Source organism: Mauremys reevesii, linkage group 4, assembly GCF_016161935.1.
Source record: "Mauremys reevesii isolate NIE-2019 linkage group 4, ASM1616193v1, whole genome shotgun sequence".
NCBI classification, from domain to species: Eukaryota; Metazoa; Chordata; order Testudines; family Geoemydidae; genus Mauremys; species Mauremys reevesii.
The window spans coordinates 67,195,359-67,411,758 of NC_052626.1; the positions used below are offsets into that span (position 1 = coordinate 67,195,359).

General features: G+C 48.5%; 3 protein-coding genes and 1 long non-coding RNA gene across 7 annotated transcripts; 1 reads left to right on the forward strand and 3 right to left on the reverse strand.

Annotated features, from left to right (window-relative positions):
• The first annotated feature begins 12,740 nt into the window (after positions 1-12,740).
• Positions 12,741-16,541, forward strand: LOC120405016. Of its 3 annotated transcripts, none has more exons than XR_005598318.1 (3): positions 12,741-13,141; positions 13,488-13,667; positions 16,167-16,541. It is a non-coding gene; the product is annotated as an uncharacterized LOC120405016 (long non-coding RNA). The 3 variants fall into 3 exon arrangements; XR_005598317.1 differs by having other exon boundaries at positions 16,181-16,541; XR_005598319.1 differs by lacking the exon at positions 16,167-16,541 and adding an exon at positions 14,896-14,942.
• Positions 16,542-20,226: 3,685 nt separating this feature from the next.
• GALNT16 (polypeptide N-acetylgalactosaminyltransferase 16) lies at positions 20,227-157,461 on the reverse strand. 2 transcript variants are annotated; one of them, XM_039538960.1, is made up of 16 exons: positions 144,397-144,438; positions 139,710-140,074; positions 74,048-74,223; positions 67,805-67,903; positions 58,132-58,199; positions 53,897-53,962; positions 52,607-52,728; positions 49,955-50,042; positions 48,097-48,181; positions 46,766-46,869; positions 42,190-42,316; positions 40,810-40,902; positions 37,943-38,026; positions 36,260-36,401; positions 33,563-33,679; positions 20,227-22,725 (listed from the first exon to the last, which is right to left on the reverse strand). In XM_039538960.1, the coding sequence occupies exons 2-16, from the start codon at positions 139,902-139,904 to the stop codon at positions 22,588-22,590; spliced, it is 1,704 nt and encodes a 567-aa protein (XP_039394894.1). In that variant the 5' UTR covers positions 139,905-140,074; positions 144,397-144,438; the 3' UTR covers positions 20,227-22,587. The 2 variants fall into 2 exon arrangements, with proteins under 2 accessions (XP_039394894.1, XP_039394895.1); XM_039538961.1 differs by lacking the exons at positions 139,710-140,074; positions 144,397-144,438 and adding an exon at positions 157,349-157,461.
• A 15,259-nt stretch (positions 157,462-172,720) lies between these two features.
• On the reverse strand, positions 172,721-190,335 carry LOC120403390 (maestro heat-like repeat-containing protein family member 7). Its single transcript, XM_039534412.1, has 14 exons — positions 190,219-190,335; positions 189,443-189,597; positions 188,994-189,063; positions 188,923-188,943; positions 183,483-183,661; positions 183,238-183,375; positions 182,394-182,508; positions 181,220-181,360; positions 179,221-179,442; positions 176,573-176,728; positions 175,640-175,741; positions 175,267-175,369; positions 174,760-174,819; positions 172,721-173,762 (listed from the first exon to the last, which is right to left on the reverse strand). The coding sequence occupies exons 1-14, from the start codon at positions 190,333-190,335 to the stop codon at positions 173,578-173,580; spliced, it is 1,764 nt and encodes a 587-aa protein (XP_039390346.1). The 3' UTR covers positions 172,721-173,577.
• Positions 190,336-190,596: 261 nt separating this feature from the next.
• Positions 190,597-208,265, reverse strand: LOC120403391. Its single transcript, XM_039534414.1, has 11 exons — positions 208,205-208,265; positions 207,145-207,281; positions 206,059-206,155; positions 202,665-202,686; positions 202,365-202,460; positions 201,048-201,127; positions 199,532-199,655; positions 198,820-198,906; positions 195,248-195,383; positions 191,415-191,515; positions 190,597-190,776 (listed from the first exon to the last, which is right to left on the reverse strand). Exons 1-11 carry the CDS (start codon positions 208,234-208,236, stop codon positions 190,597-190,599), a joined length of 1,092 nt encoding a protein of 363 aa, XP_039390348.1. The 5' UTR covers positions 208,237-208,265.
• Positions 208,266-216,400: the final 8,135 nt, after the last annotated feature.

The following is a 216,400-nucleotide window of genomic DNA, read 5'->3' on the forward strand; positions in this document are numbered from 1 at the left end:
TTCAATATACTAATGTAGTTAGAGGGATGTGTCCTTTTGAGGCCCCAAAAATGTATTTTCAGAGTTCTGCAACTCATTGTGTTTTGGAAGACTGTCCTTCAGGGATGCTGCAAAGAATGTAGCTTTCTTTAAGGTGATTCCAGTGGATTTTTTTTTAATTGGTCTTGTCCTTTCTTGCTACTTTATGGGTAAAGAGCCTGAAATCTTTTTTTATGGTGGCTTTTTTCCTACAGTTCAAAGAAAACTTAGAATAATCAGGAGTGTCAAGTCTGGTCTTCCTTGATTTTGTTGGACCATTGGGAGCTCTAACACTTCAACTGAAGGGGTGAAGGTGTTGGGTCTGTAACATTTTAGATAAAAGGCATTTTTGCTAAATAGTGACTATGAATCCCTTCCCCTCTACATTGTTTAGCTTTCAGTCTTTGCTCTTGTGAGGGCAATGTTGCACTAGTTTTGAAGTCATTTCTTCCAGCATAGATAGGTGAAATGTGAAAAAGTTGGAAGGAAAACCTTTTAGGCCTGTATACGCAATAAATAAATGTTTAAAAAAAAAAAGGGCCCTTTTCCTTTTGCAGTCACTTTGAGAAGACACATGTTGGAGCCTAACTATGGTAGCTAAAGAGTGATTGCTCACTGGAGAAACAAAATGAAGTTAATTCACACACAACTTTTTTTCTATCCTTTCCCAAGACTATGGCTTCTTCAGCATGAGGAATCCGATAGAGAAAAATCAAACAATAAAATAGTTCCTGCTCTGCTCTTTTCTACATTCTTGCTCTCTTGGGGCTAGATTCATCCCTGTGCTGGTGCAGAGCCAGACAATGGGAAGTGGTTTGTGCTTCCCAGATCCTGGGTTTGCTGGGGCTGGTTTGGACTCAGATGCTGGCTAGGGCTGCTGTAACAAACTCCTAGAGTAGAAATGGTCATGAACATGTTCTGAGCCAGGGACTCCTGTGGGAACAGGGGGATGCAAAGCCAGAGACCCCTTGTGCCAGGAGTATTCCCTGGGGCCATTGAGCCACTGTAGATAGCAAAGTGGCTGCAGAACAAGGGTGAATACTTCCCCCTCCCCCCCACCCCCTCCAAGTCCCAGCTTTCTCTGACTGATCTAAGATTCTCTTATGAGTCCCTTGCTCTTGAAACAAACTTGTGGCTACTGGTCAGTGTGCTGTATAACGGATTGGAAGGCATGTGTGGACTGAACTATGAAAGATTTTCTGTTACATAATGTATAGCTTTATATGAGCAAACTTTTTCCTAAGTGCTGCAAAACAACCAGGTCGGTAAACAAAGCTGATGTGTCTCTTGGACTGAGTGCTTATGGCTTTGAGAGAGAGCCTGGGATAAAGAAAGCTGGAAATAAAAAAAATTAAATTTGGAATATTGTGGAAGACTTTATAGTAAGTGAAAAGGTTGTGAAATTGCCATCACAAGTTTGCACTGAAAGCAGAGCAACTGAGGCAAAGGAAGTTGTTGCCAGTCTGCTTTACTTTTAACTCCAATGCCTAACATTTGGAGAAAGGAAGCCTTTGTTAAAGATTCAACATTACATCTTCCACGGAGAGAGCTTGTAATACATGCCCCTCAAGAAAACCTCCAGCAACACCATGCTGGACCATTCCTGACCGTTCTAATGTTTGAAGGGGAAAAAAAGGGGGGCAGAAAAATTAAAAATAGCTTTTCAACCTTCTTTACACATCACAAGGAAGCAAAAAAGGCACAACCCAATTTTATAAACAGCACTTGCATCACCTCATTAAGTAGAGCTACACAGAGACCATTTCTATGATGCTACTAGCAGCATGGGCACTGAACATGGAATCTTCTGACATGCAAAATTACTGTGAAACCAGAAAAAAATAACACTTCTGTCTTCAGCCATTTTGAATTAGAATAAAGTATATCGGTTACTTATCAAGGCCTTTGTTTTCAGTTATTACTGATTTTTACCAAAAATTTCCCTGGTTTTGTGCAAGCTATTAGCTGTTACTGCTTTTCACCCAAAGTTTGGAGTCTATGTTACCTAGGACTTGTGGAATTTATACTGAAGCGCCTTATATCAAGTCAACAGTTTACTGTTGGTATATTAAAAAAGAAAAGTTTTATTTGTAAGGGGGCTTAGAGATAATGTTTCATAAACTCATCGGGGGCATGCAATGCTTGTATGTTCAATTTAAGTTCCAACAGCAAACCACATTAAATTATTTGTTACAGTATCTCAGAGCTCCAGTGTGTTTGGGTTCCATCTAGTGGCGCTATGTATTAGGCAGCTAAATACAGTTGAATAAATAAACCACAGTACTAAACTTTTATTTTTTTCTCTATTTGTTGCTTTTTTTTTTTTGGTCCTCTCCCCCAATATTTACCCATACATGCTGGTTAATTTTTTGCACCAATTTTCATCCATTTAATTCCCTAGACTTTTTAAACAAAATGAAAATGAAGGGCCTTGCTTATAATCCACATTAAGTTATAACTTTTCAGGTCCAGCACAAATCTCTGCAGTGCAATCATACTCAGCCTTGCTGGACAAATAAATGCAATCCAACAGCCCATCAAGAAAACTGATAGACAATGAAAGGCAGTGGTGGCTGGGGTACAAATATAATGTAATTTCAGGCTTCAGTTTCCTCAACCATTATGGAGCCATCGTTGTATCTGTTGGAGCCCACGATTGCGGGGTCTGCTGACCCAGTAGAATAGTAGAAGCATAAAGATATCTGGTTTCTCAATCTTGCTGGTTTTGCAGGATCTTTTCCTGCAGTGTCACTAATTAATGCAAGAGCACATTCACTTCTGCTGAGACTAGTAACAGTGGGAACTTAGCCTCTTGGAACATCCACTTATTCAGATGCCTAACTTTAAGAAAGATATGAAAATTTTGACCTCAGTGCATCTTTGTAAAATACATATTTTTACTTCCTACAGCTAGTCTAAGAATGATCACTTGAAATAGAAATTGATTTTAAAGCAGAGCTACCAGTCCTATAAAGTTTTTTCACACACTGTCTTGTCTGCTGTAATTTTATTTAGCATTGGATGAACAGTAATAGCTGATGTTTGATTGAACACCAAAGAAGTGGATTTTATCACTTGTCCTGAGCGGAAATGTTTGGTTTTGCATATTATGAGTGACAGCGTTTATCATGACCCGTTAATCATTTCACTGCACTATATCTGAAAATCACTGAAGTTAATTAAAGGCCCATCTGGAGCTGTCACAAGGCAACATGGGGCATCAGCAGTTAGTGCTCTCATTACTGTAATCTGAATTATGCTTGTGTGACCAGGTTAGCTGGCTGAGTTTTGGGCACTGCTCCAGTTTATAGGCTCGCTTTTCTTTTTAATTGTGCTCAGTTTGAGTCTGACACATACAGATACAAGCAGCTATACTTCATATCCCAGCTCATTGCTAGAGCATCAGCAGGGGTTTACCTAGCAATGTGAAGTTAGTACATATGCTAGTCAGTCCTGTCATGCTACCTCCTGCACTATCCGCATAATCTAAAGTCAACCTGCTATTCTATGCCGTGGTCCTTATGTTTCTACCCAAATCAAAAACACCTGGAGAACAAACACAGCACTTCCCTGTGTGTGTGGCTGCTGTGTGCACTGAGCTCTGCAGTGCAAGCAGGGAAGAAATAGGAATGGCCAGGAAACCTTGCCCCAAACGCTAAGCATCCAGGACTGTACTTTGGGTTTGGTTCAATTCCTATCACACACACAACGGCATCGCTGCTGTTGATTAGCAAGCCACTACCAGGCCTGAGTAGCATTAACTCAGGGGTGGCCAACCTGTGGCTCCGGAGCCACATGCGGCTCTTCAGAAGTTGATATGCAGCTCCTTGTATAGGTACCAACTCCAGGGCTGGAGCTACAGGCGCCAGCTTTCCAATGTGCCAGGAGGGCGCTCACTGCTCAACCTCTGGCGCTGCCACAGGTCCTGCCCCCCACTCCACCCCTTCCTGCACCCTCCCCTGAGCCTGCCATGACCTCGCTCCTCTCCACCCCCGCCCCAGCCTCCTGCAGGCCCCAAAACAGCTGATCAGGAGGTGTGGGGAGGGATGGGGAGGCGCTGATTGGTGGGGCTGCTGGTGGGCAGGAGGCACTGGGAGGGGAGCTGATGGGGGGGCTGCTGATGTATTACTGTGGCTTTTCCGCAATGTACATGGGTAAATTCTGACTCCTCAGGCTCAGTTGGCCACCCTTGCATTAACTAATCCTTATTACTTCACATGAGCCATTTAGGTGGGGACATAGCCCTTAAAGTGAGGTTCTTGCCTGACACTCCCTGGCCCTGCCTCCATTTTTCAGTAGACTGATGGCTTCCACAGATGTGTCACAGAGGCAATAAAGTGCATAGATAGATTTGGTGGGAGTAAAACAGCATTACTGCACACGATGTAGCTGCCTTAGTTTTTCCACTGGTTTGATTTCTTTCTGCAGCAGGTGGTGGAAGGGAGCATTGAGGCCAACGTGATCACTACTTGAGCGGGTGCAGTTAGAGATCAAGTAGCATTTGCTAATAGGCCGGAGAAAGACAAAAAATAATCCCTCCCTCAAGTCTTCAATAGTACTGTAAGTGGTACAACAGATAAGTGGCATTAAGTGGTTTATAACATGTCTGCACTATTAATGTGGCAGCTCAGTTGTCTGTCCAGCAAACTAAAGGAAATTAATTAAAAGGAATTCATGGCTCTTTGAAGTTTAATACTTGCACTCTCTCAAGTTCTCTCCAGCTGGAATTGGCTGGGCATTGGCAGTTGCTTGTTGCTAATATTTTGACTCCTATGTCTAGGGAATTTAAACTCTGTTATGGAAACGTCATCTGGGTCTATGTAATGAATGGTGAGACTCAGCGATATGTATCTTGCCCATTTGTAAGTGAAAGCACAGAGAAAATTGATCTGCATCTTAAAACCTTTTAAAGATTTCCAGCTTTCTGAGTCTGTCTGATCATTTGCTCATTGCTAGGAAACACAACGCACCTCTACTGCTGTTTCCCTTTCTTTATACTGCTAGAAGTAGGGGTAGATTAAGACATGATTTAACTGATCAGCTGACATGGGCCCTGGCCTATGAAAGAAGCCCTGAATATACCCCCCCCCACACACACACCCTTTTGCCTTGTTTTTGTCAGTACCAACTCCACCCTTCTACATCTTTCTCCAGCAGCCCTTCCCCACCCCCATGTGGGCAGCGCTGGAGAGCTTTCAGGTTTTATACTCACTTATTATTGAGACAGTATTATGTGAAGATTCTGAACTTGTTTGAAGGTTACAGATGATAGCATTACATACACAGTTATGGGAATGCAAGATAACAAAAGTGTCCCATGACCTCAACTGAGTCAGATAAAAGCTTCAGCCATCTCACCGATTAGCTAGACTAGGATGAAAAACACAACTACAATGCCTTCCCCACCCCCACTAATCAAGCACACGTTACTCAACTAAATAAACCTTTGGAGAGTGATATATGGAGGGAGCATGGCTAGTGATATGACTTGAAGCCAAATGATCTAGGTTCTATTCCCAGTTCTGCCACAGTCATGCTATGTGACCTCAGGCAAATCACAAACTCTGTTTTTCAGTTTTCCTATCCATAGGAGGGGATATGTCCCCTGTGTCCCCCCTGTGTCAGGAGGGGGAGTGGAGGCTTGATTAGTAATGCCCTTTGAGAGCGTTAGACACAAGATGGTCTAGAAGTGCAAAGCATTACTTTTTAGCGGGAGCAGTCAAGACTCTATTTTTGATCCACCCGGGGCAGTTTTAACCTTTCTTTGTCCCTGGTAAACATAGAGGAATGAAAAGCCTCTTCAGTTGAGAGAAGCTTTGGTGATTTCTGCTTCCAGGCTACCACAACTGAACTTCAGTGTGCTGCATGCAGGGGCTTTAGGATATACATATTAGGTTGGAACTTCTGGAAGCCCATATTTTGAAACTCTGCCCTTTGCTTGTATAGTGGACAATTTTGTACATGAACACCTGCCTGTGCACTTTGAGCATGATGGTACATGCAAGTGATGGGTTTTGCACATGTAAATTCTGTCACTTGAGTGTGTAAGTACTTATGCTTTAAAAATGTGTGTGCGAGACTTTGTGTGTGCAAAGTTGCATTCGTACAACTGGAGGCAGAATTGTGTGATCCCTTTGAAAAAAATTGGTCCTCCATGTTATGATTGGTGGCAAAGCTCCAGCAACATCTCACACCAGTTGTGAATTCACCCCAATATGGGTGATTCAGGTAATGCACAAGTCAGTGTAGATGTTTTCCTCTAAGTTTTATGTCCAATTATTGAAAAGGGTGTGGGTATATATTTATTGCAACTTAGTGTGTCTCTAAGGGGGCCTTACGGTAATTTATCTACAGCTGTGGTCCTGAACCTCGGATCATGCTCCCCAGCCGTGTAGGTCATCGGTAGTAGCCATGGTACGAAGCTCACAATCTCAACCCCATTCCTTGTCTCTGGTCTTCTGCTGGAGCAACTGCCTCAGCCACTTACAACCTGGTCTTCCTGAGAAGTGCTCCCTGAGCCAATACATTTATTCTCTGTGGTGTCCCTGGAAATACTCAGAGAACATGTCTAAGGGATTCTGGGTGCACCTGAGGAGGACTGGTTACGAGCGCTGATGAATGTTACAATCTGCAAAAGGAGAAGATCTAGGGCAACTGCAGCTCTAATTTTTGATGAGGTGTTGCAAGGTCAGTCACAGACTGTTCTTCACACCACACCAGTTCTTCCTGTTGAGAGAAGCATTTTGAGTTGCTGACATGTGAACAGAAAGGGGGTGTGGATGTGGGGTTTGACAGTCAGACTTTGTTTTATAGAGAGCCTACAGTGGAAATGACTTCTCCTGCTATTTGGAAGTGGCACTGCATAGCTAGAGGGGTTGATAACAGAACATAGTTTCTTTTACTTTTAGGTATCCAGTTCAAGTCTGTTTGGTGGTAGTTTTAGTCCTTGTTCCTAATGAACAGGTGCCACCAGGGCTAACTGACATAATTCTTGGTCATCTTAGCACAGACATCAAATTACTCTCCCACCATTGGATTGGGGCTGGGGTAACTTGCAGGGCAACATGAGGAAGTTTGCATTGGTGCTACTTGTGCCATGCCTGTTTTACAGGACGAGATTCCTGAATTCCTCAGAGCCCTTTTCCCTATTAATGTATTCCATTATTACAACAGGGGGCCTGAATCATGATTGCCCTGTGATCTCATGGCGCAGCCAGCAGAGCCATCTCCTGGGGATGTTCCCTGATATAGGGGGCTGCCTGGCTGGGATAGAGCCAAATAACAGCTCTACCTCAACTCCACAGTAGTCTCACCTGCAGGGAGTGTGTTAGAGGCATTCCCGAGGAAAGGAGACATGATCAAAGTATTGCTGCACTCTGGCTATTCCTGGCAGCCACAATGGCCCATGGTGGCCACAGGCAGCCAGGTGCATATTAGGGCAGCCCCCAGTGCCCAAACCTGTGTCTATACTGGCCTATGAAAGGGGAGATCCACCCCCTTGCACTGACTTCATCTGTGGCACCAGGATGAATTGGGCTCCAAGTCAATCTGGCACCTTTCATTAAAAATAATTAACTGTGATGAATAAGAGCAGGGCTGGGAGACAAGATACAAGACAATTTGGAGGAAATGAACATTTTCAAACAGCCTCTCTTTGAAGAGTAAAGGTTGGTGCCCATGTGACTTTCCTAGCATTTCAAGAAAGGTTCAGAATATCATAGATGCCTGGCAAACCCAAGCCAAGAAAGTTTAGTCTACACCGAGGTGATATGTGACACATTAAATGTTGCTAATGAGCATCAGGTGTTTTGCAGGGGGAAATGACTCCTTGTCTTATGTATAGTAATTATTTTAAAGATCTATTTAGCATTTAGATTGCTTACGAGGGAAAAAGCTTCCAGCAACTGCTTGCCTTGAAAAATGCTCTGGTAATAAATGGGTCTCCCTGAACATTGCTTTCATCTACCTAAACAGAAAACAGAGATGACACTTTAACTTGAGATAATTAGAGGGACATAGTTGGGTTGTCTTTGTCAATGGCATTATAACATACTGCCGCTACATTTAAAATAAACAAACAAAACCATGCAATAGTGTGTTTAAGCAAGCTAATAATTCCTGCATTAAACACTTTAAGTCATTTGAGAGGGGCTCTGAAAGAACCAACTTGAATGCTCGTGCTTTGTAATTTTATGTAAAGGGTAAACACTTCAGTATGGTTTTGCACACAGCTACAGCTGTCAAATTTTTAACATCCTTTTCAGCCATTAATATTTCTGGATTGATCCTCTCAGATTGCACAAGCCAGTACTCGGATGGGAGACCTCCAAGGGAAAGCCCAGGTGCTCCAAGAAGTGGTACTGGCTAGTCAGTAGGGGAAGCTCTTGTGTCCCAGCCTGGTGTTAGGGATGCCATGCTAGTCAAGGTGCCGTCTTTCCAATGCGAGGGAAGACAAAGGTCTTGACCACTATATAAAAATGACTTGCATGCACTCCCTTGAACATTGCTTTGTTTCAGAGCCTCACAAAGTGATTCAGACCATTGAAATAAATGTATTTTTGATCTGTTGCCTCTTGTCTTACACTTTGTGAGCTCTTTGGGACAGAGACTCTCTTTTTGTTCTGTCTGCACAGCACCTAGCACAATGGGGTCCCAGCCACTACAGCAATACAAATAATAAATGTAAATCTGTCTCTACTGGTTGGTACCTCTGCTGTTAATTGCTGGTTCTAAGGCACTCAGACACCATAGGGAGGGTTGCATAAGCTGCTTCTCTACTTACTATTTGTACAATGCAGCCATATACTAGGTGCTGTTTCATTTCTATGACAGATTCTGCAGGAACACAGTTATCTTTCAGTGTGGACTCTGTGTGCACCTATATAGCTGTACAAAATCGCCAAGAACATTTACCAGCCCAGGAACAAGATTTACATACCTGCCCTTTTCCATGATAATCTATAATAATCAAAAGCAAGTGAGTAGAATTTTCCAAGGCTGTGTAGGTGGGAGTTTGTACAGATGAGTGTGTGTACATACACACTACAGCTGGGTGAATAACTGATTTTTCTGTTAGCCTAGAGCTCAGGTGGAACCAAAACCGATTTTTTTTTTTAATTTTTGGCTAATCAAAAAAGTTAGTAAGTTTTTGTTTCAGGTCAAACCAAAATATTTTTTTCCACCGCAAAATGAAATGTTTTATTTTTGGCATTTTAAACCTTCTTGACAAAAGCAAAGGAAAAGCAGAGCTAGAATGACTAGCCAGAGAGAAGGAGATGGTGGGGACCCCCTTCTCCAGAGTAACCTGGTGGTTTGGGCACTTGGGTAGGCAGGGAGGAGACCTGGGCTCCAGTATCTGCTCCCGCATTGGAATTTGAGTCTCCACACCCCCGTTGAGAGGTCTAACCACTGCTCTATTTCCTTAAGGAGGCGGGGGAGGGAGGCTCACTACCATTACTGCCTCCTCTGTTTTCTGAAGGACACCTTAATCCCCTTGTGAATCTAGCCTGAAAAATCAAAACATTTCCAAAGCTATTCACATTGACATTTCCCACCTTTTTTCATTTCAACCAAAACAATTCACTAAAAATTGACAAAAATTCAAGAACTGGTTCAGTCAACCCAAATTTGCATTTTTCAGCCAAAATATTTCACCCCAGCTCTAACACACACACCTACTTTGGCTTAGTAATATGGTTCCAACCCCTATTTAAAAAGATTCTTAGGTATGCCAGGCAGATAACCTTGATAAACAACTGGGAGCAGTGTGTCTTGCATCTCAGAGGGCTATGATGCAGCTGCATGCTGGGATCTGCTCCAGGAACCATCTTAAAACTGTTCAGTGTCAGATGGAGAGGCAAAGCCAAGTAGCCAGCTCTCAAGCCGAGCAAGTCCAGCACTCTGTAGTCAAAAGTCCATCTGCTGGAATTTGGGACCTTTTCTCAAAGATTGCAGAGGTGTTTCTGCTTTGAGGAAAACAGCCCACATCAGAGTTGTTGATACACAAATGATAAATATGCTTTCTGCATTCCTAAGAGGATCTACCATATTCAGTAGCATTGGAAGCCTGGATTGTAAGGTTAAAGCCACCATGGTGTGAACTTTCCACTCCAATAACAGCTGACACCTGGCTGATTTTGGCAGGGAGTAGCATCTGCTTCTCAGAGTATTGCTTAGTTCTACCTGATTTTCAGTAGAGAGCACTCATGCATTCCAAAGGCAGAGAAGGAAAACTGTGGGCTTGAAGATACGTGGGCACCAAGACTTATGCAGAAAGGGTCAAGAAGGCACCCTTCAGCATGCCAGTACAGTAGCCATGCAGGATGCAAGCACTGGTTTTACGGTTCTCTAACTGTGGCCCTTTCAAAGTTTTAATGTTAGAACAGCTGAGAAACATGAATCTGTTTTACAGGTTTACTAATAAAGAGGAACAAGAGGTCCACAAGTTCAATCCTTCCTTTCTTCTGTGTCATGCCAATGTCTTATTACTCCTACCCAAGTCTGCCTACAGCCACATCCACCACAACATCTAGGAAAACCAAACTACAGCATTACTCCTGGCCAGCTGCAATTTTAAAATGGAGGTGGGGAGGTGCAAGGTGAGTGAGGTAATATCTTTGTTTGGATATTACCTTGCCCATCTTGTCTCTCTAATATCCTGGGACTAACATGGCTACAACACTATTTCATATTATAAAATGCACATTTCAACCTTACTCAAATCAGCAGTCAGGACCAGTTTAGGCCTGTGCTGCTTCCCACATTGGAGTGCTGGGCACTGATAAATAAATCTTTTTGCATCCCTGTATTTTTTCTCATTGTGTCTAACTTTCAGCTTTTAGCAGGATTATGACCAAAAATTGCTTCAAAGGTTAGTTATGTTAATTGCATTCATTTCACAACTCCTTATTTGTAAAGGTTATTTTAAAAACAGAGGGTGAAAACCTGGCCCTACTGAAATCAATGGCAAAACTCCCGCTGCTGTAAACCGGGCCAGGTTTTCACCCAGCGTTATGGAGGAATTGAGTTAAGAGAGGGAACTTGGATTTTAAAAGAGCCAGAAACTCAATGCACACTTACAGAGCTTCTAAGAGAAGATTTATTAGAGAACCATAACAAAAATACTTCACCTTTCTACAGTATAGTGCCTTCCACCCAGGTACTTTACAAAAATTACTGAATTAAACCACAGCTGCTGTTGTAGGTCAATCATATAATCTCCATTTTACAGATGGGACATTGGCACAGAGAGATTAAGTGACTTCCCTAAGGTCACATGGTGTCAGAACCAAGACAAGAACACACTCCTCCCAACTCCCAGTCCCCTGTTCTAGCCAAACGGAAAGAAAACAAGCTAACACTGAACTAACTTTGTTCTCATGGTAACCGCATGTGGGTTTTTGAAGTAAAGAATCTTAAGAATTAGAGATGAAAAAGATCTGTTAGAGCATCCAACCAGTCTGTTGCCCTGCAAAAGTTCGGTTGTTCCCCACAGTATAATTATTAGTGCTGTGGTTTTAGTCCACCGGAGACTGACTAACGACCACTGGGGGCAGACTTGCATTCTCCCCAGAGCCTCACCCAAAGCAGGAAGAAAAATAGCCTTTGTCCCAGATGCCCACGTGAAGAGAATACAAAATCTGTCATTTTTCGTTGAAGTAGAGCTGTGTGTAAGCTTGCTTGTCTCTTTCCCCAACAGAAGTTGGTCCACTAAAAGATATTGCCTCCCCCACCTTGCCCTTCAATCATTTTCTAATGCCAGAGGTCAGCACTTTCTCCTGCAGCCTTGTTTGAGACAACCACTGGTATTTGCCTTCTACAGCAAGCAGGCTTTATATCAGGTGCAGGAAGCACTGTGGTCAGCACTATAGACACAGACAAGCTAAAGCCTGCGGGCCATGTAATTTTTCTGCAATAGCAGACAACAGGACAATCATTAGCCATGTGATTTACTGTGCTGCAAGTCCCCGAGGCTGCAACAGAAAAACCATTCCTATTTTAAAGTTACCCCAGGAGTAGAAACACAATCAAAATCAAGCCCCTCCTTATATTGCGCAGAGTGCATATTGCTCTCTTAAAGGGCTATGTGCAGATCTCTGTATTATCCATAAATTGGTCCATTCAATGACTTCCTCTTAGGGGTTTCCCCTGTAATCAGATGATGCCAACAAGTGACTACCCTCAAGAGTCAGTTTCTCTGTGGTCAGCATCCTCCTTCATCCATATCACCTGGGACTCTGGTGCATGTTTTCTTTACTAGCCCACAAAGTGGGAGCCCACTAGACTAGATTGCTCACTTGCAACATTCTTTTAGCTAGGGCAATTTTTTTAAAAAACCCTTCAAAATAGGGGAAACATAATTGAGGATTACAGTAAATGCTTGTAGTATGCAGCAGGGTGTCTAACTGCCTGTCGTGCACCTGGAGTCAAGACTAGATAGAAAAAACTTTATCTTGTATTTGAGCAATAATCTTGCAAAAGATCAAGCACTGTGATGCAAGTTATCTGACCCTCTGTACTTCTTATGCAATTGTCCTATTTCCTTGGAACTTAAGAGGATTCCCCAATATTACACTGATAGATTTAAGGTCACATTTTAAGTCATTCATTGCAAGTACGGTTGGTTTATAAGATGACCAGTTTTGGTAACCCAGCTATTGAAAGAACAGGTGATTGGGACAGAGAAGAGAGGAGCTGGACTAGGGAAAAGCTGTGCAAAGTCAGGAGAGAGTCATGAGGCTGGAGAGACACCTGTCATAGCCTAAGACAGCACCGAAGACAAATGAATCAATGTGCCAGCAGCTGATCTGAAGGGTGAGAATATCAGGAGGTTGGAACAAAGGCTGTGAGAGTACAAGACTACACTAAGAACAAGAGAAGTCATGGGCCAGCCAACAGTCGAAGTGAGGTGGAGGAAAGCCTTGGGCACTTAGAAGGAGGGCCCTCACTGAGATCCCACTGCCAAACTGAGGTTGGAAAAGACTTGGGAGCCTAATGAGAAGGGTGCGGGGACCTGAGGGAGCCCTAGTGGTTGGAGAAACCAGCCTCCAAGTGGTGGTGGGGAAAAGAGGCCTTGGGACGAGCAAGTGGAGAGAAAGCCCTGGGGACTGGAGGCAGCAGAAAGGTGAGAGGGATGTGTGCGTATGTGATTTTAGGTTGGAGGAAAAATTATGCTCTGGTCACTCATTTTTGTTAATTTTATGAGAAGATTCCTTTATGCCCAGGTCAGCTCATGTGCAAGTAGATACAGTCTGTATTTATACTGGCTTAGCTCAGTGTCAGATGGCAGTTAAGTGTTTTGCACTGGTTTCCATGGAAATGTTAACCATAGCAGCTGGTAGCCATTGAAATTGTTATTAAATAGTTCCCCCCCTCCCCGGATAGATTATTTTGTTGTCTTTTCTCCTATGGTGACTGCACAGAGGGATATTGACGGAGTTGGGTTTATTTTGCCTTTTTGCATTATACAGTACCAAGCATATCCCAAGCAGAAATCACAGATGCCATTCAAAGAAGGGACAGTTCTGACCCAAAGATTTGCAGGTTACCAAGTGCTACTTTGAATGTTTCCCAGAGCGATTTCCAGTGTATGAAGGAGGTCGTCTCACTCTTAGTTTCTCAGCTGTTGTGGCCACACTGCTTACTTGCTGGTAAGATACAGATGCCTATGGATTAATTTGTCAGAAAAGTGACTATGAGCTTGATTCTCCCCTGTGCCCAGACTCCACTCAGTGTAGCAGTAGGGTGGAGGCTGCCAGGGACCCAGGTACAGCCCCTTGTTTCTCTGCCTGCCCAGCCCCAGCATGTTCTAACTTGGGTCACAGGTATAACATCCCTAAAGGACCTTACAGAAGTGGAGTAGAACAGAGCCCTGGTACAGGAGCAATACTCCATTGCCAGCAGTGCCTGTGCTACAGTGGTCTATGTGCCTAATCCTTCTCTACAAGGAGGAAGGAAACATCTTCCTTCATTCCTCATCTCAGATGCAGCCAGTCTGGCCCTTGGGAAAGCCAGGCCTGTTTCCTGGGATAGGGCCCATTAAAACCCTGCAGGCTCCGTGAATGTTTGCTCAGCTTCCAAGGTTCTAAGGAGCTTGCAGAGCTCAGGCCACATGTGAAGGAGCTGGGTTGATATCCTGCAGCATAGCCAAGGCCTGGAGTTCCCACTGTATTTCAAAACACCTTCATTTGCTGTTCAACACACCCATATAATACCTGCCAGCCTGAGGAGGGACTGCTGGGTCTTCTCACCTCTGCTGAGTTCCAGGGATGCATGAGACCACTCCCTTTTTCAGGCAGTCACTTCCTGGAATGGCCACCATTGGCACAGGGCCAGAGCCACCCAGGTGTAGCCACAGGCAGCCGTGATTAAGCCCTGATTCTAAACCCAAAATTTCAAAATGGAAGCTTTGGCTGAGCCATTCAGGGAAGCTGGTGGTGGGAAGAGGAATCCTGTACAATTACTTCTGTAAGAAACTGGGGAATCAAATTGCATGAAAAGGCCTGGGCAGCTAATGTATGTCTCTAAGCAGCTGCACAGGGGTAAGTGATGTCTCCCCTTCCCCAAAGTAGGGGCAGAAGGATGGCCTGGTAAGGGGCAGGCTCATAGCCTTAGGTGGGAGGATCTGGGTGGCAAGGAGAGGCAATCTAAGGAGGAGAGGCTCTGTGAAAATATTGTACATGGAAGGTTTTTGCTGATGTAGTATCTTAATGTTAACTGCTCTCCACAACTTCTTCTGCGCTGCAGGAAAGAAAGGATGCTCTCTCTCTTCCTAGCCTGTTAAAAGGGAGTTGCTACGCTATTCATGACTAGTTCTCTTTAGTTGCCAGGAGCACCCTATAAATCGCTATGTCAACTTCTGCAGTGTTTCTTTTGAAGTGCCCTGGGACTCCGGACAAAGGATTCTGGGATGCATCTGCAGAGGAGCAAAAAAAAAAACAGGAGTACTTGTGGCACCTTAAAGACTAACAAATTTATTTAAGCATGAGCTTTCGTGAGCTAAAGCTCACTTCTTCGGATGCATAGAATGGAACACACAGACAGGAGATATTTATACATACAGAGAACATGAAAAGGTGGAAGTATGCATACCAACAGGCAGAGTCTAATCAATTGAGATGAGCTATCGTTAGCAGGAGGAAAAAAACTTTTAGAAGTGATAATTAAGATGGCCCATAGAAGGTGTGAGGAGAACTTAACATAGGGAAATAGATTCAATTGGTGTAATGACCCAACCATTCCCAGTCTTTGTTTAAACCACAGTTAATTGTATCTAGTTTGCATATTAATTCAAGTTCAGCAGTCTCTCGTTGGAGTCTGTTTTTGAAGTTTTTTTGTTGCAAAATTGCCACCTTCAAGTCTGTCACTGAGTGGTTAGAAAGGTTGAAGTGTTCTCCCACTGGTTTTTGAATGTTATGATTCCTGATGTCAGATTTGTGTCCATTTATTCTTTCAATGTACATGGCAGAGGGGCATTGCTGGCACATGATGCATATATCGTCCTGTGATGGTGTCACTTGAATGGATATGTGGACAGAGCTGGCATCGGGCTTTATTGCAAGGATAGGTTCCTGGGTTAGTGTTTATGTTGTATGTTGCTGGTGAGTATTTGCTTCAGGTTGGGAGGCTGTCTATAAGCAAGGACTGGCCTGTCTCCCAAGATCTGTGAGAGTGAGGGATCATCTTTAAGGATAGGTTGTAAATCTTTGATGATGCGCTGAGAGGTTTTAGTTGGGGGCTGTAGGTAATGGCTAGTGGTGTTCTGTTATTTTCTTTTTTAGGCCTGTCCTGTAGTAGGTGGCTTCTGGGTACTCTTCTGGCTCTGTCAATCTGTTTTTTCACTTCAGCAGGTGGGTATTTTAGGTTTAAGAATGTTGATAGAGATCTTGTAGGTGTTTATCTCTGTCCAAGGGACTGGAGCAAATACGGTTGTATCTTAGAGCTTGGCTGTAGACAATGGATCAGGGTGGTATTTATGTGACCATCGTTTATTAGCACAGTAGTGTCTAGGAAATGGACCGCTTGTGTGATTGGTCTAGGCTGAGGTTGATGGGGGGGATGAATTGTTAAAATCTCTCGGTGATTCCTCGAGGGCTTTTTTCCATGAGTCCAGATGATGAAGATGTCGCTATGTAGCGCAACTTCTGCAGTGTTTCTTTTGAAGTGCCCTGGGACTCCGGACAAAGGATTCTGGGATGCATCTGCAGAGGAGCAGTTACAAGTGCCAGAACGTAGCTAAACAGCAAGGGGAGCAGAGAAGGAACCCCTGCTTTACGGAAAGCAAAGAAAATAAAGAGGCTGAATGCTTGTTTCAAAGTGGATTTTATTCCAGGCATTTAAATAGACAAGTTCTGGCACATGCTTTGGTTAAGAAAAGGAAAAACAAACCTGTGTTTCACATAAACTACATTTGGCAAAGAAAACTTTTTAACCAAGTGAAAGAAAATAAACCCTTTGAAATTGATTTCTGTACAGCTGTAGTTTCAGCTCCTGTTAAATAAACTCTAATCACCCCGCACATGAAATTACACTGGATGATCTGATTTAATAAGAGCTTTCTTAAGGACATTCTCTTCTATCAGCAGTGGCTCCAGGCACCACCACTCCAAGTGTGTGCCTGGGGCGGCAAGCCGCGGGGGCTGCCCTGCCGGTCCCTGCAAGGGCAGCAGTCAGGCAGCCTTTGGCGGCATGCCTGCGGGAGGTCTGCCGGTCCCGCGGATTTGGCAGCAATTCGGCGGCAGGTACACCGAAGCCGCGGGACTGGCAGACCTCCCGCAGGCATGCCACCGAATCCATGGGACTGGGGACCTCCCACAGGCGTGCCGCCGAAGGCTGCCTGACTGCTGTGCTTGGGGCAGCAAAAAAGATAGAGCTGCCCCTGTCTTCTATTAATCTGAAAGCTCTTCCTCATAGTCTAGATGTCTGTCCAAAGTCAATAGGCAAAACAACAATCAGTCACTACTTGTTCTGATGGTTTGTTTTTACAAAGTGAGGGCCAAACTGTGAGGTCTTTACTCAGTTTTTACCACCAAAGCTCCCATTGAAGTCAGTGGGAGCTTTGACTGAGATATGGCACTAATGCAATTGGACTAGCAGGAGCAGCACCCTGTGTGGAAAAGGTGCTGATCACATCCCTCATGTAAGAGCTATCAGGGAATACATTTATTACAGATTTAGAGAAGTCCTCAACTGCTTTGGGAAGATGGTTGGTTTGTTTGAAAGGGAAAGAACTAGTGCTCTGTGCTGGTTCCTTATCAAGGATCATGAAAATCAAAGAGGGGATCTGCAAACTATTGATTACTTCTAAAGTAAATCACTAAAGTTGTGTGAGGGAGTTGCATTTTGGAATTCAGCCTACTGTTAGCATGCAGTGCTGCAGGTACTCCTTGGCCTGACACCCAGAGCAGGCAATGAGGAAATTACCTGGGGTTGATTCTGCATGGAATATTTAAATGGTAAATGGAGCTCTTGAACCAGGACTGACCTTTAGTCAAACAGCAACCTTGGATGATTCAGAATGTACAGGCTCCATACATACATAAAAGAGAACTGGATAAATTCATGGAGGTTAAGTCCATTAATGGCTATTAGCCAGGATGGGTAAGGAATGGTGTCCCTAGCCTCTGTTTGTCAGAGGATGGAGATGGATGGCAGGAGAGAGATCACTTGATCATTGCCTGTTGGGTTCACTCCCTCTGGGGCACCTGGCATTGGCCACTGTCGGTAGACAGGATACTACTGGGCTGAGTGGACCTTTGGTCTAACCCAGTACGGCCATTCTTATGTTCTTATACAGGGCTCAGTACCCAGAGCCAGTAGCAACATTTCTTCAGAGGGTCTCATCACAAAGAGGAACCCTATGCAATTGTTTTGTTTGAAGAGGTGAAGTTAGAGCTGGCTTTAGCCCCCAGTGGAGTTACCAGACAAATTCTTAAAAGGGAACTGCAAGGAAGACAGCGCTTCTCTCTCTTTCTCACACGTAAGGCTATGGACAGACTAACACTTATGTTGGCATCATTTATGTCACTCAGGGGTGTGAATAAGCTGCTTGCAAGGAATCTTAACCTGCCAGGTGGGAAAATAGGGAAGCTCAGGGGGTCTCCCTAGGAAATATTTTTGACAAAAAGCTGCAGTCTGGAAGAATTTGAACACACAGAGAAATTACCAGCCACTTCCTGCTCTTCTTCCTCTCAATCTTTCTTCATTTTAATTTTTCCTGCCAGGTAAGTTCGATTTCTCTGCCCTACCTCCTGCTCCCCCCTGGCTGTTGTGGAAGTAGCGCCTCCTGCCTGTGATTGGGATGGGATGCGAAGGACTCTCTCTCTCATTTTCAGAGTGCCGGTCTGTTCCACGTTCTATCGCTCGCTCTCTGTTTTCCCCTCTCATTTGCTACCATTTCCTCTCCTGTTCTCTCTGCCTCCTCTCCCCAGGGCCGTCCTTAGGCATACGCAGCTGCGTTGGGCACTCAAAAACTTGGGGCACCATTCCCCTCGCTGGCCGCGGCCGGTATCCTCTCTTCTCCAGCCCTGCCCCCGTGCTGGGCCCGCGGGCTTCTCCCCACCCCCTCCCTCCTTCGCTCCTCAGCCAGCCGGCTTAGGGATCCAGCTCTGCCACCCCAGCCCTGGGGAGCTCAGAGCAGTGTGGCCGGTCACTGGCGGCCCAGCCCACCGCTGCCCAGAGCGGAGTCCCTCCCTGGACCCTGCCTGCCTGTGCCACTTGGTCTCTGGTGGGGGCTGGGCTGGGGACAGGACAGGAGAAGCTCACTTCCATGTGAGCCAGCGGTAGGCGGGGACTTAAAGTGACAGTGCGCTCACTGTCTTTCTCACACACACTCTCTCTCTCTCTCTCTCTCTCTGCCTCTCACGAGTTACAGTCCCCCAATACAGACTGTCTCACACACACACCCAGTCTCACACTCCCCAGCACACATTCTGTCACACAGTCCCCCAACACACAGTCACACACACACACACTGCCTCTCTCTGTGTCTCTCTCACATGCACTGGCTCTCTCTCACTCACACACACTGTCACACACATACACACACACACACACTTGTATTATTGTTGTTGTTGTGACTGCTTGGTACTTCCTGTCAAAATGCTGGTGGTGAGCCAGGAGTGGCGAGGGGCTGCAGAAGAGCCGTGGGCTCTGGCAAGATGCAGCCCCCACGTGACAGCGTGAAACCTGCCTTGAGCCACTGCTGCAGCGTCTGCTGCGTATGAAGCTCGGTGTGTGTCAGCAATGGGGGGGCAGGGAAGGAGGTTTCTGGGGGTTTGCGAGTAGGGGTGGTGGCTGTGGCCCCTCAACACACTGGGATCAGCAGCACTAGCTGGGGACCACCTTCAGGGGAGCGTAGGGCCCCATAAATCCTAAGGATGGCCTTGCCTCTTCCTCTTTCTCCCTGTATTCGTTCTCTCTTTCTCTGTCCCCAAGACCTTGCCCTTGCTCTTCTTCATCCTTCTGATGTGCACTTGCATGGTGCTGAAGCATCTCTGCAGGACACAGGAGGTAGCACCACACTTGGACTCTGCCCAGCACTCCCTCCTCCCATAGAGGTAATGCTGCACCAAATGGAACTTGCCCCATCTGGGAGTGGGGAATGGCCGCCTGAGTTTTCATTCACCACACGTCACTCACCAGATTCATCCAAGGACATTACCAAGATGGCTAGCTACACTGAAATGAAGTATCAGCCAGTGAATGTTAGCTTGAACCAGCAAGGACTTCCAGTTTTCAATATGCTGGAAAAACAAAACACAAGCTAATAAAGGATAAACACTTTGCACCTCTTGAGCACCTGTCATCTGAGAATCTTAAAGTACTTTATGAACACTAATGAATTAATTCACATGGCGCCCATATGAAATAGGTTCTGTATTTCTTCTCCATTTTTAAAATATAGAAACTGAACTGTAGAGAGGTTAAGCGACTTGCTCAAAGTCACACACTTTGGCAGAGCCAGAAAAGAACCCAAAAGTTCAGACTTTATCTACTGCTCAGGTACGGATTCTGCCACCTGTCTGGACGACAAACTTCTTTTTTTAAACCAAAGAATAACAGCAAATGATTAATCCTCTTGTTTTCACATGAGCACTCTTATTCACATGCAGATACAGGTACAAAGAGCTACCATCCTCCAAACAGTGTGCAAATAAATCATTTGTAAATAGAGAATTAAAAAGAAGACACAGATATGGTCAAAGCAAACAGCTGTTTAGAATTTAAAGAAATACACTCATTGTTTTGCTATATTTGCCCGGTTCTAGTGGTGGTTGTGAGGATTACAAAATCCAACAGCAATACAAAGGGTTTAATAGGCTTGTTAATTAAAACAGTTTTGGTTTTTTTCCCAGATGTAAACCACCTCCTGCAACTCTGGGAACTCAAACTCCACGCACAACTGGGATACTAGTTAGAAACTAGTTTTCTGGGATATCCCAGAAAACAAAGGGATACTAGTTAGAAACAGAAAGTGAAACTGGCTGTTCTATTTGTAAAAAGCAAACAGCATAAGAAAAATCTACTAGATTTTTAATGTTTCCCCTATTTTGATAACCTCGTATGTAGCACAGACAGATTGTTCTCTATGTACGGATTTGTATCCTGATGCTATTTCTTTAGGAGACATTTGGACTCCTGGATGAAGAAGAAAAAGGCTCAGCTCTGCTAACTCCTTCACAACTTGGGATACACAAGTATTCCCAGTGCCAGGCCTTTCCGCACCATATTCAGTTAAGTAAAAGAAAAACTGGAGGCGTTTATGGGCACACTTTGTCTGTCTGGCAGTGAAGGGGTTAGGAATGGCAGATTCTGGTGATCAGAGCCCCTTTGTGCCAATAGCAGAGGGGTGAATTCTTGGATGAAAATGGAAAAGGTTGGGGTGTGAGTCACCAAACACTCGGAGTGTATGCATCCCCATTCAGAAGTGAGAGAGAGCACAAGGAAGTGCCCTAGTGTGAGCACTAATGGAATGGGGAGTAAGTTCAGAAAAGGGAAGGTGGGTGGGTGAGTACTAACCCTTTGGAGAAAAAGTTGGTTTTCTCGGCTGGGAAGAGCTAATGAAAGAAGAGCAGAAAAATCCTCAAACCTTTTAGCTGCCTGTCTTTGAGAGAGGGTGAAGGTTAGTAAAGGGAGAGCTGTTACCCCAGGCTGTATTCACATGGGCAGCACATGCACGCACATGTTGCGATTTCACTGTGCTCCTTTGGCATAACCTACAGTTAGAACACAGTAATTACCCAGGGGGTTGAACTCTCTCTGTGTTAGTGCATCCCAGCCGAGGAAAGGCAGATGGAAGCAATACGGGTTCCTCCAACTTCTCCCTCCCAACATTGCTTGGCCTGTCATCACAGAATACACCAACACACACTGTCAGTGCAGTGCCATGGAATGCCTTTAGGGTGGGGCTTAACAGACATTTCCTAGCAGTTGTAGCATCAGATCTATCAGTCTCAGAGTAACCTCCAGCAACCTCCTATATCCCAGAGAGTTTAGCCAGTCATTTTCTGAATGTCAGGTCAACTCACAGCAGAATATCACTGGGGGAGGAAGGACATACACAGGCTAGAGCCTGGCTATTTCATCAGTTCCCTGGGTGTAGGGTACAAGAGCAGGGGCTGTTATACAGATACTGACATTTCATAATAAGCTTGCATCCTATCCTAGGACTCAGTCATATGAAGCACACCAATCTGACTGGTTAATGAGAGTTGGGTTTGGATTACCACCTACTGCAATGGTATTGGCCTCTCTAAGATCTCACCACAGAAGCCTTCCTGACCCTCATGGCTATTTGCCATAGGAAATGGGAATCTCTGGAAGGAATGACTTTGACATGATCCAGTGGAACACTGCACAATTACAAACCTTCCCCCGTTGCCCCCCTGTCCATTTCCCCTCCTCTGTCCATTCCCCATCCATTTTACAAATTATGTGTACAATGGCAGTGCCTGCAGACCAACCACGAATGATGCCCTCGTGTGCTAGGGCCCTCTCCCAACACAGTCCCTGCCCCTAAGATCCACTGCCCATCTCCCAACCCAGGCATTAGTCATGTTGCATTTCCCACAAAGCAACCTCATTGCAGCAGTTCGAGACAACACACAAAAATAACACAAGATGTTACAGAGGAAAGCCAGTGCAGCCCAGGAGCCACCAAGAGGTTGTAGAAGCGTTGTCAAGAGCACTGGTTACATGGAATTCACAGGACTGAAGATCATAAATTTCAATGCAAAGTAAGGAGAGAACTGTTAGTCAGTACTCGTCGCTCTGAGCTCTATTCGGCTATTGGGCTGTGCCCTCTCCTACCTCTGATTGCTGTTGTATGAGGATGTCAGTTACAGCGGAGAAGAAACAGATGGATCAATTTCCGTGCCGCTTCTTATCCCCCCTCCCCTGACTTCTTTCTTAAAAGTTCAAAAGCAGTGAATGTTCAGCTGAAATGGTGACTTGCTGATGATCACAATCGAAACATTAGGGTTAGAAATAATAAACCTTTAGTCCCCACCCTAACCCCTTCCATTCCCAAAGTCTCATGCAAAAAGAAACATAGAGGTTTCCGGGCTACCATCATGTGGCTTGTAGCAGCTCCCACTGTTGGCCGGGTATTTCCGATTGGCATGGGTTGGTCACCACCCTGCTGGACTGGTTTTCCAGGCAGAGGCCGCTGACAAAATGCTGAATGAAACTGCCTTTCATCTTCCATTTCTGGGAGAAGGAGTGGGAAGAAGGGAGGAGAGAGAAGAAACAATGTAGTGAGATGAAAGGCTCCACCTACTTCCACCATGGAGGGACCCCCTCCCAGCTTGAAACAGGAGGCAAGGTTTGGAACAGGTGAAACCCAATTGGCAGGGGGACATAGTGGAAATTCAGGAAATTGGAATTCTGGTTTGGGGTGACATTTCCAAAATCTGGGATCCTCTGTATTTTCCATAATCAGGGTTTGGCTGATAGGAGTTCCCCTAGACTTATAGGGCCAGGTTTTTATAGGTATTTAGGAGCCTAACGATGCACATAGGCACTTAGTGGGATTTTCAAGAAAATCTAAGCAGGTTGTGTGTGTAACTTCCTTATCTGCATCTTTAGGCACCTGCTGGCCCACAGAGAATCCCTCTGCCTCAGGGTGCAGACCAAATCCTGCTCACACTTAGCTTAGTGTAAACCTGGGCTGCTCTGAGATTACAATGATGTAACACAGCAGAATCTGGCACGAATAATAATTACAATGGCATAAAACATACCATATACAACCAACTATGCTATTAGAAAGCCAAAGTGGCATTAAAAGGGGGCTGGCTGCAACCTGGCCCTACATCTGAACACTTTGTTTTGCAGAGGAGTGTTCTATCACTGTTTAGTGCCATGGGGAAGGACAGGCCCAGGCAGAGGGAGCGAGGGCAGGAATTCCACACCCTCAGAACCACCTCTGCAAAAGGCCCTTCACCTGCTGAGCCAAGGCGGGATGGGGAAAGCTGAAAGGTGAATGGAGTTCAAACAATGCACAATGCCATCAAGCAGCAGCTCAAGGAGGAAGTCTCAGATATAGCCAAGTCCCTTCTCCATTAAGGGCTTTAAAAGCCAGTGGAGCTGCCTTAAAATCAAACTGCCACTTCAAAGTAAGAGCCTTTCTTTCCTCTGTCTAATGTCTGCAGACAATTCACAAATCTAGCTCTCCAGTCCTAGCCAGGCCCATCCATCCCATCCCATCCCACATCTCCTCTGGAGTATTTTGTCAGCTTGAATTTAACATGGGAGAAGCCAGATTCCTTATCGTCTCTCCCAAACTCTGTCCACTTCCACCCCCTCTGTCACTGTTGCAACACCACCATCCTCCGACTCCAGCCTATGACCTGGGGTATTTTTGGCTGCTCCCTTTCCCTTGCCCCATGCATCTAGGTTAAGTCCAAATCATGTTGCTTCCTCCTCCTTGGTACTGCCAAGACCCCTCATTTTCTTTCCATCCACACAGCTAAATCTCTGGTCCAGGCCTTCATTATATCTCATCTTAGTTACAGCAACATCTCTGTCTCTGCCCTTCCCAAAGCTTACTTTGCCTTTCTCCAGTCCATATAAAATGCCACAGCAAGTCATCATCTCCTTGCCCATTGATTTGATCATGTCACTGCCCTCTTTAAAGCCCCTCACTGGCTCCTCACCCACTACCACATCAAATTCAAACTTTTTATCACCACCTAGAAAGCTCTTTATAACTCTGCCTCTCCCTACTTATCCAAACTGATCTCACTTCAAGCTGCCCAACACTCCTCCACTCTGCCAACATTTCCACCCTGACTGCCATAGGTGATGACGTCCCCTTTGCCATGGGTGCTTGACCCCCATCCCCGCCCCCACTCCACCCCTTCCATGAGGCCCCGTTCCTTCCCTGCCCCCATTCCAACCTCTTCACTAAAGTCCCCACCTCAACTCTGCCCCTCCCTGCCCCTATTACAACTCCTTCTCCAAATCCCCACCCTGGCCCTGCCTCCTCCCCTGAATGCACCATGTTCCCATTCCTCCCTCCCTCCCTCCCCGAGCATGTTAATGCCGCCAAACAGCTGTTTGGCAGCAGCCGGGCAGGAAGCGCTGGGAGGTAGGTGGAGGATTGGGAGGAGGTGGGGCGGGGGGTGAGGGGAGCTTGGCAGCAGAGCACCCACTAATTTTTCCCCATGGTGCTCCAGCCCCGGAGCATCCACGGAGTCGGCACCTCTGCAGACTGCCTCGTTGTCAGCCTCTCAATAAATACCTCTATGCCTGCTGCCATGCTGCCTGCTACGCATGGAGCAACGTCCCTGGGCTCCTCCGCAAGGCCTCCACCCACAAAGAATTCTCTTAGTGGCCCCCTGTAGTTGTGATGCTTACAGTGAAAGGACAAAGTCTGTGTTGTTTCCCCTTAGCCCCAGTCTCTCATTACTTGCCTCTTTGCTTAAACGGTGAGTTCTTCAGGACAGGGGCTGCCCCTTCCTGTCTGGCTGGAAAGTGCCTAACATGTAGTGGTCGCTACCATAAATAAATAATAACAACAACATGGGTTTGAGATCTCCACCAGGAATTCTCTGCCATTCATTTACTCAGAGATGGCTGATTTCAGCAGCTACACTGGATGGAGCACTCCAGACTGTTGGGATTTTCCTGTCTCCCTCTTCTCAGTCAAGCAGATGGCCCAGTTAGGACACAAGGTTTGAGTGCTCAGTAAGCTGACAGCCTGGGGATATGAAGAGGATGTTTGGCCTGACTGCCTGATTGATGTGAGAAAAGGGGGACAGCCCATCAAGCTGGCTTGAAAGGTCTGGAGCAATTGCAGACATGCCATATGCAGGGAATAAATATCCCTAGAGGAACTGTCAGACTTGCCTCCCCTTTTAGATTAATGTTAGAACTCTATATGCCTTGTCATTCATGGGTAACTGACCCAGTGAACAGTTTAGGTTGCCACATATTGCAGGTATTTGACTCCCAGCCACATTCAGTGAAAATCCAATGGTTAAAGTTTATATCAACTCGCTAACACAGCACTTCATTATGGCACTATTTATAATTCCTGCTGCAGCAGTGTCCAGGTGCTCCTCATTGTCCTCTTGCTTATCTATACGCTGGTTATTATTCTTGCATGACAGAGCAATTGTGCAATGTAGGGTCTTCTCCGCTCAGTCCACGTAGCCCTGAAATGGCCTGGAGGTGATTTTACAAATATTAACCCTCAGCTTGCCACTGTTATCAGCTCTGACTAAGGGGGCTCCTGCTGGGGGACTGGCCTTGGCTTCACCGGGAAGAAATCAATGTGATCAGGGAGGGAGCTAGGAGGAGGGCCAGAAATATGGTGGGGGTGGAACTATAACCTTTCCTGAAGCGCAAGATGGAGCTAACAGTGCCATCAACACCTGCTGCCTCCTAGAACCCAAAATCCAGGTTCCAGGTTAGACTGGCTATCACCTGGCAGAGGCCCACTGAGTGAGAGGAAGGGGAGGAAGTAAACCGCAGAGCAGCAGACACCGTCATGAAGGACTGGGAGAAGGGCACACCCGCTCCTGGGAATCCCCAAGAGCACATACTGTGTCTTCCCTCATTTCGGTAATACTTCTGCACGTGAAGGCCTTCTCTCCACCTTGCATCTGCCCTGTGGATGCCTTTCCTCCTATGTGCTATGGCTTCCTGTATTAGGAATCGCTGCTGTGAAGGAGAAGGCTGCAGTTTACCAGGCCTTGAATATTAGAAATCTGTGACCATGGCAATTAGCAAGGGACATTTCCCTTCCTTTTCTCCCCAGGAGAAACCTGGCCCCAATGGGAGATTCTGTGTCATGTGATTTCTCCAGATTAGAGACCCACTGATCTGTGAGCCTCTGTGCACTGAGCAGGTGCCAGCCGCTCAGTCTTCAGGAATGGCCTGCAGCAACAGCAGCAGCAGGAGGACAAGCAGGGAGTGTTCAGCACCACACATTTCCTCCTGCTAATGAACTACACCAAACAAATGAACTTCTCAGTTAATTGCACAACCTGAAAGCCCAGCAGCTGTTTCAGAGTCATCCTGAATCTCGCAGTGCAGTAGAAAGTGGTAGGCGGGTTGTGGGGGAGGAAGTACAGGCTTGGGATTTGGCTGTAGGAATTTTATGCGGGTAGCAGTTTGTGTGTTGACTGTACAAGCTGAAGTTGTTGGTTCTTCACCTTAGGTGAAAGCAGTGGTTTTGATCTCATTAATTTTCCCCCATCCAAGCCTGGAGTTGTTATGCTCTCCTCCTCCGCTCAGTATTCAGGAGCAGGGGCAGCTCTAGCAATTTCGCCGCCCCAAGCACGGCGGCACGCTGCAGGGGGCGCTCTGGCGGTCACCGGTCCCACGGCTCCGGTGGACCTCCTGCAGACGTGCCTGCGGAGGGTCCGCTGGTCCCACGGCTCCAGTGGAGCATCCGCTGGCATGCCTGTGGGAGGTCCACCGGAGCAGCAGGACCAGCAGACCCTCCGCAGGCACGCCTGCGGGAGGTCCACTGGAGCCGCGGGACCAGCAGACCCTCCGCAGGCACCTGTGGGAGGTCCACCGGAGCTGCCTGCCGCCCTCCCGGCGACAGGCAGAGCGACCCCCGCGGCATGCCACCCCAAGCACGCGCTTGGCGTGCTGGGGTCTGGAGCCAGCCCTGTTCAGGAGGAAGCAGGAAAGTGGCTAGAGACTCACTAGGCTTCACTCCAGGGCCCACAAGAGTTACAAGAACAATCACAGACTGTGGAGTTAGAGTGGGCTGCCCAGTGGCCTGATTGCTTTTTGGCTGAGCCAAACCTGAATGGCACTGCCACCCCCTGCAACAGGCCACAATGCCACTCACTCAAATTTGGCTCGGCCTCCCCTCCCTCTGATGGAGGGGTAGCTGGGCCAAACCTGAGTGGTGCAATGCCACTCTTTCAGATGTGGAGGGTGTATTTTTAGGGGCTGATGGATCTCAGGGGTTAGGCTGCTGGTAGGGAAAGAGGGAGCCTGAGAGGGGAAGAAGAGGGTCAGGCACAGGGACAAATCTATGCCCCTGGAACACTTTAAATGGTGCTCCACAGACCCTGAGAATAACCTTGTGTTGGGGCAGCACAGCTGGGCGTGATAGCTCAGATAGACAGATGAGTAAAGGTACAGGGAGAGGGTGGAAACTGAGTGTTTGGGGGGAAATCACAAAAACCTTCACAGGAAACTACCTGCAGCCATGCAGCCTCAGGCTGTGATCTTCCCAATTCTCACCCACCATGCACCATTTGGCCTCGCTAGCACTTGGATGGGAGCCTGTGAGGAACACCTAGGTATTGTGGGAAGTGATACTGATGATTCAGTAGAAGGCACACTTCCCTATGCTGGGTTAAAATCCAGTGAAACAAACCACTGGCTGGATACTTTGTGCCAGCTCAAGATTTTGGGTTCCCAGTTCTGAAATGACTCCTTGGGCTTGCCAAGTGTTCACAAGTTTTGGCCTGAATCTCTCTCTGTACCTCTGCCTCCCTTTCCGTCAAAAGGAGATAATACAGATTACCCACTGGAACTGGTTGGATAACAAGTCATGATTTTCACAAAAATTTTGTCTCTTTTTCCCATCAAAATGTCATCAAAATTTTGAAACTGTCCAACTAGCCCTACTGTGCACTAAAGTGCTTTGCAATATATGAATGAAAGTGCTGTAAGTGCCAAATATCATTACCTTTTGCAGCGTTGTTGTAGCTAAGTAGGTCCCCCCAGGATATTAGAGACACAAGGTGGGTGAGGTAATATCTTTTATTAGACCCACTTCTGTTGCTGAGAGATACAAGCTTTTGAGCCACACAGAGTTCAAAAGCTTGTCTCTTTCACCAACAGAAGTGGGTCTAATAAAAGATATTACCTCACCCACCTTGTCTTGCAAATATTATTACTATAATCTTGAAGGAAAAGCCATTCAGTCCTTCCACTCTGATAGTGTAAAATATAGCCCAAGGTATAAGAGTACTGTAATATTTCAGTGTGAGCACAAGTTGGTTTTTAACTTCTGTCAGTCCAAATAATTTTACAGGCAATCATGGGTCTTAGCGGGTCTAGAATTTTTGCAAGTGATTAAAAATAGCTCAGTAAACCTAGGAAGCTACTGGCGGCAGCCAAGGTCAGGTAAGAAGTAAGAGTAGAAGAGCAAGATGTTGTATATTAGGGGTATGTTTACACTAGGATGGCAGCACAGGTGTTGACCTAGTAGTGTCTACAATGGAGCTTAGGTCAGCTTGACTTCAGCTCTTCGGGGACTGAATTGTTCACATCCCTGAGTGACATAGCTAGGTTAACTTAAGGTGTAGACCAGACATAGGAGTGAGGTACACTGGGTGAAGCTGATAATTGGAACAGCAGGGTGTTATGAGCCACAGGTCTCAAACCTGGGCCTGTAAGGTTCATGGAAACAGCCATGCTCCAACCATCCATCTGGCAGCAGCTTACCTGAGACCCAGGAAGCCCAGTCCCACTGTGAGGCTCCACCCCTGATGCTCGATTGGCAGTGTCCCAGAGTGAATGATTGGCCTGCTGGCCCTACTTAAGCCAGCAGCAAGACCAGGAAGCTGTCTGAACAACTGGGCTCCCCTCTGCTCTGTGAGTCTTGTACTACCCACTCCTGTTACCTACCCCTGCTCCTGCTCCTGTTCCCCTGGCTTGGATTTCCTGGCATCTGACTTGTGGCTCCTGACCTCCACTTTGTCTCCTGCTTCTGACCTCCCAGTGTCCTGACTCGGCTGACTCTAAAATCCTATCTTATGACTGTGAGCTCTGGCTCTGACTACTAGGCATGGCTGCCCGCGCCCCGGCTCTGACACAGAGGGTACTGCAGGTCATGATTGAGGTGCATTTGCAGAGCTGCGGGGAGCCTAGGACTGGAATCACAGGAGATGTTTCACAGAAGATTGTGCGTAAACAGAGGTGTTTGATAGGAAAGCTTGTATGGCAGCTGGTGCACTAGGCAAGAATCTAACAAGTGCTGTCACTCTCCCTGTGAGCGCTGAAATTCACAAAACTGAAACAAAGAGGAAATCAGAGCTGAGAAAATCTCATTTCTCCTGAAAATTGCTTTCAAGCTGTGGTATACTGAAAGGAACATTTTACCTGGCTATTACTGTCAAGATACTGACTCAAGCACTTACAAAACTGTAAAGTTTTCTCTGAGTTTTGATTGTCTGCACATAGTTCCATTTGTCTGTATCTCAGATAATATGCATCACTGAGCAGCAAGCTGGGAAAAAAGGCAGGCAGCTATGACTTCAGATTTGGTCGTCCCACAAAAAACCCGACTGTCCTAATCTTCAGGCTGGGGTCTCATTCTCTCAGGTAAATTACAATGAAATACTTCTGTCTAATGGGATTTCTCTGCATTGACTTTGTTCTGTCTTGGAATATTATGCCAGGATTTCTCAATTCTATTCTCTTATTTTTAGTGTCTGACTCTCACTTGGTCTTATATTTGTCCTCACTTTATTACAAATTAAAATGCCACACCCACCACCAGTCTGAGAGACTATGCAATAATTTATCTGACATTCAAGTAGAAATGCTAACATCTAAATATTATTATGGATAATGTCCATCTGGTTTGAAATCTATTTCTAATCATACAGAATAGCACTTGGCTAGCTCTCCACTAGTGCTGCCAGCTACCAGCTGTTCCTGTTGAGTGATCATGGTTTTGCCAAATATATTTTGTTCCTGGTCCCCTTTAGCCCATTACAGAATAGCGTGATGGGGCTGGAATGCTTCTAGACTTGGGTCATTCTCTGATCTCTCCATCAAGTGCTTTCATGCATATATGTACATGGACTTATTCTGACTCAGTACTTTGTTACAAAGACTACTTTGATGTGGCTCACAAATTAAACTGCTGCTTGCCTTTCTGGCAAAAACAACAGTATTTGAATGACCTGACTGGCCTACAGCTTGCAAGTCTTTATTCTCTTTCTGAACATCAAATCAAACTCTCTTTCAGTAACAGAGCAAGGCTCCCAGTGTTGTGACACAGTCTACTCTGGCTTGGCTACTGAATGAAACAGTTGCTCGCCTTTCTGTTCTGCCTTTCTGCAGCTGCCAGAGCACTTGGCACTGCCCAAGCTCCATCTGCACCTTGACCACAGGCTCCTCAGTGCACACTCTCTGTCCCAAACTTCAGGTTCCCCTCCCCCATTCAAAACGAGCTTCTGCCACCTCTGCCTGCTTCTCTAGCCCAGCAGGGCCAGCGTCCTGTGTGTGCCAGAGAGGCAAGCAGGCTCCTCTAGCCAGAAGTGAAAAATCAATGCACACTAACACATGTGGATTTATTGCACCATTGGAGTGATTTACAGAGCATTGATGTGACAGTTTTATAGTGGTCTCATTACAAAGATGCGCACACTAAAAATTTGGAGCCAGCCTACTAAGGATGTGAGTCATTGTTTTCCATTACCTTATGTGGATGAGCTGGACTCAAATCAAGGACTTGACCTAGCAGATGATTTTGCTGACAGTCTGTCAACAAGGATTTTTGTTTAAATGCTTCAAATAATTAGAGACGGGGGTGAACCAAAGCTCAAGTTCCAAACACTCCTGAACTTTGTGGGGATGGGATGGGATACATGGGCCTGAATCCAACCCTGGATCTGGATTTTGAATCTGGGCCCATCTCTATATAATGGGCTAATGGTAAACCCTAGATCCAAACAGCTCTGAACGTTTGGGATTCAAATTCCAAATCAGGATTCTTGCAGCTGGAGCTCTCTCTACTAGCAGTGTTCAAGCTGGCTGCATGTCCTGGACTGACAAAGGGTATTGTGTAACCACACCCATACGTCTGGCAACCACTGCTATTAATATTGATGTTGATCTTTAACTAGAAGTGGTCCTCCCTATCCCAGTGGAAACTGAAGCTGGCAGCTACCAGGTGATTCCTGTGTCAGTGCAAGTCTGGGCTAACAAGGAGAGTGTTTGGGAACAGAGATACGTCAGAGTGGGCTTCTCTCCACACCTTCCTAACCTGGTTTCCAGTTGTCAGCTACCTGATAACTTTTCAGTACTGTAAGCACTAAAGAGCAGAATGAGATGGGAAAGATGCACTGAGCAAAGTCACCCTACTGCACTCCCATGTCCTCTAACATAGTCAAGGCTGGGGGCTGTGTTGAAAGGTATGCACTGTATTGGCACCACTAGGTTCAAATATAGTTCCCAGAAGGCTGGAAAAAATCCTGTTGCCCAGAAGTCCAGGACAAGAAGGGTGCAACCTGGGCATCAAGTGTCCTGCCAGTCAAACAAGGAGGAGAGCTGGGGGTGGGCTGTATGCCCCCAGGCTCAGCAGCAGCACTCTGACCCCCTGTAAGGGGGGAGAGCCAAGAGGGCAGAGTAGAGGAAAGAGAATTGTGAGAGGGGAAGGAGAAGGAGCAAAGCAAGAGAACTCCGTTGCCCTCTAGAGTTGACGGGGGTGGTCCTAGACAACACAGATAATGTCTTGGAAGAAGATGGTAGGAACAGGGAGATGTTCACCACTGAAGGTGTCTGAGGGTGAGCCTCAAGGAACATGTTCTCTGTTAGTGCCCTCAGCAGAGGGCTGTGGTCAATGGGGAGGAAGAGATTTGGACTTTTCAGGATCTGGACTTCGCAACTGCAGACGAGTGGTTCAAAGGCAGCTGAAGGGGTTGGGGAGGGTGGCAGGGCAGGCACGCATCTTGGCCTCGGAGACGCGTGGCACAGGAAGCGGGTGGTTAGGGTGGCTGTGGCAGCATAGTGTCCCTGCTCCCTCATCCCAGACACCCAGGACACCCGACATCCTGCTCCTTGCCCCAGCTTTAACCCTGGTGAGGAAACAGCCTGTCCCCTTTCTCCCCCACCACCACCCCAGAAATGATGCAGCTCCACCCTGCTGCCCTTCTCCACCCTGCCCAGCTCCGGTCCCCACCTCTTGGAGCCAAGGGGGGAGGGGGGAGCCAGAGGAGGAGCAAGGTCTGGGAAGCCCTGTCTTGCACTCTCCCTAGGTACAGAGGAAATACTGTGGGGAGGGAAACCTAGATCAGCCCCCACAATATTGCCATTGTGAGGGTGCTAGGCCCCACTGCTCCCTCAGTTCTGCCCTCCCTGGAGGAGGGGGTGGTTGATGATCTTGGCAGCTGCCAGGATCCTCTCTGCTACTGGGAGGAGGACTCAGTAACGCACTTACGGAGAGCTGAGTGACCTAATTACACAGCTAGGGGTGCCTGTGGTCGCCCAGAGGGGGAAAAACCCAGGAAAGTACAGCCCTCTTGGGTTATTCTTGCAGGGTTAATTTCAACAGTGAGAGTTGTCCCAGCGTATTCCCAGTGACCGCTCTTCGAGAGACTTCTGCATTAACCAACTCTCTGGAGACATCTATGTTCATGTTCCCATAGACGGGCCTGGCTGAATTTCAGATGCTTTTAAAACCACTTTCCTTTTGTCAAGGGCTAAATTCAGACACGTGTAGTACTTTAGAGCAGATGGTGCTGGGGACTGGTCATAGGCTATGCAGCTTCATGCCTCTGGGCTCCCAAGGCAATAGGTACCTTAGCAGAAATGCCAGCACAGCCCTGGACAATGCAATGCTTGTTCTCCCTCACTGCTGAGGGAAGCACAGAAGTCAGGAATAGAAGAGCCCTAAAAAGTCATCAAGTCCATTCATTTTCTAGCAGTGCAGGATTGTTCCCTTATTGTGCTTTGTCCAGTCCAGTTAACAACTCAGGCCTCAAACCCAATTTGGTCCTGGCTGTGTGAGGCACCTGTCTCCCCGCCCCAAGAGGCAAGCTCAGCTTTGAGTGATAAGCACATTTTACATATCCCTAAATAAGTAAATGATGATGCGTTCACCACTTCCCTTGGGTATCTCAGAGCAATGTGATCTGTATCCGATCCCTGGTAAGGGGAAGGGTCACATCAGAGTTTATGAAAGACAAGAGATGTACATGTGGGGGATGAATCCTAGAATCTAGAGATGGAAGAGACCGTTTAGTTTATATGGTCACCTTGCCAGTGCCAATTCTTGTCTTTAGGTGGCACTATACCAACATGGGACAGTGACAGCATTATGAAGGCAGTACAATACCTGTCTGCCATCTTTCTGATTGCATGCTTCCAGTGTAATCTGAGATCCGGTGGAGAAGGAGGTGATGGAGAGACACTTGTCCTGCTGTCTAATTAAAGGGTCACTGAAGACCCACTCCTGTGGAGGAGAAAACAAAAAGATACAGATTCCATCATTATGGTAGCGATGATATAACAGAAAAAATGAGCCAAATCCTGGAGTCCTCACTTAGTCTTTACCAGAGAAGAGACTCCCATGGACTGAGCTGGCAGGTCCTGGGCCGATCTGGCACCAGGCTTTGAAGTCTGTGTTCAGGTTTGGGGAACCCTGACATGGGAACTTCAAAACCTGCCTGGCTGGCTTCCAATAGTCAGATCATCCATGGTTCCAAGAGTCTCCCTGCACAGCACCCTTCCATAACCAGGGTTCTACTGGCCTGCAAAGCAGGTAGGACCCTGTCCCCTAATTGAGGTAATGGGCAACAGTTTCTGATTATTTTACATAATAGGCAAATTCACTACCTACTTCTCCCAGGAGTCAACAGCGATTGTCCATTGTGGACAACAGACAGTTTATCAAGTTAGGCAAAACACATACATTTAAACCCACACACTTCCATACAGCACACACACATCCATAGAAAATAAGCCATTGCATTGATCCCTCCTGCCACTTGATAGACACCCATCCCATCAAGTATTAAGGTTATTATTCACTGGGATGGTGGCCCAGCAGAGGGACCAAGGGCAATACATTTCAGTGACTTCAAACAATAGTGAAATGGCACAGGGAGTCTGATTAAATGGCATGTTGGATGCTGGCTGCAAACTTGTTCCCAACAGATAACAGATGTGAATGAGCATTTGCTGGCATGAAATAGCATACTGAGACCCTTTGTTTGCTCAGGCTGCTTCCCTGCTGTAGCAAGGCTGTCAAATGAGAAGATCTCGGGCTGGTGTAATGTAGTCCCCCATTGAAGTTATGGGGACTATGCCAATTTACAGCAGCTGGAGTCCTGGCTGCTTACCATAAAGTGTGGCTTTACTCTGAAAAGTCACTGTAAAAATGGCATCTTCTTCCTTAACAGATCTTTTCCCTCTAAGTATTATTTGCTGACTTTTAGTGACAAATATTCTCTCCCCCTATATCTTACATTTTGTTAGCCCTGTGGAGCCAACACAACTTCAGGAGCGGGACCTGAGTTCTATTCTGGCTTGCCCATCATCAACAGAGTTATTAGCTAAACTCCAACTGCAGAACCAAATTCTCCCCTCAGCTACACCTGAGCAAGTCCATCAAGGACAGATTCTGGCTTAGAGAATCTCTGTTACTCGTGGTGACGTGCATGACTTTCAGACCCCAGATGGAGTTTGCAGGGCTGGCAGCTAGGAAAAAACCCACACATCTTTTTCTCATAACCTGGGTGTTTGCGCTCTGGAGACAGTGAGAGACAAACAGCCTCCCAGAATGCTGGGTTACTAAATCACTTCTCAGATCAGAATTGCGCTTTGGTGTGATTTTATTTAAAGAGGACAGTATTGGGTCAAATTTGATCCAGAAAGTTGCTTTTGGAAAAGTCCTTTTTTTGGTTTGTCCCCTTCCATGGAACAAGTTGTGGGGCCTGCAAATGCACACCCTGCAGATCCACACTGATTGTGGGGTAGCAGCGGGAGGATCTATGATGGCTCTGGTAGCATGCCACTTGGCAGCAGGGCTGCAATTGCTAGCACTGTAAAATTATTTATGTTTCATTCATGTTCAGTGTTATTAGTAACATAAAGAAATGAGGTTTCTTTAAAAGCTGCTTTTTAACCAGACACTGCCCCTTACAAACACTGCTTTAAAAAGTACTTTAAACATTTTTATTTAAGTGCAGACTTACATTCCTGAATCAGTATTTAAATATATTCTTCCAGTAATTATAGCAAAGATTTCAATTTCCACCAGCGTCTGTGCCAGTTAAGAGTATATTAACCACTTCAAAATCCTGTGAATGTTTGTACTGTGCCCAGAAAGTGATGTCTGTAAGCTCCTCTGGACCCAGGCCAAATGCTCCAGTGTAATGCATGAACCCTAGTGCAGCTCACCTTTGGCGGGAATAATGTGCCCCTTCTTTACTGTATTTTGCACTATAGGGATGAGATAGGCAGAGAGAATGAGAAGTAGCTCAACTCCTGAGTGCACACTGTAGCACTCAAGGGTTAATGGAGTATTGCCTGTGAATCTGTATATGTCCATTAATGTCCATCTCACTGTATTATATGAATCTATATCTAATACAGTAGATCAGGAGCACCCAAACTTTGTCAAACTGAGGGCCATGGTAACAATTTGCCATGAAGCCCAAGGCCCACATCGAATTTGCATAAAATGGAGACGCCTGAGGCCACCCCAGCTTGGAAACAGATATGTGGCTAGTGGAGAACACAAGTCCCAGCATGCAATGCTTCAGCTTGATCTCAGTGGTTTCATTATGGGCCACATTGTCAAACTCTGACTCACATATTGTCCACCCCCTACAGCAGAGAGACTGTAACTTATTATAAGGCTGCGCAGAAGCAGCTACTGCCGACTGTCAGGACACTCTGCCGAGGGTCTCCGATATGCTGAAGGTCACACACATACCTTTCCTAAACATTTATCCTCCCAGTACCACTGTGTCAAAGCTGCTAAAATGCAGCAAGCAGGAGTAAAGAGCCAAATTCAAGCCTGCCTCACCTGGCTGACAGGGGGATTGCTCACTGTCCCTTTGCAGCCTCCCACACCAGCCACAGAATTTCCTGCTGCGTCCTGGCCCCAAGACTCCAGGCAATGTCCTCCTTGTCTGATAATCCCAGGAACCAGCTCCTTTTCAGGAACCCTGGGAGATAAACGACAAGATTTGCATGGCACCTTATAGCCAGAAGTGTCTCGATGCACTGTATGTATTTATATTGAGATTACTCCAACCACCACTGAAATGCGTCCGCCTCTAGAGTGGAACACAGCACAATAGTTGGGGCCAGCAAATGAAGAATATTATATCCAATAGAAATGTCTGAGGGAATTTGAGGAAGCAGAATGTGAGTTAGGATTTGGCCAGAACTCTGAGTTAGTATCCCTTACTTTCAAAAAGTGCTGGGGGATCCTTAATATCCCCAAGGAGATAGGACTTCAGTGTTGGATCTCTTCTGACAGACAGTGCCTCAAGCAAAAAGCTCTGTCTATGCTAGCCTCCCCTGCCCCAAATTTCCCCATTGCTACCACCAGTTCATCTCCTCTGTGGTAGCAACTAGCACTATTGTAGACAGGGCTGCAGCCGGCTATCTACTTTTTAACCACCGTCATCTAACCCTACTGAGTCATAGGCTTTGTCTAGACTAGGACTTAAAGGGGTGTTGGTAGAATGTGTTAGCTAACACGTTCTAATAACACAGCCCTAGTGTAGACATGGCTGCTCACTAACACGGGGCTAGGGCACTGGTTCAGTACTGACTCAGAAGGAAGAGTGCTAGCTACCAATTCACAAAGACCATTTGCTACAGAATCTGGGGTTTTCCTTGAAAATCTCATATCTAAGCACTGGGGCAGACCCAATTCCATGTAGTTTGTTCCTTGGGGCTCCAGGCTGTATATGATTATGCCACTGGGACTCCAGAGTCAGAGGCCCTAGGCTTGGGCCTATTGGGTCTAATGGTTGATCTGACCCTGGACTTCAGTACAGTGCGCAGCAAATATCCTGGAGCCTTAGATTAGAGGGAGCTGTACTCCACGCTTCCAGCAATGCCATAAGCTTGTATACAAACCATACCTTAACAAGCTGCTTTATTTCAGATCCCTGAGGCACCGGAAATTCAGAAACAGGCATTCACACAATAGAGCTTTAAGATCTTAACAGACTCATTTCCCAGAGGTATGTTAGTCTGCAGCAATTCTCCCATCAACACACATCCTGACTTCCTTTGACTGCATGTCCTCTCTCCCTACGAACAATGGATGCTGCCTCACCTGGCTTCCTGAAGGTCTCCTAATAGAGCTCTCTATCCCACAAAAACACCTGCCCTTGCCACTCCTTCCCTCTCCCAAAAATGTGCTCTATCCAACCTGCCCACCTTGTGGCTGCACCTCTCCCCACTTCCCTCCTAGAGATCCTTTTCCATCTCCCCGTGCCCAGCTCAAATGTCCAAGCTGGAACTGGTGGTGGGTCAAGTGGAAGTGCAGGCCAGCAAATCAAGGAGGGTTTCTCACCAAAAGGAGAGGGGTGAGCAGGATTTACTCTGAACATGAGAGTCCTGACTTCCTACTTCCCAGCTGCCACAGATCTTCCCCAATTCTGAGGCTAGTGCTTTCCTCCCTGGCCTACCTCCCACATCCTTTCAGAGAGCTGGTTTCCAGCTTTCTAAGAGTTGAGGATTAACTCACTTGAGCTCTGGGTAGACATTCTCCAGGTACCACTGGAAGGATTTACAGTTTAGTTTCCTGCGTTGCTCCATGCGGTCTGCAATACTGGAAACAAAAGCATGTTGTTCAGAGTGATACAGTGAATGGAGACGATATGGGGTAGCAGGGAGGGCAGGGCTCGTTTTAGGGATGTGTGAAGCTGTATAACGTTACCCCCTTGCCCTTGGCTTCCTGGCCAATGTGATGGGGGCAGAGCAGGGACATTGAAGTAAGTGGGAGACAAGGAGCAGTGAGTGCAGGGGCCTCCCAATGTGGGACTGAAGAAACGAACACACACTCTGGCAATTTCTTGCACTTCCTCTAGCTCAGGGGAAAACAACACAGCACAGTGGCACTACTGGAGAGCTGAGAAGGTGTCTTCACTGTTGTGTGTCCTTGTGGGGCTCTATTGTAAGAGAGAGACTCAGACAACCGCTGGGAAACAAAACAGGTGACTACAAATGATCCAGGGTGTGTTTAATCATTTTTGTAATAGATTTTTTCCTGTGTTTACAATGACTCCTTGGAAACTTTAAATGTAAATGGTCACTTTAAAAAACAACTGCATTGTCATTCTAGGGCTCCTTATGGCTGTGCTGCACGCACTGGCTTGTCAGTGTCCAGTAGCTCGGGAGTTGGCATTTGGCACTGATTTTGTTTTCCCTGGAAGAGGAGTAGTGAAGCTTTTGTTCTAAAGGAAAGAATACATCAAGGGTTAAATTATGGCTCTTACAGACCAGGGTACTCTATTGGCCTGGGGCAGATGAGCAGCCATAGTGCTTGAGTAGTGGGGAAGGCACAAAGCACTGGGGGCATAATGTCTCCATATGGTTGGTGGGGGAGGGAAGGGACTGTGTTCTGCTGCTGCACTCCATAGCCCTGTACTAAAGGTGTTCAGTGCACACCCCTCCACAGACGATTCTCTTGGTGCTAGATGGTGTGCAGGAATCGGGGGGGGGGGGAACAGGGCTTTGGCCCCACATCCAGCCCAGTCAAACATTCCTCCCGTGGGGCCAGGGCCGGTGCTACCATTTAAGCGAACTAGGCGGTTGCCTAGGGCGCCAAGATTTGGGGGTGCCAAAAAGCGCCCCCCCCAAATGTTTAAAGCCGTTTCAGCGGCCGCTGCGCTGAGCCCCTGCCAGCGCCGCTGGCAGCCCGGGGGTTCCACCGCGCAGTTGCTGCTTCACTTTTCCTGCCTCCCAGGCTTGCTGCGCCAATCAGCTGTTTGGCGCAGCAAGCCTGGGAGGAGAATTAGAGCGGAGACAGCGTGCTCGGGGAGGACGCGGAGCAGAGGTGAGCTGGGGTGGGGAGGGGGCACCTCAGGGCAGGGGGGGGAGCTGCTGCTGGGGGGGAGGCACCTCAGGGCGGAGGGGTGGGGAGCTGCTCCAGGGCTAGGGGGTGCAAAGTGGAAGTTTCGCCTAGGGCGCAAAACTTCCTTGCACCGGCCCTGTGTGGGGCGTGTGATCCTGCTGGCAGAGCTAGTGGTTTCCTCTCATCCATATACTCACTCTCTGCGGGTGTGGTGAGTGGAGGGGAAAGAGTCTGTTTTTATGCATCCTCTTTCTCCTGCCATCCTCAGGGACCCAACTGGGAGCAGCCATAATACAGCCCATACCTTATAAAGAACTAAATAGATCTTATAAACTGATATAACTGGTGAGGATGCAGGTCACATTTGGGGCCCAATTAACCTTGACGGTGTTCCTTTAACCAGTGACATAAGCCTTCTAAAAGTATGTTTCATGTTAGCATTACAAAGCCATTACTATGGCTATTACTGCCAAATCCTGCAGCCCTGACTCAGCTTTTATTCACACAAAGCTGCCACTGAAGCCACTAGGAGATCTGCATGAAGGGTGCTGCAGGCTTTGGCCCCAGAGGGCTCCTGGAGGCTCCTGCACCCCGTGTGACAGAGAGCTCTCCATCACAGACAGGCAGCAGAGGACCTGGGATTGGACTTGTGTTTGGGCTCTGGCCCAAGGGCTGCACTCAGGCCAGACCAGAGACGGATAAATGTTAGGCAGGCAAAGACATTTTTAAAAGATCAGTTATTAATTTATGAGAAATAAAACATGATGTAAAACACAGAGTGGTGCTTACATCATATTGAATCTACAGAGCTCACTGCATATAGGAGATACATCAGTATCGAACATACGTGTGTCCGAGAGACAACCATAAACAGGGATCTCCAAAGCCAATGCACTAATATCAATGTGCTGGCCATAGACTGATACATACAGAGGTATGTTTAGCTTCATGGTACTCTCCTAGTTCATAAATATGCTTTAGGTTTTTAAATTTCTTTGGGAAGTTCACTGTTCTTGTTGCACCTTCCCCTCTGCCCACACCTATGTGACCCTGACCTATAGTTGGTTTTTGTGGGGCAGCTAACCTGCCTAACCTTAATGCCTGATGGCCATTCATACCAGTAAAAGCCAGTCCCATTGGCTCTGGATGCAGCATAAGCACAGGAATGTCTGATCAGTTACCTGCTCAGCTCAGACCTCCATAGGCTGGTTACATGCTGTGTAAAAAAACGTGTTTTCTTCTATCCACTTAATGTGTTGCCTTTTAATTTCATTAAGGGTCCCTCTGGGCTTGTATGCTAGAGCAAGTTAAGTAGGGCACTGCAGGGGAGGAAGGACATATGTTGCCATTTAAAATAAAGTAAATTAAAAGTAAATCTTGTTAACCAGCCATTTGAGCTGTGGTTCTGAGATAGCGCTGGGCAGGGCATCTTTGCCCTTAGCCTTTCCCTACCCTCTCCCAGTGAAAGTGCGAAAGCAATTTCCAGTGAACAAACCAATTAGTAGGAAGGCTGCTGGCCAGGCTCAGGGACTGCTTACCTTCCAAATGACTTCCCGATGGCAGAAGGCCGGGCCTCGTAGTAGTACTGTTTGTACTCATCCATCCACACCTCTGCTGTGCGTTTGGTGTTCCTGCAGGAGGGCAAGGAGAAGCTATGCTGAGTGCTAGTAGCTCGTGGCAGCTCCCCCAAGAGCTGGAGATAAAGGAACATTGGCAACTTAGGAACGTGCTCATGGAGACACTCAGGGTATGTCTACACTATAGAGAGTATACGGACATAGCTGTGGCACCGTAGCTCTGCCAGTGCAACCTAGATGCAGCCCAAGATGATGGAAGGGGTTTTTCTGGCTGTGTAGGAAAAGTAGCTTTGTCAATGGAAAATCCTTTCTGTCCACACAGCTGCACCTACACTGGGAGTTAGGTTGGTATAGCTGCATCAATCAGGGGTGTGGTTATATTAACCTAACTTTTAAGTGTAGACCAGGTCTCGGGAAAGTTAACACATCGACACAGCTATGCCAGCGTAACCTCACAGTGTAGACGCAACCTACACTGACGGAAGGGGTTTTTCCATCACTGTAGGTAATCCACCTCTCTGAGCAATTGTAGCTAAGTCAACGGAAGCATTCTTCTGTCTATCTAGTTGTGCCGACCCTGGAGATTAGGTCAGCATAGCTATATTTCACACCTCTGACTGATGTACCTATATTGACCTAAATTTTAAGCACAGACCAAGTCTAAAGGTGTGAAGTTAAAGAGTGTTAAAGTGCATTAAGCCTGTGTGGACACTCATTTAGAAGTGAAGTGGCCTTAGTTCACTTTAGCTTAATTCACTTTTCTCCCTGTCTAGATGTGCCTTTGTCACTAGTCACAGACCAATATCACCCTTTGTTTTTTTGTAACAACCTCTTTCTCCCTCCCAACGCATCTACCAACTTCTCTCATTTTTATTCTCTTCCCCTCTCTGCTACAATGGAAGCTGCCCATGTGGCTCTTCTCATAGCAGATACATCTCTATGGTACATCTGGACCTGCAACTCTCATGTGCTATCTCCTAATCAGTAACAAAAAATGTGACGAAGAACTGCTGAGTCCTGTGGCAGATTCAGCTGGAAGGAAGGAGATGGATGGGGCCAGGAATACCCAGGACTGGGATTCCTAGAGACACTGAGGATATGTCCTTCTGGGTTAGCATTCCAGAGGAAGGGGATATGCTTTATGCAGTGGGCATCTGCACCATTTATTTGCCTAGGCAGGAGGTTTCAGGCTGAATCTTGTTAAAGGTTCAATCACGTGCCATCCTCCCTGAATCCCCAGGCAAAAAAAAAAGAGGAAAGGGGGAAAGAAAGATATAGGATTATTTAGACATGCTAAATATCAAGATGATTCATCTGCCATTGCGATATCCCAACACCTACTTGATATAGGTCAGTGCATTGCCCTCTGGAAAGTCATAGGGGTGGCGTTTTCTGAACACGTGGCCGACTCGACTGCAGGGAACAATCTCCAAGCTGCCACCACACATCCACACTCGGAAGGAGAGCTCTGGAAGAGATCCCAAGCATCAGAATGTACAGCCAGACAAGCAATACAGGTAAAATTTCCTAGAATACCAACAAAAAAGCCACCTCACACACTGCTCCTGAACGGCTTTGCCTCCTTTCTCGGCGTAGATGCCATAGATGCAGTCCACGGTAAAACCAGGAAGGATGAATTGATGGAAAGAGAACCTGTCTCTCTTTGTTATAATTGAGTTGATCCTCAGACTTCCCAACCTTCCTCCTGTTCCTCTCCTCTCTCTGAGGCCATGCCTTTAACAAGAGACTTACTCATTATCCTGGGCCTTGCGGCTGCCAGACACTTAGAATGGCTTCTGGCAACAGATGTTGCTGACATTACACTGGACTTCAGTGGCCCACAAGCCCTGTCTACAAGAGATGGGGCTGCCCCAAGAAAACAGACACCTCCGAAGAAGTCAGAATGGGTGCCAAGAGTAGGTGCGTGGGAGAAAAGGAACAGATTTAGGGAAAGGATGGATATGTGAGAGAATAGGAACTGACAGAGAGAAGAGGAGTCAGGGAGGTGCTTTGGTTTACTTAAGCAGTCCATGCCCGGAGTCCTGCTCCCTTTGCCACACCCCCACTGACATCACCCTGGAGTACAGTTTCAAAGCAGAGCATATCATACACAGTTGCCAAGTATGGGCCATGGTTGCCCTCTCCCTCTAATTTCAGGGCAACAACCCAGCTGATCAGGTTTATGTATATCCAATTAAATATGTCTGCTTAACTCAGGTGCTTGTGGCCCCTCACCATGGCAAAGTTTGGCCACTACTGCCCATCTAAACACCGTATCTCCCCTGCTCTTCTCCTCTCCTGGCCCCTGGAATCCCAGCAGCTGCGGTACCTCTCACATTAATGTTTCAGTTGTATCACACCATCTCATTATAATGCTCCCAACTCACTTGGCTCTGCCAAAAATGGCAGAGGAGTGAAAACACTGGGCTGCAGCTCAAAGTTACCTCTCCCAAGAGCAGAATTCAGTCCAGTTTGTTTGAGAGAAACACACACACACAGAGCGCTTGCAGAAACTCAACTGATCCTGAAGTCAAATTCAACATTTTGTTAAAGAATTGTAGGAACACAGGGGCTTTGATGTGCAGAAGCTCATTTGCATCACAGAAGAGACAGGCCCTTGTTAAGGATTATGAGTCTGTCCGTTGTCCTCCCCCCCCCCCCGAGTTTAATCACTGTGCAACACTGGATGGGTTCCCCACTTGCACTTCATGTGGAGGTGAAAGCAACAAAAAAGGAAGGGTAATAGGCAAAAAAGTCAACTGGGGCATTGGAAAAATTTGCATAAGATTCCCTATAACAATGGGGCCCTCCAGAGACTACAGCTCATATAGATTCTCCTTCAAAAACTTTACTTGCCTGGGGTCTTCCTCAGGCCATGGGGCAGGAGATGCAACATTAACAAGTTACAAAAAAAAATCCTTTCAGCCTGAAATCTGCCATGCAGGCCCCATGGCTGCCATACTTCAGGCCTCCCACCCCCAGATTGCCAGTCCAGCTCCTTTGGAAGGAGTGGGCAGGGTTGGTTAACACAAGTGGGTTATTTGTTTTTTAAATGGCTTCTACTTCTGCCTCTGAGTAAAGGAGAAAATGTTAATAAGTCACATTTTCACTTCTATCTTTTGATCCCTCTCACACATCCCAGACAGTCTGTGCCCAACAGGGATCAGTTGAGAGACAAGCAGCAGAAGAAAGCTCCCCAGTCTCATAGGCAGGGAAGGTCTTTGAAAAAAGCCAGGCTATACGTTTCTTTTGGGATTGTGTCCAACCAGCTTTTTCACTCCTGGAACTAGGTTCTGACTCATTCTGGGCCAGGTTGCATCCTAATAACTATATCAAACGTATCCATTGTGAAATCCTGAAGCCAGTTTGTTCGGTTAACCTGATGTATGGGTTTCAAGACAGTTCTCAATTCTAGGTGGACGCGGACGGATGCAAACGCACACGCACACACACACACGCATGCAGAGAGAGAGTGTATCTATTCCATATCCATAAAGCAGCAGGATCCTTGAAGGCAGGCAAAAAGGACAAAAAGCTGATGCAGTTCACACAACAATACATCATTTTATTCTGACTTATTTCCTTCAAATATGGAATAGAAATTGGATACGGAGAAGATCTACTAGGTGATTTAGCCCACGCCCTGGGGAGTATGTTGGATTGTTATGTACTGTATGTTTCCAAGTGCCTTGCAGTTTTAGATGACTCAAGCACTGTGAGTTTCTCCACTTCCCCTAAGAGACTTTTACCAGCTAAGGGTACGCTTACACTTAGAGAGGAGAGTGTGAGGCCTAGCTTCAGGAGACATATCCATGCTAGCTTTGATCGACCTAGTGTGCTAAAATAATGTAGCTGCAACTGCATGAGCGGCTGGAGTGGCTAGCAGCCCCAAGTAGATGCCTATGGTCTTGGATGTGTACGTACTGAGGGTGACTAATCCCTCCCACTGCTCATGTTGCCATGGCTACACTCCATTGTTAGCTTGCTAGCTTGATCAGAGCTAGTGTGGGTATGTGTCCTCAAGCTGGGAATCACACACCCAACATACCTTAATACATCTCGCTGCCATGCAAACTTACTTGGAGTGCTTGCATCCAGCTACCAAGTTACTCCTGTCTCCTAGTTGGAGCAAGATTTTGTAAGGGAGTGTGTAGTGAAGCATCCTTTTACCATATCCCTTCGGATATGCACTTGCCTCCCATACTCTGCCTCCTTTTTAACCCTGCTCACTTGCAAGTAAAAAAAAAAATCCACAAAAAAAATGGTTGACATTAAAATATTTTGTTTTTCATGAAAAAATGTGGCTTTTTAATAAAAAAATTATAAAAATATTATCAAGATTTTTCATATACCAAAAATCTGGTTTTCGATAAACAAAACAAAAATGAAAAATATCCATTACCATTTTCTATTGTATTATCCTCCTATTATCTAATGGATATATAATTTATGTGTCAAGGTGGAATGAGTTTTATATTGTATTTTAATTTATGAGATGAGCACCAAAAGAGGCTTATGGAAATCTGAAGAAATATAGTATTGAGTAACCCCCCATCAGATCTTTACAACAAAGATTCCACCTCACAGCTTTGTTTTCCCCATTCCTAGTTTATCCTTTCAGAAGCTGAAAGCACGGGATGCATTATTCTTTTAAAGGGAATTTATCTGCAACTTAATAATGCAAACAGAATAAATTTGTGGCAGCTTTATCATATTCTCAACGATCCTCCTACTTTCACGTCTGAATTCTGACAGATCATCATTTCCGATGTGTCTTAGAGAGGGTTCCCTCCGTCTAATGGAAAATACTCTTCTAAGCTCCTTAGGTAATCCCAAGTAATATGTACTGCAGGCAAGCCATGCTTGGAACTGCTCAAATAGTGAGCAAAATCACTTTCTAGTTCCAGAGAGTCAGGCCAGAGGGAGCAGTTTTATTACTACAAGAGGTATTGAAACACAGAAAGAGATATGTACAGATTCATTTCAGTTAACAGGAAAGACAAATAAATTAGTTATTTTAATTCCACTCTCCCTCACCAGCAAGTCATTTTAATGGAGTCCCAAATACTTGATTTCTCTGTGCTCCTCTTTTCAGTTCTGCTGCTCTCTCTAACCCTCACTTACATGTGATGATTCTACAGCATAAGGCATCTAATTTGGGAGAAAAAGATGCCTTGAATTGTCACCTCTGGTAGTACTGGGGAAGCAGGTTTCAGAGCTTTGCTATGTGAAATAACAGTACCTGGGAAGATATTCCTCAGAAGGTTTAGAGCTCAGTCCCAGTTTAAGAGTCTTATGCAGTTTATGAGTATCGGTACCCAGCTTCCACTCCCAAAGAGGCCTGACATACTAGGAACACAACATTTCAAAGCCATTGTCATGGGATAAGAACTCACCTTTATTAGGGGAAGAAGGGATGTCTATAGAAAGGTTGAATGGTGGTGATGTTCCACTTGAAGACTTGTTAGACTATGGAGTGGGTCAGGAAAGAGAATCTCTCCTGAAGATCTGATGTTAAGTACCACAGATGTTATTGTTATTTATGTGTATTTCTGTAGCACCTAGAAGGCCACACTCAAGGATCAAGGCCCTGTCCTGTTAGGTACTGTGCACACATACAACAAAAAGATGGGCCCTATCTCAAAGAGCTTATATCTTTGATATACACATGAGCCAGTAATATAGATCTGACTGACACTGTGATTGTCTGATGTCTAGAACCTTACACAGATCTTTGGAGTGGGGTGTTTTTGTGGATTGGGAATGCGTTCCATCTATATGCAAGTAATATATTAATTATGTGAAATGCCCACAGGAAAGCATATTTTGTCTGACAAAGATTTCCTGGTGTCACTTTCTGTGTGAGGAAGGAGATGGTGTGGGGAAAGAGAGGGCAATGACTAATTTCACAACTCACCAAAATTCTCTCCTCCCCAGATGTCCATCTGAGTGTCATATTTTCCCAGATGGTTAAACCAAGACTTATCGATCACAAAAATGCCTCCCGCTATGACAGGTGTTCTGGAGAGAAGGAAGAAAGGGCAAATACATAACAAAACAATAATCATAATTTGTCCTTGCACAGGATGTTTCATCTGAAGATCACAAGGCACTTTAGAAACATTCATTAATTAAGCCCCGTAACCCTGCTCCACCACCATTATCCTTATCTCCATTTTACAGATGAGGAAAACTTGGCCAGACATAGTTCCTCACCTCAATCACATGATGAGATTGCAGCAGAGGTGGGAATACAACACAAATCTCCTGACTCCAAGTCTTGTGCTTTCACCAACAGACCCACCTTCCTCCCCTTGTTAGATTCTATCACAGTGTTTAGGAGGTTAGTGTTGTGTCTTTTGCTCTTTGCACAACATACAGGAACCACATCGGCACAGTGGGGTCCAAACAACTGCTGGACTGTTACTAAGGCTCAGCTGCATATACCCACTGCTGTTCTGTCAGGGTTCTGGTGGTTTCGGAAACATGAGACACAGTGAGGTCTGCTACAGGGCTCACAAACTATTTACAGGGATGCTTTCCAATTTCTATGTGCTATAGTTAAAGAATCTTGCTGTCTAAACAGACAAGAATTTGGGGGGTTTGTCAGCATTTTTCACACTTTAGTTTTCTCAAAGCTCTGTACACAGTAGTGAACCAGCTAGTGACTACACTGGCCAACAGAGAAGCCATTATGTGCCCCACCCCTATCTCAGTCAAAAACTTGAACATTCAAAGCTGGGAAAGAAGGATGATCCTGTAGTTAAGCCCTTGGACTGGGTTTGGTTCCCGACTCTGCCATTGACTTCCTGTGTGTGACCTTAGGCAAGTTGTTCAGCCTCTGTGCCTTAATTCTTTATCCATAAGAGGGGATAATAGCACAACCAGACCGCACACGCTGTCGAGAGGATAAATTCATTAGTTTGTGAGGCACTCAGATACTAGAGAGATAGCGGCCATGTAAGTAGACAGATTGAATGGGCTGCAACGGTCTGTAAATGTGTTTAACTTAAAATAATTACTTTTTACATTGTTCAAGGAGTAGTGAATTGATAAATTACAGCGTTCACACATGTCACATGACTGCTTCAAACATCTCACAGGACAAATGCCTCACACAGCATCTGCAGCGACTGCGATGGTATCTTGTCCTCACAAGGCAAGTTCTTGTGCACTCCTGATGAAAAGATGAAGTCTTAACAATGGCATTCAAAGAGAGGGCCGCACAAGCCCAACAGAGACTGGTACCTTATGGACTGGGTTGGGTCTGTTCTGGACATCTTCTGCTCTATAGGGATCTGCTCCCACTTAAAGTGAAGGCTCCAGTCAAACCCTGAGAAGAAAAGAAACACTAGGGATGCTGATAGAGTAAGACAATGCTGGCCACTAGAATACTCAGAAAATCTGCAGCAAGAGCATCAGGGGAACAACCAACTAAACTAACAGGATGCTGCAAACCTCCTTTTTTTTTGGTTGGTCCTGGTGACCGTTTTGCATACACAGGTTTCCACTAGCCTTGGAAACGGACCCATGCCTTCATTGAGAGGGTGCCTGTTTTGCCCCCTCTGCCCCATCTGCCTGTGGCAGGTGCCACACCAGATTTGCAAGTACTACCCTTCACGTCAACCAGCAGGAGGCAGACGGGCATACTGGACCTGCAAATGCATGAGGCCACCAGTAACTCAAGTGAGCAGAAGTCCCAAGGTTACCCCACACATGCCTCAAAGTAGCAAGAACCTTCGACATTGCAGCAAAATGTAAACATGTTGCTGTACCATTTGGAGTCCCTCCAGGCTCTCCCCTCCCTTAGCAATACTTGTCTGTGCTCAACTACTTTCCAGATCTTCTGGAGTGTGTTGTCAGGGCGAGAGGCGATAATCAGGGCTGCTGCAGTCTGGTCAGTGCGTCTTACGCCTCTTTGGCTGACAAAGTAATGAGCACTCTTGGTGGGATGACGGTGTATTTCTGGGAACAAAGGCTCCAGTGCATTGCCATTGGTTTTCCCAAGTCTATTACTTGTTGAGTTGTCCCACATTTCTGAATTGAGCTATGGGTAATCCTTAAAATGCTGCCAGGTAATGGACACCCACAAATTGGGTGGGTTCTAAAGGCAGGGAGGGTGGTGAGAGGAGGTGTTGGCAGCTGAGATTCACCATTGAAAGGGAGAGAGAGTTGAGCCAGATAACGTTGGGGGGGCAAGGGATGGTAGTGGAAGGGTTTCACAGCTAGGAAGAGAGTTGAGAATGTTTTTCAGGGGCTACTGTGGGAGGATTTGGCGGCTGGGAGGTGTGGCCTTGGGGTGCTCTTCAATGATAGAAGGAAGCTCTGACGTCTGCGTAGCACAGTGCGCTGGCAGGAGGGCTCTGCATCTGACAGGAGTCTATCTGTGATACCAGTGGATTTCAATAGCTGATGGTGGCATTTGTCTGGGGGAATCATGGAGAGGGTGCAGGCAGATTTGACAGCTGGGAGAGGGGATTGGGTTAGGGGCCTAACCTGGGGGACCTATTGGTGGGTTTAGGCACTGCTGAGTAGAAGGAGCACTAATCAGTTGGAGGGGGATTGCTTGCATCACTTATCCATCAGGTGATGGGTGATGTTGGCCTGCATGCTTTGGGATGGGCAGGTGTGTGTGTGGTGAGTTTTGGAGAGCAAGCAGGGTACATTCTGATCGCTCATCTGCAGGGTTACTGGAGGGCTCAGCAATAGCAGGAGGGGCTGGGTTGGGTGCCTGTGGAGGCACTGGGAGCTGGGAATTCTGGTCTGGAGCATTGTAAGGGTCAGACTCTGGCACCTCTCCTGAATACCTGCCTGGCCTGCGATCTGCCTGCAGACCTTTCCTAGAGAGCCACCTTCAGTCCTAAAAAACTACTGTCTTGTGTCTGAAGCATCCACATGCAGGGCCAGTTACACAGAGTGAGGGGAGAGCCTTCTCTGCATACCCCCAAGTTGCTTCATGGCCTCTTCTCCACTGGAGCTGTTCCTTCCAAGCACCAAACCACATTGGACAGAAAGAGCAGAGCACTGTTACTGCTGCCACTCACTAGCTGGTCCTTGTCCACCTTCCCCTCAGGTATAACTTATCCCAGCCATTAGCCTTACCCACCTCCCCTCAGATCGGCTGAGGCTGCCAGGTAGGCAAAATTATCCAGGCTGATCACATCGATGATTGGACTCACCACTCGGGTATAATCCTGTGAGAACAGAAGAGTGGGAGAACAATCAGGCCTCTCTTGAGGGGCTGGCAAAAGAATAGGGTATCAGAGACATGAGGCTATGCACACCGCAACAGGGGAAAATATTTCAGCATATTACATTGCAACTCTTCATTACCTCCCATGTGGCAGCTGGATAACGACTCCATGGCTGCTGCACATGTCAACAGATAGGGAAACTGTCAGCTCAACTTCATATCTATGACATGGGGGAATGGAACTAAGGGCCCTCTTTTAATATGGGTTTAGCACACAGGAGCACTGGTAAGTGACAGCTCTTTATTTCCTGGCCCCAATCACATGACATGGGTCCCAGTTTCAAAGGTTAATATCTCTGTCACAAAGGCAGGAATCAGGGCTTGGCTACACTCGAAACTCCAAAGCGCTGCTGCGGGAGCACTCCCGCGGCAGCGCTTTGAAGTGCGAGTGTGGTTGCAGCGCCAGCGCTGGGAGAGAGCTCTCCCAGCGCTGCAGGTACTCCACCTCCCCGTGGGGATTAGCTTGCAGCGCTGGGAGCCACACTCCCAGCGCTGGGGCACTGTTTACACTGGTGCTTTACAGCGCTGTAACTTGCTGCGCTCAGGGGGGTGTTTTTTTCACACCCTTGAGCGAGAAAGTTGCAGCGCTGTAAAGCGCCAGTGTAGCCAAGGCCTCAGTATCCAGGATTCTTTTGATTTTTTTAAAACAAAAAGGCCAATAAAATAAACTAATTCTCATTACCAACCCAAAACAACCACATAGCCAACTAATAAACCACTAAGGGAGACACAGTATTTACTCATGATGATTGATAGTCCCTGAGAATAATGAGACAGACCTAGAAATAATGAGATTTTTAAAATAAAGAAAGAAATACTGGGTCCTTTTTATTTGCCTTCTGGTTTTTGAACCTTTAGGGAGCACTCCAGTCACATTTTCAAGCTATTCTCTGCAACCATGGGTGCTAGAAATTTACTTTATATTAAAAGAAAACTGAGATTCTTGACTCCAGGAGCTGAGGCTTTAAGAAAAACACCAGCTACCTCCACACTCACAATAAAATTGAGAGAATCGGTAATGAAGGAGGTACCTAGCCATCTGTCTGTCACTACTAGCCTGCTGATCACACAGCCACTTGTTCTCAGAACAAGTTTTTTCTGCTGTGGCCTGTGCTCAGGCCTTGAGCCTGGGTGTGCCGTTTGGTTTTTCATCGACACTGACAGGGCAGGCATGAGTTAATTCTGCCACTGCATGAGCGCTGTCAACAGCAGTGTCGAAGCACATCCCTTCTATGGTCTGTGTTCTGTTACCATCTATCCAGGTGGCCTGACATTCCAGCCTCCTCACAGCTAGAGAGAGATGTGAACCAAACCCCCGGACAGAAACAGCTACAAAATTCGGGACAAGTTTGGAATCTGAACCTGGACCTAGATCTGAACATGGCAACTGACCCCTATATCTATGATGGGCTGAACCAAAATCCTAGCTCAAGCCAGCCCCGAACTCTAAACAGATTGGATCAGGGTCCAAAAACTTTGCAGCTCAGATCCATCCCTGATAATAACTACTCAGTCCCATCTGCAGAGACTCCATCACTGTGCTGCTGCTCCTGCCAGGAGCTTGACTTTCCAAGCAGAAGTAAAGTCGACATTTATGGGCTACTGAGATGGAGGATTTATTAAGCAGACTTAAAAAGAAGTTCTAAGGTTTCACCTTCTTCCTCCCCTTGACACTAAACTGAGCAGACATATGAAATGTGCGGCAGCACAAGTGCCTCCCACTCCTCTCCTGGGCCCCATTACTTCATGGGCTCCTTTCTTCAGAGAAGGAGAATGCGGCACTTGCAGGTGGCAGAGACATCAGTCCCCCTCTGCACCCCCCTGCTCTTTCACTGCAGGTTTTTCAGCAGCATTGTCACATCCTCCCTTCGACCCCGTGGCGAATTCAGGGCGAGAGCTGCCAACGCTGCTGTCTGATATTCCACTCTATCTGCCCTGGGGTTAATCCTTTCTCCAATGAACCTCAGAAAGAACGTCCCTGGGGGCACTTTGTGTTGAGAAGTGGTTTTGTGGGCTCGGTGCTTGTTGCTAAGGGTGTTAAAAGCAGGAGGGTTGGGGGCAGGGGAGGTTCAGCAGTTGGAAAAGAGTTGTGGAAAGGGAGCAGCAGTGCGTGCAGAGGTTGTGTGTGTTGTCTACATGTGAGGAGATGTGGAAGAAGTATCCAGGAAGATTAATGTACCAGTCAGCAGCACAAGGATTTTCACAAATCTCCCCTCCCATCTATTAACATCCCCGTCCCCACAACAGGAAAGTGCTGGGGCCCTGCAATAAGAGTCTCAGTAATACACAGCAGGTGCCAGTTGCACTGGATATTTTAGGCTCTGTACTCCTCTTAAAAACATCTGAGTTTGACAGGGAGGCATTTGGATGCTTGCTCTCGATGCTGAAGCTCACAATGTGCACGGTGCTGTCTATCAGCTGCCTGGCAGGGCCAGGAAAAAAGAAGCTAAATCCTAGCAGGGGTTGTGTGAGATGCGAAAGATGATGGGAGGAGGGGGGTCTCACCTCTTTCACTCTCTGAAGCATCGGCTGCAGCCACTCGCTGTTCACCTCACAGTGACTGTCCAGGAAGGTGAGAACCTCAGCCATCGCCACCTCGGCCCCTCGCACTCGAGAGCGAATCAGCCCTAAGAGGAGGAACAGGCAGAGGAGGGGAAGACGGTGGAAAGGACAGAGAGTAAAAGGAAGGGGAGATTAGGGAGGGCAAGCCCTGAACTTCTACAACTTAGAGAAAATAAAAATTCTCCATTGCCTTGCACCTTGTGTAGCCTGATTCTCCAGGACAAGCCAGACTCTTTACTCTGCTCTAACACTGTAAATGGGCCATAAACACAGCGGATCTGCCCACTGGAGCAGGGAATAGCCCTACCAGAGGGGCCTCCCCAGATGGCATAGAGGTGCCTTAGCCAGGTCCATGCCACCACAGAAGTAGGATATATGCTAGGGGCATGGGCTTTTTTATTTTTTCTGTCCACACCTCTAAACCTCCAGTCTTGTTTACTGGAACCTCCTCCTCTTCAGCCTCCCTGATACTTCCCTTCAGTCCATGCAAAACACAGCTGCTACAATCACCTTCTTTGCCTGTCACTCTGCTCAATCACCCCCATCTCTCAATCTCTCACCTAGCTCCCTCACCCCTTCCAGTGTTTTGAGCTCCAGCTTCTTGTCCTGACTTTCAGGGCCCCTCAATGCTTTTCACTCTTCTCTTTTATGATGCCAGTCTCTCCCACAAATGCCTCCCCATCTTCCATACCACCCCCTGATGCTTGGGATCCCATGTAAAGCCGCTACCCTTGCCTCCTTCAAATCTCTTCTCAAGACCCACTTGTGCTGCGATGGCTATAAGAAATCAGACAGCACAAAATGGCTGGGCGGAAGGACTGTTAGGACAGCTAGGGAAAGTCAACATTTTGATTTGTAGATGTATTATATATATGAAATATTAGCTTTCCCCAACTCTGTGTGTGTATTATATAATGTATAATATTAGATTGTCTTCTTCTCTCAGGTCAGGAACCATGTCTACCTATATGTTCCTAGCACAATGAGGTCCTGATCCTGACTGGGGATTGTGGGCACTACTATAACATAAATATTTAAAATAACCACAGATGCCCTGAAGCATGAGGATTGATAACCCAGTATCTCTCTGCCAGAGCCTCCGGATTGGGAAATAAAAGCTTCACCTTTATTGCAAGTATGAGTTGTAACCATGAGAAATAGCATGTAGGGGAGTGGAGGGCAGAAGGGGTGACTTTGCGAGCAGATGGTACCTGCAAAGTTTTCCACACTCACCTTCTCGCCGACTGTTGCGTAGACACTTGACCTTTGGGATCTTGGTAAGGAGCTGGCAGTCCTCAGCTTAGGAAAGGAGAAAACATTTGGCACAAATACATAAATTATTTGGCTTCAGTGGAGAGCTCCAATTAACTGCTCTTATGTGTCTCCATGCAGGGAAAGCACTGCTTTCACTTAATATCACTTTAATCAACCCGATAGCCTTAATCCCATTGTCTAAAGTGCACCCAAGAGAGCTCTGCTCGCTTGACAGTCCTCCTCCATGGCTGCTGAGCCAAAGCTCCCCAGATGCGCTGAAGGGCTCAGGCTGCAGCCAGTTTGAGTTCAGAACTGCAGAAGAACAAAGGGGCATATGCTGTAGGTGTAGAATTGGGAGCAGGAGAAACTGAGGGACATCAGGGAGCAAGTGCAGAGAATCCAAGAAGCTAGAGAGGAAAGAGACCTACTCTATTAGGTGATCTAGTCCATTTCCTCCACCCACTAGATCCTGCAAGGTTGTTCCCTACAATCTGTTCTCTGGGATAGTTTTCAGCTTAGTTTTATTTAATCCAAGCCATGGTGATTCAACAATCTTCCTTGGGTTCACTTTTCCACTGTCTAATATAGGGATGTCCAACTGGCAACTTGCTGGGAGACCAAGTCACACCTAATTTGTATTAAATGAAATACATTAAACAACACCAAGGTTGCACATCCCAGACTGCATCTGGTAAGTGACCTTTCGCTCAGCTCACGGTGGAGCAATGCATGCTGGGCCATATAGGCTCAGAAGGCCACATCTCCACATGAAAGAGGAGATAAGGCCAGGGGCGGCTCTACGAATTCCGCCGCCCCAAGCAGGGCGGCGTGCTGCGCCGCTCGCGCAGCCGGGCGCCGGTCCTGCGCCTCCGCCGGGACCTCCCACAGATGTGCCGCTGGTCCCGCGCCTACGGTGGAGCTTCCACAGTCATGCCTGCGGGAGGTCCACACGAGCCGCGGGACCAGCGCACCCGCCGCAGTCATGCCTGCGGGAGGTCCGGTCATCCCGCGGCTCCGTTGGAGCTCCTGCAGGCATGACTGCGGAAGGTCCTCCGGACCCGCCTGCCGCCCTGCTGGCAAAAGGCTGCCCCAAGCGCACGCTTGGCGCGCTGGGGTCTGGAGCCGGCCCTGGATAAGGCACAGGGGTCCCTCTACAATTCTGTGGGATACATTTGGTCCACAGGCTATACTTTGGCAAGTCAACAAGGTTCAACAAGGACAAGTGCAGTGTCCTGCCCTTAGGATGGAAGAATCCCATGCACTGCTACAGACTAGGGACCGAGTGGCTAGGCAGCAGTTCTGCAGAAAAGGACCTGAGATTACAGTGGACGAGAAGCTGGATATGAGTCAACAGTGTGCCTCTGTTGCCCAGAAGGCTAATGGCATTTTGGGCTGTATAAGTAGGGGCACTGCTGGCAGATCGAGGGAGTTGATCATTCCCCTCTATTCGACATTGGTGAGGCCTCATCTGGAGTACTGTGTCCAGTTTTGGGCCCCACACTACAAGAAGGATGTGGAACAATTGGGAAGATTCCAGCGGAGGGCAACAAAAATGAGTAGAGGGATGGAGCACATGACTTATGAGGAGAGGCTGAGAGAACTGGGATTGTTTAGTCTGCAGAAGAGAAGAATGAGGGGGGATTTGAGAGCTGCTTTCAACTACCTGAAAGGGGGTTCCAAAGAGGATGGATCTAGACTGTTCTCAGTGGTAGCAGAGGACAGAACAAGGAGTAATGGTCTCAAGTTGCAGTGAGGGAGGTTTAGGTTGGATATTAGGAAAAACTTTTTCACTAGGAGGGTGGTGAAGCACGGGAATGGGTTACCTAGGGAGGTGGTAGAATCTCCTTCCTTAGAGGTTTTTAAGGTCAGGCTTGACAAAGCCCTGGCTGGGATGATTTAGTTGGGGATTGGTCCTGCTTTGAGCAGGGGGTTGCACTAGATGACCTTCTGAGGTCCCTTCCAACCCTGATATTCTATGATTCTAAGTCCTGCACTAACAGATATCACTGGGGCAAAAGTTTCCATCACAAGCCCATTTCCCCTGAGCCCTCTCCGCCTCCCTCCCCCCACAAGCAGTTCTTTTATCCCATGCACTTTTCTGCATCTTGCAGAGCCCTTTGCTTGTCATCATCCTCCCACAGCCTCAGTGCTCTGGAGAGACACGCTAAGGCCACCAGCCAAAGTGCTTCTCTTGGCATCTCTTTTTCCATTTTCAAGGACACACACTCTGAAATATTGCTCTTCTGTGGGCAGCTTGGCAGCTGCTGTATCATTCAAATGTAGTGGCAGGAGCTCTTGAGTAAAAAACTACTGACTTATTGCTGGACATCTGTCATAAGGGAAGACTGTGTCCCAGCAATGGACAGGTCCATTTCAGGTGAATGCAAGAATCTCTTTTCAGGTTACTCACCCACCAGGAATGTAACAAGAGTGAGCCCAGAAATCCACCTCCTAGCTCTGACCCAAACCTCTGTGTGTCCTTGGGGAAACCGAAGTACCAAGGGCCAGATTTGTAGAAGTGTTCAGCACCCAAGAGCTACCACTGACACCAATGGGAGCATCTGGGAGATGGACACTTTTGATAATCTTGCCATTTATTTAGAGGCCTAAATGGGAGCTTCTGGCTGAGCTCTTTTGAAAATCTGGCCTCAAACTGTTCAAGGCCAACATTTGCAGAAGTGGCAACTGAGTCTGGGACTGAATTGTCAGGTGCTCAATTTGAGATACTTAGGACCTGCTTCTCAGAGGTGCTGAGCCCCACAGCTCCCATTGCCTCAAATTGGAGTTGTGGGTGCTCAGCACTTCTCAAAATCAGGCTCTTGGAGTCTCAAACTGGCACCCAGGAACTCAGGCACCCAAACTCAGTGGCCACTTTTTGAAAATTTTGGGCAAAGCTATTTATCTGTAAATGCAGCCAGTATCACTTTCTTAACTCACGGGGTACTGCAGACGTTCACTACAAAATGCTATAAAACACTATAAAAATAGTCTGACGACGTAATTAATTATTATAATAAACATGGTGCTAGATTGTCCTGGGCCCTTGTGGAAGCCCCTTGTACCCCAACCCCATCATACAATAGTAGGGTGACCAGATGTCCCGATTTTATAGGGACAGTCCCGATTTTGGGGTCTTTCTCTTATATAGGCTTCTATTACCCCCCCACCCCCACCCCCTGTCCCGATTTTTCACATTTGCTGTCTGGTCACCCTATACAATAGCCAGGAACAAATGCAAGCCCTGTGCTCAGGGGAGTGCATAGATTACTATCTCCTAGTGCATTTAGGGGAATGAATTACCCAAAAGGTGGAATGGAGGAGTTCAGGGCAGAGCCACGAGTCTGTGGAACTAGCCAGAATCATGCAGCTTACACTCCTGCTTTGCACCAGTTTGCTGGAGGAGGTCGGGTACCTCTTGAAGCAAAATCTCACCCAGAACTACCCCCAGGGATGCACTAGGTACATGACAATCCCAGCCTGGGCCCAGGGCAAAAGCCAGTCTGTATGTAGAACATGAGAGTTTGCAACAGTTCTCTGTGGTCTCTCTAACACAGTGGTTCTCAGCCCACTGTCCATGGGTTGCATGCTGCCCAATTAGCACATAGCTGCAGCCTAGCTGTGTGCTGAAGGCCTCAGGGTGCGCATGGCAGGGTCTGGGCTGCCAGGCTGCCCTGTGCAACGGCGGGGTCCGGGGCCGCCCTGCCACTCAGCCCCACAGCAGGGTACGCTCCTGGCCCCACTCTGTGGAGGGGTCTCTCTGGGTGTGGGCTGCGGCGGTGAGCATAGGAGTCGGGGGGGGAGGGGGCACTGTGGTTTTCAACCTGTGGCCCAGGTAATAATAAATAGGTTGAGAACCACTGCTCTAACCCATCTAATCAGACACTGCTGGCCTACACCACTCACCATATTTGGGTTAAACAACACATAAAAAGGTGGTTAATGAGACCAGACTGGGTACTCTGGCAACCTGGCCAGAACTACCAACCTCACACAAGGAGAATAGGAAAGAGGAAAACACGGCCTCTTTGCCATGGCTGACAGCTAAACTACGTGCAGAAAAGCCTCTCTCCTTTCCCTGTTCTTTCTTCTTTTGCCAACTGGCAAGTGAGCAAGAGAGAGAATCTTTGAAAGGGAGGGAAAGAGAACAGAGTGAGTGAAGGAGAAAATCAGAGAGAGAGAAAAGCAAAAGAAAGAGAGTGAGGATTGATACTTACGATCTGAGCTGAAGTCATCCACTAAAATGATCTCCTGAATGAGATTGGCAGGGGTGCGGTTCATAACACTGCAGGAATCCAAGAAGGAAAGAAGGACCTCACCATTATTAAACAAAGGCTTTTGCTTGCACTGTTTGTAACCTGAGTAGGGGGACCAGATGTCCCAGTTTTACAGGGACATTCCCAATATTCAGGGCTTTGTCTTATATCGGCACCTATTACCCCCCACCTCCATCCTGATTTTTCACACTTGCTGTCTGGTCACCCTAAATCTGGGTGTGATGGACAAGAAGCTGATTTTTATTTATTCTATGATTACTGATATGTGATAATGGTATGAATACTGTCCATGACCTGTTCAGTGAGGTAAACTTACTGTAGAAGATGGTGGGTTATTAGAATTTCTTATATGACTTTATTGATCTAACTTAATAGGCGGCTGTGGGAACAGCAAACCACAAAGAAACACAATAGCTCTAGATAAAGACACCCCAGCATATACTTGAAAAACTGCAGGGCAAGCTGGTAGCTTCAAGGATCCTGTCTAGAAGGAAGATGCAAGCTTGTTTTGCCTGGAAACCAACAGAACTCTAAAGAGTTAAACAGCGTTTCTCAGGGAGAGATGAGGGGGTCACTTGTCACCAGCTGTCTAGGGAGACAGGCTGACACAGGGCTCCCCATATCCAGGGAACGGTAAGCCTTAGGGAAAATAAGCTTTAGTTCTAAACAGCTAATACTTTGCTTTAAGGAGGCTGTTTGGTCACTGATTACCATTGCCATTGCTCCAGAGACGGGATGAGAATTGCTGGGTCTGGACACACAAGTCAGACCTGCTGAGGTAATCACAGTTAGTATCATGGGACCGCAAGCCAGGGCCCAGTCTGAGAATGTGAAAATCACGATTCCACTCAGAGCTTGGTGATGGCTAGAGGCCTGGGACCAGGAGGGATGCATTCAACAAGGACAGGAGGGGTCAGAGGTGCAGTCAGCCCAGTACACATGATACTGGGGATCTCACTAGATACTGCATTGCCTCTTTCCTTCCACACCTATAAGAGGTAAAGAACCCTGTTGAGGGTTAGTTATTCGATCATACAGTGACCTGGGCAGGATTACTCCCAGCAGTACATTTTCTAGTGCTTTGCCCAATGTACTATATATCCAAATTCCCACACGACGGGACTTCCATCACATCACTTGGGTGAGACAGTTCCACAGCCCTATGGGTTTAACTGTCACTCAGCTTTTCCTGATATTCAGCCAAAATGTTCCCATTCTCAATTTCACCCCCCCCAACATCCCTCAACCACTTGCCTCTGCCCCTCACCCACCACCCCCAGGACCTTCCTGGCCACTCACTGGCACTCCTGCTGACTCAGCACTCTGCTCCCATCCTGGGCGAGGGCAGCTCCTCCCAAACCTGGCCATTCAGCAGCAAAACTGGCTCCCATCACCGCCCAGCATTCACATGGTATGGGTCAAATTTGAGTGATGAGTAATAAATAATGTGACCAAGCACACAGGGTCATAACATTACTCAGGTTTGGAGTATCATGATGGAGACGCAGCCGGACCATACCTGAGTGGTTCTGTGATCCCATTGTCAAGTGGCAACATCACTCACTCAAATTTGGCCTGGCCAACCCCTGTCCTGACTAAACCTGAGCAGTGCTGGAGGGGAGGTGGGGCCAAATTTAAGCAAGTGGCGTTGCAACCCCATGTGCCAGATGAAGTACTGGAGCAACAGTCTGCCTGGTTGGGCCTCCATAACCTTGTGGGCCCTGATGAGACTGCACCACTTGCACCATTGTAGCTATGTTGCTGACACTAACCCCTTACTCTGAGCTCTGACTCCAGCACCCAAATAAGGCTGTGGGGAGAATTTGAAGGGCTCTCTCCAAAGATTCCCTTAGTTTGTGAGATTTCAGTGTTGCAGGATTGATTAGTTACTTGTTTATTTGATATCCTTGTCTCCTTTGTCTGTTCTCTTGCCCTTCTTTTAGTTTACCCATCATTCCTGGAAATAAAGTATTGTTTATCTTTCTTTGTCGGTCCTGTTATATATTATAATATTCCATGAGTGGTGATTGTTATTATTTATTATTTGTATTGTCATAGCACATAGAAGACCCAGTCATGGACCAGGACCCCAACCAGCCACTAGATGGAAGCACTGGGCACAAGGCACTCAGGCCCCATTGTCCTAGGGAGGGTTGCCAATCCCCTGCAGATGGAGGAATGAGGGGCTCTACCACGCTTGGGGATCAGGGATAGTCGTCATTGTTCAGTTCAGATGTACAAATTTACCAAAGTTCTTTTAATCTGTCCTCATAAACCTTTCCCTCAAGCCCTATAATGATTTCTGCAGTTCTTTGATCACTCTCTAACTTGTCAATAACTTTCTGGTAGAGAGGTGTTGAGAACTCTCTGGCTTTCCCAAGTCCGCCCCCACCTGTCCAAAATGCAACTGCTAAAATTATCTTCCACACCTGTCAATCCAACCACCTCCCTTGCCTCTTCAAATCCCTCCCCTAGCGCCTCATCACTCCCCACAGCCAGTTCAAACTTCTCATCCGCACCTTCCAGCCCCTGTGCAGCTCCAATCGGATCTACATTGTGAGTCTTGTTCCTTATGTCTCCCTTTACCTGCTTCTCTCTGTCAACAATGTGGGCCTCACCAACTGCTTTGCTTCCTCTGCCCACTCAGGCCTTCTTCCATAATGCCCCTTAAGCATGGAACAAACTCCCAGGCTTCAATGGGACTAATCACGTGCTTAAAGTTAAGTACCTACTCAAGCACCTTGCTGGATCAGGGCCATAAAGAGGAGAGAAGTGTGAGATTATTATTTAAAAACCTAGGCTAACAGAGCCTAATGTTGCATTAGCAGCAAAGAATCCTGTGGCACCTTATAGACTAACAGACGTTTTGCAGCATGAGCTTTCATGGGTGAATACCCACTTCTTCGGATGCAAGCAGTGGAAATTTCCAGGGGCAGGTGTATATATAAGCAAGCAAGAAGCAAGCTAGAGATAACGAGGTTAGATCAATCAGGGAGGATGAGGCCCTGTTCCAGCAGCTGAGGTGTGAAAACCAAGGGAGGAGAAACTGGTTCTGTAGTTGGCTAGCCATTCACAGTCTTTGTTTAGTCCTGAGCTGATGGTGTTAAATTTGCAGATGAACTGGAGCTCAGCAGTTTCTCTTTGAAGTCTGGTCCTAAAGTTTTTTTGCTGTAGGATGGCCACCTTAAAATCTGCTATTGTGTGGCCAGGGAGGTTGAAGTGTTCTCCTACAGGTTTTTGTATATTGCCATTCCTAATGTCTGATTTGTGTCCATTTATCCTTTTCCTTAGAGACTGTCCAGTTTGGCCGATGTACATAGCAGAGGGGCATTGCTGGCATATGATGGCATATATTACATTGGTGGACGTGCAGGTGAATGAACCGGTGATGGTGTGGCTGATCTGGTTAGGTAATGTTGCATTGGCTTTTTTACTGCTATCTCACCCTGCAAACACATAACTGTTTTGCCGTTCACTATCTCATCCCACTCTATTTCAGAGTTATGTTTCCACATGCCTGCCCATGAATATTTGTGTTTCAGTTTATATTTCCCTAGATGTCTCGGCCTGCATTTTTCCAAGCCAGATCTCATTTGCTACATCTGGTTCACATTTCAACCCTCTCTAGATCCCTTAGCATTACTTTTCTGTTTTCTCTGATGATTGCAACTTCTCCCAAATCACTGTCATTTGGAAGTTTCAGGTGCAGGACTACCTTGTGCTTTGGGTAGTAATTCACACCTGTGTAAAGTGAGTGTAAAATGCACCCAAATCAAAATGGTACCATTTTGTACCCTCTCTTCATAGGTGTCAGTGACCATAAGCCAAAAGGCAGTGGAATACCAGGCCCAGGCAGTTTACCACTTTCTTAGAGAAAATATTTAACAAGACTGGTCTAGCTCCACCTATCATCTAAATTTTCCTGCCTCCTCTACAGTATTGCCTGTGTATTCCCTGATCCCACCTCTCCTGAAACCCTTGTCTTGGCATTCTTCTCCTCTCACCTTTATGACTACAACTTCCACAACGGTTTTGTCCACAAGTTCCAGATCTCCAGACTCCAACATGTGCAAAAGGAAACAAACACATCACACCCTTTTCATCAACACTTCCACTGATTTCCTCATTAGAGGTACTATGGTCTAATGGACAGCAAATAGGGCTGGGAGTCAGGAATTCCTCAATTCTAATTTCAGTTCTGCAACTACCTATTGTGTGCCCCCTGGCAAGACACTTAACTTCTCTGTGTCTCATTTTCTCCATCTCCAAAATGGGGATTATAACACTTCCAATATTTCCTGTGTAGATAACAGGAAATAATATTTCTCTTCCTCACAAGAGTGCCATGAAAATTAGTTAATGTTAATTCAGATGTAAGGTGCTATAAAAGAGCTAAGCATTACTACTATTCAAAATCCAGTTCGAAATTTCCTCGTGTCTGAAGCATGGACCAACTTCAGTTTGTTCTGCCCCCCCACCCCACCCCAATGCACTTCATGTCTCTCTACTCTTCTCATTGCTCCCTCTGTTTATGCAGCATCAATGTCCCCTCGCTGCCTCATCATGGATGTATCAGCAATGCTGACGTGAGAGTCTTCTTCTCTGCAGATCTGACCATCTATATAATCCTCCTTCTTATCTCTCTCTGGCTCACAGACTCTCAATTTCATTTCAAATCTCACCAGAAAATACATCCCTTTCCTCTTTTACTCTGAATTTCTCTCTTTATCTGCCCTTATTTATTGAACTTGCCAAAGCATATTGGGATGCAGCTTGTATGAAAGGTGCTGCACGAAATACATTTGTATTCTATGGCAATGTTTCCACCAGAATTTACACAATCACTTAGCATGGGCACTGATCTACTGACAGCCCTGTTATCTTAAAAAACAAATGTACACCCAATACATTTGTATTCACAGACAAATGGCATCCTCACACCCTAAAAATCAGTAAATAAAAAATAGACAACACAGCTGTTGTTTTCCATCCACATAAGGCCTCACTGTGTCAGCGGGACTGGCCAGCATGGCAGAAACTGGTAATTTCACTTAATGACTAGCAAGGCAGAGATACCAAGCAGGCGAGCAGTCCATGAATGACAGCCGTCTCCTGCAGAGCAGGGCATGTCAAGCGAGAAAACAGTTCATGACTGACAGCTGTCTCCTGCAGAGCAACAGATGTCAAGCAGACAAGCACAGATATCTCCTGCACATCACAGGATGCCAGCAGGCAAGCTCTTTGAGATGCCACTTTAATAGCTGCTGGTATCCAGGCTATTTCTAATTCTTTTCTGCATTCCCTCTCTCATTTAGTCTCTCATTTGGTCTCTTTATCCAGGCATCAGACTTTTTTTCTTCCTCCACAGCTACCTCTAAGCTGAAGACAAATCCTTGTGGCCTAAACAGTTTGTATGCCTTGAACCAGCAGCATTTGCCTGCTAACCAAATCACAAGGCCATGCACAGTCTGCACAGAACAGTCTTCTCTATGCTAGGGAACTTTAGGAAAAAATTCCCTCCAGCAGTGCCACTGTGTTAGCCCTGATGGCATCCCTTGTGTAGACAATTTTAACCAATGTGGTAAAAATGCATCTGGTTGTGGGAGCCTTGTTCCACCAGTCTCACACAGGTTCAGCTGAACTAGTGGTACCACCCTTGTGTAGTTCTTCTTAAAATTACCTAGTGTAAAGCTGAAATTTTCAAAAGCAGCCACCATTTTGGATGCCCAACTTGAGATATCTGGGTCCTGTTTTCAGAGGTTTTGAGCATCCACAGCTCTCATGGACATCAACTGTAAGTGCAGGTTCTCAGCAGCTCTGAAAATCAGGCCCAAAATGGCAAGTTGGGTACCCAAACCAATGGCTGCTTTTGAAAATGTTGTCCTTACTGTCATTTATTTTCATCAATTATTCTCCTCCATCCCCAATTCCTCATTCATCATCCCCAAAGTGCAACTAAAATCACTTAAGTTCTGTTTAGGAAAAATAAAGTACTCTGTTATAACCATGTAATTTCATAGAACTTTCAACAGGTGCTCTTTGAATGGTTAATTTTGATTAGTTATCTAACCAATCAAGCCCTAATTATCATGCAGGGCCCAACACACCTGCTCCAATTTTAGACCTAAAGCTGTTCTGGAAGCCTGACCAGATGCCATAAAAAAAGTAGCAGGTGCAATTTTATGCCTCCCCTTGCTTAATATCGCTGTGGTCCTCTGCAGACTCACAAGTGATAAATAGACTAGAAGAGTCCCTTTCATACTTCAGAGTGGCAACCGTGTTAGCCTGTATCAGCAAAAAGGACTTTGTGTAATGACCCATCCACTCCCAGTCTTTATTCAAGCCGAATTTAATGGTGTCCAGTTTGCAAATTAATTCCAATTCAGCAGTCTCTCATTGCAGTCTGGTTTTGAAGTTTTTTTGTTGTAATATTGAGACTTTTAGGTCTGTAATCGAGTGACCAGGGAGACTGAAGTGTTCTCCGACTGGGTTTTGAATGTTATAATTCTTGATGTCTGATTTGTGTCCATTTATTCTTTTACATAGAGACTGTCCGGTTTGGCCAATGTACATGACAGAGGGGCATTGCTGGCACATCATGGCATATATCACATTGGGAGACAGGCCAGTCCTTGCTTACAGACAGCCCCCCAACCTGAAGTAAATACTCACCAGCAACCATAGAACACCCAACAAAAACACTAACCCAGGAACCAGGGGCGGCTCTAGAAATCACGCTGCCCCAAGCAGCGCGGTGCGCTGCGCCGCCCTTCCCCGGTCCTGCGGCGGGTCCCCTCTTCCCGCGGCTCCGGTTGAGCTCCCGCTGCGGCAGGTCGACCGGAGCCTGGGACGAGTGGACCTGCCGCAGGCATGACTGCGGCGGGTGCCGTGGTCCCGCAGCTCCGGTTGACCTGCCGCAGTCATGCCTGCGGGAGGTCCAGCCGAGCCGCGGGACGAGCGCCCCCTCCGCAGTCATGCCTGCGGCAGGTCCACTCGTCCCAGGCTCCGGTCGACCTGCCGCCGCCATGACGGCGGCAGGTCCGCCGGCTCAGCCTCCCGCCCTCCCCGGCTGCAGGGGACGCCCCCTACATTTTGCCGCCCTAGGCACCAGCTTGTTTTGCTGGTGCCTAGAGCCGCCCCTGCCAGGAACCTATCCTTGCAACAAAGCCAGTTGCCAACTCTGTCCACATATCTATTCAGGGGACACCATCATAGGACCTAATCACATCAGCCACACTATCAGAGGCTCGTTAACCTGCCCATCTACCAACATGACATATGCCATCATGTGCCAGCACTGCCCCTCTGCTATGTTGTGAGGTAGGGAGCGGGGTGGATTGACCTGGGAATGTTGTTTAGTTTTACTGGGACTGTCTGCATGGGAGATGGGAGAGCAGGGGATGACTTTAGGTAAGGGACGGTACCTGAGCTTGTAACCTGAGCCAGGAAGGGGGATGGGGCGAGTCGACACCTTTGCCCGGGAAACTGGACAAAGGGATAGGGGGAAAGAAGGAGTGGGAGAGAGCCTGCTGGAGGGGTTTTTGGTTTCAGTTTTGGGCTGGCTGGGAAGAAGCAGGGAACCTCAAGTCTGGGGTCTAAGATCCTTGCCCCCCAGAGGGACCTGGCTAAGGGGTCCTGGTTGTACCTACAAGCCCTGCTTGGGACCGTTTTCCTGTCATCTAATAAACCTTCTGTTTTACTGGCTGGCTGAGAGTCACGGTGAATCACAGGAAGTGGGGGGTGCAGGGCCCTGACTCCCCCACACCCCGTGACATTGGTCAAATGGGACAGACACTCAATTACAGACCTAAAAGTCTCAATATTACAACAAAAAAACTTCAAAACCAGACTCCAATGAGAGACTACTCAACTGGAATTAATTTGCAAACTGGACACCATTAAATTAGGCTTGAATAAAGACTGGGAGTGTCATTACACAAAGTAAAAATATTTCCCCATGCTTATTTTTCCCCCTACTCTTACTCACACTTTCTTGTCAACTGTTGGAAATGGGCCATCCTGATTATCACTACAAAAGGTTGCTTTTTTTCCTCCTGCTGATAATAGCCCAGCTTAACTGATCACTCTCGTTATAGAGGGTATGGCAACACCCATTTTTTCATGTTCTCTGTGTATATATATATCTTTTCCTACTGTATTTTCCACTGCATGAATCTGATTAAGTGGGCTGTAGCCCACGAAAGCTTATGCTCAAATAAATTTGTTAGTCTCTAAGGTGCCACAAGTACTCCCAGTTTTGTTTTTTTCATACTTTTTTTTTTCATCCCAACATGTTTTACCATAATGACACAGTGGTGGGTGCACTGCCTGGGTAGGCGAACTCAGCAGCAATTTGCGCACAGCAATAACTCATGCCCAACGTGGCACATTCAGACCTCTGGAAACCAGGTGGCCCCAAACTGGGAAGAGACTTAGAAAGCCAGCCTTCTATCCATGAGTCCAGCTCCAGCACACTTGAAAGAGTCTGTTATTTATTCACAAAGCAAAGCCCTGCAAACCCTCAGGACTCAGTAAGAGAACCAGTGCCAATGAACACTGCATTCCTGCTAAAGGTACCCTCAGCTGAACTTTCCAGATGAGCTGTTCTTTCTCTTCAGCCAGTCTCCACAGGAGAGGGAGGCTTTTCCCTGGGCTGGTTGCCTGCTTCAGGGAGCTTTTGAGTGAGTATTTGATATCTCAGAGAGGGCGCAGGGCACAGTCTCTGGAAAAATAAAGGTAGAAAACCTGTCTGGGCTCTGCAGCAGGGACAGGGATTTGGGGGAAGGAAAGGAGCTGGTGGAAATATTGCTTTGCTGTATGAATAGCAGCAGATATTTTCATGCTCCCACCTGGTTGGGGCTACTCTGACACTCAGAGCTGCCCCACCTGATGCACCTGTTTGCTTTTGGCTACCACTGTGGCTGAGGGAAGAGAGCCCCATACATTGTTGGACTGGGGTGCTTCTGGTTGGCAGGGGCTGTGCCATGGAGTCGAGTGCTGTTCCATCAGTGAGCAATTCCAAGTGTTGTATCAGGTGACAGAGGCCTAGTCTCCATCAGACTTCAATGCCATCACTTTTCACTCCAAACACTCAGACTGTGCCCCTCCCCCCTCCCATGAAATAGACTCCTGCTGCACCCCAGTGTGAACCATTACTACAATATATGACCCAGCTAGGACCTAGCTGCTGATTCTTCCCTGAGACTACCCCTGCAACTCCTTTATCTTCCTCCTGAAACCATCTCCAATAGTCTGTTTTCCCTTCAGCTTCCCTCATACTCCCTGCCTGGCTGCCCCTTGAAAGTGTTTGTGGGCCTAACTCAAACAGCCTCCTCCCTGCTGCTGACAGTTCCCTCAAACTCCCTGTCTATCTGCCCCCCGACACACACAGTTCCCTGCATGACCCATGCAGACACAAACGCCTGGCCAACCTCCTGTCCTCTTGTTGGATGCTGAGCTCATGGTCAGATCAGAAACCACCTGGAGAGGGGGCCCATTGCATTTGGGGACTTTTCCGCCCTGCTCTTTACTGCCAGGAGCCATCTCAGATCCCTGGACTAGCAACCAAACAGTTCCCTGAGGGTTAAGAGCCATTTCTCCCACTGGTACCTACCTCTTCACTGTGCGGAGCAGGGTGGAGCGAGCCTCGTTGTGAAAGGTGATGATGATGCTGGTTGCTGGCAGGTCTGCGTCATAGTGCACAGAAGCACATCTGAAACATGGGAGGGCAAACATTCAAACCAGATACAATACACAGCAGCCCTTTGCGCGAGATGCCTGGAATCTCCCAAGAAAAACAGCCGAGTGTGGCACAGGGGTTGCAAACACCACACTGCCAGCCTACCGTGGGAGCCCCTGCTGAGCTCAATGGGGTTAAGAAGGAAAATAGGATAAAAGTTCAGAACTAAAAAGAAAAAGACACTGACAGTACTGCAGCCTGACCTACAATACTGGGAGGGAGTGAGGTCTAGTGGTTCAAGCAAGGGACTGGGTCTCAGGAGTACTGGATTTGCCACTGACTTGCTGTGTGATCTTGAGCGAGTTGATTAAAGTCTGTTTCCCCCTGTGTAGAACAGGGGTAATAAGTATCTGTGACAGAATGTACCCCTGTATCCACACACTACACACTATTGTAATCATCTTTGTACAAAATAGGTCATGTAAGGTATCATTTGAAAACTCATAATTCATTGTTCATTATTATCCGGATAAAATGTGTGTGGCAACCAGGGGCGGCTCTACAAAGTAGGCTGCCCCAAGCAGCGCGGAGCGCTGCGCCGCCCTTCCCCAGTCCCGCGGCGGGTCCCCTCTTCCCGCGGCTCCGGCATCCTGGGGAGGGCAGTATTTGGCTCCGGTTGAGCTCCCGCCGGCATGCCTGCGGCAGGTCCACCGGAGCCCGGGACGAGCGGACCTGCCGCAGTCATGCCTGCGGGAGCTCAACCGGAGCCGCGGGAAGACGGGACCCGCCGCAGGCATGACTGCGGCAGGTCCGCTCGTCCCGGGCTCCGGTGGACCTGCCACAGGCATGCCGGCGGGAGCTCCACCGGAGCCAAATGACGCCCTCCCCAGGATGCCGCCCCAAGCGGGCGCTTGGCCCGCTGGTGCCTAGAGCCGCCCCTGGTGGCAACACTGTTTTTGAAGTTATAAGATTCCACTGTATGGTGTTATTAACACATGTTCCAAACTGAGGGCAAGTCTACACTATAAAATTAAGTGGACCTAAGTTATGTCGACATACAGACATTACAGTAATTAAATCCCTTTTGCATATCTATACTAGACTCTTTGTGTCAGCGGTGCATGTCCTCACCAGGAAGGCTTGCACCGATTTAACTGTCAGGTTGGGCATTGTGGAATGGCTTCTGAAAGGCAGCAACAGTCAATGGGGGCAATGCAGTGTCTACACTGACACGGCCTTAACCTAACTACATCGACCTAAGTGCTATGCCTCTCATGGAGGTGGAGTTATTAAGGCGGTTTAGTAGGCAAGTTACTTCAGTGGGAGCTGCATTTTAGTGTAGACGCTTACAGAGTTAGGTCCATGTAAGCTGCCTTACGTCGACCTAACTTTATAGGATAGACCAAGCCTCTGGTTGGCAAACTGGTCTGTCTCAAACAAAGGAATGTGTGCTCTGCTTAATTGCATTTAAGCAGTAAACAGTCATCAAGCAGGAAGGGGAGACAAAGGAAGCTCAAACAGGTGAGAAAAAAGCAGCAGGGAACATCCTACCATATAGACCTTTTTTCTCCTGATACCCAGCTGGAAATATTTTCCAAAAGGAGGACTGACAATAAAAGGACAAACATCCCAAGGCACCCTCCCTCTCTTTCCCTGCCCATCACAGTCACAGCACCAGAAGCAACAAAGGAAGCATTCGTTGAACTATGGGAGTCCTGACCTATGAAGTTTGGTCAATAAGATTTCTGAAAGCATATGCTGAGAAACTGCTTGAATCTGATATAGCTTTTAAGCTAGGCACCAGTAGTGTTTTAACTTTATTTTCTTGTAAACATTTCTGATTTTTATACCTCATTACTTGTACTCACTTAAAATGTATCTCTTTGTAGTTAATAAACTTCTTGTATTGTTTTATCTAATGCAGTGCGTTTAAACTGAAGTATTGGGAAACTCCATTTGGGGTTTCAGATTATGTGCATATTATTTCTATTCAAGAAATAACAGACTTTAGATAGATTTGTATTGTCCAGAAGAAGGCTGTGCTGGACAGTATAAGACATACACTTCTGGGGGAAAATCTAGGACCTGGAGTGTGTTGGGGTCACCTTGCAGAATAATCAAGGCTGGTAAATGCCAAGGTGTGGCTGGCTGGCTGCAGCACACACACAGACATAGCTGGGAGTGACTTGCAGGCTGGAGGCTATTTGTGAGCAATCCGGGCTGGAGGCTACAGCAGCAAAGCATTGTAAAGGGCACCTCAGGTTAGAGAGTAAGGGTGACACAGCTACTCATTAGTCTGGATTGTACCCTAGTATGTCACAGTATCTGCACCGCATAGTTGGGAGGTTTCAATGGTTAGGGTTTGTAAAGCACTTTGAGATCCTTGGATGCCAGGCCCTTGAGAAGGGAAAGCACTGTCATTCTTTGTTAAAGATCTGCCCATGGGCAATGGCTTCTCTTTCAACCATTAATATTCTGCTTGGCAATGGAAAATAATTCCTCTACACTACCAGGAAAATATCAGGATCGAGATATTACAGTGTTGCCAAATGGAAGGTTGTATCAAAATTGGAATTTGCTTCACTAGAAGCCAGCATAAAATCTGAACCCATACAAAAATGCTAGGGGATGAGGAGGTTTAAATGTCTTTGAAGGAAAAACACTCTCTCGTCTGACTTTATTGATATGAGACACACAAATCTATTCACGCACTAAGAGCCAAGATTTAGCCTAGGGTGAACTTGTACCAGGGTTTCTTACACCCCAGGAGAACAAGGATTTATTCCCATGACCCCGAGTATCTGTTTTCTCCTGCAGCTCACCATGTATGATTTGCTGGTAACCTTTGAACTCAGCTCGGTTTGTGCCCGAATTCCAGTTTGGTGTTCTGATGTGGAATGTGTGGCTATTTATAGTAGTTGCAAACAAAACGTTGAGATGAGAAAAGAAGGGAACCTGAAAATCTGAATTATATACCAACAGCACTACTAATGAAAAGCAATAATAATGTACTCTACATAAGCTCTTCTCTTGTGGAGGGGGCGATTTAGCAAAGTCTTATGGATTCCAGCCCCAGCAACTTCCCTCCTCATGAAGGCCTTTGCAACAAGCATTTTTTCAAAGCTCATCAAGCCAGAGGAGTCTCTGTTAAGTGAAATGGAGTGCTCCCCCTTCCTTCCCGGGTCTGAGAATGCTGCAGCCACAGTATTCCCAGCCACTGCTAATTTAAGTAGCAATAGGCTGCTCTCCCAGACCTTCCTCTTATGAGATAATGCATCAAGTTTTCATAAAACCATTAGGTCAGGGCACTATCTCCTCCATCCAAGACTTTGAATTTTCTTTGCTACCCCAGCAAAGACTGTGAGATCCGCCTCACCCCTCCAGAATGAGCCCATGAATTCTAGATCCAGCCTTTGCCATGTTCTGGGAATGATTGATAGATTTGGGCTGATCTGCTCCTCCATAGCCCCTGCCACCCAAGCTTGTGGCAATGACAAACATTGGCCAATTCAGACTCTCACATTTCAGATCAAATTCCCATCCTCAGGATTGGGGCCTGACATTTTTGGCTAATCAAGGCCACATTTAGACTGAATCCACCCCAGGACCTAGGGGAAATAACTGACTTCTCCCCATGACTTATTAGCTCTATTTTTATTACAGCATTTATTACCATTGTTTTATGGCTATTACTAAACTGTTGCCATTCTTTCCCCTCACATTTATTGCTATTGTTTACGACTATTCTAAGCGCTGACTATTTTTTTCCCTCACAGAATTTTACTACTGTGACAGTGGCTTATTACAGCAATTTTCAGGCATGTAAAGAAGCCCTGAACAAGACAAAGTGGAAGACTTGTGACCAGGCAGGAGACATATTGTATCTATTATTGCTTTAAAATAACTCAGGTGGGTTTGTTTGTTTGTTTTTAAGGCTATTAAGATGACAAGATGTGGGCAAGTATAGAGATTTGTCTATGCTTCTTTGGAAAGGGGTTCCCTGCTCCTCAGCAAATTTCAGAGTCACAACAGGGGAGGAAGAAGCCGATATGAAAAGGTTTGGCCTCTCTTTGTGCTGGGTAGAATAACATTAGTCTCTTTTATCCAAATGATCCCTAAGTGATTGAAAAATTGTATGAACTATGGGCCACAAGTTCAGGCAGGTCTCAGCTCTACTTGTGGGCCTGAGGAAAGAGGAGAGTCATAGGTGGCCTTTTGACCTGTGAGCTTTAAGGCAGCCAGGGGCCAGTTCATCTCCTGGCACAAGCAAGAGCAGCCTTAGGGATTTTCTAACTTGTAAGATCTGGAATGGCCTTCAGGGGGTGTTCCATTAGCCTAGGATTGCCACAGCACAGTGTAACCTGACATGCCCCATTCTGTCCAACATGCCTCCAGAATAACCACTGCACTGGAGGGGAGGGCCAGCCACCTTGATGTCACTCAGGATGTGTCTATACTGTAGCTAGGAGTTGCGGTTCCCAGCTCAGGTAGACAGACTTGCACTAGCTCAATTCAAGGTAGTGCCTAAAAATAGCAGTGTAGATGTTGTGGCATGGGTGGTAGCTTGGGATAGCTGCCCAAGCTTGGACCCAGGGGGGCTGGTTGGATGGCTAGCCCAGGCTGCCACCAGTGCTGCAATATACACCCTGCTATATTTAGGTGCTAGTTCAAGCTGAGCTGCAGCAACTATGCTGGGAATCACAGCTCCCACCTGCAGTGTGGACCTAGCCCCAGGGATTCCCCTCTGCAAGAGGAATCCCCAGCTGCCCTCTGTGAGAGCAGCACAAAGTGGATGAAGAAGGGGCCTTGGATCTGGCCTTAGGTTTACAGGAATCACTGTGTATTCTCATCCTTAGACTGTTTGCTGTAAAACGCAGAGACCGTTTTCCTCTATTTTAGAACCACTTACTACACGTTGGGTGCTACAGCAATCAAAATAGATAAACAATAATTCACCAGTGAACTGCCCCCTTTCTATGACAGAGCACAAAAGCTGATTAACAGAGAAGGAAGTGGTGTGTTGTTAATTCCATATGTGGCACTGTTGCCTTTGTGTCATTAATGAACCAATCCCTAGCACGGTGCTTGGAGCGTAACTCTGTGCTACTGGAGGAGCCATCTTTCAGAGGAGGTATGTAGCCAAGATCCTGACCACCTGCAGTCACAAAAGGTCCAACAGCGCCAAGGGTAAGACTGTGGCTGTTAACCCTGGAGTACTGATTCCAGTTTAAGTAATTACTCCCTTGCTCCATACATTTCCTATGCAGTTTCCCTTCTTGCCCTAATCTGTTGAGTAGTGTTGCTGGGCAGTGTCAGGCAGCGTCTGCATTCCACCCCAAAGGTTCATTTCAGAAGTGAGTAGAGTGGGTCTATTTCTATTCAGGCCCTTATACCACACCTGCCATCATCAAACATACAGTCATCAAAGCCCTGTGTTACACGTTCGGGTGAAAGGTACTATAGAAATGGAAGATCATTGTACCAGTTTAAGACAGTGAAGATATTAATGGCTTAAGGAGAACTTTAGTCAGCAGAATGGATTTCCCCACCGTGAAATAAAGCCAGGAGTGTGGGTGTATTGCAAAATGTATGAAAAATGTCTGGTGTGAATAGTAAATAAATGTGTTGGTCTCATCTGAATCCCATCTGCACACATCCCAAACCCACCACACAGTGTGGAAAGACTGGCTCTCACTGCTCCAAAACACTGCAGGCCAGAGAGGGTGAGGACATGAGAGGCGAGGTATGTTCGGGAAGAAGGGCAGGTCTGGACTAACAGAGTGTGTTGCAGGTCGGGATGGATGTTCACTGGGAAATCTGTGGGGGGAGTCAAGAAGGACAGGTGCAGGTTGGGCGGTTCGAGTTGCAATGACAGGGCTATGCAGGGCTGAAATAACAAGATGGAGCTGGAGGTCTGGGTTAAGGCTATTGGCACAGCATAGCAATGGGGGGGGGGGTGCAGCGCTGGAACAGCAGGGGTCTGTGAGTTTTCATTCAAGACCCCCAATATCCTGCTGGAGAGACAGAAAGCTAGGTGAAAGAGAGACCCTTCCAATGCACACAAACTGTTCTTCACTAACAGGGGGCATGACAACACAGGGATGCCAGGGGTAACGGGAACCGAGGGGCCTCAGCATAAGAAGGTGGCCCTGGCTTTGAACAAGGGTAGTGTGGTACCTGTAATGCCTTGTGTCCCGAATGGGCCGGTCACTGCTCAGTTTGTCGCTCTCCATCTGGTTAAAAGCATGTTGTCGGTATGGGTCTTCTCCGGCCTTCAGCAGCTTGGAGGACAGGTAAGCCTTTTCATCCAAACCCCTCAGGTTGCTCTTCTCTGCTTGGGGGACTCTGGTCACCTAGAACAGACACGTGTGTCAATGCACATGGGAGTGGGGCATACTAACTTGTCAGAAGTAAATTCAGCGTGACACACAATGGCACACACAGCCACATCACTGTGGGCTTTCCTATACTTGGAGCTGGCGGTGTGATTCCCAGCGTGAGGAGACAGACCTGCGCTCTCATCCAGCTAGCATGCAAAAAAGCAGAGCGTAGCCCAACCGGCTGGAGAGGCTAACATACAGTGACCAGCTGTCCTGATTTTATAGGGACAGTCCCGATATTTGGGGCTTTTTCTTATATAGGCTCCTATTACCCCTACCCCCGTCCCAATTTTTCACACTTGCTGTCTGGTCAGCCTAGGCTACCCACCCTGAGTGTGTGCCTAGCATTTCAGATGCGTATGTACTCGGGGCAGCTGGCCCCTCCCACCAGTCACACTGCCGCAGCTACAATTCATTTTTAGCGTGCTGGCTTGATCAGAGCTCGCACAAATATGTCTCCTTGAGCTGAGACTCATCTCCAAGTGCACATACCCTTAGTACACTCTGGCAGATGCGCAGATACAATGGTGATGAGGGCTGTGTAAGAACCCGAACAGAAGTCCTGTCAACACTATGACTCAGCATTGACATGTCAACAACACATCCCACTTACCACTTGGGTTGAAAATAGTTTGGCTGCCAGTGTAGACAGGGCCAAATCATGTTTAGCACCTATTACACAGAGTGGGCTAGACTCCATCTGCCTGAACGCTCTCCCAGCTCACAAGAGATGTGGTTTTGCCAGCAGATTCCAGCTGATATGGTCGAAGAAAAATATTAGTTCAAGTGGTTGAGAAAAGCCATTGATGAGCCAGTTGTCAATAATGACTCCCACAGTCACATGGAGTGAATTTAATGCCGGGCTTCTGGTGCAAGCATGACAGTCCTGGAACCTGAATTCCATTTTCTGTTCATAGAACAGGTACAGATTTCACCACCTATGGCTATGTAGCAATCTTAGGTATTAGCTTGCTTTCCCAAGAATGTAGATTACACAATTACATGTCCAACACAGCGTAATGCTGACATTTGACAACTATCAATACAGACACTGGGAGTGGAGCAAGACAAGGACATAGCTTCAGCCCCCACTGAAAAACATTGGAGCAGAAAGAGATTTTGGCTGAAGAGAAAAAACAGTGGTAAACTATTTGCTTAAAAACACAAAGGGACTATTGGTGTCTGTGCAACATTAGGAATTTAAAGACCAGAACAAATTATATACAGCAGCAGAGTCTGATGGCACAAGCCATGCCATGCCCAGCTGGATATAATGGCCAAATAGTTTTCTCTACTTCTGTGCGAAGAAGCGATGGAAATCTATAGGATCCCAGCTCTGTGAGAAAACACAGAAGGGTGGATTCTATGGCATCATTCCCACCTTCTCCTAACCCCACAGAGGTGGGTGATCCAGGGATACTGGGATCCCCTGTGCACATTAATTCTGATTTCCTCAGTGTTAGTCTTGATCAGGTTTCTGCTTCTGCAATGGGACTCCCCTTTAGAGGGTGCCTGAGGGCAACAGCCTATGGAGTAGTCCCTAGTAGCACAGCTATTGCAGGAGTCATACAGGTGGGATGGGAAGCAACGCAGAGAACCTAAAGCCTCTGCAGATCCTGAAGGATTCTGAAGATTTAGGGTGCCAAATTTCCTGCTATTTCCAAAAGGAAGCAACCCCAAGAGACCTAAAAGAGCTAGATAATTGGGCAACATGAAGGCAAATGAAATTCAGTGTGGACAAGTACACGGTAATAAACCCTGGAAGGAACTGAATTACTCATGCAAACTAATGGATTCTAAATTCACTGTAACCACTCAGAGTAAGTACCTGAACATCCCCGTGGACAGATCAAGGAAACCCAGCACTTGATGTGCAGAGGTGGGAAAACAGCAAGCAACATATTGGAATACATGAAGAAAGAGACAGAGAATACTGAAACTACTGCAATGCCATTATATAAATACATTTTTCATGGTGAGAGTGTAAGTTTTGTCAAACCAATCTCCAAAAGGATTAGCAGCAATAGAAAATTTTCAGCGGTGGACAACAAAAATTATTACAGGGTTGAGGAGAAGTTAAAAAGATTAAGATTGCTTAGTTTGGAAAGGAGATGAATAGAAGAGGGGACATAATAAAGGTCCAGAAAACAATGAATGCTATAGTGATCATCAGTCAGGTGCTCAGATTACTCTGTCTCATACTACAAGAGCAAGGGGATGTTTGATAAAATTGAAAGGCAACAAACATCAATAAAAGAAAATACTTTTTCAATACAATGCATAGTTAACTGGTGGAATTCATTGCCAAAAGATATAATTGATTCCAAGAGCGTAGTGTAATTCAAAAAAATATTAGAGATGTATACAGTCAGTTTCACTTTCTGGTTCTCAAACAACCTCATGCTCTTGAATTTCAAACACTGGAGGGGAAATTTTCACTAGTGATAACAAACTCTGAAACTTTTTTCTTTTTAAATTTCCATTCCTTTTAGGTTTGGTAAAACTGACATACTCCCCCAAAACACAGCTTAAATTCCAGGCACAAGCCATTTGAGCATGTCTCTTCAAATGTTCAGCAATCACACAATGTCCCTCCAATAGTTAGTTTTGCACTTCCAAGCCCTGGGAGAGTAACAGCTGCTTTCATTCTCAAGCATTATAGATGCATGAACATTGCACATGGTTCTGGCAGTGGTAACAACCCTTTCAGAGCCATTTAATTTAAGGATAAATGGCTACAAGTAAGTCATCTAGAGATTATGAGTTTCACATTATTACTTTTTAAATCTGTTGTATAAATAAAAACATTTGGAATGGTTTTTAGCCAAAATTGTTTCTAGTTTTTCATCCTCAGTCAGTATCTTTTTATCCCCTTTGTAACATTAAGAGCCTGATTATGTATTCTTTGCACAACTAAAACTTCTAGGAAAATAAATAGCCGTTCTCATCTCTCACTAACTTCAGCAGGAGCAGAAGCAGATCCTAAATTAGTAAGGCCAGGAAAACCTATTGAAATATAATGAAATCTGACTTCGTCCTTCACCCAGAACTTCAACTGAACACTGAACCCAAACCCTGAGGTTCCAATATTATTTGCATAATATTTTACATTGTTTCAGATGCCCTTCACATCATACCTATTGAGGTTCACCCACTCATTATCACATAGAGAGGGTGTGCAAAGTGGAAAGTTCAGGTGTCCCCTTCCCAGATCTTATCTTGGCTTTGAAACAGACGTGCTCTCTGCCTACTCTGTTTTTATTATAAACATTTTAAAGTCAATTTAGTGCCGATAACTGTCAGTTCTGGAGACTGAGAGTATGTCTGCACTGCACACACAGTCCGAGTCTGCAGGGCCCGGGTTTGTGAACTTGTGTTTTCAAGCCTGCGCTAGAGCATCCGCACTGCAGTAGAAACTCACAACCATGCTGGCGTGTCCATACTGCACTCTGCAGACCTGAATCAGAACTCCAGCTTCTGTGGGCATTTACTATCTTATCCCAAGGTTCCTAAGGCCCTCTGCTGCAAACCCTCCCCAGGGAGTCATCAGAGAACTTGCCCACGGCTGGTTGGAAGAGTTTTGGGGGGTGTTTGACCACAATCACATCCAGCTGAGCCATTTTGTGTCACATACTCCCTGCAGCCAGAGCCAACATGGATCCTGCCCTGCTGGAAGAACAGCTCCACCTCATGCTCTCCATCCTACTTCAGGACAAAGGCGGAGCATATGCAACATGCTGGTGAGCATTTTGGCAGCAGTTTTTGAACTGCCAGAGACACCTCTGAAGGGGAATACTGACATGCAGGCTGTGAACCAGGTGGTGCTGCTGCTCATGCCTGTTGTAGCCTTAGCTGCAGATTCCCCCTCTGTCAACCAGCACTTTTAGAGCAGGGCCACCAGCACAGACTGGGGGGATCACATCGTCATGCAGCCCTGGGATGACCAATAGCATGGTCAGAATTTTCACATGAAGAAGCGGATGTTCCTGGAGGTTTGTGATCAGCTTGTCACTACCCTCCTGTGTCAGGGCACCCACATGAGGCAGCTATGCCCATCCAGAAGCAGGTCACGAGAGCCACCTGGAAGCTGGTTGCCCCAGATGGCTACAGGTATGTGGCTAACAAGTTTGGAGCTGGCAAATCAGCTGTGGGTCTGTTGTTGGCAGAAGTTTGTGAGGTGATCAGGGGACTGAGATTTACCAAAAGGGGGCAGGCATTACAAACATTCCTGAAATAATTGCTGGCTTTTTGAGACTGGGGCTTTCCAAACTGCACTGGGGCCACCGATGGGACTCATGTGCCCATAGTCTGCCCACTACAAGGAGCACATAAACCACAAAGGGTGCTACTCCATCATTATGCAGGCCCTGGTTGACCACAGGGGCAGATTCATGGACCCTCACGTTGGATGCACTGGGAGGGTGTGTGATGCCAGGGTGTTCCAGAAATGGGCACTTTACCTTCATGGAGAAGCTGGGACATTATTCCCACCAAATGACATGGTTATAAATGGAGTCACTATCCCCACCGTTATGAAACCATATCCTGAGTTCAGAAGACCTGGCAAAAGAAGGGTCAGCTACACACTCAGTAGCTGTAGGATGATGGTGGAATGTGCATTTGGCAGATTAAATCCTGTTGGCACTGCCTTCCAAACCATATGGATACCAGTGTCACACAGTCTGCATTATTGTGGCTTGCTGCACCCTACACACTGCTTGTGAGGAGAAGGGGGACTCTTGTCGCCAGGAGTGGATTCAGGACACTGCTAGATTCCTGAACTGGTACACACATCCAGACTGTGTGCCTGTCAAGGCTGGTGCCAGTCCTGAATTCCTGGCATGCAATGGAAATCAGGGATGTTTTGTGTGCCTACATAATGAGTATTCACGGTCCCATCCATGAGGGGGAATGAAATGGTATCTGAGGTGGTTGTGTGTGTGGTATTTCTTATACATATGTAGGTATTGTGTGTCATGATAATTCCATAAACACTTCCATGTTATGCATTCTGTCCATACTGTGGGATAGTGTTGGTGGACTCTCCATGCCCAAGTCTGACAACATGGATTTGAGCTGCTTTCACACTGCAGAGGGCCTGGACTCTGACTCATGTCACAAACATGGGATCTGACCCAGCCCCCTACCAGGGTCCATGGGCCTGAGTCAAACTAATTTCTATGTGGTTGGAAGGGAGGCTTGGGCTCAAACCTGAGTCTGAGCCCGGGCTTAGTGTACAGTGTAGACCAGAGATAGGCAACCTTTCAGAAGTGCTGTGCCGAGTCTTCATTTATTCATTCTAATTTAAGGTTTCGCGTGCCAGTAATACATTTTCACGTTTTTAGAAGGTCTCTTTCTCTAAGTCTATAATATATAACTAAACTATTGTTGTCAAGTATCAGAGGGGTAGCTGTGTTAGTCTGGATCTGTAAAAAGCAACAAAGAGTCCTGTGGCACCTTATAGACTAACAGATGTATTGGAGCATGAGTTTTCATGGGTGAATACCCACTTTGTCAGACGTGTAAAGTAAATATGGTTTTTAAAATGTTTAAGAAGCTTCATTTAAAATTAAATTAAAATGCAGAGCCCCTTGGACTGGTGGCCAGGACCCGGGCAGTGTGAGTGCCACTGAAAATCAGCTTGTGTGCCGCCTTTGGCACCCGTGCCATAGGTTGCCTACCCCTGGTGTAGACATACCTAAAAAGTCCTGAGCCTCCAGCTGCTGAAGTAAATGGCAAAGCTTCCATTGGAAGCAGGACTGGACCTTGAAATCTCATTTATTACAACATGAGCAACAGCACTGCAAGACTCCCCATTCCAACCCGCTTCCTACACCAACATCCTCTCCTAAGAGAGTCACTTCCAGAGCAGGGAGGGAAACTCAGTACTCATTGCTTACACAGCCCTTGGCATTTGATAAGACTGCAAACAAGGTGTCAGGAAGGAGTAAACTTTCTTTTTTTACTATTGTCCCTGTTACAGTGCTGGAGATAGGAATAATCAGGCATGTGCTCTACATACTTACCACAACCTCTTTACCAATAGTCTGCTATCAGCACCCACTGCTATTCCAGTCCTGAACATCCATTACAGCTTTGCCAACATACCTGAGTCCTGACCAGTCACCCCTTGCAGTGTAATCACTTCTGATTCTGTCCATGAAGTTGATGGAGCTTATGCTCAAATAAATTTATTAGTTTCTAAGGTGCCACAAGTACTCCTGTTCTTTTTGTCCATGAAGTGTAGAGGCAGGTGAAACTATAACATTTCATTTTTGTCAAAAAAGGTTCTCTGACCTTTTCAGACCCTCATTAAGGGTTTGGGTTGGATTTCAGCACTGGGTAAAGGTTCTGGTTGGTTCTTATTTTACCCAGTTCTCCTGATCTCTGAAAACTGAAGCTTCCTCAGAACTGAGGCTGTGTTACTATGTACTATATCCTGAAACGTTCCTCTTGGGAAACCCTACCAAAACACACCCAGAGCACTGGCTTACTCAATGAGACTCTCCAAGACAGCAGGATTTTCATAAACCTGAATACCCCGTGACCAAAGTGCAGTAGACAGGCACAGCAAAGGGAATAAAACGTGATCCAAAATGCGGCTAAAACAAAGAGAAACTGATTTATTGAACAGCATCCCTGGAATGCAGATGTTTTACTACAGCACATATCACCACAGGTATCGTTGTGAATTCAAAAGACACATAGGCTCGAAGGCAGTACCTGCATGGATTCATGTGACAAGGCTTCCTAGGTATGCCAGAAAGACACTAGAGCTGGAAGATGTAAATCCCAGCTTGAGGAGACATACGAGTTAGTGTGCTAAAAACAGGATTGTAGCTGTGGTGGTGCAAGCGATGGGAGGGGCTAACCACGCTGAGTACGTACCTATGGTCTCCGAGGGGACTGCACTCATGGCAGCTAGTCCCTCCCACTTTTGTTTGTAGGATGTTCATTCAATAAGAGCTAGCACGGGTATGTCACCTCAAGCTAGAATTTATACCCCCAGCTCCAGTGTAGACATACCCAGTTAGGGATGGTTTAGGGATAACCCAATCCAGCAAGCCACAATGTGAGTATTAATTAGATAGTTCGCTAGAGCTCACTGAGGCCCAAAAAAGGGGCCTGCAACTGCCCTCAAATTTTGTTCTGTTTTAGTCATGGATCCACAAAGATTAAGGACAACAGGCCAGACCCTGCTATTTTGCTGTTCCTGGGAGGCTGTGTGCATGCCTTAGGGACTTTCTGTTTATAATTTTTTGAGGCCCCGTTCTTCTCTACATGACAGTCTAACTACTTCCTGTAAAGCTGGTTGATGAGAGCTGTGAATTCAAACAACCAGAAATTTCTATTTGTTGATCAAGGAAGAAGTCAGTACAAGCACATATTGGCGTTGGGTGCATTTATATTGATGTTTAAAAGGCGAAATATGTGCACTTACATACAAACAAGTTTGTTAGCAAACTGACAGTGTAGCCAACACTTGTGAAATACCCTAAAGGTCTGTCTCCATCCAAAAGACCTGTATCCATGGGGAACTATTAGTGGGATACATGGCAATAGAAGGGTAGCAGCTGATTCTGACTGATGGGTACAACATTCTCTGTGACAAAGGAAATGTGCTAGAGAATAGCAGTACAGATCACCAGGTGCTTGAAATCTGAGTGTCTAAACTAGGGATTAGCAAAGTAATTTGGATAAAGTCAGATCTGACCCAAACCTCCAAATGAATTCAAATACTGAACTCTGAGATTAGAAAAATGTGCATAATATTCCCTTCCTCCTTCATCATTTCTCATGTTTACATGGACTTTCCCCTTCCTGGTTCCAGCCAGTACTGGAAGAGCAGTGGGTGAATGGTGCAGGCTGTTAAGGTTGCTAAAAGCGTCCTATCTTCTATGGAAAACAGACCGTATTTTTGCTTGGTCCAAGAGACCATTGGCCATTTTAAGGTACAATTATCTCATGAACCATCGCAGATAGAGAGTTAGAAAATAGTGCCAAGCACAACCCCAGTTTTTTAACAGTGTATAGATAGTCTAGTCCTGGTAGTTGGTAAGATTTCAAACTTTAAGTGTACAACATTCTAATTACCACCTTGCTGCTTTGTCTCCCCACCACCAACACACTGCTCCCCCCATGCCCCGAACATTTCAGTTCCAACCTGATTCTAGTGGACACTTCTGACAGGATACATCCTTTGGAATTCTTAGCCATCCTCCTGGTAGGCATTTGTCTAGGGTTGCCAGGTGTCCAGTTTTCAACCAGAATGCCTGATAGAAAAGGGAACCTGGCGGCTCCGGTCAGCAGTGCTGACCGGGCCATAAAAAGTCTGGTTGGCCGCCTGCAGCAGGACAGACAGTGCCTGCCCGGTTCTGTGCAGCTCCCAGAAAGCTGCCGGCTTCTTGCTCTGGCTCCTAGGCGTAGGGGTGGCAATGGGGGCTCTGAGAACTGCTCCCCACCCCAGTGCCGGCTCCGCAGCTCCCATTGATCGCAGTTCTTGGCCAATGGGAGCTGTGGAGGCAGCGCCTGCAAGCGGGGGCAGTGCCTGCAAGCGGGGGCAGCGCGCAGAGCTGCCTGACCACCCCTGAGCCTAGGAGACAGAGGGAAATGCCGGCAGCTTTCTGGGAGCTGCCTGAGGTAAGCGTTGCCCGGATCCCGAACTCTGTGCCCCATCCCACGCCCCAAGCCCCTGCCCTAAGCTCCATCCTGCACCCAAACTCCCTCCTGGAGCTCACACCCTGCACCCCATCCCGTACCTCAACCCCCCACCCCAGCCCTGAACCCCCTCCTGCACTCTGAACCCCTCAGCCTAGACCCTCCTCCTGCACCCCAAACTCCTCATCCCTGGCCCCACCCCAGAGCTTGTACCCCCAGCCTATAGAGATCATACCCCCTCCCACACGCCCACCCCCTACCCCAGCTCAGAGCCCCCGCCGGCACTCTGAACCCCTAAGCCCAGACCCTCCTCCTGCACCCCAAACTCCTCATCCCTGGCCCCACCCCAGAGCTTGTACCCCCAGCCTATAGAGACCATACCCCCTCCCACACACCCACCCCCTGCCCCAGCTCAGAGCCCCCTCCTGCATTCTGAACCCCTCATTTCTGGCCCCACTCCAGAGCCCACATTCCCAGCCCAGAGCCTCCTCCCACACTCCCAACCCCTCATCTCTGGCCCCACCCCAGAGCCTGCACCCCCAGTCGGAGCCCTCACCCCCCCCCCCGCGCACCCCAACCGCCTGCTCCAGCCCAGCAAAAATGAGCGAGTGAGAAAGGGGGGGGGAGAAAGTGAGCAATGGAGGGATGGGGGAGGCAGAGAGTGGGGGCGGAGCCTTGGAGAAGGGATGGGGTGGAGCCTCAGAGAAGGGGCGGGGCAGGTGGCAGCACAAGGATGTTCGGTTTTCTGCAAATAGACAGTTGGCAACCCTACATTTGTCTAAGCTAACAAATGAAAGCTTTTTTTTTCTTCCCAAGCTCATTGTCATGCTTGCAGCAGGTCTGCTGGACCAGAGAACATGAAATGGATTCGCTGTGCGTCTGCCCCAATAAACACGCTTTGCCAAGAAGAAAGGGACAGGCCTACCTTACATCCTTCCCCTACAAATGAACACATACACACAAACAAAACCAGAAATAATAATCCTTCCAAACATCCCCCGGCTCTGCAACCCCGACAAACTACTTGATTTAATAAATTACCTCAGACTAGAGAACCTGCCAACCTCACTTAGACAGATGTTGCTATGGTGACCAAGAGGACAGCCAGCTGTTCAGCTAAGCTACAGGCCCCCTGCTAGCAGTTTCTTGTAAATGATTATCTGCATGGTACAGCTGGAATGGGAGCAGAGAATGCTTGTGAAGAGTGCTAGCTGTTTAAACTTGCATTCAGTTTTTGCAAACTGCCAGCATACCACATTGTGGGGAGGGGTTATGCTGTTCCATTTCTCTTTTGGCGCATGTGCACACGTCTGCTTGCACCCTTGCACATAGAATACAGCAAAGCAGGGCTAAACCAGGCAGAGCTGGCCCTGGGACGATTCTGCTGGGGGACAGAATGTCAGACTGGCATCTGCACCCCTCTCTCCCGTCCCAGCCCACTTTGTAGAGGATAGGTTTCAGAGTAGCAGCCGTGTTAGTCTGTATCCGCAAAAAGAACAGGAGTACTTGTGGCACCTTAGGGTACGTCTACACTACAAGACTATTTCGAATCTACTTAACTCGAATTTGTGGAATCGACCTTATGAAGTCGAATTTGTGTATCCACACTAAGGACACTAATTCGACTTTGTGAGTCCACACTAACGGGGCCAGCGTCGACTTTGGAAGCATTGCACTGTGGGAAGCTATCCCACAGTTCCCACAGTCCCCGCTGCCCATTGGAATGCTGGGTAGAGCCCCCAATGCCTGCTGGGGGAAAAAATGTGTCGAGGGTGGTTTTGGGTAACTGTCGTCACTGAACCATCAATCACGCCCTCCCTCCCTGAAAGCGCCGGCGGGAAATCTGTTCGCGCCCTTCTCTGGTTGGTTACAGCGCGGACGCCACAGCACTGCGAGCATGGAGCCCGCTGCGATCATCGCTGCACTTATGGCTGTTGTCAACTCCTCGCACCTTATCGTCCACCTCTTCCACAGTCAGCTGCTGAGAAATCGGGCGAGGAGGCTCCGTCAGCGCGGTGAGGAGAGTGGCGCAGACCTCTCACAAAGCAGGGTACGCCGCGCAGTGGAGATCATGGTGGCAATGGGTCAAGTTCATGGTGTGGAACGGCAATTCTGGGCCCGGGAAACAAGCACGGACTGGTGGGACCGCATAGTGCTGCAGGTCTGGGATGAATCACAGTGGCTGCGAAACTTCAGGATGCGTAAGGGCACTTTCCTTGAACTCTGTGACTTGCTGTCCCCTGCCCTGAAGTGCCAGGACACCCGGATGCGAGCAGCCCTGACTGTGCAGAAGCGAGTGGCCATAGCCCTCTGGAAACTTGCAACGCCAGACAGCTACCGGTCAGTAGCGAACCACTTTGGCGTGGGCAAATCTACCGTAGGGCTTGCTGTGATTCAAGTAGCCCACGCAATCGTTGAGCAACTGCTCTCAAAGGTAGTGACTCTAGGAAATGTCCAGGTCGTCAGAGATGGCTTCGCCGCGATGGGATTCCCAAACTGCGGTGGGGCTATAGATGGGACTCACATCCCTATCCTGGGACCAGCCCACCAGGCCAGCCAGTACATTAACCGAAAGGGCTACTTTTCTATGGTGCTGCAAGCACTGGTGGACCATAGGGGATGTTTTACCAACATCTACGTCGGGTGGCCGGGCAAGGTTCATGACGCGTGTGTGTTCAGGAACTCTGGTCTGTTTAAACGCCTCCAGGCAGGTAGTTTCTTCCCGGACCAGAAAATAATGGTTGGGGATGTGCAGATGCCTACAGTGTTCCTCGGGGACCCAGCCTACCCGCTAATGCCCTGGCTCATGAAGCCCTATACAGGCACCTTGGACAGTGAGAAGGAACTCTTCAACTACCGGCTGAGCAAGTGCAGAATGGTGGTGGAGTGTGCTTTCGGACGTCTCAAGGGGAGATGGCGGAGCTTACTCACTCGCTCGGACCTCAGCGAAAAAAATATCCCCGTTGTTATTGCAGCTTGCTGTGTGCTCCACAATCTCTGTGAGAGCAAGGGGGAGACCTTTATGGCGGGATGGGAGGTTGAGGCAAATCGCCTGGCTGCTGATTACGCTCAGCCAGACAGCCGTGCCGATAGAAGATCCCAGCGGGAAGCGCTGTGCATCTGGGAGGCTTTGAAAGCTAGGTTCCTCGGAGAGCAGGGTAACCTATGACTGTCCACTTGATTTACAGAGAAGCTGAACCTGAGCCTGTTTCAGTGACTGTTGACTTCGATCTGCGGTTACATACCCCGTTCTCCAGGTTTCCCCCCTTCCAACACACGTTTTAAAATAAAGTTAATGGAACACTGATTATTAACAAAGTTTTCTTTAATTATGAATTCCTGTTCTAGGGTTGAAACATGGACGCAGACTGTGGTGGGTACGGTGTGCACTGATGTACAGACCGCTTCTACACTAGAGGAATGACAGGCTCCTGCTCCTACAGCAGTCTCTGGGGGGAGGACGGTTGCGGGTGGGTGTGCAGGAAGGGGTGGGTTTGCAGGAAGGGGTGAGGGGTGCCGTCTTTGGGACGGAGTTTGGATGCAGGCTCTGGGCTGGGGGTTGGGGCGTAGGAAGGGGTGAGGGGTGTGTGGGAAGGGTGAGTATGTGTCCGTGGATGAGGGCTCTTGCTGGGGCTCAGGGCATCAGAGAGGCTCGTGGCTAGGGTGGAAGGGCATGGTAAGGGCAGCCTGCCTTGCCATTTGTGGATGCCAGGCGCTCGGACCCTGGGGCAACATACACCTCCCAGACTGACCCGGGGCAGCATACACCTCCCAGACTGACCCTGGTGCCTAGTGACTGCAGTCTGTGTGTGTCCTGCTGTTGATCCTGCCCCCAAGTCTGTACCCTGGTAATGGAGGCTGTCCTATGCAATTAAAAAACCCCTCCCCCCCCCTTCACACAAAGTCTTCTGACAAGAAAAACGGGACGGAAACAGTGAATAACAACAAACTACTTTTAATATTCAACTACACAGTGGGGGGATGAAACTTGGATTTGGGACTGGGTGATCCAGGAAGGGAAGCACTTCTCAAAATTTATGGCATGAGAGCTGTGTGGTACATGAGCGCTCTGCTGGGGTGCAGTGACAGTTTTCACGGCCCCTAGCGCCCCTCCTTCTTGTTATTTTGGGTGAGGGGGAGACAGGACTTTGTGGCGGGGGATTGCGGTTGCAGATACAGTGCAGGGGGGCTCTCTCCTCCTGCCTGCGGTCCTGCAGAACATCTACAAGGCGCCGGAGCGTGTCCGTTTGCTCCCTCATTAGCCCAAGCAGCGTTTGAGTCGCCTGCTGGTCTTCCTGCCACCACCTGTCCTCCCGTTCGATGTGTGAGCGCTGGTGCTGACATAGGGTCTCCCTCCACTGTCTCTGCTCGGCCGCCTCGGCTCTGGAGCAGGCCATCAGTTCCGAGAACATGTCGTCCCTAGTCTTTTTCTTTCGCCGCCTAATCTGTGCCAGCCTCTGTGAGGGGGATGGCGGGGCAGTTCGTGAAAGAGCCGCAGCTGTGTGATGGGAAAAAGGAAGTGATTTCCTTGAAAAGATACATGTTTGCGAACACTGAACACAGTCTACTCAGTTTCTGTGAACAAGACCATACAGGGCACCTAGTCTCACGAGCTCTCAGGACAAGTTCGAGATTTCGGAATACGCTTTCAGTGGCTGCGGTCTTGCACCGGAGATCGGACAAGCGGGGCGGTACAGCTGAATCCGTTTATCAGCCAGGCCTGGTAAGCCCTACACTATAGGCTGCTTAACAGTTAATGGATAGCTGTGCCCTCCCGCAGAAGGCAATCTGGAAAGCATAAAGTCTGACCCTGTTCCAGCCCCTCGCGGCTGTGCCCGGGAAAGATCACTGTATGCTTTTCCTCTGCGGCCTCCAACACGTGGCTGTTAAACGAAGGTCTTTGCTATGCAAAGTAAAAGTCAAGCATTCACAATATTAACAGTACACTAATTGCCCTACTTAGATGCAGCAGTCGCCGAACGACATTACCCTGAGGCGGGTCACTCGGAGAGAGAGAGAGAGGATGCTGCAAGAATCCCTGCACAGACCAGGACTGTATGCAGCCATGCTGGTCGAGGCAATGATTCCGCTTTATGTGAGGATGGCCTGGCGCGGAAGAGTGTGCTTCCACGGAGCACCAAATAAGGCACCTCTCCCCAGGAACCTCCTGCGGAGGCTTTTCGAGCACCTCTACGAGAGCTTCGTGGAAGTGTCCCAAGAAGATTATATGGAAAACTTTTTATATAGTTTTTATATAGTTTTTATTCCTGTTTTTTTAAGAAATAAATGTTTCCATGTTTATAACACTTACTGACTGATCCTTCCCCTGCTTCTGAGTCCGTGTTAACGGCCGGGGAGGGTTGTTAGGGGATCTCTGTGAGGGTGATGAAGAGATCCTGGCTGTCGGGGAAAGTGGTATTGTAAGCGCTGTCGCCTGCGCCGTCCTCCACAAACCCTTCCTCATCTTCCCCATCGGCGAACATCGCCGAGGAACTGCCCGTCGACACTATGCCATCCTCAGAGTCCACGGTCACTGGTGGGGCAGTGGTGGCAGACCCACCTAGAATGGCATGCAGTGCCTCGTAGAAGCGGCATGTCTGGGGCTGGGCTCCGGAGCGTCCGTTTGCCACTCTGACTTTTTGGTAGCCTTGTCTCAGGTCCTTGATTTTCACGCGGCACTGCGTTGTATCCCGGCTGTATCCTCTGAGTGCCATGGCTTTGGAGACCTTCTCGTAGGTCTTTGCATTCCGTTTGTTGGAGCGCAGCTCCGAAAGCACAGATTCATCGCCCCACACAGTGATCAGATCCAGGACTTCCCGGTCTGTCCATGCTGGGGACCTCTTTCTATTCTGGGATTGCATGGACTCCTCTGCTGGAGAGCTCTGCATCGTTGCAGGTGCTGCTGAGCTCGCCCCGATGTCCAACCAGGAATTGAGATTCAAACTGGCCAGACAGGAAAAGGAATTCAAATTTTCCCGGGTCGTTTCCTGTGTGGCTGGTCAGAGAATCCAAGCTTGGACTGCTGTCCAGAGCGTCAACAGAGTGGTGCACTGTGGGATAGCTCCCGGAGCTACTAAGTTCGATTTGCATCCACACCTAGCCTAATTCAAGATAGCCATGTCGAATTTAGCACTACTCCCCTCGTCGGGGTGGAGTACTGAATTCGAACTAAAGGGCCCTCTAGGTCGAATTAAACGGCTTCCTGGTGTGGGCGGTTGAGCGGTTAATTCGAATTAACGCTGCTAAATTCGATTTAAAGTCCTAGTGTAGACCAGGCCTTAGAGACTAACAAATTTATTTTAGCATAAGCTTTCGTGAGCTAGCCCATGAAAGCTTATGCTCAAATAAATTTGTTAGTCTCTAAGGTGCCACAAGTACTCCTGTTCTTTTTGTAGAGGATGTGGCACAGAAAAATGCAGGACGTGGCACAGGCATGGCTGCAATGGCCCTTTGGCCACCCTTCAGGTAGCTTTAACTGGTGCCAGAGGGGTGAGGCCGGCAGACCAGATGCCCGCTTTTGTCAAGGCTTTAGGCCTCCACTGAGCACTGACAAATTCATTACTGGAAACCAGTCTGTTTCACCTGTGTCTTGGTATGGTTACGATGTGTATTGGACTTATAACAATGTGTTTAGATGTTAAGAAATACATGTAGGCTGCTGCATGCATTATCTCATTTATATCTTTCTCACATGCTATAAGGTCATATTTAAGTTTTGCTTTGTAACTGTAAAAAATGTTTGCTCTGAAGCTGTGAATCCAGTCAGGAAGAATATCTCCTGCCATCAAGAAGGCCCATCAAAACTAAATGGTCCATTGTGGGACATCACAATACAAAGACTTTTTAAATTGCCTCCTCAAACTCATGAAGAGGATGCGTGCAAAGGGGCTCATGCCATCAGCTTGAATTCTGGAAGAAGGAAATAAAAATAGCCGATAAGAAAATGTTTCACCTCTTTTGCTGCTTGGACTCTCCCAGGGCTGAAGCTATGAAACAGAAGCAGAGATCCCTAGGGTCAATCTGTCTTTTAGCCCTAAACGACCTTCACAGCTGACAGATTACTACAACTCTGTCACCTTTTGGAACCCGTGACTGTAACTCATTTGCATATATATGCTTTCCTGCTTGAACCTTGTAATAACTCTCTCATATCTTTTCTTAGTTAATAAAGCTTTAGGTAGTTTACTATAGGATTGGCTACACGCATTGTCTTTGCAGTACGATCCAAGGTGCAAATTGACCTGGGGTAAAGGACTGGTCCTTGGGATTGGGAGTGCCCTGAACATTATTGTGATTTTTGGTGTAAATCAACCATCTATCACTAATTCCAGCTTGTCTGGGTGGCAAAACAGACTGGAGAGCCCAAGGGGACTGTCTGTGACTCCATGGTAAGACTGTTATAGTGCTTTAGGAGTTCACACTTGCTACTCGGTTGGTTAAATCTAATTACAGAACACACAATCAGTTTGGGGTCTCAGCTCTGCTTTTTTGACAGTCTGCCCTGAGGCTGGCACTCACGGCTGAGAGCCACTCCAGACAGTGTGACAGTAACATTTTACATTAATTTTTATATAGAAAAGAAAAACAAGTCAAGAAAATTGCACACGCACAAGTCTAGAGTAAAATCCTGGCTCCACTATAATCAGTGACAGAACTCCCCTTGACTTCAATGGAGCCAGAATTTCACCCCTAAAGGTCAATACAGCATTCAGGTCAAGAGAAAGCATGCACTCAAAACCAGGAAATGCAGTTAATATTCAACCTTAATTCCAAGGCCTCATGTACAGGACTAAAACTAAAGGACCAAATTGAGAGGTGATATGTGTGGCAGTCTATGCTGACAGGTGGGTGCAAGGGAGTCACAAGTTTCACAGATTTTTAAGGACAGAAGGGACTCTCATGATGATCCAGTCTGATTTCCCACAGACCATAGAATTTCATCAGTCAATGATTCCTGCAAGCAGCCCATATGTCCTAGTTCAACTAGAAGTTATCTTTTAGAAAAACATCCAGTCTTGATTTAAAGACGTCAAGTGATGGAGAATCAACCATGTCCCTAGGTAAGTTGTTCCAATGGTTAATTACCCTCACTCTTAAAAATGTATCATCTCCAGTTTGAATTTGTCTAGCTTCAGCTCCCAGCTACAGGATTTTGTTATATCTTTGCTTGATTAAAGTGTCCTCAACTATCAGAAAACTTCTCCCCATCTAGATACTTATAGACCATGATCAAGTCACCTTTTAAGAATGGTTTGGCTTGCACTCCGAAGAGTCAGAAGAAAATAAAGCAGGGCTGGCTCTCTTCCATCCTCCCGTTATCTGATTTTCCTGTTACAACCTTGCTCTTCTAGCTCCTCGGTTTGTAAGTTATACCAGCTGAAGTTCTAGAAGATCAGAAGGGAGTCTTACATGCAGTAGACACACTGTATTGTCTCTGCCATGCTTTATTGCTCAATGATACAGACTCTTAAACCTCAAAACAATTTAGGAGATGAAAAATACAATGGAAGTGCATCTCTCTGTTCCTCACCTATTTAAAAACAACATTCTTAACCATTGTTATCTTATGTCATTAGCTGCTTAATCACCACCTCGGCCTGGGTGGTGAGCAAGGGCTAGAACTTGCAAGATAGTTTAGTGCCTTCACCTACAAATGTCTTCTGTGGGAAATGAGAGTGCTCAGAACCTCACAGGTTCAGGGCCTAGGTGAAGTTAAGTGACTGCCCAAGATCTATTTCAGTCTTTGCACCTATCTCCAATGCACACATTAACATCTTACGAGACATGTAAGTTTTTAATTTAATTATGTAAAAAGTGCATATGTATTTCATATATACACACACACACAAATATGGTTCACACATATTTGATTTTGATCCTACTGATGGAGATGGCGCTTTTGGTTTTGGAAAATTCTTGCTCCTATACAAAGGTTGCCATTCCTGTTCATTTCTTATAGTTTAAAGGATTTTTTTAAAACTATCTAGTGGAAAAAAATAGAAACGTGGAAAGACACTGAACAACAGAGCGGAGGTGATTCTTCAAAAATGCTGAGAAACAGCATGAAAAGGAAGCATGTGTCATGGTTCGTCTTTTGTTTTTGTCTGAAGTTGCTCCTGTTTCTGAGGACACCTCTCTAGACTGCATATTTCCTTGATGACATCTGGCCACAGTGAGGCAAGACTGAGGTGAAAGTGCACACATGGAATAACTAAGGGATTGGACCATCCACACTGGACACAGAACAAAACTCTCAGCAAGACCCCTGCCAGCACCATCAAAATGAGATCCCAGTGGGAACAAGCTGAGCAGAAGCTTCAAAGATGAAGGTTTTAGCCAGAGGACTGTCTGAGTTCAGACATCTGTTAAGCATCACATGGCAAGCCCTTTATCAAAGTCTAACTACACGGCCAGAAACTGTGAAGTACTAATGTGTTTTATGGTCTAGAGATGTTTTATTTAAAGTTTATCTGTATTTTATATATAAAATCTGTAAAGTGGTGTTGGGTTCTGGGAACAAAAGGCCACATAGAAAGGGAAGTTATTTCTGGGATAATCTATCAATCTTGTATGTTTTACATACACACACAGAACGTGCATCTCATTTTTAAATGTGAGACATCCGCATGGTTTTTCCAGACAGGGTTGGTTCTTTCAAAATGTATTTGTAAGCAGGGGAGAGGTTTTCCAAATATTTGACACTCAAATGGCCATTAAGTGCCCATATGCTGGACCTGAGCTCCTCAACCCAGACTTGGATGCCCCCATTTCAAAATGTACATCATGGACAAATTCTGCAGTCCCATCCAAGCCAGAGTTTTGCCTGAGTAAGGAGCTAAATAAGGGTGGTAGGATTTGATCCACTATTGCCACCTGAATGAGGACTACATGATCATGTCAGTAGTCCACTGAAGTCAATAAGGCAACTCACATGAACGAGGGCTAGGACTTTATTAAAAATATCAAAAAGACAAGATGGGTGAGGTAATATCTTTTATTGGACCAACTTCTGTGGGTGAGACAAGCTTTTGAGCCCTGTGTAAGCTCGAAAGCTTGTCTCCCTCACCCACAGAAGTTGGTCCAATAAAAGATGTTACCTCATCTGCTTGTCTCGCTAATATCCTGGGACCAACCCAGGTACAACAACACTGCAGACAATAATTAAAAGCATCAGTCATGTAAGATGTATGTTCACATCCCCACCCACGCTGGTTGCACAGACACAGCATATGTATGTATCTCCCATGCTGTTTTACTAATCTAGTCCCTTTGAACTCAAATGGCTTGAATCATGACTGTCTAGAGTGAAAGGTGTCCCCGGAGGTATTGGTTCACAGACAAGGTGGAAGCTACTTCAGACCTGTCAGGTTGCAGGATCATTCAGGTTAACTTGTGTTCTTCTGGCAGACGAGGGTAAAAGTCAGTCTGAATGACTGACTGACCAGAGATGGTGTAGCAGGGGACAGCAAGAGAGAATCAAACAGTCGCCTAGAGGGAAATAAGCACACCTTTGGGCAGGTCTACATTTAAATGCTGCCCCGGCGCAGTTGTGCCACCTCTGTGAGAGGCGGTAGCTATGTTGACGAGAGAAGCCCACCATCGCCATAGTGCTGTCTACGCCGGGGGTTATGTTGGTATAGCTGCGTCGCTCAGGGGCGTGGATTTTTCACACCCCTGAGCTACATTATTATACTGATGTAAGTTTGTAGGGTAGTCACTGAATCAGAGTAGGTTTTACATGCATCTTTATAAGACTTGAGTCAAGAAGGGAGACAAAGCTTAATAGCTTCTGGTTTCTTTTTACACAGAAATTCAAATGGATAAAATAGGCCGAGTTAGGGAGTGTAATATATCTATAGCACTGCAAATGCACTAGCTGGAATTTAATAGCCACATCACGTTGTCCTAGGACTGCAGTGGAAGTGCAGTAAAAAAACCAAACATATGTTCATGTTTTAAAGATATTTTATGATTTTATTTTAATTCAGAATAAAATAGCCCAAAAGCATTCTTCATACTACAGGCCCACGGAAGCTCTCTGGCGAGGGCTCCTAGACTGTGAATCCCAGGGAGTAATTGAAAAAAAATATTGTGTTGCTTTTCTGCTAACTATATGTCTACAGTCCCACAGTAGCTGAACACTTCGTGCTAAAGTAATCAGCAGTGAAATAGTTAACCATATAGGCATTTAAAATTATCCTCATTAGGGTTAAGTTAACACCAGTTGGGGTGAATGGGCCAGGCTGACCCCAAGTGTTCAAAAATTAGGAGATTTAAAATGAATAAGTTTGGAACTTTCTTTCTGTTCCTTTAGGGTGCACTGGGGTCACATTTTGAAGTTTTTCCTCTGCAACTGTGAGGGCTAACTGTGATGTTAGAAAAGTAAGCTGAGCTATTCCCTTGATTACTTGTCTCCAGCAGCTGAGGCTTTAAGAAAAGCACTCAATATTGAAAGATGCACAGTAACACAGCAAGAGTTCATAACATGGATCACACCTCTCAGAGATGTGTGCACATGGTTGGCAGGGGGAGGGCAGGCCAACTCATGTCTCTCTTCAGATATGTCTGCACTGCAGTTGGGAAGGGGCGTGCAATTGCATCACATGTAGGCATACCCAAACCAGCTAACTAACATAGCAATGGCAGTAAAACCGCGGCAGCATGGACTTCAGTGCGGGCAAGCTGCCTGAAGAACTACAGAGTGTTCCAGGAGGGCGTGTACAACCCACACTGAAGCATGTGATGTTTCACAGCTATTGGCACACCAGCTAGCTAAAATATGTTTATCTCGGGTACATGCTGCTGTACACACCCCGACTGCAGTGTGGACATACCCTAAGGCTAACAGGACTGCTCCCATTGAAATCAGGGGGTTTTGCCATGCATTTCAGCTAGGGTTGCGAACTTTTGGATTGCAGAAATTCGAACAACCTTGCCCCGCCCTCTGCCCTGCTCTGAAGCCTCACCCCTTCTCCAAGGTCATGCCCCTGCTCACTTCATCTCCCTCCCTCCATCACTCGCTCTCCCCCACCCTCACTCACTTGCTCATTTTCACCGGGCTGGGGCAAGGGTGAAGGAGGGGGTGAAGGCTCCGGCTGGGGGTGTGGGCTCTGGGGTGAGGCTGGGTATGAGGGGTTTGAGGTATAGGAAGGGGCTATGGGCTGGAGGGTGGGGCCGAGGGTTTGGAATGTGGGAGGGGGCTTCAGGCTGGGACAGGGTGTGTGTGTGAGGAGGTGAGGGCTCCAGCTGGGGGGTGCAGGCTCTGGTGTGGGGCCAGGAATGAGGTCTTTGGGGTACAGGAGGGGGCTCCAGGCTGGGGCAGAGGGGTTCAGAGTGCAGGAGGAGGCTCAGGGCTGAGGCAGGGGGTTGAGGTGCAGCAGAGGGTGCAGGGTATAGGCTCTGGGAGCAAGTTTGAGTGTGGGAGGGGACTCTGGGCTGGGCCAGGGAGTCGGGGTGTGGGAGGAGGTGTGGGATGTGGGCTATGGACGGCGTTTACCTCAAGCATTTCCCAGAAGCGGCCAGCATGTCCCTCTGGCTCCGCACCCTGCCCCATCCATAGGCGTCCCCCCTGTAGCTCTACTGGCCATGGTTCTCAGCCAATGGGAGCTGCGGAGCCATTACTCGGGGCGAGGGCAGCACGCAGAGCCCCCTAGCTGACCCTGTGCCTAGGAGCTGGAGAGGGGGACATGCTGCCGCTTCTCGGAGCCGTGCAGAGCCAGGGCAGGCAGGGAGCCTGCCTTAGCCCTGCTGCGTTGCCAATCAGACTTTTAGTGTCCTGGTCAGCAGTGTTGACTGGAGCCACCAGGATCCCTTTTCGACTGGGCGTTCCAGTCGAAAACCAGACGCCTGGCAATCCTAATTTCAGTGGGACCACAATTTGGCCCTTACTGCTTTGTTTCTGTCTGAGGATCTTGTAAATTCAACCAGAGAAAGCAGCACCAGGTTACAGTACATTCAAAATCAGAAGGGCTAGAAACTACTCCCCAACCCCTTTTAATTAATTGCTGGGGCCACCAAAGAAATGCTGATCTGGCCCACCACAGATAATCCCTCTGACCCGTCTATGCAGCATGCAATACGACATGCCCTGAGCATGGGGAACAGTGGCAACCGACTTCCAGAAGCCACTGTAATGTCCTGGTTCAGTGAGAGAGATCACAATTGTTTCTCTAGAGGCTGGCAACACAGGCCAATCTGCCCCTACTACCAGCAATGGGATTGTCTTCACTAGAAAATTAGGTCATGTTAGAACATGACCTGGAGAAGTCATGTTAACTAACATGATGTTAAACACAACTTTGGCAGTAAGTATACACAGGGCCAGGGGATTGCTAACATCATGTCAGCTGGCTATGGGTCAACTTGCTTGGACCACAGGCTTATGCACAAGAAGCTGACAATGGTTGAACACAACTTGTCCTGGTCTATACTGAAAAAAAAAACCTTGTAACTCCTCAAAGTTGTGTTCTAACACAACTTGATTTTCTAGTGAAAACAAGCCCTTGGCTATCCTTTAACTCAAGTGGTAAATGCCTGCATTCTGGGAGCCAAAAAGCCCTGGGTTTCATCCTCAATGCTGCATAGATGCTATTTATCCTGATGACGATGGTGATAAATCCATGGCATACGCAGCCATAGATTTATTACACAATGAACACTCTGGTGCAAGGCATTCCATATGTGCTCTGACATGCATTAGCTCACATGCGCTTAGGTTTGTAATATGCAGCATATTTTTCCACTGGTGAAAAGCTCATTGTCCATTTGTCAGCAGAGATTTGAGAATATCAGGCCGTTGGCATTTTGTTTAGAAGCCAAATGAAATTCAATGGAATTGATTGAATTTTTCACTTACTGTGCTGCTTCAATTCCAAGCAATCAATTTGAACTGACAAGACCCTCAGTGCTTGCCTGGGTCTCCATTTGCAATGGCATTAAATTCACCCAAACCCATTGCAAATTTAATCAAGGATAGTGCATACCAATAAGAAGCAGAGCAATGGGCTCTGTAGTGGGGTGGTCACCCCTGCTTCTGCCCTGAAGGGCTTAAAACAGCCCTGGGAGAGGGCTGTGGCAGGGAAAAGCTAGGCTGATTGGGGGAAGCGGCCACAGCTGGCCCTATAAGAAGGCTGAGGGCCAAAGGCTGTAAGAGTTTCTCTAGCTGTAGAAAGAGAAGGACCTGGCTGCCTGGGAGCTGAGCAGGGTACCCAGAGTAGAGCAGGGCTGGGGGAAGGCCAGAGGAGCTGGGGGAGCTCCAGCCTGAAAACCCCACTGGCTGCAGGCCTTGCTAAAGGCCAGGAAAGGTACTGGGGCTACAGAAGTGTAGCCTGGGAATAGGCAGAGGCAGCTGGTTCAGTCCCCCTTGCTGATGATGAGTGGTTTACAGACTGCAGCCTGCCCCAGTGAGCGGGGGCTAGATGGGGACTGGCAGTAGCCACTGAGGCAAGGTGAGGATAGAAGGTTGGGGAGACCCAGATTGTGGGTTACTGCTGGGGGCAGAACCCTGACATAGAGGGGCACCGGGGTCTGGGAGGGGCATGGGGGGCAGCAGCAGGTGAGACACCGGCCTGCAGAGGGTGCTCCAGGCTGGAAGAGCTAATTCCCAGGATGACCTGCAGGAGGCGCCACACCAGTGAGTCTCACTTTGCTACAGGCTCATATATGCCTGTCAACAGGAGCGGTGCCAGAGTTTCTGGCGCCCTAGGCAGAATTTGGGGGGCGGCATTTTGTGCGCTCCCCACGGGGCGCGCGGGAGCTTCCAGTTCCACTCCCATCGCGCCGCCGAAGAAGGACCGTCCACCGAAATGCCGCAGGCGACAGCGGCAGTCATCAAGCTGCTCAATTGCCCGACGCTGTTTTCCGCGGCACGTCGGCAGAAGGTCCTTCTTCGGCGGCGCGATGGGAGCGGAACCAGAAGCTCCCGTGCACCCCATGGGGAGCGCACAAAATGCCCCCCCCCCGAATCCTGGCGCCCTAGGTGACTGCCTAGGGTCACCTAATGGAAGCGCCGGCCCTGCCTGTCAAAGATAAAAAACAACCCTGTTACGCTACTCAGGCCTTTGCCACACCAGATTTCATAGATTCATCAATTCTAGGACTGGAAGGGACCTGGAGAGGTCATTGAGTCCAGTCCCCTGCCCTCATGGCAGGACCAAATACTATCTAGACCAGGCCTGCACAACATACGGCCCGCGGATCCTCACTGTGCGGCCCGCCGGGGGATTCTAAATCCCCCCCACACGGCGCTCTGCGGGCAGTCCAGAGCCCTTTGAATCCCAGCCGCTGCAGGGAATCAAAGGGCTCTGGACTGCCTGAAGGAGCAGGGAGCCCAGAGCCCTTTAAATCCCAGCCGCGGCTGGGAATCAGAGGGCTCTGGGCTGCTGGCAGCCGCGGGGAGCCCAGAGCCTTTTAAATCCCAGCCGCGGCCGGGAGTCAGAGGGCTCTGGGCTGCCCGCAGGGGCAGGGAGCCCAGAGCCCTTTAAATCTCAGCCGCAGCCGGGAATCAGAGGGCTCTGGGCTGCCTGCAGCCGCGGGGAGCCCAGAGCCCTTTAAATCTCAGCTGCAGCCGGGAATCAGAGGGCTCTGCGCTGCCCGCAGGGGCAGGGAGCCCAGAGCCCTTTGAATCCCAGCCCCTGGCCGCTGATTGCCCCCTCCCCAGACCCCTGCCCCAACTTCCCCCCAGGACCCCCACCCCTTATCTAAGCACCACTAGTCCTTGTCCCCGATTAGCCCCTCCCGAGACCCCTGCCCCTAACTGCCCCGTGGGACCCCAGCCCTTATCTAAGCCTCCCTTCTCCTTGTCCCCAACGGCCCCTCCTGAGACCCCACCCAACTTCCCCAGGACCCCACCCCCTACCTGTCCCCTGATAAACCTCCTGGACTCCCATGCCTATCCAATTGCTGCCTGTCCCGACTGCCCCTCCGAACCTCTGCCCCATCCAACCCCCCCTGCTCCTTGTCCCTTGACTGCCACCCAGAACCCCCTACCCCTTCTCCAACCCCCAAACTGCTTACTGTGCCACTCAGACCAGCGTGTCTGGCTCCCTGCAGCTCCACACAGTTGCTGCCATGCTCCCCCATGGAGCCCACAGCCCTCTCCCACCCCCAGCACCTGCCTTCCAGATTTGAACACCTCAAAATTCAGGAGTGCTCAAGCTCGGTTTGGGCAGCTTTTACTTCATTTCTCCCAAATCAAATATACTGATCCACTGTAACTTGCTGTAGAAAAAGTAGGATAAAATTGAGCAAGAAATGCTTATTAGGACTGGAATTGCTATTTTCAACAGTCATTGCCTTTTTGTTTGTTTGAAAGGAAGACAGTGATATTGCATTGGCAAATTCCCCATAGAAAGAAAGAGTGGAACAAAAGAATAATAAAGGCACCTCAACTTTTCCTCATTTATGGAGGACAGTCTTATAATATGCAACCAGATATCCTCCAATCACACAAGCTGAAAATTATTCCACTTTACTGCAGCTCTGTAACCATATGGGAACCAATCCTGTCTGTGTTTTGTGCACATCCAAAATTCTGGCTGAATGACCCGCCCTGGGAGCGAGTTACCAGTGACCCAGTGCTGGGGTGGCAGGAGGTGGGGGGGGCACTGGTGGGGGGGAGCCAGGGCTGGGGCAGCAGCAGGGTGGAGGGAGGGCACTGGTGGGGAGGAAAGGGGGAAGCCCAGCGCTGGGGTGGCAGGAGGGTACAGGGGGAGCCCAGGGCTGGGAAGGGGGACAGCCACATTTTTTTTTGCTTGGGGCAGCAAAAAACCTAGAGCCGGCCCTGCCGGGTTACCCCAGCCGCCGGAGCCCCGGGCACTTTAATTTCACCCTGAGGGCTCCCAGCCACCTCTTTAGCTGGGAGCCCCTGGTTGATTTAAAATAAAATATCACCTCCCCACCCCCAACCTTTCTTTTTGGCCCACAGCTGTTTTGGTGGGGCGGTGCTGGGGAAGGAGGGTTTGTTTCCGCAGGGCTGGGCGGCCCTGGGGCGGGGTGTTTCCTTGGGCTGGGAGGTTTCGGCCCTCAGCTGTTTTCTTTGGAGGAATGTGGCCCTCGCCGCTTTACGAGTTGTGCAGGCTTGGTCTAGACCATGCCTGATAGACATTTATCTAACCTACTCTTAAATATCTCCAGAGATGGAGATTCCACAACCTCCCGAGGCAGTTTATTCCAGTGTTTAACCACCCTGACAGTTAGGAACTTTTTCCTAATGTCCAACCTAAACCTCCCTTGCTGCAGTTTAAGCCCATTGCTTCTTGTTCTATCCTTAGAGGCTAAGGTGAACAAGTTTTCTCCCTCCTCCTTATGACACCCTTTTAGATACCTGAAAACTGCTATCATGTCCCCTCTCAGTCTTCTCTTTTCCACACTAAACAAACCCAGTTCTTTCAGCCTTCCTTCATAGGTCATGTTCTCTAGACCTTTAATCATTCTTGTTGCTCTTCTCTGGACCCTCTCCAATTTCTCCACATCTTTCTTGAAATGCGGTGCAGTTGCACTATTAACAAAGGCCCATAACTGCATTCCTGCTCTGCATTTTAATCACTGTCAACTAAGAAAGAGTTTGGTACTTTCCTAAACCCATTGTCTGGGTAGAACTACTGAGTTGGTGTTAACAGCAAAGTCAAGAATTTGGCAGAGTTCTGAGATATTTTGGTGTAGCCAAAATATCAGTAATTGAATTCTACAATCATCTCAGCTCAAAAGGGAACACTACATGTTAAGAACTGTAGAGCCACAAGCTATCATTGGAGGAATTCTGTGGTCAGTGGTATGTAGAAGATCAGACTAGATCAATGGTTCTCAACCTATTTACCATCGTGGGCCACATATGCAGTTCTCTATGTGTTATGTGGGCAACATCCACACATTCTATATACTACCCTTTTGGCACTGAGGATGTCACATGGGCCACAGCTGTGTGCTGATTGGGCCACAGGCGGCCCACGGGCTGCAGGTTGAAAACCACTGAACTAGATGATCAGAACAGCCTCTTTCAGCCTTAAAAATCTATTACTCTATTAACCCCCATTCAACACAAGGAGATTTACTTGAGTAATCCATTTGAGTATACATAAGTCACAGTGTTGTCACCTCTTGCAATTTTAACTGTGGGTCTTGCAATATTTGGTGTCTTTCTTAAAAACTCAGCCCCTGGAGTCACATGATTATGTGAGAATCTCAGCTTTCATTTAAAAAAAAAGTAAGTTTCTAGCCCTCTGTGTTGCAGAAGAAAGCTGGGAAAGGTGAAAGCTAAAGGTTCAAAAAAACAGAAGACAAATATAAGGATCCAAAATTTATTATTTTTAAAATCTCATTATTTTGAAGCCAATGGTTTTGGGGGCCTATGACAGGGTGTACCAACCCCACACTGGAGAGGTGAGGATTAATGGACTGCTCTGGGTCCAAGAGGCCATGCCCCTCTCACCACTGCTGGGCATGCTCCTGGTGCAGTAGGGTGACCAGATGTCCTGATTTTATAGGGACAGTCCCAATTTTGGGGTCTTTTTCTCACATAGGCACCTATTACCCCCGCCCCCCGACCTCCTGTCCCAATTTTTGACACTTGCTATCTGGTCAGCCTATAGTGAAGGGAGCATTCAAAAGGGAGCAGCTCAGCTCAGTCTGGGTGGACTGAGGAGGAGAGCATTTGTGTGTGGCAGCCTCCTGCTGGGAAGCCACCACAACTCCAAACTGCTCGGGTTGAGCCTCCTAGCTGCGTTGTGGGAAGCCAGTCGACCACAGGAATGACTCGCTGTTGCCAGCGGAGGAGACTCTGGAGACAACTCAAAGGGAACACAAAAGGGACCTCAGGTCCTACCCTGGCATGATGCCAGAGGGACTGGAACGAGGGTAGGAAGTGACCCAGGGGACGTGCTTGGGGAGTATCAGGACTTGAACCCTCTGTTTTGAATGGCCCTAGGTCAGAACCCAGTAGAGTAGGGTTGGCCCTTTCCAGGTCAGCTTCTCTCCTTTCTGGTAGTGTCAGTGTCCCAACTCAATTCCTACCTCAGTAAGGACATTTTGCCTCCCAGACACCACTGCAGTTTCATTGGATGTGGAATTCTTCACGTCCTCTCCAACAGTGTTATTCACTGTTGCTGTGGGCTCTTGAACTCAACTCCCCTACTCCACTCCAGAGATGCCTGTATTTCAGTGATGGATTCAGTGATCCTATGGACAGTCTGAAGTACTTTGAAATACCCTGCCTCCTCTCACCCACAGACCTCATCACCTCCAGCTGCTAGGAGCTCTTCTCCCACTTCATCAACAAACAAAAACACCCCACTAACCACTCAGTGACAGTCCCAGCAAAAACCACACCAGAGCACTCACACTGCCCACCTTGTTGGAACTTGGCACAGTCCCATGGGTGGAAGTACTGGAAGCTGCAAAAGACACACCACATGCAAACAGTACTCATGACTTCCCTGGCTAAGCAGGGGATGCCTTGGCAAATGCTTATAAAGATCAACTGTGCCTCCCTCTGAGCAGGCATTCTACCAACTACCTTTAAAAATGTGATCCCTCGTTCTATTAAAACATCATCACAATAACCCAGTCTCCTCCACACACACAACTGCTCAGGTGTAGCAATCTTGTTAATTAGAATTCAGTCTCCAATCTCACAATCCTGGGCATGATTACTGAGAAGATGGTAGCAAACTTTTATTAATATCTTAAGACCCATCCTAGTCTGGCTTTAGGCCAGAGTAGAGCACTGAAAGGATATTAGTAGCCTAATGTAGGGTCTCTCCACGATGATTGACAGAAGGAAAACACTTCCCACATTGCCTGATATTTCAGCTGTTTTTGACACCATCAAGCAGGAGAAGCTGCTGACCCACCTACAAGACTTTCTGGGAGTCAATGGTAATGGTTAAACTGGTGATGCTCATTCCTTCAGCGAGATCCCCAAGAGTCATGATGGCTAGTGGCTCCTCCCCCCACACCCAGTCCTGTTGCTGATATTATTTAACATCAATGTGAAAATGCTAGGGCCTGGGCTACAAAGCCAGCAGTCTGCAGATGATGCAGAGCTTGGTGTTCTTTTTAGGTGCTTAGTTACCATAGTGATAAGCACCTGGGGTGGGGGTTATCTAGATTCTCTTACAGTGCAGCCAGTGCATGAAGGAAACTGACACCTGGATAAAGAAGACCTGGCTCATGCTAAATCTGGGAAAGCATGAAGTGATATTAGATGGAAGAGAGGAATACTTTGAGGAGGTGGCAAACTTCACTACCTCACCCTCAGAGAGTACATGCCCACTGATAGGCAAGGTAAAGCACAACCATGGGGTCGCACTGAACCTGTTCATCAGAAGCACTTCTCCCATCTACAGTTAGCAGAAGCACTCTACCTCTTCCTCTCTGACGAGTATCTGACTACCGTGGTTCACATGTCCATCACCTCCCCACTGGACTATTGCAAGTCACTCATCCGAGGGCTACAAGGGAAGATCACAAGGTTGCAGCTAATACACCTATTAGCAGCCTCTGTCCCAAGCAGGACCAGCCAGAAAAGGCATGCCACATGGGTCTCCACAACCTTCACTGGCTCTTCAATACCAGAACCTTGAGGTGCATCTAGTAGTGAATGATCTACAAAGCACTTAATAGGACAGATCCATGCTATCTCGAGGCAGGGCTCTTCTTCCAGAACTGCTATGTAAGCTATGGGCATCTAGCACATTACAGCTGGCAGAGATCAGGTTCAGACTTGAGGGATCCGTCCGTAGAACTGCCTCAACAACCAAACCAAGGCCCTAGAAGTCTCCCTGAAAAAGAGATCAGATAGAGCCAAACCATTGCCATATTCAGTGCACTCCAAAACCCACCTCTTTCCCAAAGCACCCCTCAGTTCAATGAGCCAGAAGAAGATGCCAGCAAGATGCTCTCAAAGTCACAAGCTAATAACTAACCCAAAGGATAGAACAGAAAATTAACTGTCTAGTATGGGCCAATGTTACATATACGCTCTCTAAAATGGGGCTACTCCTGCATCCATTACCTCTCCTACCCCCACCGTCATGCCTCATTCACAGAGGATAACAGCTACTGCTGCTGCTCACTAACATAGTCAGTCCTTAAGTGCAAGTGGCAGAGGTTTGTACTGCAGTGCTGATGGCCTAGGGCTCAAACCTTGCTAATGACCCAGCTGGCACATGACAGCATTTGTATTTTCTTTAAAAGAAAATTAGGAAATTATATTTTTAAAACCTCAGCCCTACTTTCCTGGTTCCCAGTGCTGTGCTCAGACCAGGGCCGGCTCCAGGCACCAGCGCAGGAAGCAGGTGCTTGGGGCGGCCAATGAAAAGGGGCGGCACATCCTGGTCTTCGGTGGCAATTCGGCAGTGGGTCCCTCAGTCCCTCTCAGAGGGAAGGACTGGCTGCCGAATTGCCACTGAAGAATGAAGCGGGGTGGTAGAGCAGCCGCTAAAGTGCTGCCGATCACAGCTTTTTTTTTTCTTTTTGCTGCTTGTGGGGGGCAAAAAACTGGAGCCGGCCCTGGCTCAGACCGTATTTTTCTTTGCAGAGGCAACAAGAGATCTTCCTCAGCAAAAATGTATTTGCACAACACAATGGACTGCTCATAAAAACAGCTGCATTTGAGACTCCCAAAGCATGGTGACCTGAACTGACATAGTCCATGCACTGTGAAGAAGGCAATGTAATAGCAATTTTATATTACAAGCATTAACCTCATTTATACAGCTCCCACCCAAGAAGCCTTTAAAGCTGATGGCAGGCATTGAGCAAAATTGCTGGCTAGCTCAAGCAGACTCATTACCCTGGAGAGCTCAAACAACTAACAAAATCTCACATGCTGAGGTGTTGCATCTTCATCTGTCCCTCTATCATAGTGCAGTAATAATAACAACCAAAAATATGCCCATCTGTAGCCACCTTTAATCCACACATTTTAAAGTGCTTTACAAGTTTTGATCAGTGGTGCCTCCTCTGTGGTAGGTCATGGTTGTTATCCCCACTTTGCAGACTTGGTCACTGAGACACAGAGAGGTTAAGGGCTTGATTTTCAGAAGCGCTGAGCACCCACAATTCCAGGTGAAGTCAATGGGAGCTGTAGGTTCTCTGCACCTTTAAAAATCAGGTCCTAAGTGTCTTGCAAAGGCCACAAAGTTAATTAGCAGCCAAGTTAGGAATAGAACCCAGGAATCCTGACTCCTAGTTCCCTAGAAAACATCTTCTCTGCCTCAGTCTCTCTCTTGTATCAGTAAGACAACACCAGGATGTCACATCACCATATGGCAGTGTCCAAAATTAGTTAGGAGCTCTCTAACCGGCATTGGCCCAATTTTAGATTTGCTGTATTGTTAACTGAGTTTTGTACAAACCTTCAGATAAAACATGTTTTATACCCATCAAAATGCATAATTGCTGGGCAAGCTGGACTGGAAGGATGCTAGACTGAAGCCTGAAAATGTGGTCTGGCTTGCAAGTTCTGGAAAAGAAAAGAAAAGAAAAGAAAAGAAAAGAAGGAAGCCATGACAGTTTGATCCCCACTAGTGCAGTCTCCCAAGGGACCTAGGAGTGAAAGTGCAATTATGCTATTTAACAGCTGCATGAGTTGAGAGACCCTGGTCTGTCATTGTGAACTCCTGCCAGCACAGAGCACTGCCTCACAATAGTTTGGGACCTGCATATATAACCCAGTATTGTTACTCCAATGGCTGTGTTAGAAAACACAAAACTCAACAATGCCCTCATGGACAAAATACATGTGTAGAGAATGTGGCTGTAACCTTGCCCATCCCCAACAGACACCACACCCTCAAACCCCCAGACCACAGGGGAAATTCTCCCCATTTTGGAGGTCCTAAAAACATGCAGTGCTGCAGCTTCTTTCACACAGAGTGATGGAGCCCCACCTGCTCTCAACACCAGCAAGGGAACTGAAGGAAGAAGAAAACACTCCTTCCGAATAGCTTTATGCAGAGAGTTGTTTCTCAGAATAGCCTAGGGAGTTCCTACTGCTGGTAAGGTAAATATTTCCAGGATGGTGTTGACTGCCAGCCAGCGGTTAGAAATGAGTCAACATCCTCCTTCAGCTATTTTTTTGTCAATAGATGAAATAGCATTCATAGGCAGGCCTAGGGAAAAAAGACAGGCTTCTTGTGAACAGGGGCGGCTCTAGACACCAGCGCGCCAAGCAGGCGCTTGGGGCGGCCGTTTCCCGGGGGGGCGGCCTTTTTCTCCGGTGGAGCTCCCGCCGGCATGCCTGCGGCAGGTCCACCGGAGCCCGGGACGAGCGGACCTGCCGCAGGCATGACTGCGGCGGGTCCCATCTTCCCGCGGCTCCGGTTGAGCTCCCGCAGGCATGACTGCGGCAGGTCCGCTGGTCCCGGGCTCCGCGGGAAGAGGGGACCCGCCGCGGGACCGGGGAAGGGCAGCGCAGCGCTCCGCGCTGCTTGGGGCAGCCTACTGTCTAGAGCCGCCCCTGCTTGTGAAGGTCTACAGAGCTTTATTCAAAAACAAAAAACACCTGAACAACAGTATCTGAGAGTCATGCTGCTGCACCACCAGACAGGCACTGAGATAGCATGGATGAGAGATTGGGGACTTCCTTTGGGGCAAGACAAGAAGGTCCATGGGAGCAGTGGCACAGGAACCACTGGTAGGGTTGCCAACCCTCCAAGATTGTCCTGGGGTCTCCAGGAATTAAATATGGATATTAAATTAAATATTATGTCATGTGATGAAACCTCCAGGAATACATCCAACCAGAATTGGCAACCCTAGGAAACAGTAAACAGGGATGGGAACAGGTAGGGTGACCAGACGTCCTGATTTTATCGGGACTGTCCCAATTTACTTGTTTGTCCCGTGTTGGTCGGGACGCGAATTGTCCCGATATTTTGCATTCCAGCGCACAGGCAGAGGGGGCTCGTGCCCTCAACTCAGCCTTGGCGCCGCCCCAACTCCGCCCCCTCCCTGCCCCATTGGATCCCTCCCCAAATTCCCGCCCTGGCCCTGCCTGTTCCCCAAGCATGCCGCATTCCTCCTCCTCCCCCCTCCCTCCCAGGCTTGCGCGAATCAGCTGTATGGAGGGATGGGGGAGAAGCAGGACACTGCAGCCCGTTCAGGGGAGGCGGAGGTGAGCTGGTGCGGTGGGGGGCGGGGCAGGGAGTTGCTGGTGGGTGCTCAGCCCCCACCAATTTTTCCTGTGCTCCGGCAGCTTTTGTGTTTTTTTTTCCCCTCTGCCGCTGGCTCTGGTTTGTTTGTTTTTTTGCTCCGCTGGCAGACTCCCCGCCCGTGTCCCGATATTTCATGTCTCTCATCTGGTCACCCTAGGAACAGGGGAGTTTGAGTGGGAGTTTGTAAGGGGAGTTTAGAGGAGGTGCTGTGTGGGGTTCTGTGTTTCTGTTTTGTGTGTATGTTTTTTCTCTCTCCTTCTCAGGAGCTTAGGCGGGAAGGTGAGGACAGCTATAGAGGCAGCCATACTAGTGACCCAAGGAATGGAAGAGACAATGAAGATGACTGACTGTGGACGCTGTGGCACATACTTTATCCTGGAGTGGGTCCAGAAAAGTCCTTCATGTGTATGACGTGCGGCCTGATGGAGCTGATGGAAGAGAAGATCCGAGGTTTGGAGATGCAGGTAGAAACTATGGTTGAGTTTCAAAGGGGAGTCAAGCAGATGATGAAGGGAAGGCAAGAGGAGGTGGAAGGGAAAACTCAAGACTTGCAGATGAAAGCTGGGCTGGAGAATTGCGAGGGTAGACTAATGGGTGAGGAAAGTGGCTAGTGGAAGCATGTGACTACAAGAACCAGGCAGAGGAAAAGACTGACTAGCGAAGGAGAAATAGAACTAAGGAACTGGTTTGCTGAGTTGGAAAAGGAAAGGGAGAGGCAGGAGTGATGGAAGGTGGGAGGGCAAGGAAGAAGAGAACAGCAGCTAGTCTTACAAGAAGAGGGAAAGAGTCAATGGAGATCATCAGAGTTTGGAGCACCAGGAGGATAGAGGATGAATTTCAGAAGACTGCAAGTGAGAACAAAAGACAAGAGGAATTGGAGCCAGAAAGAACAGAAGGGGCAAGGCTGGAGAATCGCACCAACACCAGGAAGAGGCAGGTCTGCATGATTAGGGACTCCCTATTAAGAATGACAGACAGGCCTGTCATGAGAGCAGATTCAGAGAACAGAAGGGTTCTGTGCTGTCTGCTGGGAACTAAGATATGGGATGTGGAAGCTGGAAAGAATCCACTGATTGTCCTTCATGTGGGAACAAATAATACAGCTGGATTCCCACTGGAATGCATCAAGGAAGACTATGCCAGGCTGGGGAAGACAGATAAAGAAATGGAGGCTCAAGTGATCTTCAGTGGGATTCTACCTGCCCCTAGAGGAGAAGGGGAGACAAGATTATGATGATCAACAGATGGCTCAGGCATTGGTGCTATAAGGAGGGCTTTGAGATGTTCGACAACTGGGAGGCATTCACAGACAGAGGACTGTTCTCATGAGATGGACTCCACTTGAGTAGGGAGGGAAATAGACTTCTGGGACGGAGATTGCCACAACTGATTAAAAAAGCTTTAAACTAGGAATTTGGGGGAGATGCTTGTGTAATCTCCATACCTGATTCTAACACTGAGCAGGAGGAAAATCAAGTAAGAGGAAACAGCAATAGAGAAAGGAACAACAGAGGGTAGGAGAATGGACATCAAGAGGAAAGACAAGGCTAATACCAGTGACATTAACAGTCAGGTAGGCGATACCGGAAGAATAATGATTGTACCTAATTGAGTGAGAAATCTGGGCAAAGCCGAACAGAAACAACTAAGATGTCTATACACCAATATAAGGAACCTGGGTAACAAAATGGAGGAACTAGAACTACTGGTGCAGAAAGTGCAACAAGATAGCATAGGGATAGCAGAAACATAGTGAAATAGTAGTCATGACTGGAATACAGGTGTCAGGTAGTGTGGGGGAAGTCAGGGCCCTGCACACCCCACTTCCTGCAATTCACCGTGACTCTCAGCCAGCCAGTAAAACAGAAGGTTTATTAGATGACAGGAACACGGTCTAAAACAGAGCTTGTAGGTACAGACACCAGGATCCCTCAGTCAGGTCCATCTTGGGGGGTGGGTGGGTAGGGAGCCAAGACCCCGCTTCTGGGCCTCCCTCCATTTCCCCAGCCAGCTCCAAACTGAAACCCCCTCCAGCAGTCTCACCCAGCCACACGCCCCAGCCCCTCCTCCAGCCTTTGTCCAGTTTCCTGGGCAGAAGGTGTCACCTGGCCCCAAACTCCTCCTGGGCTCAGGTTATGTGCTCAAGGGTAATACTCCCTACTCCGTCACAACAGATATTGAAGGGTATGTGCTGTTAAGGAAAGACAGAAATAAAAGGTAAAGGTGGTGGAGTAGCACTGTATGATAACAATGAAGTAGACTGCAAAGAAATTAAAAGTGATGGAATGGATAAAACAGAATTATCTGGGTCAAAATCATTTTGCGGAAGAAAGGTAAGAGAGTCTCCACTGGGATAGTGCTTGGGGTCTGCTACAGCCAGCCTTTTATTCTACTGCCCATGTTTTGGAAGGTGTGGGAGGTTACCCCTGCCAGGTTCATCAACATTCTAGGGACTCCCCCTCCCAGCATTACAGGGGACTTCTCTGCCACGTGCAGCAACATTCTGGGGTTCAGTATTGCAGGGTAGGTCTGCCAGCTATGTCACCTTTTTCAGGACTGAGTCCTCTCTACACTGTCAGAACTCCACAGACTCTTAAACAGATAACAGATTTAAAAGGCAGGCTGGGGGGAAAAGGGGGTTCAGGTAGGGTGACCAGATGAGAGAAGTGAAATATCAGGATGGGGGTGGGAAGTGTGTGCCAGCAGAGCAATAAAAAACAAAACCAAAAAAAAAACAAAAACTCCAAGAGCCCTCGGCAGAGGAAAAAAACAAAAACAAAAACAAAAGCAAAATAAATAAATAAATAAAGACAAGAAAAGCCAGAGCATAGGAAAAGTTGGTGGGGGCTGAGCACCCACCGGCAGCTCCACGCCCAGCCCCCCGCCCCAGCTCACCTTCACTCTGCCTCTACCTCCCCTAAGCTGGCTGCCGTGTCCTGCTTCTCCCGCCTCCCTCCAGCGCTTGTGCCACCATACAGCTGATTCGCGCAAGCCTGAGAGGGAGGGGTGAGGAGGAGGAATGCGGCGTGCTTGGGGAAGAGGCGGGGCCAGGGCGGGGATTTGGGGAGGGATCCAATAGGGCAGTGAGGGGCGGGGCTGGAGGGCAGGGCCAGGGCAGGGATTTGGGGAGGGATCCAATGGGGGAGGGAGGGAGGGACAGAGTTGGGGCAGGGGGGGCACGAGCCCCCTCCGCCTGTGCGCCAGAGGGCAAAATATTGGGACAATTCGCGTCCCGACCGATGTTCGGTCGGGACGCAGGACAAACAAGTAAATATCAAGACAGTCCCGATAAAATCGGGACATCTGGTCACCCTAGGTTCAGGAGACTGACAATGGGATATAATGCCTTACACACTAGGCAGCAAGTTCAAAACTGGCTCCAAGGTGATAGTGAGCCAAAGCTGTTGTCATCCAATGGCCAGTGTGGAGGGGTTGTTGGGCTCAGTCAGGTTCCGAGTAGACAATTATCCTTATCACAAAAAGCACACACCAACACAACTATTACCCTGTCTGTCAGATCCCAGCAAGAATATTCTGGCCAAAGACCTATTTCAAACAGGCGATGAGAACAGAATGACAGCAGCTTTTAATGGACAACAAGTTGTATGGCACACAGCCAACACCACCCAGACCAATCCCATTTCATTAGTTATGTCAGTAGCTATGTTCTCTCCATAGCTAAGGAGCAAGCAGCCCTTGGACCTGCACTGTTTTTAATCTGTTATATGTATCACTCAATACAGCAGCAACACTCCAGCAGTGAAACCAGGTCTCTGTGAATCATCACTTGGGGAACAAGATTTACAAACACATTTCTTGTTTTATTTAAATACATACGAAGAAGCAGATGAAAGGATCCAGGAAGTGATTGCCATTAAAACATCATTGTACTATAACAATATATATAGTAATTTAAGTTTCCTCTAAGCTTTTTAGCGTGTATGGTTGGTGTAAGCGTATATATGAATTTCCTGCGTTTCTAACATTTTTTGCAGTTGAGGGTGTTAAACATAATATGTTGTTGCTGTAAAAGGAAATATATTCTTAAACATAAACTACCTTAAAGTTTTTTGTCTGGGAATTTCCTTAGATTTTATTAAAGTGAAGAAGACCATTTGTCATGGTCACCTAAAGTTAGCCAAATGAATTTTACTTAAAAATTACAGTGAGGTCTTTATTTTATCACTAGCAGTCATGTGGATTACGAGCTGGGCAGGTTAAAATACCAAAATTTGTAACTTCCCTAAAGCCTCAGCTGTGGTTCTGAGGGCACACTCAGTGTAAGCAAAACCATATTTGAGGCCTTATGGAAGATGCATGCTTCACCAGCATAACCCACTGAGTTTGTTTCTATTACAAACTTCACATTTCAGGCCTCACTAAAGCTATAAACTTTACCAAGATAGCCACCAGGTTCCTGAAAGGTACACGTTCTGCTGGCATGGTGCCAACAGGCCTTCTTAAACCTTTTTCCACAGAGCTGAGGGTTAAAAGGCTCAAAGATGTCACATGGTTCAGTCAAGAAAGCACTTCAAATTCCAGTCAGAAAGGAGCCCTTTGTTACAGGAAGGATGGTCTTGTCGCATAGGTACAGAACTAGAAGGCAGATCCGAGCTGCATTCCCAGTTCTGCTACAGCATTCCTAGTTTCACCTTGGACAATTTTCTTTACCTCTAGGAGCAGCAATATTGACCTGCCCCTGAGGCTGGGGCGTGAGGGCTTAAATAATTAATGTTTGCCCCGCACTTTGGCCCCATTCAGGAAAACACCTCAGCACATGCCGCCCTGAAGGGAGATGTTTTCTTAAATTGTGCCCTTTGAGATCTTCAGATGGAAAGCACTAACAAAGTATAAACATTGACTAGCAAATCCTTCTCCTATTCTCTTTATTTTAACCAACTTCTCTCTCTCTCTAAATACACTGCTATACCAACTTTTCATTCAATTCTCCTCCTTCTCACATCTCACACCCAGCCCAGTTTTGGTCAACAGCTGTGTGCTCGTGTGAGTGAGGGAAACCAAGATGCCCCATTTATCCAAGCAGCAAGCAGCAGCACTGGGGAAGGTTAGCGAACCGTCAAACAGTTCAGTTTGCTCCTGTTGAGTCTCCTGCTCGTCAGCTCTGTGTAAACACAGAAAAGCATCCTCAGATTAATGAGATTAAATTGAGCAAAGGACAATTTTGGCTAAAGCTCAGGAAAATGTTCCTGACAGTGAAATTCACTGGACTGTGGGCTAATCTCGTGAAGGAAGCTCCATTGCCTGAGACATAGGATTCTAGATTGGAAATAGTACTAGAGAGCAACCCTGCGTTGGCCCCTGCGTGATGCACTAGGTGACCCACAACAAAGGGGTGAGCCAAAGCTGAAGGTAGAAAGTGTATTAAACAGTAACTCCATCCCCCAGGCACAATCCCTCTTCCTTCCCCAGCACCCTTCCCTTCTTTAAATTTATGTGCCTGTTTGGCACATCCTTAGGCCAAATCCTAGTCCTGATTCCCTGAACACAGAGGTCTCTGAGAACAGCCCCTCTGCATGCCATGGAGCTGCATTCAACGTGGGGATCGGGGAGGTAGATGAGGCCTACTTACTATTCCCCAGGCCTTCTGTGTAGGTGGGATGCTGCAGGTCTCTCATCTAGAGATAGGTGAAATTTTTCTGCAAAATAGTTTTATTTGTTCCCCCAAAAATGCAGTTTTGGTCAACCCAGAACTATCTGCAGATTTGACACAAATTTGTCAAATAGTTTTGGGGAAGAATTTACGTGCCCTTCACAGGACAACCAGAGGGGAAGCAGCCATCCTGAGAACCTTGAGCCCAGTGGTTAGAGCATGTACCTGGTATGTGAAAAACAGAGTTTCACTCTCCCTCGTCCCCTTCCCCCGTCAGGACAAGAAGGGCTCTGAACCTGGGTCTTCCACAGTGTAGGTGAGTGCCCTAAGAACTGGGCTATGAGATTCTCTGGAAAGAGGTGCTCTCAGTCCCTCTTGTTGAGCCTATTCCACTTATTTATAAATAAGTGGTCACTGGAGCATGGACTTCAATCTCTTATGTCCGAGGTGAGAGACCCAATCACCCGGCTGTAGAGTCACTCTTACTCTTTCCATGGCTCAAAAGCTTGTCTCTTCCACCAACGGTAGTTGGTCCAATAAAAGATATTACCTCATCCACCTAGTCTCTCTACCATCCTGGGACCAACATGGCTAGAACACTGCAAATAAAAGTTGGTTCTGTTCTGCACTTCTTGTACCCTAACAGGACAGCCCATCTAGCTTAGTTTGTAGTGAAGTACAAGTTTAGATGAGACTAAGTATGTGGGGGGAGCTTATTGTTTTAAAATCCTTTTTTCTCTAATGCTTTGTTCCAACTGCTAAATGAAATCATTCTTTGTCTGAATAAGGCTGTTGGTCACTATATCTCTGGTCACAGGCTAATGCAGGTGAAATGCAGAGAAGAAATGCAGGTGTGTGAAACCCAGAGAAGAAATGCAGAGAAGAAATGCAGGTGTGTGAAACCCAGTTAGACTTGCAAGGTGGTAAGAGGCTGGTATACACCTGGTGCTACCGCCATGTCCCAGTCTAGGACTAGAAGAATCGCATAATTCCACCCTGAGATAGGTAAGAAAAAAGGCACAAGAGCTGAACTGGGTGAAGTCTTTTATGTAGGCGAGTCCTTTGCTCTTTAGAGGTTAAACTAGTTAGGGTTTGGTGGCCTCAGAGTGCGGCCATCTACTCTTGCTGGTGGCAGGTATGACAATTTTTCCTAAAATACTTAATTAACTTTGGGAAAAACAAATAAATATGCACATATACATATCCAAAACCACAGTAATTTATTTATGTAGGATTTTTATTATTCAGTCTGCAAAAAAACAACATACAGCTGTCTCTATTTCTTTACTGGACCTAGGCAGCATAGAAACACAATTAAGATGCTTTGCATGTTCTTGTCCTTTTTTGTTATTGTTTCTTTTGCTTTTTTGGTTGCGTTTTCTTTTCAGACTTGCTAGCTAGTAAGCCTGCTTCTCTGAAAAGTGACATTTGTATGTTTGTTAATATCATTTTTCACAGCAGCAGACTTGTTAGCTAGCAGGGAGGCAATGAAAAGTGATATTAACAAACATACAAATATCACTTTTCTCAGAAGACTTACTCAGTCCTAGCAAGAAGGGGACAAATGAAGCCTTGGATGGGGAGGTGGCTAGGGAGGCAGCAGGGGCCAGGGGCGATAGGGGGGTGGTGAGCCCAGGGCCGGTGCTGGAGCCCAAAGCCTGCCACCGCATAGTCAAAGCATGCCGCCTGCCACCCCAGGGCTGAAGTCAGAATCCTGAGCCGTATCGCTCCCAGGAAGATGAGGAACTCACACCAGCTGGCTCCAGAGGGGGAACTCCTGCTGATGGCCCCGGAGGAGGGGACGCTGCTTTGCCCTCCCCCTCACAATCACTGCTAAGGAGGCTGTGGCTGCAAGAAAAGCCCATAGTGGCTGCATTCGCAAAACATTTATTCTAATTGCACAAAACCAAAAACCCTTGCCCCCAACTCTATCCCACCCCTTCCCCGAGGCCCCACCCATACCCTGCCTCTTCTCCGAGGCCCCACTCACTCCATCCCCCATCCCTCTGTTGCTTGCTCTTCCCCATCCTCATTCACTTTCACTGGGCTGGGGCAGGGGGGTTGGGGTGTGGGAGGGGGAGAGGGCTCCTGCTGGGAGTGTGGGCTCCAGGGTGGGGCCAGAAATGAGGGGTTCAGAGTGCAGGAGGGGGCTTTGGGCTGCAGCCGAGAGGTTCAGAGTCCGGGAGCAGGCTGAGGGCTGGGGTAGGGGGTTGAGGTGTGGACTCCAGCTAGGGGTGTGGGCTCTGGGGTGGGGCAGAGGATGAGAGGTTTGGGGTGCAGGAGGGCGCTCAGGACTGGAGTAGGTTGGGGTGCAGAAGGGGGTGCAGGATCCAGGGTCCAGGAGGGAGTTGGGTGTGGGAGGGAGCTCAGGGCTCGGGTGGGGGGTTGGGGTGCAGACTCTGGGAGGGTGTTAAGGTGCGGGAGGGGGTTCCGACCTGGGGCTGGAGTTGGGGTATGGGAAGGGGTTCAGGGTGCAGGCTCCAGCCAGGCGGACTCAGGCGCTCCCAGTCAGCAACACAGTGGGGCTAAGGCTCCTGGAAGCAACCAGCATGTCCGGCCTGGCTCCTAGGCACAGGGGCGGCCAGGCAGCACCACGCCTGTAGGCACTGCCCCCGCAGCTCCCATTGGCTGAGGTTCCCAGCCAATGGGAGCTGCAGAATCAGTGCTTGGGGCAGGGGCAGTGTGCGGCGCTTCCCTGATCGCCCCTGCACCTAGAGCCAGGGAAGGCAGGGAGTCTGCCTTAGCCCCTCTGTACCACTGACCGGACTTTTAATGGTAGTGCTGTCTTGAGCCACCAGGGTCTCTTTTTGACCACGCATTCCGATCGAAAACCAGACGCCTGGCAACCCTACTACCAACTCAGACCCAAGTTAAAAGAGGTATAAATGTTCTCCTGGGGGAAACACCACTAATTAAGCCTTCTGCTATGGTGGTGATGCTGTAATGGTCCTCTGTTTTGTACTCTGAGCTTCACTCCTTCCCTGCAGCTGAAGTCTCCATGCACCACTCAGAGAGAACTGTGCTACATGCAATGGTGACAGTGAAGATAGGGTAGGAAAGTGCTGGACAGGTCCTGCCTACAGCCTGCCTAAGCATTGCAGCACCAGCTAAACTTAGAGTTCTGCCTGGCTGTGTTCCTTGGCGGGCAGTGGAGACATACACAGTAGAGCTGCAACTGAGGTCAGGGTAGGAGAACCTGTGGCCATTCAGTCTTCTCCAGCTCTGATGCTCATGACTGGTGTCACACTGCAGGGCAACTACACGGGTATTTCCCCTTCAATGGTCCAGCAAGGGCACCCACTTCAGGCTTCTGGCTTCCCAGCCATTGCCTCTCAAAGATGGAGACCTGCATCTCTCTCCCTTCTGAGTAGGGTATTTCCAGGCTGAACAGATCTCTGTCTTCATTGTGATAACCCAGCCAAAGACAGGCTGCCTAAGCAGGCTTCTTTTGCCTTCTTTTCAGAGATGGTTAACAGTGTAAACAACACAGTTAATTTACCACACAGCTCTTGCTAAGCAAGCACATTTTAATCTTAAAGTAAAAGCAATACAGAGAAAACACATTAAAAACAATAAGAGAACATGCATGCCAATCAGCTTACCAGAGATCATCCCAACTCCACCATAGGCTCTGGCAGGTCAGTAGGCCTTCAAACCCCACTCAGAGATTTTCTTGTGGTTTCAAACGTGTAACACTCTTTGCTCAGAACAAGAACAAGCACACAGCCCTATGGGGCCTCAGCAGGCCAAAGTCCTTCCAAGCCGTCCCTAAAGATTGGGGCCCTCCCTGGACTAACGTTCCTGCCTATTTGCTGGATTAGAAAGGAGGCCAGTCAATTAGTTTACCACCAGGTTATTAATTCAAAAATGCTTTCTGGGTCTGTTGGTCCCTGTAGAATCCAGTTTGAACAGTTTATGTGAATTTCAACATGAGGTGGTGCTTCCCTGGAGACGTTACAACCTGCGTGACTTTGACTAATCACCTCCGACTGTTCTCAGTTCCTGAAGGAGCTGTATTTACCAACACCATTGAAATACATAACTTCCCCAGCCCACAAGGTTATGTAAACCATTCATTTAATACAATAGACTCCAAAGCTATTAAACTTAATTCAGTAAGGTTCATCCAGGAGATTCCCCTGTTTGTCATAAGTGGCCCTCCTCTATTTGCACCCTGCCCATTGCACACTGAAGGCTGTGCTATGGGACTATGAGTCTTCACGGTAGCTGTTCAAGCAGCAAGGTCATTTCATCCAAGGCTATCCATTCAGCATTTGGAACTGAACTGAGATTCTGGAGCTGAAAAACAGCCTCTTGCCTCCAAATCCTCCACCCGACACTGAGTGAAAACCCATCTCAGGACAATTACCATTCCAGAGCAGTTCCAAATCTTAAAATTGATAATGTCTTTTAAAAAAGCAAGCTTAGGAGGGTCTTTCATCACCCACCAGAGCTGAGGCTTTAAGAGCTTTCCTCAGCTATAACATAAAAACCAATATACCAGAACCAATCCCCAAATGACTGATATGTTCTGTCACAGAAAGCAGTGAAACATCATCCCATCGTCTCCCTGTGCACATTACACACCCCAATACCACCTCTTCCCAGAACAAATCATTCGACTAGACCAAGAAAAGAATTTTCAACCAAGAGGCAAGAGAGCCCTTCTCGTCCCTTTACTTGTTTGCAATTTAAGTTCATCCTTTGCCGGGCACTCTCATGGGACTGGGCACGTTATAGACTCTTCCCCTCCACAAACTAAGGCAATGCTTGGAGCTGGCACAGTGGCTGGATTTGACTGGCATGAGAGGAATTAATCTGGGGCAATAGGTCCCCAATCAGATATCTCCACCTGGGAGTACCCAGGGGTAGGGAAAGCAGGGCACATCTCATACAAACCAGGCAGGCAGGGGTGTCCCAAGAGGATGCTGATCAAAACCAGCTTCTCCCGTAAGTCCTGACCTGTCACATCTTCCAGAAGCATGACCACCTCAACCAGTAGCCACAGGCAACCTTGTAGAACTAGCTAATTCTCAGTGTTGAACTGTGAAGCATAACAAGAACAGTGGTGGTTTTTTGCTCCTTTTTTCACCACACAGTGGCCTTAACTTTTTAAAAAAACTCTTCTTCCAACATTAAATATATCAGAGTCCTCCCTCTTTTCTCTTAGCTGGAGGACCTTGACCAGAACTTTGGAGAACATGATCAGGGATGTTGAACAAGGCTGACATCATAGCTGCAGCTCTCTCCACTTAACTGAAGAGGCGATGCTGATTAACAATCAGCACTCTCATTCCACTCTCAGTTATGGGAAGGGCCAGGATACAGCTTTGTGCAACACCCCTCTTCAGATTCACCTGGGTCCTTCAGCACAAGAGACTCTGCAAATATAAAACCCATGCAGATTTGTTTTAATTAATTGATACAGTTTACCTTTAAGACATGAGAGTTTTGGCTTATCCAGTTTTCTAAAGACAGCCTTGTCCTTTAATGTCCTATACTTCAAAAGAAATTGTGGTGCTCCCCTGCCTCACAACAAATGACTATTCAGTATAAATAAGTTCCTATTTTCTTCTAATTACTGATGTGTATCTCCTGTCCTCACAAGGTATGTCTAGATCCTCCACAATCCTATGTCCATGCCCCTTGACTTGCAAGCTACAGAATTAGAACCCACAGCAATGCCACACTTAGGCCACTTCAGAGCACAGAATGAATGCACCGGACCCCAAATGGCAGCTCCACACAACAATCCACTCCTCTCTTGGGAAGGCAGGTGGCTGAATACAGCATTGTTATAACTACACGTCTTCTGAGAACAAGTTATTGGGAATTCCCATTTCATTTCTCCAGGTGATATGAGTTGTAATAGAGCCACTCTCCTGGAGAATAAAGAGCTGAAGAGATATTCCCACATTAAACAGGTTCCAATTACTTATCCACTGGAATCGAATAACTTGTGCCCAAGTTATTTTCCCAAGACCTCAAAGCCAAGACCTACTGAATATCAAGACTGGTAGAGAAGGGACTTTTACTCTTACCTAAGATATAAGTTAAGAGAGGGTAAGAGAAAATTGCTCTCAAGCCTTTAATCCCAAATCAGGAGAGGAAAAGTTCCTACAAACATCTTAGGATATACTTTTCAATCACTACTTCAACTTGAATTAAAGCATATGGTGAAACATTCTGTCACTGTAAGGAAGAGGTGGTCTCTCCCGCTCCATTAGTAATATGTATCACGTATCCACTCCCTAGCACACAAGCTCAGGCTGATAATAATTCCAGTGTTTAACTCTGGTGATGGCCCCAGTCCAGCTCACAGGACTCAAAGCCAAAAGGATTTGTCCCCATATTAACTCCACCACCAAAGCCAGCACTGAAACACCATTTGTCCACTACTCTCACGACAATCTCTGTACTTCTTGTATACCATCTCTCATTCATCCAGCACCCCTATCTTGAGTTTGTCCACGGGGCTCCAGGGGCAGCGTTAAGCCCCCAGACAAGTCAACAAAGGCTTGCAGAATAGTTGTAAGACTCCAACAAGCTTTCCAAATCTGCAGGGGGTAACAGTTTGGGATGTGAATGAGCCACTTAAGGGCTGTAGGCGGGGAGAAATGCCTCCCATTCTGCTGTCTCCAATGCTACCCTTCTCCATTTCCCCTCGCTCTGCTGCACACCGCTTCCTCTCTTTTCCATTGCCCTTTGTTCTGCCGGCACCATTCATGTCCCTCTTTTCTGCTGCTTCACTAACCTATGTGTTCTCACCAGTCCCACCACCACATACATCACCTAAGAGTCACCTAGAAAGTGAACACCTTAAGAAGTCCAAAAAAATGGGGCCACCGAGGCTAGCAGGCCATCTTGGGTGCAGGGAAGTAGGGGGACACAGAACAGCAGGGAGGCATGTCCAGGCACATCCCAAACTCTCTCAGATAGGATCTGGGGGGAAATAAATCTTAGCAGTGTTTAAATGTGGTAACCTTTTATTTTTGAAAATATCTTAATAAACTCAGCTTGTCTGATCCAATTTTGTTGGAAAAATTCTCTTTTGACCCTTGGCAAGTCTCCTTAGCAATTGCTTTATACTTTGATGTCTGTCTCTGCAAGGGAAAGGGCTACAAACTTCCATTAAAATAATAAATATAAGCGCTTAAGGGTAGGATTTGCAAATGTGCTCTCCTTTGGTCTAACTGCTCCCACCGATATCAGGGATAGAACTCCCACTGACTTCAATGAGAGCAAAGTTAGACCAATGCAGAGTGCTTCTGACAATCTCACCCGACAGCTCCGGTAGCCATGTGGAGTCCTGTTTTAAGTTCCCTGGAGTCAGTGAGCCATTTTTACACTACTCTTTAAAATTGTAATAACTTTTCAAATTAGAAGTCTAATCAATTACTGCTCAGTGCTCTGCACTAGATTTCAACTAGATGAGTCCAGTAAGCTACAGTTAATCTCTTTCCTTCTTCCCTTCTTCTTCTTTTGCTATAAAGTGGTAAAATAAATTAGACTTTTCAAACTCTAGTGAACAGCTCTGTATTTAGGGTGTCATAATACTGAAAGTCCTTGTCCAATACAATTAAATTTGGTATGTACCTTAGCACCAAACCTAAACTACTAAATATGAGGAAGATTTTCCTTTGGTAGTCTATTTCCCCCCCTCCCCCCGGGCAAGGTTTGGGGAAGGGGCAAATCTGTTTTATAAAAGAGTTGCTGTTAAGATTCCACTGCTCCCTACAGTTTACAGTTTTTACTTTTGGGATGAAGTTTTTCCAATGTGCAAATTTTAAAATTCTTCTCAACAAAGAACAGTCTTGTGGAACTATCCCAGCTCAAAGACAGCTATTCAATACATTCATTAAATAATGAAAAAGTGAATGGTGTCAGCACAGAGAGATCACATGGAGCCCCTATCCCTGACCGGGACCTCTAGGCTCTGCCACAATATGTATAAGTAGTAAATAACAACAACAGGGTGAAATACACACTTCTGCTGATGTACAGAATCCCTATCCCACACCATATTAAAGAGAGAGAGAGAGAAAGAACTGTGCTTATGCTGCATTTTTCTAATTAAAAACTCAGTGCAAGTAGCATGTGTCTCACCTGAGGGATTTTACTCTAATCTGGAAACTGGCTCAAAGATAAAGACAGTCGTACATTTATGTAAATAAGCCTCTCATTGACACCTTTGTCTGTTTATGTAGATGCCAGTGAAACATACCTGAAATGACTTACTATTGCTCATCTTGTTCCAGTCAAGAGTGAAGAACTTTCACCTTGTAACACATACAGTAGAGGTAATGGATTTGGAATGCCAGATCCAAAACCCATCAAATCTGGAGAAATAGCATGCTTTTATATGAAACACTGAAATCCTTCATGCCACAAGTGGGATATATTATCTCATGTTTTTTCATAGGACTATGGATAATCAAAACTATGCCTAAATTCCAGCTGAGAGATGTCAATCAAATCATTTGCAGGACAGACGTGAAAATGAAATCAATGGCATCTGCGAGTGCTCGTCACCTTTGTAAATCAGGTCCTTAACCTTTCTGTGCCCCCAGTTTCTCAACTGTAAAATAGAATTATACTTACCATCTTTGTAAAGCATTTTTTGAGATCTTCATGCAAATATGTAAGTGCAAAGCATCATTATGTTAGCAATAAGCAAATACTGAAGCACCTAAAACTTACTGCCTCTGGAATTATTCCTCCACTAACCACTACACAGTGCCAATAATCATCTACCATGATCAGATAACAATAAAATTACAGATTGAACTTCAACTGTTACATCCTGAGACAGTAAGAGTATGTCTATACAGCAACTAGACACCCATGGCTGGCCCGGGCCAGCTGACTTAGGCTCGCAGGGCTTGGGCTGCGGGGCTGTTTCATTGCTGTATGTCCAGGGCTCCAGGCTCTAGGACCCTGTGATGTGTGGGAGGGTCCAAGAGCTCAGGCTCCAGCCCAAGGCCGGATGTCTACACTGCAGTGAAACAGCCCCACAGCCCCAGCCCAAGTCGGCTGGCATGGGCCAGCCACAGGTGTCTACTTGCTGTGTAGACATACCCTTAGGTTCCTGGTTTAATGCTCTGTTAAATGCCATTTAGTTCCAGGTAACGTGATAAAGAAATCAGAAGCGACAGCCACCTATTTTCACATTTCTGATGCATGAACTATTGCTTTCTGATTAGTGGCCACGTGACCTTTCAGATAGAAATTTGTCCATGCAGCAATGTGGATAGAACATTCCCTTCGGCATTGTAGAGAAGCTGACATTCACATTCTCCTTGAGTGAGACACGCCACAACCACTGATGCCTGAGAGAATACTTGTAGGCCAATGGCATACAACACGGGGCTAGATTTTCTGGTCTGTTCCAGCACAAATGGGACAGATTCCAATGGTAGCAGGCATATTCCTCTTGAACAGGAAGTATTTTAAAATGTTAGTTAAAAATATTAGGTAACATGCTTTTAAGCATGACCTGTTTTCCTAGCCACGGCCTTAGAAAGGAAGGATAGCTTTGCAATTCAGGCACTGGACTGAGCCTCAGGCAAGTTGAGTCCTATTGCTGGTTCTGCAACAGCACTGAATTCCAGTGCGAACTCAGGCAAACCACTTGACCTCCGCTCCTCATCTGTAAGATGAGGAGATGAACACTTCCTTTCCCCTACTCTTTGTCAGGGGCGGCTCCAGGCACCAGCACAGCAAGCACGTGCCTGGGGCGGCAAGGCGCGGGGGGGGGGGGGGGGGCTGCCAGTCGCTGTGAGGGCGGCAATCAGGCAGCCTTCGCCGGCGTTTCTGCGGGCAGTCCACTGGTTCCGCGGTTTTAGTGGCAATTCGGCAGCTGGTATGCCGAAGGCGCAGGACCAGCAGATCAGGAACCGCCGCTGAATCCACACGTCCGGCGGACCTCCCGCAGAAACGCTGCCAAAGGCTGCCTGACTGCCGTGCTTAGGGTGGCAAAAAACATAGAGTCGCCCCTGCTCTTTGTCTGCTTTGTCCATGTAGATTGTAAATTTGGTGGGGGCCGTGGAAGGGCAGAGGCTCTCTTTTGCACATACAGCGCCTAGTACAAGGGGGTCCCCAGTCTCAATGCTTAAAAAAAATCTCTATTAAAAAGGGATCCAAGTGAGATTCCCAGATACAGAAAAAACACAACTGAACATGAAGACTATATACAAATAAGCCACATAAGTATGTGGGAAATATGAATATATAAATTTGCTTACAGATCATCTACTTTGTCGTTTTTATTTCTAAGATTTATTTTTCACACCATCAATCCAAACTTTTTTTATATACTACAACGTTTCCAGTGATGATGACCTGGAGTTTGCCTGGAAGAAAAATACTGAACAATTGATACCTTTAGAAAAAAGAAAATTCTGATCCAAGATTTAAAAATTTTTGCCACTGACTCAGCTGCCATAGTCAGGTTTGGAAAGATGTGAATCTTTTGCACTTATATTTCAAAATACCCTTCCACTTCCATGTTTCATAATTCTGTCCTTGTCACAGAAAGTTGTAAAAGCCACAACAAAAGCTCTACACACCACTTTGGAGAGTTAGGCATAGCAGCGTGAGACATAATTTAGTGGAATTCTGAAGTACTACAGGAGAGCAAGATAAGAAACTTGATGATGTAATGTGGATTCCAAACAATCTGTCACAAGATTCAATTTCAGGATATGCTGGTGCACCTAATAAATGAATATTGCACATGGTAGCATTATGTTCCAAGAGCTCAATTTTGCTGTTACACTAGTTAGGAAGTTTTTAAACTGTCATTTTGCAGTCCTGGGATTCTGTTTTCCAATACGGGGTGAAGATTCTTCCACAGATTTTCTTTTTAATTAAGATCTCTACATTTTAAATGAAATGATTCAATGTTAAAATTCCACTGAACCAAACTGAAGAAACTGAGCTATAAATACTAAGTAAGATTGCATGTGTGTCTCTAGGTCAGGAGTTGCAGCACGCATGGGAGAAGCCCGGGAGATGGAAAGCACAGGTTGGTTTAGATTACCTTTGTGCCCTCTGGATTCTGAGATGGTGAGGGGGTCAGCTTGACACTCATGGGGCGGCTACTCTATATTATGTCAGACTCTTGTGGGAAGATCTGCATCCCAGAATCTTTGTAATGGAATGGATTTCTCAAACTGCATGCTAACACACAGTCATGTCCCCAGCACACTTTTATACTGAGGCTGGTGAGGTGGTTTGCATCGGGCCACCTAGAGTAGCCTATGCAGTGCCTGTGCTGAAGAATTCTCCCCCAGTGGACTGCAAGGCAGAAGTGAAGGTAAGCCGGTACGGTACGGTACGGCGTACCGGCCAGATTGGACTAGCTTCCACGGCGGTGATTTAAAGGGCCCAGGGCTCCAGCGAGCCCCAGGCCCTTTAAAGCGCCACCAGAGCTCCGGCAGCCGGGCTCGGGCGGGGATTTAAAGGGCCTGGTGCTCCAGCTGCTGTGGGGAGCCCCGGGCCCTTTAAATCCCCGCCAGAGCTCCAGCAGCCGGGCTCCCACAGTGATTTAAAGGGCCCAGAGCTCCACAGCAGCCGGAGCCCCGGGCCCTTTAATTCGCCCCTGAGCCCCAGGGCTCCCAGCCACCTCTGCAGCTGGTAGCTCTGGGGTGATTTAAAGGCCCTGGGGCTCTGGCTGTGGCTGGGAGCCCCAGGGCCTTTAAATCTTGAAAGGCCCCGCCTCTTCTGACTGAGGCCACGCCCCTGCTCAAGACTCCGGCGTACTGGTAAGTCCTTTAAGTCAGTGTTTCTCAAACTGGGGACGCTGCTCATTCAAGGAAAACTCCTGGCGGGCTGGGCAGGGCTGTTTACCTGCCCCGTCCACAGGTCCAGCCGATCACAGCTCCCATTGGCTGCGGTTCACTGCTCCAAGCCAATGGGTGTTGCTGGAAGCGGCAGCCAGTACATCCCTCGGCCCACCCCCCTTCCAGCAGCTCTCATTGGCCTGGAGCGGCGTACCGCAGCCACTGGAAGCTGCGATCGGCCGGACCTGCGGACAGGACAGGTAAACACACCAACCCGGCCCACCAGGGGCTTTCCCTACGTAAGCGGTGGCCCCAGTTTGAGAAACACTGCTTTAAGTTACTTTCACCCCTGCTGCAAGAAATCCTTCCCACTGTGTAATGTAATTGTGGAGGATGACTTATAGGAAATTTGACATGGTGTTGTCACTGGTTAGCAGCTCAAAGAGTATCCAATGCAGTAGCTGCAAGGAGAATGCAAAGGAGAAGAAAACGTTAGAGAATCTAATTGCCCTCTTCTCCTTCAGCAGACAGTGATAATATGTATCTTTTTATCCATTCCTGCCCCTAATTCATAAGGTCTCCTAGCAGACATTTAGAAGAGAGAAAAGATATACAACAATCCAATCCCCTTTAAAGAATTATACTGTCACATTAAGTTTTATCTAATAAGAAAGGGGGGAATTGAGATGAGTTGGGACAAATTGACAGGAGTAAATCCCCATTAACTAAGACACAGAGATTCAAAATGGTAAAAGGATCCATCTAAAGGAGTCCAGGGATATCCTATGCCTCAAAAGATGTCCACTCAGCATGTTGTCCCAGCAAGTTCTATGCGGGAGAGCTTTTAACACCTGCAGCACTGATGACTTTACCAGAGGGGAAAAGCAGGAAGCCATCCCAGCACAGCTGTGTCCCAGCAGGCATGCCCTAAGCACAGCCACTCATTGCAGCCTAGAGGTTTTCCTTTTCAGCTAACTGCACAGATCTCTTAGGATGCAGTTTGGAGCATGAGGAAGATAGCTACAAAACCAGTTTAATGACTAGCTTAGGTGACCTAAGTAGACCATCAAGTTTTCACTACTACTCTATGTGGCTGTGTTTAATCTATAGTATGTAGTTTAAATTTATTTTCATTTAAAATTTATTTAAATGGACTCTCTCTAATATATATAGTACTGTCAGATGCAACACACATGCATCCAAGGGACTGTTTTTTGCAAAGTTAATTCAAGTTATAATTGATTGTTGCCCCTAACTTGAGTCCCATCCACACACAAAACCCCTTAACTCAAGTGTAGTGGCTTGGGGGGCGGGGCGGGGGGGGGGGAGGCAATAGCCTAAAGCCTCAGTTAACACAACTCAGCAGATGCTAAAAGAACTGCACTGCACGGGGGACACAGACTAGCACCCCTGGAGTGCTGCTAGTGCACCAGTGCCTTCCCACAATTCCCCACATGTTCCCAGAAAAGACAAGCAGCTTCTCCCATAATGCACTTGGAAAGAATTCCTAGAGCAGATCATTTTACTGCAGTGCAAGGAACCATGGGACATGGCCCTGACAGTATTACTGCCTGCCACACAAATGAGTGCAGTAGCAGCTCAAGTGTTATTTCAATGTGGCCACTCTCATGCAAGCTAGGCTAATGTAAAAGACGTAACTCAAATGCAGATAACTTGAATTAACTCACTTTGGAGCTGAAGGAATAGCTCGACTGCCAAACGTGTTGTGCTGGCGACACTCATCAGCACAGTCCTCAGCAGCTCGGGCTCCATTTCCCACAGAGTAAAACAGGGAAAGACAGAATGCTGGGACTGCAACTTGTAAGTGTAGCCATACCCTAAGACAGTACAAAAGCCAGTATTATATTGTTTGAGAAATAATATGTGATAATGTAATTAATTACCATGTTGTTGTGTGGTGTGTGTGTGTGTGTGTGTGTGTGTGTGTGTGTGTGTGTGTGTGTGTGTGTGTGTGTGTTGTGAGTTAGACAAGGTTACACATATATCTTCAACATTCCTAATTGGAGTGCTTTACCATCTTTACATTTCTCTAATGAAATTTCTTAAGAAAAATAGATGTAAAAAAGAAACTATTATATGGAATTAGTTGGCTAAATTCCACTGGAACACCCGATCCCATTCACTTTCCAGAAAGCCCCTCTCCTGTAAGCTAAGCCTTAGGAGCCATGCATTCATCTCTTTACAAAACGCACAAGCCTTACTGCATTCATTGTGCCATTCACTAGATTTTTCACCGTGCACTTAAGTTAGCCAGGCACTTTGAGGTGAGTGAGAAAACTTCATTCAGAAAATTCTGCACGTGGACAAAGTGCGATTTTCAATTATTCATAACTGAGTCTATCAAAAAAACTTTGAGTGTTCCCATAAAAGACACCTCTCCACAATAAGAGCTCTTTCCCTGGCCAAGCTTCAACCCACAGCTGTTTCAACACAAGGCCTGTTCAAAAAAAGGTTTAAATTTGTATTGCTTTAATAGTGAGGAAAATATATTCCCCCATTTTCTCAGTGCCCCAAAATAACTGTTTAAACTTTTTTTTATTCAATTATTATTACCATTATTATTATTATTATAAAAAAATAGTCCCTGCACAAAGAGACCAAGACTGGAAATGTTCAGCTCAAAAGGTGACAAATTTGGGAAATTATAAGAGATTGAACACAAGGGACTGGTAATGGAAAACTTCAGGCAGCCTTAACGGAATGGTCACTATTAGCCCTCATATAATTACATTAGAAAGTACAGCTTTAACCCAAACCGCTCAGAGATTTTTTCGAGGCCAAGTATCCAGAGAATCAAATCTTATAACCATGAGCCCTGCCACAACACACCAGGAAAGTCTTAACATTGCCTCTTCAGGTTGACTAGAACCGCTTCCCTGCAGACAGCGAGCCCTCTCCTCTTTTCTTTCAAGTCAGAAAGTAGAACGTAGCTAAGAAACAAACACATCTGCCAGATTTGCATTACCCAATTCAAAAGAACACGGCAGAAGTCAGAGCAGAAAGCAGTCAAGAGAAGGCAATTCCAAAGGGAACACACAGCTGCCTATCAAATGGCTAGGTTCAATCAGCACTGGAAAATTGCCCATGCTCTGAAACCATATTTCACAACATGGGCAATTTCTCTGCATAAATGAGGCCCTGAAGACCTCTCTCTCGCTCGCTCTCTCATTTTTATGTATACACATACGTGCGCCCACACACACACATCCCACTGTCCAAATAACAGCATACAACTACAAGCACAATCTTTCCTCATGAGCATCAGTGGGGAATGGCCCTGGCTCTAGTCCCTCTTTTCCTTTTTTGGATAAAAAATAAAAATAAATAAATAAAAAGGTGCTCACGAAAGTGAAAGTGAAAAGTAATACAGTTGAACCCTGTTATGTCACTGGCCTAGGGGTTTGCCAAACAGCGTCGACATAACCAATGATCGAGATAAACCCCTATCCACCCCCCCACCCCCTCCCTGCCCCCTTACCGCGCTGCCTGCACGTGGCTGGATCCGGCGAAGCAGGAGGGGGAAGCGGGCCGGGCGGCCGTGGACAGGGACCCGGAGCCGGGCAGCCAAAGAAGCGGGACCCGGTAAGCGGGGCCGGGCGGCAGGCGAAGCGGGGACCGGGTAAGCGGAGCCGGGCGGGCGGCAGGCGAAGCGGGGACGGGCAGGGTCCGGGTATGCGGGGCCGGGCGGGCGGGGATGGGCAGGGACCGGTATGCGGGCCGGGCGGGCGGCGGCGGAGCCGGGCGGGGACCAGGTATGCGGGGCGGGCGGGCGGGACGGGCAGGGACCGGGTATGCGGGGCCGGGCGGGCGGCGGCGGAGCCGGGCGGGACCAGGTATGCGGGCCGGCGGGCGGGCCGGGCAGGGACGGGTATGCGGGCCGCCGGGCGGGCGGGCGCGGCGGAGCGGGCGGGGACCAGGTATGCGGGGCCGGGCAGGGACCGGGTATGCGGGCCGGCCGGGCGGGCGCGGCGGAGCCGGGCGGGACCAGGTATGCGGGCCGGGCGGGCGGGACGGGCAGGGACCGGGTATGCGGGCCGGGCGGGCGGGCGGCAGCGGAGCCGGGCGGGACCAGGTATGCGGGCCGGGCGGGCGGGACGGGCAGGGACCGGGTATGCGGGCCGGGCGGGCGGGCGCGGCGGAGCCGGGCGGGACCAGGTATGCGGGCCGGGCGGGCGGAGACGGGCAGGGACCGGGTATGCGGGCCGCCGGGCGGGCGGCGCGGCGGAGCCGGGCGGGACCAGGTATGCGCGGGCCAGGCGGGCGGGGACAGGCAGGGAACCGCGGCTGGAGAACCGCGCGGCTGGGGAGCCGGGAGCGGGCGGCTGGGGACACGGTGGGTCGGGACGCGGGGTGCCCGGCATCTGGGGACGTGGGGAGCGGGCGGCTGGGGACACGGTGGGTCGGGGACGCGGGGAGCCCGGCGTCTGGGGACGCGGGGAGCGGGCGGCTGGGAAACCGCGCGGCTGGAGAGCCGGGGAGCGGGCGGCTGGGGACACGGTGGGTCGGGGACGCGGGGAGCCGGGCTCGAGATATTAGGGTTCGGCGAATCGACATAAGGGATGAGAAACCCATAAGACAAAGAGGGAGTTTGGCGGTTCCACTTCTAAAACGTCGACTTAATAGGATTGGCAAGTTAACCGAGGTCGAGATAAATGGGTTCGACTGTACATCTGTTAGTCTACAAGGTGCCACAGGACTCTTTGTTGCTTTTTCCAGATCCAGACTAACATGGCTACCCCTCTGAAAGTGAAAGTGTGATCAATAGTAGTGAATGGTAGAGACCAGCAGGCAGTGTGTAAGCTGTACCAGTCAATCCTCAACTGTCAGTCCTCGTGAATGCAGTCCTTGGCTTTTCACACAGCTCCGTCAAAGCACTTCATTCCTGACCTGCAGCAGCCTCTGCTAGAGACACCATCTGCCGCCCCACCCCCAGCTTTGCTAGTGCACCTCAGTTCGGATTTGCAGCAGTTTCCAATATCATAGTCACTCAGGCTTTCAACAATCATACTAGATGGTGTAGTGGTTTGGGATGTGAACACACCAATAACCTGATAAGAGCTACTCGAAATTTGGAATTTCTCTTCAACAGGAAATTCTGGGATTTCAAAATCTGTTTTCATTCAAATCAGAACAACAACAAAAATCTCATGGAATGAATTTTTTTGAAAACAATTCATTTCAGGTCAATCGCAATGTTCCATTTTGAGAAAACAAACATTTCATTCTGACTTTGTCTCTTTACATTGCAATTTATAATATAAAATAAACATTGACACAAAAAGTCATTTCTTAAACAAAAAAATCAAAATGTTCCATATTCTGAGATGGTTGAAATGTTTCGACTATATCAAAATACTTTTCCAGCTCTTGTTTTTCAAAAGGAAATTTAGTCAAAATAAACACGTTCCCACGGAAAGTTTTGATTTCAATGAAACAGTATTTTCCAGTGCAAAAACATCCTGCTGGAAAAATGTTGACCAGCTCTAACCCTGCTGGAGTGTGCACTGGAAATGCTCAGACAGATAGCATCTAAGATGACAGCATATACAGCTGAACCGCTCTCATGCCATCCAACACAAGTTCACCTATTAGCCAGCCCCATATAGCTCCTTTCACCCAAAGATCTGAGAGCACTTAAAAAACATTCATGAACTAAGCCTCACAACAGCTCCATTTTACAGATGGGGAAATTGAGGCCTAATCAGCCTCTCCTTTAGAAAGTTATTTTATCTATTACGAAGGTAGATGCTAGTTCCAACCACTGAATTACTTCCTATCTGGTATGGAAGCTCAGTTCCATAGAGAAAGACATGGACACAAAGAAGAACAGTAAGCAAGTGGCCAGAATATTTTTTCATCCTCAGCACAATTGACTCTGTTTCTTTTACTCCCTTTCTGCTGTGCTGTGTTTTTCCAGCAAGGATAATTAAGTCATATTTCAGAGCTGGAAAGCTCCTCAGCACTGACAGCCACAATACAGCTCAGTTAAAATGGAAAGAATGATTTTTTTTTCCTGTCCTGACTTCATCTTCAGGCATATGGCAGTTCATATCCACCTCAGGTGAGCATCAAGAGACAGGATCCATGCTTCACTTTGCAGTGCCTGCAAGCAGATCTGATATTTCAGTGTTATTACATGTAATGACTATGCTATTGCAGGGTGTAGCTCTTTAAAAGAGCCAAGGAATTGAGAATCCTCCCCTTCACCTATGCTCCATCCAATCAGGATGGTAGGGCAAACTGGAAAGCTCCAGACTCCAGTGTGTGCACGTGTATTACCAGGTTTTAGTACTGTGATCTCTGATGGGGGCCATTTTGCAGACTGAGGCAAAGACTATCAGGAGAGCCTCACGTGGGAAGTGGCTGTGGATTACTGAAGCACTAGCTGCCTAAACCTTGGAGCAAGTGATGGATGTGTTCCCTAACCCATACGCTCCCACCCACTTTGGTGGAAGGGGTCAGAGCGGGGATCATCTTTCTGTTCTGTGTTCGTACAGCACTTAGCATGAATGGGTCCTGGTCCATGGTTCGCACTCCTAGGCGTTGCCAAAATATAAATAAGAAGTAGAATGTGGGGTTAACTTAAGGAGCACCTCACCTTTGGCCTCACCAAAAAATCATGCCACAGGCAGAGCAGCATGCTCTCCAAGAACAGAATATTTGTAGAACCACCTAGCCACTTGAATTCAGAATTAAGGTACTGAGGGATGCCCTCAGACACAGCTGACAGGATTTTTTTTTAATTATTGTTATGGGTTTGTTTTGTTTATTTTACTTTAATTTTTTTAAGCCCCATGTGTGCCACTAGAACAAATTAAATATGAAATCATTTTCTGCCATTTAGGCAAATAGCATTCCCACAGTTCCAAAATGTAAACACTGTAAATAAAATATAAAGCTGTCAAACTCTTACAGAATCTTGCTTGTGCAGTAACACTCCCAGAGACGCATTTATCAACCATTCTTATTCTACAGAGCTGGCATAGCTCACTCACCTGTGGTTTGTGAGAAACATCCAAAGGACAGCAGAAACCACAAGCATCGTGGGTCTTGCCACAACAGGAATATATACAACAAACCTTAAGTGTTAGAGGCCTTGTCCCCTGAAGTGAATATCTGCCTACAATAAACCACAGGCCTTCCCATGAGGTAAGAATTTTCAACCACCTCTGAAAAGCAGCCAGCCACCTTTGGGATGAAATGCAACACTCATAGATCTGCAGGACAGAAAATGTAGTATACTTTATCCAGCTGAAACCACAAGGAGAATTTAATTACACAGATAGATTTAGTGTTCTGCAGAAAATTCTAGTACCTCTACTCTTGCAAAATATGCCATAGAAACATTAATGACTAGGCCTGCTCAGGGACACGTTTTCACATCTCACCAACTTCACTCAGGGCCGCCCAGAAGGGGGGGCAAATAGGGCAATTTGCCCCAGGCCCCGCAGGGGCCCCCACGAGAATATAATATTCTATAGCTTTGCAACTTTTTTTAATGGAAGGGGCCCCCAAAATTGCTTTGCCCCAGGCCCCCTGAATCCTCTGGGCAGCCCTGACATCACTGGACTGAGCTCTGCAAGCTTAGAAAAATGGATCCTTCAGCCAAGGGAGTCAAAGTTCTGGGGATGGAAGACTGGTAAGGAAACTACCTTGAACAAAGACTGTAGCTTGTTAAGTCAGGTCTTAGCCATTAGACAGTGTATTTGATTTTATCTATTTGTAATCCTTTCAAACTTTAGTTCTTCTACTTGGTATTACTTAACCTCTGTCCTTTTGTTAATAAACTTCTTTGTTTTTTACAATAAACCAGGTCAGTGCTGTACTTGAAGGGAAGGGTGTATTTTCCCCAGTTAATTTAATAAGCTGTGATGTTCTTTTGTCTCTTTAAAGGCGCAAATGGACCTTATTATTTCTCTGAGTGTTCCAGGAAAGGGCTGGACACTGCAGAGCACATGGATTTGGGAAAATTTGTTGCGGGGTGGTGGGGTCCATCTTGCCGGGGTAACCAGAGTGGGACTGTGGTATTGTAGGCAGGCTGCTGGGGTCAGAGCGCTGAACCGGGGCTGCTTAACTCACCGACACTCAGTGCAGGCTTGTATGCTGGCTGGAAGTGTCCAGACAAGAGAGCTTTGGCAGCACAGCCTTTGGAGGCACTCAGGGCTATAAGGCAGGTGGTGACACACCTCTCACAGGTCTGGATTGAACCCCAGAATATGACAGTACCTCCACCAGCAGCACAATACTTCTTCACGCACTGGGACACTGGTCCCATCCAGTATGCAAGGGAAGAGCAAAACCTACTGAATCACCAACGCAACTTCTTGTGGCATCTGGATTTTTCATTAGGGTTTCCCATCAGCATTTTGCTTTTCCAGAGGGGTCTCCCAACCAAGTATTAAACAGGATAGACCAGCGGTGTAGTGGTAAAAAAAAAAAAAGAAGAAGAAGAAGAATATATATAGGTATAGGTTAGGGGTTTGTTATAGAAGTGGATGGGTGAGATTGTATGGCCTGCATTGTGCAGGAGGTCAGACTAGATGATCATAATGGTCCCTTCTGACCTTAAAGTCTATGAGTCTGAGAAGTGGGTGAAGGTGAACTAAACTTTTTGGTGCTCCAGACTGGACCATGGTAAATGCCATATTCCTAAAGTGAGAAGTTGGTAAACTCTGTTTACACACGCTTATCCACAACTACACTACTGGAATAAACCCAAAGAAAAGGGGGAAATGCTCTTGTGAGCCTACTAGTATCCAGGGAAGAACCCCCTTCCTCATATCCAGATGATATAGGTATTCTGTGAAGGACACTAGCAGAACTGTGGGCAGCAGAGTTAGCCGCACTATGGACAGATCAGTTTACGTTCACCCAGGGCTTGGACTCTAGGGATGGTTCTCATAGAGTCCTAGGACTTCTGGTGAATCAGCTAAGGAAAGAATTTGAGATCTGAACCATAGGTCTCCATCAAAGCAGGCCAGGTTCTAGAATGTGGACTCTGTGAAGGCATGCAGGTACTAGCCAAACAACCCTTCCTGCAAGCTAGTTTTAGCAAGATCCTCCTTCAAGCCAGTCCTGCATTCTAGCATGAGGAAGAGCCCAAGAACTCTGCAACATTCCTCTTTCCTTTAGTGATGCAAGAGGAGAAATAGTTTCCTGTGGGGGGAAAAGTCATTTTAAGAAAAACACCAATATTATGAGGCATTCAAAGGTTTGCACAAAAGACTGAACTGCTTTGGATTCTCTCCGAATCCAGAGTCTGATCACCTACTTTGTAGAGCACATCTTATACAAAAATGCAAATTCAATGAGCTGTCTTTAAGAGATCAAACAGGCTGGCGGGGACTGCCACTTTATGATCACGTACAGATGCAAATCAATTTGCATCAACCCAGCGTGGTAGAAGAAGAAACTTGGTTACATTCTTAAACCGGGACAACAAGGCAAATTATTGACTATGGGACAGTCAGGCACAAATGAACTAGGAAGAGTAAAATTCTACAGAAACCAGATTTCCCCCAGCTCAAGAGGATGCTTTTATGAGCTGTGATATATCTTTAATTATTACGTTCTACCTCCTCAGCAGCACAGCAGGACATGAAATAAAATCTGTATTTCATGAGCATGGTAAAGTGCCACTACAGGGAGTTCTTTCTCTTGCAGTTATTTTATTTATTTATTTGGGAGCCACCTGTATTCCCATAGCTACAGCACTGAAACTGACAAGAACTGCCTCCAGGCAGGCACACAAGCCTAGGGAGCCCAGTGGGATAGAAACCTTTGCAGAATAAAAGAGATCACCTATTGAACCATGAAAGATGCAGTTTATCACAGTTGTGAGTGAAATATAATATCTGCTTTTGACAGCAGCAAATGGGAAGGGGAAGAGGGGACATAACCATTCCACAGGACTATTAGGGAGCTCAGGAGCACCAGTAAATGTCAGCTGGAAATAGCTGGTTCAGGCATGTGAAGTGTAAGGGCATCAGAGTTGAGGGTATCAGATCTAGCAGGGGGCTTTTTAAAATGCACACACCCACTCTATTTCCCCAATAGTGTGTTAAAATAAATAGGACTGATTATCGGTAGCGTGGCTAAACTGAAGTTAAATGTATCAGGATCTGAAGGGTGTAAGAGGATAGTGCTAACAGAGATGGAAGAAAAGAGGCGAATGATTAACCCACTGAAATTCAGTGTGTAAGTATTGCCAAGAATCCTTTGATCACCCATTTTAAAGCTTCTGTGTAAAGGAAACCTATGGGGAACTGAAGACAACATCCCACTGTGGAGAAAGAGAAAGGAGGGCACGTTTATTGGAATGTTGTTTTTCAGAAAAGCCCAAATGCTGCAACAGAGAGAGCCATGTGAGCAACGTGCAGGAGCCCCAGGGCTACTCCTAAGAAAAGTATCATGTTGTTAAACATAAAAAATAAATATCCAGGACTGTGGTATTTGCTTCTTCCTTGAGAGATGAACAGGAAGTGCTTGTTGGCTCAATTCACCAGCAACCAAGTCCTGCAGCTCAGCTGATCAGATTCTGATTTGTTCTCAGCCTGCAGTTTATTAAAAAAAGAGTGGCCAGAGAGAATGTATTTTGGGTGAATTTTTAATCCTCCCCATACTAGTCTGGGTTGATCAAGCTGTGGGTGGGTTACTCCAAGGAGGGTTGGAATTCACCCCCAACCTGTACCCAGGCAGCAGGATTGCACCTCACTCCTTTCACTGCTGCTCTTTCCGCCTACGAGTCAATAGCATCCACTGCCCTTCTGGATCACTGATGCCAGGTAAGGATGGTTTCCCACAGTTACCCCAATAACTACTCTGTGCTAGCCTGTTTGGAATTGGTGCTGAGCTCTCTTTACAGCCTCTCTAGGGATGCCGTGATCCCCTTCATGCAACTGTTTCATTTTCACAGGCCTCATCACTACACAGCGGTGCAGATAACTTTGTGATAACTGCATATGAGTGAGTCTGCCCCTTTGGATTCTGTGGGCTGTATTTAATATTAAATAATAACAGCAACTCAGCACTGAGCATTTGCCTTTGGCTCTTGGGCTGTATTTTGGGTCCCCTATCCTAGAGGAATAACCACCAGCTATTTGCAGATCATTTGTGGTCTTTGGAGAGGGAATTTGGAGAGCCAGACACACAGGAGTTGAGCTTTGCCTGTAACTATGGCTATGTCTACAATGGCAAGTGAAAGACAAAAAACTTTGGTCGTTCAGAGGTGTTAAAAAAAAAATCCCCCTGAAAGACAAAAGTTTGCATCAGTGTGAACAGTGCTTTGTCGGCAGGAGAACGCTAACGCCGCTCGCTCGTTGCAGGTGGAAGTTTTTTGTCGGCAGGAGCACTGACAAACAGCTGCTACACTGTGCGCCTTTTAGAGGCCTGGCTGTAGCGGCCCAGCTGTGTCACTAAAAGCTGCGTAGTGTAGACATCGCCTATAGCAGATTTTTACTAGTCCATCTACATGTTTATTTCAAAAGGGACAACAGCTTTGCAGATGATTTCCAAAGCTGACCTAGTCAATATGTTCATTTATTTTTTTAAAACTGAGGAGCTAAATCTGTTGATTTCAGTGGGATGAAACCAAGGATGATTTTGTTCCAGAGACGCCAAATTTTAAAACTTCTGTGCCTAGAACAGGGATTTGAGTGTCCAACATTATCTAGTATTTCTTGGAGACCCATCACTGTAGCACCTGACCCCCCCACTAATGATTAGGGTTGATATAGAGATTTCCACAGCAGACTCAAAATTTTAGGCACCCAAGTTTGAAATTCAGGCTCACATTGGCCATCAGAAGTCAGGCAGTTATTTAGTGGCCTTGCTACATGCTCATTCTCCATTTAGTCAGCTGCAGGTTTTACTTGGAGATATTTTTATTTTCCTTCTCAAGAGGGAATAAAAAGAGTCCCGTAAAACCCCCAAAGGCATTTCCATTTTTTAAACATGTCATTCACCTGGGATTTGCAATGGCACAGAGCAGAACTTCTCGACTCACTTGGCGGAAGAAGAGATTTGCAGACAAAAGCAGTAGAAAGAGGGTTTTAAAACTACAACACAATGTGTTTCCACAGGATCTTAATCACATTAGGATGAGCCTCAAACAAATCCCCAGATGCCAACCACAAAAACCAGAGATACATCTGGATCTGGAGCCAAACTGTGTGGCTTACCTTAACAATTCTATAGTAGGCCAAACCAAAACAGTAGATCTAAACACCCTGGAACTTTGGAAAAGTTAACAGCCAATAGATACACCTAGTAAATAAAATAAATAATGTTGACATTGTTTATTATGCAAAGTAATTAACTCCTTAAGAAGATCAGAGATGAAGGCACTACAGACCCAGGAGCACCTGTTTATATATTAATAGCTTCTGTTCCTGTATAAAAGCAACTAAAACGGCACATTTTATATGCCTTGAAAAAATCACAACCTACAGCAAGTGTGCCTAGGAGAGAACCTGCTGGAATGCATGTCAACCACCCTGGTCTCCAGCTTGTCTGCCCACAGATCTTCCCCCTCCCACCCCAGACTGGCTCCTCGGTTATTCCTCTGCCTCACCTCCTTCCAGAGCTGTCTCTAGCAATCCAATGAGACTGCTACAAATCGGACTGACTGCTTGTTATTCACATTCCATCACAGGAAAGTCCCCTTACTCTCTCACTGTGGTGCCAAATCAACAGCAATGCCACCGCAGGGGGTCACATCAGCAAGAATACGGCATTTGATTGGCCTGACTCTCACAGCAGCAGACAGAACATTTTGGAAAGTACACTGTATATATTATATATTTGAGAAACGTGGTCACTCAGAAGATCTGACTGCTTCCATTCTGCCGCTTCTTGTACAAACTGATCATTGCAGGGGCCAGGAAGGAGTATTCCATGTACAGCACTGCACAGTCAGTCAGGTGCATTACAGTGGGGTTTCACCTTCCTTTCTCCCATTACCTATTGGCCACTCCTGGAGACAGGAATCTGGAATAGATAGACCAGTATGGTAGCAAATCCTATGACCCCAATTACAGAGAGGAATGGGGAGACAGAGAGCAGCATTATCCCTCTGTATTAATGTGTTTGGGACGGAAGCCCAGGTCAGGCTGACCCATCCCTATTTTTTTTAATGACAATTTCTGTGGTACTCCACCAATAATGCCATATTTTAATAATAATGACTACAGTTTATCATCACACCATCTGTGCATGTCTATGAGCTTGCGCACATACATACCACACATTAGTAATATAATAAGACTTGGCCCTTCTACAGCATCTTCCCTCTGAGGATTTCAAAAGGCTTTGTAAACATGAAGCCACAGGACCCCTCAGAGAGGTAGCTAAGTCTATATGATTTCCCTCATTTTACAGATGGAAAAACTATGAAACAGGCAAAGTGACTTGTCCAAGAGCACACTGGCAATTGAGATCTCTGTGGCCCAGCTAGGAACAGACTCCAGGTCTTCTGACTCCTAGCCCTATGCCTTCACCACATGACCTTTCCTATAGAGTTCCTTGGTTGTAAGGCAACATACAGAAGTCAACCTGTGGAACTCTTTGTCAGAGGATGTTGGGAAGGCCAGGACTATAACAGGAGTCAAAAGAGAACTAGATAAGTTCATGGAGGATAGGTCCATCAATGGCTATTAGCCAGGATGGGCAGGGATGGTGTCCCTAGCCTCTGTTTGCCAGAAGCTGGAAGTGGGTGACAGGGGATGGATCACTTGATGATTACCTGTTCTGTTCATTCCCTCAGGGGCACCTGGCAACAGCCACTGTCAGAAGACAAGATATTGGGCTAGATGGACCTTTGGTCTGACCTAGTATGGCCGTTCTTATGTTCTACATTATCTATATATACACATATCCCCTACTTGTTAAAGCATCTCTCATTGTATGATCTCATAGTGTTTTATACACTAATAAATTAAGCCTCATGACCCCCATGTGATGGTTACACATTAACCCTAATTTAAAGATGGAGAAACTGGGATATTGGCCAAAGTTGCAAAGCAAGTCACTAAGAAAAGACAAGAATCCTGGTGTCCAGGCTCCTGCTCTAACTATTAGACCATGCTGTTTCTGTTCCTTTCCATGTCTGTGTAACCAGATGATTCACAGGCAAACATAAACAATAACATCTTCCAATTTCTGAGCTGTCTTACCCAGGTTACCACTGAGAATGGGCTCAATGAGTTTTTTATTTGGTTACTTGTATTATTTCTTACAGTAAATAGCGGCTTTTTATTATTATTAGCTTGTAGCCTGAAAGAGGAAAAACCGAAAGAGCCTAGTGGTTCTTATCTCCCCTAATACAGGGAGAGCAGAAGCTCTATTTGATACCACTGCCAAACTCCTGGACATCCCCAGGAAAAGCAGAGGGCAGGTCTTTTGATACAGTGCCTCAAATGGGACCCAGGGGTCAGAAATCAAATAGGTGGGAAGCAGGAAGTCAGTCTGGATGTAAGCAGGGATAAACCAGGGCTGCCTGCCCCTCCTGTCTCGCTCTGAGCTCAACCAAAATATGAGGCTAACAGCAGAGAGCTTCCTCTGGCTTAATTCAGTTTTAACTTCCAGGCTCGCACGCTGTGCTGTGCTCTCACACTAGGATGTACAACAACTAATGGATGATGCAGCTGAGACCACCAAACCCGCCACATGGCAGTGTGGGTGTTGCAACATTATTCCCCCGGGCCCTGACCCTCACAATCCTTCCAGAGCAAGGATCATGGAGCCCAGGACCTAAGAAACTGTTTTCTGCAAATGCAAATCCTTCTGGCCTCATTTAAAACATGCAGCTTGAACACAACCCAAAAAGCCTTCACGGCTGTTTCATCCACCCCTTTCTTAGCCAAAAAGGAAATCCAGCTCCCAGCCAGAGAAGCAGACCCTGGCCATCCAGTGGACACGACTTGCAAACACTTTACATTCAGCGTTAGTCTATTTCTCCAAGCCTTTTGGATAGTGCTCCCCAATTGTAAGCGCTGTCATGGTTACAAGACAGAATGCTAAAATAAATATAAAGAAACCCATGCAAATCTAACACCTCCTCTAATGTATCCCCCCCCATTCATTCACCAGCCCCCACCAATCTCTGACAAACTAGATTAATGTTCCTGCCAACACCTCACCCGGCAGCAGCACCAACATGCAATGCAATTTCCCTGCAACAATCGCTGCTGAAGAATTAAAATGTAATCCGCTCTGCGAGCGTGTCTCACTTACCGTGAGGGGGATGGTCCCATCTTCCCTGTGGCTCTCCAGCCTCGCAGCTGATCTCTGCCCATTCCTGCCGCTGCTGCTAGGAGATCTGCTGGATGCTGCTGAATGAGGCTTGTTGTCCTGCCATAAGTAATAGAAAGTGCCCAGGATCCAGGCTACGGTCAGGATTGCAATGGCATTAGCCCTGATCCTCCTCATCCCGAAAGCCCCAGTGGAGCCTGATGAACTGGAGACGAGGTTGGGGCTCAGACGAGAGAAGGGTCAGGGAGGTGGGGGAGAGGAGGGTGCTGGTGACAGGATTCTCCCTCTCTCTGGCTGGCTCTTACAGTCACAGCTGTTTGTGTTAGCTCTGCTCTCACGCCTCAGTCCTGCAGAGCAGAAAAAGGGAGCGAGATCCTCAGGGTCCTACTGCCCTTTCCTCTCCAGCCCACAGATGTGATCAGACGCACGCCGGGAGCCGGGCCCCTAACGGGGCCAGCCTTGCACTGGACCATTGTGGCGGGAATGGACCGAACGCGCTAATGGGGCGTTTCCATCCCGAGTGCAGATGATCTCTCAGCGGCCCCTCTGGAGCTCTTGGAGTGGGCAGGAGTATAAGGTTTTGTTTTAGTGCTGGTGTTAGGGGACATGAGAGCTAAGGGTTAATTATCAACTGCAGAAGAGGGAGTTTGTGTGGGGGGGCGGTATTTTGGCATTTATGGGTACTAGGTCGTGCCCTACGATTTGCACAACATTCATTTCAGGTAACAATCGGCTGGAGAGAAGGTGCCTGGGATCCATTTCAACATACAAGACATTTCCCTGGAACCATCACAAATGAAGGGTCCCTAGAGCAGAGGACTCTGTCTCTCCTGGTCTGTGAGTCCAGCTGAAAAGAGACGAGAACTAACCTAATGTCAAATAGGTTTCTAAAGGGACCTGAAGCTGACCAGTGCTTACAGATGGAATACCTCTGCCCTACATGCCTTTGGCAAGTAATTGTGCTGTCAATGACTCACACTCCTCTCTCTGAGTCAGTGCTGCCTGAGCACATGCCCAGCATGACGATAGGGGATGCTACACGGCTGGACGTGCTGGCTTTCTGGGGAGACGTGAAGCCATGGTCTTGAGAACTTGTGGTCTTAAGAGTTCCATTGTCCCTTTCGCAATAGTAAGGATTCAGTCCTTGTCCTGGTCAGGATCCACTGTGGGCAGTTACACTTTGCCTTCTTACATTCCTCTTTCAGTTTCAGCTGGATCCAATATTCTTCTCAGTCTGTGTACTAAAGTGTTGGGTGGTGTTTCTGTGCCCTGTTGAACATCAACTGCTGGACCATCTTTGAAAGATTTTCTTATTACTAGGTCCTGCAGTTGCAGTTTCAGGTAGCAGACTGATGATCAGAAATAAGTGTAGGGATCTTACCAGGGATTGTGCTAGTCACACTGTTTTTATAATCGGAGGGGTAGCCCTGTTAGTCTGGATCTGTAAAAGCGACAAAGAATCCTGTGGCACCTTATAGACTAACAGACGTTTTGCAGCATGAGCTTTCGTGGGTGAATACCCACTTCTTCGGATGCAAGACTTTGTTGTTTTTATAATATGGAAGAACATTCTTAAGCCTCTATAAAAGGTACTAGATAGCCTTCTTTGGCAGCCAATTAATAACCCCCAGTTCTCTGGAGCCTTTCTGGAGTAACCTTTATGGATTGTAAGATGAACTCTTCAACACAGAGATGAGACAGGAACATTTATTTCCTCAGAGGGATTAATGAATACACAGCTTGCTCCAAACTACAGGCCAGATCCCTTCTCCCATGGAAAGAGCATAGAGGATGAGCTTTGTAGAGTTTTCCTGAGTTCTGCTGGGAGACATTTGAGCAGACCTTGACTCCCTCTTTCAAGCCCCAAGAGATCTCCTTTGCATAGTAAACCTAAGCCATTTTGCAGGAAAGGCTGCTAGTCTCCCTAACCATGTCTATTGATGGAGTGGCTAGTCTATGCCATACAGACTTTTATACCACACTCATCACTGTGATATTTGACAGGGGAGGCCCAGGGATCAGAAATATAGCTCCAGGTTGTATCAAGAGGCAGAAAAGGGGCATCCATGGGGAATAAGAAGGGAGGACAGTGCTGTACAGATAGCAAAACACACTGCCCTCCCTGCACTAGTATATGTTGTTGTGAAGGTTGTGCAGATAATACCAGCCTTTGCCCAATTCCATCTTAGCTTTTGCTCTTCTAGCTGGGAGCATCTCTAGAGAAAGGCCAGCCATCCAAATACTGACAGGGAGGAATGTTTGGAACCAGAGAAAGCCATCCAACCCAATACGCCTGCCCTGGTTTAATTTAAGTTCAATCAACCTTCCTGCTTTTTCACAGCACACTGCTTATCCTCTCCCTGGAAACAAATAGTTTAGATTCCTCAGTCAGCTTTCCCAGTAACTGGTTTCTTATGCCGATTATCACTTAAATTGAATGGCTCCATCAGATTACCTCTACACTCCTCATCCATCATTTTTACATCTCCTGATTCTGACCCTCTCTATAAGGTGACCTCTCTGCCTTATCCATCTCTTTCATAATCACAAAACCTTCCATTAGGTCATTCCGACGTCTCCTATTTTCCACACAGAATAAACCCAACTTCCTGAATCTCTCCATAATTTAGATTCTTCAGTGACCATATCATTTTAATAACACTAATCCCCTTTCCATGGCAATAATCTCCTCCTGGGAAAGATACCCTGCACTGTATTCCGGGGGGGATAGCTCAGTCGTTAGAGCATTGGCCTGCTAAACCTAGGATTGTGTGTTCAATCCTTGATGGGGCCATTTAGGGAACTGGGGTAAAAATCTGTCTTGGGATTGGTCCTGCTTTGAGCAGGGGGTTGGACTAGATGATCTCCTGAGGTCCCTTCCAACCCTGATATTCTATGATATGCAAGAGAAGATCTACTAAGGCCATATTCAGTCACCATTTCACCACTTATATTTTGCTAGTACACCCTAGCAGTTTGCCATCTGTCAATTTGCCATCTGCCAATAAATCTAGTACCTTGTTTGTTATTAAAATACCAATTAGTTTTTGTTTGTTTTTTAAATCCCACAAATCAGGCCTGACTCTCCACTGCCTTATATAGCCATCTATACCTGTGCTAAGTGAATGTAAAATGCTACCCACTGTGTAAGTGAGTAGAGAATTCTAATTTGGTTGTTTTATACAGCTGTGAGTGATTACAGAAGGCAAAAAGACAGTGGAGAACTAGACCTGTTTTTATTGAGAATTAACAATTGCACAATAATGTACTGAGTTGGTATTACTGACAGCAGGGTTCGGGCCATCCAGCTAAAGCTGCAGCTGGTTTGAGATCACTATAGAGAGTTATCTTTGGAAACAACTGCACTTTGCACAAAGTCTGGAAATCTGATTGTGTTGCCAGCACACATTATTGGTTACTAATGAGTTCCCTTTATTAAAGGGACTCTCTCCAGTTGCAGGCAGGAGGGCAGCAGCGATAAAAAACCTGAAATGCACACTCCCAGGTCCCATTTGTTACTCAGCCTTGATCACATCATGAGAGTCACCAGACAGCCTCCAGCATAGATCATTTCAGTGAATGACACAAAGGAGATGAAGATTCCATCAGGACTGTAACAGTTTCAGGGTAACTACATATGTATTGCTCCTCGGTGGTCCACTGCAACAGTTCCCAGTCAGGTCACAGGTCTCCAGCCACCACCTGTCTCTGGGCAGGGACCTTTGTGCCAATCCCTTCTGACCAGGGGTTTAAAGGCTGAACAGCTCCCTATCTCACACTGTGATATCCCCAGCAAGTCAGTCTGCCGAAAGGCCAGCACCTGTTTATTGTTTTCTCTCCATGTGCTATGGCCAGTGCATTGCCAGCAGTTACAAGTGACCACTCAGCTCTTTCTAAATAAGCACATTTATTTAGAAGATAAAAGCATTACAGAAAAAAACTAGAAAAAAAAACCAAAATAAAACAGACGGACAAACATGCACTAAACATACTAGGAGTCACTCACCAGTCTTATGGGCCCCTAGTAGACCAAAGTCTTTCCTAACCTTCTACAAGAACCCACCCCTCCCCCGGTCTGGAGAGATGGCCCTGTCTGTTTGTTGCATCAGAAAGAAGGCCCTGAGCCAGTTCAAATTCAGTCTTTTTATATCAAAAGCCCTTTCTTTGTCTGAGACTCTGGAAAACCCAGGCTGAGCCAGCAAATGCAAACACCCCAGGGGGTGGTGCTTCTCTGGAGTCAGTTACAATCCCAACAGGTAATCACCACACACACTTTGTTCCGGGAGGAGCTGTGATAACCGTCCCCCATAGAGTAGAACACAATTGTGTAGAATCCATTAATCGATTTAATACAGTTTTCCCCAAAGATACTGCATGGGGTTGTAATATCTGTCCCACAGGGACCTGCAGCCGATGTGATGTGCTAGCTGCTGAAGAGCTCAGCGAGTGATATTATCAGTCAACAAAGCCAGGATTCACAAAGGTACTCAGGTGCCTACGTCTGAGTTTTAAGACCCTCACTTCCAGTTTTAGACTCCACTGCAATCCACAAAACTCCTGCTGAAGCCTCTAGGTGCCTAAACTAACTCAGCACCTCATTTTTCAGGGCAAGAGTTCCCTTTGCACCTCATGCACACTGCTGCCTCCCTCTCGGCATCTAGATACCTACCTCCTGCCTGACTCCAGAGCAAGTCACAAACCAGGGGGAGACAGGCATTCGGCCACCTCTCTCTCCTCTAGGGCCTGATCCAGCAGATGTGCTCAGCAGCTGCCTATCAGATCAGGTCCCACCCTGGCCAGAGGAGGTGCCCACCTTATAACTTTTAGCCCAATAGTTAGAGCATTCACCTAGGTTGTGGGAGACCCAGGTTCAATTCCCCCCTGCTTGATGAGGAGAAAAAATTTGCTAACCAGAGAGCAATAGGACAGTCTGCTGTGGGGTGCCCTCAGTCTCTTGTCTTGAAGCTGTTCCACTCTGTATAAATAATTAGAGTCATGGAGCAGGGGGATTGGATCTAGGGTCTCCCACCTGGATGCCCTAATCACCAGGCTAGAGAGTCATTTTCAATCTCTCTCTCTGGCCCAATGGGAAATCAATTGGAATTAGACCCCTAAATACCTTTGAGGATCTGGGTCCATGAACTTGTATTTTAATGAAATTCTTTTCCAGTGAAGGATATAGCAGTATTGCAAGCTGAGAGTCTCAGGCTTCATTGTGTACAATAGAGTCTGGAAACCATATCCTCAATTGTGATTAATCTTCCCGGCATAATGCTCTCACCACCGGATGAATAACTCCCACTGAATGGGAGTTACAGCCAAGACCCTTTGTATTTGAGATTAATTGGTCACAGAATTTGCAATCAATTCACTCCTTGCTGCAGAACTGTGCTCCAGAATCTCACCTCTCATTTAAAGATCGTATGTTTCCAGCCTCATGGTTGCAAAGAGAAAACTGAGTGTAACTGAGATAGTAATGTCATCCTGAATCTGCAGACAGCCTGAAAAACAGCTCTGAGAGGTGTGAGCTGCCCCATTCATCTCTAAAGGTTAACGGAAACCTAAATAGCCATTTCAGTTGTTAACACTGATAACTAATCATTTTAGAAACATCAGCTAATCCCACAATCCCAAACTGGCTCCTATTATTCAAATTCCTCCTATAAACTCCCTTCTGCCTGCAAGAAACAAGTAGAGGAAGGGAATATAATAAAATAAAAATCAGATCAAGATGTATATAAACCTTGTTGCATAATCATTTGATCTTATTATCACTTTTGTCTTTTTCCTATTTCCTTTTTGGTGCACTTATGGTGAGCACTGGTCTGTCATGGTGAGTTTAATTTGTAAACACTACAGAAGAGGGACCATGTCTCTTCCTGGTTTGTGAAGCATCTAGCACATTGCTAGGCTCTCAAATAATAAGTGTCCATAAACCCCAATGGCTGTTTCTTTAGGATGAAGTAGGAACCTATGGTAACCATTGAGTAAGCAATCTCGTCACAGCGAGAGAATGGATGGATATGACCAGCTGTATGGAGGAAAATGTGTAGGAGCTTTTTAGAGCACCATCTTCTTGACTGTCACTAGGGTCTCAAGCAGCAGGACCACTAATGAGGACAGATTTTCTAGAATGGTTAACTACAGGAGAGTGCACTTTGGGAGCAGTTGTGTCTTGTTGGCTGGCAGTGACAGTACAACATAGGCACTGGTGTGGCTGGAAGTGCAGATCAGACGCCCAGAGCTGTCCAGGTGGCGTTAAGGAGCGCGAGAAAGGAATGGCATCGTGTGGCTTTGCTTTCTCCATGACAAAAGATTGGGCCTCACCATCTTTAGTCATGGACAGTTTAAGTGTCGTTGCCGTATTCTGGTATAAAATGGCCGAGTCTCTGACTGTCAAACATTTGGAGGTATCCAGGAGTTTTTTCCTAACTCTCTTCTGATGTGAAAAATCAGGGCCAGCAGTATTCATGGCTTCTTGGGATGGAAGTACCATCCACACTAACAGAGGAGGATCTGTCTAGAGCTCTGGAAACAGTTTGAACTAAGTCCTGCAGAGTTTACTCAAAGAATTTTAAAGCACCCTTATCCTTGAGACAAAGGGGCTGGAGCTGTCCTAGTCTTGACAGGCAGGGCTGGCAGTGGCTTAACAGGCTTCTTTCTTGTTCCCATTCAGCTGGGGTGGGTTTTTTATTATTATTATTTTAGCTGGCAGGAGTGACTTGTTAGACTCCACAGGGATGCATGACTCAGTGAGCACCTTGTCAATGAGGGAGCGCAGAAGGAGAAGGACAGTGGAATGATTCAGAGAGAGAAACTGAAGGCAGTGACATGTCAGCCTACCTGGGCCAGAGATATTTGCACCACTGGGACTGCTCCATTTGTGTTCAGCAGACTGAGATAGCTGCAAACAATGGTTTGAAGCCCTGTGACCAAGAAACAGAGTGAGACCCCCACAGTGCTGGGGTGCCAAGACTACCATAAAAGGAGGAACTTGCAGGATCTATTCTTCTGCTTCTCTGATTTACTTTTCCCATATTGAAAAGAAACATAAAACAAAATAAGTTGCCTGAGAACTAGCTGGGTAAGTAGAGAGAATCCTCAAAGGGGAAGAGGTGGCAAGGGAACTCCTGCAGGTATTCTCCCTAATGGGAACTGGGACAGCTGAGGAGCACAGCTTCAATTTGTATCAGAGAACTTTGCAGTTACAGGGATGCACCTGCCTGTTCACTATATGCAACAGAGACTAAAGCTATATATGTGGTCTGAGCAGACTCCAGATTTGTTTTGACTAGGAAAAGTGGTTGAGTTTCGATCAGGTTTATCTAATACATGTTAGCTAAGCCCAGCCTAGACTCAACCCCTTTTCCTAGTTAAGGCAAAGTCTCAAAGAAAGATCTACACTGCCCCCATAATGTTGGAATCTCTCACAGTGCCACTGCAGTGTGAACTGTACTACAGGGATAAATAAAGATCTTGGATGGTAACGATGGGATGCTTTTCTCTGAGAATGCTGCCACCATGTGGTTCCTTCCTTCTGCTCCACTTCTGCTTAGTAATTGACATGCTTCTTCTGATAAATGAAATTCTTGATCGCTTCCTGAACTGTGGCATGTTTCCAGGTGTGATTATAAGATTAAGGAGGGTATCACGGTGCTGCTGAGGATTGCAATTGAGGACAGAATTGCAACTGTCACAGGGAGAAGACTCTGTGCATGATTCTGATCTCATACCAGTGTGACTCCAGTGAAATCAGTGGGGTACACTAGCATAAAAGGGATCAGCCCCCTGAATTCATTCCAATGAGTGACAAGACTAATGGGAGTCCTCTTCCTTCCTGACACTAGTATCAACTGCATTACCCTCTCTCTTCTCCCCCATAACAGTCAGTCCTTGACCTGTGTCTGCACACCACAACATACACTAGCAGTGTCCCTAAGGACGTGCTGGAAACAGAGGAGTCAGCTATCATGAACAGCATCTGTTCTGGTAGCAGTGACCAACCAGCTTGCCTTCCTTCCATTCTGGGTTCTTTAATCAGTTCTAAACTACACACATGGAAATGTTCCTAAACATTGGTTACTGCATTATAATAGTGGTTTGGCAAGATATATATAATTTCCCCCTGAGTGTGGCTTAGTTGCTTTGTAAGGAAAAATAGGGGATTTAAAAAAAAAAAAAAACATGCAGATTCCACAGTGTCTTCAACACCTTCATTAGCTAAAAGCACCTTCTCATGCTTTTCTAGTGTGTGTGTGTGCGCGTGCATACATGTGTTCTTTTCATATGCCATTGTGTATGAGCCTGTGCAGACATCTGTATAGAAGTTACTCCAACCAACACCAGGTTTGGTGTGTTTTTTAAATTCCATCTCATAAATTGCTTGTGTAAGCTCCCTGCTGGTGAAAATGTCAGGTGGATATCCACGTCATTAAGTCCTTTATTTATTCATTCACAGAACAGGTGCTCCACCCAATGCGGTGGCAGATTAGCCACTGGGCCAACGGGGCCCATGCCCAGGAGCCCTGGCCAGTTAGGCAGGCCCCAGAAAAATGGGCACCCCCATGCCCTGACCCATACTGCCTGCCCAGCGCTCCGGCTGGGGAGCATGGGAAGCCTCCACACCCTGCACCCCAACCCCAACCCCGCTCCATGGCAGGAGCACCGAATGGGCGGAGCAGGGCAAGTCCCCGTGCCCTGAGCCTGCTCCCTGGCAGGAGCACCAGGGGCGGGGCAGGGGGACTGCAGGTGGAAGGGGTGAGGATGGGCCCCCACTTGCTCTGGCCAAGGGCCCCACAAAACCATAGTCCACCTCTAAATGATGTACCTCAATCCTAACCTGGAGGAACTCAAGTGTAGGATTGAGAGGCCAGTTTAGTCTTCATGGATGAGATTTTCAAAAGCACCTTGTTTTGACCTAACTCTGCTCCCATTGAAGTCAATATTCCTGTCTAAGGAGTTCACACTCTCTTCTGGTTCATCACAGATTTAATCAGAAATTCATCTTTACTCCATTCACTGCATGAAGTGACACCAAACATCTTCACCCAAGTGGATGGGTGCTCTAATTCAGCCCGTGGCATAATCTAGGCTCAAGTGTGCTGTCTCCTTATAATGCAGACAGAGAGAGAGAGAATATGAGAGTGGTTAGGCATGCACCTAGGAGATGGGCAAATCCGGTTCCCTGCTCCAATGATGATTTAAGTATTTCATACAAAGTAGAACAGCTTCAACAGAACCCAATGAGAAAGACTGCCCCTAACCACTGGGCCATGGACTACTCACTTGGGAGCTGAGAATCTGGGGTTTAAATCCCCACTCTGCCTGAGGTGGGGCAGGGATTTGAATGTACACAAGTAGTTTACAAGATGGAATTTAAAAAACACACCAAGCTCTGGGGTTGGTTAGTGTAACTTCCAAAAAGGTGTTTGCAGAGGCTCCTACACAATGGCATGTTAAAGGAACAGTTGCATGCCCACACACTTGTGTCCAGTGGTGAGCTGGAGCAGGTTCCCACAGGTTCCCAAGAACCGGTTACTAAAATTAGACCTCTGTGGAGAACCAGTTGTTAAAGGGCCAGGAGGTGGGCAAAGAACTCTGGTCCGTGGGCCGGACCATCCTGTTGCTCCCAGGATTCCCAGCTGGGGAGGCTCAGGCTCCCCCGGCCCTTCCCCGCTTCCCCCCAGCTGCAGCGGGGCCAGCCACCAGCAGCAGCTGGGCAGCTCAGTTGAGCTCCTGAGTCATCCTGCTGCTTTGAGCTGCCGGCAAGGTAAGCGGGGAGGGGGCTGCAAGCTCTAGGGTTGCCGGGGGGGCAAGTGGGGCAATTTGCCCCAGGCCCTGCAGGGGTCCCCGGCCCCATGGGTATGTCTCCCCCCGCACCGGCCCCTTCCCCACTCCCCCCCTTAAATCAGAACTTTTTATAGGGTTGTTAAGATTTTGGCAGCTCATCACTGCTTGTGTCTCCCACCTCCTGGGTGAGTGCTGCAACCAGTGGGCTACAGGGCATAACAGGGGCACCTCTCCTCTGCTTTTCTTGAAACAGGGTTGACCTAGCTTAGGTGCTTAGAGAGGGTTCACAGCTGTGAATCCCAAGTGGAGGGCAAAACCTCTCTCTGGCCTGGATTTAGGGACCTAACTCCCTTTGAGGGGCAGTTCAGGCCGCAGCCTTCTCCTCAGCACTTCCTATTGGCTAGCTTAGGCACTCACTGGTGCAACAGCCCCTGGCATACTGTGTCCAGTTCTGGTGCCTACAATTCAAGAAGGATATTGATAAATTAGAAAGGGTTCAGAGAAAAGCCACAAAAATGATAAAAGGATTAGAAAACCTGCCTTGTAGTGATAAGCTAAACAGAGTGAGCTCTTTCAGTCTAACAAAGAAAAGGGGTGACTTGATTACAGTCCATAAGTATCTACATGGGGAACAAATATTTAATAATGGGCTCTTCAATCTAGCAGAGAAAGGTATAACACAATACGATGGCTGGAAGTTGAAGCTAGACAAATTCAGACTGGAAATAAACTGTAAATTTTTAACAGTCAGAGTAATTCACCATTAGAACAATTTACCAAGGGTCAGGTGGATTCTCCATCCCTGGCAACTTTTAAATCAAGACTGGATGTTTCTCTAAAAGCTATGCTCTAGGGCAGCGTTTCTCGTCCCTGAGGCTGGGGGCGGGAGGGGTCTGCAGGGGGTCTCTGGGCACTGTCCCTGCCTCAAGCGCTGACTCGCTGCTCCCATTGGTTGGGAACTGCGGCCAGTGGGAGGGGTGGGGGTGGTGCCTGCAGACAGGGGCAACACGCAGAGACCCCCTGCTGCCCCCCGCCAAGGAGTCGCTGCCAGAGCAATGTGCCAGTTGCTTTCGAGAGCCACCTGGCCGGATCCCTCACCCCCTACCAAACCCCAACCCGCTGCCCCAGCCCAGAGCCCTCACCCAAACTCCCTCCCAGAGCCTGCACCCCTCCCTCCATCCCCCTCCCCAATTCCCTGCCCCAGCCCAGAGCATGCACCCAAACTCCCTCAGACCCTGTACCCCTCCCACACCCAAACTCCCTCACAAAGCCCACACCCCTCACCCTCTCCTGCACCCAAACCCCCTTGAAGAACCAGCTCCCCATCCTGCACCTGAACCACCTGCCCCAGCCTGGTGAAAGTGAGTAAGGGTGGGGGAGAAGGAGCAATGGAGGGAGGGTGGATGGAGTGAGCAGGGGCAGCGCCTCGGAGAAGGGGCATGGCAGGGCATGGCCTCTTGGAAATGGATGGGGCAAGGGCTGAGTGGGGGGAGGGCTTGGGGGTCCCTGATAAATTTTAAATCAAAATGGGGGTCCTTGGGTTGCTAAAGTTTGAGAAACGCTGCTCTAGGGATTATTGTGGGGAAGTTCCATGGCCTGTGTTATACAGGAGGTCAGACCAGATGATCACAATGGTCGCTTCTGGCCTTGGAATCTGTGAATTTCAATGTGCTGGCTTCTGCGACTCCCTTTCTAGGCGCCTCTCTCTTCTTTGTATAGGGAGCCTTGGTGCCTAACTTGGGTGTGAATTCCACTTGGCAACAGAGCTCCTAGAAGTCGGGTGCTGCAACATGCACTCTAAGGCCTTGGCTACACTGGCGCTTTACAGCGCTGCAACTTTCTCGCTCAGGGGTGTGAAAAAACACCCCCCTGAGCGCAGCAAGTTACAGCGCTGTAAAGCACCAGTGTAAACAGTGCCCCAGCGCTGGGAGCGCGGCTCCCAGCACTGTAAGCTAATCCCCACGGGGAGGTGGAGTACCTGCAGTGCTGGGAGAGCTCTCTCCCAGCGCTGGCACTGCAACCACACTCGCACTTCAAAGTGCTGCTGCGGGAGCGCTCCCACGGCAGCGCTTTGGAGTTTCGAGTGTAGCCAAGCCCTAAGTTTCCTCTTGTGAATCCCACCCCTTGTGCCTGTCTTGCTCCTCCTGCTACCTTAGTCTGGGTCTGCATGCTGTACTGGCAGCAATCAGCTGAGACTCGCCTACTGCCAGAGGTGAGATACTGGTGACGGACATTTGAAAAATGCCAATAGACTGAAAAATTTGGGGGCCTCCCCACACTGGATCCTTAGTGTCTGCATGTAGTCCAGCCTGACACGCTCCAGATACATGATGGAGTCACTCTGTAACTGATATCAGTTAGGAGGGAGGATGCTGGTTATATCCACGTGCGATAGGAGATAAGCTATACTAGTGTGGTGTATATACTCAACAGGTACCACAAGCTTTGTGTGGCAACTGTTTTAGGTCTCTAGCCTGTTTGTGGACAGTGACTGAGGACAGAGGAGAGAGTTAAGGTGAGTGTTGGATCCTTAACTGTGGAATTCCTGGCTTTTCAAGGGTTAAGGTTACTTTTTTTATTAAACTATAGTGTTCTATTAATTTATATTTTTAGCCCTAAAAATATCTTCACGAACATTTTGCTCTGGGAATTATTCAAAAGGAAAGAACATAGCACAAATAAACAATAATTAACAGTTCCACACTATGCTTCTGATCTCGAAGTATGAAAAGAAAAACAGCTGCTGAAAAGCTAGAAGTGGCAAGATGATTCTCCTTTAACTGTCTGTAGGAGCCAGAAGAGGGCTACCAGACATAATTAGCAGTGATTCAGAATAACTCCCTCCATCAGGCAGTACCATTAACCTCTGTGAGCTGTACACTCAATCCAACATTACACCATTGTACTGAGCCTGAAATGGATGCAGAGTTAACTAAGATAACATTGTTATATATCCATTGTCACTCTTTTCTGAATTTCTTCTCCCTTCCCTTGGTGAATTATCTTTTCATTTCCCCTTTGAGAGCTGTAGTTTTCATGCTATTTCTTGATATGAATCTTTTCTGATTGTTTGGCTGGTAGTGTCGTGTGTATGAACGACAGAAATGAACAAAGAGATAAAGAGATTGGCAGCTCAGGGGACTGGGGCTGGGCGATAGAGCCTTTCACTTCTAAGTAGGGTTGCCAGCTTTGGTTGGACAAATTCCTGGAGATGTCGTCACATGACATGATCTTTAATTTAAGATTAATCTTTAATTCCTGGAGACTCCAGGCAGTCCTGGATTAGAAATTCTAAGATGCTAGTTCAAATCAAGAACAGGCCAGTAGCAACCAGAAGTAGCAGAGGATTCGCTAGCTGAGCTCCTTGCAGATTTAGGATTTGGGGAGAACAAATGCCTCCGTCCCACCCAGGAGCTGCACTGTAGCAGCTCCCAGGGGAGTGACTCTGTAAAACAGCCCTTATTTCTTCTTGGTGGAGAGACCTCAGTAGTTGCAATTGCCAGAAGCACCATGGGAGAGGATTAGCCTAGTCCCTACACTCCGAACTTTGTGATTAATTCCTTTATACAGAAGGAAGTCTGCACTTTTGGACCTGAGAGCTGTTGTGGGAGAAGGGGTTAGCTAATGGGTTGCATTTAGCAAAGGCTAAATCAGTAGCGGAGTCAGGGTGTTAGGAAACAGTGAGTGAATGGTTGAGTAATGGAGGAAAAATATGAGATAGATCCTGTAGTGGGAAAAGTTGGGGGTGAAAGAGCAGCAGTATTAAAAAAAACCCCACTCTAACAATGGTGGTCCCAACATGACAGATGCTTTTTTAAAATGGAAATAGAACAGGGATTTTTTTTTAAATTGTGTGAATATAAATTGTTAAACTACCAGGACTTCCTCACAACCAACCCAAGTACTCACGTGATCTGTACTGTAACTTTTGTCTTCCTTTCTTCCCCACTTGGGGTCCTAGACAGCTCTTACAGTTGCAAGAATCCCATTTTATTCTTCACAGAAGCTATAAGCCTCTGGGGAGCATAGCTACCATTTTGTGCTTACTACAGTTCTCGTCTACACAGCAGTTAAAGCTTGAAAGTTTCATCTTCAGCACTCTGATGGAGCTCCTTCCAATAAGGAAGTTCACCCTGAAAAAGTTAAAATCTGGAAGCTAATTTGCTTTGAAACGTATCCTATTCATGACTTCATACATACTGTAAGATTGGCGCACAGACTCCGTAGTTGAGTGCATTTCAAAAAAGCTCGTTTAACTTTTAGAAAAGTTAAAGCAATGTTTTTGAAACTCTGTAGCTCAAAACAGCTTGTACAATTAACTGCAAACTTTTCAAAAACATTCCTTCTCTGAGCTGGCACAAAGAGGAGAAGTCCCAGGCTGAAACAAGACCAAAACTAGGACTTGCATACGGAACTGTCAACTTTAACTACAGAATCTCTGCTGTGACTTCATAATAAGATTCACCACATAACCTTTTGCTTGCTGGGATCTAGATCCATCTGTGGGTGACAGCTGCAGAATTTAAAAACATCTGAATAATAATTAAGAAAACAGACAAAACCTATAACACCTGGTACCAAAACACAAACCAAGTTAAACAAGTGAGAATAGGGAGAAAGCTACAGAGAGCTGGGCTTTAGAGATTCGGGGGTTTCCTGCTTCAATAGAGTGCAAAAAAAAAAAAAAATCTTGCAAAAATCCCAAAGACCCTGATCAAGGGCAGAACAGTCTCCGTTACTGCAGAGTGCTGCATCAGTGGAATTCAAAGTTTCCTTCCAAGTGTCACAATATTCAATTACTGTATTTGTTCATCTGCATTTGCCGAACGATAGTGTAAGGGTTACATTTAAAATTGTCTTCATGGTGTTTATAGTTTATGAGACCTCTGCTCTTTCCTGTTTACAGCAACCAATCCCTGGTTATATCCCAACTAGATCTACTTGGTATTAACAATTTATTAGTCTCTCTCTCTCTCTCCCCCCCCTTTGAGTTATGTATCAACTGCTTTTCTCCCAGTGAGGTGCTGGAGGGGCGAACCAGGGGATTCCAAGAACCCTTGTTAAAGTTATAACCTCAGCGGGGCTAGGCCCAGCAAACATACTTCCCACCACGTGGACTACTTTTTATGATCAGGACAGTTGCAAATGTCTCAGCACAGGGACCCATAAAGGGCCATCAATCTGTACATTTGTCTGTAAAAGCCCTGAACATCTATGGGGCTATGTACAAACAATATACAGTCAGTAAACACCCTTTTTATTTAACAAAATATAAACATGAGGCCTAAACTGGTTTCCCTTTTAATTTTGGTAGGCCCAATTTTAAAGGAAGATTCAAAGGTCCCTAACCATCACTCAGTTGTGTTTCTAACATTCATTGGGCGTAAGGGGTGAGGGTGGGGAATGGGATACACAGAAATCCATGCTGATGTCCATTCATCACTGTCCTTTGTGAAACATATTTCAAGAAGGAAACTTGCATCCATGTCAAGCCTGCTCTGTCACTGTGTGTGTAAAAAATCCAAATAACCAAAGCTCTCAGCCTATGGGAGCTCATAGATAAATTCCAGACTGAGTCTTGTGCCTCCTGGTCCTTAGCCACTGAGATGGCCTCTGCCAACACCCCATGCATCAAAGGGACACAAGGACAAGCAGTTTAGGCCTAACATTGAGGACTGTGTAGAGAATGGTGCAGACACACACACTCTGTCATGCACAGAAATGGTTTAATTAGGTTTTTTAATCGGATTTAAATGTTCCTCTGCTGAGTTGTGAATTCATCCCAACTCCTACAGCACTAGGTTAGTGCATGGGAACAAGAAAGCGAGATTGACCTGCCTCAGATGAAGAGCAAAATGTAACCCCAACAGCCTCAGTGGTGAACAGCATTAACTAACTGATGGTAGCGTTCTCCTTGGAGACAGCTGGGATTGGAACACATGCCCAACTAGGCAAAGTCACTTCTATCTTCAAAGGGCCTAAGCCTGTGAGGTGCTGAGAGCCCTCAGCTCCATTTGAAAGCCATGGGAGTTGAGGATGGTCAGGACCTTGCAGGACTGGGCCCTTAAAGGGCAGAGGGAAGGCAGCAGCATCTGACAGCCAGGCATCAGTTCAAACACTATGCGAGGCTGGTGTAGAGCAGCTTAAAGTTGAAGGGAAAGGAGGAATGGTGGGAATTCAGAAAGCTAGTTAACTACTGATGAACCAAAAGGGAAATGAGACCCACAATGTCTCCTTTGTGTATATTATCTACATGCTGACAACAGGCCCCTTCAGACTCACTAGGCTTTCAGGGCAAAATTCGGCTCTCAGATTCACAGATCAATTCCTACTGAAGCAAGTGGAATCTGTGGTGGTGCCTCTTAGGGCAAAATTTCCCTCTGGGTCTTCCCAAGGCCAGGGATGAGGGCAGCCCCACCATCACAAAATGTCTGAGCTCTGGGGCTATTTCTTACAGTCTGTCCTAAAATGCTTTAAACTATCTCCCAAATCCTACAGTCCTTCATCAGAAAAAACTCCAGTTGGCTTAAATGGGAGTTTTGCTTATGAAATGATGAACAAGTACCTCAGGATCTAAGCTTTAATTTTATAGTAGAGGTTCACAAAATTTGACATAGTGTGGGCTACATTTTAACAGTGTGTCTCATGGACACTTACCCTCCCATTAGCAATCTTATAACATCCCCGTTGCAATTGCTCATGTTGAAAAATCAACACTCGGAAAATACATTGGGTACTTTTAGTTCTTTGAAGACAGTGTAGTAGCTGGAAGTGAGAAGCCAATACCATCTCGGCAGCCATCAATAAGTGCTTTAAAGTACACCAGTGGTCTGTGGACCATCATTTGGGAACCTGTTTTGTAACATTTGTTTAGCAGCAAATATTATAGTAACAGCCACAAAACTGGTTCAGCTATAAATCATATTCACATACTCAACTGTCTGAATTATTTGCATTTTTAGATTAACTTTTTCCCCAAAAGATGAGAGTTTTGGAAAAGCTGAACAAAATCAGCTCAGCTATTTGAGTGGCAGGGGGAAGGGAGGTTTGAAGTAATGAATTTTCCCACTCTAAAATCTAGCTCAAAAACATCTCAATGTAAAAGATTTAGCAGGTAAAGAGATTCCAGTGAGGAGAATGATATCCACAACTAATAGTCTGAAATTGGGGAAACTGCCTGAAACTTCATCATGACTATCTAAGTGGCATAGTGGATTAATAGATTATGGCTAAGAATTTGCATTTCTACCAAACTGGTCTGCACACCATGCAGTGTTTTCAGAAGCACAGACATTTCTGTATATATAAGCAAGCATCAGTTAGCCTGCAGCTTAATTTGAGCTCTCCAGGAGACAGAGCTTTCTTGGGATGGCCCAAGACTGTAGAATGAACTCCCCTACAAACGAAGGACAATCATAAACCTCACCACCTTCTGCTCTAAGTCCAAGAAGCATTTCTTTGAGCTGGCCTTCTCTAATACAGACATAACTGTATGTGTATATATAATAGATAATTCCAAAACACTCCACTATGTACATTTCTCCCCTTGGGGAAAAGATGAGAGAACATGTGACAGAGGTGGAGTCATGTTACTGAATACACTACTGGAAGGTGTTCAAATACTACAGTGATAAGCATGGTATAAAAACTTATATAGAATAGCCTCCTAGTCATGTTCATAGGTATGCTTGGGCTCAGGTTTTATAACCCTAGCTGTTCCCAGTTCCAGCCATTGGAGTGTCATAGCTGTTAACTGAGGGGCAAAGGGCTGGAATGAGGTCCTCCTGAAGGTAGAGGCAGCTGTGCTGAATAGGTGTGGGGCTGGCAGGTACCTGTTTTCCCTCTGTTTGTCTCAGCTGCTCCTTGGTTCTCCTCTCCCTGGAGTTCAGTGCAAAGTGGGTGGAGTGGTACTTCTACCTAGCAGTGCCTCAGCCATTCACCCAGCCACACCTGAATTCAGAGGTGAGTGACAGAGCGGGGAATTTCTTTCCCCAACCCTTCCAGGATTGGAGGAGTAATGGGGTAAGTATGGAATCAGCTGGGGGTAGGGAAGAGAGATAAGCAACACCCAGCTTCAAAAGAAAGTAGCTGGAGAGTCCCTGGAATTGCTAGAGGGCGTGAAAACAGGCTTGATGTTTTCTATTCACAGTGAAGGGGGAAGGGCAGCAGGTCAAACATTCCATGTAAAGGGGACCATAGTTGGGGAGAGAGCTGTGTCCAGAAGGGGTGGTAGTGCCTTGCCCATTCTTTGTTGGTTCCCAGCAGTATCAGACTTTGGATGCTTATCTACCATTAGCCTCTCTTTGAGGGTTTCCATCACTAGTATTCAGGTATTCTTGCAGTAACACAAAACCAAGTTAGTAATTGGCATTTGTTTTGATCCACAATTATTTCGGAATCTGAAACCCACCAGAATTGAAGCACAACACTCCAAGGACTAGAGTTTTGGCTCATTAAATTCCCCTGAACATTGGCATCTATGTCAGATCTCCAGTCCCTTTTAAGTCAATGGGAATTTGCTCCTCTGAAGACTGCTGTTGGGGTAAGAGCAACACTTCACATCTCACTCAGTTGGAGTAGAAGGTGCTGTTGCTGCTAATGATCTCCAGATGATAGCAGGGGGAGTAAGTCCTATTGACACATCCAGGTGAAAGGCTGATTTTCTCCTCACAGTAGTATAAATACAAGAGATGGTCAAAAAGGAAAATTGGAGGGGATTGTGAATATTTGCATTGACATTTCAGATTTTTCAAGCACGTCTAACCAGCTACAAACTGGTTGTCAAATGGGGTGCGAGTGGGTCATTAAAAATTGCATCAAAATTATTTCTAAACATTTAAAAATGTCAAGTCAGCTCTAGAAAGTCAGGCAGACTGGTGCTATAGCTGGATATCCTTCCCTTGCTAGCTCTGTTTCCTCTTACAGGGAAAGTGCTAATATTCAAACGCTGAGCTTGTTGCTGCTCTAATGGATGAGTGTGTATGTGAGCTGCTTTCAGAGTAGCAGCCGTGTTAGTCTGTATCCGCAAAAAGAACAGGAGTACTTGTGGCACCTTAAAGACTAGCTCAGGAAAGCTCATGCTAAAATAAATTTGTTAGTCTTTAAGGTGCCACAAGTACTCCTGTTCTTTTTGCGGATACAGACTAACACGGCTGCTACTCTGAAACAAGTACTCCTGTTCTTTATGTGAGCTGCAGCATTCACATCTGAACTTCCCCAGAGTTTGTGGGGGTTGGATCTGGGGCTCTGGTTTTTCCTTCTACAGAGATAGGGATTTCACAAAGACAGGATCCAGACTTCAAAAGCTGAACAGCCCTGAGTGGGTAGAACTGGCTGGAGTTTTGGTTCAGTCCATTTATCTGGTTAATTTCCACAAACCTGGGCTCTGCAGCTGAAATTTGCCCCCGTATGGAGATGTGGGCTGGATCTGGGGTTTCACTACAGTGTCCCCTCCCCCCTCTAATGGATACATGCATGTAACTCCAGTTGTGATGTGCTTCTGGTCCATTGCTATGGGATGTTAAATTTTCTCCTTTTTAATATTGTGATTAGTTGTACTGTATTCACTCTAGGAAACACTTCTCCCTCACATGCTATCCCATCCCTACTGTGTAACTCTGCTCATCAGATCCTCTTTAAGAGTATATTGTAACCTCTGAGGAGCACAGATTGTGTCTTTATTTGAACTTTACTTTTAAAAGTTATCAGGGTGCTGCATGCTTTAATGATACTCTGTAGAGAGTACAGGTACATTTCTGAAACAGACAACCCTAATCCCCATTTGCTTGTGGGATCAGCCCTCAACTGATTACTTCCTTGCCCTTTTTAAAAATCATGAGGAAGCAAAGGACAGAATACACCTCAGATTGATATACTAGATTAAGATGATCTTGGTAGAAAACGAAAGCGATTTGACAGCATCCTGTAGCACTTCCATCACTGTCAGAGTGGATTATCCCTCACTGGTGTGGAAAGGTCACATGACAATCTCTCTGTGAGGAGCAGGGAGAACTGGGCATGGCAATCGATGCTTCTTATGCTATTCAGAAAAGGGTCACGGTGAGCCAGTTCCATCTGTCTTTGGTACAGGCAGAGCACAAGGCCCCAGCTGTTGTCCACAGCTCTAGCTTACTGCTGCTCGGCTGATTAAGTCTTTGAACATTTTTATGCTGTATTTGACACAACAGTGAGAGCAGCTGTCTATTCACTACCCAAAAATGGGGGAAGGTTTGTTTGTTCTTTCGATCCAACTTCTGTCTAAATGCAGACACTGCAGAAATAGTGCTCAAGGGAGTGTTCTGGCTCTCTCCATGGTGAGTGGGAATTCCTGGGGGGAATTCCATAGGGATAAGAAATGGAGGCAGTAGTTGGTTGGATTTTTGAGGCGGGAAAGGTGCAAACTCTTCCCTACCCCAGTATCATTGGGGGTGGGGGGACCTGCAGGCAAAGGGTGACCTTGCCTTACTCACCTAAGAGCCACGAATACCTTTGAAAGATACAAGAGAACCAAGATATTGCCCCAAGTGCCATTCCCATGTCCTCCCCATTTTTCTTAGTGCTGCCTTTCACATTCCTCTCAACTCTGAGGAAGCATTTGGGGAAACAGGTTTAATGACTAGTAACTTACTTGTGGCACAACCCTGCCACTTCCCCTTTCTGATTTGTTTTCCTTCTGAGTTCAGGTAGTGAGTAGTATCTGAATTCTATCCTTATTGCAGATTATGGGACAGAGTGAATATGCAGAGAAGCAGTCTCAGATGGGAAGTCTAGAGAGAATGAAGCTACATGCAATCAGATCAAGGATATATTTTTTATATTCCTAGTGAAGTAAAGAGGCCAGTGTTGTACAAGAGGTCAGATTAGATGATCACAATGGTCCCTTCTAGCCTCTGAATCTGTGAATCAATCTGGCAAACCCTACATTCCCAGTCCATCCTTGTGGGTTACACGTGGTGTGGGAAAATCTTTTCAGGTCACCTCTGTACATAAAAATGAACCAAAAAAGGGCACAAACCCATTTCTTTTCAGGTCAGCTTTAACTCTGAGATTCCTGTGCTTCCCTGTGCTTCCTCTTCCTGTGGTGGGAAAACTACAGTGTTCTTGTATGGGGGGAGGGGGGCTTAACCCTCACATTACTAATATTTACTTCCAGTCTCACCTCCAGTGTCATCAGGTTCTTTGGCAATTCGTTTAACTTCATGGCAAAAGCCACATGAGGAGTAGAGTTCTGAGATGTAAGAAACAAGAGGGGTTGTTCAAGGTTAGGGTTTAGTTTTGAGTGCGTTTCTTCTGGAAGGGCAGGTTTTTGGAAAGTTAGTAGATCACTTTTTGAAAAACTCCATCCACATGCTTTTAAGGAAGCATTTAATTCATGAAACAAAGTTTTGCGCAGAAACACAGCAAACATGTGGAGAGTAAATGAAGGGACACATGCCCAGGGCAGTCACCCACCGGTGGCAATGATCAACTGCACAGCAGTTACATACATATGACCTCCCAGTGAAATAAGATACCCCTCATGGCTACTTTTTAGAGTAATACCACCCAGGCCTAGTATATGTAATGAAAGCAGCGCTTGGAGGAGAGCTGTGTGTCAGACATTCTTAGAGGGTAAGTGAAGGGTGCAGTAGTAAGACTCGCATCTACCAAGTCAAAATCTGGAGAAGAGAAAAATCTGATTTTCCCATCACATTGCTCCTTTAGGGGAAGATGGGGTTTACTTTCCCATACACCCCAGCAGAACAGGCCAGAGGTCCAATTTGTGTGCTCTACAGATCACAGGGTCTCTGGAGGAACAGCTTCTCTGCTCCTGCTCCTTTGGTGGCTGCTCCCGCACTGGCCATCAAACGGGGATCTCTGGAGGGAGGCGGGGGGAGTGACACTGGAAGTCTCTGTGCATAGGCAGGTGGAGGGACAATGCACATCCCCACTGGCCCCTTACTGCCCATCCTCTCCCTCCCTGCATAGAAGCCAGAGATCCCAAGGAGAGAGGAATGCTACTCTGGAGATGGTTACCAGCATTATCATGAAGGAAGGGGTGTAATTCCCATATGATGCATATTTTGTTGCATGCTGTGTGGTATCTTCACATCACCTAGATGCAGAGCTAAGAGAATAATTGACTTTTCAGTTGGGTGACAGACCTGGAAAAAAGATTTTCGGTTCCGGTTGAAATTATTTTTGTTTTGATTTGGGGTGTTTTTACCTTTTTAAAAAATAAAATAAAAAACAAATCTAGCTAAATTTCAAAACAAAATGCCAAAACATTATGAAAATGTTTTGTTTTGATAATTGTCAAAACAAAATTTCTGCTTCTTGTTTTTCAGCCAAAACTATTAACTCACTTCAACCTGAATTTGCAAATAGTTATGGTCAATCCAAAGTAGCATTTTTTTTTTGGCAAATAAACTATTTGTCCAGAAATAACGTCACCTAATTCTACTTGCACATGGCCTCTACTGTCAGTCTTCTCTCATGATGCCATCTAGTGGCACAGTAATGAAACAATTTACAATGTTTATCAGTCAAGACACAGACTTCCCTTTTTCATGTATGTTTTGCCACTGATGCCACATGTATTTTTTTGCACTTCACTCAGCTGGTACAGTGACACTGTCACTTTCTGTTTACAATCACTATGACTTGTGCTAATCGACGAGCAGCAGAAATGTTGCATTTGGCAAGGGAAAGGGTTAAATCCCCCAAACCATAATTTCTTTAAAAACCTCTCCATTTTTAAAAATGATTTCTAGTTATGCAGATTTCTGTAAAATCTCAGTGGGGCCATGTTGTAATATTAATGCCCTGTTAGTGCACCTAAAGCCTTTATAAGCATCTTTATTTAAACTGAATAGCCAATACATAACTCAAAATAGAAGTTAAATGTTGGGTGTAACCTATTCTGCAGCATGTCTGGAAGGCGAGTTAGAACATTGTTCCTCATTCCTTTGTAAACTGAGTTTGCATTGGCCTCATCCCCTAGAAATCAGGGGGCTCCTAGCCACAGACTTTACAGTGCCCTAAAACTGGCCCAGGAAAGCAGAATTTGTCCAGGATAATGAGCATAAAGGGCCGTAGAGCCTCTAATGAGCAAGAGGCAGTGGCATCTCTTCCTCCTCTTCTATTTCTTTCAGCCCTCTGAACTACAGAGCATTAGATCAGTGCCAGGGAGGAAGGAAAGCAGTGTAATACTCTTGCTAAAGTCAGCTAGTGCAAAGCAGAACCAAGCACCAGTGCAGTTATCCAGAACAGAGGCAGATGGGGATTAGGCAGCTACCTACTACTTCCTCTGAAGCATGAGCCAATGTCCACCATCAGAGACAGGGCCCCCAACTGGATAGGCCCACAGTTCCAGGCTGGCAGATTCTAGGAGAGAAGGATAGTATCTGAGTCAGTACACTGATGAGAAAGGGAGGGAAAAACTGGGTGGGTGGGTACTCATATATGCTTCCCGCAGCCTCTTGCCCTCCACTGTATAGCAGTGAGTAGGACTAAGAAAAAAGGTTGAAGTTTTATTAGAACCCTAGCCCACTAACTGTCAATCCATAATTTCCATCTAGCTTCCCAACATGCAAAATGAGATTTCCCTCACAGAACATCTGACTATCCACAGCTGAAAGTCAAATGAGAATCCTGCATGGGAAGGAGCCTTTAATTTTTAAATTGGAAGTGATTACAATCAGCTGAATTAAAAAAAACACATTATTGATTTTTCTTACAAGACAGCATGCCTGTGTATCTGGCACAGTGAGGAGTCACTTTGAATGGTGGCACCAGGGAAAGAATCCAGGACCAGCCCATGCACAAGGGGGGCAAAGTTGCTCCAAATATTAGCAATAGCAAGCACCTAATACTGCAGCTAGCAAGCCCAGTACCCAGGGGACAACAAAGTAAATAAAACAAAGCTCAGTAAAGGACTGACATACCCAGAATAACAGCATAACAAAGGAGGGGCAGGGGGTTTATGGAACAGGAAGGTAGGATCCGGGGAAGGAAAGTAGGGTTGCCAACTTTCTAATTCAGAAAACTGAACAATCTTGCCTCGCCCACTGCCACACCCCTTCCTGAAGCCCTGCACCCGCTCACTCCATCCCCCTTCCCTCTGTCGCTTGGTCACCCTAGCTGCAGGAGACTTCCAGTGCCTGTGGGCTAAGGTGACCATTTTTTTCAAATTTAAAACCAGGACATTTAAAATAGCTCAGCCAGCATGAGTAATAGTTGCTGTCGTAGAATATAAATTGAAAAAATATTGCGGAGTATGCTTATCTTTTTTTTTCTTTAAGTGAAAGAATACAATAAAATGTACTTCTTTTATTTATATTATATATTATGAAAGTAATTTTGCGAAAAAAATATTTGATATGGGTAGATTAGTACATAATTGTATACTTAGGATTTTGGGATCCAAGTAATAAAGAAACAAGTGTAGCAGTAAAACAAAATGGTTTTAATAAAAAATGGTACAAAAGTACTTAATCTACATTCCTAATTTTGCTTCTTATATTTTTGTGAAGAGTGGATTGATTTTAATAATAATTTGTTTTCCTGGATGTTTTTATAAAATTCCATGCAAGTTTGGTTAAAATTATATTTAGTAATTAGCAAACATTTCAAAGTTTCAACATGTACTTGAGTGTTATCACTGGACCAGATATTGTTCATCTAAGAAAAAAGACGTTCGGCAGGTGCATTGGTTCCTGGTAAACAGAGACAATATTCTACCAATTTGCCAATATTTTTGTAGGAAACATCATTTTCACTGAAGGCTTTGAATATTTCAATCCATCTGTTCGATAGTGGTACAGAATTTTGTCTCCAGTGAGTAATTTTTTCATCTGTAATGTAGCGCAGGACAAAGCAGGTTTCATCAAACAGTTCATCTTCTACTAAATTGATTTCAGAAAAATACTGAAGAATGTAATCACTGCAAACTTGAATGTTGTCATGGGTGAGTTTAGTGTTTAACAAAACCCAATTGAATTTTTCGGTATGCTTAATAGGTCCTTCCCATTCCTCTAGATATTGAATACATGTGTCATAAAATTCTACCACTTTTTCTTTGAAAATAGCAGGTTTTAATATGCCTTCTTCCTCAAGCTGCTTCAAATTTTGCCGCACCTGTAACAGCAAGAAAATGTTGGCTTTTCTGTCAGCTAATTTTGTTTTTAAGTCACTGTAAATATTGCTAGTTTCTATAATAGAAATCTCCTGTCCTTCTATTTTCAAAATAGCATTGTGGAACATTGATGACACGTTATGCAAAAAGTAAAGCCAAGACTCTGTCTCTGAATTATCAAAATAATTTGTGATAATTGTGGGGCTCTTCTCGTTTGAGGCAAAATATGATTTATGGGCAGGATATATTTGTAGGACGCGCTCAATCGCGGGTCGTAACGCCAACCATCATGTGACACTGTATCCCAAGACTTTCTTATATTCGATGTCCACGAATTCACAAAATTCTTTCAATTCATTATCGCGCACTGTATATATATAAAAGTATGAATAAAACTTGGTGATGAAAGTTTGCACATCAATTGGTACACAGTCACCTGTAGTTTGTATAGCATTGTTCAAAATATGAGCGGCACAACCAATTCCCACAAGCTCTCTTCCACCCAAATTTGATTTCAGCTTGGTAAAAATGTTATTTTTCCCACTTCTTCGCATTCCTTCAAAGTTAGTATTGGTGTTGTCAGCACAAAATCCAAGTACCTTGGTATCTAAACGATACTTTTTTAACACTTCCAAAATATAATCAGTAACTATGTCAGATGTTTCGCCTGGCAAATCTCTTACTTCCAAAATTTTGACGTGTATTCCAGACTGGTATGAAAAATATCTTCTTATTATGGGAATCAACTTTACTTCCTTGTGGTTTGATGCATCCGAATAAATAGAAATAAAATTTGCAGCATCTAAATCCTCTTCCAATAACTGTTTCGCATAAGGCACCAGCACATCGGTAACTATTGCCTCGCATTTTGTTCTAGAACATGTAAACCTGGCATCAAAACATGTTTTAATCAGTTTGCAGGTACAATCCATTGATCGGAATGAGTGATTATGCATTACTGTGTGGTACGCCCATAAACCTTCAGCTGCAGCTAGTTTTCTTTCAGCATCTTCAAATTGTTTTTTCTTAAAATATGATGTCACACTCGTACTTGCAATTGCTGCAGACACGCCCGTTTATGTTTGACTGTTTGTATGTGGTTTTCAATGTCGGTTTTTCCACTGTTTGCAATAGAAAATATACTTCTGCATTTTACACATTCCACCTCACTATTGTCATTATTAGTACTTGCTTTGATGAATGTATATTTTGATTTTAACTTGTCATTGAAGACGCACTTCGCTGCTTTGGCGCCATGGGTGTCCAAAATAAACAATTATTACAAACTTCGTCGGATGTCGGTCTTGGTCCGAGGTGAAGTCACCGTCCAGGATCGAGGCGAAGACGCCGTCCTGGTCCAAAGGGGCGGTCATCGGGTCCTGGCGAAGCGAGGTGCGCCGTGAAAACGGGCGGAGTGAAAAGCTCGAGTAACCGAGAGCGCGGAGCTCTGAGGGCCAGTGTCACGGTCCGAAGATGCCAGATCACTGGTGCCTGTCTTGTGCTGCAGAGGGCCTTTTATAGTCCGAAGCTAACACCGAATTGGTCGATTTTGGCGGGCTCTGTGTGATGACATCATCATCGAGTTCCCACGGTTGGGCTGTATGTAATGCGGGAGTATTATCGAAGAGTCGCGCGCCACAATATAGTGAGAGTGCGTGTGCTGAATGCTGAGTATTGCCGAGATCCGACGACAAGAACCGTCGTGTAAAATAAAACTAAAGCTAGAATAAATTAATAAAATTGATTTAGGCTGGTTTATCAAGGATTGATTTGATGTACTCAATCTTTTGATAAATTAATATTTTTTGATTTTGTCGTCCCAAACTGTACTGGTTACATCTCACGACTAACCAGACCAATGTCCAAAAAACCAGTACTGTACTGGTAAAACCAGTACGTATGGTCACTTTAGGTGAGGGGGAAAACTGCCACCCATCAGTGGGGTGGCAGTGGGGACGCAGGCCCATTCACTCCACTGCGTCCCGGCCCGGGGTCCTAGGCAGCGGCTACCACGGCTGACGGTCAGTGGGGATCCTGACCGCAACACACTGACATGGGTATGGGTTGATCTGCAGCCTGACTAGGGTCGGCTGCCCCCGGGCCACTTCCAATTTCCCCCTCTGGGCCTACCTGGTCCGCGGCGTCCACTCCTGGGAAGTCCCACAGCATGGGCTCCTCGCAGCCCGGGTGGGGGGTAGATCCAGCAGTTCCTCGGGGAAGTCCAGCCAGTGCTGCTCCGGGGGTTCCTCGGGGTAACAACAGTGGAGAGGGAAGTCTCCGGTGGCTCCTCGTCGAGGTGGCACGGGAAGCTCTGGCGGGTCCTCCCGTAGCGAGTGAGGGGAAGCTCCGCCAGTCCGGGCAACTGCTCTGGGCCCCAGTGGCTTCCCAGTCACGAGCTCCTCGGGCAGGTCTGCTCCCAGCGGTGCCTGGGCTCTGACTGAGCTCGGATGGCCGGCTTTATACTTCTGGGTCGCCGCCTGACCCTCGGAGGGGCGGGCTCACTGTTCTGTAGCCCCGCCCCTTCCGGTGTCCGGGGCTCAACCTCCCAGGAGGAGGGGAGCCACACCGCCCGTTACAGAGTAGTTAACCATTTGATAGCTTTCATCACCATACAGTTTTTGGCAGGTTTCCACACCCCATCCCCATTTCTGGCGCCGTCAGCCCTTTGACCATGCCCTCGCTACGATACTCCGGGGTACCTTGGTTCAGGGACAATTAGCTCAGTGTTAATGGCTCTAGCCTGCAGTCAGACCAAGTAACGGTAGAGAGTCTGTTTGCCCGGGCCTCAATCAGGGCAGGGCGTCAATCAAGAAAGGGCTCTGGCCTACAGTCAGGCAGGCAGAGCAGCAGGAGGTCCATTTGCCTGGCCCTTGATCAGGTAGGGCAGCAGTCAAGTAGGGGGGCTCTGGCCTACAGTCCAGCAGAGCTGTCACAGTCCAGGAGAGGTTAGCTCTCTGGTGGGAGAGTCAGCACAACCGTCTGGCATCCGGATTCAGGCGGGTGCCAGACCAATTCAGGCCTCCTGACAACCAGGTGGGGAGGCTGCCGCTCCTGACGTTGGGGTGGTAGGGTTAGAGGAACCCAGGCCCTCTCGTTCCACTGCGTCCCAGCTCAGGGCCCTAACAGCGGTGGAGTGGTCCGCCACTGGGTCAGCAGGGAAAGTCCAACCATAACACGCTGGCTGGCTTGTAGTCAATAACACATCTGAACCCAGTTCAGCTTCCCTGGGCTCCTTCCTACACGCCAATTCCATGTGTGCATGGGTTCCAGGGTTGTTGTTCGCTTTGGACCATGAAAAAGTTCAAGGAGCTGAGATTAGAGAAAAATCACATAAAATGTAAAAGGGCGTAAAGCCAATAGGGCTATCTATCTATCTATCTATCTATCTATCTATCTATCTATCTATCTATCTATCTATCTATCTATCTCCATACACCACATCTCTCTCTCTCATCTCAGGAAAGATGCTTTGGGCCTGTTTTTTTAGATAAGAATAAGGCAGTTAAAGGGGGTGGGTAGTGAGGGGAGGGGAGGGAGAGGGCTATTGTTTAAAAATCTTGGATTGATAGGTTTGGTTCAGAGAAATTAATTCTATGACGCAGCTGTAGAACAGTTTCTGATTGGTCCGCCCGAGAGGCGGAGATAACCATGCTGGCGGCTGTGAGCCTCTTTTCCCAGAGGCAGCCACAAGGGTAAGTTCTCTCTTCCCCCGTGTCCCCTCCCTGCAGCTTTCTATACTGTCCTTCTCTCACTAACCAAAAACGATCTCTTGCTGTTTTCTATACTCTCCCTCTCTCAAGCCTGGTCTACACTACTCATTTATTTCGGAATTAGCCGAGTTAATTTGGAGAAAAAAAAATCATTCCTTCCACATGACCAAACTGGTTTCTTCGATTTAAAGGGCTCTTTAATCCAATTTCTGTACTCCACCTCGGCAAGTAGAGTAGCGCTTAAATCGAGATCGCAATCCCGGATTAAAAGTAGTGTGGATGCACCGGTTATTGGCTTCCGGGAAGTATCCCAGAATGTTTCCTTGTGACTGCTGTGGACAACACTCTCAACTCTGATGCACTAGCCAGGTGGGCAGGAAAAGCCCCAGGAACTTTTGAATTTCATTTCCTGTTTGGTCACCAGCAGCACAGGTGACCAGCAGCACAGTCCACTATCATAGGCAATCATGCAGAGAGCACCATCACAAGAGACCACGCAGTCCCGGATTCGCAGATGAGCTCCAGAATGGTCCGAATGGGAGGTACTGGATTTCATCGAATGTTGGGGAGAAAAATCTGTTATGGCAGAACTACGTTAAAAAGAAAAGAACGCAAATACGTACGCTAAAGTCTCCAGGGCCATGACGGAAAGAGGCTACTCCAGGGACACAGAGCAGTGTTGTACAAAAATCAGGGAGCTCAGGCAAGCGTACCAAAATGCCAGGGAGGCAAATGGGCGCTGTGGGTCACAGCCGCATACATGCCGCTTCTACCGTGAGCTGCATGCAGTTATGGGGGTGACGACACCACTACCCCACCACTGTCCGTGGATATCTCCAAGGAGGAAGTTGAACGGAGCGAGGAGGATGAGTTATTGGAGGACGAAGAGGAGGAGGAGGAGGACAGTGCACAGGCGGTAAGTGGGGAATCCATTTTCATCCCTAGCCAGGAACTATTCTTAATGCAGGAGCCAATAGCCCCCACCCCCACTTCCATGATCCTGGAGAAGGTACTTCTGGCGAGTGAGCCTGATCGGAGCCATGCGGTGGCGGGGTGGGGGGTGGGTAAAACACAGCCACGTTGGGCTGTTTGCGTTTAGTTTAAAGGGCTCATCCCTGCTCAGAGCCTCATCGGAGCCACGCAGTGGGTGCGAGTCTGTGTGTGTTGTGTGAAGCAATCATCCCAGAGAGCCTGCAGGACCTCCTTTTATACTGCAAACCTACCAGGCATTGCTTGCTATGAGAAAGGGGGCCCAGCAGTTTGAAAGTATTGAAATGAATGCGGAAGAAACAGAACCCCGTGTGCCCCTAGGGCTTACCATGGCTGGCTGCAAGCTGAATTCTGTTGCCCGGCTGTGTGTGATGTGCTGTGTACTATGAATTGCCTGTTTCACTGAGAAACAGTGTGTCCTTTGTTCTCTGAAATGTATCTTTTAAAATACTACTCTTCCTTTTTCTCCTCCTGCAGGTGCAAATGTTTCAACGCAGCCCCAATCTACTCCATCCAAGAGGCTGGTCCAGATTAGAAGGCAGAAAAAAGGAACTCGGGACGACATATTCGCCGAGCTCATGCAGTCCTCCAGCGCTGATAGGGCCCCGCTGAATGCGTGGTGGTAAACAATTGCGCAGTCACGTAATGCATTACAGGAACATGAAGAGAGGAGGGACACGCGCGATGAGAGCAGGCAGGACACTATGGTCGAGCTCATGGGGGAGCAAACTGACATGCTGCCCTGTATGGTGGATCTAATGCAGGAAAGGCAGAAAGATCACAGATTGCCGCTGCTGCCCCTGTATAACTGCCCTCCCTCCTCCCCAAGTTCCATAGCCTCCTCACCCAGACGCCCAAGAACACGACGGGGGAGGTCTAAGGGGACTCACACACTCAACCCCAGAGGCTCACCCAAGCAGCAGAAAGTTGGCATATGTGAACTTTTGATTTGGTTTCTGGACTTCTCCTTCCCTTCTTCTCCACCCCCATAACCCAACCCCTCCTCCCCCCATTTACCTTCTGATTTCTCTCCATGTGTTGTGCAATGAATACTAAAGAATGGTTTTTAAACAATTGTGACTTTATTTCCTTTCATATATATAGGGGGCGGGTAACTTCAAGATAAACAAACACAAGTGTCACACTGTACCCTGGCCAATCATGAAACTGTCTTTCAAAGCTTCTCTGATGCACAGCACACCCTGCTGCACTCTTCTAATCGCCTTGTTCTCTGGCTGTGCGAAATTGGCCACCAGGCAAGTTGCCTCAACCTCCCATTCCGCCATAAACGTCTCCCCCTTACTCTCACAGATATTGTGGAGCACACAACAAGCAGCAATTACAATTGGAGTATTGGTTGTGCTGAGATCTAACCAAGTCAGTAAACTGCGCCAGCGCTCTTTCAAACGACCAAAAGCACATTCGACCACCATCCTGCATTTGCTTAGCCTATAGTTGAACTGCTCCTTACTACTGTCCAGGGTGCCTGTGTACGACTTCATGAGCCATGGCATTAAGGGGTAGGCTGGGTCCCCCAGGATAACTATAGGCATTTCCACATCCCCAACAGTAATTTTCTTGTCTGGGAAGTAAGTCCCTTCCTGCAGCTGTTCCAACAGACCAGAGTTCCTGAAGTTGCGAGTGTCATGCACTTTCCCGGCCATCCCACCTTGATGTCAGTGAAATGTCCTTTGTGATCCACCAGTGCTTGCAGCACCATGGAAACGTACCCTTACAGTTTACATATTGGCCGCCCGTGTGCCGGGCCAAGATAGGGATATGCGTTCTGTCTATCGCCCCACTGCAGTTAGGGAACCCCAGCGCATTAAAGCCATCCACAATGGTCTGCACATTTTCCAAAGTCACTACCCTTGATAGCAACTGGTCAATGATTGCATTGGCTACTTGCAGCACAGCAGCCCCTATGGTAGATTTGCCCACTCCAAACTGATTCCTGACTGACTGGTAGCTGTTGGGCATTGCAAGCTTCCACAGTGCTATGGCCACGCACTTCTCAACTGTGAGGGCTGCTCTCATTTTGCTGTCTGTGCTTCAGGGCAGGGAACAGCAAGTCACAAAGTTCCCTGAAAGTGGCCCTACGCATACGAAAGTTTCGCAGCCACTGGGAATCATCCCAGATCTGCAAAACTATGTGGTCCCACCAGTCTGTGCTTGTTTCCTGGGCCCAAAATTGGCGTTCCACGGCATGAACCTGGCCCAACACCACCATGATCTCCCAATCGCTGCATGCTGTGCTTCTAGGAACAGAGGTGTCCATGTCCTCATCAGTACAGTAATCGCTCTGTCGTCGCTTCCTCGCCCATTTTTGCAGAAACTTCACATACTGCTGGATAATGCGTGAGGCATTTACAATGGTCAAGACTGCAGCAGAGATCTGAGTGGGCTACATACTTGCCGCGCTATGGTGCCTGCATGGGTAATCCTGGAAAAATGGCATGAAACGTAGGAGAGCTGTTCGGTTCAAGATGGCTGATAAAAGGCGGAAATGGTTTCCTTCTGTAGCTTTCAGTGGAGCCCAGCACCGACAACATGGAGAAATTTGCTACTGATGCAAGAATGGGAGAGCAGAGTTTGCAGCGGAAGCTGTGCTGCTCGGTTGACGATTATTCTGCCAGGTGAGTTCTTTCACCCGACCTTCTCAACCTTCCTTTATATTTCCTATTCTATTTAATTAGCCTTTGGTTTTTTAAATTGAGTTCAATTTTTTTTACTCTTATAATTTTTAGTCCCAACAAAAATAACCTTTTACCACGTTCTTACAAACTCCTCTCTCTTGTTGCTTTCTCTAGTTTCCTCTTTCTTCTATTTAAGATAACCTTTCTTTCCTTTTGTCCTCTAAGCCTAAGCAATCGTTCTTTTTTTAAAACTCCTTGTCTTTAAGGCCTCTGTAGCGAGATGGCATAGTCTCCTGTCCTGACAGACAGGGAGGGATCCGTGAACGCCCCTGGTGGGTAGAACGGGACTTGCATGGCCTCCCGCTGGAAGCAGAGGGTGGGACAGGAAGCGGAACTATAAAAGGCTGGTCCTCCAGCTCAGTCGGGGAGGGCTGCCTGAGGAGCAGGACGTCTCTTCCCGTTGCGTGAGCCCAGACCTAACGGAGACCGCTCTCCTGACAGAGACCCAGAGGTGCTGACAAAGCTGCCAGATGCCAGGATCTCCGAGGAGCTGGGGGGGCTGCCACTAGCTGTCTATCCCAGCGAAGCGAACAACAACCCTGGAACCCATGTACACACGGAATGGGTGTGTCGGATGGAGCCAAGGGAAGCAGAATTAGGTTTGGCTGTGTTATTGACTACAAGCCAGCCAGCGTGTGGCGGCTGGACTTTCCCGCTGACCCAGTGGCGGACAACTCCACTGCTGTTAGGGTCCTGGGCTGGGATGCAGTGGAATGGGAGGACCTGAGTTCCTCTGCCCCTACCACCTCAACGTCAGGAGTGGCAGCCTCCCCCCTGGTTGTCAGGAGGCCTGAATTGGTCTGGCACCCACCTGAATCCAGATGCCAGATGGTTGTCCTGACATTCCCACCAGAGAGCTAACCTCCCCTAGACTGCGACAGCTTTGCCGGACTGTAGGCCAGAGCCCCCCTACTTGACTGCTGCCCTACCCTGATCAAGGGCCAGGCAAATGGACCTCCTGCTGCTCTGCCTGCCTGACTGTAGGCCAGATCCCCTTCTCGACTGACGCCCTGCCCTGATTGAGGGCCCCGGGCAAACAGACTCTCTACCGTTACTTGGCCTGACTGCAGGCTAGAGCCATTAACACTGAGCTAATTTTCCCCTGAACCACCGTACCCGGAAGTATCATAGCAAGGGGTGTGGTCTCCCACCCAGATGGACGGACGGTGGGGCCTGGGGGGGGACTGCAAACCCTTTACAGCCTCTCTTTCTACTCATTCGTACTTTTTCTCTAAATATGTCAAAACACAAGCACACAACCTTCCCCCGGCCAAACACAGAAAAATAATACAAAATAAATTTTCAAAATGGCCGACGGCATCAAAAACATACACGACTGGAAATGGGGACGGAGGGCAGGACGTAAATGCAACACGGTGCATGGAAACCTGTCCAAAAGTACATGATGATGAAAGCTATCGAGCAGTTAACTACTCACATGGCTGGGCAGGGCAGGCAGCCAGTTGGGAAGAAGCCATGTGTTCCACCTTGCTCCAGGTGGGCTCTGATGCACCAAGCCCCCAGAGAAGGGAGGCTGGCTTTTCCCAGACCTAGGGCAGCTGGGCAGCTTCAATGAGCTGGCTCTCCGCAGTGCACATTGTTCTTATCCTATGGACCAATGTCCATAGGCTGCAGCAGGCTGGAGGCTGGTTCTTGAAGGCCTCCAGGATGAAGATGGTCTGAGAAGCCAGGCATCGGACTGAGGACTTGCTGTCCTGCTGCAAGCCTTTGAGGTCTAAGATTGAAAGGAAGGAAATGGAGGTCAGAGCCATGGCACTCTGGAGAGCCCCGGCAGGCCAAGCCAGCTCTGTACCTCTCGGCCCACAACAAGGAGGCAGCAGGCCAGGTGGCAGGAGGCAGGGGACTAGCGGGAACAACCAGCAACCCTCACTAAACATCCCCGCCGCCTCCACAGCTGGGGAGCCTCCAGACACAGGCAAGAAGTCCCAATGAACCCCATTCACTCACTATTTCTAGGACTGCCTCCTCCCTGCAGTATCTGAGAGCCTCATCCCTGCCTGTATTTACCTCCCCTTCCCCAATGCATAGATGGGCACTTAGGCCTAGAGAGGGGAGAGTCACAAAGGGGCTTGGGCATTGTTAGGCGCCGCCTAACTTCAGGTGCTCTGCTGCCCTCCAGGAAATGCCGAGGAGGGAGCTCAGCCATTCTCTAGCTCCGGTTGGGAGGCCCAGCTGTGAATCTGCTCTGGGAGTGAGGAGTCTGAGCTATGTCACCCACCCTTCCCTTTTCCCGAACAAATGTGGTGGAGATGCTGCTCTGCCCTGTGCTGCCCAGGAGTCCGGACACGCAGCAGGGAGGTAGGTGACCGGACGTCACTTCAGCCTCATTTGGAGCAGTGGCTTGACCCCAGGTGTCCCACGTGGAGGTGACTGCTCCAAACACTGGGCTAGTGAGTGCAAGGGGGGAGGCAGCACCCCACTTTGGCTGTGTTTGTGGGGGGCAATCATCTGCGAAGGCCAGCCAGCTCAGGCCCAGTTTGGGGATCTACCAGGCCACAGCTCTGAGGTCAGGGCTAAGTGCCTGGGCACATGCCAACCAGCAGACACGACAGGGTGAGGGGGCAGCTGATCAGGGGGTTGGGGATTGACATTTTGCATCCCCTTGTGGCTCTCGCCTGTGACCACGTTGCTGGCGTCGGAGATTGAACCCACCCTGCAGCCCTGGGCCATTCATCCCCCTAGTGCTCAGTACTCAAAGCGGGACCACTCACTGTCGCAGATGGCGTCCAGCTTGTCCTGGCTCCCCTGGTCCAGCTTCCGGGCAGTGAGCCCTACACACACAAACAGCTCATCACATCCCCACGTCCCCAGCAAGGGTGTTAAAGAGCCTGTCACCCTCCAAGCACCACGGCTTTCCCCCGCCCCTCACTGGCCAGGACACGCTCCTGAATCCCCAGGGGAAAGGGCGAGTCCCCAGAGATGGCTACAGGGCTGGTTGCCAAAGGAGAGCACAGCGCCTTGAAGGTCCACTACCAAGAGCCCATGGTGGGGTGGGGGCGGAGAATGGGGACTGCATGAGGAGCAGTGGGCTTAGAGGGGTCCCATCAGCCGATCAGGGCAGTTTGGGGTGAGCTTGCTCCTGTGGGTTTCTGACACCCCTTCGCCTTCATTAGGGAATCAGGAGCCCAGGGATCACTTCTCGCTGCTGGCAGGGACTGAGGAGAGCCTGGGACCAGATCCAACCCTCTGCTACAGGGACCCCTCTGCTCTGTGGTTACCTAGGAACCTGATGGCTGCTTCCCTAACTGGAGTCTGTGGGTTCTGCAGGAAGGCCATGGTCTGGCCCAGGAAGTCATCAGCTCTCTCCTTGTAGTGGATCACCTAGGAGCCAGAACAAAGGAGCACAAGATTATTAAAGGCCTTTCCGTCCCACAGGCCAGCTTGCAGGTGTGTGGAGCGCACGTCCTGTTTTTTCCCCTCCTTCCTGTGCTGGGAGGATCACGCAGAGGGACCACACCCAGGGCCAGGTGTGGTCCTGGGGCTGGGGCTCAGTGTGGGCACAGAGCCAGGCAATTGGGGGTGCCCTATCCACTGATTCCTCCACTTCTGCCAGCGAGGGCTGTGCAGTGAATGGCCAGAGGGCTCCCTCACCAGGCAGTCACAGCTTCGCCAGGTTTCCTTGTGCTGGATGAGGCCACTGAGCTGGTGCCACCTCAGGAATTGGGCGGCACTGCTGAGGGTGTCCCAACACACCTGCAAAACAAGAGGGGCCGGGGCGAGCCGGACACAGTTATGGGAGCTGGAAGCCACTAGCCTAGTTACCGGAGGCCAGGGAGGCCGTGCGTGCTGACCGCTTCCCTGCCCTGGCTGCTCACGGACGGGCGGTGTGGCTAAGGCAATGGCTGGAGACCTGACTCACCCCAGCTCTCTGTGCAGGAACTCAGGCAAGTTGCTTAGGCCCAGGGCTGCAAAGGGATTTAGGTGCCTAATGCCCATGGGGGTTCAATATTTTTGAGGCTGCGCCTCAGTTCCCCACCTCATGGGGTGAATTCATTAGTGCTGGTGGCATTTGTGTCCCAAGTGATGGGGGCCATGAGCACTAGCATGTGCAGAGGCATGGGGGGGAGGGGCTTGGGCATGTCATGGCTAGTACGGGCTGTCCGGGCCGCTTGGCTAAGGGCACATTGGGTCCTGTGCACCATCTGGAGGCTGAGTAGCCCTGCTCCTGGTAGGGATATGGCCAGGGTTGTGCTCTTCCCACCAGCACAGCCAGGGGAGTGTGCGGAGGCCAGTGGCTGTAGGAGTGGTGAGGCGACCACTCGCCCCACCCAATCTCTCAGCCTGGCTGCAGGGGGGTGTTGAGCTCAGAGGATGCAGAGAAGACTCAGCAGTTGGGTGGGGTGCCATGGTCATGGCACTACTGGACTCAACATTCAAGTGATTTTGAGTGCCTGATTGTCACAGCTCTGAGCACCTGCCCTCTACCGGCCAGACCCTTTAAAGGGGGGTGTCACATGTTGCCCCCCCCCAAACAAATGGTCGCTCTGTAACTATCTCAGACGCAGACTCCACCCGTGGCCTCACCTGGGACACGTTGGGACGCTCATCATGCACAAGGAGGAGCAGTGGGACCAGGCTCTGGAGCACATGCTCCTTCATCTGCCTCCGGTTGGGCCCCCTTACAAGCTCCAGCAGGTCTTTAAAAAGGGTGATGGAGAGCACCTGGAGCTTGCTGGTCACCTGCAAGAGATGATATAGGGAGGGGAGGAGACACTGTGACAGTCATTCTCATCCAGCGGGGCAAGCGCACACTGTGCCAGAGATGTCTGCCCTGCAGGGGGTATTGGTAACTCACCCCCAGCCATACAGCCACAGCTGGGGCCAGAGTCTCATGGGCATAGCGCCATTGAAGGCAATAGAGATGCAGATTTCCACCAGCTGAGGGGCTGGCCTGGTAACTTCTTGGCCAGGGAGAGCAGTAAGCTGGGGTGAGACTGCCCCTGGGCTCTCACAGCCAGCTCTGGGTGCACTGACATCAGCACCCGCCTGTGTCAGCCAAGGGGAAACATTCAGGGTGGAGCAGCGCCAGGACAGGGGCGGCAGAGAGGGAGCGATGAGGAAAGATTCAAAGAGCGAAGGGGGGGTGTAGTTTGTCCACCCGCTTTGCAGGCCCAGCTCACACTGGTGTTGACCCACAGCAGCCCTCTAGCCGGGCCAAGGAGGCCAGGCATAGGGGGCAAATTCCTACCATTGGTGTTTGTTTGGGCCATGCTCAGGGACCTGGGGTGAATGTGCAGGAGCTCCCAGATAGGGGGCCTTGGATGCCATGACTGGAAGCCACCCAGCCTCCAGGGGTTTGGGGTGGGGTGAGGGGTCAGCTCAGATGGTCAGCTGGGCAGCTGAGCCCAGATGGTCAGATGGTCAGCTGAGCTGGTCAGCTGGGCAGGCTCTGTACAAAACACGTGGGAGGGGTATGGGGCATCAGGGCTGCACTGCAGTGGGCACAGGCAGATGTTGAACTGGCACCTCTCTGGTCTTCCCTCCAGTTGTTGAGGCCTGTTTGCCTTTCCCTGGTGATGGGTGTAGTAAGTGCAGGCCATGATAAAGGCCCAGTATGAGGCCTGAGGCCTGAACTAAAGTAATGAACAAGACTTTGCTAACATAAAGCAAAGGTAAGCTGTGAGCCAGAGGCAGGCCCTGCTCACAGAAGCTGGCAAGGAAAGGGCTGATACGTACCTAAAAGGTACTGAACATTCACATACTTGCACATTCCACACAGATAACAAAGAACAGGCTGGCCCATCCCAATGACAGGGGCAAAAGGGTAAAATGATGGATAGAGTTGTTTTGATCGAACCAACATGTACAAGGTAGAAGGTGGCACCTAAATACGTAGAAAGGTTGTACCGTGCTACGTGGAGGGGTTGTACCTCATAGGTCAGGTGTGATGTGTAACTTGTTTGTGTCTGTGTATAAGAATGCATCCCTGGGGCGGTGCCTTTGTCCGGCCGAGGGGGCAGTGGAAAGTCCCGCCACTGAGCCGGGTCCATTGCCAAGAGGCACTTTCTCGTAGTATGCCCTGAATTAGGCTAAGAAACCTACAGGGAACTGCAATTGTGTCCGAGGTCGCAATAAACCTAGCCGACGTGGCTTTGCATCTTACTGGACTCTGTGGTTATTGGGGGTTGTCGTCGGGTCTGCTGTGTCAGCTATCTGCAGAGCTGGGGTAGCACACAGAGGGAACACACGCACGCAGCCGAGTGATATCAACAAGGAGAAAGCAGAGCACCACACCGGTAGCACTCTGACAACACACTTCTGACAACAATGGGCGTTGTGTTCATTAACACTATTTGGATATAACCCCTGCCCCATAAAGAACCTGTTCTGTTCCCCCCGGGCCTGAGAGGGGTTTGGTTTAAAGGGCTCACCCCAGGGCGAGATCCTGCATCCTTGGTCCAGGCTGCCCTGTCCCTTTGGCCAGCTGGGGATCCAGGAGACCCTGGGAACAGCTTTAGCCAGGCCTGTGCCACTACTAAATAAAGAGCGGCACGGTCCCAGCAGAATTCGGGAGGGCTGAGAGTAGGATTTACCATTATGAGAGCTGGGGAGTCCCTCCAGGAGCCCCCACTGGGGCATTACCCCTGGAAGGCAGTAATGGATGGGCCCCTTTCTCCTGCCCGCTTGCTGGATCTCGCCACCCAGTGTGGGACTGAACATCAGTCTGGTGAATGCGCCAGCGGGGGCTAGTTTGTGGGTACAAAAGATCTGAGGAGAACTTTCCCCTCCTTTGACGCTGCCCTGCCATGAGAACGAAGAGGAGAGGAAAGGGCGGTAGCTGTAGAACCTACAGACAGAGCCATTTCCTTATGGAGCTGACAGGCCAGCTGTAGGATTCCTGGCCAGGGAAAGGAGGGGCAGATTTTCACCAAGGTACCATCACTTGTCACCCTGGAAGCCAGCAAGAGCATTGCAGCACCCTGTGCTGCAGAGGCCCCCTCGCTGCATGCAGGCTCAGGAATGCACGTCCTTCCCCAAGGGGAGCCTCGTCCCCAGGCTGCCCTCATCCTTGTCAGTAGGCCTGCGGGACACCAGGGTTCCCATCCTTTCTGCCATGTGCTCTCATGGAGAGTGAGAGGAAGGCGGGAATGGGCTCATGATTTATGACAATCCGTTTTCTGGCTAGGACCATAGCACAGGCCCTGCTAGCCCACCCCCTAGCCCCCACTCACATGTCTGCAGTTTGATGGGATCTCCTGTGAGCTGCCAGGCCTTACATCATGAAACAACGGCAGGAGTTGCGCAGCCACTTGCACAGCCGCGCAGCTGGCGCTCTGCCTGTCCATGCCGGCGAGGAGGTGTTTCAGCACGGCGATGGCCTTGCGGATGAGGTCTCTGTCTACCTCCTGGAGTCGCTCCAGGACATCTGGCAGCAGATGCTGGAGTTTCCCCACCTGTGTGAAACAAGGAGCTGCTTTACGAAACACCCCCCAGTGACCCAACAAGCCATTTCCAAAACAATGTCTGCCTCCCCTGCAGACAGAGGCATGGGAGCTAGGGGTGCTGGGGGTGCTGCAGCACTCCCAGGTTTTACGCAGGGCTCTGCTCCTGGCCCCACACACAGGGTCCCAGCTGCCGGCCCTGTGCCAACCCCCAGCTATGGCCCCAGCCTTGGTCCCCTTGCCCCATCCACCCCCCACCCCCGCCTCCTGGAGCCATGGCCCTGCTCCTGACCAAAGCTCTAGTGGTGGAGGGGTGTGTGGACAGGGGTGTGTGTGCAGCACCTCCACTATAAAAGTCTTCCAGCGCCCTGCTTCCAGAGACATATTACAGCCTCAAAGCCTTTGCACAGCCAGCTAAGATCACGGGCAGTGGGTCCGGCAACCTGCAACATAAGCAGCTGCTTCCTTGTACTCCAGATCTCAGGGGATGGTTTTTATTAGCAGATATCATCCGTGGAAAGTTCTCTACACAACACGTTGACCCCAAATAAATCAAGTGTATTATTGTTCGAATAGCACCTCGAGGGCCTGTCTGCAATGAGGGCTTGTGCTGGGGCTTTCCAGGCACAGGAAGAGACGGTCCCTGCCCTGGAGCTTACAGGCTAGACACACGAAGGCAGGATTTCTATCCCCATTGTACAGACATGGAACTCGGGCACAGAGAGGTTACGGGACTCGCCCACAGTCACTTAGGGAGTCTGGCAGAGCCAGGAACCGAACCTGGGTTCTCCTGAATCCTGGTCCTTACAGCCCAGCCTAGGGGAGGGAGTCGATTTTGCACACTAGTTCTAGGGTTAGGCTGTTACTAAAAGCCAGATTCAGTCATTTCTGTGTTTGGTTTTTCAACCTTTCAAAGACAGCCCCACAAAATCTCAACCGGCATCAGGGAAAAAATAGGTCATATACAGGCTAACCGGTTCCGGAAAGGAAAATGAACCACAAGCAAGTGAAAACCAGGCTGAAGTGCATGGAACGATGGGAATGGTGTATAACAAAGAGAATTACAGTCACGCCCTCTCCATGTCTGATCTAGTCATAGTCCGGGTTTAATAAACCGGACTGACCCCCCTATTCTCAGGCGAAGTAAATTATCATTAACGAGAGTTGCCTTCAGATTGTCTCCTCTTTACCAGGCTGTCAGATCTGTGTATTTAAGTCCCAAGGGCTTTCTCTGCCTTCACTATATTGTGGGTATCAAACTTGTTATGAGATCTTAGCAGCAAAAGGCCCTTCCAGAGCTCTTCAGAGGAGCGAGTGCTGCAGGACAGAGCCGTGACGTCAACAGTTAAAACCTATGAGGCTTTAAAAGGGATTTGTAGGAAAAAATGGTTCCTAATTGTAGTGAAATGGCTCTATCCAAGCGTCCCTGATCACTGGGGTCGCCAGCATTCCCTGGGGGTCTAGAGTCTGCAGCTCTGCTGCTACTCTAGTGCTAGGGTTCTTTGGATCACAGAGACCCCAGACACAATCAGGCCCAGCTGTGCCAGATGCTCCACACACCTAGAGACGCACCCTGCAGGAGCCAGGCCCTGCCCTGCAGAACAGCAGACAAAGGCCAGGCAGGGGCTTGCCCAAGGGCACCCGCAGGTCAGTGGCAGAGCCAGGAATAGAAGCCAGGGCTCCTGACTCCAGGCCAGGGCCATACCCCCAGGGAAGGTTTCAATGACCCCAGCCCTGCAGCAGCTCCCTGCGGTTCTGGGTTTATCCCCCAGCCCTCCTCCCCTCTCACCTTCTCTGGGTGAAGGGCCAGATTGAGGAGGCCTTTGAGCGCCAACCAGCGCACCACGGTCTTGGGGTCTCTCAGCAGCCCGCTCATCTCCTCCACGATGGCGTCTTCCAGCTCGCTGCCAAGGTCAGGGCACTTGAGGAGCTAACACACCAACAGCAAATCAAGCTAGAGAACGGGCTGGCCTCTCGCGACTCATCTCTGCCACGGGCCCTAAGCTCCACTGGCCAAGGCCCGGCATGGGCTGCATGCAGGGCATCGCGATTGGTCACCGTGTGGGCCCCACTGAAACGCTTCTAGCGCGACGGCCCCTCGAGGCTCCAGCTGAGATCAAGGCCTGCCCTGCTCCCTCACTAAGGCTCAGCTGCACACGGAGCAGTGGTGTGTGTGCGGGGGGGGTCTGCAGCCTTGTGCTCCAAAGGGTCGCCCGGTCTGCGGGGGGCAGGTGAACTGGCCATGAATGGGCAGGCGGCTGCCCGGCCTGCACATGGCACACGGATGTCAGAGGGGGCTCGAGGGCCGAGGTCACACAAGGGACCATTCTATGGAACTGAGTCTTGGGGAACAAGAGACACCTGACCCTGGGCCTTGCTCCAGCCCCGTGACACCAGCTGGGACAGGTAACAATGCCCAGACTGAGTGACTCCACCCCTAGGGTTGTAGGAGCTTTCCCTGCCCCTGCTCACCCACCCACCCCCAGGGCCTTCAGGGCCACCCCTCTCCTGGCCATAGGCATGAGCGGCAAGTTCCATTGGCCCATTGGCCCCAGATAAGCGCCGCACCCTCCCAACTCCTCCCAGAGCCTGCCCCCCCACCCCTTTCCCGCACCCCACTCTGGCCCCCAAACTCCTTCCCAGAGCCTGCACCCCCTCCCTCCACACCCCCACCAGTCCCCAAACACCCCCCCCCAGCCAGCAAACCCACCCCCGCCCGCACACCCCCCCCCAGACCCCAACCACAGCCGGCACCCCCCGCCCCTCCCCACCCAAACTCCCTCCCAGAGACTTAGGCAGGTGGGGGGCAGAGTTTAGGGGGGCAGAGTTTGGAGGGGCAGGTTCTGCTGAGCACCACCAAAATTTCTACAAATCTGCCATCCCTGGCCATAGGTCAGCCCCATGCCCCAGTCACCGCTGGGCCGGGGCGCTTCTCACGACCCTCACCCGCTGGTGAGGCTCACCTGAATGAAGAGCGCCACGGCCGGGACGTACCGCCTATCGTCCCGATCGTTGAGGATGGCCATGACATGGTGGAAAATCCAGTTTCGCTCCTCGACATTGAGCGAAACCATGGCCCTGGCATAGGAAACACAAACACCACATCATCAAGGTGGGCAAGGACTGGTCCTCCATTTACGAATCTAACCAGACCAGTGCCACAGGACGGGATCCCGGCGACTAGTCACGCGAATCTGGCACAGACTAGTTCCTGCTGGCTTAAAATGCCCAGCGGCTTATGTGCTAGAGACCCAAACCCTTAATCACTCGACAGGGAGCCCTTCCATGAGGCCAGCTCTGAGCACGTAGTGCTGGGGCTTCAAGAGAACTGCAGACAAAGAAGGGTGTTGGTGGGGTCGGTGGTCTTCCTCATGTGCCCAGATATTGGGTGATGAGAGACAGAAGGGTGGGTGAGAGAATATCTTAGATTCACCCAAGACAAGCGCTGGAGCTTTCTGTGTTAGCTTCTCTCTCACCCACAGTCACTGGGCCAACCAAAGACATTCCCTCCCCCACCTTGTCTCTCTCATGTGCTGGGTCTGACAGGGCTACACCAACGCTGGAAAGACATGGCGGAAGCTGTCTTTGCCCAGCCATGCCTGCCAGAGCCATGCAGGAAGCGGTTTACGCCAGGCAGCGCAGGGTGGAGAAGTAGCCGACTGACCCCTTGGCCAACAGCACAGAGGCTGCGGCCTGTTCCATGCAGGCGATTGGGAGCCGCGTCTCACCCAGCAGGGAAGGCAATGTGGCCGTGTCCTGGGCCAGGGAGGGGAGCTGCTGCTGTGATCGGTTCTGGGCAGCACTCACCGGGCAAGCAGGCAGACACCTTTGTGGTGCGTGTCGGAGCTCATGAGCAGGTCCCAGCGGCCATGCTTCATCATGAAGGTGGCCTGCTCCTTGTAGCCAGCGCATAGAAGCAAAGCTTCCATGGCCTTCACCGCGAACCTGTGTGCAGAGCGAGCCTCTTGTTACTGAGTGAGCCCAGGCCAGGCCCTGCCGCGTGCCTGCGGGCGACGCTGCAGAACCCAGGCTGGGTGTCGGGCTGGCGGTACCTGACGGGGCTGAGGGGTGCGGCCGTGTCCTCCTGGTTATGCTCCCTCTCCTGCAAAGCAGTGTGCTGCACTGTGTGGGTGACGTGGAAGAGCAGCGCGACGTAGAGCTGAGGGAAGAGCTCCTTCACTTCCTGCCTGCAGGCCTGCTCCTGCAGGATCACATATAGGGCTCTTGTGGCCTGCAGATAAGAACAGGAGACAGACATTGCTGCAGGGATTTCGTCCTTCCCACGCTCCCCCAGGGCACCTAGAGGGGTGGGCTGGGCTGCGGGCTAAGGCCTGGGATGCTGGGTTCAATTCCTAGCCTGTGAGACCTTGGCTAGAACCACACAAGGGACTTCGGCCCAGCGTGGCCATGCCCAGCTTCATGTGCCCTGCTGCCCAGTGGACTCACAGCCCTGGGTTAAGTGCCCAGGCTCCGTATATGCTCCAGAGAGAGAGTCAGTTGGGCCAATTGTTAAAGCGGGTGAAAGGGATGGCCTGGGTAATTTCAGGCCTGTCAGCCTGACATCGATCCCAGGCAAGATAATGGAGCAGCTGGTATAAGATTCAATTAATAAAGAATTAAAGAGGATAATTTATTTAATGCAAATCAACAATTTTTTGATGAGATTACAAGTTTGGTAGATAAAGGAAATGGTATTGACATAATGTATGTAGACTTCTGTAAGGCGCTTGAGTTGGCGCTGCACTCCAGTTTGATCGGAAACCTAGAAGATACAAAAGTAACGTGGCACACTTGAATTGGATTATAAAGTGGCTGATAGGTCTCAAAATGTAATTGTAAACTGGGAATCAGCATTGCACAGGTGTGTTTCCAGGATGGTCCTTGCAGGGATCGGGTCTTGGCCCTAAGCGATTTAACATTTTCATCAATGACCTGGAAGAAAACATCAAATCGTCACTGATAAAGTTTGCAGATGACACAAGAATTGGGTGAGTGGTAAATAATGAAGAGGATAAGTCACTGATACAGAGCGATCTGAATCACTTGGTAAACTGGGGAGCAATCAAACAGTATGTGTTTTAATATGGCTCATTGTAAATGAATACATCTAGGAACAGGATGAGGGACTCTATCCTGGGAAGCAGAGACTCTGTAAAGGACTTGGGAGTCCTGGTGGATAATCAGCTCATGTGATCCTGGGATAAATAAACAGAAGAATCTAGAGTGGGAGTATTTGGCACTGGTGTGACAACTGCTGGGATCCTGGGTCCAGTTCCGTGCCCCAATGCAAAAGAATGTTGATGAATTGCAGAGGGTTCAGAGAAGAGCCATGAGAATGATTAAAGGACTAGAAACCATGTCTTATAGTGATAGGGTGACCAGACAGGACAGGGGTTGGGGGTAATAGGAGCCTATATAAGGAAAAGACCCTAAAATCAGGACTGTCCCTATAAAAATCAGGACCTCTGGTGAGAGATATAGTGAGAGACTCAAGAAGCTCGATCTATTCATCTTAACAAAGAGAGGGTTGAGGGGTGACTTGATTACAGTCTATAGGTATCTCCCTGGGAAACAAATATTTAGTAATTGGCTTTTCAGTCTTGCAGAGAAAGGTCTATCATGATCCAGTGGCTGGAAGTTGAAGGTAGACATTCAGACTGGAAATAAGGCATAAACGTCACAGTGAGAGTAATTAATCATTGGAAGAATTTACCCAGGGTGGTGATAGATTCTCCATCACTGACTGTTTTTGAACCACGACGGGATGTTTTTCTTCAAAGACCTGCTCTAGGAATGATCTGGGGGCAGTTCTCTGGCTTGTGTCAGGCAGGGGATCTGACTAGATGATCGCAGAGGTCCCTTCTGGCCTTGAACTCTATGAAGCTAAGAGTGAGGAGCTGCCTAAACCAACCAATAGGAAATGCGGCGGAGAGGGATGTGGCCTAAGCCCCACCCCTAAAGGGAATTTGGTATCTATCTCTACTTGGGAACACTTAAATAGTCATTGAGCAGAGTTTTGACCCCAGGTCTCCCAGTTATACCCTAACCACTGGGCTAGAGACAGTGGTGTAGTCGAAAATATGAAGGTCCTGGAATGCCACTAAAATACTGATTTTCTTCAATATGAATTATAGAAATTCACATTTTATTTGTCTACTGAATTTCTGGTACAGTAATCCTGGGCTAAACCAGGCATGGCTGGAGACAGGCCAGCTGTCCAAAATAACAAGGTATTGGATTTTTTTTTAATTGTACACCCCATAGTAGCTATTCAATTTATTTTAAATGTTGAAATCATTGTGCTGAAATGCCATTACTGTGTATGCAATAGAATACAATAGAAATGCCATTACTGTGTCTACAATAGAATATGTAAAAGATATAACTCTAGACAGTAGTGTACAGTACAGTGGTAAAAACCCAATGAATGCGTAGCACGTTTTCTTTTTACTTTAGCCTATAGGCTAATGAAAATAGAAAATAAATCATGCTGCTGCACTACAGACATTACTGTATCAGGCTGAAATAATAAAAGTTTATTTTAAATGTAGCTAGTAGGCTACACAAGTAACACAAAATACATCAAGGCATAACGGACTGGAGTAGCAAAGGCCTGCTGTAATGCATTGATCTAATTTTTACAAGTATTTCCACAAAGCGCCTTTTCTCCATATTGTATTTTCTGTGTCTGTGAATCAGAGGGAGAACAAGGATGTCTGAGCCAAGTTCTGGCACAGCTGAGAGGATGCCACATGGAAAATGAAGGGCCATGTAGCTTGCTAAACGTGAGTGATGATGTATGCGGAATAAGCCCCTTGCTACATTTCCATTCACAATCATAGTCATGTGGCTGAGGGTATGGCTACACTTGCAGCTGTACAGCACTGGGAGTTAAAGCTGTCTTCGTACAGCTGAGTAGGAAAGCACTGCAGTCTGTCCACACTGACAGTTGCCAGCGCGCTGTCGTGGCCACATTTGCAGCATCTGCAGCGGCATTGGGAGCAGTGCATTATGGTCAGCTATCCCAGCGCCCAAGTGGCTGCAACGTGCTTTTCAAAAGGGGGGGTGGAGTGTGACAGGGAGCGTGAGGGAGAGAGAGTGGATTTTTGGAGCCAACACTGTGTCAGCAGCTGCCTTGCAAGTTCCAACCCCCTCCCCTAGCCCTCTCTGACTCACTGAAAGTGAACAGCACCTCTTTGTCTTTTTCCTCACAGACCAGATAAGCAGCCGCTCGCCGAAACGGACCCTCCTCCCTCCCCCTCTATTCAAGCAAACACTAGCTGTGGGCCTTCCAAAGGGAGCCCTCTGCCTCTGCTCATTTACAGCAAACAGGAGCTGTGTTTGTTTTTTTAATAAGCAGCTCCCGGAGCCCAGAGTTTGCAACAAAACAAAGAGCGGAACCTTCACTTAAAAGGATTATGGGAAGCTTCCGAGATCAGTCACTGCGCACTAAGGTTATTCCCTATTTAAACTGGTGCCCCAGCGCAGCAGCAGCAGCAGCAGCAGCACAATACTCTTTATTCCTCTCGGGAGGTGGAGACAAGCAGCGCTGTAGCCAGGAGGTACAGCGCTGTATGTGCCTTGCCAGTGTGGACGGGAGTGAGTTACAGCACTGTTGGTGGCTTTATTGTGCTGTAACTCTCAAGTGTAGCCAAGGCCTTAGATAAAGTGAAAAGGAGGTAGGGCAGCTGTGTAACCAATCTGGTCTGTCACTGACAGAAATTGTCAATGCCTAGCATGACTTTCTTGATTAGACTGGTCAGAAGTGCCAGCTGAGCTGAAACCTCGGCTCAGCTCCACGCTGTGATTTCATGCAGCATGGCTGAGTGTGAACGTGGATTTAGGCCTTGGCTACACTTGAGAGTTACAGCACAATAAAGCCACCAACAGCGCTGTAACTCACTCCCGTCCACACTGGCAAGGCACATACAGCGCTGTATCTCCCTGGCTACAGCGCTGCTTGTACTCCACCTCCTCGAGAGAAATAAAGAGGATTGCGCTGCTGCTGCTGCTGCGCTGGGGCACCAGTGTAAACAGGGAATAACCTTAGTACGCAGTATCGACTCATCCCACCCTCTTTCTGGCTCAGGTTACAGACTCAGGTACTGACCCTCACCTAAAGTCATCCCCTGCTCTCCCATCCCCCATGCAGACAGTCCCAGTAAAACTAAACACCATTTCCAGATCAATCCATCCCTCTCCCTACAGCGTCACAGGGCTATAGATAACAAAATGAAATTCACCAAAGACAAATGTGAGGTGCTACATTTAGAGAAGAAAAGCAAATGCACAGATACAGAATGGAGGATAACCAGCTGAGAAGGATCTGGGAGCTGTGGTGGATCACAACCTCAGCATGAGTCAGCAATGCGATGCTGTTGCAAAAAGCAAATGCAATTTTAGGTTGCATTAACAGAGGTATAGCCAGGGCCGGCCCAGACGCCAGCGTGCTGCCAAGCGCGCTTAGGGCGGCAATGAGAGCCGCGCTGGGGCGGGGGCACTCTGCCTGTCGCCGGGAGGGCAGCAGGCAGCTCCGTGGACCTCCCACAGGAGTGCCTGCGAGGGTCCGCTGGTCCCGCGGCCCGTGGACCTCCCGCAGGCATGGCTGCGGATGCTCCACTGGAGCCGCGACCAGCGGACCCTCCGCAGGCACGCCTGCAGCAGGTCCACTGGAGCCGCGGACCAGCGACCGCCAGAGCGCCCCGCGGCGTGCCGCCCTGCTTGGGGCAGCGAAATTACTAGAGCCGCCCTGGGTATAGCATGCAAGTCATGGGAGGCAATAGTACCACTCTACTCAGTGCTGCTTAAGCCTCAGCTGGAGTACGGTGTCCAGTTTTGGTCACCAATGTCTAGAAAGGATGTGGAGAAACTGGAAAGGATCCAGAGGCGAGTGACAAAGGTGATTAGAGGGATGGAACACAAGCCATAAGAAAAAGGCTGAAGGAACTGGCTATGTTTTGTTTGGAAAGGAGGAGATTAAGGGGGACTAGATAATGGTCTTCAGATACTTGGAAGGCTGCCATAAAAAGATAGAGAAAAGTTGTTCTCTTGCTACGGAGGGCAGGACAAGAGGTGATGGGGTCAAACTACAGCACAGCAGATGTAGATTAAGCCTCAGGAAAAACTTCCTAACTGTAAGAAGAGTAGGACGATGGGAAAGATGCCTAGGGAGCTTGTGGAAACTCTTTCGCTGGAGGTTTTCAGAAGGAGGCTGGAGCCATCTGTCCAGGGTGGGTTAGAAACAAGAAGTCCTGCATTGTTGCAGGGGGCTGGACGAGCTGACTTTGCGATCCCTTCTCACCCTGTGATTCTATGAGTGCTGCTGAATAGCACCAGGAGAGCTGCCGCGTGTTCCGGCTCGAATATAGCACTGGCTAAAGTCACACTCTCTCTCTTGGCCCAATGACTATACCCCGTGGGAGACTGAGAGACCCTCAGGCCATGATGGGGACACACAGCACTCCTTCCCTTGCTGCAGGGGCTGGTACTTACGGCCAAGGAGGCGACGCCGGTCTCTGAGAGAGCTGATGCCGTCGTGGAGCCTGCCCCTGCAGCCTGCTGACCAGCTCCCTAAGGATCTTTTCTGTGCTCTTGGGCTGGGATGTCAGCATCTTCCACATCTCCGCAGCAACACTGCAAAGGGAGAGAGCCAGTGGCACCCGATCAGAGCCCTGCCAGCCTCCTGCACCCCTCAGCACTGGCACGCCTGCTGGGTCTCCCCTCACCGGCCGGCCCTTTGTTGCCCTCCTGCTCCTGCAAGGACCCCGTTGGCTGGTGCAGGCTACATGGAGCCAGGTCTGAGTGTCAGCCACAGGAGAGGCCGAGGGATGCCGTACAGGGTTTTGCAGATTGGCCTGTGTCCAGGGCAAGCCAGCCTGCAAAACCCTCCAGGAGAAGCAGCAGCTCTGCAGGGAGCAGGAGATCTCTGGAGGGTTCTGCACTCCCCTGTCTCTGGCAGCGGGACCAGTCCGGGGGACCCAGAGTGCAAGTGGTGGTAGCCGCAGCCCCGTACCTGTCACATGACAGTGAGCAGCCCAGCAGGGTTCCGACCACCTCCTCGCTGAACTGGGAACCCAGCAGGAGAAGGGCCCTGAGCAGCTCCTGCCGGGCAAGTGGCTCGCTGATGGAGTCCAGGTGCTTATGAATGCTCCTCACAGCCTCTGACACCTGGAAGGAAAATGGGGAGGTGGGGGCCTTGGCTTCTCTCGCGGCTATTGATTGGGGAGCCAAGGACCTGCTGCACCTGAGAGCCATCTGCCCTCCCAGAACCTCTTCACCAGCCCCAGGCCTAGAACACAGCACCAGTTCCCAGCCTATCGATTCATAGACTGCAAGGCCACAAGCGGTCATGGTGATCACCTAGACCAGGGGTAGGCAACCTATGGCATGTGTGCTGAAGGTGGCACGTGAGCTGATTTTCAGTGGCACTCACACTGCCGGGGCCTGGCCACCGGTCCAGGGAGATCTGCATTTTAATTTCATTTTAAATGAAGCTTCTAAAAATTTAAAAACTTATTTACTTTATATACAACAATATTTAGTTATTTATTATAGACTTATAGAAAGAGATTTTCTACAAACATTAAAATGTATGACTGACACGTGAAACCTTAAATTAGAGTGAATAAAGGAAGACTCGCACACCACTTCTGAAAGGTTGTTGACCCCTGACCTAGACTGACCCCTGCATTTCACAGTTCAGAGAACTGCCCCAATAATGCCTAGCACCCAGAGACAGAGTCTCCCACGGATGGCTCCCCAGCACGGTGTTCTCACTGCAGCTCTTACCCTCACCAAGCCTAGGCCGGGAACCTCCAGGATCTTATGCAGCATGTTCCTGGCCGTCACTGCGCCATGGACGCTGGAGTCTCTCACGCCGCCGATAGCAACGAGGAGGAAGTCCATGCTCGGATGGGTTGAAGTACTTCCCAAACAGCTGAAACAAACTGCTAGTGAAACCCCTTTGCTGCCCAGCGGATCTGGTCAGCGGCCAAGCAGCCAGGACTGGCCCGCCAGGAGTGCAGGCAAACCCCACTCTACCGACAGGCCTGGCTTACTGCACCTGGGCAGCACAGTACCCAGCCAGCAATTGGAAGCTGTCATGCATGGCAGAGGCCAGCGTGGCAGTGCACGGGGGCACAATACTGCGCAGCACGGATACACTCTCTAGTGCTCAGCAGGGGCTGGTGCTCGACGCAGATGCAATGATGCCTTTATTGCATTAATCTCTGAGGAAGCTCCCAGCAAACCTGACAAGGAGCTGGGATCAGGTTTGGATGAGCCCCAGTGCATCTTGCGGTGTGTCATGTAGGCAGGTATATTGGGCTGCATTAGTAGAAGCATTGCCTGCAGATGGAGGGAAGTGATTATTCCCCTCTATTGGGCACTGGTGAGGTCACATCTGGAGTATTGCGTCCAGTTTTGGGCCCCATACAAGAGAAAGGATGTGGACAAATCAGAGAGAGTCCAGCAGAGGGCAAGGAAAATGATGCGGGGGCTGGGGCACATGACTTGATAGCAGCCTTCACTACCTGCAGGGGGGTTCCAAAGAGGATGGAGCTCGGCTGTTCTCAGTGGTGGCAGATGAGAGAACAAGGAGCAATGGTCTCAAGTTGCAGTGGGGGAGGTTTAGGTTGGATATTAGGAAACACTATTTCACTAGGAGGGTGGTGAAGCACTGGAATGGGTTACCTAGGAAGGTGGTGGAATCTCCATCCTTAGAGGTTTTTAAGGTCAGGCTTGACAAAGCCCTGGCTGGGATGATTTAGTTGGGTTGGTCCTGCTTTGAGTAAGGGGTTGACTAGATAATTTCCTGAGGCCTATTATTCTTTGAGGTGGAGTGGGCCATAGGCAGGTCTCTGTCCCAGCTGGATGGGGTTAGTCACATCCTGGGTCTGTCCCGTCCCCCTGACTCCTAGGGTGTTAATTTCTGACTCCTGATAACTCTGGGCACAACAATCCCAGGAAGCACTGACTGTAGTTACCGATGTGATATTGCTGATGTTGGTGACCCAGAAGGCTCTCTCAGTTTGACTGTCCTTGAGGATCTGCCGATACTCTGCGCCGTGCTTCACCAGCATTTTGGCTGACCCAGGGAGGGGAAACAGACAACAGGCAATATAAATCAGACCTTCGGTTAGCAAACGGGAGTTTTGCAAGGAAGTTTAGAGAGGGTGTGTGAGAGACAAGTACATCTAACAAACATACTGTAAACTCAGGCCAATAACCTGTTCCCCATCCTCCCCAAACTAAACAAACTAAACCTCCTGGAAGAGTAAAAATAAACCAGGCAGAAGGGCAGCAGCAGCGTGGGGCTCTCCAGTTGATTGCACTGAATGCAGCATGTACGATTACCAGCCCTGTGGGCAGGTAGCATATGTGGGCATTTGGCCCAAGGAGCTACTGGCCCTCGGAGACCAGGAGACCAGAGGGGCTGAACTGGTGGAGCCAAGGGAGACAGTGAGGTACATAGAGGAGACTTTTAGGGATGCAGTAGAGTAGTCCCACTCCCAGTCTGACAGCCTCTGTGCTGCTGAGGAGGGTGAAAGTTTCGGGGAAGGAGAACATCGAGCTGGGGCAGAGGGAGACGATCCCATAGTTGGGACCCACCTTCCAGATGAAGTCATGATGTCCTCTCACACTGAGGCTACCCCTCCTGAGGTGGGAATCCCACTTACAAAGAGAAGCCAGGAAATAGTAATGGGGGATTCAATCAATAGACACATAAACAGTTGGGTTTGTGATGACTGGGAGAACCGCATGGTAAATTGCCTGCCTGGTGCAAAGGTTGCAGCTATCACGAGACATCCAGACAGACTTATGTGCAGTGCTGTGGTATGTAACCTAGCGATTAAATCGGCCTCTGTATGAGATAGCTAATGTGAGAGTGAATTTTAAAAAAGTCTCCAGATGTGATCCCTGGTAAGCCTGACTTCAGTACCAGGCAAATTGTTGAAACTATAGGAAAGAACAGAATTATCAGATGCGTCGGTGAACACAATTTGTTGAGGCAGAGCCAACATGCCTTTTATAAAGGGAAATCATGCCTCACCAGTCTACTAGAATTCTTTGAAGGGGTCAACAAGGATGTGGAGAAGGGTGATCCAATGGATATAGTGTACTTGGACTTTCAGAAAGCCTTTGACAGGGTCCCTCACCAAAGGCTCTTAACCTAAGGAAGCTGTCATGGATAAGAGGGGAGGTTCTCTCATGAGTCAGTGGTTAAAAGATAGGAAGCAAAGGACAGGAATAAATGGCCAGTTTTCACAGTGGAGAGAGGTAAATAACGTGGTCCCCCAAGGATCTGTGTTGAGACCAGTGTAGTTCAACATAGTCATAAATGATCCAGAAAAAGGGGTAACCAGTGAGGTGGCAAAATTTGCAGATGATACAAAATGACTCAAGATAGTTAAATCCAAAGCAGCCTGCGAAGAGCTACAAAGGGATCTAAAAAAAATGAGGGACTGGGCAAGAAAATGGCAGATGAAATTCAATATTGATAAATGCAAAGTAATGCACATTGGAAATCATAATCCCAACTATACATACAAAATTATGGGGTTGAAATGACCACTCAAGAAAGAGATTTTGGAGTTATCGTAAATAGTTCTCTGAAAACATCCAGTCAATGTGCAGCGGCAGTTAAAAAAGCAAACAGAATGTTGGGAACCATTAGGAAAAGGATAGATAATAAAACAGAAAAATATCATAATGGTTCTATACAGTGGTGAGCTGGAGCCGTTTCCCACAGGTTCCCAAGAACCGGTTGCTAAAATTAGACCTCCGTGGAGAACCGGTTGTTAAAGGGCCAGGGGGTGGGCAAAGAACTCCGGTCCGTGGGCGGGACCATCCTGTTGCTCCCAGGATTCCCAGCTGGGGAGGCTGAGGTTCCTGACCCTCCCCGCTTCCCCAGCTGCAGCGTGGCCAGCTGCCGGCGCCAGCTGGGCAGCTCAGCTGAGCTCGGGAGTCGTCCTGCTGCCGCTTTTGAGTAGCCCGGCAAGTGGGGTGGGAGAGGGGGCTGCTGCAAGCTCCAGGGCTAGCCAGAGGGGAGGGAAGGGAAGGGGCAAGTGGGGCAATTGGCCCAGGCCCTGCAGGGGCCCCGGCCCCACGAGGATGTCTCCCGGGCTCTCCCCGCTTCCCCACCCCGCAGAGCCGCAGCATGGCCAGCAGCTGGGCAGCTCAGCTGAGCTCTGGGCTGCCGGCAAGGTAAGGGGACGGGGCTGCGAGCCCGGGGCTGCAGGGTGGGGCAAGTAGGAAATTTGCCCCGGCCCTCGGCCCCACGAGGATGTCTCCCGGCTCTCCCCGCTTCCCACCTCGCAGAGCCGCAGCATGGCCAGCAGCTGTGCAGCTCAGCTGAGCTCTGGGCTGCCAGCAAGGTAAGGGGCGGGGCTGCGAGCTCCGGGCGGCAAGTGGGGCAATTTGCCACGGCCCCTGGCCCCACGAGGATGTCTCCTCCCGGCCCCACGAGGATGTCTCCTCCCGGCCCCTGCAGAGCTTCAGCGTGGCCAGCAGCTGGGCAGCTCAGCTGAGCTCCTGAGTCGTCCTGCTGCTTTGAGATGCCGGCAAGGTAAGGTACGGGGAGACTACGAGCCCAGGGCTGCGGGGGCAAGTGGGGCAATTTGCCCCAGGCCCTGCAGGGGCCCCAGACTCTCCTCTGCTTCCTCCCTTAAATCAGAACTTTTATAGGGAACCGGTTGTTAAGATTTTGGCAGCTCATCACTGGTTCTATATAAATCTATGATGCGCCAAACCTTGAATACTGCCTGCAGTTCTGGTCACCCCATCTCAAAACAGATATACCAGAATTGTAAAAGGTGCAGAGAAGGGCAACAAAATGATTAGGGGATGGAACAGCTTCCATATGAGGAGAGATAAAAAGATGGGGACAAGGGTACACTTCAAACACTGTATCGCCGTAGCTGCACTGGCGCTGTAGCGTTAAGTGAAGATGCTCCTATGCAAAGAAGCTCTTAATCCACCTCCCCGAGAGGCGCTGGCTAGGTGAGTGGGAGAGGTGCTCCTGCCGACAGGGGTGTGGATTTTTCACACCCCGAGCAATATAGTTATAACAATATAGGTCTGTAGTAGAGACCTGGGACTATTTCGTTTAGACAAGAGATGACTAAGGGGGGATATGATAGAAGTCTATAAAATCATGACTGGTATGAAGAAAGTGACTAGGGAAGTGTTATTTACTCCTGCACATAACAAGAGAACTAGGGGTCACTTTATGAAATGAATAGGCAGCAAGTTAAAAACAAACAAAAGAAGGTATCTGTGCACACAATGAACAGGCAACCTGTGGAAATTGTTGCTGTGGGATGTTGTGAAGGCTAAAAGTATAATTGGATTCAAGATAATCAGGGCATGTAACCCCATACTCTGCATGTCCCTAAACCTCTGACTACCAGAAACTGGGACTGCATGTCAGGGGATGGATCACTCAGAATTTCCCTCTTCAGTTCATTCCTCTGAAACATGAAGCACTGGCCACTATCTGAAGACACAATATTGGGCTAGATGAACCATTGGTCTGACTCAGTATGTCCATTCTTATGTGAGTTATGAAGAGTAGAATACGGATAGAGGAAGCTAAAGACATCGGGGGAAACTCCATGGCTTGCAGGACTAAGGAGGGTTTCTTTAAAAAAAGTGAATTAGGAACAAAAGAAATCGTAGCAGTGGTGTAGGCTCATTACTAGATGGAGACTGTTTAAAAGGTTGCAGAAAAGGTGGAAGTGTTCAATAAATATGTTTTTCATGTTGGAAACCCCATGTCAGTGTATTTAGGAAGGACAAGGGTCTCCAGTGCTCTTACATTTTAGCAGCTGCATGAAGGAGAAGAGGTGGTGAAGTCCCTCCACAGCCGATTGCCAGATCTCCTGCTCCTGCTCCACACAGCACAGAGTGAGACACCCCACCAGCTGGCCCAGGACTCTGAACTCCTCCACTTCCTGACGGAGAGAAGGAGCAAAGGGAGTCACTCGCCCCTGCAGACCTAGCGCAGTGAGTCCCCCTGGCATTGCCCTAGCAGTGGGTTAGAACAGGGGGAGGCAGAGGCCACCGCAGAGAGACTGGGGACAATGAGAGCAGGAGGAGCTGTGGGGCCCATCACCAGGGGCTGAGGAAAGCTCAGCAGGGACGGAGAAATCTGGGCAGCAAAGTCAGCAAACGTTACCCCCGAGTGGGGACCCAGGTAACGAATGAACTAACGTCCAGTCTCCATCTCAAGGGCAAGTTCCTAATCCCAGCCCCTTCTCCCATCCCCCTCCCTTCTTTGACCTCAGGCCCAGGAGCTTGGAGTCACCTTGGACTCCTCTGCTCTGCCTCCTGCCTCTCTCACTCCATCCTGAGCTCCCCAGAGCCCTCCCTTCCGCGCCGCCCCAGCCTGCCTGCTCTCTCCTGCCGGCTCTCTCCTGCAGCCTTGTCCTCTCGTCTCCCTCCTGCAGCCCCTGCACTGGCTCCCTGCTCTTCCCCACCTGGCACCAAGCCCCTTGCCCTCCTCTCCCGGGTCTGCACAGCCTCCCCACTCCCACTCCCAGTTCTCTGGCGCCTTTGGCCCCGCCCATCCCTTTCACTGTGTCCCCTCCCACCTCCCTCCTTCTGTTCTGCTGCCCCAGCCTCTGGGGGCACATCATCCGAGCGCCCGTCCAGCTGCCGGAGGAGGCCCTTCCATAGGGGATGGAGCATCTGGAGCAGCTCAATGGCCCTGAGCATGCAGAGCAAGGGGCGCTCATCTGGCAGCCTGGCAGAAGCTGATGCCAAGGCATCCCACAGGCGTCTGACAAAGGGGGTGAACAGACACCTGGGTTCGAGGCTGCTGTCAGGGCAATCCTGTGTAAATGCATTGACCCTGCAGAGCAGACTTTGGTGCTAGGGGAACAGCGGGAGAGTCCTTGGAGACAGAATGATGGAACTCGACCCAAAGCCCACTGGAGTCAGAGGAAAGACCCATCGACATCAGGGCTCGTTAGATTGGACTCCTACTGAGGATCTTGCTGAGTCACTATTCTAGGCCTGCATTTTCCATGCCAGGGCATGCTGCACCGCAAGGCTGTTCAGTGTAGTTAGGAGGTGGCCAGGTCACAGGCTGCTCACCTGAATTTGCACTGAGACCCCATGAATTCCATCAGCCACCTGATCCTTCCCACTGCCCTCAGCCGCTCATGTACCTCCCTGGATGTGGTCCAGGGGAGCAGGACCTGAGAGAAACAAATTGGGACAAATTGCTAAGGAGAAGTACCAAAAAATAGTCCAAGCACATAGGGAGAAAATCAGCAAGGCAAAGGCAAAAATGAGTTCTAACTGTCAAGGGACATAAAAGACAATCAGAAGCAGCTCTATAAATGCATTAGGAGCAAGAGAAAGACAAAGGAAAGTGTGGGGCTACTACTCAGCAGGGAAGGAGAGCAAAGAATGGATGACACAGACAAAGCCAAGGTGTTTAATGCCTTTTTTGCTTTAGTTTTCACTAAAAAGGTTAATGACGACTAGATGCTTAACACAATATTAACAACAAGGCGGCAGGAATACAGGCTAGACTAGGGAGAGAACAGGTAAAAGACAATTGAGGTCAGTTAGATGTATTCAAGTTGGCAGAGCCTCATGATATTCACCCTAGATGGAGCTAGGCAAAGAAATCGCTGAACCTTTAGGAGGGTTGAGGTCCCAAAGGACTGGAGAAGGGCAGACACAGAACCTGTCTTCAGAAAGGGGAACAAGGAGGCCCCAAGGAATTATAGACCTGTCAGCCTAACTTTGGTACCCAGAAAGATACTGAACAAGTTATTAAACAGTTTGTAAGAATCTAGAGGAGATAATAGGGTAATAACAAATAGCACCATGCCAAACCAATCTAATTTCCTTCTTTGACAGGGTTACTTGCCTAGTGGATGGAGGCAGGCAGTATATGATGATGTATATGAAGTTTAGTAAGGCTTTTGACACAGTCCCACAAGACATTCTCCTAAGCAAACTAAGCCAGTCTGATCCAGATGAGATTACTATAAGGTGGGCGCCCAACTGATGGAAAGATCGTACTCAAAGAGGAGTTATCACTGACTCGCTGGCAAAGTGGGAGGGTGTCTCAAGTGAGGTCCCCCAGGGGTGTGCCTGGTCCAGTACTAATCAATATTTTCATTAAGAACTTGGTTAACGGAAAAGAGAGGATGCTTGTAAAGTTTATGGATGACACCAAGCTGGGAGCGGTTGCAAGCACTTTGGAGGACAGATTAGAATTCAAAATCAGCTTGCTAAATTGGAGAGTTGGTCTGAAGTCAACAAGATAAAATTCAGTCAAAACAAATGTGACGTAACACACTTAGGAAGGAAAATGCATAAAAACAAAGTGGGGATAACTGCTAGGTGGCAGTACTGCAGAAAAGGATCTGGGGCTTATCATGGATCTCACACTGAATATGAATCAACAGTGTGATGCTGTTGTGAAAAAGGGAAATGCCATTCTGAATTGTGTTAGCTTGGAGCTCTGTGTCCAGTTGCAGGCACCACGCTTTAAGAAAGATGTGAACAAACTGGGGCCAGTCCAGAGGACAGCGACAAAAATGAACAGCAGTTTAGAAAACCTTACATGTGAAGAAAGGTTGAAGTAATTGGGCATGTTTCATCTTGAGAAGACGGAGGGGCACCTGTAACAGTCTTCAAATACGTTAAGGGCTGTTATACAGAGGATGGTGACAAATTGTTCTCCATGTCCCTGGAGGTAGGACAAGAAGTAATGAGCTTAATCTGCAGCAAGGGAGATTTAAGTTAAATATTAGGAAAAGTCTAAGGGTGGCTAAGCACTGGGACAGGTGACCTAGGAAGTGGTGGACTCCCATCATGGAGGTTTTAAAAACAGGCTGGACAAACACTCAACAGGGACAGTCTAGGAATGCTTGGCCCTACCTCAGTGCAGGGGTGGAGTAGATGACCTCTTGAGATCCCTTCCAGCCCTGCACTTCTGTGATTCCTCTTCCCAGGTTCTGGGATCGAGGAGACCGAATCTCTGTTAAGGACATTTCCTCTTGGGAGCACAAACCACCCACAGAATCTACTTCCTGTGGCCACAGAACTAGAATGTTGGGGGAATCTAGCTCCGGGCTTTGGCCAGGTTGGTGGGGCCCATGGTGAACACAAAGGAATGCCAGGTTCACATGAGGGCTCAGTGGAGAACACAGCAGATCCCGCCCACGCCCTCCACCCCACCCCATACAGACTTTTTCAGATATAGTGGGGCACTTGGCCCTCCAGCCCAATAAACTTTGTAGAGAACGTACTCTGAGGAGCCGAAGGCACGGGGGTGTCCCATGCTTGGGATTAAACAGAGCCTTGGTCCCTGAGCCCCACCCCAGCTACAGGACTAGTCCCCTTCCTGCCCCCACGCCTCCAGACCTTCAAGATGATTTGCAGCACCAGAAGGTTGGGCTCCTGATCCTCGCACACCAAGGCCTTCAGCATCTCATCCATGGTTTTCAAAGTCTGCATGCAGAGCAGAGGAGAAACCAGAGCAAGTGGAGTTACCCAGCCAGGTGATGAACCAATGCCCTGGCGTGTGACACCCCCCAGGTCATAGCAGCCCCTGGTATTACAGCTCACCCACTCACTTGTATCCGCAGGGGACCTACTACAAACTCCTCTTGGCAACAGGGCCCCACCTGTCTTTGCTCTCACCACTAAGCCCCCTGCACACAGTCTATCACTCTGTGAGAGTAAGACAGGACTCCACATTTGGAGGGCAGATTTCCAGCCAAGTTTCGGCTCCCTGGCCTATGTGCACCTGAAGCAGCCGATCTCAGGCCTGTGCCCCAGCCACGCATGGGGATGAATGTGCTTGTGAAGGGAGTGTCTGTTCCCCACTAATTGTCAGTGCATGTGAAGGATAAATGCCTACTACTGCTACCCTAGGAGGGAGTTACTCCTTTATCTGGGCCTGTGCTTTGGGGCCTGTGCTTTGGTGCTGCAGGTCCTGAGCTGAAGTCCTGTCGGGAGCTGTGATCATTACACTCTTATGCCAGTGCCAGGTAACCCAGGGGACAGTACACGAGCGAGTGGCAGGATTCCCACTCAGTTTGGGACAGCTCAACATGGCCGGTTTGGGGCTTACTTTGGTGTAGAGAGCAGCCTCCACCTCCTCCATGGTGTGTGCTGGAGGCAGGGAGAAGATGCTGGAGAAGCAGGTGGCGAGCAGGCTGGGTTGTGTCAGGATCCGCACCGGTAGCTTCATTTTGCTAAGAGAAGAGACACATGCGGATTTGGGGTCTGAGGCGGGACTGATGTGCTAATATTGCCCTCAGGCTCCCAGGACATGGAAACACCTGCGGGGGCTCCAGCTGGCGGGTGGCAGATGAGAACAGGCCAGGGGGTGGTGGAAGGAGTTGGTGCTGCCTTCTCCCATACCAGCAGGCAGGGACTTAGTGTAGCCTGCAGCTGTCTGCTGTGACCCCACCAGCACTCACCGGCTGGGGCAGAGATCGCTGCGCTTCACCGAGAAACAACATCCTGCAAATGGCATGGACGGGAGACTAGAGCCTGCTGGCACCAAAGCGCCTCTGAACCCAGCAGCCACAGTGCAGAGGAGCCTGCCAGTCCTGCCCCGCTGGGGGCAAGAGACCCTCCCACCACAGCCGTCTGCACTGCGGCTGCACAGTCCAGGCCAGCACCGAGATGCTGCATCAACCCGCAGCCGGGCAGAACCGAAGCAGAGATCTAAGCCCTGCCCCTGCCCATTGCTCTCAGCCTGCTGGACAGGGCACACAGCTGTGTGCAGGGGGGCAGGAAGGTGGGGACAGCCCAGACAGCATTAACCTCTTCACCCCCACTGCCAGAGCATGGCCCCAGCACATGCAATGAGGTGCCAGGTGACTACTTGAGCTGCCCCTGCAGCCGCGCCCCTCGTGGCAGGCGGCAGCCAGTGAGGAACAGCTACGCCCACTGCTGACGCAAATCCCTCCCCCTCTCACCCCCGCAGAGACGCGATCATGGCCAATGCCGTCGCCTGCCCCATTGTCAGGAAGCCAGTGTGCAGTGGGGAGAGCTGCTCCAGCTCCTGCCCCGCCTCCTCTTCCCATTCCTGGGGAACCTATCGAGCCAACAGCGAGAGCCCAGCTCCAGCCCGCAGCATCCATCACCTTCCAGACGCCTGATGGACAGGGGAAGCTCAGAGCGGGGCGCTAGTGGCACTGAGAGAGAGCCCTCCATGGCACAGGCAGTGCCAAGTGCCAGGGCTCAGCCTGCCCAGCTTCTCAGCCACTGGGAGTCGCTGAGCTGCCAGTGTGACGCAGCTGGCACAGCTGGCACTGACTCCAGTCACTCCGCTCCAGCAGCACCTAACTGCCCCTCTCCCCCCAGAGGGGACTGATCCTGCCTCCCACGCCCCCTCCACCATATCTTCATAAGGCCACGTGGAGAGGTCACCAGGCACTGAAGGATCCTCCACCACCTACCCACTGGTGCCAGTCCACATGCACCAGCACCATCATCTGGTGCCACATTTCCTGGGGGAATCAGAAGATGGGGGAGGAGCAGAGGGGGAAATGCCCTGGAAAACTGGCCATGCCAAGAGGCTGGCGTGTCTGGCTGCACGTAGCACTGGCTGGGGCTGGGCCGGGCAGGCTGGGTACCTCAGCTTCATGATGGCGAGCATAGCTTGCTGACGCATCACGCCGGTCAGGGAGTCGACGGACTCGTGATCAATCAGCTCCTGAGGAGACAATGTGGGAAATGCCAGCTGGGCCCAAGCTCCTGCAAGGCTCCGACAGGGGATCAAAGCGCAGGGCCTGCAACATGTGGGCTCGGCAGCCAGGTCGTCCTACTGCAGGCTTGATGGTGTGCAGGGCTCCAGCCGGGGAGCGCAGTGCAGGGCCTGTGCTCAGTGTCCCAGTGTCACGCGCCAGTGCTCTGCAAAGGCTCCATCAGCATTAGCACCCAAGGACTCCACCTGAGATCAGGCCCCCTTGTGCCCGGTGCTGCACACACACAGTGAGAGCCAGTCCCTGCCCCAGAGAGCTCACGAGCTAACTAGACGAGACAAGGCATGGGAGGGAAATTGAGGCACAGAGGGGGAAGTGACTTGCCCAAGGTCTTACTGCAGAACTGGGAGTAGAACCCGGTGTGTTGAGCCCCAGCCCACTGGACCACCCACCAGCCCACGCTGTCCCACATTCAGGGAAGGGAGGTTAGCTCTGGAAAGCTTTCTGCAGCGCTGAGAGCAAAGACTTTCCAAATCTACGGAGCAGATTTGTTGCTAGTTCCCTAGTGGGCACTGACTGCGGAGTGTTGGGGCTCTGGGCAGGGAGACTGGCGTACACAGAGCGACCCGGTGACTTGGGAAGCTGGGTGCAAGGGAACAATCTACGTTTCAATACAGTTATATGTTTAGGAACAAAGACGGCAGGTCACACCCACAGCATGGGGGGTCCTAACCTGGGAAGCGGTGACTCTGGAAAAGACTTGGCAGTCATGGTAATCAGCTGCCCATGAGCGCCCAGTGCAAAGTTAGCCAAAGGGCTAATGCCATCCCAGGATGTACAAACAGGGCAATCTCCAGTTGTTAGAGAGGTTATTTTCCCTCTGTATTTGGCACTGGTGCGACTGCTGCTGGGATCCTGTGTCCAGGTCCGTGCCCACAATTCAAGGAGAATGTTGATAAATTGGAGGGGGGTTAGAGAACAGCCCCAAGAGTGACTGAAGGACTGGGAAACATGCCTGATAGTGAGAGACTCAAGGAGCTCAATCAGTTCAGCTTAACAAAGAGAAAGTTACAGGGTGACTTGATGACAGTCTGTAAGTACCTACAGGGGAAGCAAATACTGGATAATGGGCTCTTCAGTCTGACTCGATCCAATGATTGGCAGCTGAAGTTCGACAAATCTGCAAAGATCTCCAGGACAATCACTAAACCCGCCAAGTAACACAGCCCCAGTGTGTGTTTTACTCACCTTTATCTTCTCCACTAGCAGGGCTTTGTTCATAAAAGCAGGCAGGCTTCTGAGGGTGCTGATGGAATCCAAGAACTTGAGTTTCTTGGCCTCGCCCTACGCCCGCAGAGATTAGACACAAACAGGAAGGTTAGCGTGGAAAGGAGCTGCCAGTGGGAGAGATGTCAGAAAGCTTCCCAGTGCTGCTCAGGCTTTGATATGCCAAATGGCAGAAGGCCATTCATCCGGCAACAGGAGTGACTATCTGGGGAGGGCAGGGCAGCTCTGTATGAAACCGACCAGAGAGGGAGCAGATCTCACGGGGTAGGTGTCCAGAGAGGAACTGCAACATGGCAGCTAAGCAGCCAGACAGTGTTAGCAGGGGCTTGACAGAGTGGGAGGAACATCTGGGTGGGATACCCTGACACCCCAATATTCACCACTGTCATGTCATTAGGATATGTTTTGTACAAAGTACATATTGTAAGGTATTGTAAAAGTCTTTATCTGCTAGACATTAATGTCTCATTGGATTGTATGTGCTATCGCTGTATGTGCAGTTATGAAGTTCAGCTATGTATGTGTTCCTGAAACACGTTGTGAGGTTCAAAACAACCTTTCAGGTACAACAGTAAAAATGCCAAACAATGGCTTCTTGAGGAAATGCACACAAACAGCATAGAAACCTCTTCGAGATAACGCTACACAGTGGGAACTGTTGGACCCAGGTCGCAGCAAAAGAGTTTTCCAGCAGGTGGGAAGAGGAGATAAAGGGAACAATGACATCGGGGACCTCACGCTCCCTGCAATAAGACACCTGGAAACACCTGAGGGACAAAGATTGAACTATGAGAAGTGATGGTCTCAGGCTGAGAGAGATTCCTAACCTGTGTAAGAAAACCTGGGAAATCCAAGCTGCACAGCAAAGAATCTTAAGAATCTGCCAGCCTGAGAATTTGCTAGTGTAGATCCTATCTATCTAGTGTGGAAAGCTTAGTTTGTATGTTGTGTTTATTTACTAAGGTAATCTGCCTTGTTCTGTTTGCTATCTCTTAGAACCACTTAAAATCTACCTCTTGTAGTTAAGAATCTTATTTCTTGTTTGTACCATAACCCAGTTTGTACAATTAGTAACTGGGGGAGGGCAAAGAGTTGGGCATGCCTCTCTCCACATCAAGGGAGGAGGCAAATTTCATAAAACCTTTGGGTCTGTACTCCAAAGGAGGTGGGCACCAGAGTACTGGGACAAGCCCTTCAGCTGAGTCTTCCCAGAGCTGATCTCAGGGTCTGTGTCTTTCTGCAGCTGGGCATGGCCCTGCCTGAGTGTATGGCTGAAAGTGGCTTGTGAGCCGAGCCCAGGGCCGCCCAGAGGATTCGGGGGGCTGGGGCAAAGCAATTTCAGGAGCCCTTCCATAAAAAAATAGTTGCAATACTATAGTGTCATGTATTTGGAAATGTAAAAATAACCAGTGAAATACATTCAAAAATAATTTTAATAATTTGAAAATACACCTCTACCTCGATATAACGCTGTCCTGTGGAGCCAAAAGTCTTACCGCATTATAGGTGAAACCGTATTATATCGAACTTGCTTTGATCCACTGGAGTGCGGAGCCCCACCCCGCAGAGCACTGCTTTACCGCTACATCCGAATTCGTGTTATATTGGGTAGTGTTATATCGTAGAGGTATACACGAAATACATGATTTTAAAACATTCAATGCTTTAATGTGTGTGTCATAACTATAAAGGGAAGGGAACTGCCCTCCTGTGTACAATACTATAAAATCCTCCTCGGCAGAGACACTAAAATCCTTTTACCTGTAAAGGGTTAAGAAGCTCAGGTAACCTGGCTGACACCTGACCCAAAGGACCAATAAGGAGACAAGATACTTTCAAATCTTGGCGGCGGGAGGAGGCTTTGTTTGTGCCCTTTGTTTTGGTGGTGTTCGCTCTTTGGACTAAGAGGACCGGACATCAATCCATGTTCTCCAAATCTTTCTGAACAAGTCTCTCATATTTCAAACTTGTAAGTAACAGCCAGGCAAGGCGTGTTAGGTTTAACTTTGTTTTCTCAACTTGTAAATGTTCCTTTTGCTAAGAGGATTTACCTCTGTTTGCTGTAACTTTGAACCTAAGGCTAGAGGGGTTCCTCTGGGCTCTATGAATCTGATTACCCTGTAAAGTTATTTTCCATCCTGATTTTACAGAGATGAGTTTTACCTTTCTTTCTTTAATTAAAAGCCTTCTTTTAAGAACCTGATTGATTTTTCTTGTTTTAAGATCCAAGGATTGGATCTGGACTCACCAGGAATTGGTGGGGAAAGGAGGGGATGGTTAAATTCTCCTTGTGTTAAGATCCAAGGGTTGGATCGGTGTTCACCAGGGACTTGGTGAAGAAGTCTCTCAAGACTATCTAGGAAGGGAGTTAGTATTTAGGAGTGGTGGCAGCAAAACCAGATCTAAGCTGGTAGTTGCTTAGAGGTGTTCATGCAGGTCCCCACATCTGTACCCTAAAGTTCAGAGTGGGGAAGGAACCTTGACAGTATGTATACATTTGCAATTACATAATGGGCTGTCGCTGGGTGATGGTGATGGTTGGTGCCAATGGCCGGCGCTGCCTGGGGTGGCGCTGCTGTTGCCCAGGGCTGGGTGGGGAGCTGGGCTCAGGCTGGGGGCCTGTCAGGAGGGTGTCCAGCTCAGAGGGGCTTACCATGCTGCTTACTCCCACCTCCCCACTCTCCCAGAGCCTCAGAGCGCGCCGCCCAGGAGCTTTCCTGGCCCCTGGACAGCACTGCAGCAGCCTGGCTCCATCGGGACCTGAGCTCACAGCCCCGCCCCTACCATGTGGTTCTGAGCAGGAGGTGCTCAGGCCATGCCTCCTTACCACGCAGCTCTGAGTGGGAGGAGCTCAGCCCCGCCCCCTTACCAGGCAGCTCAAGCAGGAGGTGCTCAGGCCATGCCCCACCATGCAGCTCAAGCAGGAGGTGCTCAGGCCCCGCCTCACCATGCGGCTCTGAGCAGGAGGTGCCCAGGCCCCGCCCCCTTACCATGCAGCTCAAGCAGGAGGTGCTCAGGCCATGCCTCCTTACCATGCAGCCTGCGGGAGGCGCCTGGCCCTGCCCCCTTACCACGTGGCTCCAAGTGGGAGCTCAGGCCCGCCCAAGCCACGCTGCTTTAGCTCTGTCCAGGGCCACTCCTGGAGGCGGTGCGCTGAGGCGCCGGGGATGGGGCAGGCGGAGGGAGCCTCCGGCATTCTCGTGGGGCCTCTGCGTGGTCTGGGCCTGGTGCAAATTGCCCCACTTTTCCCCTCTGGGTGGCCCTGCCCAAGCCCAGCAAGACAAGGTAAAGGGGGCCCAGGCTGGCAGAACAGGCGGGCTCAGTGGTATCCCGATACATCAGGTGGCACCTCAAAGGGGCTGGAAATTGAAAGTAGACAAATTCAAACTGGAAATGTACGTTTTAACTGAGAAAGTAATAGACCATTGGAACAACTGAGCAAGTGGCATGGTGGGTGACCTTTGTAACTCAAGACAGGAGATTTTTAAGATGCTTTAGTTTAAACAGGAATTATTCGGGGCTGGTCTCTGGCCTGTGTTATACAGGAGGTCACAGTGGTCCCATCTGGCCTTAGAATCCATGCGCCTCCCGGAGAAGGGCGGATGGTGCATGTGGACAGGGCACTAGCTGACAGGTCAGAGGAGGGCTCTAGTACCTGTTCATTGCTCGTGAGAAAGGCTTCATGTAATCCAGAGCCTCTTTCTCCTCCGAGTCTAGCCTCATCAAGCAGGCGTTACAGTAGGCTGGTGAATCTGATCAAAGACAGAGCGGTGGTAATACCTGGGTCTACCAAGCTGCAGGCTGGGTGACAGAGATCTTAGAAAACCCTTACCCTCACTTCCGCCCCAGCAGGGAGCAGCCCGATGCACAGCAGGGTCTGGCACAGCGATTCCTGGATTCTCACCTCTTGCTGCCCAGCCCAGCAAAGATCCAGTCAGAGCCCTGGTTCCCAACAGCCACCCCACTTCCCGCCCAGCATGCAGGCTCAGTCTGGGGATTTGGAGCGTCACATCTGGAAGGAGGGATGATGTCAGGCCATGAGTGGTGTCCCAACTCTCCAGGCCATTGCTGGAGGGGCAGAGGGACTGGCAGTGAATTGGTCTGGTCCTCGTGTAGGAGAGGGAACAGTTGCCCAGTCTGTGTGAGAGATGGGGACCCAGAGCCTGCCCGTTCTGCTTGTTCTGACTGCCTCCTGCCACCAACAGCCAGCCAGAGCCATCGGGTGTAACCTGGGCAGGCACTGGGCTCCCATCACAACACTCCCCCAAATGCCCTGTGCTGGGACATGCAACAAAGGAGCCAGCAGATGGGGCTGCAACACCAGGGGGCATCTTATGCTCTGGCCGGTGCCCTGCAATCCTAGGCTTTAACAACCCACCCTGCACCAAGCAGCCCCTTCGACGGGTGGAAAATATCTTCCAACCCTGCAGCGTGACAGATAAGGGTGGGCGATTCAGTCAGTCTCCACCCCATGCTTCGGCTGCCGTTTCTAATGCCCCAATCAGCTCTAGAGGCTGCAGCTGCTGCCAGCAGGAGGGGCCATTCCCCCCTGCCGGGGTTTTCCTGTCTCTCCATCTCATGGCAGCTCAGAGCAATACAAGGTCTATGGAGTCTTCTCCCCCCAGTGACACCCTAGTCCTGCCACCCAACCCCCAGAGGGGCCAAGCCCCACCGCAATGCAGGGCCATGGCCCCGGCCATTTCTGCAGCCCCCTCCGCCCACGCAGGAGGTACCCACTCACCGGCATGGAAGGGCTGAGGCACACACAGCTCCTGCTTCTGCTGTGGGCTCTTTTGCCAACTCTTCCATTGGGGAGGTTTCGTCTCCTCCCAGGCACCGATGGGCTTTGAGGGGTCCTTGGGGGCTTCTTCAGCCATCCTGCAAGAAGCCAGGACAAGGCATTGCTTGTGAGTGACGAGAGGTGACTGCCCCGTTCAGCATCAGGGCCAGCCCAATTATTTCTGTTCCACCAGCGCCTACAGATGCCAGCTGAGATCAGGGCCCTGTTGCACCAGGTGCTGCAGACAATCGCTGGGCTGTAGGGCTCAGACTCTAACTAGCCAAGGCAGCCAGCAGAGAAACAAGTGAAGGGATGTGCTCAAAGTCACCCAGCCAGTCAGCAGGACAGGCAGGATTAGAACCCAGGTCTCCTTATGCCCAGCCAGCACCCCATCCCGCAGGCCAAACGGCCTCCCTGGGTCACTCCCACCTCTCCTTCTGCTGGTTCACAAGCTGCACAGCAGACAGGCTGGATCCAGCCACTCAGGATTCTTCCTGCCCAGGGAAATTACCCTAATCCCTTCCCCCAGGAATATTGGGGCCATGGCAGTTCCCAGGTGGGCGAGGCCAGGGGGGTGGGGCAGCTGGGGCGGGCTCGTGAGCAGCAGGAGTTGCTCACACCCCCCCGTGAAAGGGCAGGAGCAGAAGGTGGGAGAGCAGCAGAGAGGCTGGTACCTTCTCTTCCAACGTGCCCAACCTCAATTGCTTTTATCCTGACCACCTGCAGGGCAGGGCCTGGCTGCTACCCCCACTGAACAGACAGGGAACTGTGGCACAGAGGGAATAAGGGACTTGCCTAAGGCTACAGACTATCTCTGGCAGAGCTGGGAAATGGCCATGGGTCTCCTGGGTCCCAGGCTGGCACCTTCTCTTCCAACCTCCTGCCCCCTTTGTCCCTGGTTCAGTGTGAGCTGTGAGAGCTCTCTGGGGCACAGGAGCTGGCTTGTGCCCAGATGGAACAACGCTGCCTATTGCACAGATCTCACTTTTCCCTAACATTGAAAATGCTGCTAAAACCATACCAGGGCCCGCCAGGATCCCTGCAGCTGGTCATTGCAAAGTTGTGAACTGTTCCCTGGCCTCCCAGAGTGGGGCAGTGGAGAGGGTGGGGCTGGCCCAAGGCCCTGCTGGATGGCGGCTTATGTGTATGGGGTCCCAGTGCTACAAAGCTGTGTGCCAGGGCCGCGCTTTCTGGGGTTTCACGGATCATCTCTCCAAGGCCTGTGTGGCAGCAGCCGCTGGAGAGCATCCCAGGCCTGATTCCCCATGATGGGTGTCCTGAATGGCCCCTGCCTGGGGGCCCCATTCCTCACTCAATGTCTCCTGCTGACTCTACAGCAGCTGCACGGCAGGTGTCCTAATGCAGCCCTAGCCCTGTCCAGAGCTCAGGGCACTGTCCTGGCATCGGACTGTCTTGGTAAATAGAACAATGGCTCCTGGCAACCTGAGAATGCCAGTTCCCTGGCATCCTCAGTGCCATTCCCTATGGAAGTGATGGGGTCAGCAAAGGTGATGGAGGTGGTCAGGCCTAGCTCGCTAATGACATTCCAGGTGCAGGGGCGAGGTGCAGAGCCAGGAGGAGATTGGGGAGGCAGGAGTGGCACATTGTGATGTGGCGCGGGCGGGAACTAGCTCCCACATCTGAACGCTCCGCAACACTGGCGGATTCAGATCCAAACCTAGATCAGGCTCCAAATTCACAGAGGGCCCTCCCTGATCTGGAGCGGCTGAGACTCCAGCGCCTGTGGAAGAGACCAACAAACGCCAAATCCTGGGTGGGCTTCCCCAGAGACAATCTCGTGCTGGGAAGGGAGATGCCTAGAGCCGGCAGCTCCACCACTCACGCCCCAGCTGCCTGGGAATGAGCCAGATCAGAGCATCGGATAGCACGCAAAGCCTGGATCAGCACCCCAGGCCTGCAAGGGACCTGCACCGCCTGGGGTGGTTGATTTCACCAGAAAGGAGCTTCCACAGACTCTCCAGCTCCCTCACCTCTCATGCTTCTTCCCATTTGCCTTCATCACTGCCACATGGACCAAGTTGGCCACCAGCTGCCTCCTGTCTGGACACTTACCTGGCCCCATCATGGCAGTGGCTGAGCAGAGGTGGCCAATAGAAGATTCTCCTACCTGAGTCAGGAGGCAAAGCCGGTGTGTATATGGTCCACCCACTTTCTGCTGCCGGTGGCAGAGCTGAAACGGCTGGCTCAGCGCCTCAGCAGCACGTGAAAGCACTCGCCTGCCAGAGCCAAGCCTGGCAGTGAGGGGATGAGGCTGTGCCAGCCAGCAGGGGCATGTCACAATGGGCAGGTGAGTCACAAGCCAGCCAGTGTGTGACTCCCAGCCATGGATGCCCCAGCCCAGACTAGTTCTGGCCTCGCAGGGTTTAAGAGCCTGTCCTTCCCCACCAGGGTCATGGGAGGGACCTTCCACTCCCACAGTCACAGACGTTCGGCTGGAAGGGACTGCTGGACTTGTCTAGTCCCAGCCCTGCAGACCCCAAGCCAGAGCCCTCCCTGCGCTCCATGCAGCTGAAGCCAGGAGGTTGCCGGATGGATCCCTGAGTGGGAGAATCACTTCCATCCCGGCTCCTCCTCCTCGTGACAGTACAGAACGGGGTTCCTGAACTCTCTCCTCCTCCAGCTCCCAGCCCATGCTTTAAGAGCAGCCCCCCCCCGCCCAACTGAGTCTCAGGCCTTGCTAGCCACTCAGTGCCACAGCAGCCCCAGGAGATGATTGTTGCGGGGGTCTCAGCCCAGGGAAGGCAGTGACTCCTAGAAGCAGGGAAAGCAGCAGCACCATAGCTCAGGGAAGTCTGGCAATGCCAGTGGCTGGCTGGGGTCTGACAGCCCAGGCACCCAGAGCAGATTGTCAAAGGCCAAAACCCTCTCACCACCGGCTCTGTAGCTCCCCCTTGCTTTTGGTCTGTCTTAGGCACCATCCTGGCCCTCATCCCCATGGCATCAGAGCACTGCCCAACCTCGATTGCATTTAATCTAACCACCCCCTGCAGGGCAGGGCCTGGCTGCTACCCCCCACTGAACAGACAGGGAACTGTGGCACAGAGGGAATAAGGGACTTGCCCGAGGCCACGAGAATATCTGTGTCAGAGCTGGGAAATGACCATGGGTCTCCTGGGTCTCTTCCAACCTCCTGCCCGCTTTGTCCCTGGTTCAGTGTGAGCTGTGGGAGCTCTCTGGGGCACAGGAGCTGGCTGGTGCCCAGATGGAACAACGTTGCCTATTGCACAGATCTTGCTTTTCCCGAACATTGAATCTGCTGCTACAGCCATACCAGGGCCCACCATGATCCTTGCAGCTGGTCAGTGCTAAGTTATGAACTGTGCTAGGTAGGGAAGATGAAATAGATCTTCCATCACTAGCACAGCTCTGTGTTACTGTGGACTCACTGCGGGCTCAACCCAACCAGCCCTCCTCACAAGGAGCCTGTAAATCCTCCATCCCTGCTGTTCTCCTTTGTATTTCTGTAGTGCCCAGAGGGCTCAGTCCGGGATCAGGGCCCTACGGTGCTAGACATTGTACAGACACAGCTCGATTCCCCCCACGCTGCGTCTCCTGAATGGGGACTGGAGGGAGACCAGGACTGGAGTAGGACTAGGAACAAGGCTGGAGCAGGCTCAGACTCTTGCCTTTGTCAGGCAGGAGCAAGTTCCTGGCCCTGGAGTGATGTTGAGCAGACTGAGCTGCTGCTGTGAGACTGATATAGCTGCTCTGGGAGTCACAAGGCCAGTTCCTGGCTTGTGGATTGGCTGGAGCCCAGCACAGGAGGGACTCAGCCCCTTACAGATGGCTCCCAGGGCGCTTGGCTCCCGGCCCCGCTGGGTACTGACATGCCAGGTGCCGGGGGCGAGGTTCAGCGCCAGGGAGGAGATTGGGGAGGCAGGCGCACTGAGGTGGGGCTGAGCGGGCAGGTGCTGAGGAGCTGCGGCTGGCTGGCCAGCAGAGAGGAGGAGCAGCAGCTCGGCTCTGAGGGCCCAGCTGCAGTTCCACACTGGGCGCTGCCAGAGCCTGGCAGGTGGCTGGCTGAAGTGGCACGTTGTGCTATGGCGTGGGCAGGAGCCAGCTCCCACATCTGAACGCTCCGCAGCACCGGATTCAGATCCAAACCCGGATCTGGCTCCAAATTCACAGCTGGCCCCTCCCCCCGATCTGGAGCGGCTGAGACTCCAGTGCTCTGTGGAAGAGGCCAACAAATGCCAGCTCCTGGGGTGGGCTTACCCCCCGCCACAAGGCAATCTCGTGCTGGGAAGGGAGATGCCCAGAGCTGGCAGCTCCAGCACTCACATTCCCAGCTTCCTGGGAATGAGCCAGGATTAGAGCCCTGGGTAGCGCGCAAAGCCCAGATCAGCACCCTCAGGCCTGCGAAGGACCCACACTGTCTGGGGGTGGTTGATTTCACAAGAGAGTGGGCTTCCCACAGACTCTCCAACTCCCTCACTGTGACAAAGTGGGACTGTTCTTAATGTTGCCTCTGAATACTGTAGGGGTGCCTCAGTTTCCCCTATGCATTTCTTAAGTCTCTAGGTGGTGGGATAAAGGCCAGTGTGCATAAATGGCTGACACTGTTTCCGGGCAGCTAATGGCCGGGGCCCTTCCCTCCTGCAAGAGGATAGCTAAAGGTGTTGGAGAACAAAGGCATCAGGTGACTTCCTGGCTCGGGAAAGAGACAAAGGCCAGAGAGCAGGGGCTGGAGAGTTTCACTTTGGAGCTGGCTGGGGATGAGGAGTGAAGTGCAGACGTGGGTGTCTGGCTCACTGCCCCCCAAAATGGACCCGGCTGAGGGGTCCTGTTCTCTGGACCTACAAGCTCTGTTTTAGACCGTGTTCCTGTCATCTAATAAACCTCTATTTTCCTGGCTGGCTAAGAGTCACGTCTGACTGCGAAGTGGGGTGCAGGACCTCTGGCTTCTCTAGGACCCTGCCTGGGCAGACTCACTGTGGGAAGCGCAAGGAGGGGCAGAGGATGCTGAATGCTCCAAGGTCAGACCCAGGAAGCTGGAAGCCCTGTGAGCTTCTGGCCCAGAAGAGCCTGCTCACAGAGAGGAGACTTCACCAGAGTCCTGACTGGCTTCATAGGGAGCAGCTCCAGAGTATTGCCCAGGGACTCCATGACACACACCTCTTATGCTTCTTCCCATTTGCCTTTCATCACCCCCACATGGCCCATGTTGGCCACCAGCTACCTCCCTATCTGGACACTTACCTGGCCCCATCACAGCAGCAGCTGAGCATGCGGGTGTTGTTGTATTTAGCATCTCAAACCCCCCCCATGGAGCAGGGACTTGCTCTCCCTACTTTGCTCAGGCCCAGAGTGTCAGGGACTCACCTGATCTCACTCAGAAGACTTACAGCAGAGTCCCAGCCCAATGCCTCATCTACCAGCCTGTGCCGCCTTCCCGTGCCTTGCCACCAGCCCCGCTAAACCCTCCTCCTTGTCTCCATCCTCTGGGCTTGACTGGTGCGACCTCTTCTGTTTAGCCGCCCCAGACTCCCTCCTGTGCACATGCCGCTGCCCACTTCCTGTGTGGCACCGGGCTAGACAGCCAGCACCAGGGCACTTGGCAGCCAGGAGCTCGCAGAAGGCTCGGTGTGGCTGGCGATGCAATGGAAAAGCAGGTGGGCAATAGAAGATTCTCCTACCTGAGTCAGGAGGGCAAAAGCCGGTGTGTATATGGTCCACCCACTTTCTGCTGCCGGTGGCAGAGCTGAAACGGCTGGCTCAGCGCTTCTCAGCAGCACGTGAAAGCACTCGCCTGCCAGAGCCAAGCCTGACAGTGAGGGGATGAGGCTGTGCCAGCCAGCAGGGGCATGTCACAATGGGTAGGCGAGTCACAAGCCAGCCAGTGTGTGACTCCCAGCCATGGGATGCCCCAGCCCAGACTGGTTCTGGCCTCGCAGGGTTTAAGAGCCTGTCCTTCCCACCGGGTCATGGGAGGGACCTGTGACGGGTTGGATCACAGAAACCCCCCCGGGAGCTGCCACCTGATGTGCCAAGACTACCTCTGCTCCTGTTTTCCCTGCCAGCTCAGGACTCCAGCACCCTGTCTTGCTAAGCCAGACACTCCTGCCTGCTCCAACAAAGACCCAGGGTCTGAATTACTTGCCCCAAAGCTGCAGGTTTACCTGAAAATAGCTCACAGAAGTGTGTTTGTCTTTAGCACTCAGATGCCCAACTCCCAATGGCGTCTAAACCCAAATAAATCTGTTTTACCTTGTATAAAGCTTATGCAGGGTAAACTCATAAATTGTTCACCCTCTATAACACTGATAGAGAGAGATGCGCAGTTCTTTGCTCCCCCAGGTATTAATACATACTCTGAGTTAATTAATAAGTAAAAAGTGATTTTATTAAACACAGAAAGTAGGTTTAAGTGGTTCCAAGTAGTAACAGACAGAACAAAGTAAGTCACCAAGCAAAATAAAATAAAATGCGCAAATCTATGTCTAATCAAACACTGAATACTGATAAGATCCTCACCAGTTCCTGAAGGCACCCTTTACAGACTAATCTCCTTTTAGCCTGGGTCCAGCAATCACTCACACCCCTTTGTTGCAGTTTCATCCAAATATCCTGGGGGTGGGAGGCCTCTCTTTAGCCAGCTGAAGACAAAATGGAGGGTCTCCCAGGGGTTTAAATAGACTTTCTCTTGTGGGTGGAGATCCCCTCCTCACTCCTATGGAAAGTCCAGCTCCAAGATGGAGTCCTGAGTCACCTGGGCAAGTCACATGTCCATGTATGACTCACAGTCTTTACAGGTAGAAGCCATTGTCCACGTGATATCGTGTATGTCTCCAGGAAGACTTCTTATGTGGACTGGAGCATTCCAAGAGGCATTGTTCCCCAAGTGCTTCCTGATCGGGTACTTAGCCTTGCGAATTCCTTCCTAAAGAAGCTGACCAAATGCCTCACAAAGCTTACTTAGAAATCAAGCAAGTATACAGCCAATATTCTTAACCTCAAGTAGAAAATGATAGATGTGTACAAATAGGATGACTAGATATAGTAGACCATAACCTTTACAGAGATATGTTACATGGCACAGGCAGCACAAAACATATTCCAGCTATGTCCTATTTTCATAAAGACTTATGGGAGGTACCGTCACAGGACCTTCCGCTCCCCACAGTCACAGACGTTAGGCCAGAAGGGACCACTGGGCTCATCTAGTCCCAGCTCGTGCAGACCCCAGGCCAGAGCCCCTCCTTGTATCTATGCAGCTGGAGCCAGGGGGTTCCCCAGATCCCCGAGTGGGAGCATCAGTTCCATCCTGGCTCCTCCTCCTTGTGACAGCGCAGAATGGGGGTTCTTGAACTCTCCTTACCCCCAGCTCCCATTCCCAGCTCACGCGGGCGGCTCTTTGCACCTGCCCAAGCTGCTGGGTGCCTTGGCCATGGGGATGTAAAACGGCCCCATCTCTGCTTCCCCTTCCACCACGGCAACAACGCACAAGCTGCTTTAAGAGCAGCCTCCTACCCCTCCCCACCAGCTGAGTCTCAGGCCTTGCTAGCTGCTCAGTGCCTCGGCAGCCCCAGGAGATGATTGCTGCGGGGGTCTTGTGTGACATTATGAGTCTGATCTAATATCTCACTGAAGAAAAACAGGGCCAGAAAGAGTTAATTAACTCGCAGACTAACCTGACCCAGGGCTGAACTTTAGAAACTGGTTAGGAAGATGTGTAAATGAATAGAGCTTTGAAATGCAGGTCTGCATTGTTAGAGGTAGAAGGGTAGGTGTTTGCTCAGGTCTTGTGATGTAAGCAAACAAGACTTGTTTATTGCTATGGCTTTAATTTAAAGATCAAAAAAGGAATATTAACATTTAGGAAGATGCTTGAGTGAAATAGTATTATTTTCTATGTGTCTCTTTGAAGGTTGTGGTAACCCGTATCTGAACTATTTAATGGCTAAATTACCCTGTGTTAATTGCCAGGATGTTTGGGAGAAGGAGCATTAGGCCTATTGTTTTCTCAAGCCAAAAGGCTGCTGGAAATGTATAAGAACCCTAGGACATGATCCTACTTCATCTCAGATCTGCTTTGGGTTTCAAGAGGGGGGAACCTTAAGCCATAAGGATTGAGATCCCCAGTCACTGACTGAGTCACCCTGAATATGGACATTGACCATAACCTATGGACTATTTCTAAAAGGACTTTTGGCAACCACAAGCTCACCTCTACTATGTATCTGAACCTCAAGAACTGAATTCAAGTCTGTATGTATATTGGTCTTTTAACCAACACTCTCTCGCTTTTCTTTTGTAATAAACTTTAGCTTAGTTAATAAGAATTGGCTATAGCGTGTATTTTAGGTAAGATCTAGTTATAATTGGACCTGGGTATGTGGCTGATCCTTTGAGATTGGAAGAACTCTTTCTTTTGTATGATGAGATAAGATTTTCAGTAATCATCATCATATCTGACGTGTGTGTCTGGATGGAGGCTTGAGGTTGGTCACTTTAAGGGAACTGCAGTGTTTGAACTTCTGAGTAACCAGTGGGGTATGGTAGAAGCTGTTCTGTGCTGGCTTGGTAAATCTAAGTATTGGAATAACCACCAGCTTCTGGGGTTTGTCTGCCCTGCTCTGTTTGCAGTTCACCCTAATTGAGTGACCTCAGCTGTCTCCCACGGGCAGCACTGTCACATCTTGGCCCAGGGGAGGCAGTGACTCCTAGAAGCAGGAGAGCAGCAGCACCATAGATCAGGAGGTCTGGCAATGCCAGTGGCTGGCTGGGATCTGACAGCCCAGGCACCCAGAGCAGACTGTCAAAGGCCAAACCCTCTCACCACTGGCTCTGTAGCTCCCCTTAGGCACCATCCCGTGCCTGTAGATCTTCCACCGTAGGGCATGTGCACCCAGGGCACTTGAGTCACAGACATTTGCCAGCAGTACCATGGAGCGATGCCTGCGCCCCGCCTCCCCATGTGCTCAGGCACGGGCATCAAAGGCACGTCCGCCACCTCCTCTCCAGTCCTTCGCATCTGCGTGCAGCCAGGTGAACATCCCCATTTCTACTGAGGCCTCAGGGACAAGGTCTATGATGAACTGGCTGGGGTTGACCACCCTGCCCCCCCGTCCCGCGTTGCACCCTTACGGCTCGCTGAGGATCCAAACTGACACTCATCGGTTTGAGCCCCTACCTAGCCAGGCCCTGTTCTCTCCCCCGAAGCAGTTGCTGGCCCTGAACCCCTGCAGGCAGCCAT

Bases quoted from the DNA above. Each gene is read 5' to 3' on its own strand.
- GALNT16 (XM_039538960.1), bottom strand. From the start codon at position 139,904: ATGAGGAGGATCAGGGCTAATGCCATTGCAATCCTGACCGTAGCCTGG. The intron at 52,729-53,896 runs GTGAGTGTGGAA...TCCTCCTCTTAG, and splicing joins ACGCAACAGTCGGCGAGAAG to GGCTGATTCGCTCTCGAGTG. The intron at 42,317-46,765 runs GTGAGTTGTGAA...GATCTCTTCCAG, and splicing joins CTGGGGAGGAGAGAATTTTG to AGCTCTCCTTCCGAGTGTGG.
- LOC120403390 (XM_039534412.1), bottom strand. From the start codon at position 190,335: ATGGACTTCCTCCTCGTTGCTATCGGCGGCGTGAGAGACTCCAGCGTC. The intron at 181,361-182,393 runs GTGAGCCTCACC...TTGGTGTGTTAG, and splicing joins CCGTGGCGCTCTTCATTCAG to CTCCTCAAGTGCCCTGACCT. The intron at 179,443-181,219 runs GTGAGAGGGGAG...TGTTTCACACAG, and splicing joins TGGCCCTTCACCCAGAGAAG to GTGGGGAAACTCCAGCATCT.
- LOC120403391 (XM_039534414.1), bottom strand. From the start codon at position 208,236: ATGACCAGCTGCAGGGATCCTGGCGGGCCCTG. The intron at 198,907-199,531 runs GTAAGCCCCAAA...CTCTGCATGCAG, and splicing joins AGGCTGCTCTCTACACCAAA to ACTTTGAAAACCATGGATGA. The intron at 191,516-195,247 runs GTAAGAGCACTG...TCCCTGGGTCAG, and splicing joins CTTCATGCAGCTGCTAAAAT to CCAAAATGCTGGTGAAGCAC.